Below are 268,606 nucleotides of genomic sequence, written 5' to 3'. Positions count from 1 at the left end.
TTTTATTGTCTATTACTCATATAGGGGCTAAGCCTTTGTTTGACCCACGCCTTAGGCCCAAAAGTACCCTCTAAATGTAGAGTATGTTGGGCTAATGCTACAGATATTATAGAGCAAGCAGTGCAAAGAGCACTTTGTAAGGAAATTGAGACATAAACTTTAAGGCACCTTAAATTTGATTAAATAGTTAGTAAGAAGAACTTAAAAGATACCATTAAGACACACATTAGAATCACAATATGTCCTGTAGCCTGTCATTAGATCTTTCCCCTCTTACAGGGGGCTTGTACCCTTGTAAGCCCATACATCCCTATAACATCATTAGAAATAATGAACAGATTGTTGCGAGAACTCCCCAAATGAGATACCTTTCTCTTCATTGAGTAATTGTGCTTATCTCTGGTTGTTATAGGGTATAGCACAGGTCTATATCTTCGCATCTTCATCCTTCGTTTCGTTTCTTTGGTTTTGATACCTTTTTGATTTTTAGAGCCGAACGCGCCAAACAGTTTTCAGCCGTCTTTCAGTTCGAAACCAGCTGGCTGTAAAGTCGTTCAGCTTGAAAATCAAATTCATTCGCTTAATTGCAACAACCGAAAAGTAATTATTTATTAGAGAAGCAAAGTGAAATTAGCAAAAATTTTAGAGACGAAGGCAGGAGGGGAGAGTGCTGTGTGCTGTGTGCTGTGTGAAGCGAAGCATTCACTTTGATGATAATTTGAGCAAATAAACAGTTGGAGATGTACAAGATCTAATTCGAATTCGCCCCACCAGATGGACAGCACCTGCGAGGGTCACTGCCAGCGACTGCAGAACCTGCTGGAGGAATCCGCACAGCACCTGGAGGACAGGGACAAACGCTGTTTGCAACAGTTGCTGCAGTGCGTCCAGCAGTTGGATCTGGATGCCATGATGCCGTCAGCCGAACAGGTGTGTAGCAGGCACTGGCCATTCCGTCAGTTCTCGAACTGACCAGCCCTAGGGATATACCGGATATAAATATATATTTCTACAATCCAGCCATACACTCAGATCCGAAAAGCAAAGTTTTTTCGAAATACACGCAAAATTCATTTAACAATTTAAAATTTACATTCATTTACAGACGAAAGCAGATCAGCGTCTGCGGCACACACAAAGCAACAATAGGATTGTTGCCACTGTACAGCCGTACAGCAATTGCTGTGCCCCGCCCAGTGCCCCGCCAACGCCCAGCAAGCGATCATCGAGTGCCGCCTGGCAGAGCAGCAGCCTCAGCGAAAGCGGCGTCTTTGTAGAGTGCGATCTGTCCACATCCTCCGCAGCGTACCAGCACCCGCATCTGCAGTACTACCAGGAGCGCCTGGACCAGCTGGAGCGTAAGGTGCTGGTCTACGAGAGCGCCGGGGAGGTGCAGGCCCAGCATCTGTCGCAGCGACTGCAGCGAGAGGTGCTGCTGGAGAAGGAGGCCCGCGAGCTGAGCGATCGAGTGCGACAGCTGGTCGAGGAGAACGCCCTCTTGGAGGAGGCCAAGTGTGAGTTTGAGGAGGCGGAGAACGACACGCGGCTGCATCTGCAGCGCAACGAGGTGGAACTAGAGATCACCCGGCAGCGGAACGTAGAGCTAGAGTTCAGCAAGGAAGCATTGAGTGCCAAGTACAAGGACTGCCGGGCCGAGTGCCTGATTCTGAGAGAGGACTTGGGTGCCGCCGAGACGCAGCTGGAGCATCTGCACGAGGAGCGTCAGCGAACGAAGCGACAGTTGGAGGCACTGCGTCGATCTCTGCCACTTTTGCTGATCTGGCGCCTCTTGGCTCTGGCCAGAATGGGCAACAACATGTCCGCCGATAGTCCCCGCCTGTACTCCGGACAGTGCAATGGCCGCGAGGACACTCTCAGCCAAGGGGAGAGTCCACGCCACAGCTGCGACGCTCGGGAGGTGATCTTCCTCAGGGAAGAGGTGAAGGAGCTGCGCAGCCAGCTGAAGGCACTCGACTCGCGCCACTACGAGGCCATGGAGTCGGCCGACTCCCACTGGGCCGAGCAGGAGCAGGAGTACAAGGAGCGCGAGGAGGTGTATCTGGCCAAGGAGGTGTGCCTCAAGCAGAAGATTGGCCAGCTGCAGGACTGCCTGCGCGAGGACTCCCGTGCGGCAGCGGAGAAGATCCAACAGCTGGAGGAGACCGAGCTGGGACTGAAGACCTGCCTGGTGCGGCTAACCAAAGAGCATCGCGATATCCTCGAGGACAATCGCGTGCTGCGCAGCCAATTGGAGAGCCACAAGGACCAGGAGCAGCTGGAGGCAGAGCAACAGTTGGCCGTGGCGCTGGAGAACGAGAAGCGACGCTGCCAGGCGCTGATCGATGACCTCAGTTTCGCCAAGAAGCTGCAGGCGAGCACCGAGGAGGCGCTGAAGCAGGATGCCGAAGCATTGCGCAGCCAGATGTACGATCTCCGCAAGAGCTTCATGCACATCGAAGTCACAAACGGGGAGCTAAAAGAGGAGGTTGGCACCCTGGAGAACAAGATCCGTCAGATGGAGTCGCAGTTGAAGGAGTCCGAGGAGCGCGCCCGTTGCCTGGAGGATGAGTTGCGCACCAAGGATGAGCTGTGCCAGCGCATGGAGCGCGAAATTGGTGTCATCCCGGAGGGCTTTAGCCTGGCGCACGAGCTCTACGACAGTCCGGCCAAGCGGGCCAAACGGGAGGAGATCAAGGATTTGCAGTCCGCAAGCCAGGGATTGGGCTGTATCCTGCGCGATGTCGAGGTGGGTTACAGGACGACAGGTGTGCCAGGTGTGCCAGGCTGAGACTCATAGATTTCCCTCTCTTGTTTGTTTTTCCGTTTAGCAACGACACAGCGAAGCGGATATACCCTCTCAGAAGAAATTCCAGGCGATAGCATGCAGCGTGAAGCAGCTGGCAGACCACATACTCGCTTCCAAGAACTCGTCCGAGGTGAGTACCAAGTCCAATGAGATGGTCTGTGGGGGCACAGACGGAGAGGGAGAAGGTGATGTGCGCAGGGAGGGTGGAGCTGCTCCTCAAGTACCGGAAGCACCACCGAGACCAACAGGCAGGTCAAAGGCCAAAGCGATGGCAGCACTACGCCGATATCGACTTTTGCATGGCATCAATCTGAACGAGAGCGATGATGAGGAAAGTAACGAGGAAGGTATCAGTGAGCCTCTCGCCGAGGCTCCAGCTCCCGTGGAGACGATCAGCGCAGGTCCTGCTTCCATCGAAGAACTTCCTGCTCCCGAAGCACCTGTTTCAATGGATTCCTTCTATGAAATCGATGAGGGCATAGCGCCCCCAGAGGTGGAGCCGAAAGAGAAACTCTATTCGGTGCGACGCAAGCGGAACATGCTCAAACGCCACATCTATAGACGCATCTATCGCGGACGAGTGCGCAGCCGTGCCCTCCAGCGGAACCCGTCCAACAGCAGCTTCTACTCGATGAATTCTATTTACACCGTCCACTCGGACACATCGGCACTGTCCTTCCGATCGCAGCACGCGAGTATTGTGGAATTGAAGTTCGAACGAGTGTGCCGCGCCATTGTCCAAACGGACCCGATATCCACTTGCGTCCAGGATGTGCAGGCCACGCCCCAGACCTCGGATTGCGGCATTCAATGCGACCGTGTGGATGTGGAGCAGCGTCTGATGTTGTTGCCGGAACGTACACGCGGCTTTGTTGAGCTGCTGCAGTCGGAGGTGCAGGACGTGGATCGCTTTAGGGCTCGCCTGCTGCGCAAGTGGGAGACCAGCGAGTCCTTTCGCGATAGCATCGAACTGGTGCAGGATCTGTACTGGGTGCCGCGACCCCATCCCATCGACAGCTTCGAGCTGTTCGCCAATGCGTTTGGAGCTGTGCGCGACCTGAATGCGATCTTCAAGCCCAACATTTCATTCACGATGAAAAAGATCGCGGAGCGTATCAACGAGCGCTTGATTGTCTTCCACTGCCAGAAGGCGAAAGAGCAGGAAATGCAAGAAAAGGCGGACGAGAAAAAGGATTCCCCTTCACTCTTCACTCATGTGCGTCGACCAAATCATGCCCTCGAAATAATGGGCGTACCAAGAAGTCAACCAACATAGTGCTTAAATTACAGCACAGTCTACGATTACCTTCGTTTCGATTCGTTTCTATCGTGTCTATCGTTGGGGCGACGCTCACAGTTGCCTAGACTTTAGTTTCGTTGCATCAGACTTGATTCAAGTTATTCTCAAAATTCATTATTAAAATTCAAAATTCCCAAACGCATTTCCACGTTCAATTCGAATAACAAGATGGACCACTTCTACGATTGCCAGGGTAGTGAAAGCGAGACAGAGGATTATATTTTGGGCTATGCCTACGAGGTGGTTCACCAGCCATTCACTCGTTTTGCCGGTCCCATCGACAAGCGAGATGTCCTGGCCCGTTCTCTCAAGGCCGCAGAGATTCTCTTCAGATACTACCATGAACGGTTGGAAAAAATGCAGCAATTGAATCAGTGATGGAGTTTTAGCCATTGTTCCTTCAAATGTCAAAATAAATACCTCGATTGACACATACGAGTATTTGTTTTCCTTTCCGATCATGGGAGGCCATGCGTAGCAGATCATAGCCTCGTTACAGACAAAATCAGTTAATTTTTCCTCTGATAAAATTCCAAATTCTTCATTTGCTTTTCATTGCCTGACGATGACTAAGTGTACCACGAACAAGTGCCATTGTAAGAGTTACAGGGACAGGGTTCAGGACCGCTTCTACGACTGTATTAGCGATACTGAGTGTGAGGATAATAGTGTCTCTGGTGGGGACGTTTGCAAGGTGGTCAGCAGTCTGAAGGATCCTGGCCAGATGCGTGCCGTCTTGGAGCGGGCCCTTTACGCCACCCAGAACCTACTCCGTTGCTATGGCTCGGCCGTGGCACCCGCTGGCCGCAATCCTCCCCCCCACGAGCTGAACTACTATCCAGCCACGCTGGAGGTATCTGTCACTCTCAAAACGGAGGAGACCTGCATCTGCCCCAAGAATCGCCAGTACAGTCTGCGCGGCGATCCGGTGACTCTCAAGCTCCCAATCAAACTGAATCCCGACAGCGGTCAAGTGAAGATGAACATCTACCAGCCCAGACCTGGGGTGGCCAGTGGTTGTCGTCGATGTGGTGCCGGCGCTCCTGGCGCTGCCGGAGACAGGTACAAGGCCAAGAGCAGGAAGTCTTCCTCCTCCATACGGAAGGTGCGCTGGTTCAAGCATGAACACACCGAAAACTAAGCGAAGAAAGCAGAAGAAATTGAATATTTTCCCCATTTGCCGTTGAATGTTTGAAGTAGATTGATTATATAAAAAGTATATCCACTGAAAACGTTTTCTTGTCTTTCGAGTTTTCGTGTGTCCCCCTAACGATAAGAGTATCGTTCCTATATCCATTTATCGCCAAACAAAGCAATCGAATCGGATGAAATTCTGTAAACTGTCATTCAGTTTAGTTTTGCTCTCGATTTTTGTCATAATTTTAGTTTTAGTTGAGTAGCCAACACCATAACACACAATAAAATTTTCATGTAAGTTCGGAAAATATTGGGAAAAATCAGTTCGAACCGTTCTTGCGACATGGATGAGAATCAAGCGGGACGAATGTTGGCCAGAGCCGCGGGAGGCGTTTTCCCTTACTCCAACATGCGCGAGCTGTTCGTGCGACAATTTGCGTCCATGTCGCCACGCTCTGAGCAGGACACGTTCTTCGACTGCCAGAGCTCGAACGAGGACTGTGGGAGTCCGGGGGAGCCGGGCCACGACGCGGAGGCCATGCGCTGTGCCCTGGAACGGACCGCCGCCAACATCCAAATGATGTTGAGTAGCCTGAACGAGATGCCCCCTCCGAGTCGACCCATCGGCTTTACTCTGGAGATAACCACCACCCTGGTGGTGAACGATGACACGCAGTCTGCGACGTGCGGCCGCGTCACTGGACAGCCGGTGACCGTTCAGATGCCCCTGCAGTTCGATCCGCGCACCAGACAATTGACCTCCAGTTGCCCTGGGAAACAGCAGCACCAGGAGCACCAGCAACAGCACCAGCACCAGCATCGACAGCAGATTCAGGCCTCCATTTGCGAGTGCAGATCCATCGGTGCGACGAAACTTGGCTCAGGTAAATCCGACAGCAAAAAGTTCTTAGCATGCGACTCGTATGACGCAGGGGGAATTTTCACCGAACAATACAAGACATGCGACTCGGAGTCGTGTGGCACGTGTCAAACAGACAGCGATAGGTTCTACACGTACGATCAGGATCCCTCCTTTATGGGCAGCTGTGGCGATAGCACATCCCGCGTGGTGACCCAATGCCGCTGCACACACACGTGCTGGTTCGAGCAGGACTCGCGGGAGGTCATCTCGATTACAGCCATACCCTGTTCGAAGCCCTGTTCGATGCCGGAACCAGTTCCAGAGCCACCGATGCCACCCATAGTGGAACGGCCCATAGAGATAGAACCCATAGTGGAACCAGAACCAGAGCCGGCGCCACCACCACCGCCAGAGCCATTGCCCGTAGTGCTGGAGGAGAGCGAGACAGAGTCGGAGGCGGCGTCTGAAGAGTCGGTAGTGACCATGAAAGAGCCCTCGGAGCATTCGCTGACACCGCCGCCGACACCAAAGATTGAGACACCTGTGCCAGAGCCGGCGGTGGCGCCTGCGGTGCCAGCGGCAAAGCGTTACTTTCTGGCACGGCCGCAGCACAAGGAGTTCTCCAATTGTTCGCCGTGCCGCTACGATCCCAGCCCCATCGTGGACGATGAGGGGAATGTGTTCTGTCCGGGGAACTGCGGCTGTTGCCAGTGCGCCTGGAAACCGCGCTCCTTCGAGGACAATGTGCAGCACGAACAGGTGAAGGTGTGCCGCTGCATCACTCGCGGCACAATCTTCACCAGCTTCGAGGACAGGGAGACCTGCAGTGCGACCTCTTCGTTTGACTTGTGTCCGTGCCGGGAGAAGGCAGAGGCAAAGTTCCTCGAGTTGTACCACTGCGAGATGTGGTCAGCGCCGGACATGATCCGCGGACGCGAGGTGCAGCTTTCGGAAATCAAGGAGCTCCTCACACCCTATCCGCACACCAAAGGCATCCCTCAGGAATCCGAAAGATCCGAAAAAGAATAAAGTGTTCGCCATAGAATCCAAAAATCCACATCTAACCGGTCTCTTTTTCTTTCTCCCGTCTCATCCGCAGATTACCCAGCTCTGACGTATATGCAGGACGAGTGCCGACACCAGACCTGCAACAACAACCGCACCCGCCCCCAGGAATCTCAGACCGACCAATCGCGCCTCCGACAGCACAGACAGCAGTGTCCATTGAGCTGCGCAGCAGCAGCAGCAGCAGCCGCCCGCAACAGGCCATCCCAGACGGAGATGTCGTATCTCCGCGAACACCACAAGCCCATGTCTAAAAGATCCTCGGATGCCCGATCAGAGGGTAACCGCAGCAGCCAGGACTCGCAGACGGAATCCTCCTACGTGAACGATCATTACATACACGAACGCGAAAAGCTCATGAAGGACATGCCCTCACAGACCCATATGCAACCCATGAACAAGTTCACATATCCCACACAGTTTATGCGGTGCGATGGACGATGCGCGGATCTATGCGGTTTGGCCACATCTGAAACGGACGAAACAATCTACCCTACTGAAAGCAATCCTACCACCAGTCGCGGCGCATGTCCGGCCACAACAGGAGACGTGCCAACCAGCAGCAGCAGGGCATGCTCATGCAGTTCGAAGGCGACAAAAGGAGGAGAAGGAGACTTGCCCACATCGACACCCAGTCCAGCTAGCAGTCGTGGGGCCTGTTCATGCAATTCAAAGACCACAATAGGGAATCCAACCAGTCCAACCAGCAGTCGTAACGCATGTCCATGCAGTTCGAAGGCCTCAAAAGGAGACTTGCCAACATCGGATGACTACCATACAGCAGACAGTCCATCGAGCAGTCGCGGGGCATGTTCATGCGGCGGTGGAACATCGAAAACTAATTATTCGCCCTGTCAAAGTACCACAAAGGACATAGTCCGGTCGAACAGACCTTCATCATGTGGATGCAGTCTTCGTCGCTGTTTGTCCAGAGCAGACAACAGGCCACCATTTGCCAGTGATCCGCAGCCCCTCACTTGCGAGTCTCTCCTTTGTGGCGGTCAGCACCAGAGCAATTTGCCGGCTTGGGCACCGAATCCGAATGTCCAACGTACAGTCATGTCGAATGCGGATACCTGCGGCGTTCAGTGGACCGCGAATGAGGAGGAGACAGATCCCGCTGGCAGTTGTCGTTGCCCTACTCAGAATTCATCCAAGGTCACGACACTTGCCACTCAAGGAAAACATTATTCAACTCCAGCCAGTACTTGCCCGATTACAAGCACCATAGATATGTCTCTTTCATCCAAGGGCATGCAGAGTGTCTCCAATTGCGCTGATAAAGAGGATCCTTGCTCCAGTTCGTGTCCTGTCACGAGCGTTGATCTGTGCGCCTCGACAGCTCTTGCAGGTGCTGCATCATCTAAAGGACTCAGGAGTAACGCCATTTGTGGCACCAAAACGAGTGTAAGCTCTTGTCCGGCTACGAGTTTATCGAATGCTGTAGCAGATCCTTGCCCAGCGAAGGCCGTTGCAGATCCTTGCTCATCGAAGATCAGTGCAGATCCCTGTTCATCGAGGGCACTGATGGCAGATCCTTGCTCATCAAAGATTAAGTCGGTTCCTTGTATAATAAGGGATATGATGGTAGAGCGTCGTTTATCGAAGGCCACTGTAGATCCCTGTTCATCGAAGGCCACTGTAGATCCCTGTTCATCGAAGGCCTCGGCAGATCCCTGTTCATCGAGGACTGTGATGGCAGATCCTTGCTCATCGAAGGTTATGGCAGATCCTTGTTCATCAAGGGCTATGATGGTACAGCCTTGTTTATCGAAGGCTATGGCAGATCCTTGTTCATCAAGAGCTATGATGGCAGAGCCTTGTTTATCGAAACCTGTGATGGTAGAGCCTTGTTTATCGAAGGCTATGGCAGATCCTTGTTCATCAAGAGCTATGATGGCAGAGCCTTGTTTATCGAAACCTGCGATGGTAGAGCCTTGTTTCTCGAAGGCTATGCCAGATCCTTGTCTATCGAAGGTCTCTGTAGATCCCTGTCCATCGAAGGCCTCTGCAGATCCCTGTTCATCGAAGGCCTCTGCAGGTCCCTGTTCATCGAGGAGTATTATGGCAGGTTCTTGCCCATGGAAGGCCTCTGCAGGTTCCCGTTTATCGAGGCCTGTTATGGCAGATCTTAGCTCAACGAAGACACACATTAATCCTTGTGAATCCCAGGCCGTTTCAAATCCGTGCTCATCCAGAGGCCTAATAGAAACTAGCGCCATTCATGCCTCATGTGGCATCCAAACCAGTTTGCTGGGTGTAAATTCTGCCGGCAATTTGGAGCCCATATTTTCAGATGTGAGCACACATCAACATCAACTCCCATCGTCGTTTGGGATTGATGAGCAGACCTCGGGCACCTCCCGATCACGCTCCATCGTGAACAAGATCACCTGCCTGTGCTCCCCGGACCAGAAGTCCTTTAACAACGCAAATCTCGATAAGGCTCCTCACGAAGAAGGCCACGTCCAGTACGGGAATGAGGAGATGCCAGAGAACTCCGAGCAGTGCAATGTTTGTGAGATATGTCCACCGCCCCACGATCCCATGCAGTCTCTTAGAAGCTCTGTGCGCGATGCACCGATTCCCAAGCCACTGCAGATCAAGTGCCTTAAGTCCTCGTGCACATGCAAGTCGCAGTGCAAGTCGAATACCAAAAGGAAGAGCCAACCGAGCCCTCAGTCCCAGACCACGCAGAGGCCCAGGCGTGTGCAGCGGGAGGATCAAGATGACTTTCAGGACTGCGTGTCCTTCAGCTCCACCGTCAAGACGAAGAGCAGCCGCAGATTGTCGTACAAATCATCGCCGATGTTCTCCTGCCAACAGGAAGAATCGCTGCCGATCATCACCAGCCTCTACAACCAGGACCAAGGGGAAAATGCGTCGGGTCAGTGCCCCTGTGGCATCTGTGGGCTATCCGACAAGACCGGCCATGGTGGGGATGAGTCCCAATGCAAGCACTCCAAGATTGTTACATCTGGGATGAACATTGAAATCTGCGGGATGTACAAAGATGAGCCGCCAACGAAGAGCTGTTGCGATAAATCTGCTGACAATACATCCATGGACATGAAGAGCTGCCGCGAACCATCTACGGATAAGGCTAGCGAGTCCGGTTACTATTGCAGTCCGGACACATCGGCCTACACAGATTATACGGATGCCCCCTGCAAGGAGCTGATTGTGGAGAGCCGCAAGGAGCGCATCTTGGACATGGTGCAGCAGCTGAGCGAAGCCGCCGACTGTGATTGCAACGAGGATCGTCCGGCCATGATACAGAACCTCTTCCGGGAGCTGGCCCTTTTGCTGCGCATGGAGGAGGAGCGCGCCGTGGCGCCGCAGGACGAGGTGCAGCCACCCAAGCCCACCTTCGAGGAGTGCTGCACCGCCCAGCAAAAGTGTGACTCCCAGCAGCCCAACGAGAATGGTAAAGATTCGACTGACAGGCGCCGCATCTATTGCTTCGAACAGCTGGACGATGCCGTGCGCCAGTGCATCTTGCAAGAGGAACCCAAACAGCTGCCAGAGTTGGAGATCTACGAACTCGAAACGGACACTGACTCCGATGCAGAAGATGCCTGTGCCAAGTCGCTGCCTCCAGCGGAATCCACGATATTCAAGGATGCAGATGGCCAGGGGTGCGGCAACGGCGATGACTTTATGGATATGACAAGCGAATGCAATCTCATGGAACAAATGAAGAAGATACTGGAGGAACCCGGTCCTGAAGAGTGCGACTTGTGTGAGGATATATTGCAGCAGGTTATAGAACCCTGCCACAGCCAAGACAATGACAAGTTCAGCGGTTCATGTGCCAGCATGGGGCCAGCTAGAGTTGAGCCCTGTCCCTCTCAAGATCCATGTCAATCCAAGCAGCCATGCCCCAAAACGGATCCATCTCCAACGATTGCGCCCTGTCCCTCTCAAGATCCTTGTCCACCCCAGCAGCCAAGCACCAAACCGGCTCCATGTCCAACGATTGCGCCCTGTCCCTCTCAAGATCCTTGTCCACCCCAGCAGCCAAGCACCAAACCGGCTCCATGTCCAACGATTGCGCCCTGTCCCTCTCAAGATCCTTCTCCACCCAAGCAGCCAAGCCCCAAACCGGCTCCATGTCCAACGATTGCGCCCTGTCCATCGACTGAGCCCTTGAAAACGGAGACCTGTGTGAACGTAGAGTCCTACAAACAGACGGATAGCAAGCAGCAGCTCTGTGCCAGCGATTTTGGCCATCTCCTGCCCGACGGACAGCTCAGCCCACAGGCACGTCAGCTGTGCGAGAAGCTCCTGCGCCAGGCCCTGGTGGACTGCGGTGCCTGTGACGCCGCCAAAGGGCCAACTCTGGGACCATCGCAGTCAGGTCCGTGCTCAGAGGCAGCAAGCAAACCAAAGGTTGATCCGAAGGAAGGAGGAAAATGCCAGTGCTGCCATTGTCGTGCCCTCAGGTGCGATAACGAATGCCAAACAGTGTCCAAGACTCTGCGATCGGCCATAGCCGATCCAGCTTGTGAAATGGTAAGCGATTGAGATCCCCGACCACCGACGTTTTCTTTGATGCAAAAACTTTATTCTAGAAATGCTTTATCGACTCCATGATTATGGATTTGGAAGTCATGGACCATGTGCTGTGCAACAACAAGGCAAAGGCCAGGGTAAGATGCAACAATTGATTGCTTCTTTGGGGAGATTCTGTAACAATTTTCCGTAGGATGTGACGGCCAACTGTTCGGGCAATGCGCCGGGTGATAGCTTCCCCGTGACCATCACCGCTGTCTCCAGTCTGGGCTGTACCGCCCTCTACATCAGATGGGAGCTGCAGGACTGTGCCGGCATCGGCGGATACGAGGTAAGGCAAACCCTTACTATTTTCGCAAAGAAAACTTCTCTGAAATCAGCTTTTTCCATACACAGATTTACCTGGATGGAAATTTAAGGAATCGCTTTTACAGCTACCGACACCAAGCCGCTGTGGTGGCCAATGTGGATGTGACAAAGGGTCATCAGATTGTGCTGCGGGCCCAGGCACTGGGTTATGATTTTCCAGGAGAGGATGTGGGTGTGGGCAACTGCAAGACCGTGGCGCGCACCAGCCATCCGGAGATGCTGGCCGGAGCCAAGAGACCGTGGTCGCCCAGCGTCTACTTCTACGATCCCAGCGTGGGCGTCAGGCCAACGTCGAGCGCGAAGCGAGCTAGTCAAACATAAATCAGATATCATATCGGATTGGGGAGCAGCAGTGAGCGGAAGACTCCCCACACAATACCACAAGCATACAATATTTAGCCTGTACATATAGGACTTACATGAGATTTATATTTTGTTCAAAGTTGAAGGGAGAAAGATGTGTAGCGCCCCATAGCGCTTAAGGAATTGATTGGACTCGAAGTGTATTTGTAGTGCTTTAAATAGTGCCTTAAATTGTAACCGTATTTAATAAGCAGAGAGAAAGAGAGAGAGCAATGCATCATTGTACATGAATTGATAATACCCTTAGATACATATACCCTTAGGGGGCCCTTCACACGTTAGTTGACACAACACCAAAATCATTTTGAATAAAAAAACCAAGAATCTCAATGTTAGAGATACCAACTAAATGGATCAAATCTCTTTGGAAACGGATTAAAGGGTGCTGATTCATCTTCGGTAGAGGAGATTAATAGTCGTTTCATCGCTGAGGACGGTGGAACAGGAACCGATGGTGGGCGTGGAGAAAATGGATCCGGATGATGGTAGACGGCTGGTAGACGATGCAAAAGCGAAGAAAAGTCCGATGAAAAAGACAAAAATAAATAGACAGAGTTCCGCAAATGAATATTTAATTCAAATTAAACATCTTTTACAAATTATTGAGCTCTAAAAATTAAGTATATGCAGAAAAACGGCTCTCCAAATCGTCGAAGATATATTTACAGCTCTGATTATCATAGGCGGGCTCAATTAAGTCGGCCTCGACGCTGGCCAAAATCAGGAATTTCGTGATGGCGGTCTGTGGAAAATAATCAAAGGATGAAAATACTAGAACCTATGGAATGTGGGTGCTCGGACTTACATCCTTCAGATCGTTGTGCTTCCAGAGATCGTTGGTCTCCAGATAGGTGCGCATAAGGATGCGCCACTGCCAGTAATTTTTACAACCATGTAGTTTGGGAATGGCCCTGTAATCCAGTTCAATGTGACCCATTCTGTTCCGCTTTGCTAGACGCACTGATTAGGCATGGAACTTGCACCAACGTTGCGGCTGATATGAAAGCTCCATTGGAAAAAGAGAGAGCTTTTCCTATCTGGAATTAAAATATCTAAACAGCTCTATAGGGGGGTTTAGCTCTAAGATTGAACGGAATGTGTCATGCAGCCAGAATCAAGCGCTAAATTGTTAACCACTCCGAGTGGGTGGTTGCAGGGGCAGCTCAAAGGCCAGCGGTGGCTGAGGGCTGAGGGCGTCCAACCGCAGCAAGTGTCAAAACCAGAATCGACATCAAATTGTTACCAATTAAACCATTAAGTTGTTACAATCAAATTAAATGCCACACAATATATAGAGCACCAACAACTATGTCGCACAACAATGGGAATTTAAAGCTGAATGAAATTATCGAGCTGTCCACACGGCGATTCAGAACTTAATTCGTTTAGTATTCTACACAAATATACGACCAGTTCTCAATGGAGTTCTCCCATAGGTATGGAGTTGTGCATTGGTGTTGGCAATGGATAGGTGGTTATTTTTTGGCTTGACTTCTCACTGGGTTTTAAACATAAGAGGGGTATATCGACTTGAACATGGGGTTTGTGTTTGTTGATAATTTGACTCATGCTTCTCCCTATGGTTACTCCAGCGATAAACTGATAATTATAGTTGAAAATTCCATTAAAAACTTTATTCTAGAGTAATTTGCTATTCGTTTTTTATTGCCATCAGCTAGCAATTTTCGCCCTAATTTGCTTTTTATGATTGTTTTTTGTGACTCTATATGCAGTTTGCTGGAAAATCCCTGAGCTGAGGAGGCCATTTGTCAGGCAATTTATTGTTGGGGCAACCAGAACCACAAACAGTGTGAAGCCCCAAAACCTATATAGTTAGGCGGAGCATTGGTGACTCGATTTAGTTGTCTTTGGTAAGGGCTATGACTAAGTTTAGTTGCCTGTTGCTGCTGACGCTGCTGCTGCAGTTGCTCCACATCGATGGCGGCCATGGCTGGAGTTTTGGGCCAGTGCAGGAGGCAGAGGATGAACCAGGAGGGGCAGAGCCACAGCCAAGCGATGTGGCCAGTACGGCGAATCATACGAGTAAGAGTAAGAGATCAAGCCAGTCAAGGACCCCTTTCGATGAGTCTCTCCTGTTTTAGTACTCACCAGGCAGTTGATTGTGGGAACCCTGGTGCCTCCACTATTGCCCGGACCCTGGCCCAGTCCTGCCATTGTGGCACCAGGCACCAGCTACTGCCAGTGTGTTCCGCCCGGATCCTGTGCGAACCCCCTGCCCACCGTACCGAGCGATGGTAGCGGACAGCTGGACATACGCATCGTCAACACGGGAGCTTATGTGAGTGAGTCCTCCAAGGATATAGCCTTCTCTAATCTCCTGTATCCTGTTTGTGCAGCCATCGATCCCGAGCACTTCTGCTACCTTGACCTGCAGCTATGGACAGGTGGCCTGCTGCCAGGCGGGAAGCTATCAGTGTGGTCGCCGTTTCCCGCCGCCACTGGGCTCCTCGACGGCAGGAGCGGGACAGGCGAACTTCGGGGCATATCCATGGCAGGCGGCGCTGCTGACAACCGCAGATGTATATCTGGGCGGAGGAGCTCTGATCACGGCCCAGCATGTCCTGACGGCTGCCCACAAGGTCTACAATTTAGCGTGAGTTCTACTAAAGCTCCCTTTTCCGGATGTCCTTGCATTCAGGTTCAGTTTGACTTCGTTTAAGGTCCGCTTGGGGGAGTGGGATGCGAGCAGCACAAGTGAACCGATTCCCGCCCAGGATGTGTACGTGTCCAATGTGTATGTGAATCCTTCGTTCAATCCCACCAATCTACAGAACGATGTGGCCATCCTGAAGCTTGTCCAAGCCGTGTCCCTCACCAGCAAGTCCACCGTGGGCACCATCTGCCTCCCGACCACAAGTTTTGTGGGACAACGCTGTTGGGTTGCCGGATGGGGAAAGAATGACTTCGGTCCGACGGGTGCCTATCAAGCCATTCAGCGGCAGGTGGATGTCCCGCTGATACCTAATGCCAACTGCCAGGCTGCGCTGCGAGCCACTCGATTGGGTTCATCTTTTGCCCTCAGTCCCACGTCTTTTATTTGCGCTGGCGGGGAGGCCGGAAAGGATGCCTGCACGGGCGATGGCGGCTCTCCGCTTGTCTGCACCAGCAACGGGCTGTGGTATGTCGTGGGACTGGTGGCCTGGGGCATCGGTTGTGCTCAGGCCGGGGTGCCCGGGGTCTATGTGAATGTGGGCACCTTTCTACCGTGGATACAAACGACACTGACCCTTTAGACGATCCCCTACTCTTAAGTTGTTAAAAATTATAATATATGTACATATATACTCGAAAGAACAGAAAATTTAAACATCAATAGCGCAGTCCCAGGAGCTCATAGAGCGGCACTTCATTCACCGATTCACTGGCACTGGACTCTGCAAAGTCACCGCTCTGGAGCAGATACTCGGGTCGCTCCAGCGAAGGGTTCGCCAGATAGAAGTCGATGAGGGCCGAGGTGCTGCGCAGATGGGTGATTCCCTTGAAGATCTTCTCGCGGGTCAACAGCTCCTCCGGGTAAACGGTCGTGATGGCCGTGTCATTGGATCGTTTAACCCACGGTCGTTCCTTGACCGGCACCGTGCGTCCAAAGGCGCTGATGATGGGTGCCTTGCTCACGCGCGATGCTTGATCGTTGATGTGCTTCTCATACTTCAACTCGATAGCCATCTGTGAAAAGGTAGACAGAGCATCAGTAGGAGATCTTCCAATTGTGCGCATCTCTGTACTCTACTTACATGAGGTTTGTTCCACTTGTCGGCCACGGTCTGGGCAATGGCATTCACCTCCTTGGGATCCGTTTTCACAGAGGCCAACAGAGTGCGATCTCCCTTGATGGAGAAGAGATTCTTGACCTTCTCCGGCGTGAGGCTGCTCTCCATGGTGCCAAATGAGTTCAACCACTCGACAAAGCGTTCTGCAGACTGAGGGAGCGAGATTATACAAGGATTAGATGGGGTTTTGGGGTCCAACTGATACTTGCCGCATCCATGAGATCTTCCGCCTGCTCGTCAAGGGTGTAGATGGAGCGACTCTGGCCGGGATGCTCCACACGGGACTGCCAGCAGACACGCTTGTCGCTGGGAGTGCACAGGAATTTGGCATACCAGCTGGTCTTGTCCACAGTCTTGTAGCTGTGGCCCACGGGCTCGTCCAGCCGCAGATCGAACTTCTCGAACTCGTGATCCATGCGCACAATGTCCGAGTGTTCGCTCTCATTGAAGTACTCTTCGACCACCTTGCGTTTCAGGTTGATGAGCTATCCAAAAAATAATCATATTAAAAGGGGGAACATGGAACTACTCCTGAATCCTCTTTCCTTCAGCGACTTACAAGGGGAACCTCCTCTTCCTCGCTGTCCGGGCTGCTGGCACTCATATAGTCCTCGGGTCGGTCCTCGCGCATATCATCCCGTATATAAATATCATCATCCGACTTGGAGAAGTCATAGTCCTGGATGCGCTTCACCCTTTCGCGCAGTCGTGGTGGCAACACCAGCGAGTAATCTACCACTGGAATCCGTGGACGGGTGCGGCACGCGGCTGCCAGCTCCACCTCATCGATCACATCGTTCCAGTAGGCCTTACCCTCGAGACCGTTGCGCTCTTTGAGCTTGGAAAAGTCGCTCATTCCACTGCTGGTGGAGTGCTCCTTCTGCAACAGCTTGGGCTTCACCTCCGTGGGCTTCTGGTACGCGACCAAAGCCTGAGTGACGGACTCCATGCGGGCTGAGCGCAACATGCGATTAATTATGGGTCGATTGGCCCGCGCCACAACTGTGCGGCGGACCGTCGACGCATAGGTATGCTGCTTATTCAATGACATCGTGAGGCGTTTGTCTGTCCTCTGCCTCTTAAATTGGTAAAAACTATAGCAAAAATAGCACTAAATTTCTGTCTAAATTTGTTTGTTCGATACGAGGTTTCAAAGTAAATACTAGCTATGACAACCCACAGTTTGTTGGGGAGTGTAGCTTTAAAAAAAAATGGGGGAAAATGGCAGTCAAAGTTTTTACGGAAATGACAGAATAGTCAATCTACATGGTATCTACATTTTCGATATATATCTACATCTACAATACTTGTTTTACTAGTTGTTCATATTTTATGCATATTATCTACATGGCTTCTACATAATTGCTCATACGACCCATTGGTCCTGAAGAATGAAGAATAATTTTTAAATTCTATTCAAATTATAGTACTTAAAAATGGATAATTCTTTTGGGATTCCGGTTTTGCTAAAAGTTCCTTTCTGGGGTCACATTTCCTTTCTAGGGTTAAGCTATAAGCTAGAGTCATTACAGAAATAATTGCTCTTACGACCCATTGGTGCTCTGCCAGCCAGAGTGGATTGTTGGGCAGCAAAAAAAATGAAGACAAAGGTACACCTTTACACACAGATACTCACACATACATACATACATAAGCAAGGGTAAGTTAAATTTATACGCACAGGCACCAACAGGTTGCCCCGAGCAGCAGCAGCAGCAGAAGCAGCAACAACAGCAACACCAGCGAGACATGTGTTTGCCTTCAATGCACAAACACAAACACAAACACACAGACGGGCAGCCAGGCGGACAGACACCCGCAGACAAGCACAAACAGGACATACCAAGGCAGGAAGAGTAGAGAGATAGAGGGAGACCGACAGACAGACACCATTTGGAAATTTGCTGTTCGCTTAACAGTTGCGTCTTGCCCATAAACATCAGGGGACAGCGGCAAACTTTGAGCTGCGAAGCATTTGATACCCTTAGAGAACGCAATTTCCCTAGAAGATATATCTATTAAAAGAAATACAAGCAATGAAGATACTCGAGAAACGAGGGGGAACGTTGTGAGTTGCTGCGAATTTTTGATTTTTATTGAATAATTATTATTTTTGATTTTTATTGTATGATCATTATTTTGGATTCTTATTGTTTAGTAATTATTTTTTATTTTTATTATTTAATAATTATTATACAATAAAAATGAAAAATAATAATTATTCAATAAAAATCAAGAATAATAATTATTCAATAACAATCTAGAATAATAATTATACAATAAAAATCATAAATAATAATTATTCAATACAAATCAAGAATAACAATTATAATAATAGTTATTCAAAAAAATCAAGAATAACAATTATAATAACAGTTATTCAATAAAAATCAAGAATAACAATTATAATAATAGTTATTCAATAAAAATCAAGAATAACAATTATAATAATAGTTATTCAATAAAATCAAGAATAACAATTATAATAATAGTTATTCAAAAAAATCAAGAATAACAATTATAATAACAGTTATTCAATAAAAATCAAGAATAACAATTATAATAATAGTTATTCAATAAAAATCAAGAATAACAATTATAATAACAGTTATTCAATAAAAATCAAGAATAACTATTATAATAACAGTTATTCAATAAAAATCAAGAATAACAATTATAATAATAGTTATTCAATAAAAATCAAGAATAACAATTATAATAATAGTTATTCAATAAAATCAAGAATAACAATTATAATAATAGTTATTCAAAAAAATCAAGAATAACAATTATAATAACAGTTATTCAATAAAAATCAAGAATAACAATTATAATAATAGTTATTCAATAAAAATCAAGAATAACAATTATAATAACAGTTATTCAATAAAATTCAAGAATAACAATTATAATAACAGTTATTCAATAAAAATCAAGAATAACAATTATAATAATAGTTATTCAATAAAAATCAAGAATAACAATTATAATAATAGTTATTCAATAAAAATCAAGAATAACAATTATAATAACAGTTATTCAATAAAAATCAAGAATAACAATTATAATAACAGTTATTCAATAAAAATCAAGAATAACAATTATAATAATAGTTATTCAATAAAAATCAAGAATAACAATTATAATAATAGTTATTCAATAAAAATCAAGAATAACAATTTTAATAACAGTTATTCAATAAAAATCAAGAATAACAATTATAATAACAGTTATTCAAAAAAATCAAGAATAACAATTATAATAATAGTTATTCAATAAAAATCAAGAATAACAATTATAATAACAGTTATTCAAAAAAATCAAGAATAACAATTATAATAACAGTTATTCAATAAAAATCAAGAATAACAATTATAATAACAGTTATTCAATAAAAATCAAGAATAACAATTATAATAACAGTTATTCAATAAAATAAAGAATAACAATTATAATAACAGTTATTCAATAAAAATAAAGAATAACAATTATAATAACAGTTATTCAATAAAAATCAAGAATAACAATTATAATAACAGTTATTCAATAAAAATCAAGAATAACAGTTATAATAACAGTTATTCAATAAAAATCAAGAATAACAATTATAATAATAGTTATTCAATAAAAATCAAGAATAACAATTATAATAACAGTTATTCAATAAAAATCAAGAATAACAATTATAATAACAGTTATTCAATAAAAATCAAGAATAACAGTTATAATAACAGTTATTCAATAAAAATCAAGAATAACAATTATAATAACAGTTATTCAAAAAAATCAAGAATAACAATTATAATAATAGTTATTCAATAAAAATCAAGAATAACAACTATAATAATAGTTATTCAATAAAAATCAAGAATAACAATTATAATAATAGTTATTCAATATAAATCAAGAATAACAATTATAATAACAGTTATTCAATAAAAATCAAGAATAACAATTATAATGACAGTTATTCAATAAAAATCAAGAATTACAATTATAATAATAGTTTTTTAATAAAAATCAAGAATAACAATTATAATAAAAATTATTCAATAAAAATCAAAAATAATAATTATATAATGTATATAATAATGTATATGTAGGGCCTACACTCATTTTTAGTATCGGGTATAATTACAGCTTTTACTCCTCTTCAGGCTACATATCGTTACTGCCACGAAATCTTTTTCAAAATCATTGCACCCCTCTGCAAAGCGTATAAATGTAAACCTGCACGCCCCCATCCATCCATTGAGCCACTCGACGACCCCGCTCGTTTGCAATCCATTCCCCTGGAGGACTGACACGCCCCCCTACCTCCTGTTTGATGGCGTGAAATCTGTATGCAAATTTAATGATTCTGGGGCCAATTGTGTAGAATTTAATAAAAAACAAAATAAATAAAATATGCCTGGCTGGTGGGTGGGTAAATTTGATCATTTTGGGGGCAAACGCTAACCCCTTACCCCATACCCCATACCACCACCCCTTATCGCCACCCGCTAATGCCAAACGGAAGCCGGAAATGTGTCTTGTCGCACACAGCCAGAAAAAATGCAAGCGGCAAATGGCAGGAAGCCAAAAAGAGTCTTGTGGGGGGTGGAGGGTAAGTCACTCAAAAGTGGACACCAGAAACTCACTCAAGTCCCAGTCGCGAGTCCTTTAGAGCCGAAGCAGCACCCGAGCGAGTCCTTAGTGGAGTTCTGTTTTAGTTCGTTCGGTTTCAGTCCGTCCTCGGCTTTCGTGTGCAACAGACGTGTGTTTGCGCTTTGAAACCAGAGAATTCTGAATAAAGTAATACCAACAACAACACAATCGCTGGTAGTACCAACAACCAAACGACACACGACAGACGATGACTCGTCCACCCAAATGCTAGATAGTGCTAGTGTTAGTGTTGTTGCCGCCGCTTGAAATTAGCCAAGTCAAAAGCCAAAGGCCCCATTGGCAATCGCAATATCGACTGGCAGACCGGGGTTACAGTTGCACTAACAGTTACAGCTACAGTTACCGCCGTTGAGTGCCAAAGTGAACTTCAGGGGCCAGTGTTGTGTAATCCGTGCACAGTACAGTACAGTGGATTATTCGATCACCAGAGTGGCTTTGATTCGTGGCTATCGGTGCAGTGTCTTTTGTTTGTGCGTGTCCTTGGGTGTGTTTCTATGTGTGACATACATTTTGTGGCTATTGTGTGTGCTTTGTGCCCTCCGATTAATGGCCTTGATGTCGTCGTTGTCGTCGTTGTCGCCGTCGCGGTGTCTGACTGCCGCCACGCCTAGAGCTTGAATGCCTTCTTCACATTAAATTGTATTTCTTTCTGATACATTCCAGGAAACGCGAGCAAGAAATCTAATTCGAAATTAAATAGAAAACAGAAAAACTCAATGAACAGGCAAAAAGAACCCCCCATTAAATGCTAGAACAAGCATAATCCCAAAGAATTGCTAGCATACTTTTTTGGGGTTTACGTCATGTTTGTCCACATTTAGCGGCAAAGAAAGGAAGGAGAGAGAGAGAGAGCGAGAGAGTTGAGAGAGAGAGTTTGTTGTTGCCACACACCATGTCCCGTTGTGCGCCTGTGTCTCTGTCTCTGTCTGCGTCTACGTCTCCATCTCTGTATTCGTGTCCAAGAAATCGCCGTGCATGTGCCCCCCCAAACACACAAATCCCCAACAAATATCATCACAACCGTTCCAGCATCGTGCATTGTCCATTGCATTTGTTTAACTAATTGGCTGAAGGTGTTTTGTGCCGTATTTTACGTAAGTGTTGTTGAGCCTTCAGTCCCCCCCCCCCCCTATTATAATCTATTTACAATCCCCCCAACTAAATATACAAATATGATATATGTAAGTGCTTGCATTGTCTGTGTGCTGCCTATACTCCTATATACTATATACATGAAGACACACTCCCACACTTATACTTATACTTTCATTCATTTACCATTCATATACAATAACCGCCATATTAAATCCAACACAATTTGTGACACTTACGCTTCCGTAGCATGAAATTCCATTTAATTTATATGCTTTCCTTTAGCCACCCGTTCAGCCATTTTGTGCATGTCTATAAATATTTAAGCAATTTCCGCTCACATTTATGCCGATCTCCATTTTGATTCAACATACACCCGCTTCCTGTTAATCCTCTCGTCCAAGCTCGTCCTGCCAATGGAAATCACATTAGCGACTCAGCTCTCGAGGACTCTATAAATAAATGAGAGTTACATGAGTTCTGAGCGCCCGTCTGACAGACAGCCACTGACGATGACATTTTCATGTGCTAGTACGGGGTATCTCTGGTCGGCAGGGGGCATTACTCATATGTACGTCCCTTATTATATGAAAATATAATTTTCTTTTTGTTATGGCATGTCGTCGTCCCGTTCTGTGTTAGTTTTTGTTGGACATGGGCATGGCCAGCGTGCGTGTGGCCAAGAGATATGGGTCCGTACCCCCCATACACCCCTTTTCTGTGTCATAAGGACCGCAATCAGCTAAGCAAACGCGTCGGATGCATGCATTTTCAAGCTGGGACAACAGCAGACTCTTAATAGAACAAGGAAAGCAGAGTGACAGAAAGAAACCGAAGAGGGGAATACCCTTCACAAAAACTTGAAAGATGGTAGCTTACTCAATGGTAGATACATATCTCCTATCTTCCAGAAATCCAGAAATTTCATTTGCTATAAAGGTTATACCCCTTCTAAAGTGTATATTAAAGACCAGATGGCAAAGGGGCAAAAGGGGTAACAGGGGTTCCTGGCTGCTTTCTACGCTGACAAGCGCGTTAATTTGCATAGTTCATGCCACGGTTCCTAAGCTCCGCTGACACATGAGATGCATTTGAGTGAAGCATTCATTAAAGAGCAGATATTTAGTGGAGAGGAAGTACATTTTCCAGCTAAACAACCATTTAATGTTCATCACACATCACCTTTTCTGTAAGCCTTTTTCCTGTCAGATTTATGTTCCCTCTTGTAAATGATAACTTTGATTCGGAATCTGAACGTTTCCCCATTTGTGGAGGCGACATCCGACATCCGTTGATATGCCGGCGGGGACATACAGCAAGGAGCACGGCATTCCAAACAGGTGCAATGAGTACAATGCAATTCACCCGCAAAAGGCAGCATCGGGCATCGGGGATATATCTAGGGGAGCAAGAGCAATGTCAATCTGGCATGGATGTCACATCGGGATCTCCTGCTCCTGCTCCTACTCGTCGTTCTGCCATGTTTTCCTGGTTTTTTTTGTTGTGGAAGAGAAAAGGCTGGTAGGAGCACTGGAGTTGTTGTTTGGACTAGGGAATACCTGGCTGTTGGCTTGATATTTGTGGTTTTAATCTGCAATAAGTGGAACAAGTTGTAAGGTGGGGAAATACCTCAAGAACATAAGAGCCTATATATCGGATCTGATTGCTGTTGCAGTACGCTACTGTAGATTCTGATCCTTCCTTTTGCCCCTGCTGGTACCTCGACACGAATACACATCACATCCTGTACGCCACTACGATTACGGGGTATAAAAATCGAACAGTTTGACATGTGACCAACATGTCAGGAGGCAGGAGGAGAGTTTTGCTGTCTATTGGTACGACTAGGAGTAGGAGAGTGTGTGTATGTGTGTGTGTATGTGTGTGGATGGCTTGAATGCAAGCCAAACAGGTAGGAGAAGACATCTTAGACATCCAGCCATCGCCATTGCCATTGCCAAGAATTGTTCAAATGCTTTCCTCTGCATCCAGCGCTGGTGCATTGTGTGAGTCAGGGATTCTTAAAGGGAACCTTACACGAGTACACAATATATGTATGTATATGCATGTATAGAAATGGAGCTGGGGGCATGCATTGTGGCGCCACCATAGCATCAGAGGGAACGGTCTTTGCCTCCTTTATGGCCATTGTCTGGCTGAAACTTGCCTGGCCTTGTGCTTCATTTTGTTCGCACAATATCTTGTGGTTAACAATGTTGTGTGTCTTCGCTATTGTTGCAACTGTTTCATTGTCAGGAGTTGACTTTGTTTTGTGGCAAGTGTTTGGCTAATAAAAGCTGCAAAATGGCCCCAGAAAACCAGGCTTAAATTATGCCAAATAAAACATGCAATATGTGGGGGTATATCTGCATTTATAGATTCCCCAAATATAGACACAGTATTCAGGCGAAATCATAAATACTCATTTCAAGTTGGCACATTTTGATTTATTGCAAAAAGTTGTTATATGACATGGAAAAAAACAGCAACAAAGAGCCACAAACATGGGCCTGTAATTGCTGTCAGAGGGGGGTTCTGTTTCTGGATGTTTTTTTCTTGCTCAGGCCATGGCCAAGTCCTCCTCTTATTATTCTCTCTCTTTATTCGGGGGATATTTGTTTTCTACATACATTTATATATCGTATTTTGGCAAGACATGCGACATTTGTAGCCTTAATTTGAAAGCACTCGCCGAGGGTAAGAGAACAGCAGAACAGCCAGTACAGCGACCGGCTAAAACAGCAATAACAATGTCTGAACTTGGCCAAGTTTTCATTATGCAAAGTGAGAGCCAAGTGGCATTAACAATTCCGGCAAGAGGCAGCACCACCAACAGCCAAAGATAAAGGCACAAATATGCGTACATACTCGTATTTATGTTTATTTTGTATATACAGTATGCACATACATATTCTGATATCAATTTTCCATTTCAAATTATGGGCCAACGACTGGCAGGGGCAGCGTGGGTGTGGTCTCATTAAGGGGACAAAGAGCTTCTAAAGAACATGGAATTATGAAAGAAATGTGGGCTTCCCAAAAGGTAGAGGCCTGCCATGCCCTGAAATAATGGCGAATAAATCACACAAATTGTATTACATATATTTAAAAAGAATTTTAACAAAAGAAAAGGTGGTGGCATTATATTTTCCAAACAAACGCTTGTGAAATCTTTAAATTTTGCGTTGTATCTAATAGATCTACGCTTCTGAAAATGTGAAATTTACATTGTAGTAACCTCCAAAAGAGTGTACTTCATAGTTGGCTTCATTTTGGGGCAACATTAACTGACTTTTCTGCAGAAAACTTTAGCTTTTCCCCAGTATTTTGGTTTACCTGGAATTTTGTTGTTTATATTATTGTTGAAATTGCAGTACTCGTATCTCATTTAGTTGATTTTTCACCCGAAGAAGAAAACTTTTTCTTACCCTCATTGTATTTTCTTTATTTTGTGCTGTGTGTTTTCTGTTTGAAAAGAAAACTTTCTGGGGAGGGCCAAGCTCAATTGAAATTCGCATTTGGAAAATTGGCAAAAACAAGTGCTGCAAATTCAATATAATTGTAAAGACACAGATGTACCAGTATATACGAGTTTAGGTATCTATAGAGAAAGGAGAATAAACCTAAAGAGGGTAAACTTTCCACATGCCTTGAAAAATGAGCGCAAACAGAGCGGCGTCTGACCTGCGTGGGGCAGGACTATAATGGCCGGGTCCAAGGGCCCCCATGGACTTTTGACTTGATAAATGGCCTGATTTGACTTTCGACTCGCAAACACACAGATACATATATACTACGATAAACAAACTGAAGGATAAGCAAACAAAGAAGGACTGAAAGTTTGTCTTAAATGCTACAAGTGCTCGCTCGGGCAATTGATTGCAAAATACGAGACCCGGCAACGAATTGATTGTCTACCGCTTTGCACTTGAAGCACAGAACATATTGAATTATCCAGGCAAATATATATCTGGTACACATAAAATACTGTGCAAACAGATAAATAAAGCGATGACCATTTCCATACGCCCCGTTGTCCGTGCTACAAAATGATTTCGCTCTATTGCCTTCTGTCCGCTGATGCGCTTAAATATTTAATTGAAATTCATTTGACTTGTGTGCCAGGGGCAGATTATGGTCGTTTATCTCGAAATGAAATTGTTTCATTTGAAGTTTAATGTGTTTTAATTGTCAGGAATGATAAATAGCTCAAGGAATGTCGAGGTCTAATGTTCTCTACAAATAAATTGAATATTTTACCCTCTTAATGTTCTTTTAAAACAAACTTTTTCACTTTCCACTCAATTGGACGACGAAAAAAGACCCCAATGAGATAGAAAGTAAAAAACTAAAACAAAAATAATTTCATTCTGTACAAAATTGCAATTTAAACCACAAGAAAAAACTGTGGACATGATTCCCGAAGAGTTTAATTAACCTTTTTTCATATCGAATCGTTATTGCTGCCCAAACCGCAGCTCTTGGTTATTAAATAATTAAAGTTTGACGTCAATGCAGGTTCTCAAACACAAATACTGACACAACCCTATAAACTATGCCTATAAATGTGCCTATATACGGACTATATATAGACCCCTGGGACATGCAAACAGTTCGCTTGATTTGACGCCGGAAAACGGAAAACGAAGACCCAACGGAAAGCGAAAAATAGAACCGGAATGACACCACACGCATCGCGCCGCCGGCGCACTCCATATTCTTGCTTGCACCCCATTTGCAATTTTGTTAAGAATTTTGCAATTTTCGAAATGCATTCGAGTGCACACGCAAATGTCATGGGTGGGGCCCTGGTCATGGCTGTCAGGACGTGACTTCGGCAGTAAAGTTATGACCGTCGTTGCCTCAACAAGTTGAGAAATTATGCAAAATTATTCAAGTCCGCAGAGCGTTTTAATTGCTGTCTGGCCAGCAAAACGGCACAACTTTCAATTGTAAATTTAATTTGTGTCATGAGGCATGCCACTACTCAGACAGAAAACGAAACCTGAGAGAGAAATCGATAAATAAACAGGAAAATGCTTTACAAATAAACATATTTTCATAGCACTAATGCATCTTACCAGAAAATGAGGATTTGTGGGATTAGTCGCTTGGGAAAAAGTAAAAACGTTTCCCTATTCCCAGAGCATTTCTCTCAAGCCCTGGCATCAGCTGAATGGTTTTACCAATATTATACGCTAAGTTTTCCCGCACGTTTCTCCGACAGCAAACAGCGTGGCGTATACTTAATATTTGAAGAGCCAAAGAGCTTAAGTTTGTGGAGCCGCAGCTGCTGCCAAAAAAGAACTCGAACTCTTTTGAAAGCTTAGCCTTGACCAAATAAAATCCTGCAAATGGGATACAGTATAATCCGAATTATGAATACTTTTGGATGTGCCAAAAAACAACAGACAAATCTCTACATAAATGGATTTTACGCTGGGCAATCTCGTAAATAAATAGACGACAATTGTCGTATGAGCAAAAACTACCAGAGAATTGTTAAACTTTCTGTAAAGAGATAACATTTTGAATACGAAATTAAGTGCTGTGAGTCATAGATATGTAAACCATCTACTACACCCACAGATACACCGTACACAAGCACAGAGGCAGACACACAAACAGCTTTACGCTGGGATCAGGGTAGGGAAAATATGAATATTAATGTCTGCTGTGCAGTCGTTCAATAAACATGGCTAAGCCATTCATATTCATGTTAAGACACTTACACGCACACATAAGCATATGTCTGGGTAAAAGCAAAAGGAGGAAAGGGTGGAAAGTGACGGAGAGAGAGAGATGGGGGCAAAGGGTACTTCCCGTCAAATGCAATTAGAATATCAAGGAGCCAACATGTCGTATGAGCAATATTTTAAGGTGTCTTTCATTAGCATAAATGGGAAATGGCTTTCAACGGAAAGATATAGACAAATATATGTATGAATAGATGAAGATATCCCATCACCAATGTACAAACTGAGGTCGTGTCTAAAGCAATAGGTGATATTCCTTTGTTTTCCCACACAAAAATCAATATAAACTATAAATTCAATAAACTACGTTTAAGTTTTCCATATTTCATAGCCCACCAGCTGCCGTACAGCCATGAAACGCAGTGTATTTATGGGCCAAACAAACCCCATACCAAAAAGCTGTTCTAAAGCCATGTGGCTAATCATATAAGGAAGAGAGAAGGGAGTGCAGAGGTCACGGAAAATGCTAAGTGGCTAAACCACACACTTGAGTGTTTTTGTAGGGGCGTGTCTGCGGCGTGGGCGTGTTCTGCGGTGTGAAGGGTCTTTACAGGACAATTCATATTTCATTGGGATTAAGGTCCTAAGTCAACTGCGAAATTGCTTTAGCCGCGCCATCGATTTCTTTCGGAAACGGAAAGTTCAAGCCGTAGAAAAACAAACATTTCTGCTGCATCATTCGCTGACTTGAAATATTTATATTCAATTTGACAGTTTTCGTGTGGCATGGCCTTGGACGGGACAGCTGCCCCAAGCATTGCTGTGTGTGCAACATCTAGCAGCTCCACTTCATTGCACGAGACACGAACATGCCCCGGAGGCAGGCTCAGACCCCACGCATACTCTGATCCACATCCACATCCACATCCACATCCTAGTGGCCTCCCCAGTGTGGGTGCTGACATGATGCCAGTCTGTCTTGGCATGTCCTGACGATTGCCTCATAAATTTTTTAGATTGACCCGAATAGCAGAAACCTTTGACATCATCGCTGGCTTAGAGTTTTCCTGCCCCTCCGCCACTCTGGGAAACTTGAGCAAAGAGGGAAAAAGACAGAGAGGGGAGAGCGACCTGCCTTGACCTTTTACGTTGCCTTGAACTTCCGCCCAGAGGGGCACATACATATCTCTAATGAGCTTTGGATTGTCGCCCCACTTTTGAGTGTGGCAGCTGATAAGGAAGCTGTGGGCCGAGCACTTGAGCTGTGAAAACCTCTAAACGAAGAGTACAGGAACGGCTTCCGGTCTCAATTCAATTTATGCATTTGCCGCTCATAAAAATCCGCGCGTTAAGCGAAACTTTTTGGCACAAACTTTACGACTTTGGCCTTGAGCATGAGGAGGCCGCCCCAGACAGGGAATGAAAAATCGCTGGGAAAATGTAATCTAGCAGGCGCCCCCAAAGATATATAAATAACCCGGGTGCTTCTGCCAGGCCACCGGGAAAAAGTAAAATGGAGAAATGTCGACTGGAGGCGCGCCCTTGAATGCAGTTACTTTTTGGCCAGCGAGTCACGACGGGATTGCGTATACGTCACGGTGGTGCGAGTAATAGAGCAACAAAACTGCAGAGCAGCATCAAGAGAGAGTGAAAGTGGGTCTAAAGAGCTTTGGCTTTGGGCAATCGGCCAAATCACAGACCCAGATACCCCCCAAACAGAACTGGGAGCTGGGAACTGGGCCAATGGGAAAAGCCACACAAACTAATCCCAGCAACCGTATGGTAGATGCATACATACATGTCCAGTGTAGTGCAGATTGCAATTAGAGAGGGATTACATTTATGGCACTCCGCCGGCTCCCCCCCGTCATCTGCCATCTGGGGGGCGGGAAAAAATATGAAATCTCATATTAATGCCACACATACGGATAGGGAGTGGAGGGAGTGGTTGCAGAGAACTCTGTTGCATGTTGGCATTTTACAAAATTAACTGCTTTTATCTAGTTTTTTCCCTTTGGCACATACACACGTCTGTGTGTGTGACAGCCCATTAATTTGGTGGAAATGTTTTCTACGTCATTGGAGCCAGGAAAAAAACACACAAGGCTAAGAGGATAAAAACTGTTAGCTGGTAGCTGCTTTTGACTAAATTACGGCTCGAATGCCATGAGTGTGTGTGTGTGCATGTGGGACACCCATGAATTAATGACCAAGCCAAAGGGATATGAAGATATTTAAGTGATAGTTTGTCCCTATAATTATATAAGTGGTATTTGGCTTCAAGTGAAATGTATTCCATGGCTGCAATGTCGATTTATCTATGCATTATTGAAAGGCTATTTTGATGACCAAAGGAGTACGAGTAGAGTCTTCTTATGGCCTTAATATTATAGTCCCCAATCACATGCAGATACAGATGAATTATAAAGTACTTCTGCTCAGTACATCACCCTATTATAATTTTAATTTAAACCAATAAACACTTAACCATTTTGACTTGAAAACTTTCCCCCAAAGTCAAATCTTGAGTCAGCCTTTAATTCAATTTCACATATTTTGGCAGCAGTCTCTTGCTCTCTGTCCTTGTTCACACCACCTTCCCCATGGTGTGATTTATGTGCATAATTACCCAGAAATTGCATAAGATTAGTTTTAATTAGTTGGGCAACTTTCTGTGCGAGGCAGCAGCAGCCAGAAATACTAAATAAATAACTTGGGCCACAGTCGTACGAAAAGCCAAAAGAAACTTCAACTTGGGCACAGCTCCCGCATCCGCAGTGGCAAGTATCGTGCCCGCCTGCGGAGAATCCATCCTCCGAAGTGCATCGAGAGCAAGAAGGAAGCTCTGAGTTGCAGGAGGTGGCCGGTGCCTGCGGGAGGAACTGCAGAAGAAAGTTTTACGTGCTCCGCCCAAAAGCAGGCAACGATTTCTTTCTTGCGGTTGCGGTTGGACTCCTGGACTTTCCTTCTGTTACTGGCCTTATCCTGGTCCCTGGTCCCTGGCACACTGAGCTCCAGCTCCCGTTCCTGTTCTTTTTCTGACCAAATGTTCGCTCATTATTTTTCATTTGCATTGCGTCATTTGTTCAGAGGCAGGAAGGCAGGACGCTGGCAGAACCCCAGTGTCTGCTTGGACTCTTAATTTATTGTTGACCCCCTTTTTTGGGGCCTCCATTCGTTGTAGTTCGTTCCTCTTTTTGCTGTTGCTGCTGTTGCTGTCGCTGTTCGCTGATTGTCAAGGCGACCGCGTGGCCGCGTTGCCCAGGAAACAACTATAACAAATACAACAAAAGGCACCACTGCCACAGCCAGAGCCACATGTGTAAGGCGAATATGTATGTTAAGTGTTCTTTTTAATTGCCTGCATAAAAAATAAAGACATTAGCCATAAGGCGACTCCCATAAAAATGGTTGCTTGGGGGAAAACCCCACCGCCGAAGTGGCAGAAACAAGAGGATACATGTGGATGTTTAAGGGTAATGTCCGCATGGCAGAGAGCTCAGGGAATAGTCGTTGAATCCTTGAGCAATGAAATGGGGTTTCACTCCTTATAAAAACTAATGAAGTGATATTCGCGGGGGTTCTAAGAAAAAGTTTATGTACTGAAGCCCTGTGGCAGATATCCGTCGACATAACTATCCTTTAGTTCTCAGTTTTCGGTAAACTAAGAATCAACCCAAGTCCCCGTTTTATTCAGAACTTTCTGCTATGGCAAATATTCTCTAAAGTTTTCTCAAGACCTCCTTCTGCTTTGTCTTCCGGTTTTGCTTCATCGTCTTTTACTCGTTAGAAGTGTAAACAAGGCCACAAGCGTTCTCCACGATTCTCCACAGTTCTCCCCATTCTGTGGCAAGCTCAACCACACACATACAGCCACAGTCACAAGGGACCCCATCCCATCCTCTTCGCTTTCTCGCTTTAAGTACCCCATGTTTGGGGGCTGCTGCTGTACTTTTCGCCAACTTTTGTGTAAAACTCTCACGTACACTGCGTTGAAGCTGCTGCAGCTGCAGCCTGCCTCTGTGTGTGTGTGTGTGTGTATGTGTGTATGTGGAACGTGTCGGCTGCCAATTGCATTGCGTAAGTGTGTGACATTGAGGCTGCAGGCAGACCAGACTCTTTGCCTCTCTGAAAGGAAGTGCTGAACCGACTGTCAAGTGGCCAACTCTCTGGCATAATCAAATTATTCCCATGCCTCCCCCCGTGCTGCCCCAGCACGGCGCTGTGTGTGTGTGTGTGTGTGGTTGCATCTGCCACAGAGCTGGCTGACAGGCTTCAGGATGCTTATCATGCGTTTTAATTAATTTCAGCTGCTCGCTCTGACCCCTGGCCTCTGAGCCACTGACCAAACCAGAACTGAGACGACCCACACGGTCTGCCCCAGCACGTGTGCCACTTGATCAATTATGCAAACGAGTCGAGTGGCGGCTTATTTCTTATTACGTTTCCATTAAGAATTGAACAAGCCAAACGAGCCGTGAGAATGTGCCACGAAAAGAGGCTTGAGCCCCGAGCACGTGCCAGCTGCTGATCCTGCGGTCGCCTGTCGATGATGTGCGAATGTTTTTTTTCATAGCATACATTTCGGTGCCAAGTGATTGGCACTTTAAAATCATTTAGCGGCATCTCTTCTTTCGAGGGGAGTCCCATTATATCTATAAAACTATTCAATGGTCCAACAGTAATATATTTACCTGTAATCCTGTAGAATTTATGCCTAAATTCACTCCATTCTACAACACAAAGCCATGGGATTACTTGCAATTAAATCCACGGATAAATTATGGAATTTTCAACTGCTTTAATTTATTGTTTAAGCTTTTTTCAATTTCCGCCATCAGAATGTGTGCAAAAATTACCCAATTCTATAGAAAATTAAAATATTTCATCAAATGTTCAGCTTTTTCTATTTACATAACTTTGCAATCACAAATATACATACCACTAAAATACGCCAAAAATCAAATATTCCATTAAATTCCAGCATCTAATTAAGGCATTTTAAATCGCTTTAGCCGCTTTTCACATTGAAATACCACTTCAACCAGCAAAAGTTGGCCTAATTCGTGCTCTGCACTCGGCAAACCGAATGTGCAAGTGTTTCATTAAAATGAAAATTAAAACTCATTCTGCCGTACTCTCGTGGCAGCCACAAAGCAAAGTCGAAAGCAAAACCACTTGCTGCAATCCCAGCTGCCGGACCACAAAAAAGCAAACACGAAAACTTAGCAGCGGAGCGGAGACCAAAAGCAAATGATATGCGGACCGATGGCAGGCCTGGCTGCCGGGGTAAACCAGGTGTATATGCGGTGGATCCAGAGCCCGCATAAACATCCCCATATGACTAGAGAGTTCCGTTTCGGGGTCTATCACACACCAGGTGCACCTCCTAATGGGCGGCCGGGCCGCACACACACAGCAAATTCAATTTGTTCGTGGCGAAAATGGGAGAAGAGCGGCAGCCAGGCTAGAGGAATCCAAGCCAAGCCCCAACCATCAGGCTGAAAGCCAAAAGCCTGGCCAGCGGATATCCGCTGAGCTGGGAGCTGGGTCCGGAGAGCCTCATGTAATATGCAACAGCCTCCATTCGGCTCGGATCCGGGTCGCGTACAATTGAATTTTTCGGCTACTCAGCGCCAATTCAAATTTTTTGCCGAATATTTGGCTGTGTCTGGAGTTGGAAAACTATGAAATTAGATTAAATTCCAGTTGGGGGGTCATAATTCGTAATGAATTTAAAATGCAATTTGAAGCATTTTTAGGGTCCATTAGGCAAGAAATGGCAAATGGAGTTATCTTTTATAATGGATTTATTTTGAACGCATGCTTTTTTCAATGGAACAACAAAAATTAGCACGGTAGTTGCTTCTTAGCACTCGATAATGTATCGATAGCACGATAACTAACACTATCTCAATATATCACTATCTATCTATTCCTCTCACCTGCACACAGTCTATCGATTGCACGATAACTTCTTCTCTCATCTCTAGCACACTCTCTCCCTCCGTATTTAAACCATTTGTAGCGTAACTTTCTGGTATCTTTCGTATCTGTCTGTCGTCTTTGTCTCCTGCTAACTCTCCTTCAAAACTCATGTTGTACATTTGTTATCTTCTACTTCTTTTCTTTTTTTTAATATAGCTTTCAAGCTAAATGTAGTAAAAGAAAGAGCAACAGAATCAAAAAATCATTAAAAAAAACTGTAAATTGGTAAAAATACTCGCAAACAAAACGTAAAGGCTAAAACAAGGCGTGTTGTTTTGCCGCAACAATAAACAAAACAACAAACAAAACAACAAACAAAACTACAAGCAAAAACTACAACAAATATAGAACAAGAAAAATATAGAAACAACAAACATCTACAAGAACAAACGCCGCTAAGTAGATACAAAAATCATAGAAATTTCTTTTGTCGAGGCACCCGCGCAAAGTTCCATTTTGCATAGTAGACTTTTAGGCGCCGCACACTCTTAGCCACACGAAACAGACAGACAACCAAACCAAACCAACCATCCATACGACAAATTCAAGAAACATTCCAAGCAAAAACCAAAAGCAAACCACCATCGCCACCAAAGCCACAGCCACCGGCACCATCGCCACCACCACGAACCACAATATGAGCCTCAATAAGATCAAGAAGCGCGACTCGAGCGACTTATGACTGATGCGCTCGAAGGGCCATGGCCATGCCACCGTCAATCTGGGCGCTGGCATTGGCAGCGGCAGTCGGTACAAGGTTACGTGTGTGCCGGAAGTGAGCATCACATCGCCCACCAGTGGGGGCCTCCTCCATGAGGCACCGTTGCCGCTGCCGAGTCCCATCTCGATCGCACAACAGCCCCAGCCACAGCCCCAGCCACAGCCACAGCAACAGGCGGCACAGAGCAATGCGAAACACTTTGCGCTGCTCCAGCGCAGTCGCTCCCAGCCACAGGCACAGTCGTCGTCGTCTAACAGCATTTTCTCCACGCCTTCAGGCATAGGCCCTGCTGTGGGCGGCGCCACTCTGGTCGAGGAGGAGGACTTCAGCTTGGCAGCGGCTAGTGCCAGCAGTGTGGCCGCGAAGAACGTGCTTCAGCGCCAGTTGGCCACGACCACCATCGTTCACCAGCAGCAGCAGCAGCAGCAGGAGGATCAGGATTTGGATTTGGACAGCGAACGGGAACGGGAACCGCTACAGAAGTTACCCCTGACTTTGGAGGCGTCGTGCGAGCCACCCAACGAACTGACACCGCTCGTGGAGGAGGAGCCCAGTGCCAGTGCCAGTACCGCTGCCGCAGGCCCATCGACAGGAGCCTCCACAAGCAATCGTTATAGCCGCAACTCAAAGACCACACGCTCCTGGCCCGTCATCTATCGCAATCCGCATCACTGCGACTACGAGGCTCTGTACATCCAGCAGCAGCAGCATCCGCAGGGATCGCAGAGCTTCAAGCAGAACTGCTACTCGAATCAGTTCAAGCAGTCGATCGTCTACTCCAGCAGCAATGAGGAGGATCTCCCCGGCGGCGAGCAGCAGTTAACGGAGCCCAGGCAAACCACCTGCTACTATTTTGCACCCAGTCGCCACAACAGCATTTATGAGCATCCCTCCTCCGTGGTCGGCGGCTCCTTGCAGTTCGACGCAGGAAATTCGGGCGCAAACGCAGCCACATCCGCCGTTGCGGCAGCGGCCGTCGAGAGTCTGAGGCGCAGCAACAGCATCCTGTTGAGGCAGAACAGCTGCGCGAAGGTAATCCAACGTCGTGGTAGCGGCGGCAGTGGTTCCCCCACATCCCTGGGCTCACAAATGGACGGCCTGGGCATGGGCAGTACGGCGGGGGGCAGCGCCTGCTGCTCCACCTGCTGCATGGGTCCGCCGCCGGTGCTGTTTCTCTTTGTCACCCTTCTGATGACCACCAGTGCCACGGCCATGCTGTGTGCTGCCATCATGACGGATCACTGGGAGCATGTCACATGGGATCGTAATAGTCTGGATCGTTACTCGAATCGTTCGGGTCTGCATCTGGAGTGGCTGCTAGAGGACCAGGTGGCCATGCTCAAGCCGGATAAGAGAGGTATGTCCTGGTCCTATATCTATATCGTAATCCTGTACATCTTTCTTGCCATCCTCCAGCCGATCATCGATTTCGTCGCGACTCTGTATTCCTGGTGCCCATGCACGGCGGGATCTGGACCCTGTGCATTGATCTGCCCATCCAGCAGCTGCAGGAGCTGCGGCGCAATCCGAAATTCCCACGAGGAGCCCCTCCATGTGTCAACTATCTGGCGGGCTCCATGGAGAATGCACGCGGGGAGGAGCAGCGCAACGATTGGCAGCACAGTGAGTCACAGGTCATCACTCTGCAGCCGCATCTGAGTACGTATCTGGTCGCCAATCCGTCCTGAATCCATGAATCCATGAACTCTCCACTCTCCACTGTCTTCCAGCCCACTCTATTCCTCTCCGTTCCTTTTGTTTAATACAAAACATTCGTTTATTTTTACGCACTTTCTTACGCACTAAATTGTGATTTTAAACTTACAGAGACTTACAGAGAATTTTGGTAGAAAAAACAGCAAACAAAAAGCATAAATAGGAGCATAATAGGGGGAAAGCATGGGGACAGTGACAGTGTGCTTGTGTTTTATAAAATGCAAGTGTGTGAAAAAGGTGTTTCTATCATGGGTTGAGGGTCGAGGGATGGGTGGTTTAAGTAGCTGATGTGTGGGGGGTGATTGAGTGTGTGCCACTGGAATGTGCCGCTGCTTTTCCTACAAGGCGGGACGCTTGGCCGGCGAGCACAGGGCCTCGGCCTCAGAGCCAGGCTCCTCGGGCTTCTTGCGCTTAATCAAATGCGTAATATCGGTGGGCTTGGCGGTGGAACTGCTGCTAATGGTCGACGAGGACGAGGTGGCAGCAACAGCAGAAGTAGCAGCAGCACTGGACGATGATGACGGTGATGGAGAGCTGGCCGCCCCATTGGTGGATGAAGACGCAGCAGCATCGTTGCTGCTGGCGCCCCCGCTGCTGCTACTGCCACTGCCCATTGGCTTGATGTAGCTATCCAAAGCCGCACGCACCTCAGCAATGGTCTGAAAATTGGTTTTAAATTAATAATTATACAGGAAAATGTATCGTTTCCCTTACCTGAGCCTGCATCTCTTCAATTTCCTGTATTTTGGCCAATATCTCCTGCTTGGTCTCCTCCAAATCCAACATATTGTTCTTCTCGCGATCACTGAGGGGCTCCTCTTTCTCCTTGATCTCTGTTATTTCCTCCTCAATCAAGGCACTGGAGAGACGCAGCGAGGCGGCTCCTTCCTTGTTTTGCTGTGCCATCAAAAATGTCAGGCCGATCTTGTAGTGCAGCTCGGCGAGTGCCCGGCGATTCTTAGTTGGGAGATCGCTTAGAATTAAGAGTGCTTTTTCTGAAAAATTCAAATTCCATTCCACAATCAGTAAATGAAGTATCTTTGCTCAAGTAGTAACTCACCGTAATCCTCACGTGCCGCCTCAAGGATCCCATTCTCGAATTCAATATTTGCCAATTCAGTTTGAACCTCTGCCAAATAGGGAAGGCCGTTGAGGCCCTGGCGCAAAAAGATCTTGGCAGCTGCCTCCAAGATCTCCCAGGCCAACTGGAGACTGCCACTGACGCCCTCTTCGGTCTCCTCCTCATCCTCTCCTCCGGCTGAAGCCGCAGCTCCATTGCTGGGACTGGCTGCAGCCTCACCATTCGAGGTGCTGGGACGCTCATCATCGTTGACCGTGGCACCGCCATTGCTGCTGCTAACTTCTTCGACTCCTGTGGATGATTTCTTGGCATTCTTCTCATCTGTTGGGGCATCTACAGTGGAATCGGCTTCATCGGAGGCCTCCTTGATGCTATCCAACGCCTTGCCATTTGTGCTGCCGGCGCCATTGGCTTCCTTCTTGGATGGCTCGGCTTCCTTCTTCGACTCTGCCGCTTCTTTGGCCTCGCTTGCCTCCTTCTTGGCCTCGCCTGCCTCCTTCTTGTCCTCGCCAGCTTCTTTCTTGGACTCTGCAGCTTCCCCTGCTTCGTCCCCAGCATCATCGTCATCGTCCATATCCTCATCATCGTCATCGGCTGCCTCATCGGGCACATCAATCACTTTGTTCTCATCCAGAGCCATGGCAATCAGCGCCTTGGCATATCTACCGGGAGGGACAAATTATACGATATTAATAAAGTTACAACCGCTCTCCATCATCTGTGTCATCCACTCACAGCAGCAGGGGCTGCCCCAATTCATCGGCCAGCTCGCCGTAAACCTCCTCGTACAGCTGGCACACCTGGCTCAATTCATCGGCGGCCTCATCGTAGCTCTTGACCAGGAAATTGCGCGATCCCTGGCTAAAGAGCTCCTTGCCCTTGAGTATTTTTTCGGCGCGCTCTTGCTCCACCTTGCCGTTTCCCTCGGAGGCGCCATCTGTGGCCACGGGCACAGCGTTGTCGGGTGTGGTGTCTGCATCGACGGCGGCTACTTTCTTGATTTTTGTCGGTGATGTGGAGGCATCGGCAGCGGCCGTTGTGACAATGGCTTCAGCTTCAGCAGACATTTTTTATATTGATTGCAGCAGAAAGTAGATAGATCTGGAAAAGAGTTAGGAGATAGGAGGGTTAGCTTTGTTGGCTTTGTTTTCCTTTGGTTTATCCTCATTTTGTAGACCCTTCCTTCATTCCTTGAAACCCTAAACAACATTTGTAGGTTGTGTGCCCTAGACGTCACTTTCGATGTATGTAGAAGACCACCAGTAAATGTGTGTTTATTTTTGTAAAACACAATTTTTAAATGGCATTTTCGCGTTACTCCCCCGCTTTCGCTTGCTTTCTTGGACCATTTTACCATTTATTCTGGCTTAAAATGTTGGCTCCAAGCTGTCGCACATTTCACAAGTCATTACCGCAAATCCCATTTCCACCAGCAGCGGAGAGAGTCGGCAAAATCCCATAGAACAGAGCAGAGCAGATAAAAATGAAAACCAAAGACAGCAACAAATGCCCAGAGGAGGAGCATAACCGAATGTGTCCTGTGGCCTTGTAATAGCACCGTCTACTATATAAAGTAATTACCGCAAAAGCTAACCGAGTTTGCCTCCGGTTTCCTATATTGTCAATATAGTCCCGTGCTGTAGCTCCTTCCTGCCAGCCCACAACAGATGAAACATGTCCGTGTCGATAGGTGCATGCCTCGTGGAAACGGAAAGCCAGAGGTACAGCAAGTGGCAGGGCAGCAAAGGGAGCCCCGAAGGTAGAGGTGCAAGTGGTTGGGGAAATATAGGTCACCAAGTGGTTTGGTTCATCTACCTTTTTGCGTCCCCTACCGACCGACCATCCCTCTTCCTCCCTTCCATGCGTTCTAAAAATCGCATTTGCCACTTTTCCCAGCCATTTTATGGTTCCGTGGGAGCTGCCACCAACACCACACATATGAGATTTAATTGCTGGTAGTGTCGGAAAAAGAGTCGTCTATTGGGTAATTGGTTTTCCAGGTGTGTGTGTGTGTGTGTGTGCGCCCCCGGAGAGTGTTTGAGCGGAAATTGAAGAAGTATCTTTTATTTATGGCCACAAATGAATTTAAGGGCTATAGAAAATGATTTTAAACCTTAAGGGAGAAACTTTCCATGATTCCAGGCTTCCCATCCCTACTGCTTCTCCACTGCTTTAATTCCAGTTTCAGTATTGGAAACAATACAGCTTTAAGCAGTGCAAGCTGTTGTCATGATTATACATTAGATTGCTGCTAATTCTATGAATTTCCATGAACTTTTCCAATCAATGGAATAAGGAAATCCTGTTAGAGACTCTATTCATCATCTCAGCCTTCTGCTTTTGCTTTGCCAATCAATCTTCTTGGTATTATACACTATAATCACTATAATCCACAGAGTTAAGCAGTATCTTAATGAATCTAGTCGCAGGAATGGTTTAATCGAATTGAAATCATCTTTTAGGAATGCAAAATCTCTCCATATCCTGCTCATTGGTGTGCCTCATTATATTGGGCAGTGCCGCTTTGGTTGGAGCCTTTGGCGTCTGTCAGCGTCAGATCAGTGCAATCCTCATCACAGGTGTGATGTATCTCCTGGCAGGTGAGTTCTTGGAGATCCTTTAGCCACTCAAACTTTGATAAAACTGATACTTTCAGCTCTCTTTGCACTCTTTACGCTGATGATCATCCATTTTAAGCGACAGCAGGGACGCCCAATGCTGGACAGCGACTATGATGGCACTGTGGATGGCATTGTGGCACGTCCCGGGGGAGTGGCCATCATGGCCAAGCCACTGTTGGGCGCACGGATATTCCTCACGTCCTGGAGCCTGGACTTGGGATGGGGCGGCGTTGTGCTGTGCGCCATCACCTCGGTGCTGTGGATTTTGCTGTCAAAGATCATGCGGTATAACCCATTTTCGGCTTTAATGATTTAGCTAAACGCCCTGCCGCTCGGCGGCTATGGATATGCCGGCAGCAGCTATGGCAGCTACGGCAGCACCAATAGCACCAGCAGCGGTGGCAGCTCCAGTTTCCTGCTGGCAGCCGTCACCTCGTCGCAGCGGCAAAAGGAGCATCGTGGGGGCAAGGGTAAATACATTCTGTAGAATGTGTCTCGGAGTCCTGTCCCCTGGCTTCCACCTATCTATCTTTGTTTCCATCTTTTGGTGTAATTTATACTCAAACTTATTTCGAATCGTTCTTCAACGTGTGCTCTTAATCCTTAATCTTACATTAATGTACGAAGAAAACAAAAAACAAACTCAATTGCCTTGTTCTTATATACAACTTAATCTATAATTAATTATTATTGCGGAACATTATGTACTTTAACCAAAATGTAAATTCAATTTACACTCTATCTTTACAAGTAAACCCTCTCCACCCCTTTTTGTATTCTACACGATTCTACACAACACCAGTACTAATACTAAAACTAATTCAAATCTATAACTAACTTTAAAAGCATATGTAAAATGTGAGACATTTATTTACACGAAAACAGCAACAACAACCACAAAACAGAGGCTTTTGCTTTAAATTGCTTTCTAGTAAACAGTTTCGCTTGCAATAGCGTTAATCAAACCGAAAGTAGGGAATATCTGTTCTGTATGTGGCACTTGATTAGAATTATGCCAAATGATTGGAAGATTACTGTAATTTAGGAGAAACAAATAGTCAAAAACGGAATAAAACTGCTTGCACTGCTCTCAAACGTACGGGAATGACTGGAAAAGAACTTGGAAAGTACAGCTAAAAGTTCCCCTGCAATGAACTGCTTTCACTGCTTTCAACTGTTGCTACAGCTGAACACGGCTAGAAGGAGAAGCAACTAGTGTTGAATGCTGCTTGTAACATTTTTGAACTGCTTTTTTACCAACTAAACGGCTTCTACATTTTCCCGCCTTGCTCATTATTTGGAAAGATTTTAAGAAAGTGTCACAACAGAATGTCACTAATTGTAGAAATTTACGGATACTTAGAGCTCCTCCGGGGGTACAGTTGTACACAAAATGTAGGGACGCTTTACAGCAAAAATGTATTGAGAACATCTAGTGCTTTAAATCACATGGTTTACAAAACTTATTGTATAGAAAACCAAACATCAAAAACCAAAACAAAAGAAGCTACAAGTAATAAACATGGACAACAAAAAGTGTATTTTTATGCAAACGCTTTGCCTTAAAACCAAAAAAAATACAAAGAATATAAGAAGAAAATTATTTAAATACAAGAAAAATACTTTCTTTGAAAAAGTTTACAAGGAAATGAGTGTATTTCTTGAAGGGTTTTCCTAGGGAATGGGTGTCTTCTGTGTTCTATAAATAGCAGATCGACAGATCATTTATGACATTTTTGGTAAAAATTGTATTGCAAATTTCTGCTGGCAGGCTGCAGGTTCATTAACATTTGCGAAGAGCTGCTGTGGAAACAAATTAAACAAACATGCAAATGAACTCGCGCGAAAAATAAAAAAAAAATGTAAGAAATACCAGAAGGAAGGTTTGGCTCGCAACTGAATCTGGGGATACTCTAAATGTTAAATTGTGCCTATGAGAGGTATAATATATTTGGTTGAATTCCTGTAAGCAACAAATAATTTCGCAGCCACATCACTCCCGTAAAAAAGTTGTTTCATATTTTTTTACTTTGCAAACTGCCTTTTAAATTTATATATCTTTCTTAAAAGGGTATTAAAGACACGACACTTTCGCGAGCTTTTGGCGAGACAGATGATGGAGAGTAAGACTGAGAAAGAGAGAGGGGTGAGAGCGAGCGAGATCAATAGCTAACTCGTGTGTAAATGCAGCTGCAAAATGAGACAGCAGAGAATCCAGAGCCAGGGGCGGCAAATTGAAAACAATGCAGAGAAAAGAAAATGAGAATAAAAGAAAAAAAAAACGGCATGTGTGTTTTGTTTGCGCGCGCTCTGAAAACAATTACAAAATTCGCACACAAGTACAGAAAACAGCAACAAATCGAGATTACAAAACAACGCAAAAAAGTTCATTCACCTGTGTGTGCGCTGTGTCTGTATTTGTATGTGTGCCGTTTAACGCCGAGTTTATGCGTTTGCTGGCGATCGCGATCAGTTGTGACCCCCGATGTAAGATTTCCCACGATCCCGCAGTACTGATCGCGTTGTGGTATCAGAAAAACTGCACCAAAACTCGCACTGTGTCAAAGTATTTACACAAACGGCATTCAGCCTAAGTAGATACCCTAAATGATCGTTTATTTAAAATAACTTCCTAGTTGATAGACAAAATTCCAAAGCCGACATCGCATAAACGTAAACCACTATCTGCACTTATGCATGTGTGTGTGTGTAATTGCCCGCCATTCGCCCGCGCCAACAAATGCACTAATACCGGCAAAAAAAAAAGCAACGCAATTGCCCATTGAATTAAAGCAAATACCGACAGCACGTTTCACATATTTATAGCGAAACAGAAATTGCGACAATTAATTAATGTTTAGCACATACAACATATTACCAACAACAACAGAAGCAAGAGCCAGGCCAAAACGAAATTCGCAAATTCGCGTGTCGCTGTGCCAGTATATGTGCGAGTGAATGTGTGTGTGTGCATCGGCATTTAGCCACCGAAACAGCGCAAATAACTTACCAATTCTTTGATTATTTCCACTGTTTGTACGCAAAACGTATTCGCTCAATTATGGTCTTTAAAATTGTACACAGAAAGCACTTTTAGAGCACGAAAAATACGGAAAATTGCAACAAAAGCACGAGCACCGCGCAATGCTAACCTGTGTGACCGCGGAGATAAAATATACCGTCCGACCCTCAGAAACATACCGAAACATACCATTTAATTTTTAAAAATACCATAAATATACTGACGAGCTAGAGTTCTATATTACATATTCCTCGTTTTTGATATTCCGTGGATTATTACTAACTATATAGAATATTTAGCCATGCCCACATAATTTTATCCGATTAGGGAAACTATTTTCTAAGTGCCTAGTTTTTTTTAAACACTTGCTTTTATTGCATTTTGACTAAAACAAGGTTCTTATTTTAAGAACTCATCTTTATTGGATTGTTTGTAAAACAAAGAAGGTCAACGGTAATTTCCTACTCATTTTATTACATGGTAACTCCACAATATTTACATATTAACTACATTGGCATGTAATTTGTTCAAGGGAAATGTGTACTTTTGAAAATTTGTTGGTCGTTTTTAAGATTTTGGTGGCAAACGATCAGGAATTCAATGCTGATCAAGAATTAGAAGTGGATGTAGCCTGAGACATGGCTCTAAATGGCATTTCTACACGATTTCTACGTGGATAGATATGCACAACGAGTGAGTCAATAACGGAGCTTGAAAAATACTAAAAATACTCAGAGAAAACTAAGAAAAGCTTACAAAAATGTAAGGTGTGTGAGCTAGACATGATACGCAAACCAGCTTACCTCTGATAATTATTTATACTTTACCTTTGGAACTGTTAATGGATAGTTGGAACATTGCATGAGCTAATTTGTATACTATTATACTTTAGCCTGATATTGAAATATATCGTTCCGTAGCAAAAAGTAATATTCCATTTTATAGCAAAAAATATATACCTTTAGGTATACCATAAAAATACCTTCTTCTCAATTTTGACGATAAAATATTACGAAAGGCATGTGAACGCAAGGTATAATTAGGTAAGCGAAAGCAACAATGTCCCGCAACATGAGCTAGAATGCACCCTAGAAAGAAGGGTATTCTAGTGTTGAGGAAATGTTTGTCATCTCAGGCTCCAATGAATGCAGAAACTAGTCAATCTCTGTTTTAAAGTTCATGGTCCTCTTACAGAGACTTGGAATAGCTATAGGGATCGAGATATGTATACGGAAAAGAAGCAAAAAAAACAGCAGCTTGGAAAACAAAATTTAAACAAGAGTTACAAAAAATAGGGTATTCCAATGTCCATACTCAGTAAAAATGTTGTCGATATGTAGCAAATCTGTAGTTGCCGTGTAGTTACCAACCAATTCGAAAAATTCAGCCATCGCGAGCGGGTGCTGTCGTGCGCGAACATTTTACAAAACGTTCGAAGCTCATTTCCATTTGAATAACGACAAGTGCAGTGCTTAAATTATAACTAAAAATTAAACAGAGCAGCTCCAAATACAATTGTTACATTGAAATTCCACTCAAAACTTGCTTTAGGTTAGAGCTAGAGTTTTATAAACAACCCTTCGTTATTGTTAAATATTTATACACACCACCGCCCGACCGCCGACCGCCCCGCGGAACGTACGCACATTACGTGTGGCGCCAACAATACATATGTAAAGGGAGAAGCAGCAGCGATAACGAAACCAACCCAACAACAACAACTAAAATTATTGTAAGTGAATTCCTATGTGCTTTTACTTCTTTACTATTGATTTTTGTTTCGATGGTGGCCCCCAAATGTTTTTGCCGCCTTTTGTCACGTTTTTGTTTTGATTTGTGATGTGTATTATGTGTTTTTGTCTCTCTGTTGGTATGCTTTATCATTTCCTTCTTCTTAGATTGAGTCCTCAAACAGTGTGCGAGAGGGAGAAGGAGTGCATGCGTAGAGGGGCTGTTGATTCACCTGCTGAGGTATTTCTGGCACCCTAACAGAGCGTATTTTCAATTTGAGGAGGTGTTTGCAGTGCAGCTTTGAAAATCCCATAAATCCCATACTAAATTGTAGTTCCACACGCTTCATAGAAGTTAGTTTTATATATTTCCACATAGAACTCAATTTCGCACAAATCTATAGAACCGAAACTGCGTTCGCTGGCTCCGAAAGGGTATAAAAGCTTCACCTTGGTATTTTATTGTCTGCCAGCCTCTCAGCTGCTGCTGCGACAAACAGCAACAACAACAACCGTAACACACGATAAAGACGCAGCAGCTTTCGTTATGGCAGAGCAATAACCGGTTTTTTCCTTTATCGAATTTCGAAACTGTGCTAATAACTTTTTCGCTGCTTGCTTTGTTGTTTTGTTGTTGTTTCTGTTGGCTTTTCGCAAACAATTAAAGAAAACTAATCGGGTGCCAAAGAGCGATAATTTCACAAAAGAGCTGCAGTTGCAAATTAATCTATTTTTCGCCCCTGTTTCGGCCGGCAGACACAGGAAGTACGAGTGTATTTCGCAAACAAACAAAAAACTTTGCCACTTAAAACGTCACTCCATTGCCAAGCTTTATTTTTACCGTTGCCTGCAAATGATGGAAGCTTCCTCTTTTTCACCCACTATTTCTGGCACGACATAACGGCACTACTGTAGGCAATTGTGCGATGAGGGGGAGGGGAAATGCAGCAGCAGGCAATTTCTTTGGACATAAGCTCCTGCACACACGCTCTTTCACTCCACTGCGGCTCCAAGGATAACACGTTCGTCATGCCGCAAAATCGATTTTCAACAAAGACCGACAATACCTTGGAGAATCCATGCCTCCTCCCTCCACCCCATTCGGCACGTGATGTGGCGCCTGGCCCGGGAATAAAAATGGGAACTTTCAACCCGTCGTCTGTCGTCTGTCGGGTTGCGCAAAAATTGCGGTAAAAACCGACGCGGGGCGAAATCAGCCGGAAATAAACTGTAAATTAAAGGGGACACTTTTTTTGGGGCAACGTTTTTGTGGGCTGACAACCACTTTGTCCACAAGATAACTTCGAGAGATAACTCTATTGAGGGTGTTTTGTCTATGAAGCAGGGGGATTATCGCTGCCTTGTAGCGTTGTTGTAATTGGAAATAAATTACGTTATTTTGCTGTACAAATTTCCCCTAAGCGAACATTTATTTTAAATATCTAAAAACTAGAGATCTTTTGTTTTTAAAAATCTTTGCGCAGTAACAAATCAAATGTTGAAGGACTTTCCCAAACTTTCAGCTGTGCATTTTCATAGTTTCGCCATTTATTTGAAAACCAAATGGAAAATTGCATACCAATCGCCGGCGCCAGTCGGAATCCCTAGGAATTCAATCACTTTCGCTTGGCAACCAAAGAATTTTCTGCTCAACTTTTTTCTACTCGTAGTTTTTCCCCACACAAACTTTGAACTATTCGTGGAATATTTTGTTTCCCCAATTTATTTTCTCTTTTTCTCCGATTTTCCGTTGCGAGAAGCAAGGAGTCTGCTGCCGTCTGGCTCTGATGCCCCCAGAGGTGGGATGTTGGTGGTGGTGCTGCTGGCTGCCGCATGAAGTTGTTCTGTCTGGGACTCCCAGCCACCAACTGGCGGTCTTCCCAGGCTCCTGCCTCCATCCTCTACCACGACCATCCTTTGTTGTCTCGATGGCTGGTTTTATGACGTAGTTCTGGTCCGTGGTCCTCTGCTCATGTGGATGTTGAAGTTGAGAAGTTTGTTTGTCCGGGCTCTACGGCTCCACAGCTCCACAGCTCCGTAGGAGAAGAGTTCATTCTTCTTTAATGCATTAGCTTGCCTGCAGCAGAAGCTCTGTATAAATATTGAATTTCTATATTTGTTTAACTCGAATACAGAGTGGGGTTGTTCTCTATCATTAAGTGGCTGGAGGGGAGGCGGGGACTGCTTCTCTCAACAATAGGAAAAACTCTATTCAGCTGAAAAAGTTTCCAGCTCATTAAAAACAATTTGTCTGGCGAACATTTATAGAACTTTTTTTTGGTCTTTTTGTGTGGCCTTTGATGAAGAGAAGTTTAGCAAAAAAAAAAAAAAAAACAAAAACCACCCACAGCGAAGCGGAAGCATTCGACCAGCAACAAAATGCACAAATAAAATTTTTGCTAAATATACAAACAAATTTTGCCAATTTTAAATTAATGGCGAAGAACCGCAAACAAAAAGTTCAATCAATGAAAACAGGAAAGACTGGAGGAATAATCATGTGTATATTATTAAAAGTATTACTAAGATAAGAAAGGTTCCAGCATGCATATTTTATAAATGAATTTATTTATGGGGTTTCTCTTTCTTTATGGCTTTGTCTAAGCATTCCCCCGAATGCATTAGTCAGCCAAATGATTGTATGACTCAACAATCAAACAGGGGACTAAACCGAATAAAATTCAAATTAAAATGTGGCCAAAAGAAGGACAGGCAGACGGTCAGGGGTCAATTAACGCCGCAATAGAGAGAGAGAGAGAGAGACATCAACCCACCACCTGGAAAAGAGACGCCTGTCCATCCAGTGGGCAGACATTTGACACCAGAAGCAAACGACGTGGACGACGATGGCCATGACTTGGATTGGGAGTAGGAGTAGCGGGGTTTTTGGAGGTTTGCCTCAGGCACGGGCCCAAGCACAGTCTTGTTGTTTCTTTGTATTTGCTGCCACAATACAGTTCTTTGGCCCCACCGTCGGCTGTCCGGGCCTTGACTCCGTTTGAATTGTCTTTGTCCATTACAAAAATTTAATTTAATATGTAAGTCCCACACCCAGTCACCATTCCGCAGATATTCGCTTGTCTGACGGGTTTCTCTTCAGCAAATTTGCATAGGAAGGAGTTGGAGTTGTCTCTTATTTGTATGCCGCACAGCGCGGGGCCAAGCCCCCAAACCCAAACTCAAACACAAACCCAAACCCCAAGAGGCAGCCTTTGTGGAGTTTGTGGAGGCTTCTACATTTAATTTATTCATGTAGGATTAGTTGTCGTGTATAAATCGCCACAAAAACATTGACGACAGGCATGTCCGCTACCTGGATCTCCATTCAATTATGGAAATTGTTTTTTGGAAGGAAAAAAAAGGGTATTAGGAAAGGCAGACAATCAGTGTGAGAACTTTTATGGGGTTTTTCTTTAATCACAGCCAAGAGGATTATCCCCCACAATCTGTTGTTTCTTTCGGCCAACTTCAAACCAAAACTTGCCCCAAAACAATAGACATTTCCACTCCACTCCCCTTTTTTTTTCGTTACTATTTCACAACAGCTGCTTCTAAGGCTTAGGCCTTGCCTTGCCCCACATTTTCTTGTATTGTACGAGTACTTCTTCGACTCTGGCTGCTCCCTCCCAAATGGGTTTTCATTTTGGGCCAAGTAGCGCGACCTCAAAAGCCCGAGGAGAATGAGTGGAAAACATGCAAGCGGAAATTGCAACGAGGGAAACGAGAGGCTTAGGGGTGGAATCAGAAAGGGAGCTCCTCCTCGCTGGAAAGCAATAAAACAAAAGGAAACCTGCCCCCGATCTTTGTGTTGCACTTTCAGTTTCGCCGCGCTGTCAATTTTCAGAGTGGGAATTGAGTTGCACTGCCACTCAGAGATGCGGTGATGGATATGGATGTGGCTGCAGCCGGGGGGCAGCCGGGGGCAGCGGCAAACTCCATTAATTCAAATTGTTGCAACAGGAAATGGAGCGTACCACGCACCGTATGAAAAAAATATGCCAATTAGATGGCAATTTAAGAAATGTTTCGCCCATGTTTGGGGGAAACGATAAAGAGCTTACCCCTTGGCTCCTCTTTCTTTCTTTCTTTCTTTAAAATTTCTCCCCGTATGGGGGACGTCACGCTATATGCCAGGCCATGTCGTCGACCCCCAACAGGCGATCCATCATCCCCTTCTGGAGGGGTCAAGGAACCTCCTTTTGTGATTGTTTTCCATGCGGTTTAGGTTTACATTATGTAAAATTTTAATAACCCGATTTTAATGAAGCCCCAAGCGGCTCTTGGCTCTGGGGGGCGGTTTAAGAATGCATTATTTATGCAGGCAACAGCTTTTCCAATGAGTGGTCCAACACCTGTTTACATATTTGCTTGCCCTTTGTCGTCTAATGGAGGCAGAGAAGGGCTTTCATAACCAAATGATTAATGAAAGAGTTCTGCAATTGTTCTCTGCATTCACAGGCCCATCGGTTGAAGAAAAGAGTTCTATAATCTCTATATAAAGCTCTGAAAACCTACCCATACATACGAGTGCATATTTCTTAATGAATTTATTTACTTTTGTACACATTTTCTTAATCATATTTATGGCTTGATAGGCCTTCAGGGGAATGGAAAATTATGGCAAATCAGGAAATGAGAATTAAGCTTTTTATATTTTTTTTTTTTTTTGAGAGATTATTGTTTATTCGGTTCTGTGGTTGAGGCTGGCTGCCCGGGGTCTGCCCTGTGGTTTATGGAACCGGTTTTCCATATACGAAAAAATTCAATAAATGCATAAAGAATATGCACTTTTAAAAATAGTATCAGAGGGATTATGGAGATATTTTTAAGGCAAGAAAATGCTTGAATAAATGATAAAGTTGCAGTTAAAGATACTTTTGGTATATTATTTTCAACTTAAAACATTTGTTATTCCATCTTGATCTTCAGACGGCCTTCAACTTTCTTTTGGGTGTGGAAAACACACACACACACACACACAGCACACGCAATGAATGCATTGCCCACAAATTTTCACTTTCGTGTGTGTCTCTGCTTTTCTTTTGTGTTTTTGTCTGGCTTTGGCTTTTCAGCGAGCGATGATGCACTTGACTTGTGCTAAGACCTCCCCACCATAGAAAAACGCCAACAAACGGCCTGCACCTTGAGATTCCATGGGGCTCTGTCTCTCTCTCTCTGTCTCTCTCTGTCTCTGCTACTTGTTGTCACCATCTTCTGCTGCTCGTGGCTTTCCATGCAGACCAAACCACCGAGACAGTATCTCTCTCTCTCGCGCTAAACCCCACTTTTCTGACGACTTGTTTGCTTATGGCTTTAGCACGCACGTCTCTCCCGCTCTGGGGGCCACCATGGCATTAAGTCAACACTTTTGAATATGCACAAAAGCCAAAAACAAACATAAAAGAATCTCTCTGGGCGGAGGCAGAGAAACCTCAGACGGGAGACTCTTTTCAAACGATGAAGAGACCTTGCCCCGTAGTCTGTTGATGCCACATCTAATTAACCCACAGAGTAAACACAGATTCCCGTGGTAAAAAGTATCTCTGATTAACTTCTCGTGTGAATTGATTAACAGGAAATGCGGTTAAAAGCCTTGTCGTATAAATATTTCCAGGGAAATCGCTTGAATTCTAAACAAATTGTGCACGTTTGAGGATCGAATATAGACCACTTGAATACCTGGGATTACCGGGGATACATTATAGATTGATTCAATCGTTATAAGTTTGGAAATTTGGGTAGAAAATGTTTTTATCTGTACAACTACCAAAAACCAGAGCAATATCTGTTAAAATATAAGTGCTATGATCTTTTAAACGACAGATAGATGATCAAAATCGAAATCTAGGCCAAGAATGGATCTCTATATCGAATTGGGACTGATCAAGAGACAGCCAATCGAAGGATTCCAGGCAGAAACCTAGCCGAACAACTGAGGGGTACTGCTGCATGTGGCGTGACACGTTTTTCCCACTGTAAAATAAATATATGTGCATATATTGCAATCATTTTTCTCTAGAATTACCAGGTATAGCATTCCCACATATTCCAAAGATAGAGATGAGGTTAAGAATCAGTCTGGGGTCTGTGGTCTGGGATCTGGGCTTCTGATGGCCCCCATATGCGGCGGCTAGTGGGGCGGCCCGTCGTCTCGATTATTTATAGTTTGAGGAAACTCATTTCGTTGTTTATTTTGGGTTTTTTCGAGCATAAACAGAAGATGTGGCAGCAGCAGCAGCAGCAGCTCACGAGATCTGCTCCACATTTGAGATAATATTTATACACATACATATATATATACTCGATCTTTTATACGGTGCTGTCGTGCCCCTCCCCAGACCTTGCACAATGCTCCTCTTGTCCCGGCCTGGTACGAGTATTCGTCCGAATAGTTTCCCCATTTCCATGCTTGATTCGTTTCGAGTGTTGAAACATTCGATGCGCCCCAAAGTGTCGATTGATTGCGGCGCACGCCTCACAAATTGTGGGGATCGTATGTTGATTTAGAGGGAGTGTCGCTTTTTGAAACGATTAAATGTTGTTATTGCACTGACGGAATGCCCAGATTATGGAGGAGATCGTTCTAATTGAAGACCCACTTGTATTTGTGATATAACTTGAGGTTCCATTCATTCCTCACAGCACGTGCTCTCGTCTGTCAGGTGGACAATGGCCTCACATTAAATATTATTATGTGAGAGGTTCTCTCTCACAATAGCATCATCAGCGTCATCTTCAAAAGATGAATGAACACAAAAGTTGAACGAGAATCGAGAGGGAAAACACTGGGAAAAATAAGAACATAATACTCTGCGTAATGCCTTCAAAAAACTGGAAACTGGATGCTAGAATAGATCTGTTGTTGTTTTGTGTTGAATATTCTCATTTACCTTTGGACTCCGTCATGCGGCAGTGCCCCTCGGTGGGCTATTGCATTCCCTGCCCCATTCTACTGCGCGTACAAGTGGTTTCCAGATCGACATAGTTAGAACATACTGAAGTCTTTTCTCGCAGTGACTCGAACGTCTTTTGTATGTCAAGTGGTGATGACTTTGATTGACGCTGCTACGCGGTGGAGGAGGAGGAGGCAAGTAGGAGCTGTGGCAGCCTGTAAGCTGGAGCTCAGTTCCGCTCAGGTGGGGCACAAACTGGAGCACAAACGACGGAGAGTCAGGGGCAAAACTGTGGCCTGTGAGCATCGATGTTGGCGTTTGGTGGCGGACGCGACTCTTGCGGTGCCGCCTGTGGCTTGTAATCTCACTTTGGCTGCACATTTAATCGCATATTGCATATTGCAGTACACATTGTTGTGGCCAAATTGAAATGTTATGCAGTGGCTGTGGGGGCGGAGGCGGAGACGGAGGCAGCAATGGCTGTGGCTATGGCTGTGGCGATGGAGTGGAGGCTTTTTCAATCATCCGATTGATTGCCATTGGCTCTGGTGTGCATACAGTTGGCTGCACTTCAATAGGCTTGCCACTGCCACTGCCACTGCCTCCGCCACCCTTCCTCCCTCCCCGCCTGTGCCGCCTCTGGCTTTGTCTTGACTTTTTCAATTCATTTTGATTTGTATCTTGGAGAGCAAAAATGGAAATGTAATTTGGGTTAATTCGATTTTAATGCATTTACTTGCAGCGTGGGTGTGGATCTGTGCAGATCAGAACAGATCGGATCCGATCAGTTTTCTGTTGCCTGTGCCTGTGACTGTACTGTCGATTGATTCCTGATTGATTAAGAAGAGGAGGTCCAATCAATTCAAGGTTTCTGCTTCAAACTTTGAGAAGTGCATAGAAAGGCTCCTTAATCGTCATACACCTTCTCTTCATGCCCGCCTGCCTTCAATTGCGTGCCACCAATCTTCATGCCATAAATTAAAGCAAGTGTTATTGTTTATTTTTTATTTGTCCAGCATTTGGCGAAATAATTGCCGCCTGCCTGTCATCAAGAGCACTTTCACGCTCTGAACACATTTTCTGCTGCTGCTGCGCTGCGGCTTTTGTTGTTGATCGTTTATATAAATCGTTTTGTGTGTAGGAAAAACATCATCTCGGGGCTCTCCAGAGAGCAATTGCCGTTGAAGATTAGCATTTTATGGTGGCTTCAAGTAGGAGAAAATTGTAGTGGAGAGGCTTGCATAATGGTTGTGGCAATTAAAATGGGAATGAAGGTTGAGCAAAGGTAGATTCATAACTACTCTACGTTGTAAGTGCTTCCGTTTGTGGTATTTTGTGCCCTTCAAATGCTGTCCTCCATTTGTTTCTACCCTCCAGAATGGTGTCTTTCATATGTTTTTACCCTTCAAATGTCTATCATCCTGCAGAATGGTGTCTTTTATTTGCCGGTTCCCTTATGGAACTCCCATATGATATCATCTTTCAGTTGAATGCCAGAACTTTTGAGACTCGAAAACTTAACAGCTGCTGCTGGGGGGTTCTGGTTCGGGTTCGGGTTCGGGTTCGGGTTCGGGTTCGGTTTCTGTTCATTCATTAATCATCAGAGCACACAAACACACACAAAAAGAGCGAAGAGAGGAGTATAGAGGGGGGGATTCCGCATACGAAATGAGTTGCAAGACGGGGCACTGGGGGAATGAATGGGCTTTTCAGCAGGCAGGTACTGTCTGTCCTCTAATGAGGCTGGAATAAAGAAGGAGGAGGAGGATGATGGCCTGCGGCAACTAAAAAGCACATCCTGTCATTAGAATGCCACGAGATGCTGGATTCTGGCTGCTGGCTGCCATCTGCTGCTTCTATTGCAATTTAATTTTTTTATGCCTCATTTAATTGCATAATTTATTGATAATTAAATGAAACCCTCTCTCTCTCTCTGTCTCTTGTTGTAGGAAACAGAAGCCGCAAGCTCCCACAACAATTGCCCCGCAAATGAGGTGAACGAACTGCTGTCCACTGGTTATCCCTCCAGCATCCCAGCAGCACCACCCGCTCGCCAGTAATTAAGAGGCTCTGCCGCCTCTCTCTAATTGGGAGCTAAGATGCCTTCACTCCGTCAGAAGGTCACCACGTACTTTCGTCAATTGAGCTTCATTGCAGAGCCCCGCGAGGGTCGTCGTCGTGGCAATGCAAACGATGGCGATGACGATGGCAACTTCATAACCAAATATCTCGAGGGGTAAGAGACTCGCGATTGGAATCGTTAATTGAATCAAAATTTAATAGAAATCTCCCTCTCTTACTGTGACAGGCGCATGCAACGGCAGTTTGTGGATGGCCCAGAGATCTACAATGGACAGAATCCCACAGAGATGCCCGTACTGAAGCTGGGAGGCTATGAGGCTGGAACCTGCTCCATCACGGCCGCCTGCACTGGTCCCGACGAGGGTTTGACGGGGATCAAGCGCTCGAAGCTCCATCTGAGTGCCAGCTATGCGGACGACATTGATTTCATCGATACGCAGCAGGAGAACGAGGATTGCTATGCAACGGCACGGCCTCCTGCTGCAGCCACACAGCAGAGCACCTCCGCCACAAGGCTCACGAATAAATTTGGCCGGCCACAGGGGGGGCCCAGCGGCGGCGGTGGTTCCCGCAGACAAAGCAATGCTGGTGACCAGCAGGTAGGAACGGCCTCCACATCGGGCATGCGTTCGCGCAAGAACTCCAAGAGCAGTATTGCAAATCTCGCGGCGGCGGCTTCCGGAGATACCGGAAAGGCCAGCACCTCCTGTGTTTCGTCGCAGGACCAGAACAACAGAAATCTGTTGAATGCAAAGACTGAGGCCTCTGCGGATGCCAGCCCAAATTCGGAAAGGGAGCGTCTGCTCCGCGAGGCAGTAAGCAACCAGGGTGGCTCGTCCGCCACCTCATCTCCTCCTGCGATCGTTGCTGGCGTGGAGAACTGGCGCATGGAATGCGACTTTGCCTACGGAATCTCTGTGTCCCTCTACGAAACGAATATGCTAACGAAGGAGCCCATGGGTAATCCCATTGCCGATTGTTATGGCATGGTAGTGCGTGGGGATTCCGCTGCAATGGCCATGGCAGATGGCGTCAATTGGGGTGAGCCCGCCGAAGATATACCCCTTAATCCCGACTCGAATTTAATCCCTACTCCTTTTGCAGGTGATGGAGCTCGTCTGGCCGCTCGTTCGGCCGTCCATGGCTGTCTGGACTACCTAGATCGGGCGGTTTTCGGACAGGCACAGGAATGCAGGGCCACCACAACGCAGGAGGTGTTTGTGAGTCTCCTGCGCAGCCTGTGGGAGGGTCATGGCTGCATACTGGAAGTAGGAGGCGCACTGTCCACACTCACCATTGCCGTTGTGCTGCCGCTGGACGGTGCACCCGGAAAGTATGTGGTGTGCTCCTGCAATGTGGGTGATTCCCTGGGCTACGTGTACTCCAAGAAGCACGGGGTAAGGGAGTTGACCCAAGCCTCCCACGACATCAGTTCCATGAGGGACATGCGTGATGCACTGGGGGCCTTGGGCCCTGCAGATGGCAACAAACCGGAGCTCAGTAATCTCACATTTACAATGAGCTGCATCGAGAGCGGGGACATTGTGTTCCTCACATCGGATGGGATAAGCGATAACTTTGATCCGGTGGTGGGGAAATTCGCCGAGGCCTGGACACCCGATGTGAAGCTGCAGACATCGGTGGGGAAGCCCTCAAGTTTGGCGCCCAAGCGGCAGAATAAGAGCGCCTCGGCGATCTATGCACGTCTGCATCCATCAACGCCTCCCACACGACCAGCGAGGCAGGCAAAGGCGAGCAGTCCGCCCAGCAATGCGCCCAGTCGTCCGAAATACATGCGCTCCCAGACGCTGATTGAACCACGGCAGGGACTGGGACCGCCAGCCTCTGTGACGACAACGCCGCAGCGCATACCCAAGTCGATCTCTGGATTGCCTCTCGTGACGGGACCGCAACGACATGCCCTGACACTGTATCGGCTGGAAGATCTTCTTAGTTATGGCATCAATGGCACCTTCTCGCCCTGCGCTTCGGCGAGGCGGCTCTGCCACCTGCTCATCGATTTCGTGCGAATGATAACCTCTGCGCGCCGCAAGACCCTGGAACAGAGAGAGCTCTTCTACAAGCTCTCGACGGGACCCGATGGGGCCAAGCGGGAGGTGCAGCTCAATCGAATGCAGCATCGAGCGGCCAGGAAGAGGGTGGTAGACAGCAGTGCCTTCGTGGCGCTGCCAGGGAAACTAGATCATGCCACAGTGCTGGCCTACACAGTGGGAGGCGGAAGACCGGAGGGAACATCACACAATGGAAACGAAAATGAGGGAACGACGACACTTTCCCCCGTGCTACAATCCAAGGAATTTAAGGAGACAAATTTCTAGACTGCAGAACCAGCTTTTGGATATACTTTTTCTCACTCATAAATTTACATATGTATACCCTCACATCATATATAGTATATATACAAACGATATACATGATTAGTTATATATTGTATCTCTATATCTTTGATATTCATATTACGCTTTAAGTTTTGTTGATTTTTGATTTCTTGAATATTCGATGCTACTCATTTGTCAGCCATAGATTTTGTAGCCATTTATTTGTACGACAGAAATGCCTCAAATGTTTTAAACTACCAAAAAAAACAAAAAAAAAAACTGAACACAGAATAAGAAAAACACACAAAATGTAAATCATATTTTTACACTTCCCTCCTTCATTCGTAAAACCTTTTTACACCCTCCCATACCATCTGTTGAGATGTGAAATATGCTTTTAAAGAATAAGTCCCCAAAGTAGGGTCCAATCGAAGATTAAACAGCACATAGATGAAGCATAACGAAGAGAAGGAGAGTGTGTATGCTGTAGATGTGTTCTCTAATCTTTGGTTCCATATTTTTCTCTCTCTCTGGAAAAAACAGATTGATTTGGCGAGCAGAAAGGTGTAATTTTTGGTAAACGCACAGCTTAAATTAAATGATAGCTGTGGCAAACGGGCCTGCCGGCAATCGTATTATTGAATAAACGCATTGGGATACTGCGCTTTTACAAAACTCTTTAAACAAATTTCGTTTCATTTTGCAGTCAAAAATTGTATCAAGTCTTTATATATAAACATACATTTGTAATTGCACACAAAAATGTCAGCTAAAAAAGCACAAAACTGAAGGTATATCCAGGCCTTGAATCCGTAAAAGATTCATGCATATTGGGGTATAAGAATATGTAGAGTAATCTCAGCAGGCAGCTAGGCTTTGCTTTCACTCAGGAGCTCCATCCCTCAGCTGTTGCGCATGCGCAGGAGTAGCTTTGCAATGGCCTGTGCCTGCGCTGGTGCCACATCCCTCAATTGTTTGTACAACTGCTCTACAACGCGTAAGGTTTGGGGCTGCATAATTAAAGGTAAATATCACAAAAAAAATATATATTGTGCTATACATACTAGTGTCTTTGTATCGAGCTGCGTTTGCGATTTGTTGGCCAAGAGCCAGAGGTTCAATGCCAATTGGGACACAGTTTCCCTTTCCAAATCCGCATAGCGTACAATCCTTAAGAAAAGATCTAGGGATAGCTCTGCCTGCTGTCGCTGCTGATGGGCCACACCAAGGGCCTTGAGCTGCAACAGAATGGCATCCACCACTTGCACACACAGATTGTTGATCTCCGCCAGAAACTTGGGATCATGGCCATACAAATCATCGTTGGAAACCACACCCTTTATGTGATAGGGATACTTTTCCAGCGACTGCACATAGAGCATGTCCAAGGCATGCAGATAGATGACGCTCGGCGCCGTGCTGTCCGCCTTGAACTCATGCTTCCCAATGACATCTAGGAGCAGACGCAGAAAGTACAGCACTCCCTGCTCTGGACTATCGGGCACCACAATCAATGTGGCCAGCATGTTGCACAAATATGAGACTAAGTAGCGCTCCAGGCTGCGCGGTTTACCCTCAAAGTCCACGGTGGCGGCAGGCAAATCATTCACCAGCTGCAAAGCGGCCTCAAAGCAGGCATCAGCTAAGGAAAAATAGCTTATTTAAACAGAAATTGATTCCTTAATTAAGGAAATGCCTTACCCTGTCCCAAGCACAGATGCCTGAGGGCTAGCTGACCGCACAGCAGATACAAATCCATTTGCTGTTGGACAGCGCTAATGCTCGGAATGGTTATGAAACAATAGGATATGCAGGCCTTGATGAAACCCGTGGATCTTGAGGTATTACGTGTGGCCAACTTGCAGGCAGCATGCACTAGGGTGACATACACCGCATCCAGATTGCTAAAGGTGCCCCTAGCCTCCACATAGAAGCCTAGCTGCTGCTCCAAGTCGCGACCAAAGTGTACTTTGTGTATGAAGACATTGATGAGCTGCGATATCTGTCGTCTCTCATCTTCCACGCTGAGAGCACTGAACGAAGAGCACACCAATATCAATGAGGAAATTGTTTCTAAGTCACTAAAGTTTCACCTACTTCACAGAATCATTGAGAATCTTTCCCAGATACATCAGAGCATTCGTGACCACCGCATCGCAGGTGTATTCCTCGCTGTTTTGCTTGTAGTATGTGAGTATTGTCTTGCACACCTCCACGCGCACTGATTCCTTTTGAAACAGGTCCAAATAGGGCAAGAAGTTGGGCTGTATCAGCAGCAATTCAATGCTGCGGTAGTTCTGCATAATCCTCGACAGAATGTTCTGCAGTTGCGGATAGTGCTTCTCATAGGCCTTGCCCAAACACATGCGTGTATTCAGCTCTCCCAGCAAACGATTCACTTCGTGTATCTGTTGAAACATAATCAATAATTAGTTATTATCTAGAGTTTAAGCCACGCTCTTAACGTACGGTAAAATACTGCGATACAAAGACAGCCCAGGTCTCCACACAGTTGATGTATTCATTCGGATCCGTCAGCTTGTTGATGGTCTCAAAGGCGGCCTTTAGAAAGGTCACACGCTGCTCCTGCAGCGGGGCACAACTGCTGACGCAGCTCCCTAATGAACGAAGCAGCTGGGATTTTGATATTCCCGGCGTCTCTGAGGTATTTATCAGCTCTACAAACTCCAATGCATTTGTGGCAATGAACTCGGATGTGAAGGAACTCAGAATGGACATCAGTATTGCGCCGCTGGCAATGTATGGAAGAGTTTGATTGGGTTTCATTGAAAGATATGGACGCCTACTCACTTGTTCTTCAGTTGTTTGCACTCGTTGAGCATATCCTGCGTGTGAAGCTCGCATTTGTGCACTAAACACAGCAGCATATAGTCGAATGCTGGTGCATATAGCTGTAGATACGAGCTGGCGGTGACAATCTCCGGATGCAGATTAAAACGTGCCACAAATCGAAAGATCTATTAAAAAATATTGATCAAATAAAGCCATTAAGAGTACTTCCTCTCACCTGAGGGTAAACAATGAACAGATCACCGAAATTTTCACGAATATATGTCTTGCTGGGCGTTACAGTCACGCCCATGCGCACTAGATAGCAACGCGCATAGGTGGAAACGAGGGGATCCGCAATGCCCCTCAATTGATGCGTTAGACGTCGCAGTAACTTCTCGTATTCCTCGCGATCGGATGTTAAGAACTCATAGCACTTGAAGATGGACAATTCCAGGTACAAGCGCGGAAGCAGCTCTCGTATGGAGGCAATCTTATAGAACCAATTCTGGCACGTATCCCGAGCAGCTTCACGTTCGCGTTCCAATGTGGCCGCCGAAGCACCAGGCAGTCCCGATGCCTTGGCCTGGAGTCTGTCGTACACCAATTTTCCGAAGACATCCAAAATGTCCGTAATGAGGACATACTGGCTGGGATAGAACTGCAGGACAGTGGTGTCTGCCAACATCTTGGCACACTGTATGGCAATCTTCAGAGCCTTCACTCGTTGATCGTTGTGCCAGGATTGGGTGAGCTCCTGCTTGAGTTGCTCGAATCTCTGAATGTATTCCGGTTGCGTGAGGTCCATCATGTGGCGCATAGTGCCATCATCGAAATGATCCAGCTGCTCCAGCCGATACTTGGTCTTGTCTGCCACCACAGTTTGTGCTTTGACTGGGATTAAATTTGTTAGGAGAGGCCCAAGAGAGTATTCCACACAACTTACTGCTTTCATTGCCGCCGTCCAAGCTGCCAGAGGCGACCAGAAAACTGGTCGATAGCGATAGCTTCTCATTGGTAGTGAAGCGATTGAGAATACCCAAGCGCCTTGTGCTCCATTGCAGGGTATTATCTTCTGGCTCTATTCTATCACGTTCGCGACGCTTCGACTTGAGGTCCTGGGGAAGAGGAAGGTTTAGTCCAAAGGTGGTTGGGGGATTGTGCACTTACGAGTTCGCTGACCATTTGGGAGAGTGGATCATTCAGTTCTTCATCTTGGCGCGCAAATTGCGAGAGCGGATCAGTACCCTCCAGAGCCAGGCTCAAAGGATTAATGTCCACCACCTGGTTACAAGAATTACGAGTATTTATAAATTCAAGTCATAGAGGGCGTCATATTCCAAAACTCACCGTGACTGTCTGCTGTTTTAGCGGATGCTCCAGCGTGGCACGGCCAGCCAAGTGGTTTTTTCTTACTTCATACAAACGCGGCACGCACACCCTTCAGTCAAATGGGATTATAAATCAACAATTAGTTGTATATTTTCCTTGAAAACCTACCAATCCAAATTCGACATAGCGTCCTGGTTGTTGTTGTCGGCATCACAGACACAGCTGTTCAATATGTACAGCTTCGCGGCGACTGACCATATGACCGCGCACGCTGTGAATGGCAAAATCCAGCTGTCAAGCGACGCGTTTACTTTTTGAGCTCGCAGTTTTATTGTAAAAAGTGCAAATTGTTACACTTGCAACCAAAAAGATGTCGAAGTCGTCGTTAAAACATTTGAAAAGCACTTGCCGGGTGTGTGCCAAGTATGCAAGCATCAAAAGATCCCCTCGCTTGTTTGACAAATCAAATCCAAAGATGGTTGAGAACATTGAGACGCTCACTGGATTGCGGGTACTGTATTTTTGCGCCAGAAATTATTGTGAATAGTTTTAGCAACCATACTTTTCGTAGCTGGAGTCTTTTGGATGTTTACCTGAACTAATTTGCGAATGCTGCGTAATGGAACTAAGTGCTGCAACCAAATTTCGCGAGCGTTGCATTGGCGCCCAACGCAGTCTCCTGATGGGACTAACCGAAGAACAGCAAAGCGTGATACCCGCGTACTACCAGGCCGCAGTCTTGGGCACTGACGTCGAGGTGATGGAGGAGGCGGACGTCGACAAGAGGGCCCAGCCCCCCGAAGAGGTCGAAACTGTAGAAACTTATATGGATGATATAGAAGCAAAAGAGGAGGGTGAGGAGGAGGTGGATATTGGTGAAAAAATCGAATACGACAATGAATTCTTCGACGATGCCGAAAACAACGTGACGGAGGACGACGGAGCATCGCTTATAGAGGAGGCCGAATACGAAAGCCTCATGGCAGACGAAGATATTGAGGAACAAAGTCATCAGGAGACAGAAATGATAGATGCTGCTGGGGAACTTATTACAGGCGATGGAAATGAGGGCTATGTTTACGATTCTGATGACGAAGTGGCCGTGCTGGACAACGTCCTGGACGATGAGTATGAGCATGAGAACATCGTTGTAAAGAAGTCCAGTCTGCCGCCCAAACCGAAAGTACGTTCTGACGATCCACGCCGCCGCGGAACAGGCGGCGTCTACATTTGTGAGCAGTGTGGCAATCACATCAAAGGCCGCATGGCCTTCGAGCTACACTGTCGTCGCCACCGCGGCGATAAGCAGTTTGGTTGCGAGTGAGTATATCCCACCCGACAGAAGCTATAATCTCCATTAAATTGCATATTGATTTGTAGACTGTGCAACTCTCGCTTCTGCACCACGTCCGAACTGAAGCGCCACATGCGTAAGCACACCGGAGAGCGTCCGTTCGCTTGCCAGTACTGCGGACGCTGTTTCACCGATTACACCACTCGCGTTAAGCATGAGCGTACCCACACCAATGAACGTCCCTATGTCTGTGGCACATGCGGCAAGGCTTTCACCACTGGGTACATTCTTAAGAACCACATGTTAATACATTCCGGCGAGCGCGCTTACAGGTGAGTAAAGTGCTGAATCCGCCCTGGAATTGCTTTGAAAAACTTATTCGATTTTGAAGGTGCGAGCTGTGCGACAAGTCTTTCATGCTCCCCACCCATCTGAGTACACATTTCCGTTCGGGAGTGCACAAACGGCATATGGAGAAGGCCGGGATTACACTGGAGAGAGAGCAGAAAAAGGAACTTAAATTGGAGGATGTGGAGGAGGATAGTTTAATAGTTTAGGACTAGAGATGCACCATTATAAATTTAAGCTTGGCGCGATTATGGATTATACAGACAAATAGCATTTCAGCAATAATATAATAAATTTGACTTGTTGTAATAACACTTTATCATTAATAAACTCTATCCTTCAAGTCGAACAAAATCATTGTTTTTATAAAACAAGTGTGCGTTTTTTTGGACCTGCAACGGAACTGGAAGTAGCGCGCTGTCATCGATGTTGCCCAAAAAAACAACCCTGCATGGAGCGAAAAAGGCCCTTCTTAGATTTTTATAATTTGTACGTTTTCTTGATAAAAATTGTTGCCGTACAACACCGACTCAAAACAGTCGTAAGATCTCGAGATCTCCACAAAGACTTAATGAAATTAAAGTATAAACTATATATTTGGCTTTTCGTTGTCGTTGGTTTAGTTTGTACTAAATACTAAGGTTGTTGGTCCCAAGAGCTGTTGAGCGGCTAGATCCAATGAGGATGCCTGCTCCAAGGGCAAAGGAACATCTATCGTGAAGCCCAATGCCGGTTGCTGCTGCTCCACCAGGAATTCAGTCTGCTCCGCCTGCTGTGGCAGAGCCATTTGCAAGCAGTCGGCCAGCTGTTGTTTCTCGGCCTTTGCTTTTTCCATATTGTGCTTGTGCGTATTCGAGCGATAGTGGGTCTTCAAGTGGGTTGGTCGCGAAAACGAACGCTGGCACAGCTCACATCTGCAAATACATAGCTCTGGTAATACAACAAATTGAACAACAATGAGTTGGTTTCTTGCCTAAACAAGCGCTCGCCCGTATGGATCAGCATATGGTTCTTTAGAATGTACGAATTAGTGAAGCCCTTGGAACACTGGGAGCAGACAAAAGGCCTATCATTGGTATGAGTGCGTTCGTGACGTAGTCGCCCGCTGTAGTTGACATAGCTGCGATCGCAGTAGCGGCAGGGGAAATTACGATCCCCAGTATGCATCACCTGATGACCTTTCAGCTCCCCAGCGGATAGAAAGCGGGCGGGGCAGAGTCTAAGAGACCAAAACGATTAAAAACTGCAATGAAATTTCTTAGTTTTCTCATCTTACTGGCACTGGAAGGGTCGGACGCCGCTGTGCTTACGCAGGTGGCGATCAAAGGAGGTTTTTCCAGTGATATTGGTGCCACATTGATCGCAGAAGAAGACGGTTAGAGCTGGTTTTTGGCGCTTTTCACTAGAACACCTCTTTCGTCGACCTCTTCGGATCTTAGCTGCGGAGCCAGGCACATCATCGTCTTCTGACAGGGGAAACTCTTTAATTACGAAGTCCAGATCTGTTTCGTTGCTAGTGTCCAGATGATCAACACCATCGTCTTCTTCATGGCCATTGCTCAGGTTCTCGACTTTGATCATTACTTCTATGGGACTGGGCAGATTCTTTAGTTCTGTGGCAGCGTCCAGCTGATTCTGGGAGCGCGTACTACGTCGTAAACAGAATAGGTGGGTGGATGCAGGCCGAGAGCCCTCAGTAAGCGTCCCATCGAATCTTTTGAACTTATCTTGGCTGCTCAGACATTGGTCACGGAACTCTATTGCACCCTGCAAGGCTGTCTGACATCTTTCGCATATCCAATCGGGTAAATCGGGATCGAATTGAAGCTGTGGTGGGGCAAACGATTGATTTAAACGTTTTTATCTTGGATTCCTTAGAGCTTACCAAAATGCCGGCGATTAAATTGATTTGTTGCACCAGCTCCCGCGTGCTGCTCATGAAGAGCTTTAATGCTTTGCTGTCGTCCGTGTTACTGGCGCATATGCGACAAACGTTTTTCAGCATTTTAGTTCAACAAATGGGTAATAATACTCAATATTGCTAATTGTAAACAAAGACATTCCACCCACACAACTGTTGACCATTCGCAGCGCAACGCCCACACGTACAGGTGTCGCCATGCAACACTGGCTCGAAATAAGACCGCAAAACAAAGTCTCGTTTAAACTAAGTTTCTTTTCTATTTGGTTCCCTGCTAATATGAATTATTCTAAAAGATTTCACATGACACCGCCTTGCTGCTGCTTCATGACGTTCTGCTTGTGAGTGTTCGATTGGAAATGCGTCCGCAGATGCGTCTTACGCTGGAAAGATCGCTCACAGAGATCACATCGAAATTGTCGCTCGCCCGTATGCACAAGCATATGATTCTTAAGTATATAGGAATTCGTGAATGTCTTGCCGCACTCGGCGCAGACAAAAGGCCGCTCATTGGTATGGATTCTCTCGTGCTTCAATCTGCCCATGTAGCTCACATACCGCCGCTCACAATAGCGACAGGCAAACGGTCGTTCTCCCGTGTGGACACGATGATGGGAGCGGAGTTCGGCAGCCGTGAGGAACTTGGCGGTACACTCGCTGCAAACATAATAATTGGGATTTAATACATTGTGCTATTGTGAACTTTGTTATGATTCTTACAGGCAGCCATACGGGCGCTCTCCCGTGTGTTTTCGCATGTGCCGCTCAAATACAGTCTTTGAATGGGAATGCTTTCCACATTGTTCGCATATGTAGGGTTCGTCTTCCTGCTTTGTGACTTTGTGGTCATTTTTGGGATTTGTGGTTAGTATGGGATCAGCAGTTGACTGCTCCTCTTCGCTGCAGATTTCCTCTGGCTCATCCTCATCGATTTGTTCACATACGAAAAGACTGCTCGTTGGCTGCTCTTCCAGCATTATTATAAACGGTTCTTCCGGCTCCTGTGCCCCGTCATCGGTTTCACTGAATTTGCTGACTTTGCCAGAATTCTGTCTTGTTATCTTTAACGTCTCAGCTGTTGCTTGGCATTCGGTTTCGCTAAGCGAGGAATCTTCGTGTACCACGATTTTGGGCTGCCATCGTTTCTGGGTTTTAAGGCACAGTTTTCGAAAGGTCATGGCCAATTTGAGATCCGACTGGCAGCAATGGCATATGAAGGCAGGAACATTCGACAGATCTCTCAACTGTGGTATCCATAAAACAAAGACATTTGCATAGGGATATGTAAATTTAAATGTTTCTCAATAGTTCTAGCCAATTCCGGCTTACCCGAACACCAGCAATCATAAAAATATGTCGCACCACTTTCCTGTTGGCATGCTCGAACAGATTTATGCTTTGTTCACAGAGATTGCGCCTGGCGCAAATTCTACACATATTTATTAACATCTTTGAGGCTCCCTCGTTGCAAAACTCGCCTAAATGGAATGCAGTTTCATGTAAATCGGAGCAGCAGCAGCGTTGACATTCACTGGAAGACGCGGTAATTATTTGTTGCTGCTTTGAAGGGCGCGAATTTAGGGGTAGTTTTAAAAGTAAACAAAAATATTAAAGGAATCTACAGCAAAGCTAGTCTAGTGCTAGACTTGTGAACTTCTAGAAACTATAATTATAATTCTGTATTCTGCTGCTTATTGCTGGCACAGTTTTCTCCCCCAGGGAGCACAACCTTTTGCGCTGCAGCATTAAGTTTATGTGTGTTCGATATGTAATGCGTGACAAGATGTTTCTTGAGCGTAAAGGAACGATTGCAAATATCACAACTGCAAAAAGAACGATCTGCATAATTATACCATATTATTGCTGGAGACTCGGCAACTCACTTGAACATCCTCTGTCCCGTGTGGGAAAGCATGTGCTGCTTCATGATGCACCCTCTGGTGAATGCCTTGCCGCACTGTTCGCAAACAAAGGGCCGTTCATTTGTGTGGACGCGTTCGTGCTTCTTTCGCCCTATCGACGAGAAATATTTCCGCTCGCAATAGCGACAGGGAAATGGTGGTTCCTTTGTGTGTTGCGTGAGCATGTGGGCGCGAAGTTCGTTTCCGGAAAGAAAAGCTTTCGGACATTCCCTGTAAAGAGTCCAAGATTAGTATCGTGGTATACACGGGGTATATATTCGCCCATACTTGCAGGGATGTGGCCTTTCGCCAGTATGCGTGTACTTGTGCCTCACTAGCGATGCTTTGTTGTTCTTAACGATGCCACACAGATTGCATTTGTGGAGCTGTAGCTTTGGTTGTGCACTGTAGTCTTTATCGGAACTGGAGGAGCTGTCATGATCGGTTTCGTCTGGACTAGCCTCGGTATGTATTGTGACCTGTTCTGCGGAAGTCCAGGCCAGTTGGTCAACCTCATTGTTAACACTTGTTGCTTGTATGAATTCATCTTCCGTTTTCATTACAACATCAACTATTTGCAAAGGTTCTACAGGCAAATGCAAGACCGGTCGTCGCCTAGAACATCGAACACTCCGGCGAATTTTTGGCGTCTGATCTTCAGTTTTCTTCTCCATCGGCGACCATTTCTGTTGCACTTTAATGCACTGCCTGCGAAACACATTGGCTGTCTTTATGTCCATCTGGCAGCAGAAGCACACCATGTGGGGTGAATTGGAATGACAAAGCAGCTAAACAATACAAACAACTAATATAAATCGTGCAATATTTGAGACGAAACATACAAGGCTAAAGCTTACTCGAATCCCAGTCAGATCATATATATACCTCAGTAGCTTTCGATTACTAGGTTCGAAAAGCGGTAAGGCTTTCGGGCAGATGTTACTCTTGCCACAAACCCGACAAAGGTTTATTAACATTTTAATCTATTAATTAAACCGATCTAAAATATAATAGGCAGGGTCCATTCACTGGGAAACGCCTGCATTACCAGTGTTACTGAACGCAAAAGTTGATCGGCCACTTTTAATTGGATTACATAATGTTAAGAAACATGTAACTGATTTTTAAATAAAAAAAGAACAAATATGACAATAATTTTCTTTTCCGGTCTATGGCTTTCTTTGTTTGGGTTTTATTTTTTAGACTTTAAACTGTTTTCGAAGTACTGCGACCTTGGCTAATTTATTTCAACATATGTATTGTAAAGCTTGTTCTTAATCTGAGTGAAGTGATGCTGCAATTGAGATCCTAAGCATGAGAGACATCGTTGTCGTCATAGGTTCTCAACAGATTCTCTTTGATTTGCAAATCTTTGCGGAAGAGGATGTGCTGTTGATGAGTCCCCTCAATTTCGCGTTTAACCTTCAGCTGAAGCAGTTCCACGCGAAGCTGTTCGACGAGAAGACGGTAACGGTGAAGCTCCTGCTGGCGCTGGCGGAGATTTGGCAACCCGCTGCCAGCGATGCTGCTGGTTTTGCCCGTCTCCGAACGTGCCGTGCTGTTGCCACTGGGCCTAGTTGTTCTCTTGCCAGACAGCGAGGGGGCACCTCCGGCCGTACCGCTGTTGCTGGAGGTAATCGCCTCCGGGGAGGAACGTCCTGCCGAGCAGCTGTTGCTGGGGCTGGTCAATTTTTTGACCGACTCCGATGACGAGTCTACCGTGTCACTGTTGCTGGGGCTAGGAACTTTTCTGCCCGAAGCTGACGGTGCCTTTGTAGGCTTGACTGTGCCCCGCTTAGGTCCCACATGAGGACCGCTTGAAAAGGAGGTCGCTAAGGGCGTTGTTACAACGACGCTTGCCAGATGTTTCAATGGTCCTGTCACTCTGCTTGCTTCTGATGCGGTGCCGTTCTTCTGCAAATCCAACTCCCCGGAGCTGCACGAATCCGTGTCCTTCGACATTGAGACGCGCACTCGGTGAGCAAACATCGGCGGGACCTCACGCACTACGCAAGTCTGATGTGGCGGCAGGTCACAGGTTTCTATTTTTAAGTTGATAGCCGCAGCCTGGGATGTGCTCGGCTGCTGCTGAATATGATCCAGGCCTTGGTCCTTGCTCCTCTTGAACTTGAGCGATTCATGGGATGGCTTGTAGCGCAGGGCAAGGCTGGGACTTCCACTCAATTCGAATTTCTCTTTCTCCTCCTCCGGCAGTTCGCCCTTTTTGATCAGCTTAATTGTGTTGAAAAGACGCTGCCAGCTTGCCTTGGCGCGCTCCTTGCTCTCGAGTCCTTCCAGTTTCGCCAAAGAATTTGATTTTTGTACAGAAGATTGAGATGTTGTCGGCTGCTCCTTCTGCGCCAGCTCCTTGCGCTTGCCCAACTCTGCGACCAGCATTCGCCAGTTTTTGTGTGGAGCGTCTCGATTGACGGCCACCTCTGGATTGCTTTGGGATTCCTTAGTGGTGTCACTGGCCACCTCTGATGGCATCCAGCGATAGGTGACGATCGAGTCAAAGACCTCCTCCTCATCCTTACAGCTTTTGTCCATTTTCCACATGACGCGACGACTGCTGTTCGAATGGGAACGTCCGCCAGAGGCAACTGAAGTATAAGAGAATATTATTCAATATTATAAATTGTTTATGAAATATAAGTAATTGCCTGAATACCGACCGGATTTATTCTGTTTGTCCATTGGGAATTTTTGCAAATTTATTTAAATTCAAGTAGTATTTCGTTTCGTTAACTTTAGGTACTTCAAATTTCAAAAAATTTGTAAAATATTCCGACAAAAATAAATTTGGAAGAGATCTGATCTGGATTTGTGTAAAAGTGTTACTGAAATCAAATGCCCCACATATGTATGTAGATTGCCTGCAAAAGGTCTATAGAAGCACAGCCTACTACTTTGAACAAAAGATTTTGTTGCTTTTTGGTTTTTCTTTAATTGTGTATATAGTTTTTGTCATAAAATCTTTTATGTTTTCTGCTTGTTTTATATTTATTAGCTTAATTGTTTTGTTAACATCTTTTGCGTTCAACGAAAGTACATAAATATCATACATACAAATAAATTAAATTAACAAAGGATATTGTGGCTTTGGTTTTCCTTGTTTCTAGCTGGTAAGGTATTTGCCTTAGTGTTTTCTAATTAAAATTGTAGTTTTAAAAGCATGAGATTTGAGTGTTTCATTTTGTGATCTATTTGTGCGGGCATCTGGCTATGAAACCACAAAAAGGTCTTACAAATTATACACAATCTTTGGTTTTTTTTATTGACCAGCTGAATCTATGACAAGAAGAATCTCTGATCCATTTTTGAGGCGGGGCGGGGGATAATTGAGCTTGACTTATTCCGGGGGCGTTTTATTTCCATTCTGCCAATAGGCAGTACAAATACATACATACATATGAAGAATGGAGGGAGGGTCCTTTGCCTAGGTTAACTAACACTCTCTAGATTTTTAGTATGCTTTCCCTTTTCATTTCTTGCTGTTGTTGTTGTTTGCTATATGCTAGTTTTTATATAAAGTATTTGTTCATTAAAGTACACACATCGTCTAGACTTTCTTGTGGGTTTGCTGTTGTTTTTCTACTGGGGTTTCTCTTATTGTTTAATAAACTATTTCTTTTTTGAGTTTTTTTGAATGGATCTCAAGCGTAATTTACATGATTTCTCCTGGTTGTTTTTTGTGACTAGAATTTGTGTAAAGATTCGAGTTATTATGTAACCATTTTAACTAGTTTTTAGATTATTTTTCCACACTTACAATTTTTAGTTTGTTTTTTAACTTGTTTTTATACAAAAAAAATGGCATCTTAAAAATTGTGAAAATTATTTTCAAGTTTTACATCAAAGTTTTTGAAGCTTTTTGTTGTCTCTCTTTTTATATTGGTTCCAATTGATGCTTAAATGTTAACATTTCTTGTATATAAAACCATGTGTGTGTATGCTCTCTATCATAAATCTTATCATAAGTATAATTAAATATCATATAAACTACTCAAGTTTTTTTGTTTTTACGGATTTCACTTTTCATCTCATCTAAGTTTCTGTGTATGTTTTTTTTTTTCGGGGCATATGAGCAAGTCTCGACTGCCTACTGCAATTTCAATCTTTATCTATCATTCAATATCATTCTTTTTGGTTGTATATTGCTAAACTTTGCGCTTGTTTGTAAGTACTAAATGTATAAATGTTTTTTGTTTTGTTTTGTTTGTTTGTGACCTGTTCGGTTTGTTGTTCTTACTAATCATAAGTTACTGGACGACACAGTGAGAAAACGAAGACGATGGCATACCACACTTCGGTGAAATAGAGGGCTATCTGCAGCGTACAGAGGCAGTACTCCAGGCGCAGTCGGTAGGTTTGTAGCAGCAGCAGATAGGAGACACCGAGGAAGCAGGGAGCAGTCATAAAGACCGACAATATGGCTGACCAACCTGTGAAATAAACAGAGAAAATTTCCACATTAAAATGTTGTTTTTATTGATAACAAATGACTAAAATTAGAAGAGAGCACACCACGACAGAGAGATATCTCTACAGTTCTACCTCGATCGGCCAACGAACTCTTGCGTCCCATTATCAGACGTATCGACTCCAATAGAATGAATGAAACCATCACCGCCGAATCCATGGCCAGGGTATGCCCCGTATAGCTCAGATTGATGGCCTTCAGCAGACCCATCGCCATCTCGCAGCAGGCGAACATCCCAAAGTAAAAGGAGTTTAAGTAGATTAAAACTTCGTAGTTCATGCTGGGATTGGGCTGCTTCGGCACCAGTGGCGGCGGTCGCTTTGGCGGCATCCTGTTAACAACTTTTGCACCTCTCGATCTTCAATTTGATGGCAAAATTCCTGCCCGAGATCGCCGCGCACGGTGTTGCTCACGTTGGGCGCTATATTTATAGACTGTGGTGGGAACCTGCCTCTGCGTTAGATCTTGCAGCGGGCAGTCGAGCACGGTTTGTAGCTGCGAAATTTGAATAATGTGCTGCTTTTGGCTTGTCGTTGTCGCCGTTTTAGTGGCTTTCTCTGGCGTTGTTTGGGCCAGAGATGATCTACAGATGCACTGCCCCGGGCTACATGAAAGTGTCAGAATAGATTAACTAATCCCTGGCCCAAAAGAAGGGGCTAATTGGGGGCCAAAGACCGAACAGCCGAAAGCATCATCCGAGAGACCGCGTAGTAGTAGTATCCCGCTGGTAGTCTCAATCTCTCATCGATGGTCTGGCAGACCGAAGGTGTCCGTCCCGCCGTATATATTACATTTGAATTAGAAGTGTGCATTGCACCTAGGGGACACGAGCACTGAGCACTGCAGTTCGTATATAATTTTAGACCATCATAAGCGTATAAAAATACCAACAACGAGCGCGTACGTCGAGCAGCAGGGAGGCGATGGCGACAAAAGGCCAGACAAAAGAATGCAAACAAGAAATTCAAATTAAATGCAGCTTTGCTTTTGATAGAATCGGACGCGTCGGTCGCGTTGTACTGTCGCGAATAAGATCTGTATCTCTGTGCGCGACGCCTTATATAATTTGAAAAGCAGTTACCTTAATGGAAGGAAGCCTCCTCTGACTGTATCCAAATGTGTGCGTGGGTTGTTTGGTTCGTTTCGGAGCGGAGTGCGGCGTGCCAGTCGATCATTCGGTTTGTGGTTTATGGACACAGGGCACACACAGCAATACGCCAGCGTATCTGTTGTATTGGTGGCAATATCTCTGTTACATTAGTTGCTAGTCGCTAGAGTAGAGGAGTCCTTAAAGTGGTCTAGTGTCTGATAGAGTAGTGCCAGGAGAAAGTCTCGTCTCGTCTTCGTCGTCGCTCTACCTCGGCTGCCGCCCCTTCCTCTAGCAGTGCTAGTTCTAGCGCTAGTGCTGATGTTGATGGTGCTGCTGATGATGGCTTGGTCGTGGTACATCAACTGCTAGGTGTATGTTACGGGTCGACACATTGTACAAATGAATATGCTGGCATAGACTAGTTCAGCACCTTGTAGGGTGATCATTAAGGCACTCAGAATCATTTCGAGTTTGAGAACATAGGTTTGAAAACAACACAAATATATAACAATAGCAAGACTGGGCAGTGTTAATATTACGGATGCGGTTGCTTGCCATCCTGCAAAAGACAGAAAGAAACATATAATAGAATAGATTAGTAGCGGAATATGTTTTCTCTGTCGTGACGCCTTCCGCCATTAACCGATTACATTTCTCATCTGCATCATGACCATAATTACGCATACGCCACTGGGGCCGGGGGAGGGGATGAGTACATACACCACGAAACGAAACGTTTATGGGCGGCTGACGTTTGCAAGCAAATGGCAGGGGAATGTGTAATGTGGGGAGGGGTTGGCTCTTGTTTATGACAATGACGAAGCCGTCATCCATAACTTTGCAGTGTCATCGTCAGAACTCTTGCTAGGATTTCTTTAGAAAGGCAGTGGACTACTCACCACGATCGCTGAGACTGCTCTTGCGGCCAAAGACAATGCGTAGGGTCTCAATGATGCACAGCGAGAGCAGTATGGACGCCTCCCGCGACAATACATTCTCGCCGTAGTTCAGGTTGATTGCCTTCAGCACGCCCACGCCCACCTCAAAGGCGGCGTACATGCCAAAATAGAATGAATTCAGATACATGAGTATCTCATAGATGAGGCTGGCGTTCATTGCGCTGCGGCGGCGGCGTCGGCGGCTGTTTTTCTCCTGGCCGCTAGCTGCTGCTCCACTCGGCGGGTAGAGGTCCTAGGGCTAGGGCAGGGGCAGAGATGCTGCTGCCCTTAACTGCTCGTCGTCACCGGCGCAGTTTGAAGCAGCTGTCTGGATGGGAGGGGCAATGCCAATATCCGTAGTGCTAGTCCTAATCCTAGTCCCAGTCTCTGAACCACTCGTCCCACGAAGCAGCAACAGCAGCAGGTGGCTTGCCTTCTAGCACGCGCACTTCCATATATCCATTTGTATGATGGGGTGTATGGGCGCTGGGTGGCTGGGGACAGCGTTAATGGAGCTCTTGGTGTATTTTTAATTGTGTTCTCCTCCTCATATGTATATTTACTCGTATGGTAACTGCTGCTGCTGCTGCCCTCTTGCCGTTGCTATTGCTGTACTGGCCAGCGCGTCGGTTGCCAGGGGGGTCAATGACAACTCTTTGCTAATATTAAGTATGTGCGTTCACATTTAGATGTAGCACACGGGGGGGATATATTGTTGAGAAACATAGAACATGGAGCTTCTTATATAAAAACTTTTGGCAATTTATATGCTCTGCTCTGCACACGCACACAACAACAACAACAGCGACGGCAGCAGTTCTTTTGGTATGTACGCACACACACGCCAGGGGCCAATGGCCAACGAATTTGCACCATTAATAATATCCAAAATATATTTTAGACCTTTTATGGGATGTTGTTGCTGGGGAATTTTCTTTTCTTTGGATGATATGGTTTATTTTTGAACATGCTCTATGGAGTCTCATTTTCAAAATATACCGTAAATATACTGACGAAATATTTCCATTCAAATTCCATCATATTCCTCGATTTTGATATTCGGTTCAATATTAATAACTATCAAGGAACCTTAGCCCTTAGAACATAATTTTATCCAATTATAGAATCACTTTCCTACAACACTGGTTACTTTAAAGAACCTAGCTTAATTGGATTGTTTATAAAAAAGGTTTAAACAAAAAAGGTCAACAGCAATTTCCACAGAAATGCATTTTGTTTACATGGTAATTACACGTTTCCTACATGTTTTCTACACATTGTAATGTAATTATTGAAGGCCGCCCCTAGGGGGAAGTGTGTACATTTAAAAAATGTTGGCCGTCCGTTTTTCATATAATCCCCATGGAAGCGCCAGTGTGCAAAACCTGCGCTATCCACTTTCTTATATGCCTTTTCTTCGACATTTAAAAAAATTGAGATTTTGATGGCAGACGACCATAAATTCGATTCTGATCAAAAATTAGTATTCGTTGTGGCCTGGGACATGGCATTTAAATTCATTTCTACATTATTTCTACATGATTGGATTATCACAACGAGGTTTTCCATAACGCGTCTTAAAAACATACTGGAAAATACTATGAAAAGTATCAAAATGTTCATGGTGTGCGAGCTAGACATGGTGTTGAACATGGCAGTGTGACCGTGGATTTATTAATAAGGTAAACGGTCTGACCCTCAGAAATAGACGGAAATAGACAGTCGCATTATCATAATATACCGTAAATATACTGATAAAAAAACGAAATTGAGTTAAACCGCGTAAAAAATATTACTTTTAAATTATTGTAGATCCATATTGTCCTTCATCATTACCTACTTAAACATTAACGTGTACAGAATTTTCGACAATAGGTTAGCTAATCGTTTTCTGTCTATGTTCAGTCACAACGAACTTGTTATCGAAGTGCTGTCGTCTCTGAATAATTTGTTTTGATTTTACTTTATTTAAATTTGGTTGAATTTAATTTTTGTCACGATGCCTGCAGATCAAATCCAGTACTCAGAGAAGTATTTTGATGACAAATTCGAGTACAGGTGAGTGCGCGCCAAAAAAACACCATGTAATGACTTTGTTAACAATTGCGTTTTTGCCCCCGAAACCGCAGGCATGTTATTCTGCCTTCCGATTTGGCCAAGCATGTGCCCAAGGCGCATCTGATGACTGAAACGGAGTGGCGCAATCTTGGCGTACAGCAGAGTCCCGGCTGGGTCCATTACATGATGCACGCACCAGAGCCCCATGTGATTCTGTTCCGCCGCAAACGCGTCGGGGAAGAGAACGCGCCGCAGGTGTCGTCTCAACAAGCGGCAGCCTGTGTATAAAGCCAGACATAACAGCACCCACCAACTCACACAAGTATTCCATAAGACAAATTTATCAGAACATCCTGATGTAAAATAAGTATAACCCATTAGCTTTAAGAGTATTGCAGCTGATCAAGTTCAACCCTCGAAAATTTTTGTTTAACGTGTTGAAACGTTTCTGTTAATTTCATTTAAGTTTATTTACCTAAAATACAAATCAAATGTACGCCATGTGTACGAACAGTTTAAAAGCAGTAGTAGTATTGTACATTTAAAGCTAGTTATAACAACGCCAGACGGCCGGCACCAGGTGATCGGTCCAGCTCTCGTAGCTGAGATCGCAATTCTTCTGTGCATAATACTCCATGGCGTAGAGAGAGATTAGGACCCCATTTCCCAGGATGAGGGAGAACCAAAGGAACATGTTTCCCAGCACTTTTGGGGCACTTCGCATCAGATACACTAAAGCGACGCCCACAACACCGAAGAGGAAGAACATTACGGGGAAGAACATTTGCAAGGCGAAACCCAGCACCTGCTCGTGCACCAGAGCCGAGATCATGAACACCGACAACGAAGCGGCCACCTTGGAGCCTTTGAAGACGTGCGTGTACATGTCCTTGTATACGTACTCGTACAGCCAATCGTGCACTACCACATTCCAGTTGCGGTAGTAGGCGTCGTAGGTGTGCGATGTCCACCAATCCTTGTAGAACATGCGATCACCGAAGCGCAGCAGCTCCGCCGTGAAATTAAGCCATGAGTGCAGGATCAGGTAGAAGCCACACAGGAAAATCACTGCACTGGGCAGCATCATGCCAAAGAGCTTCAGTATCAGCTGCGATGGGCCCATCTCCTCCTTGCCGTATTCTCCGAAGTGCTCGTGTATGTGACGCTCGTGGATAAAGGCGTAAAGGAAAGCTACCGCTACCACCTCCAGGAATCTGTTAAGGGCAAACTTCCAGCGTATGTGCGAGGTACGTGGATACCTGTCCCGGTAGATCAACGTGGGGGCGAAGAGATAGTACACATAGCTTCGCACAGGTGGCACAAATGGCCGTTCTCCCGACGCAGCCTCCTTGTCGTCATCTGTCTTCTCCTTCCCCGCTAGCACTCGGGGTGCATTGTATCGAATGAAGGCATGCATCTTCATTAGCAGGCGAGTGCTCTCCAGAAGCAGGATGCAGGCGCTAACAAAGGGTAGGCCAAACTTAAGGCAGAGCGAGGAGGACACAAAGCAAAATACCAGCTGGGAGCTGATGTACATAATCAGGCAACTGTGCGACCAGAATCTTTGAAGAGAACCTGCCAAACGGAAAGATCAGGTGGGTGCTTTCTGCTGTATTCCCTCTAATACTTACTATGCTGCTTTAGCTTATGTCTGACCAAAGCCCAGCCCTGGAAGGCGTAATACAGCGCCAGGACAAAGACATGCTCAAGGAGCCACACACCAAAGACCCAGTGCAAGCGTTTCAGTCCTCCTCGAAACGTGCCCAGGCCCAGATCGATGCGCCCCTTCACAAAGTAGTCGTAGAAGATCACATTAAGCAGAAACATGATCAGAATAATGTAGAAGATGTGATAGATGGTGCGCATGTGCTCCACCTGGAGCAGTGTGGTCAGGTACGATTCCCGCGCCACGAATACCTTGTCGGGCAATTGACGTCGCTGCGGTCGCTTCTGTCCTTGGTGCGGCGCCGGTGTTGTCGTACCATTTGCATGACCATTTGGACTGTCACCTACGTCGCTGGCTGCGGTGGATGGAACTTTTGGATTGGACATGCGATTATGCCAAGTATTGTTTCGGCTTACTCCCCCATAGGGGCTCTCGAAGTTGCGAAATTCGTGGGCGCGCAGCTCACGCTGTCGCATATCCTGGAGCACATCCTCGACCATGCAGGACAGGCGCTGCTCAAAGTCTTGCAGCATTGTTGATTGGAATTTTTGCAATTTTTCGCGCACAAAATTGAGTTCGGTCAGTTCTGCCGCGCCCCTGCGCTGCTGCTGCTGTATCCCGTCGGCCATGGCTTTGTTTGAGGTTTTGTGCGCTTAGCCTTTGTTCCTTTGTTAGTCCTTAGTAATCTTTACTTAGTTTTTTATAGCCGCGTTACTCAATTAATTGTATTCTTATTGCGACTGTCCCGTGGGACGTCAGTTTGCACAATGTCCGCGTCGAGGCATCCGAGACGGCGCACTTAGCTTCGGATTCTCCGCCTCCAAAGCTTACGCGACGTTGTTTTCAAATTCACGAAGATAACGGCGCTTGGCTGAATGGCTAAGGCAGAGGCGTGGGTAAAGGGGGTCGGAATTCTGCTGTACCGTATTGTATTAACATGAATATAATGGTGGAAATTATTACTTGCAATATTTAATAAAGGGTGTTAATAAAGGGTGTTGACCCCCTGCACATTATTTGACGTACGCCACTGGTTGCTAAAGCTAAGTCTTACTTTCCTGCTCTCTCCCTCGCCTCCCTCACTCTACATTACCTTTAGCGCTCTTGCAAGAGGTTTGCGCTCTCCCACTCGTGTTGCCATGTGTTAAACGCTCAACAATTGGAAATTTTAGTTACATTCGTTTTGATATCTCGTGCATTAGGCGAGACGATTAGCTGTCAACGGTACTTTAATCAATCCAGAGGCAGATTCTGATGTGGGCCTCTATTCAACGCCACTGATAAGCCATTTTGTTCATTGGCCTCGCACAGGGGCAGCAGCAGTTGCAAGTCCGAGTGCACTTGCACTCAAATGGTTTACATGACGCCGAGCTCCCACGACCCCATTTTAGGGTGCACCGTGGGACCAAGTGCATGAAAAGGTTGTACTAAATGTACTTACGAAAGCCATAAAAAAGGTCTTCCATTCTCCAGTACATGGATTGTTTGTCGTCCAACTGGCAAAGTTCATGTTTTGTATTGATACGATCTAATAAAACAATTTAGATTAGAAGGTACATATTTCGTCTTTAATCCGAATGGGGGAGCAGGTACACCTGTCGACATGGTATAAGAATGAGTATCATATGTCTTAATCTAGAAAAATGTGTCATACAATGTGGCAATGGTACTAATTGGAAATTCAGCAAGTAATTACTCACTTCGGCTCGGATATCGTACTAGTCTGAGTACGGATGTCCGAAAGCAATAGATTTCATTAATAAAAATATTGTCAATTCATTTTGCTATCATGTCACATTATTTTTCCTTATTTTCTCCAGTTCTTTGTATATTATCATATTTTTAATTATTAAATTTGTTATAAAAGATAAAAGCACACCGAAAATTGGAGATACATGCATGTATGTATGTGTATGTTTTTGAGCTGCATCAAATATGCCCCAAAATTGGGGAAAATAAGAAGGGATATGTGTTTGTATTGCGGGTGTATTTTTGGCATATTTAATTGCAAATATTTACGACGAGCGGGTAAGTATATATGTAGATAGATACGTATCCATATGTATGTATATATGAGTGGAACAAAAACAAATACAGGCGCATAAACATAATGTTTTGATAGCGAAAAATGAGCCAAAATTAAAGCTCACGGCCATGAGGTCCTGCGGTTAGCAGGATGCACAACCATCTATACCTAAATATGATTGTGTGTGCGTGTGTGTGTGTGTGCGCTTGTTGGAAATAATATTAATGCCGTGCAGACGCAATAACCGAAAATATATATTATTTATGCGAAATAAACAGCAGCGACAAGAAAAACTCGACGACCCGACCGCCCACAAACCCCCAAAACCACCCAAAACCACCCGAAACATAAACCAAATATGAAATTAATGCAAAACTGACAAAAGCAGCGTGAGTACGAAAGAAACAACGAGAAAATGGAGAGTGTAATATATGAAAATAGGAATAATAAAAGCTGTGCTTTTGCCTGTGCCAGCGTCAGGACCGGACCTCGTAAAGCCCATACCATATACCATATAGAAAAAGCCATATCTAGAAGAAGGCATATTCATAAACCTCCTGACAGAAAGCAAACCATTATGGAGAAACCGAAACCGAAAGATCTTGGCCTCGGGATAGTATAAGACAAACGTACACATAAAAAGACATTTTTATTGCCTGCCCCAAAAAGAAAGGAACAAAAGAAAAGCAAAGCAAAGCACACAAAAAAGGAGAAGGGAGAATGGGGGGAGAGAGAGCCAAAAAAGGCCACCAAAATAATATGCGACCGCATAAAAATCTATATAATTCATAAACCCGCAATGGGAGGAAGGTCGGGACGGAACGGCAGGAACCGGACACGTACTCCGCTCTGTGGCGGCCATATTGGGTCATAAAAAGCACTCACACACACCAGTACACCAGCACAAACATCCACACACACACAGAAGAGGCAACATAAAAGCCACGGCCACAGAGCGGCGGAGGAAAAAAGTGACAGCAGCAGCAACAGAAAAAAATTTTTATGATGCTGCCTGCGCAAAAGTTTTGTGAAGCAGAAACATATAAAAAATGTTGCATATTTTTGGGCATGTGGGTAATTCCCTTTCCGCTTTCCACGGTTATTGTATGTGTGTGTGTGTTTGTATTTCTGTTTTGTCATTTCCGTTATTTGGCTGCCGGCGTTGCTGTTGCTGTTGCTGTTGTGCTGTTTCTGGTTTCTGGTTTATAGGCACACCATTTTGTGTGCTGTGTGCCCTGAAACTCTGAACAAGAAAAAAAGAAAAGAATGAAATTAGAAATGGCGCATTTTTGTAATTTACTAAAAAGCCATATAAAACGCAGTGAAAATGTAAGGGGAACTATAAAATGAATGAATGGATGTACATAAGCTATGATTGGGGGTATTAAATGGATGTGGGAATGGAGTAGAGAGTCGGAGCTGCATTAGGAGAGATTCATTAGAAGGGGAATTAGTGCTGAATACAGTGTAAGATTGTTACGAGTACGTATTAAATTCCCTAGATTTCCCTAGAAAAATTTAAGTTATACCGCTCTAAATTGCTAGTGAATTCTGCATTCAATTGATTATAGAATGGTATTCCATTTTCGTATTTACTTGAGCGCAACGGATGTGGATCTCCCTCTCCCGAAATCGTATCCATTTTCTCCATCGAACTAAATCTTCACCGTTTCAAAGCCCAACTGACGTCTGGCCACAGGAACCACCCGCCATATGGAAGAGCTGCCAGGAAGGCTGTACATCCCTGGTCCGATCTGGCAGGACTCTGGCTTTGGCTCATTTCCTGGTGCTTTTTGGCAACCAAACGTTATTAGCGTCTCGCACATGGCTCCGGCAACCATGTTGGGGGCGTTGGAGGCGTTGGAGGCGTGCCTGGTGGCACACGTTTGCAAAATAAACGAAAGCTGCTGCGCCTGCCACACAGGACACACGAGAGGAACAGGAACAGGGCTCGCCAGCACAGAGGGCTCATAAAAATATGCTAGAAATTGGTTTGGCACAAGGGCACAAAAAGAAGGCAACAGCGCCGAGCGAGAAGGGAAAAAGAAAGAACTCTGAGCAATATTTAATGTCGCCAACGATGTCAACGGGGAGATTGAACCCCAAAATGGGAGAGTGGGTGGCAGGGAAAGGAAAAAAGTACGACGAGCATGGCGACGGCGACGGCGATGGCGATGGCTGGGACGACGACGATTCCGTTCGCTTTTGATTGTTTTGCAAACAAAGCGAAACAGTTTCGTAGCACAGCACAGAGCCATCCACATCCACCCACCACTTCTACCCCACTTTCATCCACTTCTCCCCCACACAAAAACACACACCCACACACACAGAGATACATTTCCCACCCCTCACACAGATACTTTTTGTGCTTGTCCTTTTTTGCCCACTTAAACAAAACAAAAGAGAACGAAGGAAAACAAAATAAAACGAACGAAACGGGGGGAAAAAAAGAAAAAACGTTGGCAACGTTTTTTCCGAGGGTGGATTTTCATTTTGTATGGTTCATGATTTCCAACTTTATTTTCGCTCCCCCAATCGCTGCCCACCCAATCCTCCCTCCCCATCCCCCCTGGCTATAGCCCTCTCTTTTGCTCCTCATATTTGTGTGGATTTTTTTTAGCATTACATTATTTGGAAATTTATGCGGGGTGGCAGGCAGGCGGGCAGGCAGGCGGCCATCCCAGCGTCCATTCCCCTGCTTTTCCTCGCTCTCCTCATCGATTTTTTGTGCTTCGTTCGGGGTTCGTTCGCGGAGGGGAGGAGCGATTTTTTATGTAGATTGGGCCATTATGTGGAATTAGTTTTTGTGAGGACCGCTGCTGATAGAAATGGCGCTGGGTCTGGCATCGAATGCTGTTATTGGCTGGATGCTAAGCGGAGACCTAGAGGTTCTGGAAAGCACACATTTTAGGGAGAAAAGGATTTCAATTAAAAAAGCATCAATAGTTGATAAAATTCTATACAGATGTATGTTGAATCGACTAATCGAACAGTGTGTACACCATACTTCCGCTTCCACCCAAAGCTTTTCCAATGCTTCGATCTTGTGCGCATAGTTTGTTGGGATAGTTCAAATTTCCTGAGAAACCGTAAATAAAGCTTCTTTATCTGTCAATTAAAATGTTTGCATTCGACAGTTAAAGCATTCCATTACTCATCACTTTTCCCCTCAATCAGATCAGCATTTAATGTGTACACTTTTCATGGAAACCAAGAAGCATTTTTCATTTGTATCAGTGTAAGCTAACAAAAGATCTCGAAGTACCCCCAAAAATACAAATAGTTTTTAAATTTGAAACTTATTTGCGATTGGGATTATTGAACCGACGATTACCAGAAGTCAATTTTTATATTTGCTCATTTTTCGAGCTCTAAAAATGCTGATAGTGAAACAAAGGCGAGAGAAAGTCGATGCAGAGTTTGGACTGGTGCTGATAAAAACTAATCTGGAAAACCCAATGGTAAATAGATTTTATTTCAGTGATTTTTATGCTTGAATTTTCCCAATGATTGTGTGGAAAATATTCCGCTGAATTCGATTCTCAGTCAGACAATAACCGATACCCCATTTTGAGCCACTCAAGTGTTCACCCCCAAGCCCCAATCCCCGAGTAAAACCTCCCATAATGCTATATGGAAGGAAGGAAAAAAAACAAACAAATGGGATGCCAAATAATACGAACGTGAACTGCATGAATGTACGACTATGTGCGATAGAGAAAGCAGGGGCGTTGTTTAAAAGAGGGTTTCGGGATTTACTAATGGAAAGTATTAGTAAGTAGTAGTTAGTGAGGATTGTGGAATTTAAAATGCGTTAGAGATTTACTTATAATTATTTCCTACATTTCCACTACCTTTAAAACCGTTAAAACCCCCATTTAGAAAGACATGCGAAGCCTTTGATCTCTAGTATGTGTGTGTGGGTGTTGCTTTTGGGTTAAGGTGTAGATCGGGGGAGGGGGGCAGTAGATGCATAAATAGCCATAGCCACAGGGGTTGGTTCCCACCAGAAAACTGGGTGATAATTTAACAACAAAACAAAAACCCACGAAATGCGAATGCGAAACGAGTATTTTAGTTTTATTTTTGCCTTTTTTACACGCAGGCACATAAATACTCACCCATACACAGGAAGAGTGACACATGGCTGTGTGTGTGTTTCGGTGGGTGGATGGATGTGGGGTATGTGTAGTCGTCGGTGTACTCCCCTTATTCTTTTTTTTTGGGGTGGTTGCTGTTTCTGGCACAAAAAGCAAGAAATTCACATAAAAATATACGAGTCCTCATTATGATAATACGAAAATAAATGACAGTGGTGTTTACACCGGAATACTAGAGGACGAAGCGAAGGCAAGAAGGAGGACTACAGAGGACAGAAAGGCGGGTAAGGACTATGTGTTAATGCAGCTTCTTAGTTGAGCGTAGCATAGATATGAGGCATTTATTGGTTTAGTTTTAGCTATAACAATGACGGAGACAGAGAGAGTGCGTAAAAACATTGAGGTTGGAGAGGCAAATAGAAACCTATGAGGAGATGGGAGAGCTAAGGATTTAAATTATAGGAATGATATGTGTCAACTAAGGGTACTATCCATATCCTGAATACAAGAGAATTTTAAATTAAGGATCCCGGTAAGTGCAAAGTATTTGCTTGTATTAGTGAGCTTTGAAAGCTTCCATAAGAAGCATACTAATACTGATAAGAATGTAGCTTTCTTTCTGTCTATGATTTGCGTGTGTGTGAAAGCTTTGTTATAGAGTATCAGGAGAGAGGTATTTAATCTATATATCATTTACCTTGCAAAGAATATTAGATTGAATGGAGATTGAATAGGAGATTTTTATTGCAATGAAATATGGAAGTTCTAGTCTATCCGCTTCAGGGTATTCCCATAGTCTAGTTTCGTCCCAATATTGGCGAATAAATCCGAAACCTGGCATTTCAACGCATTCACTAGAAAATAAAATATTCTGCTTTGTCCTTTGGCATCTTTGTGTTTCGCTAAAGACTAGTAGCTCTAACGTTTTATGCCTTTTGTTCTTTTGGCTCCCACACCTTTTGTACCCTTCCTCTTCCTACGTTTACTGGGGAGAGGCAGAGATAGAGAGAGAAAGAATTACTTATTCAACATTTGACATGGGCTTCGGCTTTGGGACGTGGACTTGGGCCTGGGCCTAAAAGCATTCTGGCCATGTTTTGGTTGAGATTCGTTTGCCGTTGTCTGTGCGACTAATAGGCTCGCATATTTATCGTAAGAAGTTCAATTTTTTATTCGCATTTTCCTTGGGTACGTTTTCCGGCTTAGTTTCCACAGGACCATTACCAAACCTTTTCCCTTTTGCCAAAAGAGCGAAGAGTCCATGTGTGTGTGTCTGGAGTGCTGGCCATTAGCTAATTCTTTGGCTCACAGAGAGGCAGAGTGAGCGAGGGTGAGGTACGAAATGCTGGCAAAATCCAGGAGAGTTTTTCCACAGCTGCAGATGAAAATTCTTGGGTGAAAATACGTTACATTTTCCGTGTCATCCGAATGAGAAATGATCCCCCCCCTCCCGTTTCGAGGGGTCAACAATTAAATCCCATTTCCAATAAAAACAAAACTGAAATGCCAGACCAAAGATCCTTTTTCTGCAAACATTCAATGCATGGCAATGAAAAATTATTTAAATGTGCTAAAATTTTCGAATATCACAAGACGGAAAAAGGTCAATTCCGGGGTTGGGAGGGTCAGGGCGATGGTCAATTAAAATGGGTCCAAAAATCAACCCCCACCTCTGTGGAAACCTCATTTCTCACTATGCAAAACAATGAAGCATAGATTTTTCAGCCGCCAGAAAATCCTTTTGCAGTCGTTGTCCCGCTTTTCCCAGTTGTTACAGTTTTCAATGACCAATGTCGGGGCTATAAATTTGACCCTAGAGCCACCCCTATGTGCCCTATGTGGTACTCCTTGAGGCCGAATCGTCTTAGCCGTGACCCCGAATTTTCATGCAATTTTCCCCCCTGAAACATTCACAGTATTCGCATTAATTTTAACCTCTGGCTCTCTGACGCTGACAAGGGGTCACGACGGACCTTCGATGGCGCGCGTTCTCAATTTTATTTTATTTTATTCGGTCCGAATTTTTCCTCTTCCCTGACCAATGGTCGCCGTCCAACCCTCAGGGATCTCTCTTTGGGCAGGGCATCTGTGTGTGTTGGCGGCATTTCCACCGCCGCAGGGGTCACGAAAGTGTGAAAATGTGTAACTGCTGCGTGGACTGATTAGATGGCTGGGTTTTAAGGATCATTTGTGGGGTGGGAACTGGCCACTGGCATGCATTTGGCGCTTATTCTACAAAAATGCCCAATTGCCTAAGCTTGGGATTTTGGGATACGGACGACGGACAATGGAAGCCAATGAATGGCTGACTCAAAAATCTCACATTTTTACATTTGTTCGAATGCATTTCGCTGGCGACTTAGTGGCCTTAATTTCCAGCGAATTACGAATGTAAAACGGGGACAAATGTTCAGCCAAGAGAATATAAGAGAATATAATTTATGTGATTTTCTGGATTTTCTAGAATTTTTGTGTAACGGCTACTAATGGATAGGATTATTAAAATGATTTCCCATTGTCAATGTGTGCATGCAAGAGATTTGTTTGTATTAGTGAACTTTGAAAGCTTTCATAAGAAGAGTGGGAATATCATTGCAAGTTTAACTTTCGTAGTGTGTATGAAATGCGTGGGTGTGAAAGCTATTTCACTCTTTTGTAGAAAATCTACAAAATCATGTGAAATTTCAAGAAAACATTTACTCTTTCCTACACCAATTTCGGCCACACCTCTACAAGTTCTCCTCAGTGATTTCCAGGCTGTAAAAGGGAAAAACTATTTCTTCTGTCAACCCTTTACTTTTTCTTACCCCTTTACATATAAATTCATCTAGAACCTAACCCTTTTGCGTTCTAATGACCAAAAACACCCAATTCCGAGAAAATGCCAGCTTGTAAAAAGTACCAAAAATTGGACTTCATTTAACCCGTTCGTAGTCAAAGCGGCAAAAGGGTTAAGGAAGTATTTTGAATACAGACTGTCCATGCAAATGAGAACAATGAATGCCATAAAAAATATACAACGGATGAACCATAAAGAACACAATGGAACAGACATTGAGTGGAAAGAAAAAAGAAGAGAAAACGACAGAAATTGTGGGCCACCTTCGAGGGAAACCTTCAAGGCCACTCCGGATAGCCGGATAGGATCGATTTGTTAATGGTGAAAGGGTTAAGGGACACCAAGCAAAAAACAAGGATCTCTACCTGATCTGCCACCAATGACCATAAAAAACTAAATGTTTTATGGTCTTTACAAAAAAGGATTCCATTACGCGGAAGTGAGTTTTTTTCGACAAGTTTTTTAACTTGTTTATTGGGCGGTCATACTGTTTGTTGGTAGAATGTGCGCCGTCCCGCGGAATGACAATTGTAAGTAGAGCGGAGCGCGACAGTGTCCCCTCTAATGACCATTAGATACTCAGATGCATATACATATGTATCTTTCTCTGCGCATAGTAGTTTCTCGCGATTTTCCAGCTATTTTCATTGTTAAGGTTCTTCTTCTAAGCGATTCTTTGACCATTACCTGAACAGAAAAGCAAAAACCAAACCAAAAACATACCATAGACCGTAGACCGTAGCCAAAGCCAAAAATCTTAGAGAGAAAGCAATTCGTTGGCGTCATAAAAACCCCGGGATGAAAGTACCATAGCAGCGATTGTTTGCCATGTCCTGCCGGTTGTCCTTGCAACGAATTTTACTGCATAACCATTAAGACGGAACAATGAAAATTAGAGCAACTATTTGCCCAAGTCCCCGTGTGGACTGTGCCTCTGCTCTAGTTTCCTTTTTTAATCCTTCGGTTTTTCATGCTAAAAAAGGATTTACGGATGTTGACGCGAACCGCCTCGCATCGCCTCGCCTCGGTCTGCCTCTCGGTCTCTCTGTTTACCATAACATTTCCACGAAAATTCCATCCATCTCTCTCACTTCTCCTATGGCTATCTCTTCGCTCACTCGTCGTGACCCTCTGTTCCTCTGGTGGGCGTTACGTCGCGAGCAATTTTCACATTTGATTTATGCGAAATATGCAAATTTTTGAGGCATGTTAAGGGACTCCCGGCCTGAAAAGGGCAGTGTTTTGAAGCATAGATCATGAACAGGGATTGTGGTAGTCTTTTCTGAAAAGATTTTTGTGCCCTTTGGGAGTTGAAATCATAAAAAAGTGAAAACTATGGTGAAAGGAGAAACTACTTAGATTATAAGACTATCTTTATGTTAGTCTAGGTTACCCTTTTTCAGGCTATCTGAAGAACTTTTACCTATGCTTTAATTTTATTTGTCCCAAATCAAAACAAGAAAAATTCAAACGTAAACTCATTTTGATCTTCAGAAATTCCTCCTCCGATAATCATATCTCAAAATCGATCCATAAAATTACCATATCTTCAACAGTAGCACATCAAATGCAAGTAATTGGTTCCCAAAACCAATTTGCACTTAAGATCAAAGACGAAAAACCCCATAAAGAAACCACAAACACACACACAAAAAAAATGAGTAAAAGAGAAAAACCCTCCAGGAAGAAAAAACTCTAGATAAAATGGCAAATCATCCTTGGCATGAAATCGGCTTAGGAACTCAAGGTGATATCTCAACAGGAAAATATAAAATGGAAAGGGAAAAGGAAATGGGAGTAGGGGAAAGGTCAGGAGTAGGGAGAGTGTATCTGTATCCCTCTCGAGGGGGATACTCGGTCAACCACAAAATCCTGAACGCTCCGATGCACATTTTGTGTGTGATTCAATTTGCATATGGGAGATGCAAAGATGCTTAGAGGAAGATGTTCTTCAGATGTACAGGATCCTCCCCTTTATGGCACACTCTTGGGATCTATTGAGAGATCTTCTTCAGGATCAGCAGCAGGCCAAAAGGTTAGGGTTCATTTGCATATGAGACGCAGGACGAGACGGCTTTCAGCAATTAGACGATCATGATCATGATCGTGTTTGTGTTTGTAGTTCGAACGAAGATCAACATCTCTGTCTTTCAATTAAAAGGTCAAGCGTGACGGAGGCGACATTTGTTATGCCTTTGGCTTCAACTTTACATAACTTTTGGTCCTGGGCCAGGGGTTTGGCCAGGGATCAGGAATCTGGAATCAGGCATCGGGGGTGCTCCAAAAACACCCGCCCTGTCGCTAATCAGGCTGATCAGCGCTAATCAGGCACGCTAATCGCTCGCAGGATCAACAGGATCACTGATGATCCGCCTACTCCTCGAGTACTGCGTAATGTTGGATTATACACTGAACCAAACTCTTAAATCACTTTTAAATCTGGTCTATCGCCCGCTCTAGTTATCCTTCTGAGGATGCGTCCGGAGGCAGTGACTGCATCTTCGAACGCGCGGATTAATGAACGAGGACGAGGCCCGAGCAGGACCGCCTCGGCCCGTGTCGAGGCCGATTCAGGTAGTCCTCTGGCGTTCCTTTAATCCTTTCTTCTGCTAAATCCGGTTGCAGTTTATCTAATCCGGTTGCCACAGTGTCAATGTCCATGCGGCGTTGCTACCTGTGCTACCACGCACGGGCTCCGACTCCGAGTTTCAGCGATTCTTCAGCTTCATGTTGTGGCATGATGTCCTGCGTCCTGTGTGTAATTTGCATTTTCAGTGCGCGTTTTTGTTTGCTTTCTGTGGCAATCGTTTGTTTGGTAAATATTGCTTTTAAATTTTCCCCTTTCTGTCTCTTGCCCCCCTCTCTGTCATAACCATATTCGTAGATACAAATTTTGTAATTATAATGTATCTACATATTACATATGAATGTGTATTGGTCGAAAACTAAGCCCAAAATACATGGCCTAAACCTAGTTGAAAGTTTGCGTTAGGGCAGATGGAATATGTTTCTAAATTATGTTATTATATAGAATATTAAGGGAGAAAATGTGGGGCTTAGAGCGATTTTTAGATCATAATTATTTGATTGTTTTTCATGTTACTCAGATTTAAGTGGAAAATGTCAGAAATAATCCTAGTTCCATATATTTTATTACTACCTAATGTTGTTAAATCTGTATGCACAAATATTCCATAATTTGAACACTTTATTCCATGATAAATAAACATATTCAAACTGTCCCCTCATCAGCATTATAATTTCCACAAAATATTCGGTTCTCCCAAGTCTTTCCTCAATTTAGTTTCTCAAATTTCAGACATTCGACTGTCCTGCAGTCCACACAGCTTTTCCTTCAATTAATTTCCAGTGGCAGCTAGCCAAGCACACACATGGAACGTCTCCTTGCACCCCCTCTGTGTGTGGTGTGTGGATGCAACAAATAGGGGCAAAATCTGTTAAAGCAACAAAAACGAAATCTCCAAACAGACAAAATTCGTTAATGTGTCTGGGGCTTAAAGTTGCAACGAAACGAAAAAAAGACGGTGCCCAGTCCAGTGTCCGAAGAGGAGACCAACGAACCCCAGGCCCCGAGTGGAGGCGCCCCCATAAATCCCTACTCGGCAGTGGACACAAAAATCAATAATCAATATTGAAGCGAAGCTGCCAAAAAACTCAGCCAAAGAGGCAGCTGCAGTCCGCAAAATGCAGCAAAATGCAGCGTCGCGCGTGTCGTGGCAGCAAGGCTCGAAAGGATGCCACATTAGAGGCTGCCACACAGAGACAGAGAGAGAGAGAGAGAGTGAGAGTGAGAGAGGGCAAAGTGTGAGCGGGAGAGAGCAAGCGTGAGAGCCTTGGGGTTGCCTTTTGGGGGATGGGGCACATCGTTTCACTCGCCCTGTACCAAAATTCCACTCACTTACAGCAGCCTCGTTGAGTGCTTTGTGCTCTGTAACGCTCTGTTAGTGAGTGCTCTCTCTTGGACAGGGAATCGCTCTCATCCTCTCTTGGAGTCTTGTGTGTGTGCGTGTGGCAGTGCATTTCTGACATTTGTTTCTTCTTTGCAATTGAGATTTTGAGTGTGAGTTTGTTGCTATACCCTATACCCTATACCCGACTGATTTTTTGTCTTTCTCTCACGCACTCTTTGTCGTGTCGTTCAATACTAGCGCCGTCTGGTGGAGGAGAGCCATACTGACTGTGTATCATGTATAACTGTAGAGTTGCGGTCGCAGCAGCAGCCAACAACGTTCCCCCTCGTGTTGTTTGCAATTGAGATTTGTGATTCTGAGTGCGTTTTTCGGCTATGACTATCCTCCGTAGAGCACGAGCCGTGTCAGTCTGCTCCGAGCCTCTAACAACCCATAACGTACCCAAAAAATCGTAGAAGAGAAAAAGAGCAAAGAACGGACGAGTGTTGGGCGCTAAACGAAATTTTGCCATCATCAAAACCAAAGAAAAACTCTTAGTGACTGTGCTTAAACCAAAAGCTACTCCTTAAAAAAAAAGAACAAGAAAACAAGCAAACAATTTTTTATTTGTCAAACGACTTTTTTCCCGCACATGCGCGAATTTCGCGCAAAAAAAGGAAGCTTAAAAAGCAAAAGCCAAAAAATAGACTAAAAGAGAAGTGAAAAGGAGCGCCGGCCCCTCTGCTCCACTCTCGCACACGCACTGTTATCGCAGCAGCAGCAGCAGCTTTTGTGTGCGCGGTGCATTCGTGTGGGTGTTGATTTAACGGTGCCGCGGTCAAGTTTAGGAAACGAAACGAAACGCACAAAAGAGCGGAATAGAGAGTGAGAGCGCGACTGGAAAGGCAAGAGAAGGTGCTGTTCGCACGGTTCCCGTTTTTGGATCCACTTTGGGAGAAGTCCCATATTCAAAAAGGTACATATGTATGTAAATATTATTTTCCTAATTAATATCTTTGGGGGGCTATTTTGCCATAAACATTCCACTTAACCTTCAATAAATCTTAAAAAACACAGATGCTAGTGGAAAAGCTTCTCTTCTCTCTTCCTCCCCTCCATAAACAAATAAACAAGAATTAGGAATTTCGCTTTTGTAGGGGCCGGAATGATGATGGGGCACATTACAAATTGTTGAGGCATAAGGAATATAAAGATTAGTATTCCCTGATCCCCACTTGAAACAAAGTTAAGCGTTGATTGTGATATTAGCAAAGCAGTTAAGCGAAAGCTTTGAAGAGCAACTGTTGTTGTCTTATTAAGCTTTCCAGAGAATGATTGGAAGCCTAGCTTTGGCTGGCCGAGGCTTGGGATTCCCTTCCCTAAAGCTAATGTGGGATTTGGATTCGAATGAAATGATTCCTTCTCTGCTTTACAAGCTTCTGCGTAAAAGCGTTCTACCGTCTGCTCTGGTAGGGTATATTCCGAACCGAACTTTCTTCTGTTTCTTTTTCTGTCTAACCTTAAGAACACACAAACACACACACGACAGAGATAGCCTCATGTGGTAAATCATTTGCTAAAAATGCAACGGCACAAAAATTCTAAAACAATATTTTAAAATCTGTCTGGCTTTTGGCCGATCTTTTGGCTGAACTTGTTTTTTGCCTTCGTACCCGTTCCGCCTCCTGTCTACTGTGGGGCTCGCTCTGCATCTGCCCCCCGTTGCAGCCCCATATGGGAGGGAGGGGGATTGGACTCTCCTCCGTTCTCCCCCCCTCTACTTTCCTTCTGGCTGACAGCTAATTTTATTTGTTTACATGTCGACTTTCATGTTGTTTTTCCTTTTCCCCCAGTCCGTCCCCCACACTTTTTAGCATTTTCTCGGGCTTTTCTTTTGTGCCATTGCACATTTTTCTCGCCGTCTCTCTCTGTGTGTTTTTTTTTTTGTGTTGCAGTCTCTTTCTTTTTTAATAATTTAAATTTAGACATCGAACTATAATTCAAAGTCAACGTTTTGCAATTTTTTAATGGCAAATTGTTTGGCACTTGCCAAAATGCATTTCAAATACTATAATAAATATTTAACACGAACCGAACGAAAGCTGCCCCTGCCACTGCGAAATGGTATAATTTCTTGATGTTTTTTTAGGATTCATCACAAGATCAGATCTCTTTTTCCCCCGCCTCCCATGAAAAGATTGTCAGTCCGATGTCCAATGATGATGGGATTGTGGTTCACTATTTTAATGTTTTTCTGACTAAAAGAAACGCGAGGCATAAATCAAACAAACTACTCTTTGTTTAGATATATAAATAAATATCTATATATATTAGAGCAGATATATTTATAAGCCCAAAAGACATTGAAATGCAGTTACAGTTGCCTACTTGGACTTGAAGAGCATGAAAGAATTGAGCTTTCCCTTTAAAAAATGCCCAACAAGTTGTTGCAAATAAAGACTGAGAAAGCTTTTGTAAAAGATGAGACCGCCTCCTCCTCCATAGTATTCTTCAAAGCCACTACAATATCCTACTCTCTCAGTCATCCCCTTTGAGCCACTCAGAGGAACAAAATTTACTGAATAAACATAATTTATACATACATACATATATTATATTCTCTTTCCTCCTCCCATTTCCCGAAAGTTTTATTTTCTACTTTTTTCTACACAAATTTTTCAACAAAACACACACATTTTTTTGTGTGTGGCGCATTTTCTACGTTTTGCTAGATTTTCCATTTTTGCAATTTTCATGATATTTTTACGTGCTCTAAGAGGCAGAGGGATGGAATGGAGCGGGAGGTGGGAAGATGCAAACAAAAAAGGGGTGTGGGGTGGCAGTGTCGGAGGGGAGTGCGTGGGGGCAGCAGCAGAACGACTAGCACATGTTTAGTTTACTTTTGCAGTTTCGGTTGCCTCTTCTCTGCCCCTCACGGCTGCACTGTGCCAGCGCAGGCCCCCGCTACACCCATCCTTGCCCCAGCCCCTCTTATCAGCCCCTCTCTCTTCATTACTCTTTCTGCAGCTCCCTTCCCTGGTCTTTCTCCTCTTTCGCTGCTTTGTAGCCGGCGTAATATTAATTTTACACTTGGCCTTTAGTTTGGCTTTTGTTGTAATACCCTTGAAGATAACAAGGGGTATGATGATTTTATGCAGATATTTGCAACGTATGAAAGAAAAAAAGGAGCTTTGAGTCCCTTAGGATTCCGCTTCCAATAGATATTTCAGTTGTCTATGTATTTCTAAGACCTAATCTTATTATATTCGGATGACTATTTCTAATAGTTCGCACAGGAATGATAGATATTCAAGGGTATCTAAAGTTTCGCTATCTAAAGTTCACCTTCCTTTCCTTTCTTGTTGTTTTTGGGCATTGCACAAAAAAGCGCCTAGAAAAATGCAAAAATGTTCTTTGTTTCTGCAATAGAGACAGCAATACAGAAGGAGAGAACGAGGGAGAGAGACAGATGTGGCATACAGCACAATTAATTTTTGGCTTTTCTTTCAAATTTCTATTGTACAAAGGCAAAATATTAAATAAATACGAATATGTTCAAATGCAAAATGAGAAATGCATTTGCATTTATTTTGCTCTCCGCGGAAAACAGCATGGGAAAAACTTTTCCGTGTACCATCAATTATGCGCACACAAGAGTATGGTCCACTCGCCATGCCACCCCTCCATTGCACCCACTTCCCCCCACTCGACTGCTGACGTTCTGCGTTTTTAATAATATTTACTTGGAAGCACAAACAATTGCCCAAAAATGCATCGAAAATGCCTCTGAAAATGAACTAATTTTTGGAAAAATTAAATCGCCAAAAAAATAGAAATTTTTGCATAGGAAAAAAGGAACGAAAAATGATTGCTCTTGAATAGGAAAATTCTTTGTGGAAACTACGCAAATCAAAGTGCATTTGGAAATTTTTGGGGGAAGGGAAAACCATGGCAGCAAAAGAAAATGTGTGGGGAAATAATAAATGAAATTCTATATAAAAATCTCCTTTGGTTCAACGTTTCTTGCTTTTGAGATTTAAGAACCGAAATTAAGGAATTATTGACCTTCAAATGTGGAGTAAAATGTTGGAAAAGTTTATTGTTTTATGCAATTTTAATAAGTTTTTAGTAGAAACTAGATTGAAAGATGTTCACGTTTTCAGAAACCACCGAAATTTGTTCGGGTTTCTTTACAAATATTCGAACAATCCTGCAAAAGAATGAAAAGTATTCAACAAAAGTATAATTGGCATTCTACAATATTCCATATACTTTCTATATATAACCCTTTTAAGAAGAATTAAAAGAATTCCAAAAATAAACCAATATATTGAACAATATATGAGCTGTAATAAAGAAATAATGTATGGAAGGTGTATAGAAATTTTCCACTTGCCAGCCAAAAAAATAGAATCCCGGCAGCTGTACCGTACCTCCTTCCTCTCTGTAGAATCCCCTAGGTATATCGCACACACTCTTCCTCTCTGGGGAATTAGTCCTTTAATTTAGTTAAATCCTTTGTTGCTTTTTATTATATTAAAGAGAGAGAGCCGTCTCTCGTTAGGACACCTCCTACTTCTGCTACGTTTAATCCTCGCGTAGAAAATGCCACGGGAAAATTCGCTACGCTTCGAGTTTGCCTCATAATCTGGATAGCCAGTCCGTTAAGCTCCCCGGATCATCGCAATCCCAGTACAAATCCAAATCCAAGTGTCGTGTATTTTTCTCTCTTCTGCAACAATTTTGTGTTGTGTGCTCTAATCCAAAAGTGGATCAAGCCATGAGGATTCGCGGCAGGATTCGCGACTCGCGACCTATACCTGACTTTTCATCTCCCTCTAATCCCTTGACGCGTGCGTCCTGCCACACAGCCACTACCTGAGGCAGATATAAGCCAATGCCAGCGGCAGTTGCACATTCAGTCACAAGCGACACAACGCACACGCAACATCTAACCGAGCGATTCTCTTGAGAAAATATATATATATATTTACGAAACATTTGGATTAAACTTCGAGAGCGAAAGGACGAGAGAAAGCGGCTTCAAAACGGTAGGTGGACTCCAGCCTCCAGCCATGGATTTTTTTTGCCACCATCTGTGTCTCATTCTACGATTCACCATTTTGTTGTGGAAAAATCACTCAAAAAAGCCACCCTCCTCCTCCCATCGTTTCCCCTTCTAGAGCCGTGCTTTAGGGGTGGCTCTCTCTCATAAAAATCTCCCAAAAAAAAGAACAGAAAAAAAGAAATGTAGAAAAAAGGGAAATAAAAACCTGACGCATGCGCAACAATCACTAACCACCCCCTCTCTTTTTTTGTCTCTCTTTTAGCCTTTGAAGAGCCCTGCCGCCAAGATGCAGAACTGGGAGACGACTCCGGCCGCCAGCTACGAGCAGCACAATCCATGGTACAGCAGCATGTTTGCGGCAAACATTAAGCAGGAGCCGGGATTGACCAGCAGCAACAGTGTGGCAAGCGGCAGCCCCAGTCCGAGGCAGTCGCCACTGCCATCGCCGGGGAATCACTTGGAGCAGTACCTCAAACAGCAACAGCAGCAGCACCACCAGCAGCAACAGTTGCAACAACAGCCCATGGATACCCTGTGTGGGGCAGCAATGACACCATCTCCGAGCCAGAACGATCAGAATAGTCTGCAACACTTCGATGTGACGTTGCAGCAACAGTTGTTGCAGCAGCAGCAGTACCAGCAGCACTTTCAGGCAGCACAACAACAGCAGCAGCAGCAGGCCCACCATCATCATCACCATTTGGGATTAGGTGGATTCAATCCATTGACTCCGCCAGGATTGCCCAATCCCATGCAGCATTTCTATGCCGGAAATCTGGGTCGACCCAGCCCACAGCCAACGCCAACGGCAACCCAAGTGGTGGCACCCACACAAGTGGGGGAGAAACTGCAAGCCCTGACGCCTCCCATGGATGTGACGCCACCAAAGTCACCAGCGAAATCCATGGAAAAGGAGCTGCTCCACCACGAAAAGGAGCACGATCAGATGTCCAACTCCAGTGAGGATATGAAATACATGGCCGAGTCCGAGGATGATGATCAGAACATTCGAATGCCCATCTACAATTCGCATGGAAAGATGAAGAACTACAAATGCAAGACATGCGGTGTGGTGGCCATCACAAAGGTGGACTTTTGGGCGCACACCCGGACCCACATGAAACCCGACAAGATCCTCCAGTGCCCCAAGTGTCCGTTTGTGACGGAATTCAAACATCATCTGGAGTATCACATCCGGAAGCACAAGAACCAGAAGCCCTTCCAGTGCGACAAGTGCTCCTACACGTGTGTGAACAAATCCATGTTGAACTCCCACCGCAAGTCGCATTCGTCCGTGTATCAGTATCGTTGTGCGGACTGCGACTATGCCACCAAATACTGCCACAGCTTCAAGCTGCATCTGAGGAAATATGGTCACAAGCCTGGCATGGTGTTGGATGAGGATGGCACACCCAATCCTTCGCTGGTGATTGATGTCTATGGCACGAGACGTGGCCCCAAGAGCAAGAATGGTGGCACTGAAAGAAGCAGCAGCAGTGGCACCACCAGCAGCAGCAGTCGAAAGAGCAATGTGGCAGCAGTGGCACCACAACAACAACAACAGCAGCAGCAGCCACCAGTAGCAGCAGTCACCTCGCAGTTGAGTGCCGCTCTGCAAGGATTCGCCACTTCGGTGTCAGCACCCTCGCCAGTAATGCCCGCCTCTCCTGCCAAGAGTGTGGCAAGCAGCAAGAGCAGCAGCAAATTGGATCAGCAGCAGCACCAACAGCAGCAGAACCAACAGCAGCAACATCAGCAACAGCAGCAGCAGTCTCCTGCCAGTCTCCTGCCGCCGCTGGCCAGCCTTTTGCAGCAGAATCGCAACATGGCCTTCTTCCCGTACTGGAATCTAAATCTTCAGATGTTGGCCGCTCAGCAGCAGGCCGCAGTTTTGGCACAACTTTCCCCACGAATGCGAGAGCAGCTCCAACAGCAGCAGCAGCAACAGCACCACTCTCAGTCGCAGCACAGCGACAATGAGGATGAGGAGCAAGATGATGAGTACGAGCGCAAGTCGGTGGATTCTGCCATGGATCTGTCGCAGGGTACACCCGTGAAAGATGACGAACAGCATCCCCAGCAGCAACAGCAACAGCAGCAACAGCAACAGCAGCAGCAGAAGCCGCTGGCGATGGTCATGAATATGAAGCTCGAGGAGGAGGCCACTCCGCTGATGAGCAGCACGAATGCCTCACGTCGGAAGGGTCGTGTCCTGAAGCTGGACACCCTTCTGCAACTGAAGTCCGCGGCATTGACCTCCCCAGAGCAACTAAAGGTTATGCCCACCGCATCATCGCCCATTGCAGGACGCAAACAGCTACCCGAAGAACATTGTTCGGGTGCCAGCTCTGCGGATGAGTCGATGGAGGCGGCGCATGTACCTCAGGCTAATACGAGTGCCAGTTCCACTGCCTCCAGCTCTGGGAATAGCTCCAATGCCAGTGCCAGTAGCAATGGGAATAGCAGCTCCACCAGTGCAACAGCACCCGCTGTGGCATCCACACCCGCAGCAGCAGGGGCCATCTACGAGTGCAAGTACTGTGATATCTTCTTCAAGGATGCGGTGCTCTACACCATCCACATGGGCTATCACAGCTGCGACGATGTGTTCAAGTGCAACATGTGCGGCGAGAAGTGCGACGGACCCGTCGGCCTCTTCGTTCACATGGCACGCAATGCGCACTCCTAAAAAACACCAACACAACCAAAAAACCTTGTTATTATTATTTATATATATAATTATCCATCATCGTTGTCCTGAATTGTACATATTCGTAGCATTAAGTTTTCAATTAATTTTGTTGTCGAGAATTGTAAATAATGCATACCCTCAAAAATCGTAGAACTAAGCTTAGAATCTATTTGTAGAACCTATCTGTAACTCTCTAACTATCTAGAACTCTGCCTTTCGCTGATTTCCATTTTCCATTTCCCATATACGACTCCAAACCCAGAAAAAGGTTTAAAAAATGATCATCCCAAAAATTCGAAACAAAAAACCGAAAACCTCTACAATAATTTGTAAGAAAAGTCACAAGTCCAAAGTCACATTACGAGTAATAATGTTTAGGTTTATAATAAATATATGAATATATTTTATAAAAATAAATATTTAATCTTAATTTTTAATGCTTTCTCTCTCTCTCTCTCTCCCCCTCAGTATTCAGTATTTTGTTTTAGTCGAAATTCAAAAACACGAATCGAAAACGAATCAAATAAATAAAATTTATTCAATATAATTTTACACATCATTTTTTTATTTTTTAATTATATCTCGAATCTTTGCAAATCTTCGGCATAAATGACAATATTTTCGAATGAAACGATGAAAATGAAGTACAAATTTAGAGATTTTTAAGAGGCCGCTGAGCTAATGGATCAAAATTAAATAGTTTTTACTCGAAAGAAAGGACTTTTGCCACTTTAGTCCCCCAGTGTAATACTTGGAATATACTCGTACTCCCTTTTTAAGTATAGATATTTTTAAGCCCAAGATTTCCGGAACGAAATGTTTTTATGTAATTGTGTAATAAAAAGAAAAATATATTATACAAAAGTTTTTATTGGTTATTACCTTTCCTTTGGATGGTTTCAGTGTAGTTTTTGGGAAGAATTGTTCTTTCGAAACAAAACCAATGATACATAGAATAATCGTCTCTAAAAAGTTTAGTAGTAGCTGAATAAAAGGAGATAATTCATTGAGATATGTATATTATGCGGAACTCTTCAGGAAAGTCCAGAATTTCTTCAACTAAATTTTTCTATTTTCTCAAAGTAAAACCCAATTATAATCAATCCAAAACTGTAAGCCCACAACCAACCATATGTCTAAGGCTTCTCTGACTGTCAACACGCGATCTCTGACATATGATTTATCATATGAAATGGTAAGCAGCAACAATGTGGAAAATGGTATGGATGTTTTACCAATTCTCTCTCTTCTATTGGAAAAACTGCTCCATCATTTGCTAAATACTCAAGTTATTAAATGAAAAGAAAAACATATTCATGTAGAAGAGAAATTTGTGTGCGGGCGAAACCAAACAAATTGGTGCGGCAAGGGACCGCTATGGGATCGCTTCTCTCTCTTAAGAATTTTTGATGGATTATTGACATTTTGCGTGAAAACGCACAATTCGCATTGCATATGCGAGAGGGGGAAGAAAATTATATAATAATGAAAAACTCATGAGCACGCGCGTTGGATGCTGGAGATGCCAGGGAAGAGTGACGGCAGGGCAACGCCTCTCACAAAGCAAGAGATGATGCAGCAGGGGATCATCGGCGATCGCCTTGGGATCGTCTGGGATCACTTGGGATCACTCTTCGGGTTGGCGCGCATGCGTCGAGCGCACTTCAACCAAATGGCGCGTGGATGCTGGAGGGAAATTCTCTGTTGGTTCTTTCGGTTTTTCACTCAATTTTATATAAATAGTTATTCTTTGGGGATGGCTTCTGATTGGTTCAGCGGTTCTTCGGCCTGGAAATTATCCCTTAAAATTCTTTCGATGTAAATTTCACTTAAATGCCGTTTTTCCTCATTAAAAATTTTGATAGTAATTGATAGTTATGGCTGAAAATGAATTTTGATAAAAGTTGGGAGATTTATGATTGGTTTTATGATGGTTTTTATGGGTCTCTGGCTAACCTTTGAAGTAAAACCTGAAGAATTCTGGCTGAAATTAATTTCGCTTAAAGTTTGAGCATAAAATAAAGGCTTAAGAGCTCTCCCATAAGGCAGATCTTATCCAAAATTACATTTTAGTCCTGGAAGTGCTTCCAGAAATTAATTTAGACAAAAGTCAAAGTCTCTACCTCTCCTAAGATGATGGTTTTAGCGTCAGATCTTATCGCAAATTAGATTTTGCATATATCCCTTTGAGATGACAGACTTTGCGAAGATCCTTTGCTCATTTGAGCAAAGTTAAGTTGGCAATTTGGCCTTTGGCCTTTGTCCTCTGGGCAGTGGGTTTCCTTTTCCTTCTATTTGGCTTGTGGCTGAAGCAAGCGAAAGATGTTTATCGTGAAAGAGAGAGGGTCCGTCCTAACTTATTGTTTGACCTGACCTTAACGATCCCTAGTTTCTGGTTTTGTTTGTCGGGTTCTTATCCTCAGCTTGTGGCTTTGTTGAATCTCCTTTCGTTCTCTTTTTTCCTGCTGCTGCTGCCTCATTGTTTGCGGAATAGACACAAAAAAACGTACCAGAAAGAGGAGTCTGCCACTTTGTATCCTGGGAGTTCTTCAAATAGTTCAATTGCTGGACCCTTGCTGACCATTTGAAAGGTGTAATTTTGGTTTCTGCGCCTGTGCAGCTGTTCTCTGCATCACCTTTGCCCAGACCAAGGCTCCCAGAATCTGTGATTGAGGAGGGCACACGCGTCTGGCACGCTCTCACCAAATATAATGCACAACTTGTGGCCACCCCAACCATCAGTAATCCACCCACTCCTGTGTAAAAACCTCAGTCAGGAAAAAGTATTATTAATATCGTGGTAACGCTGCGTGGAAATCTCCCACAGTGCCATAAATTCTGTATTTATGTACAACGAGGTATAGCCCTTCCCCTAGCAACGCCATCGCCATATTGCAATGGTTTTTGGGATGGGTTGAATATGGTTTCAGTTACGGATTCGTATGAGGCTTAGTGGTGCGCCATTTTTAGCTTTATAACTAAAAATAACATACACCAAAAATAGCCGTCAGAGAGAGAGAGAGTGGAAAGAGGTTTACAAGGTTTTTCACTCTCGTTTTTCCCAAAATTTGTACCCGAAAAAGGGATGCATGTGAGGTTGCGTTGGGTTGAGTGTTCAGTTGATTGAAATGCGCTGTTGGGGGTTGGGTTGGGTGATGATTAGCAAACCACCCTCACACCCCATTATTATCCAGAGAACTCTCCTCCCACTCTTTAGCCAGAGAATTCTCCTCCCAATCTCCTCCCACTCCTTGTCCAGAGACCTCTCCCTTCCCTTATCGAACAGCCGTTGCCTTCGATGAGCTGTTGATTGCATCAGTAATTTTCTCCCGGCGCCCACATCTCTCTCTCCTCAAAAATTCTCCATTCCTTTTTTCCACAACTTTACGCATTTTAATTATTAAAATTGCCAGAGTTGGAGGATCGTTTCGGGTTCGTTTCAGGATCGGCAAAGGGACCAGCATCTGTGTGTGTGGGTTAATTATCCATTCGCCGTTGTTTTCCTTTTTTTTTTTGGGCACCTCAAGCGTGACGTCATGTGTGATCCCACCTTAAGGATTTGTTGAACAGTCGATTATTTATTTCTCTAAACAGTTTTTCCCTGGAAATGCAGCCACGCAGTAGAAAGGGAGAGTGCTGGCCAAAAGAGTTCCTTGCGATCCGTCCAACAGCTGACCAGAGTCCGAAGTCCGAGGTCCGAAAGTCCTTTATGTGGGATTACGGTGGGTGTAGCGAATCCTTAAGTGGTCACCGCTGCCGTTAACAAGGGGCTGAAGGATCTTCTCTGCTGACCGGTTGCTGAGTTTTGAGTTTTGGCATTCGACTGAATTATGGGTTCAGGCTCTCTAATAGCCATAGATCTTGTTAGAAGCGTGTGTATAGTATTTTTAGATAAATAGATGCATATGTTGTATGTTAAAGAAGCGATTGGAATGGGTAGCAAAGGATTTGGGAGTACATCCAATTGATTTAATACTAAAAAAAAACAGGGGACTGAAGGTTTTTTGTCTAGATATAGGCGTCTAAACGGACGTAAGAACGGGTCTCTTAAGTAGAACTCACCCAAAATAATTTCCAGATTATTCTAACCTATTCAAAAAGGTTTTCAGAAAAATAAAAATTTTTGAAACTATAGAAATGTGAGCAAGTATTTCTATTAAATCAAGTATATATTTCTGTTATACCCATTCAAGGCTATGACTAAATGTGACACCAAATCAAATCTAAAACCCAACCATTCTATGGAACATCCATGAATGGGATGCCCAGCATGACCGCAGAATTCTATGTAAATTTTCAAACCAAAACTAATTTCAAACGCATTCAAATGATGAATATGCAAAAGTGTATGGAATTAAAGTCATGGATAGATAGATAAATGATTGGTGGACGGTCGATGGAGGACATAAAAGAACCCACTAGTCCCACTGGGGAAAACAAACAACAGGCCCAAGAAAATTAGGGAAAACTCGCGGCGGCAGCAGATAGCAGAGACAATTTTTACAGTTCCACAAACAGAACTGCGTCCATCAGGCGTCCACTCTTTGTACACACGAGTATATCCAAAAAAAAAAAAAAAAAAATCATAGAGACGGAACCGCTGACGCTGGTATGGAAAAAACATCTGCTCCTGATGGCACTTTAGTTAACGAAAAACAACAAAAGGTTAAAAATATATGCACGGAGAGAAGGACGCACGACTCCGATGCCCTATGCCCCTTCCCATCGATAATGTCCAGCATCCGTTATGGAGAGACACACAGAAAGAAAAAAAGGAAGTGGATATACGACAGGACACAAGCAGCGTGTGCCTCTGTGTGTGTGTGCCTCTGTGTGTGAGTGTGTGTGTGGGGGTTGCACAGATATACGCGTGTCCTCCTCTATTTCCCGTTCTGTATATTTGCACTGGATGCGGACTTCAGGCCAGCCGCCGTTTGCTGCGTTTCATTTGGTCAGTTTGCTACAAACAATACAAATTTTTGTGTGGGCTAGTCGATTGAACTCGAGTTTCCATATAGACACTCCGTACTCCAGCCTTTTCTTTATGTTTGCCTCGGATGCTGTTCGACACCAGATGCCAATATACGAACCGAATGTCAAATAGAGTAATCAAAGAAGCCTGAGAGACAGGGAGTAAAAGGAGTAGTAGGAGTTGTGGAAGTGTGGCATAAAGAATTAAGTTCAATGGAGGGCAATACTAGAGACCAACTAATCAAATTTCATGGCATTTAATACTCGAAAGATCCAGGTTTAAGAGGTCCTTTAAAACTGAACCATTGATTAATATGGAAATGTCAATCAGCCACTTAAATGGTACCCACATTATCCTGTAACCCTCAACCTCTCTTTCCATAGGTCCTCCCTAAAAAATCTCCTGATCACAACCAATCAAAACCCAGTCAAAAAGTCACATCAACGCCTATTACACAATCCCAATGATTTTCCGGAAATTTCATGCAAAAAACGAGATTACAACCAATAAAAATATCCACACAAAAAAATGCAACCAAAAAGAATGGAAAAAACGTAGCAAAAAATTGAAATGAAAAACTACCCAAAAATGTGTGATACGGGGATGCGATGGGGTGGGTGAGGTTACTGCAACCACCCCTCTGCGAGAGGGGTTGCAAAAAAGGAAAAAGAAAAACTGAAATGAAAAAAGAATCCAGAAAAACATTTGGCAAATATTTTCAATGGATCGATATGTCGCTTCAGGGGCCGGGGGACATGGCCATGGATGCCTTCGACATGTGAATAAAAAACAGGTAGGTAAGGTCTTTCCTCGTGTAAGAGATACTTTTTTTTAGCAACATGTGTTTTTTCTTTAGAAAAGAATTTCGTTTGTGTTTTTTGTTGGTTTTTGGGCTGGGATAAATCGACTTATTGGTCTTTTGTGAAAAGGTTCGAAGTGCAAATGTCAGCTGTAGAGCGCTGTGGAGCGAGCGTTGTAATGTGAGCAATTAGAGAGTTTCTCGGAGGATGAAGATGAAGTATCAGTGTCCCAGGGAGTGGATGTTGATGGAGGTGTATCCGTGGTCGTCTACAGGTGTCAGCCGATACTTTAGATCTGTACAAGTTGTCATCGGATTGTGGTTGATGGGCGGATATGGAGTCTCCAATTTCTGTTCGAATCAAGTTCGATTGCACTCCCACAATTTGGCTTGTGTCCCTTCGCTGTCTGACATCTGGAAATTGCATGATTCACTCTCATTTTCAGCTGCCTCGGACCCAAGCCTTTCTCCATATCCCTTTGAGTGTTCCTCCTTTAGGTCTCGCACATCCATCAATAATTCCACATTTTCCCGAAAGTGAAGTGCATAAATTTCACCATTTCTGCTTCGATTTGCCAAGGGTTAAATTACATTTTTCAGCTGGTCATTGTGGTTGACAAAAGGGGAACAAAACCGTCAATAGGTTCCGTTCTTCTGGTTTTTCTCTGGAAAATTGTAATAATTTCTGGCTTTGCCAAAAACCGAGGGAGTGGAACATAGCAAACTGAATAAAAGGTGTTGAATTTTCGCTTATACTCGTAGAAGGTAAACCCTTTTATTTTTCAATATATGTACTATGTATTGTTTTCTTACTTTTTCGGTGGTTACTTTTTTTTTGGGTAAATGTTGCTAATTGGAACAGCTGGTTTTCCATAGAGAGAAAATTTGCCAAGGGTAGGAGAGTAATATACTGTAGAACTTGGTTGAAATATGTATAAAAGATAGCTGGTAAAAAAATATTAATGAAACTGTGAAATTTTCTCTAATTAAAATCATGCCCATAGACGCCCAAAGAACTTTCTTTTACTATGTTTTATCTGATAAACCATTAAAAAGTTTATCCCACATGACCTTGTAGCAGCATTTTCCACAAAAACTTTTCCCTTTCACTAGCTTCTGGAAACATCTTAATTTTTTCCCTCAGTTTCAATGAACTTTTTCCTTCAGAGTAGCCTCGCCATTTTGGAGCTAGAACTCACCCTTTGTTTCGGCTGTCTGAGACTCCATTTTTGTCCCTTGTCTTCAGCCACACTTCATAATAGTTTTGTTTGTGCCACACGCACTCTCCACACACTCTCCCCTGCAACTACAATTTACAGCGCCTAATAAAAACAAAATGAAATCAAGGCAATGCGTTTCCCCCCTGTCGTTGCTTTCATTTATTTTTGGATACCCTTCTCTTTTGGGGAGCGGGGGCCAATCAACGCCAAGGGATTATATGGTTTTCGGGCGTGTGGCACCACAAGATCTTTGTCATTGAACTTGAAAAAGAAGCCGAAGAGGAGGCACGTTTTCCCAGCGGCAGACACTTCTACCCTTTCAACACATTTGGTACTCACCCCCACCCCTTCCCCTGTGTGTCTCTAAATATAAACGGATTGTTGCCGCATCCCCGAATCGGAACCCTTTTCCCTTTTGTATCTCGTATCTTTTTATCTCGCGCCTGTTGCATCATCATGATGCATGATCGTGCTACCCTCGTCAAACATTCGAGTACGGAACACTCTCTGAAAATTAACCACCAATAAAAAGGCAACACTTCATAAAAAGTGCTTCCGTTTTTTCCCCTCTAGATCCGCATCCGCTCCCTTTCTCTGATCTTTTGTCCTCCTGTTGTCTGCCTGTTGCATGCCCCTCGAAAACTACTTTTTAGATGATGTTGTAATCGAGGAGTCGTCGTTTGGGTAAACACCCTTAATTTGATTTTTAGCGCCACTTAATAGGAGGGCACTTTTTTTACATACTCGTACGAGTGTATAGGGTGTGTTTTTTCATTTTTTTTATAGATGGGGAGGGTAAAAAATACGAACATGGTAATTGGTGTATCCGATGGCTGCCTCGCGATGTGTGGCACGATTATGTAATTGACCTTTTGAGGGGAGAGCAGGGGCAATGGGCGTGGCATGATCGGATATTTTTTAAGGGCATAATAGTCTTCTTTAAGGGGTGTCACTATGGGTTCTGCGTAGGTTGTACGGTGATGAGGGGATAGGGGATGAGCGTTGATTAGTTTATTGATTTTGGATGATCTGTTTGTGGTAGATGATCCTTTTCGATTTTAAGGCCTTTTAGTTATATCCTTTCTGGATCTATAGTTCTGTTGATCTTCTTCAGAGGCTTTCCTGAGATTCCCTATAGTTTTTATTGATTATTTTTAGCAATTTAGATTATTCTTGAAGCGTATGCTATTCCATTTTTAATAGAATCCAACCTTCCCCCCCAACAACAGATCCTTGCCATTTCCCTGAACTCTCCTCACATTTTCTGGCCATCATCTGCTGCTGCTGCCTTTGTCTTTATAATGAATTCATCACATCAAATGCTGATCCCGATCGCATGTCCTGTCGATTGCCTCAGAAAGAGAGCCAGACAGAACGAGAGAGAGAGAGAGTTTCCAACAATTGAATCCAACAACAAATGCACAAAATTCAAATGTCATTCAAATAACGGCTGTGAGGACAATGGACCGCCAGGACGAGGCACGGGTCCTAGGACCCGGAGTGGGAGTACACCGTACCATAACAGAAGGAAAAGGTGGATGAGAGGTCATTGGAGTGGGAGCAACGCCTGCATCTCATTTCGTCTTCGCTTTCGAATACGATTTGTATGCGGCGGCGTGGCAATATCCTGGGCACAGGATACATGTTCATATATTGTTATTATACTCCTCTTCCATCCGGTGCTGGGCTTCAGCTGATGGACGGCTAGAAAAACATCCAAAGGCGACAATGATGATGACGAGGACAAAGTTGGACTCTGGCAATGTCAATCGCACTGGCATGGCACTGGGTGAGGAGAGGCCCAGCGGTCTCGACTTCCTTTCTGCCGCCAAACCGCACAACAGATGAGGGACTGTGAAGACCTGATCCTGATTCTGATCCTGATCCCGATACGACCGATGGATGGTCGGTACGTTCAGGTTTCTTTCTGCCCCGATAAGCGTGACATTTTCATATTGTTGGCGATCTAAATCTGTATGCCATTCATGCCATTGATGGCCGATGGCGTCTTCGGCCTTCGTCTGAGGCCAATCACACGCTGAAGGGATTAGCAGAAGTGAAGTTTTTTATCTGGGCTAATTGGAGCGTTCTCTTCCGAGATAGATAGTCCTAAGCGGACAGCCATGAAATGAGAGTCCATTCAGGCGATGGGATAGCTTTGATTATGCCTTCCTCAGTAAGTACTTTCTTTATGTCCGACGCAATTGGCGTTAAATCTGAGCTGACATTTAGCCAAGGTCTCAAATTGAGCTGGAAACTTTCTTCGATCGCGAGTGTGATTCTTATAAATTTTTGGCAGCTGTTGAAGGAGTGAAGGACCCCCCTGGAGCATCTCGAATGGAAGCAGGAGTCTTTTTCCCATTGATTTTGGAGCACAACAAATTTTCATAGCTTGAAAAATTACCCAAAAACTACCAGAAATTAGGGCATAACTCCATAACTCTGTAAAAGAGGGGGGCCCACCGAGAGTCTAGAGCCAGGGGCAGATGTCAAAGATCTGCTAAAGATCACACTAAACATCGTCGCCAAAGAAGGAGCTGCTCGACTCAACTCATTTGAATGAGAAGGAATTCCATTTCCCGGGAAAAACAAACACACACTCCCAAATCCCAAAGGAGCAGACATAAGAAAATCATTTGTGAGACACCCTTAAAGCCATCGAACACTCGGGGGCTGAGGGAAGAGGTCCACAAGGGTCGCCTTTTGGAATGTAAATGTCGCGTGTTCGGAGACGCGACGTTGGCGCGTAAGATTTGTGTGTTTCCGGGGTCGCAATGCCAGTCGGGGTCGGGGTTCGCCTATAATAGGCTCATTTCCTTGCCTGCTCCTTGGCTCCTTGCGCCTTGCTCCCTGCTTCTTTAGGATCGTAATAGCGTAAACATTTAACGGGAGCGTGCGCTGCGCACGCGCAACATTGCCTCACGCGCTCGATCGACCCTCGACCCTCGACCCTCGATCCTAACCTCTGACTGATCCCCGATCTTTGGTTCGCTTGTGAGCTATTGTTTGATTTCCTTGAGGATTTTCGCGTCTTATGATTGATTCAGTGTTTTGTATTTATTGTTATTCCCATGATTTCTCCATGTTACACGATCACAATCTTGTGGCATTCTCTCTCTGTGGCAGCATGATTAATCTTTGATGCTTCTTTGTGGGTGCAATAGCATTGGGGATTTCGGGAGAGGGGTTCCAGTAGTTTGTTTGACAAATATTGAAGCGATCCATGATTTGACATACAAAATGTAAGGTCAGAGATGGTTTTTTTTAGTGGTTGAATGGAAAGCGGGGAAAAGCTGAACTAATGGGAATGAAAAGAAAGCGGGAAATCGAAGAGATTTATTGATATTCAATGGCAAAAGAGTTTTGGAGTAGTTTAAGAATATATTTTAAATAGAGAATTTATATATTTTGATAAAGGTTACTAAATTATGGTTGGAAATATGTACATATATGTATATGCAGAGCTGAACCAACCATTAAGGGAGACATTGCAAATGTTTAGAATATCTCGAGTGACTATTTATTAAATTATGTCTCGATTTAAATATGATCTACATCCCTTTTAGGTCCCTTGAAGTCAATCCTTCACATGTGATCTTGCGTTCTATCCTTCCCTTAAACCTTTTCCCATTGGGCTATTCCCAACAGCAGCATCCTAAACTCCTGCAGCAGCCGCAACATGATGCATGTGGCATATTTAACACCTCCAATTCATAATGAATGAGTTAAGAGCATCAACAAACTAAGCAAGAACATATCGATCGCCAGCTACTGCGCTTGCGTCCCATGTGAACGAGAGAAGTGCTTGTTCGGATACGCCAGGGATACGCCCGCATGGGGCATGGGGCATTGGGCATGGGGCAGGACATGTGTTAATCAAGCAGCAACCTCAGCAGCATTGTGCATCGTATAACTCTCTGCTGCTCTGCCCTGCAGATGGACTAATTTTTGTGTAACAACGGGGAGTGGAGTGGAGTCGAGTGCAGAGAACAGCTGCCAGAAGGACTAAAAATAGTTGAGAGGCAAGGTGCAGGCAAGGCTCTACTCCGTTTCGATGGGTAGAAAAGGCCTAGGGAGAGGGGGTACTGACACAATTTATGTGACAGAATTCTCATGTTTGCGCTTAATTTTCATTTAATTTTTATGGGCGCCAAAAACTGTCAGACAGGCAACGGCTGCTGCTGCTTCTGCTTTTTGGATGCTGTGATACCCGGCCAATTAAGGCCATTTATCTTGGAAGGATTTCAGAGGTACGAGTGACAAAGAAGGTAACATGAGCTAAAAAACCAACAGAAGACACAAACTGTGACAAAGAGAGAAAAGCGCAATTGTTGCAGAACTACAATTGAATGCAATCCGGAAGTGTACTGCGTGGACAAGGATCGATGGGAAGGCCATCGCCCAAGCGGTTTTGACGATCGACTCACTCAAACAGGAGAAAAACTGAGAGAGGAGAGATGTGCTCACTGAGAGACTCACTCGCGCTCTCTCTCTCTGAGAGAAGTCTACCCCTAAGAACTGAGTGGATCTCTGGAATCTCTATCCATCCATAGGGGTTGTCCCTAAGTAAGGTCAAACTTGACCTCTAAGACGACCTCAATGTCGGGTGGGTGAAAGATTCGAGCGAGCGCGCGCGCTCTCTGGTTGCTCTTTTTGTTTGTCCGCTTCCTTCAGCAGGGTCATTGTCTGACCTTTTCTGCTCGCCGTTCTCTTTCTCTTTTGGCACCCGCTTGCCATTGTCTTTGGGCCTCTGGCATCGTTGACAAAGGCAAGGGGCATTGCAATAAATGTGATAAAGATTGTTTTTTGTCCCTGTCCGAGCAATTGCTTGGAGACCGTGCCATAAATTGCCCGTGGTCCCAGACCAGTGATCGCTGACCGTTGATCGCTGGGTTGCGTCTACGCTGAATGATGCCTTAATTGTTGCACGGCAGCTGAAACTGACCGATTCCTTTGAACTATCCAGCATTTGTGGGTGTTTAACGTATGTTTTGCTGGGTTTAAATGGTTCGCTTTTGATTGTGCGATGCATATATGGACGTCGCACATATGTAATCCCTTTATTTATTGCTATAGAAGGAAAGTAGAATGAGGAATTTGCACCCAGTACTCTAGATAAGTCATATTAAAATATTTTGCAGAGTATAGCTAAATTTGAATTTAACGGTTTCAAAATTGAAGCGTATTATGTAAGATTGCCGTTTTCCACCACTTCGAAATCGCTTGTGGCGCTATCTGTTGATAATTACATGAACTAATATATAAAAAGGGCTGGCCGAACAGCTGTTCGTCTGACGAAAGATTTCAAAGAACGGTTGGAATCTGAAACTACAAGTACACGGGGCTCCAAAAAAGCCCCAATTCGATCCAATTTTTGTGTACCGTAAATTATCGTATAGAGGCTACGCTTCTGTGTTACCTCTGAAATCCTTCCAGCAGTAGCAGCAGACGTTGGCAGTTTTTGGCACCCATACAAATAAATTTTTTTTTTTTTATAATTTTAATATTTGTGTTCGAAAACATTGGTAGGTAGATTGAAGGAAAAAATTCGTTGTAGATAATCTTTGATTTCTTCTTTGGTTCCTCAGTGGGTGTTAAATTCGGTTTCCGTTAAATATTAAGTTCTGCTGCCTGCCAGCCATCTGCCTAGATGAAGGCCAATTCGGGAATCTCTCTGTTTTCCTTCATTTCGAGAAACATTTTGGTGGCCCGTTCAAAATCCCATTCGGCCGACTCCACGATTCTTGTGCACCAGGGAGATGTTAGGCCGGTAAGCTGCTGGAACAAAATGAGCTTGTGGCTCTTGGCATCAAGTGAGTCCTCGGAGGCTGGCGCCATTAGACGATCCTTTGGCAGTGGGCAGACCTTGAACGCACCTTCTAACTGTTTCCTCGAGGGATTCATGATGCTCAGGTGGTCATTAGAGATCTTCCATCGGCAAGCCTTCTTGCCAAAGCCCTGGAAATGATAGATGGTGAATGAATCAATTCAAAATAGTATCTCCAATGGTGTCCTACCAGTCCCTGCTTATCAACCTTGAGTACGAAGTTCCTGGTAAAGGCCAAATAGAGCTCCGCCTGGTTATGGGTGGTCGGAGAGTCATCGCGCATCAGACCCGTGACATGAATAACTGCCGACTGGCCATTGTAATGCATCACATCCGTCTGGACGGAGAGAAAGTCGTGGACGATACTCGGCAGCTCCATGAGCACGCCAATGATCTCCATCAATCCCACATGGAATTCGTTTGTGGCTTTGGTATAGTCCGACCACTTTTTGATGTCTCGCGAATGCTTGGTGTACTTTGAGATGCGCTTAAAGAGCTGGGCGTTGAATGATTGCGAGCGCCCCATCACATAGTTGCAGGTCATCGTGAATATGGAGTCTTCCGTGTAATATTTCATCAGGCGGTTGGCCCGCATGTCTGCCTGCTCGAACTCGCGCAGATAGTTGCTGAGAAATACGTCGCCCACCAGCTCGTAGGCCCCAATGTCGCAAAGGAAGTTCTTCTGCGGCGCCTGGCCCGGCTTGCTGCTCAGATCCACCCCATCCAGCGTCGTAAGTTGGGGGAAGATTTTCTTCACTGCCTGGATATAATCATTGGGCAGGCCGTACTTTCGGCACAGCGGATTGCCATGGAGTCGAAGCGACTTTAGCGGCAGCTCACCTAACGCCTTGATGTCCTCCAAATCGTTTATCCAATTGTGGCCCAAATCCAGGGCCCTCAGGCTCCCCATTCGGGACAGGACGCGCGCGGCGTCTATCCTGAAAATATTATTGTTGCACAGACGGATCTCTGAGCAGTTTGACATGAATTGACGCGAGATAATTGTCAGAATATTGTTCAGAATCCTCGTCGAGCCCATGTGGACCCAAAGGCCCTTGAGGCCCTCGTTTGCCTGGAAGTCTGACATTTTGAGCAGCTGATTCTGGGCCACATAGCACTTCTGTATGCATTTGGTAATCCTCTCCTGGGGATCCACATGATGGAGCTTGAAGCGGCTGACATTCATGCGCAGATAGAACGGAATAGTACGAGGACCCATGCACACATCTGGATCTTCTACGTTTGTTACCGTTACGGGAATTGGTATCTCCAGATTACAACTGTGCACCAAATACGCAATCTGTTCGAAGCAGTTGCGCACTAGAAAAATGTGTTCCTTTCCGTCAAACTAATAAAGGATTGAGATATCAAAACACATGAGGAAAATCCTTAGATGAGACCTCACCTTGTAGTAGCAGGGATAGATCTCGCTCAGAAATTGGTTCGCCGTAAGAAAGAATAATCTAAAGAGACATGTTTCAGTTAGCGCGTGCATGGGATCAGGTACCTAAAGGTCACAGATAAGTGGTAAAAGTGCTGACTTGGGGTTGGGATTACAAACCAGAAAGGCATGCCAATCTTCGCTATGCTCAAAATCAGCCAGCTTCGATTTGTTTGTCCAGTCAATGCGTATGCCATCCGACTCCAAATCAATATCATAATTCAGGGGCGTATAGGTTTTGTGGAGCTTGTCGTAGGGAATGCCATCCACCATACTGAAGTTTCCCTGCAGCGCCTTGATGTTGTTGGGATATTTGGGCCCCTTGGTGATGGGATTGTTGGCCAGCTTCAGTTCCTTTGCACGAACACGCTTTAATTCACGGCACAGACGAACCGAAGAACCAATCTGAAAATGAATTCTTTCTCGATTTGATGCCTTACTTTACACCCCACACATACCTTGTTTTCACTGAGATCCAGCAGTCCATATTCGATATCGCCAAAGAGTTTCAGAGGATCCACGCTCTTCATGTGATTGTTCGCGAAAATGAACCCATTCACCGCGCTAAAGTGCTCATCGTTATGATAGATGCTGTTGCAGACATGCTTTAAGGTGGCCACATTTGCCAGACTAACCACAATGTTCTTGAAACAGGGATTCGCCCCGAAGTTGCTCAGATTCAAAACGCCACGCACGCCGCTATGCACTTCCAGACGCTCCATTAAGCGCGAAACCTCCTGAGAAATTAGCAGAGGAGGCGAGATCTGCTTGCTTCTATTGGCGGCCACACCAAACTGCACGCTTATATCTACAGTGGCGCCGGAGGAAAGCCTTAAGCAGAGCTTCTGGGCAAACAGCTTATCGATCGCCGGTTTGCAGGCACGCGCCACAAATTTGTCGGCGCGAGGACCACACTGAAAAAGGAAAAGTTTACAGTGGAAGGATAGCAAAAGTTTTTCATGGAAAGCCAACCTCATAGGCCACCGGATAGAACTCCTCGCCGTCAATCACATCAAAGATGGCTTCGAGTATCACTTGTTTTGGATTCTCCAAATACTCGAGTTGTCCCAGATGATGTATGGAAAACTCATTCCAGCTCAAGCCCGGCACCCGATCACCATAAGTTGAGCAGTTTCTAAATATCCTGGGGTCGGGATAATCCACCTGGATCGGCAGGGATCCATCCGAAAAGTTTAACACGTATCTTTGGCCTTTCGACATGAATTAATTATAATGTTTTAGTTAAATTCTTCAATATCTTACTCCGGGGGTCCATCTTTTTGCGTTGAAACTGGGGCAGTGCTCAAAATCGGCACTTTGGAAAAGTCCACCACTAGGACCCTATGCACCAAATACAAAAACTTTGTGACAAAATCTGAGTTATGCCCAAAACTCAATAACTCAACCTAGGCGTTAATAATATATAAATTATTATTATGTGGAACGTTAGTTTGTCTAGCAAGTAAAGAGAAAGGATGGAACTACAAGAAGAACTTTTATTATTGTTCGAAATATTTTCAACACTTAAGCTCAATTTGTTGCCCTTTTTAAGTCAAGGGGTCTTAGGTGGGTTAAGATCGATTTTTCATCGGTATATTTTTAAAATGAGACTGTATTTTTCGGTATATTTCTGAGGGTCGGACGGTATATTTTATCCATAAATCCACTGCTAGGTTTTTTCAAAACAAAACAAAAGATGAGCCAATATAGCCACGTTAAGTATACAACATCACCGACACCATCCGTGGTGTCCGGCTACTCGAGTGCTTCGCGGCTCCACTCGCACCTACCGCCCCCGGCGAACCATCGGAAGGATTGCCTGTCAGCGACCACAAAGAGCTACAAATATCTGCGACGTCTGCTCAAATTCAATCAAATGGACTTCGAATTTGCCCTGTGGCAAATGATCTATCTTCTAATAGCACCGCAGAAGGTGTATAGAAACTTTAACTACAGAAAACAAACCAAATCACAATTCGCCCGCGACGATCCGGCATTTCTGGTGCTCTTGATTGTCTGTCTATGTGGTAGGTCTCGTCCCACCCACTCGTCGTACCCCATAATGAAAGTTTCTGATACTAATTTCTCTACTCTACTCTGCAGTGACCTCCCTGGGATTTGCCTATGTCTTGGGGTTGAGCCTCTTGCAAAGCATCGGCTTTATCTTCTATGTGATTTTTGTTGACTGTCTTCTTGCTGGAGTTATTATTGCATCATTCTTCTGGGCGATTACAAATCGCTACTTGCGCACCAACAGCCTGGAGCCGGACATTGAGTGGGGCTATGCCTTCGATGTGCACTTGAATGCCTTCTTTCCGCCCCTTATGTTGCTTCACTGCATCCAGCTTTTCTTCTACAACTGGCTTATAAGTCATACGTGGTTCATATCGCGGTTTCTGGGCAACACTTTCTGGCTTTTCGGCATGAGCTACTATGTATATATCACCTTCCTGGGCTACAACTGTGAGTAATTGGGATTGGACATTGGAATTCAGATATTAATTTTTGTTTCTCTTGCAGGCATTCCCCATCTGAAGAACACCCGTCTCATACTCATTGCTCTGCCCATTATTTTCCTATTGTATCTGGTCGTTACAATCATTGGCTGGAATGCCACGATATCCTTTGTCAACTTCTACAAGTATCGCGTTTATTAAACGACCGACGTGCATTGTAAATTATTCTGCTTTTAGCTGCTAAGCACTTCGCCCTCCCCTCTACGATTATGACTAATAAACTAAACGATTTAGCATTATACAAAGCTATAGGGCTCATCTTGTACAAGTTCTCAAAAGTTCTTTAATCATACAACATGTTTTGGCTTTATTAATCTACGAATGGATAACAAATGCATTCTTTAAGCAAGCTGTTTGGGCTTCACAAAGGTGCGTTTCCGCTTATTGCGTTTGCGCTGCAGCTCCAGGCTGTGCAGTTCCGTGTGGACCTCGGCGAAGACCTCCTTCTGCTCTTCCTCGGGTATGGTGGAGCGATATTGCTTCATCAGATCGTACTTCTCCCAAGGCTTTTGCACCTTCTCCGCCGATTTGCGGTGCTTGTCCTTAATATACTGATCAATATTCGCCACACCGCGTAGATTTTGGCGCTCCCAACGCTCCAACCAGGGCCGCGGACGGAGTACAACTTTGATATCATTTACCGGCACTGGAGCGCCCTCTTCTAGATGTTCGGCTTCCATGTTCTCATCAAACGTGCTGAACTCCGGCAGAGCGTCACGGAGGTAAAACAGGTTGTCATCCAGCCGCTTTTCGAGACGTAGCACTTCTACCTTTTGAATGGTGGGATCGTATAGTTCGTAGACCACCTCCATGCCCTGGTGATCAATCACGTTCCGTAGTACGAAGCGAGCGCGGAGACCACAACGGTCACGATTTATGCAAATCCCGACAAAGCGACTTGTCTTGCCCGCAGCATGGGGATCGGAGCTGGTCACCGCCATTATAGAGCCCACATAAAACTCGGGCAGATCGATTTGACGCCGCCGGTCCAGCATATCTAAACGTTCCAGCTTCTCACGGATCGGATTGCGCCACTCTACTTTGGGGTCGGGCAGGAATTCGGGATAAATGAACCGATAGTTCGAGGGTACAATGGGTTTTCGCACTGGCGTGGGTGTGGGTGTAGGTGGCTGAGCTGCAGCGGGAGGAGTCGCGCTAGTTTTCTCTTCTCCTGGCGGTTCGGCGCCTGCCGATGAGACAGCGGCGGCGGCATGTTGCGTGGCTTTCGTGGAAAATGTGACTGAAAAAAGGTATTCAATGTACGTTTTGCGATGGGAAACTAACAAGTACGTACCGATTCGATTGAAGGCCGACTGCTGTGCCCATACTTTGCTCATAGCCCTGGCGCTGTTCATTTTAATAATTTTACTTCGAAATAAATGTTTAGATAATCGTGATGCAGTGTGGACGTTTCACAACCAGTGTGACCTGCTACATTTTGCATTTGTTCGATAACCTACAAATTTCTCAGCTGATTTTAGAACGATAGAAAAATTTAAAATTTCTTAAAATGGACGACTATTTACATTATTTGTCCACATTGTTCTTACTTTATTTGGTGCGCTCGCTCCTCCATAGATGGTACGTTTATATCCCAGTAATAAAAAGAGAGCAAATCCCACATATAGAGAGAAAAGCACGGGCATTCGATATTATCGACTGGATGGTATACTGTATGGTTAGTGGTAGAGCTGCGCGCCTGAGTTTGAATGTGAAAGAATGACAAGGATATAAACGCAATCTATTGAAATAAATAATGGAGGGAAGCACTAATCAAGATGTACAGAAATATTCAAATTTAAAATGAAGACGATCATATCAATTTAAATAAGGAATATTTGTATTGTATTTATTGTATTTATTTAATATTGCATATTCGTATATTATAATTTAAACTATATAGACTGTCGTGTAAAAATATTTAACAAAAAGCAACTTCCACTTGTTTGTACTCAAAAATAAAAGCGTAACACACACAAATATTAAGTTAAATGTTAGATTAAAAAATATTTAGTTAAAGAAAAAAGTCATGTCAATGAAAAAATGCTTCAAGCGATTTCATCCTTAATCTGCAAAGAGAAAAAAAAACCAACAAAAATTAAAGATTCTATGAAAATCGGACACGAGGCACGTACGTCCAAATGCTGTCCAGGCATATTGTTGTTATTCGACGCCTTTCTTTCGTGTATCTCCAGTTTATAACTTTCGTCAAAGCTTTTTTCCTTCTTCTTGAGGAACCCTTGATTATTTTTCTCGTTACGACGTTCGCAATTGTGAATATTACGAAAGTGTTGTTGTAGTGCGTAGTTATCTCTAAATTTTTTGTCGCATTGCGGGCAATCGGAATGGTGATCACCAGTGTGGATACGATTGTGCTTAAGCAGGGTATACTTGCGCGGAAAAGTCTTGTCGCAAGCCAAGCACTCGTAAGGACGGTCGCCAGTGTGAATACGAGTGTGCTCAGCTAGGTGTATCTTGCGAATAAATTTCTTCTCGCAAACCAAGCACTCGAAAGGACGGTCGCCAGTGTGGATAGTAGTGTGCTCATCTAGCTGAGCCTTGCGCGAATATTTCTTCTCGCAATACGTGCATTCAAAAGGACGCTCTCCAGTGTGAACACGCATGTGCCTAGTCAGGGAATGTTTATAGGTAAATTTCTTACCGCACTGCTGGCATGTATTTTCCAGTTTTCTGGTTGGGGATAAAATACCCGTTAAGACGAAAATCCATAATGGAAAAAGATAGACTTACATTGGCAAGGATTGGGTCATGCAGCTCTTCTTTGTGGGGCTTGATATAGCAGGGTCGGGGTCGGTGAGCTTCATCCTGGTGTGAGTAAAAAAGTATTTAATGTCTATTAGATCATTCGTTATGATTGAAAACCTACTTCTTTTTCATTGTTGGACTCTTTGAGCGACTATTAGCGTCATGGCAGGAAAACATTTCTAAAACACTCTTCTTCGAGTCGGAGTCGACCTGTTTTCTGGTTGGGGTTAAAATACACGTTAAGACGAAAATCCATAATGGAAAAAGATAGACTTACATTGGCAAGGATTGGGTCATGCAGCTCTTCTTTGTGGCGCTTGATATAGCAAGGTCGGGGTCGGTGAGCTTCATCCTGGTGTGAGTAAAAAAGTATTTAATGTCTATTAAATCATTCGTTATGATTGAAAACCTACTTCTTTATCATTGTTGGACTCTTTGAGCGACTATTAGCGTCATGGCAGGAAAACATTTCTAAAACACTCTTCTTCGAGTCGGAGTCGACCTGTTTCTTAACCCTAGGGAGTGTGACTCCTCGGCTACGCTCTAGTTGCCCTTGCTCACCAGTGTGCTCTTTACTGTGGATCTGCAGATAAAGGATGTCGATGAATTCCGCATTGCATTGTTGGCATTTAAACAGGCCATTGTCACTTTGCTTGACACGGTGCTTCATCACCTCATGGATGTTCGGCAATGAGCGCGGGCAACGCGTGCAATCTAAGGCTGTCATTGGAATGTAGTTCTTGGTATGTCTCAACAGACTACGATGCCTATGCTCATTAGTGTGCTCTTTACTGTGGATCTGCAGATAAAGGATGTCGATGAATTCCGCATTGCATTCTTGGCATTTAAACAGGCCAACGCCGCTGTGCGTGACACGGTGCTTCATCACCTCACGGATGTTAGGGAATGAACGCGGGCAACGCGTGCACTGTAAGGCTGTCATTGTAATGTCGTTCTTGGTATGTCTGAACAGACTACGATGCCTATGCTCATTAGTGTGCTCTTTACTGTGGATCTGCAGATAAAGGATGTCGATGAATACTGCATTGCATTCTTGGCACTTAAACAGGCCATTGTCGCTGTGCTTGACACGCGGCTCCCTCAGCTCATTCATGTTCGATAATGATCGCGGGCCCTCAAAGGCTGCCAGTGGAATGTTCTCTTGTTGATGTCTCCCTAGACTACGTTCATTTGCATAAAAGCGTGAGCAGTGGGGACACTTATGGCACATCTTATCAATGTGAAATTCGAGCTTGTCCTGTGAGTCAAAACATTTATAGCATTGCGGACATGGAAGTTCTGCGGTACTACGAATTTTTCTGGGAGAAATGCTTTCCAGACGATCATTGTTGAGGTCTACTAGGGTCCTATTTTTCTGCGACGGACTTTGATACGTGTTCTTACTTCTAAGAGGCTTCCTTTTGCTGCTTTAAGGGGAAAATTAACAATGATTTGGTTTTAAAAGCCAAGTACTTACATTTCCGCCATCTGATTGTTATTGTGACTGGTGGTATGTCTTTTCGGGTGGTTCTCAGCTATAAATCCTTTGCCACAAACATCACAAAGAAAACGCATCGTGCCACAGCGACGCCTGGGGGATAATATCTATTATAATTTATAAACTCTGCTCAGTAAAATTTACCTTGCCGCTCCACTTGAACTCATACGGTGTGACCAACTTTTCCCTGTCATCGCTTTCTTGGTTCTCGGTAGAGGTGGAAAAACATCGATGATACACCATCGATGCATCGATATTTAATAATTTTTTTAAACATCGATTGTTTGTGGGTTGGTTGGGTTCGTTGGAAATCTAGCTTTATATAAATTAATTATAATAATATTTATGGGAGTGGCGTGGCGGCAATAGGAACAAACTTCCAGTCGTTTTAGAGTAGTCAAAAATAGGGGCATAACAAAAGAATTATTCAGTAATGTAAGCAGTCCTTATATGTTTAAACAAATGTCATGTCAACAAAACATTGCTTCAAGCGATTTCATCCTTAATCTGCAAAGAGAAAAAAAAACCAACAAAAATTAAAGATTCTATGAAAATCGGACACGAGACACGTACGTCCAAACGCTGTTCAGGCATATTGTTGTTATTCGACGCCTTTCCTTCGTGTATCTCCAGTTTATAGCTATCGTCAAAGCTTTTTTCCTTCTTCTTGGGGCAATCGGAAGGGTGACCGCCAGTGTGGATACGATTGTGCTTAAGCAGGGTATACTTGCGTGGAAAAGTCTTGCCGCAAGTCAAGCACTCGTAAGGACGGTCGCCAGTGTGAATACGAGTGTGCTCAGCTAGGTGTATCTTGCGAATAAATTTCTTCTCGCAAACCAAGCACTCGAAAGGACGGTCGCCAGTGTGGGTAGCAGTGTGCTCATCTAGCTGAGCCTTGCGCGAATATTTCTTCTCGCAATACGTGCATTCAAAAGGACGCTCGCCAGTGTGAACACGCATGTGCCTAGTCAGGGCTTGTTTATAGGTAAATTTCTTACCGCACTGCTGGCATGTATTTTCCAGTTTTCTGGTTGGGGATAAAATACCCGTTAAGACGAAAATCCATAATGGAAAAAGATAGACTTACATTGGCAAGGATTGGGTCATCCAGCTCTTCTTTGTGGGGCTTGATATAGCAGGGTCGGGGTCGGTGAGCTTCAGCCTGGTGTGAATAAAAAAGTATTTAATGTCTATTAGATCATTCGTTATGATTGAAAACCTACTTCTTTAGCATTGTTGGATTTTTTGAGCGACCATTAGCGTCATGGCAGGAAAACATTTCTAAAACACTCTTCTTCGAGTCGGAGTCGACCTGTTTCTTAGCCCTAGGGAGTGTGGCTCCTCGGCTACGCTCCAGTTGCCCTTGTTCACCAGCATGCTCTTTACTGTGGATCTGCAGATAAAGGATGTCGATGAATACTGCATGGCATTCTTGGCACTTAAACAGGCCATTGTCGCTGTGCTTGACACGCGGCTCCCTCAGCTCATTCATGTTCGAGAATGATCGCGGGCCCTCAAAGGCTGCCAGTGGAATGTGCTCTTGTTGATGTCTCCTTAGACTACGTTCATTTGCATAAAAGCGTGAGCAGTGGGGACACTTATGGCACGTCTTATTAATGTGATATTCGAGCTTAAACTGTGAGTCAAAACATTTATAGCATTGCGGACATGGAAGTTCTGCGGTACTACGAATTTTTCTGGAAGAAATGCTTTCCAGACGATCATTGTTGTGGTCTTCTAGGGTCTTCTTTTTCTGCGACGGACTACGATACGTGCTCTTTTTTCCAAGAGGCTTCATTTTGCTTCTTTAAGGAGAAAATTAACAATGGTTTGGTTTAAAATGCCAATTACTTACATTTCCGCCGTCTGATTGTTCTTGTGACTGGTGGTATGTCTTTTCAGGTGGTACTTAGTTCTAAATCCTTTGCCACAAACATCACAAATGAACGGAAACTTGCCAAAGTGACGCCTGGGGGACAATTTTAATTACAATTTATAAACACTGCTCAGTAGTACTTACATTTCATGCCATCTTAAATTTTGGCTGCGCGAGACTACCTTGCCGCACCACTTGCACTCATACAGTTTGACCAACTTCGCCCTGTCATCAGTTTCTTGGTTCTCGGTATCCGTTGATATACTCATACGAATTTCCATCGTCTCCAAGGAATCCTCTTTTTCTAATGGATGGTTATTTTTCTCTGACTCCTGCCTCTTATTCTCTTTGTTCGATTGTATATTTTTTCTTATGTGAACCTCATTTTCTCTCAAAGCGTGCTCTAATTTCAGATTGTTAAGTTTCGATTCTGCCACCTGAGCTAGCTCGGGCACATGCTCTATTTTGTGAATATCAGGTGTATCCATTGAAACACTCATCTTCAGGCCAGCCTGTTCATCCACGTAGTCCCAACGAGGGTTCCTTACTGTGTAAGTGCCTTCCTCAATGTCAATGTCAAAATTGGCAATGTCTTCCTGCAGACTAATACACATGTGAGCCTCGTCGTAAGCGTTGTGCTCCACCACCTCCGTCTTCACGGGCAGCAGAACAATCTCGTGCTCTGCCTTGATCCCATGGCTTTCATTTGCACGAATGAGATTCTCCTCTTTATCGCTGATATTAATTGTGTACGTTTCATTATTTTCCGAAACGCTTGATAAAACTGTATGAAAACGTTTCTGCTGCGTTTTCTTTAGAAAACGTTGATAATTTTCAGATCCTTGGTCCAATTTTAGCTTATAACGATATGCACTCTGGACCCCATTAATGCAGGAGTGGCATATAAGCTGCGGCATAGAGTCCCCGCGCTCCACAGAATTCTCAGGTGAGAACTGGCTTATGACGTAGGCAGGGCTATTTTCAGGCAGCTCCCAGAGATTGCAGACTTCAGCGAATATATCTACCAGTAGAACGGAATCATCCAGGCACACCCGGCACACCTTCGCCATTCTTTGCGCTGGTTTTTTTTTTTTTGTAAATTTCGGCAGCAAAGCTGCGACTATGCAAATTTTAATTTCCGATTATAGGCCAGATGATCAGCTGTAAACAAAAAGTGTTAAAGTGTGCGTGTTGGGCGCATTGAGATGCCAAAAGGGGCTTTAAAGGGTTAAAGTTTGTTTGTTTTGGCTATTTTAATTAAACAAAAGACAGCGACTAAATCATGTTAATTTTGTGTGACAAAAGCACAAACTAACAAATATTTTTGTGGATGGTTTTTGTACGGTCTTAAATATACGCGCACTTTTCCAACCAACACCAAACAGGTTGGCAGCACCACAGCAGTCAGCTGATTGGGTTCGTTGGAAATCTAGCTTTATATTAATTAATTATAATAATAGTTATGCGAGTGGCGTGGCCGCAATCAAAGCGAGCGATACAGTGATCAATGTCACATTATTTTGCTGCTCTCAATAAATTTTCATGTAACGTGATCTACACCCAGTGGAAGCAGACAATCAGTAACCACAACTCGGCGAAAACTTGGAAGACGTTTAAGCGCGACCACAAAACGACCAGCAAGCGCCAGAGTAACCAAATGCTGAACCAACTTCCTCTTTATGCCAGCGGCGAGATTGTGAGGGGATTTGGCCGAGGCTCCAAAGAGCTCGGCATTCCAACAGGTTCGTGTGAATTGTACCATGACGGCGAAGGTCGTTTCCAATAGATAACCAAACCACTCATCTATTTTATTTATAGCCAACTTTCCGCTGGAGGTGGTAAAGTCTTTACCCGAATCCCTGCTCACAGGCGTCTACTACGGGTGGGCGAATGTGGACAGCGGACCCGTGCACAAAATGGTTCTCAGCGTCGGCTGGAATCCATTCTACAACAACACAGAAAAGAGCGTGGAGACGCATATGCTGCATGAATTCAACTGCGATCTATATGGCCAGTTACTTAAGATCTGCATAGTTGGCTATCTGCGACCTGAAAAAAGCTTTGACTCCCTGGAGGCACTTATAACTGCCATTAAGGCGGACATTGAGCATGCCAAAGCGCACCTGGAATCGCCAGAAAATAAGAAGCTACAAGAGGCTACTTTCTTTGCCAAAAATCCTAACGGATCTGAATGTAAATAGTTATTCCAGAATGTATCCTATCATTTAATTAGCACTATGTACATAAGAGAGTTCGAATATCGCTTCAAGGTACTTAAGTTGGGTGTTGAATTGAAATTAATCATGACAAGAAAATATATACATATGTATGTACATATGCTACATTCTATTTCATAATTGTCTAAATCTAAATGATAAACCTTATCCCAAATTATAATCTATAATATAAAACTGCTGACTCATGAGATTTAAATTCGCCATTAGCTCAATTATTCTTGGTACAACTTTAATTTTAATAATTTATTAATTAATTTATTAAATCATTTGCTTTCTTATAAAATATCGGGTAGTCTTATCGATAAGAGTACATTTCTTTCAGGCTCCTTTAATATCTGAATTATCAACTGCAGTCAGTTTGCACTCTGCTCATCTTGAACTTCTACTCATTTAATTACCTTTCTTAATCCATTCTATTTACTTTTTTTGATTGAATTCAGTTTTAGCCGATCGAAAGGTTTTAAGTCTAGTATCGATAGTTAAAGCCCTATCGATATTGCGCTTGATCGGACCCCCACCCCCCGACACCCACAAATAAGGTGCGCGTGCGAAGCGTGCGAACAATTTTCGTGTATAAAACTGTTGCGTAAATCAACAGGTAAATCATTCGACGCTTTGGTCCAACTGCCCAACTAACTAGAATATCAATCTGCATTCGAACCCAGCGGCAGCAACAACATGTCGACGCCACCGGAGCAGCAACAACATGTGCGCGTGGAGGCAACGCAACAAGTGGAGGCTGCCTCGGCATTGACTGCGAATGCGACTGCAATGCCCACGTCCATTGGGGAGAGTAAGGAGCTAACCGGTTTGACGCACGAATGTGGAGTCTTTGGGGCGATTGCTTGCGGAGATTGGCCCACGCAGATAGACATTGCGCACGTGATTTGCCTGGGCCTGGTGGCGTTGCAGCATCGCGGCCAGGAGTCAGCTGGCATCGCCACCAGCGAGGGCAAGTCCTCTACGAACTTTAACGTTCACAAGGGCATGGGCATGATCAGCACCCTCTTCAACGACGATTCGATGAAGAAGCTGCGCGGCAACTTGGGCATTGGACACACCCGCTACTCCACGGCCGGCGGCTCTGGAGTGGTCAACTGCCAGCCCTTTGTGGTGCACACGGCTCACGGAGCCATGGCACTGGCTCACAACGGTGAGCTGGTCAACAACGAATCTCTGCGTCGCGAGGTGTTGGCACGAGGCGTGGGTCTCTCCACCCACAGCGACAGCGAGCTGATTGCTCAGTCTTTGTGCTGCGCCCCCGAGGATGTGTCCGAGCTGGATGGCCCCAATTGGCCGGCCAGGATCAGGCACTTCATGATGCTGGCTCCCCTCTCCTACTCCCTGGTCATCATGCTAAAGGACAAGATCTACGCGGTACGCGATACCTACGGCAATCGGCCTCTGTGCATTGGAAAGATTGTGCCTATTAATGCGGGCCACGGCAACAGCTCGGAGACCCCGGCCGACGGCTGGGTGGTGTCGAGCGAGAGTTGTGGCTTCCTCTCGATCGGAGCCCGCTATGTGCGCGAAGTGGAGCCCGGCGAGATCGTGGAGCTGACTCGCAGCGGCTATCGCACTGTGGACATTGTGGAGCGTCCGGACTTCAAGCGCATGGCATTCTGTATCTTCGAGTACGTCTACTTTGCCCGTGGCGACAGCATCTTCGAAGGTCAGATGGTATACTCAGTGCGCATGCAGTGCGGCCGGCAGCTGTGGCGCGAGGCTCCCGTTGAGGCGGATATTGTGAGCTCGGTGCCCGAGTCTGGCACAGCGGCATCTCATGGCTATGCCCGGGAATCTGGTCTGGAATTTGCCGAAGTGCTCTGCAGGAATCGCTATGTGGGTCGCACCTTTATCCAGCCCTCCACACGCCTTCGACAGTTGGGAGTGGCCAAGAAATTCGGTGCTCTGTCTGAGAATGTGGCCGGAAAGCGGCTTGTTCTTATCGACGACTCCATTGTGAGGGGCAACACCATTGGGCCGATTATCAAGCTGTTGCGCGACGCAGGGGCTCGCGAGGTACACATACGCATTGCCAGCCCCCCACTGCAATATCCCTGCTACATGGGTATCAACATACCCACGCGCGAGGAGCTGATCGCCAACAAGCTGAATGCCGATCAATTGGCCCGGCATGTGGGCGCCGACAGCTTGGCTTATCTCAGTGTCGCCGGTCTGGTGCAGGCTGTCCAGCTGAAGCAGCAGTCGGCCGATATTGGCGACGGAGATGGCAAGGGCAAAGGCAAGGCCATGGGGCATTGCACCGCCTGCCTCACCGGCGAGTATCCAGGCGGTCTGCCCGACGAACTGAGCTGGTGATCGCATGCAAAGGCGATGAAGGAAAATGTAGTTCAAAAATGTAGGTTCTGGAAACCAGTTTGTTTGCATCTCCCCCCCTGTTTGCTTGCTACTCTGAACCCCCACCCACCACACAAAAACATACAACAGTATCAAAGCCATTGACTGGCCAAGGAATTGCTGTCACAAACTTTTGCATTTAGAACCCATTCCGCTCTTAAATAATATTTTTGTAGAGACTAACTATTTAGGTCGTAAGTGAAAAGCGCTCTCTAAAGACATAAACTATACTCATAGTACAAAATGTAGCCTTCTATGTTGTCTATCTGTGCAAAATGCACTTTACTTTTGAATATCAATATACGTTTGTTAATTGCAAATGCCAATAAAAGACATGATCATAAAAACAACAAAACTGGATGTAAGAAATTGGTAGTACATATCAGATAACAGCATCGTATTCGAGGTGCAATGGCAATCCCATGGCAAGGTCTGTTCAATCAGCCGCCGCCATTGGGTCAATGGTTGTAATGCATCATTTCAGATGGAGATTGTTGAATACTTATGAATGTGCATCGTGTAAACGTTAATTGCTTTTCAGCCCTGTAATACAAAGCCAAACCAGATCTAAAGAACGATAACGATACAGGGACACAACCATCTATTGATGCACTTTAAACTTATTCTATTTAAACTACTTGTTCCTAGGATTCTAGCATATTCTCAAAGTCCTTAAGCTCCAGCTCCCTTTCAATAACCTGCGTGTACAAATTATCCAGGGTCTCTTGCATGCGCTGTTTTAGTGTGGCATTTTGGATGGATGCAATTTCCATTGATTTTTGCGTCTGCTGGGCCTTCAGCTCACTGAGCTGCCGCGTTAGCTGGTTGATCTTCTCGTGCACCTGCTGTTGTGTGTACTGTGGCTGCGGTTCATCCATAAACTCCATATTCTCAAACTCCTCTCGTTTCGTTAGCATTTGGCTGTCATAGAAGCCGCTTGGAGCTGCCAGGTTTGAGCTGGAGCCAGCCGCACTCAATTTGGGACTGCTCGGCTCTTGGCCAAACATGGCTTTGGTAAATTCGTTCTCCTCCATTTTCATGCCGCTGGTTCCGCCAGCACCACTGGTGCTGGCCCCAAAGAAGTCGGACATCCGTGAATCGTCTGCTGAAAGGCGGGAGGAATCCTCGAGCTCGCGTCGCTGCATTGTGTTGTTCCGCTGTTCGCCATCGTCTTCGTCATCTGTGGTGGACACCTCCTCGCCGAAGATGTCGTGGGCTGCCACGCCCATGTTGGGAGCACGATGTTGAGTGGCGAAATTGCTGGTATCATCATCATCCGATTCCACATTGATATCGCGCTGCATGCCATTATCATTAATTGCCTTTTCGCTGGCATTCATGGTGTTGTCGTCCTGCATTTCATCATCCGCGTCGTTGTATTGCTTCATATCCGACTGATCCAGATCGTCGGAGGGCTTGTCCTCCTCATTGATTATCTCGTAGTCGACACGAACCGCCTCGTTGTCGATGCGAAGCAAATGCTTGACCTCCTTCTCGATTTCGGGTGCCTCCACGTTCTTTTTTTTCAGTGTTTTGCGGAAGCGACGCTTGCGGGCGTTCTTGCAGGGCGGTGTTATGCCATGCGGCCACAAATACTTCTTGTCCACCTTGTTGGGATCCTTCTTCTTGTTCTTGTTCGGCGACTCCTTCTCGGGCTCCTCATCGGGCTCTTCTTTGCAGATCAGAATTTGGCAAATGTCCGCCGACTTATAGAAGCTCTTGTTGTCAATGGTCTTGTAGCTCTCTACAACCGTTGGCAGGTCCACGAGCTTCGTGTAGAGCAACTGGTCATCCAGCCGGACCTCACCGTATCGCAGGTCCTGATCCAATTGAATGGATAATCTATCCTTTATGTTCCCCGCCTGAATGGCTTCGTGGACAGTGTCGGCCATTTCCTTCGGTACACGCATTATAAAGTGGCTCTCCAGCTCAATGCCATCGTCGCGAGGCTTTCGCTCATTCTCCTTGGCCTTGTCGCTCTTCTTTTCAAACATTTGCAAACGTTTAAATGTATTTATTTCCCGATTTTTCCAGAATTGCGGACAACTTCTTCTTCTTTGTTTATTTGACCGATTATTAGGGTTGCCAGCATTTTGCAATTTGAACCACAGGTTCTGGTTCCCTCAGCCCCGATAAACCTGATGACAACCCTGCTCTGCTCCAATTTCTTCTTCTCATCCCCCTTTTGCTATGACGGAAAACACGAATTAATGTGGATTTTTTATAGTTTATAACATAAAAACGCATTTGTAGTTAAATTTTTTGTGCTTGTGGTAGTCGGAAGCAAAACAGCGATACACGCAAAATGCTAGGCATAAATGTTTTAGCCGGTATCTCCATAGCGCTCTTACTTTTGAGCACCTGCTCGGCGCTGTACGAGGACCAGATTAAGAAATTCGACTGGTAAGTGACACAACACAACCACTCATTGACCATTGACCATCATCTGTGTAACGAGTCGTATGATCATCATCCACAACCAGGCGAAGCGTGCATGTGGGAGCCCTGAAGCAGTCTCGCGTCGATTTGAATCACTTTCAACCGCGTTTGCTCGTCAGCACTCATGAGGATGTCGTGGCCTTTTTATGCCCGAAAACCGGCTCCATTTTGTGGCGACAGGTGCTCGAACAGAAGCCGCGCGGCGACATTAAGCTGCTCCAAGTGAGCGGATTCTCGGTGGATAGCAGCGATACGGCGGCCGCACCAATTGGCACCAATCTGGGATTCGATATGCTCACAGTGCAGGGCCATGCGCCTGCTTTGGTGCGTGGCTGGAATACCAATATTGGAACTATTGAATGGGAATGGTCCATAATGCCTTTGAATTCCGAGAAAGCCCAGGATGCCCTCTGGTTCTATAGCAATTCTATTCTCTATCACATTGTTCCGGCTTGGCGAAGCCACCTCGAGGTCACCGCTTACTTTGCCAGCTCTGGCCACAGCACTGGCAGCACCAGCAAGATCATGGCCTCCTGGATCACTAGAGAAAGCTGTACCCTCAGCGGTACCTTCTACGTTTGTGTGGACAGCAAGCAGCTGATCAGCTTGGATTTGGTGTCGAAGAGCACGCAAGTGATAAGAACTGCACTGGAAAGTGAGCCCCAGGGAAAAATTGAGGCAGTGGAGGTAAGCCCAGGACCACAAATAGTAGAAGAAGTAGCAAAGAATTATCTTGTAATTTCATTTTCCCCAACAGGGCCTCAATGGCGTTGTAATTGTTGATGGCAAACTCGTGAGCGTTAATAAGGATCAGGCCGTGTGCGGTGCTCTCCAAGGCTCCAGCTATGCTGTGGGCAGCTTTAACTATCGCAAAATTGTGGTATCTGCGGATCTCACATCAGGAGTAGGTGTCTTGTTTAACTCAATGATCCATAATCGTTAATATTTAAATTCTTTCGTTTAGAATCTCAAAATCAATGCTGCGTACTTGGATAATTGCTCTCCCGTTTCTGAGCTGCAGCAGACTCTACAGTTCCCCGAGCACTTTGGACTACCTACGTTAAACAGCTTTGATTGCAAGCTGAAGCGCTCTGGCGATGGAAAGAGTTGTATGTTTGTGTTCAGCACCAGCTCGGAGTCCATTGTGGCCGTGCAGCAGGGAAAAGTGCGTTGGTCGCGCGAAGAGTCTCTGGCCAATGTAATTGATTCGCAGTTCATGGACCTACCCCTGGCCGACACAGAGGGCACTTTGGAGAGCGAAATGAAGGGCAAAGCCGGTAAGATACCATTGCTTAATGCTAGGAATTAGTTTATTTAATATTTACCCCTAAAAATTGCACCCCCAAAAGTGGATTCCACAAGTTTTGACAGTAAGATATGCCAAAAGTGTTTATTTCTAAATAATCTTTACGATATTTAATCTAAATTGATGACTTTTTTCTTATTTAGGAGACATTGCCAGTGCCTTTTTGCGTCGCATTAGCACGCAGGCAGTTCAAATCAGAAGCCTATTCCTTCATGTCATCGGTCTGGGGCCACCGCCTACGGACACACAGCGGGCGGGTTTGGTTCGCGACTCCTTTGGCCTCCACAAGATACTCGTGCTGCTCACACGCAGTGGAAAGATATTTGGCATCGACAACATCTCGGGCAAACATCACTGGCAGCTGTATCTACCGAAAGTAAATGCTTTCGACAATGCCGAGCAAATGCATTTAATTGTACAGCGCACCTCCAAACACTTTCCACTGCAGCCCCTGTGCGCCATTGTGGCCAAGAATTCTGTAAGACCGGCATGAAAATCTTTTAATAGGAACTCTTAATAATTATAAATCCTCATTTATTTACAGATCAATGGAAATGGTGTGCTGTATCGCTTCAATCCCATCACGGGACAGGCCACAGAGGGCGGACTACTGCACCTAGACTTTAAGATCAAACAGCTTTCATTGCTGGCCGAGACGGAAAAAGACTTTGTCAAGGGCATACTGATATTCGATGCCTCAAATCAGGTGCATGTGTATCCCCAGCATGCCACACCATTGGTAAATGAGTGAATATCTAATCCAAAAAGCGACCTTTGACCCTCTAAGAATATCGTTTGCAGGCCGATGGAATGTATCTCTATACCGCTGATGTGAAGAGCGCTCAACTCGAGGGATACTTTGTAAAATATGCGGGTGGAGTGAGTACTGAAACTTCAAACCGTAGAAAAACCCACTAATTGAATGGTTTTCCTCCACAGAAACTGTCGTGCACACACATTTGGAATGCCCGTTTGGGCGGACATCATTCCGAGCAGCAAATCATTGCTGTTGCCGGCAAGAATCCCATTGAGCATGTCCACTCCCAGGGCCGTGTGCTGGGCGATCGTTCTGTGCTTTACAAATATATCAATCCCAATTTAGTGGCCTTCGTTACCCAGGCCCCTGATGCCACACATAAATGTAAGCTGGGTCTGCAAGCCAAGTGCTTAGTAAAATCTATAATAATGTTAATCATTCCTTTAGCCGTGCTTAACTTGTATTTGGTGGATGTTGTGTCGGGCTCTGTGATATTCTCGATGACCCATCGCAAGGTGCGCGCACCATTGTCCATTGTGCACTCGGAAAATTGGCTCGCTTACTCTTACTTCAATGAGAAAGTGCGACGCACGGAGATTAGTGAGTTAAACAGGATATTTTAATGTACATTTTATACGACATTCCATTTTACAGCCACTATTGAACTGTACGAGGGTAAGGCGCAGGCAAACAGTAGCGTTTGGAGCTCTCTGACGGCGCCGCCAATGCCGCTCGTTGAGCGTCAGTCCTATATCATACCCGCAATAGTTGAAGCGCTCCGCGAGACGATCACAGAGCGTGGAATTACCAATAAGCATGTGCTAATTGGCACTGCCAGTGGTTCCATTATTGAAATGCCTTGGCATTTGCTGGATCCTCGACGTCCCATTGCTTCCACGACCCAGGGACGCGAAGAGGGGGCCATTCCCTATATACCCGAGTTGCCTTTGCCTACGGAAAGCCATATTAACTATAACCAGACGGTGGCACGCCTGCGTAACATTTACACTGCGCCCAGCGGTCTGGAGAGTACCTGTCTAGTCGTTGCCACGGGTTTAGGTTCGTACTGCTCTATATATTGTCCTTCTGGATGACTAAATTGTTTAATTATGTTGCAGATTTGTTCGTTACTCGCGTTGCGCCCTCGAAGACGTTCGATTTGTTGAAGGAGGACTTTGACTATATACTAATTTCCATAGTGCTAGTCGCTCTCACATCGGGCTCGTTGATTGTTAAGCATTTAGCGTCGCGTAAATTGCTCAAGCAGGCGTGGAAATAGGCGCGGCGTGTGGTGGGCATTATTATTATTAAATAATTGCTTTATATACATACATATACAATTTTACTGCGACCAAATATAACAAGGGATGATGATGATGATGACGATCGATAAGGATGAAGAAGGAGACGTAAAAGGAAGATTAGAAGCGAAGAGAATATTGATATACATAACATAATTCTAGTAGCTGCATTACATCCAAATAATGCAATCGATGAACCATATTTTCTCAACGCTAAGCCTAGGCAATTATTTATAATTAATTATATAGCGTATAGTTAAATCAACAAAACAAATAATTCTAATTAGCTGTTGAAAAAGGTTATTCATTGCATTTTTCTGTTCCTTTTCATTTGTGTGTATGTTTCAATTTTCCATATTTGAAGAATATCAGCATTGAAGTTGTGTGTTTAAAATTTAGTTAATAAATGCATTTGTAAAGGAGGACAAAGGTAAATAAAATGCGTTTTTGTCATAATCATATTAAAATAAAGTTCATTTTCTTTTTAAATTACGCGCTGTGCACGTTGTGCAGCAAACAGCTGTTTTTGTCTTTTTCTTGCGGCTGGCGTGCATGTCAGGATTTCATCAATCTATTAAATTTCATTTTCAACGGTAAATAGAAATCCAATAAAAGCAAGTATTAAGAATACACCTGTTAATAGAAAATTGATTCATCAATCGTATAAAATTATGATGGCATGACTAAATGTTCTATATAGCTGAGAATATTCCAAAGAATATCAAAAACGAGGAATATGTAAAATAGAACTTGAGCTCGTCGTATATTTACGGTATATTTTTAAAATGAGATGGTATATTTTGGTATATTTCTCAGGGTCGGACGGTGTACTTTAACGATAAATCCGCGGCCACACCGGTGCATATGTCCAAAACCATGGCCCTCCGTGTTTTTGGTTTAAATTTAGTAAAAACTAACAGAAGTCTGCTGCAAAATGCGTGCAAGGCAACGGCCCTGCCTGCAGGCCATACGGTAAGTAGATCTAGTGCAGATATAGAGCTTGTTATGTGCTCAATTCGGTTGCTTCAATAATGCCAAACGTTTGCATAACATTCTCAGGTGGCGGAGGCTTCATATGCCACAGAAGTGACGGTCCACGCCTCACCGGCGGCTATTCAAAAGCAAAAGGTCAGCAAAGCCATGAAGGCCTATCTGAAACGTGCCACCGAGCACGACGAGTTCATGAAAACGCAGCACCTGGAGTTCCAAATCGGCAAGCGGCACTTGGCCAATATGATGGGTGCCGATGCCGAGACCTTTACCCAGGAAGACATCGATGTAAGTAGATCTCTTTCGGATATGGTATTTAACTGACGAAATGTGCTTTGCAGGAGGCCATATCGTATTTGTTTCCCTCTGGTTTGTACGATCCAAAAGCAAGGCCCGCCATGAAGACACCAGAGGAAGTTTTTCCCGCCCGCAAGGCAGCAGAGTTCGATGAGACGGGCAGGCCGTTTCATAGCATGTTCTACACGGGAAAACCCAATTTCTTTCAGCTTCTACATGTGAGTTAACTGGATTTGATGTTAATTTAATTAGAATTCATATTTATCTGGTAAAATTCCAGGAAATTGTGGAGGAAACCAACAAATTGTACGAACTAGAGGAGCGAATGCTGCGTCGTGGCATAAAGCCTGATGAAAACCAAAAGCTGTAGGTATCACGAGTTCATTACATAAGCGTTTTATCATACGAATTTTTTGTTATTTGCCAGAGAAATCGCTGGTTTCCAGGTTCTGCCCAAAGATCAACTGGAAACGCAGTTGGTGGAGAGCATTGCGGACATTGAATACACGAACTTTTCCAACTCAATGGATCGTTTGATTGCCTCGCCATACGCCTACAAGAGCAAGGCATTTATTGAACGTTATCTAAAGCCCCTGATGGACCAGTCCAAGCAGCTGGAGGTACCAAAGCCAAAGATCGATGAGCAGGGACGTCAGTACATCACTACCTATGAGTGTCTGCGCAAGACGGCCCGTGCGGATGTCACCGTACGAATGCCAGGCACTGGCAAGATCAGCATCAATGGCCAGGATATCTCCTACTTTGAGGACGAAAACAGCAGGGAACAGGTGAGTGGATGAAGGATGGGGGCTTTTTTTGTAACAATAGATATAGCATATGTATTTATTAAGATTATAAATTATGATTTAAACGATTCTTCTTCGAAACAACAAAAGACACAGCCTAAAACCAGCCACACATCAAAACTGCTCGCCTTCTCTAATGTATCTAAACTCTAGATTACAGATAGTGTTGTATATATATAATAGTATATAGTATAGTATGGTATAGTATAGAATATGGTGTGGTATATGGCTATATATATGTATATAGTATACAGATATCAAAAATTTCTTCTATGATAATATCAACAATCTTCTGGGGGGTCAAAAACACTTACACAATAGGAGGGAACATCTAAATCTTCAATTCTAAACATATATTTATATATATATATCGAATAATTTATCATTTTACTAAATGCTTTTAGCAACTATTTGCGCAGATTCTGCTTTTGCTGATTGGAAATGACAATCAGCAGCTTATCGATCACCTTGCTCGCCTGCTGTTGCTGCGATATGAGGGCCTGCTTCAGTTCCTGTATCTCCTGCGTGAGGAACTCGATGCGATCGGCATTCTCATCGATTTTGGTCGTTAGCGTTGTGAATTGTCCCGCATCTGGGTCGGGATCGCCAGCCAGCACATAGCCCGTTGAGGCACAGCCATTACTCGTGCTGTTGTTGTACTTGTTCTTGTAGGACAGATAGTTCTCTGCCGGATTCTTCGAGGATATGGTGTGTCCAAATTGTTTACGCATCTTTCCGACCTCATAGGCCTTCATTAGAATGTCCCTGGGCAGGCGCTTCTCACTTGGATTCAACGGTTTGACACACAAGACAACGCGATACGCCTGAGGGGATACCAAGGCCGTGTAGTGCAAGAGATTCCTCAACCAAGTGGGCAGATATCCATTGAACAGCGCCGATTCGATGTAGCTGATGAGCTTCGTCTGTCGCACTAGCTTTGAGAGGCCAGCCGTCTTTTTGAGACCCTGAATATCGTGCACTGCAATGCCCACGAGAAGATTCATCAGGATTATGGTGACAAAGAGTAGAAACAGCACAAAGGTGATCTGCGCGCTGACCTCCAGCAGAAAGGGTGGATCTTTGCCATCCGGATCGTTGATCAGCAGCGATAAATCCTGTTCGCCAATCATCATGACCAGCACCGATATGAAGCCCATAAATGGATTGGCAAATGACGACGAGGAGGGAAAGATCACACAAAAGCTAATGGTGAAGCCAATCAGCATGCAAGAGTAGGCCATAAAGAGCTTGGCAAACTCCCCCTGGACCTTGGTATACATGGCCACATAGACATCGAACACTGGCAGCTGTCCGATCATCAGCATGAGATTTGTCCAACCCAACAGCACAGCAAAGGCGCCAATGTGATTCTGAAAGGTGTACGTCTTGTTCGTGTAGATGTAGGAGATGACAAAAACGCTGGTGATCACAAACCACTCCATTATGTTCTCCACTTGTGTCACATAATGTCGAAACGAAGAGTAGCCCGTAATGCCGTAAACCTTTCGGAATATCTCCACTATGGTGATGGCCACCAGGACCCACCATTGCATTTCCATCACAAACGGATTGTTGCGCAGCATATCCCCAAGGATAGACTGCTTTTGGCATAGTTCCTGGGCCTGAATGGTCGTATTGTCATCCTTGCTGCCATTGTAGCAGTTGTGGGCAAGAGCCGTCAGCACGTAGAGCGTTAAGAAGAGCACAAAGCTGAAGCAGAAGATCAGGCGTCCAATGTAGTATTTGCGTATTTTTCCCCATTTGATGTACAGAAAGGAGGAGCAGAGCGGATGCTCTAGTATCTCCTTTTGGCCCTCGTCGACAAAGGTGTTCAGATAGCTAATCTCCCGGGGATGACAATGCTGCAGCAATTGGCGAAAGTCCAGCTCCAGTTCCACCTCACGATTGACAGGATCCTAAACGGGAGGAACACACATATTAAATTACTTGTAATGTTGCCGCATGAAGGTGTGCTTCCGCAACTCACCTGTGAATGATGCAGCGTGATGGCTGCATCCAACTTCTGTCGGATCATGGCCACCGATGAGGGTGTCTTCCTGGTGATCACGTTGAGTGCAGATGTGCCCTTCTTCGATTTGGTGGTCACATCTGCCCCATGGAATATCAGCATCTCCACGCACTGCACGAGGCCATCCAGCGCAGCCAAATGGAGAGCCGTAAAGCCGTAGATATCCTTGTGATTGACATTGGCACCCCACTGGATGAGCGTCTCCATGATGTCGTAGGCATTCTCTGACTTTCCCACCGCCGCGTGGAGCGGCGTGCGATGATCAAAGTCCTCGGCGTTGGCATCGGCATTCCCGTTCCTCAGCAGCGACTCCACGCACTCCAGGCTCGAAGTGCGTGCGGCCAGATGGAGCGGCGTAAAGCCTCGATGGTTCTTTAACTTGGCATCCGCGCCCTTGGCCAGCAGCAGGTCCACACACTCCACGTTTCCCTCATCCGCAGCGAGATGCAGAGCCGTCGACTCCTTCTCTCGAATGCAGATCCTCACATTCGCATCCGCATTGGGGGCATTGAGCAGGGTCTCGAGGCACTGCATATTGCCCAGATCGGCGGCCAAATGGATAGCATTGGTGCCATTCGGCTTCAGGGAGTTCACGTCGGCTCCCTCGCTTATGAAGATCTGCAGACACTCGAGGGCATTCGAACGCACGGCGCAGTGCAGGAGACTCTCCTCGCAGTTCGGTTTATTGGTGTCCTTGGTGATGTCGGCCCCATTGTTGATTAGGAACTTGGCCGCCTCAGCGGCATTGCCAAAGGCGGCACAATGCAGTGGGGTATAGCACTTGGACTGCAGATTCACATTCATTCCCTTGGAGACGAGCAATCCCAGCGTTGCCAGGCATCCGCTGAAGGCCGCCAAATGCATGGAGGAGATGCCATTCTGATCGCAAAAGTGCAGATCGGCTCCCACCTCCATCAGGCCTTCGATGAGGTCCCATCGCTTGAGGAACGCGGCCCACAAATAGCATAGATTCTTCTCCAATTTCGAGGCGGACTCAAAGTGCGTCTTCGTGCTCTCGGCCACCACATTGCCTTGCTCAATGTCCTCGAATAAACGTACTCGCCCGGTGGCGCTCTTCATCTGATCGATGAGACTAATCCGGAGCGTATCATTGCAGATCTGAACGCTCAGCTCGCTGGTGGGCTCCTCGAAGCTGTCGTACATTGACGGTGCACTCTCCGCCGGCGGCGACGGTCCACACTCCATGTATTCGAATTCTCCAGCTGTCGGATACTGGGCTTCGATCATGGCGTCCGTGTTGTTATTCCGCCATCGCACCATCAGGTTGGGTGGAATCGATTTGAAGCTATGTTGAAGAGATGTTTTTCTATGATTAGTGAAAGATAGTTTTGTATTGGTGGAACATAGAAATTTAATTAGTCTCGGGTTTGACACACGTTTAGCTCATTAGTGGAAACAAGTGGGGGGTTTGGTGTAGAAAGAACTTTAAGGTATAGATTAGTTTACTTATTCAAAACATGTCTTTGGCTAACTATAAATATATCTTTGGTAAACGAATAAAATTCGTTTATTTAGAAGCTACTATTTGGAAACACATTTAAAAATCATCAAAGTTATACCATTGATTACTAAATTTTCCGCACTTAAAAATAATTATTTTCTTCCGTTTTGCCGTTTTACTATAAGAAAAAATTTCATTTTTTTTAAGAATTTCTCCACATTTAAAAATCACTATTTTCTTTGTTTTGATATCAAAAAAGTTATACCATTAGTTACCGAATTGTTAAGGATATTTGACATATTTTGTCTTTGTCTCGGCTTTGTTTTTCTTAAAAGTCCATTAAGAACTCTGAATTGTTTGCTTTTGTTCAGAAAACTTCTCCAACTGTTTACAGACATATGTTTTTATCAGTTCTACCATTAGTTTCCGAATGGTTAATGATTCATACACTTTGAATTAAAACTTGGAGCATAAGATAAAGTCGCAGTTGTCTGGCTCTCATCTCTGTTTTTTATAGATTGTAAATCTGTTTTTCATTGCTTGTAAATGGCACTGAGAGCACTAGAGTTCGAGACTCTGTTTTGTTTGTTGAGAGCATGCATAATTTTAAATAATTTTATTTTATTTTATTTTTCTTGCTTTCAGAGTTATGCCAACTTTGGCGATATATTTTGTTGTTGCTTTTTTTTTTTGATGGATTGTCCGAGTGCCGGCTGTGATATCTGGCGAAGTCCAAGACCAAAGCTTGAGTCGCTTTATGGCTGATATGTATTTTATTTTTTGCATAATTTTAGACCTTGTCCATGCACTTGTTGTATAACTTTTGGGTGGCTTTTACAGTGGGGGTAAGGGCTGGCTACCCTGCCTTTTCTTTGTTGATCACTTAGCTTAACTCTCTTTCTCTCTCTCTCTTTATCTCACATTTAAAATACGTACACCGTTTGCAGCCATATCCACGGATGATGCCAATTCGCCAATGAGCTATTTTCAATTTCTAATTTCATTTCCAAAATACATGGGAGACAAAGCACCGCCGAATGCCATACGGACTACGGACCGGATCGGATCGGATCGAAAAGGGGGTGGTAGGGGGTTGTAGTCGAACGGAATGGAACGGAACGGGACAAGTGGCTTACAATGGAAGCCTTTTGTGGTGATTATACAATTGTGTTCATCTCTAACGGGCGGAAAATGCAAAAATGTTGTGTGAAAAAACGCGAATTTTTCACTTCCGTTTTGTTGTTGCTTGTTTCTATTCTACAGTTTTTCTATTTTTCAATTTTTGTGTGAATGTGTGTGTGTGTGTGGTTTTTGTTGGTTTTATAATCACTACGAACGCGTTTTAGCTTTTTAGGTTTTTCGTTTAAATTTTCAGTCAAGCCACAAACGCGTCCGCCTGCATTGTTGTTCCAAAACCGACTGCCGACTGACCGGACTGAGAGCTTGATGAAAAACCATAAGCCGTTGGTTAAGTCGTCAATCGAGATTTAAAGAGAGGTAAACTACAGAGAGAATCGCGGAGAGATCTCGTAGAGAGAACCCTATATAGAGGAGAGAGCTCCACACACACAGAGAGAGAGAGAGAGAGAGAGAGATGGCCAAAAATCATCTGTAAATTATTTGTGATTTCGAGTGGGTGTGGAAATCTTTTTGGACTTTTGAGAGTTGTTCTTTGGAAAGTTTTCAAGTTTTGGGTATTTTCTTTTTTAGAAGATCCTTTGCTTCGATGAAAGATTTAAAGGGGTAATAACCCAGCAACGTATCACCAAAAAGTCTTATGGTTATGGTTTTATTCAGCTCTGAAGATCTCTTTGATGGAATTTTGTTTCCCAAAAGTTCTCCATAGTTTCAAACCCTATTTCTTCCCCTTTTCTTTGGTAAAAGGATATTTAAAATAGTGTCGCTTTAAATTGGGAATTTTTTTAAAGATATATTGTGCAATAAATGGAAAAATATTTAACAAAGAACCAGCAAAATATAATTTTAATATTGTGAGATATCTTTAAAGCTGCTTTTTAGTGTTTTAAAAAGGAAAAAAAAGATCTATAGGCAGTTTTGCCTTGATTTTATGGTATTTAAGGGGTTTTTAAGAGAAACTTTTAACCTTTTAACCTTTTACGTTTCAAATATGTAAAGATTTATTTTATTATTATAGTAATTGTATTTAATGTTGTTCCCGTTCAATGACAATTTCGTAATAATTAACTCGACTGCTGGCTTGTGAAGTAATTCAAATTTTAATCTTTTGTAATTTTTGCACGTGAAAACTTTCCAGAAACAATCCCTACAAAAAAGGTTGTTGTTCTCTCGGTAGAAGATCTTTTTTACTTTATATTTGATTGCCGGTCCATTGCCATTTATTCAATTTGTCACATAAATCATGAGAACGCTTCCGTGTCTTTGTTTTTCGGGTTTTGGCAAACACATTCTCATATTCTGTATTATTGCTATTATCTCGGGGGGAGTCTTACATATAAGATCTGTAAAGTTTCAGTGTAAACTGCAACAGAGGCAGAAGCTGGCTTCCACTTCGTTTTATTTTCGAATCGGTGGCACTTACCGGTTATTTGCATTATTCTCATTGAGCGGCTGTTCCACTTCGGTCTTGGTAACGACACTGATGGAACGTGTCATGCGACGGGGTTTCGTACTGCCCTCCTTATAGCCAAGATTCTCCATGGTGTTGACGGCGATGACGATGGCCAGTCGATGGTTGGTTGTCGTTCTCGTTGTCGTTGTCGCTGTCGCTGTCTTTGTCTCTGTCGTCGTTGCTTTTTGTTGGTGAATCAAAACGCGCAAAAATGCGCTAAAATACTCAACGGAATTCAATGCACTTTGCGGCTAAGACCGTTGTCGATGCGTTGCAATTGCCAATAAATAAACGAACAGTGTTACTTTCCAAACGGGGATCGAAGCGTTAATTTATAGCCCAATTTTCATACTGGATTGAGTCTCTGCAAAAGATAGTTTGGATGGAAAGTTTATAGGCTGGTTGATCGCTCCCGCAGAGCGTCCAAGTCCAACTGAATGAAAGAGATCTTTCCAGTTTACTTTCTTCTAAATATCTGCACAAATATGAGGCTACTTTTGGTTTATTTTCGATTGGGAGAACTAAGAGTAAAAGGCTCTGGACTCTGTCTTCAAATTTTGGCTCTGATTTGCGTTGAATGCGACACTCCACTCCACTCGTTTGGCGGTTGTTGGTCTGTTATCTAAGCGCCTGCCTGCCATTTGACGCAGCGATAAGCCGCCTCTACCAGCATCATCATAGCATCATCATAATCATAGTGATAGCCAGACAATCTGGGGAGATTTATCTTCAAGTGCTACTGGTTCTCGTCAAAGGGGGATGTCTCTCTGCCTTTTTTCTAGTACTATTAGCCCCTCTCTAGACCCCAACCATGCACTATGTTTGCTTAAGTTTTTTGCTTGCTTTTTGTTTGTTCAGATTATTTACAATTTATGTCAAAGAGAGAGGCAAAGTTTACAGACTTATTCATTCAGTGTGGAGTGCAAATTACTCTAAAAGCAGTCCAGGAGCGGTTTGAGAATGGAAGTTAAGAAAAGGTTTCTAAAAGATTTTTGTATATATTCTTAAGAGCTGTTTTTTTTGCTTCTTTTTGTTGTGCTTCTATTTTAATCTCTTTCTTATTTCCTGTTTCTTATCTTAATCTCATCTTTTGCTTATCTTTTCGTTAGATTATTTTATTTATTGTTTAAATATATATATGTATATCTTTAGATGTCTTATGCCCGAAGAAAACTGTAAGCAGAGCTGTGGAAAACTATGACGAACTAATTTTCTAATATTTTCACAGCTTATTGGCACAGAATCGAGTTAATTGTTGTCTGAAATCTCAAATCTCAATTATCCAACGAAGCGTTAAGCTTGTTTAGGTTCCATTTACTGGATTTTACATCTGGCATCGTATTACCCCCAAGAATTTCTGGGAATCTTTTCAACCAGTTTCGCAAAAATATAAACAAAAATAAAAAACACATAAACAATCGGCATTCAACAAAAAGAAGAAGTTGAGATTGTTTGCCCAGCAACTGAAAAACTTTCTTTGCGTAAAAATTGTTGCTGACTTATTGGACAAATCTGGTGATAAACAAGGCAGGCCAAAAGATCGGAGACTGGGCTGGCTAAATTATGCGAGCAAATTAATCAAATTCTGTGCGTAGTTGAGAAACCAGTTTTCGGAGCTCCATAGACCAGAGGAGATCGATCTGTTTTGGTCTGCTGGTTATCGTTTGTCTGTGGCCACAAGGTGCGGGGGGCAAGGGAGTCGCTTCGCGTCGAGTCCAAAAGTCGCTAACATCATAAACAAATATTGGTTTTAACAAAAACGCCCCCGTGTGATTACAGTTTGCAGTTGCAAACAATTAATACATTTTTGATGAATTTTTCGCACTGACAAAAAGCCAGAAGGTACGAAAAATAGACCTTTTGTATTGTATGCTTTAAATAGAGCAAATGATTATCGGAGAGTGGATCGGAACGGAACGGAGCGGCACGCTTTTGTTGTTGATTTTAATTGCCGATCGACGGATGGCCCGGAAGCGCCATTTTGCTGCTGGTCGGCGGCGACGGCCATTTTGGGAAAACTGCGACGCCATCGAGCGATCGGACGGACGGACAGACGGACGATTGTACTCGTCGGTCGCTTACTATACTTTCTCGTGTATTTCTTATCGCTCGAGCGTTGATTCAATTATAATTGAAATCAATTTGAGTTCTTATTTTCTTACTTTTTCTTTTGTGGATACAATGCTGTGTCCAGGGGGTCGGGGAGAGGGGGGGCGGAGCAAACGCATTGGCCCGAGTTAAGTTTTTATTTGTTGCGTTGCTTTCATAATGCCCTTGAACCTGAATCGCATGCCCGCAGTCGGCTATATAGAGACAGAGACAGATACGGAGGGAGAGAGAGAGAGAGATGTAGTACATAGAGTATAGACCTACTACTAGATCTATCTCTCATGTGTGCATGCAGTTTGCAATTGAATTTTGTGTGCCATAGTGCACCAATTAAAGGATAACAAACGTAGTAAACAAATCTCAATTGTTATTCATGAGCGGGGCTTTCCATTCCATTTCGTAGTATTATCACAGATCTAAAGAGCGTTTATTTGTGCAGATATTTCAATGATTGTAGCTAATTAAATGAATAGATTGCTCTAGAACACGTTTATAGATCTATCTTTCATTATCTTTCGTCTTTAATTTAATAGAATTTTAATTAAATTTATGTACAAAAGATTTATAGATCTTTCACCACTAATTAAATTGAATTTCGAAGAAATATTCAAGAGACTTTCTTCATTCAAAACTCTAATATTTTCTTGCGCTTTTCTTAGTCCTTTTTCTACCTAATATTTCACTTTAAATTGACCCAAGTCTTAGATCCTTCTTTTAATGACAGGCCCAGTGCCGTGGCTTCATTAATCGACGCGACATTTTATTCCCAAGAAAGATATTCCTTTTTTTATAGACAGTTTTCCTTCAACAAATTTTCCGACACTTGAGACGCGGACGCTCAACGACGTTGAATCGACTGATAAAAAGAACTGCGCCAAAATGATATTCTGTTCTCCGTTTGTCTCCGGCTCTGTGTCCAAAACTAAGCCCCCGAGCGACGCGTCAATGAAGATGTAGATACAGTACACTTAGTATATATACTATATGTAGTCCGACATACAATATGACTGTCTTTTACGGCTGTACGACGACGATAGCCCACGAAGATGTCGTCGTCGTTGGATGTGTCAAACTATAAAATTCATTTAAATCATAATAAAAGGTACCCGCGAATATTCTTGAAGTGCCAGCAAAATGCCGGGTTGTCTAAAGAATTTACCCCTCCAGTTAATCTTGAGAAAGATGGAGAGTGTTCTAGTAGAAATATCTAAGGGAAGACCCAAGGAGGGTGTCCCTTAAGTTCCTAAGAGAACCACCCCCATATCTTTCTGAGAAAATTGGTTCTGAAATTGGGTTGCGGGAACCCCTAACGATTATGGGGGCGTTTGGGGATTAGAAACCAGTTTTGATCTCTTGTGTGTGAATGCGCCTCGTCACATTTTCTGCAAATTGGTTGCTATTTTTATCGCATTTTTTTGCTGTCGTTAATTGTGTGTGTACATTAATTTAAAAATCTTGTCCGCAATCCTAAAGCCTTTTAATGTTTCTCGCTGTAGCGTGAAGTCATCTGTCTAGCAATTTGTTTAAACAAATCACAAATTTGCCCGGGCGCTCTCTCATCTCGAAAATCTTTTGATTTGATTGATTGTCGTTTGTCAATTTGGTTTACCAAAAAACGAGTTAAAAAATTGCCTGTCCCCCGTTTGATTGTTGAGCTTTTTATTGTTTATTGTTTTTTAATCATAACGTTTATTGTCTGTGTGCCGTGGACCATTGTGCCAGGGGGGGCTTGGACTTTATTTCCCACGCAATCGGATCGACAGATCTCTGACGCTCTAAAAACCAAATTCAGAATTTGAAATACGATTTGTTGTGATCTGATCTGTGGGATTATGTGAACTTTGAAACTGGCGTCACAGTGGGTTTTTTTCGGGGTGTTTAATGTATGCAAAAAATGTGATATTAATTGTAAGATTTCTCAGAATTTAGCAGGTGATTGGGGGATTAATTTAATTGAGAAGCTATTTCATTCTTTCAATAGTTCTTTCTCTGAGTTTAACTTCGATGTTCGAGAATTAATTACTATATACTTTTCTTATACTCAGAAACCATCAATCGATTCCCTATATGAAGTGTTCATAATTCATTCATAATTCTTTATGAAAGTCATATCTTATTGAAGGGAAGAATCCTTTCATATTAACAAAGAAATACCATTCCTTTTGCATACTTCATAGATATTATACCCACATTTCTTTACTTTTACAAACGAGAAAAACTTTCATTCAAGAGTTACACAATTTTGAATTAAAAATACTTTTGTTTTCTACATTTGTTCTGTATTTCCCCCTACTATTAACGACTGGGAGGGCAGCGCGTGCCTCTGAGCCTTGCCTGCGGCTCTGCAATTATCCCCAGACCTCTGCCAAATGCACTTATAATTTGCATCACACCTACTGTTAGAGAGAGATTGCACAGTTCACACTAGCCGTAGTTGACGAGCCGCCCCCAAGGGCAAACATGCAACAATTTGTTGCAGTGGCTGCGGCTAACAGACATTTAATTTGGCTAACGATTTGGCCCATTATCTATTGTTGTACAGGAAGCTCTACCGCATTCGGGGGAATACAGTATAGCTAAAACTATTATATAGATCTCTATAGTACAATGGATGCCTCGGGGGCGACATCTGAACTTGACATCTAACGGTGGCCCCACTTTTCATACGTGCTTCCTCTGTGGTCTGTTCTTTTCAGCTGCTCTTCCCGCTGAACTACAGCGAATTGCTGGGCAAAGTCGATGTGGAGGCCAATGTGGAAGGCGGCGGTCCATCCGGTCAGTCGGGTGCCATACGCTGGGGCATTGCCATGTGTTTGCGCAGCTTCGTTGATCAAGAGATGATTGAGTCAATGCGTCTGGGTAAGTTCTGATGCTGAACCTCCCTCCTCTACTGCTCTATCTTTTTGCCGCTAATTGTTGCCATTTATGTTGCATGCTTTTATTGCAGCCGGTCTGCTGACACGTGACTATCGCCGGCGGGAGCGCAAGAAGTTCGGACAGGAAGGAGCACGTCGAAAGTACACGTGGAAGAAGCGCTAAGGCGGACACAGGTCTCTCACGTTGCATTTCAGTTTAAAATGTTTAATAAATATCAAACTATGTTAAAGACTGTCTCCTTCTCTACATTTGGTTGAGTGGCCTGAGGCCCAGTAGCTGCATCCCCTGCTGAAGGGTCCGCTTGGCGGCTTGGAAGAGCAGCAAACGCTGTGATTGCTTCAGCGGACAGCTCTCCTGCTTTACAGGTAAACGTTTCAGGGCACGACTTGTGGCATTGCTAGTGGAGGTACAGAGAACAGATTATATACTTCTGGGTATATAGGATTCTTAAGGATACGCACCACAAACCAAATAAATAATTAACGAGAACACACGCCTCCAATTGCTCTTTGGATTGCCAAATGGATTGATCAAAACGCGCCAGCTCATACAGCAAATCCAAGGCATCCACTGGCTCCTGGCTGTAATGCTGCCAATCGGGTCTAATGTCCTCCAGGTCTATATCCTTGAAGTTCTGCAAAAGGCTATGCAGCCGGCAGTGTGTGTACTGGAGCTTAATGCCCGTATCCCCATTGACTTGAAGGGCATGCTGCCAGCTGAATTCATGATCGCGTTGCCGACGCTGCTTGAGGACATTCACGAGGACGGCGGAAACACCCAGGATATCACAGACATCTTCATCGTCCAGAGAGCTATTCGATCTGGTGGCTAAAAAAATGATTATCAAGAATGAATTCTTATAGAATGATGCTTTGCCGCTACATACTTTGTGTTTGAATACGCTTCTCTCGCATCACATCGCGTGCTTCGTCCAGGACATCCCGCAGAAAGATTGCCTTGCCCTGGCGCGTGCTCATACCATGAATCCGGCCGAATTTCACATGCTTCAGCTGCTCCAGACTCAATCGCTTGTCCAAGGCAGCCGTTGTCTTGAACAAGGCATTGAAATGATCCGCTTGGCCATTGTCCACCACATAGAGAATGCGGGAGAACTGCAGACGCGAGTGACGCTCGAGGAGAGCAGCTATATCCCTTGCCAGATACAACGTGGAGCCATCGCTTTTGATCACTGGAATGCGTCGATCATCCACCACCACTATCTCGCGGCCATCCACTTCTCGCTGGAGAAGACCTGCAGACCGCAGCTTCTCCAGAACTTCACTGATTTGCTGCTGGGAGTACTGCGACTCCCATTCGTAGCTGTCAAAGTGGACGCCCAACCGATTGTAGACCCCCGAGAGCTCTTCAGTGGTGTACTGTCGATACTGCTGCCATTGTTGGGCCATCGCGTCGTCTGTTCCTGCCTCCAGGGCTGTGAAAAGGTCTCTCGCTCGCTGGGCAATCTCTGGGTTCTCCTCAGCCGCTTTATTGGCGGCCACATAAGATCTGTAAAGCGTCTCTATGGGTGCTCTCTGCATATCCTTATCGCTGACATTGGTCAGCTGAACGCCAAGTGCTAGGAGCCCAAATTGTGTACCCCAATCTCCGAGGTAATTAAGGCGCGTGGTGCGGTATCCCAAATGCTGGTGGAGATTGGCCAGCACATTGCCAATGATCGTAGAGCGCAGGTGGCCCACATGGAAAGGCTTGGCGATATTGGGGGAACTGTACTCCACAACAACATGCTCGTCGCTCGGGGAGAGTGGCAGAGCCTCCGGCTGTCTTTTCCGGAGTAGCTGTTCCACAAATGACTGCGGCTGCAGCTGGAATTCCACTTTGGCGGCACTGCGTCCAGCGCTGGGCACTACACGCACTTTCTCTATGTAGGTGGCATCGAAGGTGTGACTCCTCAGGGAATCCAGCAGCTCCTGCTCCTGTTGCGCAATGGAAGCCGGCAGAGTCCATTCCAGAGTCGGTCGCTGGGCATTTTGCAGTTGCTGCTTCTTCAGGGGCACTTCCAGGGCATGGTAAATGTTCTTCAGCTGCGGCAGCTACAGGAAAGAGTCTCGGGAGAGTTAATAAACTGATATTTTATGGTTTTAAGAGCTCACCTGCTCGGAAATAGCGCGACGAATCCGTATCATTTCATTTGTAAACAAGTTTAACCCAATTTACCCCCCTCTATTTAAACAGGGAAGCGACATGAGTTCAATCGCATTGAAAAATACTGCTTGTAAGTTCTTCTTGTAGATCCATCCTATCATTCGTCTGCACTATAAATACACCATGATCTTTATTACCTGAACAGCGCTAAAATTACGCCAGATTCATAATTTTCGTTTATGTATTTAAATATGTACATACCTACTGGCCGACAAAGGGTTAATAGTTCCCTGTTTATGATCGGAAACACTAAACACTAGTGTCGGAAATCATATTCCTCGATGTTGATATTTGATCTGATGATACCATCTAGCTAAGACTCTCAGCCCTGTACACATAATTTAATCCGATTTATGAATCAATTTCCTACAAGAAATGCTAATTTCTTTGATCGAAGATTTTAACAAAAAAGGTAAAAGCAGTTTCGTTTCATTCATAAGCAAAATTCTGCATGTTAGACATTGATATTTTTGTGCGATAGGCAGTACTTGAAATCGATACCAACAGTATGGTGTTGTAAAAAGATCAAAAAAAGTTATCGATGGCTTTAAAAGTATAATATTTAACAATGTTTACCAAATGTTAAAATAAATGTAAAGAATGTTAATTTTAAGGCCTACTACTAGGCCTTTTTAACTACTTGAAGTGAGAAATGATCAATCAAATATTTTGGAACTTCGACGCCCCTGCAAACATATGTTTACTCTCCCATTTCCAATCAAAATTTCCATAAAGCGGGTAACTACCCCGCTAACCACCGGGTTTTCGCGACCGAGAGATGGAGAACTTCCAAGCCCTGCGTCAACTCCAACGCCGACGCGCTGGGGGGCTGCTTCACTACTGCTGCTGGGGATTCTCGTTGCAGCACTCAGCACTTTACGTTCACAGTCGTGTTCGTACCGTCGTCGAGTGGCCAACGTTTTTGCGGTGAAAAAATCCAAGCAAAACCAAAGGAGAAGCAATACCCATAGCACCAGCAGAGTCCACAAGCAGCAGCAGTGCAAAACTCAATTCAAATTGAAAAAGTGTGTTTTCCTGTGAACCTCTAATATATGTTATTGTTGTTGTTGTTGTTGTTTTTGTATGCCCCAGTAGCCCCCCTTCACGACGGGGTAAACCACGAAAAAGTCTCGCTCCAGTGGCCATATCCGAAGAAAAAAGAAAGAAAAACCAGAGAGATTATCGCAAAATTGCAGTCCAAATGCGAGGCGGCAAAAAAGTATTGCATACCACAGGGCTGTCATGAAAAATAGATATCGATTTGCCAGGGCATAAAAATAAAAGGCAGTACAACGAGAACGAGCGTGTGGGAGGGGAGGGTGTTGTGCTATGGGATTTTCATAGCCAATAAAAAATTGTTTTTCCCATTGCCATAATCCTTTAATTGGCTAATTACTAGGATATTCCGTGGGTTTATACCAAAATTTTCGAAGACGAGTTCTGCCCCTGGGGTGTGTGTGCGTGTTTGTGCATGAGATCATCAGTGGAAGAACGGTAAAAACAGAAGTACCGTTGATTGGCGCCTGCTGGTATGCAATGCCTTTTCTCACTCCTTTTTCTTCATTTTCAAAAACCAGGCAAAATCTCATCCAATTTTTCGGCCTATGACAATAACACAAACGCACTTTCTTCGCTACGCATTATCCAGGTGCGTGTGCGTATAGAGAGTGAGCGAGAGAGAGTGATAGAGAAAGGGAGAGAGAGAGGAGTGCAAAGGACGAGAGAGATATATAGAGATAGAGCGGAAACGGAAGCGAACTGAAAGCGCGTGTGATTTTGTGTCCCCCGTTTACATATACATACATATATGGTTGTTGCTCCCAAAAGTAAAGCCCAAAACAAATAAAAGCAAAAAGCAATTAAATAAGTAAACTTAAAATTTAAGAAGGAAGAATATACATAAGCCTACGTGCGCGTGTTGAATTTAATTTGTATTTTCTGGTACAACATCAAAAGCATTTCCCTATGATTGGCTCATTCTGGAATCTGTGCAGAGCGTGCCCATCAATGCCGGTAGACAAGGTGAGTTCCGCATCCAATCTTTTATAACCATTTGAAGCCCATATTCGTCCGACTGTTTTTAAGAGTCTCGTTCGGTTAGCCTCTTAGCCCACTTTGCAGACTGCGAACATTTGCATTTATATCGTCACACAGTGCCTTTCTTTTGATTTATCGTCGACAGTTGGGTCTGTCTTCTGTTGGAGAGTGTGTGTGTTTGTAATGGATTTTTATTGCAATCTTGCAGGCGACAAGTGAATGGGGATGTTTGGGGTGGTGGGCGATGGCGGATGCAGTGTCTCGAAAATGGGGTGACTCGAAGCCGAAGCCGGGCCCTGAGTTATGACTCGACCAAAAAGAATTGTGGGATTAGGGTGCATTTTTGATTTCGGCGGAAATATATGAATATTTTATATTACATTTTGGGCTTGTTTTTGGGGTTAGAAGTACATTCTCCAGGGCCATTAGTGAAATTAATCGTAAATAATGACTTTCATAATTCAACAAAATGATGGTCGGTATTTCTAATGAAATTCTAAAGCGTCGGATAAAGTGATTATTCACAATTTACTGAATAATGATTTTGGAATATCCTTTCGCCTCTTTTATTCTACCATTTGGTGCCATCATCCATCTCTTTTGATTTCCCTTTGGTCACATTTCTGGCAGTTCTTTCATAACTTTGATCAATATCACCTTACAATCCTTGGAGTGTCATTACAGTCAGGCCCAAAGCCGAAGCCCGAGCCACAGAGTCATGCAACATTCTTCGTACTTACTTTTGCAGCCAGAACTCAGCTCCAAGCGAAAACTAGACCAAAAAGAATATATGTATTTGTAGGCCTGTGAAGACATAAAGTAAATAACAAAAATATATTCTCTGGCTGGAGAATAAATTAACTGACATTACGGCCGACACCGAGCGCATCAGCGAAACGCGAAGTAAGCCGAGAAACACGGGCTAGAAGACCAAGGCAAAGAAAAATGGCCAAAAAGGCAGGCATAGGAGACCGCCCCCCAAAGAAAATCAATAGCATATGGCTTGTGGCACAGACAGCGGTGCGGTGCCACACGGCGGCCGGGGGCACGGGTACTCAGCCAGCTGTGGCGGCCGGCCGGGGTGCCACGGTCGCCCATGGACTATGGGGAGCCACCGGCAGCAGGACCGACACCGAAATGAATGTCGCCACTCACTGGAACACTCACTCAATGGAATGGAATGGACACGACACTCACTCACTCACTCACTCACTTTGGAAGGAAGTTCCACTAAGGCCATTCCAGTGGCTGTGCAGAACAGCTGATTCATCAACATGTCAGAGGAAAGAGCATTCTATAGATGGGAGAAGGCAAAAAAAAAAAGAAAAATGCAATTCGCTGGCCAATTTCAAAGTACAAAACTTTACACAAATTCACATTGAGCCACACACAAAAGGTTTTACGCGCATGTGCAACGCAGACAGAGAGAGAGAGAGAGGGAAGGGAGAGAAAGAAATACCAGAGAGAGTACTCACCCAGAGAGGGAGAGCAGCTTTTCAGCCGGCGTTTTATTCAAAGTTCTTGTTGTTTTTGTGCCGCTTGTTCGACCATATGACGTACAGCAGTGAAGGAAAATTGCCTTGCGGTATTACATCAGCGGCAAGGCAGCAGTCAAAAGTTTTTATTGCAACACCTTGCCACCCCCCACCGGACTGCTTCTTTTCTCGTGTGGCAGCAGCAACAACAACAAGTGCCGGCTATGTGTCGCCAGTCAGTCCATCAGTCGTTGCCCATCGATTCGGCCGCACATATGGGGGCTCCTTGTACTGCTGGCTCTGCTCCTTCGGATCGATCCCTGCTGTCAGCTGGGCGTCGGCCCCAGGAACTGCTTCTGCCTCTCCATAAGTAGTTTCAGTTACTCGTATCTTATGCTGGGTTTATCGCCAGTCCCACAGTCTTCAAGCCCCAGTCGCAGCCACATCCGCACTTGTTGGAGGTTTCTATGGCAGCATTGTCTGTGGCTGTGGCTGTGGGGCTGCTGCTGCTGTCTTTTGTTCCTCGTCTTATCTTATGGGAGCAGGAAACTGTGGGGATAAGGATGAGGATGAGTCGTCCTGCCTGACAGTTTCCACTTTCCACTTTGAATACTAACCAAATTCATTTGTCTTCTCTCTCTCTTTTTTTTTTTGGCACATATTTTTGTACGTGTTGGCATTTTTGTGGGTGGAAGTGTGGCAGAAGTGTTTCCATTAGATATTTTTATGGTTGCAAATCCGTAAAGGAAATTAGATTTGAAAATAAATAAGGGATGTACATATGTACATAGTAATAGAATAGAAAGAAATGGAGAAGAATAAATTGAAGTGGATTGAAGAATATAAGGAAATGGAATAGATGGAAGTGGATTGAGGAAAGAAAAATGGTCTCTACGAAATGTACAAATCACTGAATAAATCCCAACTTCCCAAAGATCTTTAAAGAAACAAAAACCTAATCAAACAATTTTCACACTTCAAAAGCGATTGATTTCTAAGCTTTTCACTGCAGTGCAAAGCCTTCATTTATGCTTATATAATGGAAAACTTGGCATTTCAATTGTCTACCAAAGTGTGCAGTCCCCAGTACCAGTACCAGTCCCAGTCCCAGTCCCAGTCCCCCATTTCAATGCATCTAACGAAGGCAATTTGCGCATATTTCTACCACTGCAGCATAATATGGAGGGAACTGGGCAAAGTGTGAGGTAAACCAGAAGCAAATTGAAAGCTGAATCCTCAGAGGATTTGGGAGGAACGAAAAGTTCTTTTGCTGAACAGCAATCTCCATGAATCACAACGGATGGGAGGAGCACAAAAGTTTTCTAATTACTTGAGGTCAACATTTTCGGTTCTGTGAAATCAAAAATGTAAACTACACTCCTGTTCGGCCTCTGTGAGAGTTGAAATTTAGCGCCAGCTAATGGCAAACATTTCTGAAGTGCACTTTATATAAGCTCCTCCTCCTCTGCTGACAGGTGAAATGCTGAAACACATGTCGCACGAGAGTTTCCCCCACTTCTGTGTTCGCTTTTCCGGCTCTTTCGATTGTACTTTCAGGTTTCCTCCGCCGTCAGTCACTCTCTCATTTTGATATTTGCATATTTTCAACGCAAATCAGAGAATCGCATGCAGAGGGCATATAAAAATTTTACATTTCCCAGAAGTTTTTATACGTTTTTGTGCCTCTCGTTTTTTCGGCATTTTTGAGCAAATATTTTAATGGCCCTTTAATAGTGTACTTTTTGTGGCAGGGTTTTTTCATTGATCAAATGCTTTAATGGGCCATTGATCCTTGACTCTGACTTTCGACACGTGTATGCTGGACATGTTCTTAGTTGTTGGTTGACTGGCGTTTTCCGTGTTAATCAGAGGAATAATTTTCCGTATTGATTTTCCCTATCGACAGGCATTAAAAATACTGCGCACGAACGTCGGAACAGGCACGAAATGTCTATCAAGCCGTCCCCATCAACGTCAGGCGATTGTAAAGAGTGCAGAGAACACACATAAAACAGAACTTTTCCCATTAAAGAGGAGCCTCTGAAGCCTGGTCCCCGGCGGCGTATACGTAATCAGTATCTAATGTCAATTATAAGCAATTTACTGATGATTTCCGTCTTATCTGATTAAACGAGCTAAGGACATCTCCTCTTCTGCGAAAGAACCCAGAGAGTCTATTATTTTTGATTAATTTTTAGCGAGAAAAAAAAGGAGGCATTAACCGAGTGAACGGGTGCCATATGGCACCAGGACACGCCTCAGCCAGGGCATATTACGTCAACTTTAAAGGCAGAACCCTTCCTTCTGGCCATCTGTACAGTGAACACTCATCCAATCTATCCATCTGCCCATCCATCAGCATCCGGCCATGCCCGACATCGTCTAACGTATTTCAATTTCAATTTTCTGCCTTTGGAACTAATGCAATTATAATAATTTCCTCTTCGCAAGTGAATGGATTACGGGGCCAGTCGCCGGGCTCCCTGACTGCCTGCCTGCCATCCTGCCAGCCTGCCAGGTGCTATATGCAGTGGCGCCCCGGCTCTGTCGTGACGCAGTCTTCGGGGGTCGAGTCTCCTCTCTCCCCAAAAGTATTCGGTCTCTTGGCTGACGACCAAGTTGCATGAGGCTGTTGACGTTGATAGTAATTTCATTGGACGGTTTTGGGGAGGCTATTCTGGGCGTCAAGGCGAGTCCTGCAAGGAATCCCTAATGGTGGTGTTTATGGCAGTGTAATGGCTGTTCCCAGACTGTGTAATATGATATAAGGGATTGGGAAACCATAACTTAATAGATCATGAAAATCAGCAATCACTTAGATACTCAATATTTTTGATAGCTAACGACAGGAGTGGCAGTTTCCTTGGGTTAATCCCTCTTTAATGACTTAGTCATGGATAGTTTAAGCAATATTTTGCTTCATTTAAATACTCAACTATTCAACTATTCAAACATTATGCATAATCCCTATTCATGAAGCTCTAATAGTTTGGCTGAACCCCCATTAAAGATTAAATTCCCTGAATAAAAGTCCTATTATTTACACATCTAAATCTGCTAGAAATTGTTGCACCTCCACGTTCCACCTGTCTGCAAAAAAATGCATATTTTTACGAGTATTATAATCCAGACGTTCGTTTTCCTTTTTGCAATCCTTGACAGCCTCACACGCCCACTTGTTCCGAAAAAAAAACACAAAAAATATGCACTCTTTTGCATAAAAAGTTAAATGTTGAACGCTTTCAGCATTTCGCTTAGAGTGTTACCTGCCTCTTGCTGCGCTTTTCTTTCGTTTTCCATAAAAACCTAAAAATGTACAGTGGGGGCTTGTGTGTGGAAATCCCATTATATAAACGATACGAGGAAACCGTGTGCGTATGCATTTTTTATGCGTTCCACAGCGGGCACAAAAAAGATGGCGGGGCAAAAAACTTTTGCTCAACAATAGAAAAGCGTAAAATATTTAAGTGGCCATGGAGGGGTGTGTTCCTCCCCTCATTCTGACCTTATTTGCTTATAAGTAATGTGTTAGCTTTCGGGTCTTGGCAAACACAAGAGAATCCATTGCCAATTGGCTGGCAGTATGGATGTGCAGGCTCGTAAAGTATTGGGAATGATGTCAGAGTTAACTGGGAGTTGCCCAGGAACAACATAAGGAATTTCACTATCACTAAGCCTAAGGACTCCCTAACCAGAAGTCTCTTCAACTGAAGTAATTCCAAGTTCTTTCTATGACAAATATTTGTACAAGAAAAAACTACTTGCAGTCTGTAGGGAAATGTCATCTTGGGTCTGGCAATTTGTCATTCGCTGGCTGGCTATAATTTCATATTATTTACCTCCCAATGCCATGCTGCATTACGATCATTTGCCACAACAATTGTTGTGGCACAGCCTTCAGTCTTGGCGCAATTTGATATGCAGCTAAAATGAAAATACACTGCACAAATACGAAAATAAGAATAAGAGAAATAAGCGCACACAATAGACAATTATTTGCACACAGCCATGAAAGAAGGGAGGAATATATATATACCTATTCGTATGTATTCCTATTCTGTATGCTGCAGTGCCATTTTATGCTGCATTGTCTTAATGGCATTCAACCGGCGTTCTCGTCCATCCCATGTTGTTCTCGATTGCCAGCCATCATTGAGGGATAAGCCAACTCTCGCTGTGGCAGGTTCTCCGAAGTTCAACACAGTTTAAGCCATGGTTCTAGCGAAGTTTTCTGCTGATTGCGCAATGTATTACCAGACAAGGGGGGGCATGAGCGATCAAATCGTAAATGACAATAGAAATAAATAATCCCAGAAGTGCAGAAGTGTAAGGAAAGAAGTCAGAGTTCTGACAGAAAAAGTTCAATGAATCTTAGAATAAAACTACAATTTGATAGCCCGTTTGGGATATGTCTAGTATATTAAAAGGCTCTTTTCCTATCCCATAAAAATATCTGTAACTTTATTTATTATTCTCAAAAAAAAGGGAATATTTCTTCTACTTTAAGTTCTTTTAAAATACCAAAATAAATATACAAAAATGCATGCGTCACTCTCTGTCTGTCTTTGTGTTTTATGCTCCAATCTTTTCCCCTAAATCGCCGCTAAATAAACGCTTCCGATTGCCCGCTTCCTGCATAGACACCACAGAAAAGAAAAGCCAGGAAGCACGGAGTGTGGACTGCGTTCGATTGCCAAAAGACTGAAATTTGAATAAAAGTTTGTCTGGCAAGAAAGTTCTTTTCGAGAAACATGGTACATAGAACCAAAGAGACTTCATTGACGTAAGCCGTGAATTTATGGCTTGACCACAAACCCAAACCCGAATTGTGATGTCCATTAATCAAATTAGCTCCCCCAAGCCCCAAATTCAGGCACATTCACATACAAAAATCTGCCAGAAACAAGAGACCTGGACAAAAAACTCTTAATTTAAGTCATACTTTTTCCGTCTTACCATTTTCCCGGTTTGTTTACGGTTTTATAGCGCCAACTTCGGTCTCGAAAGGAGGCACAAAGCCTGAGCATAATCTTTATGCGCTGAGAACTGCGAAAAGTTTTCCTTTCAGTTGCTGGGAAAAATCGCATAATGACTTGACTTTGTTTTGCGGAAAAGTAAGAGAATGCGGCGGCAGAGGACTAAACATTCGGCTGGAGGATGAGAGGATGCTTGAGAGTGGATGAAGTTGACGTCATATTTGGGTTTTTCTTTTTTGGGCATTCGCTTTGCTTTCCTTTTGCTGACGCAAGTTTTTGTGTCCTTATATAAGTGGAGATTTTCCTGGGGAATGCATTTTGATTGCTGCCCCGAGGAATTGTAAATTGCCAGCAGATTCGGCGGCCAGATAAAGACGCCACCAAAGGAAGGACCACCCCACCCTACAAGAAGAGGAAAGCCACCAAAAATAGTGGAAAGCTAAGTCGTTTTTTAGTGGATTAAAAACGAATTTGGAATGCTCTGTTTAAAGGGGGGAAATCTTGTTTCGGGAGCTCTGAGTTTAAGAGTGTATTAATACTCTTTTGATGAGCTTTCCACTGCAGTGTCTCCCATTGAAGACATCGCTAGATACAGACAGGCAGCGCTACCAATCGATGTGGAAAGAAACTAAATTTGTTGCGAGTAAAACGACTGGGAAATGCCCTCTTTTAAACATAACTATGAGAGTTTGAAAAGCTCTTAATGAGCAATTAGAACTTTCTTATAAAGAAACCAGAGAAAAATCTCAGTGGAGTGGCATAAGTAGTTGACAACGATTGAGTTTCTGATAGCACAATGGCCCTAATGATCTCCCAATTCTTATGGCTCTATAATACCAATCTTTTCCTGATCATCTCTCCATCGATTCCCATCTGCTGCTCCACCACATGGCAGGGTATTCGGGGCACCTTAGAACGTCGTAAGCGAAGCGCGTGCCATCGATGGCAATGTCGCCTTGTCGACATCGTCGTTATTCACATGAGTGCACTAAGCACAGCAGTTCACACAGATACTTGCGCAGATACTCGCACACACAGATACCGGTATACACTGAAAGAATCACTCACCCGCACTCACACAGGGACAAGATGCACTCGTGCGGTAATCGCCTGCACAGGAAAACAAAAACAACAAAAAACGCTTCGAAGCACGCACAAGCGGCGGAAAATAGTTTTCCTTTGGTTTTTTGTATTTGTTAAAGAGCTCAAAGGCGGGGGCATGGCATCGAATTTCATTTTAATTGTTTAACATTGAATAACGCTTAGCGGAGCAGAGCAGAGCACAGAAGATGCAAATGCAGATACAGATACAGATGCACAGATATCCAGTAACTCGTCATTGAAGCTGGCGTCGGCTGCAGACATTTGAAGTTTGTCCCAGGGACAGACAGGAAAATGCAATTAAGTATGGCTTCCCCCTCCCGCTCGCTTGCGGCCCTGCCATGCACATAATTTCAGACCCACAAATATGGGAGGGGGGGAGGGGAACGGAAGGGCAAGGAATGTGTATACCAAGAACCAGACGCTCTTCTGTCTGGCGGTGGGTGGGAGGTGCGAAAAGTTTGCGCCTGCATAAATTGCTGCAGGAAGTGCTGCAATTTTCCAGCTCAAGTGTGTGTGAAAAGTTGCCCTTTGTTTTGTTTGTGCGTGTGTCTGGGGACAGGAATTTGATAACTTAAATGGATTTTAATGCCCACAAAAAGGTGGACTGAATTGAAATTGAGACAGGAAATGCAGATCAAATGGAAATCCCACAAATGCACTTAAGAAAACTCCTGCAACTTTCCACTTTCATATTCCATGTGCCACAGTCCTGTGTATCCCTGTGGCACGAAAGGTGTGGCAGGAACGTGCCTGGGAGTGCATGAATATATTTTTGAGTTCTCCCAGCTCCTGGGTAGAATACACAGAAATTTTGTCTCTTCCTACTGAGATTCGTCCATGGCCTGTGCGGCCATATAAATCAAGCACATTGCCACATCGACAGCCATGTCACCGGTAAGCCGTCAAATCAAAGCCAAAGCCAAAGCCAAGAGCCAGAGTCACCGTCACTCCATACGGTCGAAAGGTACTCTTCTAAGGATTAGAATTGAAAAGGACACACAGCCGCAGAGCTGTCGAAGGACCGACCACCCATTGAAGGGTAGGATACACGTGCAATAAAAGCGTCTTAAAAGTTTAATGTCCTCCGATTTGCGGTTGCATACAAATGACTTTTCAGCTGTCGTCCCATACGTCAGTCGTCAGTCGTTCCGGTTCCTGTCTGGCTCCCTGTTTTCCTTCCTCCCCCTCCCTCAGTGTTTGTGTGGTTTTTCCGACTTTTGGCTTAAAGCAAACATCCGCGAGCATCGCATTTAATGGAAACTTTTCAACGCCTTTTTGCTGTTTTTTTCCTCTTTTTTTTTTGCTGGCCAGAGCTTAATTGTGTGTTGACATTAAATTTTGTTGCACAACTCGTTGCAAAGCTGTGGCACATTGGCCTAACCAAAGTTTTGTGGCAACAGAAAACCGCTTAAAAGGATGAGCACGCAAATCGTGCCAGAATTCTGCTAAAGTTTGTTTCTACTGCAATCAATTTCAGTTTGTGTGGCGATGAATTTTGAAAGTTAAACAGTTTTGGGAGTATTTTTTGGTTTCTTATTAAAGAAAACTCTGATAAATCCCTGATTGGACTGATTTATACTCCAGAATCTCGGTATACTTTCTTATAGATACACCAAATCCTCTCTCCCTCTTTTCCATATTCCATTTTAAAGTTCAGGCAACTGCATTTTTCTCATTTCTTCTTGTACAACTTGTACATCTACTTTCTGGGTACAAGTTTATTAAAAACCTCGCAAGGGGTATAAATTAATTCCCAACTAATTAAATGTTGTCAGCAGGTTGTTCTGCTCCCATTTCAGCGGGAAACCTAATCCATATTTATGGCCCGAAGAAGGCAAAATGCCAGAGAGAGCATCGCCCATGCAAATGAGCGGCATTCTTTAATTTAATGAAGGCAACCTCCGACCCGGGACCACCTCATTAAGCGCTGACCTCCAGATGGTCATTTGTATGCTCCTCTGGAGCCCCAGTTGCAAGTCAATCTGCTGGTGTTTTTTTGGGGCCTGTCTCATTTCATTGCAGGCAGGCGGCAGATTGGGAGGAGTCAGGCAATTAAATTAGAGCCAGGAGCTGTGGCATGCCTCTGCCTGGGGCCTGGGGCCAATCCTGAGTGAATTAATTGCTGCTGCAGACAAAATGCAAACAAGCAGCAGCAGAGAGGCCATAGAGCCAGGCCTATCCATCGAGTCTTGGCAGCCGTCTACGAGTGCCCAGCCAGGGCCGGACCCGAAGGCGCTGGCTAGTTGAGCAATCGAGCTAAACGAAACCACAGTGGCACAAAGGCACGCACCACAGAAAAGAGTGAGTGTGTGTGTGTGTGTGTGTGAGTTGGGCAGTGGCAGACATCCAACCTGGTCGCTCGGTCAGCCACACAGCTGGCCACCAGAGCAGGTGTTTTGTATGCATGTGTCTGCCACGGAGGGTTTTCCAGGTGGAAACCATAAAAGAAAGCGCAGGCACACACTCAGACACCACGGTGTCTCTGCCAGACAAAATGGTGTCAAATGGCAAAAATGCATCGTAAACTAAATGTAAATGAAAAAACTTTACAACCAACCAAAGCGAGGGCTGCCCCAAAAGTTCCACAAACAATGGAAGTTTGCTGAACAATATTCATTTAAGATAAGGCAAAATTACTATTTGATGGGGGGAGGGGGGAAACATTTACATGGGGGAAAGTTCAAATTTATGGTAGAAGTTAGAGTGCAACATCTATCGTGGCTTCAGGTTTAACCCAAGGCAGATCTATAGAGAATCGGGGAGTACCATATATATTGCAACAAACTTCCCGCACACTCTTCAAACAAACCTTTTGGCGTGGAAAATTATCTTTTCCTTGCCCTGAAATGCTTGTTTCCACTTCAAAGAAACCGAACCCCTACACACACACAGACAGGGTCCATGTATTACCGCAAAACAAGGATCTAGGGGGATCTGGGAGGCGATAACTATGCTTCTAAGGTGTCATTTTGCTTGTTTTGGCCCGCATAAAACTTGAAAGGTCCCTTTGGGTAGATTAAACACGCACACGGATACACTTCAAATACTCACAGACACACAAACACACACACACATGCAGTCCCAGCTATAAATATGTGGTCAGTATGCGTGTGTTGGTGTTTTGTTGGGGATTATGGTGCAGTGTAAGATGACGCCGGAAAGTATGCTATGATAAATATGGCATTCTTGTACGATATCCCATAAATACACAAGAAAAGCATTCTTTAAGTTTGTGTGTGGGGGGGGAGGTCAAAGGCATCGATGCATCGGTGGTTATTTATAGGACCAGAACCAACTACAAATTACTGCATTGATCTAAAGGCTGGCAAATTATACCATTGCAATGGTTGACAAAATAATATCCGCCATACGTCAACGCTTTACTTTCCGTTAGTTATTTATACGATAGTTAAATTGGATGGCCATATAAATGGCTATAAAAATTCACTTGCATTCAAAAGTGTTTTCCCCTCTTAAACCATAATTAAACTCTTCTGAATTTAAAATTTTAATTAAAATATGCCAACCCTCATCCTCATCTCATATCGCTCTGCTCTGCCGGGCACTCTCTGCGGGATAGTTGAGATGTCACTGGGCTTATCAGGACTTCAACATCACTGAACAGACACGTAGGCCGACTACCGACTACCTACTGCCGACTGCCGCTGCGTCTGTGGCTAAGTGTCTCCCAGCGGTGGGACTTTCTCTCTCTCTCTCTCTCTCTCGCTCTTGCATAAATGTTGGAAATTTTTAAGCAAAATGTTTTCCCCACACAATTTAAGCGGATCGGTTTGCAGCACATACATTTTTAATAGACTACAAAAAAGTAAAACCAAATTTAAATATTTATGCCAGAGTGCAACCGCAATCAATTGATGCCACCACGAAACATAAATCAGGGTGCGAAATATATGTACAAGGTTTTTTCCTCTGGTGCTGCCAGAGCCATGATAAATAGTAGTCGCAGCTGCCGAGGAGATACGAGTACATTGGATGGGCAATAAATATAGTACCTAACAATGTGTGGGCGGCAGGTGTGGGAGCCCGACACGGACACGTGGCACTCAAATACCCATGCAATACCTCAGCCAAAGTCCTCCATCGAAACCATTAGCATCATGCTCGATGGCGACGCCCCTGACATCAACTGCCAATTCGTATGACAAACGAACCTCACAGTAGGCCTCACCTCTTCATGGACCTCTCCATAGCGGCACAGTAGCTGGCACTCCTTCAGTCGATTCAGTTAAAGTGAGCCACCGGCACACGACAAACGACTGAATTATGCATGAAGTGCGTGCCGGCGGAATATAGTATTTGGAGTGGTTCTGGCCCACCTTTAAAGGTGCTTTTCCCCCCTCCAAATAATCCTTATTTATTGCCCCAGGAATTGATTTGTAATGGAGTTTTTAATTGCTGCGGTTTCGCTCTGGGGAGTTGAAGCGTTTGTCGATAGCTGGAGTGTCTAGCGTCTAGACGGAAGAAGAGGTTTTGCCAGCAATTGGGTTAATTGTTCAAGAGGTCATTGCTTGGGGAAAGGGAGTTTATTGATGGAAAGTTCTGAATAGAGAGAGAGAGTGAGAGAGAGAGAGTGTGGTCTGATTTGTTGTGGTCTGATTATGGTGGTTAATTGAGTGAAGATATAGCTCGTTGAGTGGTGAGGGAAGAGGCATTAAATTACACAAATATTTCCTTATTTAAAGCGTTTATTAAGTGACTTTTGAAACTGTCTTGAAAACTGTTTGAATGGGAAATCACTGAAGAAAAAAAGGCTCTCATCCTTGCCATTAACTCCTATGATCCTATGCTAGAAATCTCTTAAACATTTGTATATAAATTAGTATTCAACACCAATGGCAACCTTTTTAGTCACTCATTTTGATGCATTTGTTTTTGTACACTTAAAAGCTTACATGACCTTTGACGATGGCTGCCAATTAGCTTACCATTTTACCTGTTTTAAAATTAAAATTAAACCCGAGAATAAAGGAAGCCAAAGAGTAAATGACTAATGTACTTTGTCTTTTGACATTGCGTGTTGGAAGCCAATTATTTTCCGCTCGAAGCACACACACACACACACACACACATAGAGAGAAAGTGGAACAGGAAACAACGAAGGAGACAACGAAAGTTAAGCTCACGGTAGATATAAATTCCTTGAAAACGAGAAAGGGGAAAGAACTCCACTCCAAGTGGAGGCATAATTAAATCGACTGCTGTCTTGACTGCTTCGCTAGAATGTCCTGAAAATGTCCGACAGTCGCTTGTCTGGGGGGGCTTTCTGGGGAATTTTCAACCCAATTTACAGCTTACATGCAAGTGTCTCAAAGCCCTTTGGCTAAGGATCGATACGCGGTTGTCGTAGCCATAAAAACAGTAGCACAATACGCCAGTAACTGCTGTTAGTACTGGTGGAAAAATTGGCTATTAATATGGATTTTTCTTTTTGTTGGCAGTTGTCGCAATTATCAAATGGCTGCAGTCGCAATGGAGCGAGGACTGGGAGGACAGCTGGACTGTTTGCTGCATTGAAATGCGACACAAACCGCAGTTTGGCCGAGCGCCCGAAACCCGTTTGACTAACTGGCCAATTGGTTCGGTTCGCTTCTGGCCAAAAGGGGCTCGGGTCGGGGCTCTCCCTGACCATGGCAAATGAAAATATTTCCCTGTCAGGCATATGTGTCTGTGGCGTGGACTTTGGTTTCCATTGTTCGACTGCCATGCGTGCGCTGGTACTTGTAATTATTTTTATGAATAGAGAAACCTCCATTAATGGTGGGGTATACGGTATCGTGTGTAAGAATGTTACAGGGAGAGTCCCCTGTTGACAGAAGCCATTCAAGCTTCTACAATGGTTGTCCAAATAAAACTTGAAAAACAGAATATTTTGAAACATTTGTAAAGCCCCAAAACTATCAAATAAAGTCGATTTGCTTCACAGCGGAAAATGGGTATGGGTATAATGGGTATCGTATCGTTTATTCATAATACTCATCTGCAGCAATACTCCTCTTAATAGTTAATCATTCGAAATCTTTTGTTTAATTGTTAAAGTCGAAAGCATTGTCAAAAGCAAGGACAATCTTTAATCAAAATGTTTATAAACCATACCCAATTTAATGCCTGATTTAACATATTATCCATATCTTTTGTTTCCAGCAGCTCCACTCGGAGTATCGGAGCACTTATCGTTGGCATGAATTTACGGGCAACTCGCGGCCAGAGGTTGTGCGACGGGCGCCAGCCCCAAATCAAAATCAAAGTCAATTTGATGGTGCGTAGATTGAAAGACATTTTTCTTGGAGGACATGTCACATTATTGATCTGGGATTTCTCCGCACTTGTTTGCAGGTCCGACAAATGAGCCGTCGATGCCGCGTCGGAAAAAATGTCCAGAATTAGCATATAAATCGCACGAGTTTATTATAGGTTCGGAATATACAGATGCACGACGAGAAGCCAGTGCACATCGTCTGGCGCGGGTAAGTCTCTCCATTCCTTAATCCATATTTCACCTTGGCATGACCTTTCCCTAGCGGAAAATGCGCCAGGTGCAGAATATACTTACACTCAGAGAGCCAGGGAAAGGATGGGGATTGCCTGGGAAAATCTTTGGGAAGCATGCAAATTTATTATGTGGGGAATATCGTATAAAATGAGGTTGTCAATATGGAAGCAGAAAAGGAAGAGTCTTGGAATTATGAGGCGTTTCCTCATTGGTTACATATTTCGGGACAAAAGATGGAGGATAATGAATGCATTATATTAAAGGGATTCCAGATTGCTTTCTCACAACTTTTTTAAAGTCCTTTACTTTTATCCTCCCATAGTTTTTACAGTATTTCCTTATGTGATCCCAGTTATTTTGTCACGTTTAATTTTCCTAATGCAACCACGTAATTTTCCTTTAAATTCATATCCTTATACGAAGAGGTGGAGCTTAGGATGTCTGCATATAAAAATGAAAAAATTATTGTGCCTTTTGCTGTGTCCGTGGACGAGTTAGAACTGAATTCTAAAAGAGAAGGACCTCCACATGAGCACATAATGGTATTTTCATTTTATGGCCCACACACAAACTTAATGCTCTTTTGACATTTGAAGAGGTCCATGAGGGAAATAAAAAAGTGCATGCAAAAGAGCAATAGAAAGAAGTATATTTAATATACTCTATAATCTGGTTAGTCGTATAATCGTTTGACATTTGATGTGGTGTCACTGCATATAATTGAGCATTAAAAAGATCGTTCAGAAACGTTTGAATTTAATTATATTGACAGGTTTTTTTTGTATATTTCATTTTAATTCGCATTTAAAGAGCATTAACTGCTGGTCATAGTTTTTTTTGTGTTTGGAATTCTATATACTAGCATATTTATTTGCATATGAATGGGGCTTGCCTTTACGCCGGGATTGGCATTAGGGTTAATTCGTTTAAGTCGTGGTGTGGTGCTCATAAAAGTGCCACAAAAAGCACACACTGCACACACAGAGCACAAAAAATCTTATATAAGGTGGGGTCCTTTCCTCTGGACTAATTAATAATGAGGCACACAGTGAGCAGCACATGTTGCAAGGACATTTGAGATAGCGGTGCCCTAGCGTAAGGTCTGTGTGCTATCATGCACACCCTGACAATACATAATTAATTGAGTTTCACCTGATGACGCACGTCGACAGGGCGTATGCGTAATATTAATGACCAACTAATTAACTATACATCGTACTACATATATCCTGTGTGTGCTGTATATTTATTTGCAGTCGGAGGGACGGGGCGGGACACCTTCGCGTCGCAGCAAATCGGAGGGACCACCCGTTGTGCCTAATGGACGTGCCTATCCCGCTGCAACGGAGATCGATGGAGCCACAAGAAAACAGGTACACAATTGTTGAATGGATTGGGCTCCCATCCATTATCCCAAATATCTGTCTGTAACACTTGGGTATTATGTATTTTAATATATGTACGAGTCTGTATGTGTTTTTGGGTTGAGCTTTGAATGAAATGCATGTCGGAATCAGCTTGCAGACATCATTTGTGAATCTCATTTGGAGTGGACTCCCATCGGAAATGTCTGCAGAAGCCAACGCCCATCATTTGGTGTGCCTCTCCCTTCGTGGCGCCACATAAAGAACCCTGGGAAAAGCGAGAAAAAACTGTCTTTTATTTCCGATCAGAGATAGGACGCGCTTCGGACCATTGAACCGGGACTTGCGACTGGGACTGGCGCAACAATTTCTATTAGTCCTGTCGCTTGTCCTGTCTATCAGTCTGAATGTCCGTTCTGCCTTCGCCATTCCTGTCTATAACTTTTCTGGGCCCTTTTATTGGCCATTTTCCATGTGCTGAACATGTTGTGGAACATTCCGTAACTCGTCTCGCCTTTTGCGGCAATGGGTAACATTTTTATGTACATGCTTTTATGCAGTGTGTGGATGTGCCATTGAGTTGTCAGACAGACAGACAGACAGATAGTCAGCCTTGTACTCGACCTGAATGTACAATTTTAATCTGCAGAACTCTTCAACATTTGCATAAGTTGTTTGCATCGATTTCTTTGTTGCAACCATTCAGGCACTTCCTATTGGTGTACTCTTGATATACTTTCAATACTTGTATCGTTATGGAGGAGTTCTGTCTGTGATTTGTGTAGTGCATGTAGATCTTGGATCTAGTATAAGTGTGCTACTATATTCAGATTTAATCAATAATTTTAAACCGAATACTAAACCATCAATTAGTGATAGATATTCAAAATTTACAATTTATACTTGTATTGTGTGTATTTCTTCTCTTTCTCTTTCTCGTTCTCGTTCTCCCCGCTTCTCCGTTTCTCCATTCCATGCCTGAAAACTCGGTCTCGTCTCCATCTTTTCTTTGTTACATGTGTGGTCTGATCATCGTCACTATAATAATGATAATATTTACGTAAATTATAATATTGTATTTATATAACTTGTGCTCACAATCAATACGACAATGCAATGCTCTTTCTTTTCTCTTTCTCTTCTCTCCTCTCCTCCCCTCTTAATTTTGTCACCCCTTTTGCGTTATGTGATTTCTGCTCTTCTATTTCGCAGGCGGGTGAGTCAAATGGCCTATTTCGAAAGACCATCTCAAAACTGAGCACAGAGTACCGCCTGCAATTCGTTTGGCCGAATGTTCGGCGGATTAAGGGCGGCGGCGAGGCGACGTCTAAGGCCGCGGCCGGCGATTACCCTCGAAAGAGTATCTCATTGGGCGCCCTGCGATCCAGTCAGAGCCACAGTCACACTCAGAGCCAGAATCAGAGTCTAAACCAGACCCAGACCCACGGCCACAGTCACACCCATCAGTCGGTGATGGGTGCAGGTCTGCCAACGGTGCATAAAAAACGTACAACAAATCAGAAAGAAGGTGCGACAACAAATTGTCGTCGCTAAGCATTTATTTAAAATACTAAAAACCAAAAAAAAAAAACCAAAAAAAAAAAACTGATAAAGAATACATTTCCTATTAGCGTATAGTTTCTTTCAAATAATACTCTATATGTAATACTAAAAACAATCCAAAAACAAGAATGAGCGTACTACTAAAATGAATTTCCATTTGATTTCTAATCATTTTCTTTACGTAACCAACTAATTCACGAAACAAAAACTAACTTTTGTTACTAACCTTTTTGTGTGTGGAAAGAGTAAATTTGTTTATTTTTCAAGATGATTTTTAAATGAAAAATTTGTGCAGTGGCAGCAGCATTGATCAAAAAACAAAAAACTAAAAAAAAAAACAAACGTAATAGAAATCTTTGTTGAATAGTGTTGGTAAATGTAGCTAAAACTTTTCTCTAACTCTCAGCACTGCCACAAAAAAAAACCTATATACAATTAATTGAAAAAAAAATGCGAATCAAATCAAGTTTTTTATGTACACGTCGTCGTAAATTTATGCTTTATCATATATGTACATATATAGCTCTTTATATATGTATACAGTGCTCTCAGCCTTAAGATAGATACTCGTAATATTCCTAGTATAACTTATTGATATTATTTTTCGTATGATTTCTGTATATACAAGCCAATATTTCGTTGATCGCTTTTATGGACTAATGATTACTTTTTCGTTTCAAGCAGTTAGCAAAATACTTTTACTGTCTTTCAAATCTATTTCATATAGAACGAAATTATGCTAAATTCCTTTACAAAAGAACAAAAAAAAGAAAAGAAGAAAACAAAAGTTAAAAACACATTCAAGAATATCTTTTTAGCCAAAAGCTGACGTAAGTGTTGAACGAAATTTCATTTATATTAGTGCTAACGAAACCATAAAAAAAACACACACATAAATTTGTATTCATGCTAAGCGATAAATTGCCTTGAATGAGTCCCCAAATGAACTCGAATACGAATGCGAGTACGTGCTTCAACTAGAAGGAATTATGGATTGTGAGTGGATGGATATCAATGCAATTTAATCGTGATGAATGGATCGATTGATGAACTAGCAAAAGTGTAGTCGGAGCATGTTGCGGCCGCAGAGGTTGTGTGATACATACCTTTTATAAGTATTTTCAGTTCAGTTTCGAGGAATAGGAGTTGTTGGCCTTAGTTTCATTGCATGTGTGAAACGGAATTTTTAGAGACTCATAGCATACCACATACCACAAGAACAAACTATCCATCAGTCAGTCATGACATCCTCGTACTATATATCATATATTCATTTAGTCAGGGATATTGGCAGGGGGCTTTAACATGAACATTCTCCAAAAACCGAAACCGAAACAAAACCGAACAAAATTTACAGTGTAAGCGCATAGGTAAGGCAAACGGAAACGGAAATAGAAATACCACCTTATCCCTCCTCTACTCTACATATATATCTGCTAAATTGTTAAGTGCATCTGCATCGCAGTGAAAACAAAAATTAGTGGCTTCAAAATGCAAAAACTGCTTTGGTCTTGCGACGCCTTGAGCTTACAGCGAAACGAGCTTCAAATAGTGTACAAAACCCATTGGCTGTAGTGCTTACAGATACTAAAAAAATATTACTAATAAGGTGCATTCAACTCGAATTTATACATTAAATATACAAACAAATTGGTTTGAATTTCGTTCTATATTCTAAAAACAAAAAAAGCAAACCCAAAATTGAAGGATAACCCATGCCAAACACGCTTCAACCAAGTCATTTTCGACATATAATTTACTTTTTTGTTTCAATGCCAACACCCACACACACACAAAACACACACACAAATTTGATTCTGATTTAAAGTTTTTTCTTTTTGCATTTGCCAAAGAAACACCCGAAAAGTAAAAGCCACCCACCACTGAAACCACTGAACCACTAAACCACTAACCCACCCACCAAGGCGCTGCTTCCGGCTCATTTATTTGCTGTACAATTAATAAGAGATCACCTTAATACTTTGTTCCCTTGAGTTCCAACAACTTAGACACTTTGCAAAAAAAAAAGAAAAAGAAAAACTAATGTTTACTGAAGCTCCTTTATTTCCACCTTTAGTTCTCCTATGAATATACTATATATATATTTTCGATTATCTTAATGTACATGCAGGATGAATCTGTATAAAGCTTTCGATCGTGTATGGATAGCAGCATTAAATTTCATATCTGTGTGCTTTCAGCTACTCTACATGAGTTGGAGCCGTTGGTTAGCGATACGGATGATAGAAAAACGCACGAGAAGTATGTACACGTTTGCTTAACTTCACTTCACTTTAGATAAACCCAACCGACAGTCAGAGCTTCTGCCATTCTCATTCGACGATGTCCTCTTCATGTAGACCCGATTACCCGAAATCAGCAGCATCACATCTCAATCTCCCACTCATCCACATGCATGTTGCAAAGTGTTGCATGTCAGCAGCCACCGCCATCGAGATGCACAGTCGTCCCCCTTTTCTTAAAGATTGTCTTGTGTTTCCCTTAAGCTAATGATCCCTGGGCTGTGTTTTTGCAGACAAGTGACCATCGTGGAGCACAAGGCGCGTCCATTCTCGCAGGCATACGATAACGAGCGTATAAATCACTTCATCACGAAAAAGGAGAACTTTGGCTTCACCGATGCCGCTTTCAAGGATGTGGTGGACAATAAGCATGGACATGGAGCCGATTCCGGCCAAGTGGCGGTCATGAATGGCACCGATCCGCCGCACTCTAAACCGAATTTGGATTTGTGGTTCAAGGACATGGTTGAACTACGCAAAAAGGCAGGGGAATATAAGGTATGACAATGACATCTCATGTATGTCTTTTGCTTAAATCAAACTTGTTTTCCTTTGGTAGAGCCGTGGCTGGGGCAGGGAGATTGATCCGGAATTGTACAAGAAGCAGAAGGATCTGTGGGATCAGGTTTCAAGGCGCAGCTCACTTTCAGCATTATCTTTGGCTTCGACTGTGCATAGGTAATACCTGATAATTGAACCTTATATATACACCTCATAATATCCGTTTTAAATCCTCGATCAAAGACCCATTACAAAGGAGGAGAAGGATCAGGAAAATAATAAGAAATCAGCGCCATTGCCAAAGACTCCACTCAAACCCCGAGTTCCTGGTCAAGCCTATTTGGTTGATAATAAAGATGAGATTTCAGCACTGCCAGCACGCTTTAGCAATATACGCCACCATTTAGAACGCACCACGGGTCCGGGTTGGTCCAGCCCCTAGCTTTTGCTCTTCCAACCACTAATGGTAGCACCTTTTCAGATGTGGAAGAGGGAGCCCTGCTGCCTTCGCCCACCCGCGAGAAACTGATGCCAGCCATAACCAAGAGGGAGTCGGAATCGCAGAGGGGTAGCCCCAAGAAGACAGCCCTTTCCAGGCATGGATCGCCCCAGAAAGGCAGCCCCCAAAAGGGCAGTCCCAAGAAGGTTCTCAAATGTGAGTAGCCATCCTTTTTTTGCCTCTTCTATTTATTCTCTCGACTTCAGAAGAAGACAAATATACACATCCTATACCGAAAAGTTAATCATAGCCAAAATAGAAATATCTACTTTCTAAGCAAAAAAATGACACAAGTACACAAAAAATGCACAATCCCATAAGTGCAACACAGAAGCTGTCACAGAACAAACAATTGTACACACGCTCCAAACAATAAGTATACGCCCTGTTATCCTATGATTTCCGTTTTTGCCATAGTTTGCTCAAATGCTTCCATCATTTGATTTGCATATATATTTTCCATCCCACTCCTTGCTAAGGATTCGAATTCGTTTCTCATCCTTTTCGAGTGTGCACCGAAGACTTCTTGTTGGGCTATGAGATTTTCTGCACCAGACTTTTATGTAGTTTCCTTGTTTAAAGTATTTATATTTCTATTTACTTTGAAAAACGAGTTTTTAATCATGTAATACATTCGAGAAACATGTCTGTAGAGAACATTTTGCAGATACTTACATTCATGGGTTGTAAGTAATGGAGCTTCTGTCCTTTTTTTGTATTTTTAAGTTAAGGCTACTTCCATTGATGTGTGGCCATCATGTTCATATCGCTGTATCGGTGTATATATTGCTTCATTGTTTTTTGATTAGCAGATGCCTGATGATAGGTTGACAATTGGTTGTAAATACAATATGTGATTAAAGTGATATTTGAAGTGTGCTGTAAAGTGACTGAGAGCAGGAATAGATCTGGCGTTTTTTTTCGATTACACAGAGACTGTAAACAGGAATTGATTGGTACATAGATATTTAGGAGAGTCAAGTAATTATTTTTAAAATGGAAACTGCTGTCGATTAAGTAGCTTATACTGTGACTGGGACTGGGGCTTTGAAGTCGGGGCTGTATATTTGCTAAAGTTAATCCATAATTTTAATAAGAATTCAGGCTACGATTGCGGTATGCACCAGGATATACAGGTCGTCAGAAATCGTTTTAAATCTTTGTTAGGCGCTAGACATCCGACTATTTTACCACCCGAGCGATCTACTACACTCAAAACTCACTTTACGACCATAAATCTGCCAGAATTGAGGGTTTAAATGAGTATTTATTTGTAGTACCTTGTAAAAAAAAGAACACATTCTCCTATACAATAATTCACACCCCCACAAAAACTTCACCAGTAGAGAGAACTAAAATCATAAAGTATAAGAACATCTCTGCCAAAATGCGAATTTTTGAAATTAAAACATACCAAACCGTACTTTTATCATCAATCAAACCGCCACCACCACCAACCATACAACAAAAATCGTTCAAAAAATATAAAAACCAAACGAAATGAAATGCAAAACAAAACAAAACAAAAAAACAACCAAAAATCGAAAACGAAACCATCCTCATTTGTTCGGTGTGTCCATGTTGGGGATGTGTCTGCAGCACGCTCCCAATCGGTGGGTCCGGGCGTTGCTGAGAATGAATCCCCGAAGCGACAGATACGGTCGGCCTCACAGGCCCCTCCGGCGAGCCGCAAAAAGACACCGACTTCAGCCACGACAGCGGCCGGAAGCGAGCGTAAGACACGCCCATGTAAGTAGTCCAAAAATAGAGCAGCACTACCGAAACATTCCCACATTCCCACATTCCCCCAGCGACGTAACGAGGCCTTCATTGCCTTTATTTTTAGTTTGGAACTTACTTTAGACCTAGTTTGCATAATGTCATGTGTTGATTCGATTTTTGTTTCGTTGGTTTTTGCATTCATTTAATTTTGATTTGCAAGATCTACTCTCAGTTTTAGTTAGTTTTTTGGAACACACCTCTCCTCTAATCAATCAATCGACAATCTAGATAAGTGTCTAACGAAACTAATAACTAACATAATTACAGAATCATTATCCAGTACTTTGTTTGAACATTTCTGTTAGTTTAGTCTCTGGTCATGCAGTTTTTCATTGTTTCATATTTGTTTAGTTCCCCCTCCTTGAGTTCTGTTTCGTCGTTCTCTTTGTAATGAAGCGTTTGATTGCTCTTTCGAGTAACATAATACTAACAATCTATAGTTTTAGCATGTTGAAGTGAACAAAACTACTAACAAAACTAACTAACAAAACTAAAACAATAAAACAATTAAACTTAATTGTAAGTAATTTAAAGTAAAACTAACAAATCCAGTTGTTTTTTCGTTTTTTCGTTTGTATTCCGTTTTTGCCCAAAAAAAAACTAACCCTAAGTGTGTGACGTTGTTGGCTTTTAAAGCAGCCCTAGATATTGTGTAATATTTGTTAATAATATGTACGTAAATAGGGGAAAAGTATTAACTAATGAGATATTCTCAGCCAACAATGAATCCCCAGCGTTCCAATAGATGTTCCCATTTAAGTACTACTAACAACTAGAAATTGTTAACCAAAAACTAAGTTTAAACGTGTACTCACTAACAGAATTTAATTTGTGTTCATTTCATTTTTTTTTTTAATTTGAAGCTATGATTTTATGGACATTTTTTTAGTCTTTGCTTTGATTGCATTTTTGATTCGTCATAAACCAAAAAGAAAACTTTTCTAATAAAAAAATACTTTTAACCATATACTTTTTTCATGTGCGTTTTGTTTTCGGTTTAAAAATCATAAAAATAAAAAAATATGCAAAACGACGAAAAATATCCAAAACAAAAAACCGAAAACTTGCTTACGTTTTTATAGCCACCCTATCCACAACATTCCAATCCCGCATTAAAAGTAGTTCCCTGCCACCGCCTAATGGTAGAGTAGCCTCTGCGCCGCCAGCAACTGCAACAGCAACAGCAATCCGATCAGCATCTGCAACAAAATCAACTTTAAATGCTAATCAGCCTCATGCCAATCAATCGCAAACATCACAAGCCAAGACAACCCATGGACCCGGCAGATCCAACAAAATTCTGAAATCATCTGCGGCATCTGCAACATCGGGACAACAGCAGCAGCCACAGCAGAAACAGCAGCAGCAGCAACAGCAACAACAGCAAATGCGTAAGACAGACAAAGATAGATCGAATATTAGTTGCATTGGTTTTGGTAGTACTGTTGGTGCTGGTAGCGGTAGTCAGACGAATAGTGTCAAAAATCAGCAGAACAAACAAAAGCAACAGCAACTACAACAGCAACAACAACAGCAGCAGCAGCAGCAACAAAAGACTGCTGCCCCATCAGACAAAACACAAGCAGCAACATCAACAGCAGCCTCGGGCACGGCCTCGGTCAGAGAAGGCACATCTCAACCAGTTGTTCAGTCAACAGCTCAATCAGCAACATCCTCGTCTCAAAATCCCATCCGGCCTGCAACCATCAACATCAAACGGCTCACGGTACCAGGTCAGGATAGAAAATTGGCTGAAAGTGAGTAAAGTTTCACCGAAAACTTGAATCTTGAAATCTCTTCAAATAAAAATCCCAAAAAATAAACAAAAAATACATAAATTATATACGGAAAATGCTGTAAAATGACATCTGATGCGCGAAATGTTTGTGTTGCAACTTTTGTAAAACTAAAAAAAAAAAAACAAAAAAATGAAAAAACTATCTCAAAAAGCTATTAATAATTGAGCATTTTACACCTTGGCCAAAACTGTTTGTACACCATTTTATCATTTACCGAATTGGCATCAGAATGGGCTCCACAATTAGATACAGCCCTCCCCCCCAATAAATGTTTTATGTTCCGAAGCCCCGAGCCATGTGGAATCATGTGTGTGTTTAGATCGATTGGCATTACAAATTATATAGTTAACATTTTGTAGTTTAGAATTGTGTTGAAAAATGTATTGTTACCTCGTTATTCCACTGGCCCGAAAAAGACAATTTTCGAATACACCCATCACGAAAATCACCATCCAAATTGAATGCAATGAAAATTGCAGTTAAATTACCCAAAATTCTTATCTTGCAAACAATTGTGGTTAAAACCAAAGAGCAAAATGCATTGTTATTAAATGTTAGTTGTTGTTGTCATCAATGTTTGTAAATGTTGTGTATTCCAGCCGTGTTTCTATGTACATATTGAATTAAGATCGTTTTCCTATATAGTACTATGCGTCTCATCATTTGTAGTTTTTCATTGTGTTCTCTATATGGCTATAAATCTCTGTTCTGTGTGTACTACTCCTTGTACTCGTAATCTACTATTCTTTCTTTTTTGTGTATGTATATTGTAATTATAAAGTAGTGAACATACTTGTCTAGAGATCCCTTATACATACTTTGATTTTGAATACCATAATTCTACAGTGAAACACTTGAACACAATACTAGACACAGGCACTAGAAGAAAAGAGATATATTTTAGCAGAAAATTTCTTAGAAATGATCTAGAAAAAGATACAGGATATAGCTGTAGATCTACACCACATTTTCATCACAAAATTAAATCAAAGTTAATAGATCTTACATTCTACACGATTCTCCAGACTTTCTGAGAATTTCTGAGTACAAACGAGTTACAGAAATGGTACATTTAAAGGTTTGTTTGAAATATTATGAAGGGGTATTTTTTATATGAGGTACTACCCTGGCGTTCCCAGCTGTCGTCGATATCGTCGTTGTTGCCTGTCGTCTCTGCCTCCTACATTCTTCACCCAACAAACAACAGCCATAAGAAAACATAAAAAACTTTATTTCCTCTCCTAATTTCCCTGCATTTTATAGAACTTCCACGCTTTTAAATGTTGCGTGTCTGTTTGTGAATTTGTGGCATGCCGGTTTTTCATGTTGTGCGCTTTATACAAATCTTAAAAAAAATAAAAGAAAAAAAAATAGCAAGAGAATTCTATTATTTTTTGATTAATTTCTACTAACAATTTTGTTGCCTTTTAAGCTTCCGGCTTAATATACTTAAGTTCTCCTAAGTTCCCTTAACATTTTTCGTTTGATCTATGATATATCATTTTCGATTTTTTGTTACAACTACTAACCAGTAAAAACTCAATCACAAAGTTTGCTTAACAATAAAAAGAAGATATTTATGAAGTTCTACAGCTGCGACAGCATATACGATATAAAGATATAACTCAAACATAAAAAAATGCGCCTATAATCAAGTTATTTTCATAGTTCAATCGTTCCACAAAATGAATTCAAAGCCAAAATTGATATATCTCTTTGGATATTTTGCAAAAACCAACAGACGATGGCGAGGATGGTCGTGAGACTGCCATTTCCATTTCCAGCTGCAGCCCACAGCCGCCAGTGGTCCCCGAGGTTCCCGAGGAACCTCTGGTGAAGTCACCGCCAGAACCCACTCGGGTGAAGTCCCCGGAGCAGATTATAATGCGTTCGCCCGATCCAGTGAACTGGACCGTGCCCCTGGATACGGGCAAGACCTTTACGGTTACCCAGAATGTCAAAGATGGTAGAGTATACGTGTCTTTACGTGTGGAATATCTTTTGAAATCGGTTCACTTTCAGGGGAGAACTATAGCCGACCTCAGAGCGAGATAAAAGCATCGACACCGGTGGAGAAACCACCGCCGCCACCACAATCGGCACCGCCACAACTAACCGAACAGGCTAAAATGGACGGTAAGCCATTAAGCACGCTTCAATAAAAACGCAAAACTTCCATACCAAAAGTATCAGCAAAACTAAAAAAAAAAACGAAGTCAACCAACAAAAAATACCATAAAAACCAAACCAAGTCGAATCGCTTTTACAAATATTTATATATTAACTCGTATTTATATATGTATCTGTATATGTATATGTATGTATCGCTACTCACAAAACCATCATCAAAATACCAAAATCGAAATCATCGTTAGCCAAACGTTCAACTTCTTCAAAACCCAAAACAAAACAAAAAAATAAAAACACCAGCAAAAGTCAAGCCAAATCTCTCAATAAGCGTAAATATAATGCAAAGTTCCGCCTTTCTGTAAACCCCTAAAAAACATTAAAAAGTGCAAGCCAATCACATAGCGTATCGAAAAATAAACGTAGATCCTTGCGTAACATAAACACTATTTCCAAAACTATCTCCCCCCCTATCCAAACCTCTCAAACCACTGCCATCCTCATAGCCTGGAAGTCGTCCAGTCCCACGACCAGTGGAGGTGCTGTCTATGGCAAGACCCTGACGCCCCATGCGGCCCCAGGTGGAGCTGTGCGCCAGCAGCAGCCGCAGCAGCCGGTGGATCAGACGCAGGATCAGGTCCTGTCATCGTCCTCGTCAACGGGCACTGGATCGACGGCTCGCACCACAGCGGCCGAGGTCCTGGAGAAGGCACGCGACCGTTTCGATCGATTCTGGGGCACCAGCGCCAGCAAGGAGGAGAGTGTCTAGGCGACGGCAGACACTCGCATGAAAAGCATGAAAGTGCAAGCAATTATAATACGTATTACAGCCTACAAACAAAAATGACATTATGCAATACCTAAACATATATGAAAAATACTCTCTCTAATACCCAAAAGCTATGCGAAATCCCCACTTTGACTATGCTTGAACATTTTGATTTCATAGCAATATCATGAATCTGCATGAACACCTACTAAAATTATTTTCTACAAAAGACTTTCACTGCCTTTCCCCACAAAAAACAATAAAAAAAACATCATACAGTTGTTTTGCATTGAAAACCCCAAGAGAACTTTGCCATATTTCGAAATCATCATGCAATCATAAAAATAAATATATAAAATGGGACAAACATCACCGCAAAGACCCGTCCAAAAAGTGAATACGAAATATATCTCACATTTTTGTAACTTTCATTAATCGAGCAAAAACCAAGCCGTATATTTGGGTAATGCATAAAAGGTGATCTACGCTGATCCGTCAAAAACCAAAATAAAAAGTTGATAATAGATTTTGCACATGAATTACAAAACCAAAACAAATAAAAGATGATACTAACAATAATTTAAGAAACATTTTTGGCTAAAAGAAAACAGTAAAGAAAAAAGAAATGGCAAATGATGGTTAGAAAAACGAAGAAAACACTCACACGGGAAACATACTAAAATACCACAAACACAATGAAAACTGAAATGAAGGATGCGATGAGGGACAATGCTTTGGAAAGCTGTGAAACTAGTTTGAGACATACGTACATTTCTTATATAACTATAACTATATGTATGTCTGAAAAGTCGACAAATATGAAAGATAGATATTCAGATTTTGATTAAAAGTTTAGCGCTAATTGATTGAAAACAAATGCTTCCCAAAGGGCCATAGCTTTGAGAAATGCTGATTGATGATTGATGTATGGGAATTTTGTTAGATTTCGTTTCCTCATGTGTATCTGCCAGACATCACTTTCCTTCGCGAAACTGGAAATGCTTAAATGTTATACATCTAAAAGAAAAACCAAAACCAAAAGGAAACCAGAAAGGTATACCCTGTACGCTGAAGTTAAAATTTCATTACCCATAAGTTGTGTGATTAACTTCAGTATTGAGCTTAATTGTTGCTTGTCTATATATTTTTTAATACAAAAAATATAGTAATAAAAACCAAAATCACAAAAAAAAAAGAAGTAGGAGATGGTTGAGAAAGACAGTTCAATGGTATTTATTAAACAGTTGAATATTTGTATATGTTTTTCATGAATGGACCTGTTTGTTAGTTGAAAATGATGAGTTGATTACAGAAACCCTATGAATAGTTACAAGATATTACAATTGTCCCCACATCTCAGAGCAGAAATGTATTTGTTTATTAATTCTCATTCGATTTGAATAACTCCAAAATGCATTAGTTAGAGACAAAAGATTAAGAAAACTTATGACACTCTCTGGCAATCTTCGATAAATCCAAAAGAACCCAAACAAAAAGACAGGAACATGCACACACAAAAACTGAATTATACTTCCAGTTACAGTTGGATATAAAAAACAAGTAGAACACTTGACACTCATTTAGTTTTAAACTATCGTATTTAACAAATTTTAGGCAACTTTAATATGAATCTACTTAAGAACAAACTTGATATGCATTCTAGCTTGTTTACCAAGGAAATGAAATGAGAAATAATAAAAAACTAAAACTTCAACAAAGTATACCCACTACAAAATCGATACCAAAGGCGCACCACAAAAAAGGCTTCTTCAAAAACCAATATACATTTTTAGAACTACTTATATGAGGGTCACAAATAAGTCTATTTCCGTTTGAGACATTCCAAAATGAGAACTACATTTGACTTTCACGCCTCAATGCGCCTCAAATTTTAAATAAAAAACAAAACAAAAGACCCATTATATAAAATTAATAAAAAATGCAAAACCGATTGATGATTTTTTCTGAAATTGTCATAAAAGAAAGGCACACCAAATAGCCTTGATAGAAATGCTAAATAACACGATATAATATAATTATATATGTACTTGGACGAAGAAGTAACAGAATCATATAATAGAAAACATATATAATAAAAGAAAAGCAAAAACCAAACCAAAAGAAATGAAGTGATGGTAAAACTGATTATAAAAATTGTATGAATCAAATAAATGAAAAATCCATATAAACGTTTTACAAAATGCTTTTTTAAGTGGGGAAAAAATAATCTAACGGACGATTGATAGTTCCAGTTCCATCGCCTTTATCAGATAGGACGAGAGGCCTTTAGTAACAGTTGTAGAGAACTACATATATCAAGGAATTTGAATTTGTATTCATACTTATCCCCAAGGCTGCTCACACTCTAGAATAAAAAAACTAAATTTTTGTTGTGTTTTGTTTTTATTATTGCTGGTATTAAGTTTTCTTCAAGAAAATGTTCTCTATTATAATTGCTGTATTATTGTGGGTAGTAGTTATTCGTATTTATCTGCTATATGGCTTTGCTTTTAACTTTACAATATCATCGGTGTTTTTCTGGTTTTATCTGGGACTGTAAGTAATTTTGCAGACAGACAGCTTTATATATTAGCTGAAAGGTTTTTTTTGGGTTTTCGGGTTTTTTAAATTTGAATTTCCATTAATTATTTAGACACTTTGTTAGACACTTATTGCTGGTAAATGGTTTTCATAGGCATTACCTAATTTTACTGATTGTAGACGAACTATAAGACTTTGGGTTCAGTTATTATTGCACTTTATGAATTATTATAATTATATTAAGTTTTTTATGTTTTAATATTAAATTTTTTGGTTTGTTACAGGAATATAGAAAGCTGTTATCACAGTATTTTGAAAGTAAAATTAAGGAGAAATGATTAGAGTCTGATAATGGGTCTAACTTATAAGTTTTTGTATTCGGGAAATACTAATAGCCGATCAGATATATGTATATACTTTAGAATATATAAATTATAACTATTTTCAATTGTATTATGATTGCATTTAATTTTGTTTTTAAGTTTCTTAAAGTTTGCTCGAAAATACATGTGTCGAAAAAATGTTTTAAATGTGTTTTTCGTTAGTTTCTTACTCGTTTATTTTTAATTTTAGATTTAGTTTGTTTTCGTATTATATCAAGGGTTTGCTTTATTATAGTTCCTGATTTTAGCCTTAATTTAGGGTTTGAAATTGATTTATTATTTATTTAGATTAATTTTAAGCGTAAATAGTTTCACAAATATGTGTCCGAATATTTAAAAATCATTGCTAGTGGTGCATTTTGGGGACAGAAGAAATAGTACAAGGATTGTTTTTTGGGACTACAACAAATCAATCGAGTTGGTCTGGGCTCATTTATACTTATATATCAAAAAATATAATATTATAGACGTCGCTCAAGTGATTTGTTATATATACACTATCTTTGCGGAAGGATGTTGGGGCTGTGCCACTTCAAAAACTCGCTCAATGGGAGGCATTTGAGCAAGCATTTGAAGAGCACCAACAGGGGGGTCATGTAGATCTGTGGACTACCTAAAACCTACTCGTTATGCAGCTATATATGTATATGTAGTATATTTTGGGAAGAGAAATTGTTTAACGTAATGGTTCAAATCGAAAAGAGGCTGACTTATCAAAATATTTAGCACAATTTTGTTCTTAACAATTAAACGTTTCATTTTGTTTGATAAAAGTTGTGTTGGTTTCTTTAGTTTCACTTAAAATTAAACAATTAAAAGATATACCAAAAAGGTTTTTTCGAACACCCAATTCCGTGTTCCCAATGCTAGCTAAATTTCTATACCATATCATTGTATATAGTACCAAAAATGAATTTGTTCTTAAGGGGGGTTTTCCCTGGCATCCGGCACCAGGGAAGGTGACCCCGCCCAGGGGAGGGTTCTTACCTAAACTTATGCTTGAAAAAACGTTGCTGGACTTAACAACTAAATTCATTTAAATAAAAAAAGTTAGAGTTGCTTTCGGTTACCACAAAAAATGACACTTTTAACAGACTTTTCTTTGTTGCAGCTTCTACGAGAGTAATGCTTCTCGTATATGCCCATAAGGTTAGCATCAGTAGGGGGTAAACATTTAAATTTAGTTTCCAATAACTATATATAAGTACAAGTATATTTAATATAACGTTGAGATTGGTTTTTGGTTTTTGTTTTGTTTTGGGGGTTTCTTTAGAAATGCATATCATTGGATTTTGCATTTGTAAAATTTAAATTGCTTTTAAATTTAGAATCATATTTGTGTTTTAGGCATAAGGTTAGATGATTATCTGGGGATTTTTTTGATACGGTTTATTTGGGATTTTGTTCAAAAGGTAAGTGTTAGGATTAACTGCGGGTTCATCTATTTTGATTAGGCTTAGGTTTTTGGGGCTGAATTGCTAAACTCTTAAAAGCTAACTGTTTGGTTGTTGTTGAATACTTGCATGTGCCACTACGTTTAAATTCGTTAAACTGTCAATTACTTTTGAGTAATCCTTGAATTTGACATAAGTACACATAAAACATCAAAATTACTTCAGTTTTTGTTTTCCTTCCGGGGGTATCTTACAATTCTAAGAGCAGAAATTTGTTTACAAAACTTCTCAGCTATGCCTACACATATATAAGAATATCGGTAAACTGTATCGTTTATGTTTACGTTTATCGTTTTTCTTATCGTTATCGTCGTGTTCTTTCGTTTATCGCTCTGGTTCCCGCATACCCATGACATTAGCTATGCTAGCCTAAAAATTAGTGATTGTTGTATGCATTGGTTGTCCCCTGTAAAAAAAATAGCAATCCCATCCACTCTCTCCCTGTACACTCTCTATACACTCTCTTCTACATATATCCATATACATATCTCATATCTCTTCCAACTCTAAGAGCACGTTTCGAAGACTGATTTTCTTTGTACTAGCCGGTTGTAGACCTTCACTACTCGTATCCTTAATTCTCTTAACAACAGGAACCATTCGTTATACATAATGCAATTTTTAATTCTCACTGAGATCCTTGATGGCCTGGAGAATGCGCTTGACATGACCCACTTTGACCACCCCTAGATCCTTGAGATCACGACGACCCAGAGTGAGGAGCTCCTTGCCGCGAATATCGTTCTTCAGGAAGCTATCCACATACTCGGATAGTTGCATAGTCTCCAGCCAGGTGACCACCTCGTTGACACTCCAGTTGTTGGCTGCCTCGCGGGTGTTGTTGATGGGTACCTTGAACTGTTGCTGTCCAGCGGTGGATCCAGAGCGTAGGCGTACCCAGAAGGGTCTGGACTTGCGACGACCATCGGGCTGGATGACATAAAAAAGAAAGATTACAATTGTGGGTATAATCGACTGAATTTCTATCAAAATTCACCTCTTCGTTGGGCGCCAGAACATTAAAGTATGCCCGTAGTTTGCCATCAATGCATTTCTGCACAGAGCACTTCTTCAACTCCATCTCCATGTTGGCCAAAGCTGCACTCAGCTTCGTCTCCAGGTCTTCTCTGAGGATCAGGCTATGTCCACGATCCCGGAGCAAGGTACAAGCATCGTCGTACAGCTGACGCGAGGAATCAATCACCTCCACCAATTTAGTGCGAAGAGACGGACCTTCGAGGAGTTTCCCCTGAGGATGAATACTCTCCAAAGCCTCACTGGCACGACAGGCCACGCAGTAGAGGTCATGTTGGAGTGCGGGATGGGAGATGATCAAGAACTTGACCCACTTGACCAGAGAGCTAACAGCCTCGATGAAATTTAGGAGGACATAGCACTCCCGCTCGGAGATCACCTCATCCGTGGAGACTGCGTGCTCTGAAGCAGTGGAGGAGGCATCCCTCTGTATTGAAATGCTGTGCTGACGCTGCTTTTCCTGCCAGCTCTTGAGGGAGAGCTCCAGACTCCGATTGCGACAGAGCATTTGTACCCGATTCTTGTGCAGGATGCGGATCATGCCGGGTGGCTGTAGCCACGCCTCGCCGTCCACTTGAATGGGTATCTCCTCGTCGCCCAGTATGTTGATCTGTACACTTTGGCACTGGGCAATGCGATGGTGCTGCAGATTGATCAGCCGAGAGGCGGCCATTTGCACCGACCCAAAAACAGCGACAACCTCGAGCACACGATCATCAAAACTGGGGCTCAGGAAGATGTCGTCCTTCTTGGTGTTGCCCCAGAAATTGGTGCCGCCCATGAAGCTGGGAATGTTCAATATAACAATACCCTGCAGCTCTGGCAGGGGAATCCTTTGTCCATCGCACTCCAGCTGCACTCGTTGCTCGAGATTCTTGCAGGTCTTCTGGAGCAGCTGCTTGGAGCCAAGGACCCCGTACCACATGTAATTACGAGCACGGGAACGGCACTTCTCTGGATGCTCCTCGCGCTTGTTGTGGAAATCCAGTGAGATCTTGGCATCGATACCAATTCCAAAGTAGTTGTTCATTACGCACTTCTCATGGTAGCCGGCCAGGAGCGTCTCATCCGGATCCATCAATGGGCTGACTGCGGCACACAAAGTATCGGCATTGGCCAGGAGACATTTGGAGATGAAGCCACCCCCATTAGCGAGATCTAAAGAAGAGTAAACAAATTAAGAACCTATGCTTTCGGGACAGATAGGCAGGCTATCCTTACTTGGCCAATTGGGTAGTCGAACCAATGGATTGATGATGGGCAACTTTCGGGTTGTCTCCTCTGTGGGAGTCTTCTCTTTGTCCTTGCCTGCTTTGTCGTCCTTATCACCAGCTGCAAAGTGATCGAAGCCGAATAGCGTTGAGCCCATGAACAGGCTCGATTTGGAGCCCTTGAGGGTCTGTAGATTGGGAAGAGCTTCGTTCGGCTGCAAGAGAGAGGCATTGATTACATGGGGGACTCACTGCAGAGCGAAGTATCGAGTACGTGTCAAAGAGCAACTGGAAAGTCAGCACTAACTACGATACAAAGAAACATGTGGATGTGATCGAGTGTGTAAACTCTGAGTGGTGGTTGTGATTGTGATTGGTGGGTGAGTGTGCCAGTGTTGTGTGACTTGCAATTACTGTTCGCAGGGTTGTTGGTAAGTACTTTTTGAGAGAGAGAGAGGAGAGCGACAGAGAGTGAGTAACAGAGACAGAGGACAGAGCGTTTAACAGGACATAGCGCACTACTTGAAAGAAAGAAATAAATCATAAAGTCAAACAAAATCATAGCTGTAGGTTGGATAGATAGCGGGTAAGCAGAAGCTACATGTTTTGTCGATTTGTTTGTTTCTTAGTTTGAGTGTTGGTTAACAGAGTTTTTTTTACTTATTGGTTACTTTGCAACACTACTCAAAAGCGAAACTGACGCAGGTGCTGAGGAAACTGGAACGGAACTGGAACTGGAACAGACGCTTTGTACAGAGGATTTTCACATGTTTCGATTACCCTTTACAAAAAATACAATCACAGAAAGTTAGTTAAGCTTTGATACACGGACAATTTGTACATTTTAAAGCATTTTTGTAAAGGGTTTCAACAACTCGGTCAAACCGAAGTTTTTTGTCATTCAATTGGTTTTATAGATCGGTATGTTTGCGGCAATTGCTGGGGGATTTAAACATCGAACGAACGAAGGAACGCAGAAACGATTGGGGATCAAATTTTGAAGATCCCTTTCCCCGGATGTGGGACCGGCTTACCAGAGGTATGAGCGGCCTGATAAGCGCCAGAGTGGCCAGGCGAATATCTGGTTCGGCGACCACAAAGAACCGAACTCTGAATAATCCATAGCCCCGTTTCGTGGCAACCTTTTGGTTTTTCTTCTAAGAAAATGCATTTAGTATGATGTAGCTTTTAAAATTGTTCGTGTTTATGCATATAGTACATTATGTGGACTGTGTGTGTGGTTCGAAGGTTAAGTATATTCAAATCATAAGTTTATATAGTTTTGACATAATTTTGAAATACGTACCAATTGTTTTTTTGTGCTTTTTTGTATAACATATACATGGATGTTTTTTTCGGTTCTGATTTGGTTGTGGTTCATAATTTTACGAGGAACTTAAACGTGGTAACGGTGGCTAAATCAGAAGTAATGTGGCAAATCATACTAAAAGGTGTTTAAATATTCATTTTGTGCGATTAAAATGGAAACGAAATCAGTTATTTCGTCTGAGTTATGACCATGGAATATAGCATGAGTTTTTCTAACGAGTAGATCTTCTTGGCATCTCCTTTTTATAGTTCTTTTTAACTACGCATATGAATGCGTAAAGTCTTCATAAAATCTTCCTTTCAGTCGCACAAAATTGGTAAAAAAAAACATCAAAACCAAAACAAAACTCGTGTGAAATCCAAACTAAAAACCTGTTGTGATGATGGATCATTGAATTTGAGGTCCAGCAGATATAATCACAGAAATCTCTCTTGTGGCTGGTGGGGTGGTGGCGTTTACTTATAAGTACAATTACCTACAGTCGCTGTTGTTGTTGTTGTTTTAGTGTGTGGCTGTATGAGAACTGCACTCTGCACTTGACACCAATTGCTCTCGCCTGACACAACCATCGATTCACATACTTCAAAACTTGTTTTGCTTTGCCGCGCTTTGCCGACGATGCAGTGCCAATGTAAGTCAAATATGTGGGGTATTTTGCGGGGGTCGAGGTCGAGGATGGGGACAATGGGCGGGAGACTTACCTTGAAGAGGCTGCCACAGCTTATCCTGCGACTGGCCGCTGGAGAGCTGCTGAGGAAGCGCGCATGCTCCGGATCCAATGTCAATTGATTGGGATTAAATCCGGAGTGACGGCGATCTTTGTCCTTGTCGAATTCACGGACAGCCAGGCTGCTGGGCGCATGACTTGAATGCCGACGGATCTCCGAGGCATTCATGGCGCGAACGCCTAGCAGGCCAGTGCAGGCCATGGCCATGCCACCGCCACTGCCACCGGTAGAGGTGGCAGACAGCGCGGCAACGGCAACGGGCTTGATGCAGTCGCCGCGCAACGGTGTCGGCGGTCTGACAACAACACTTATCTGTGGATAGTTGGGATTTACATCATCAAAGGATTCTTTCTTACACGACTCATCAAAAGTAATGCGCTTTACATCTTGTCCATGGCCCGATTTCTTCGTGGGCGATGTCGATTTCATGTTGCTGGTCAAATTGCGCACAGCTGTCGAGTCAACATCGTGTATTTCTATTTTAATCGCCGTTTGTGTGGACAATTCATCCTCGCTCGAAGGCATTGCCACACGGGGCACATTCGTTGGCGTTTGCACGCTTGCAATATCGTCGGTGTCTTCTTTATCGTTGGCTGGATCGTTGCCTTCGTTGCTCCGTTGCATTAGCATTAGCTGCTGTTGATTGGAGGATTGTTCATTGGTTGTAGTTGGTTTCGGTTTTTTCAGTGAAGTGCGCTTTTTGGGACGCTTTTGTTCATTGAGAGAGTAGTAGAGTAGTCGATCGAGGATAGTAGCACAGGAGGCACAGGATTTATATGTTGGTGGTGGTGGTTTTGCAGGATTGTTTAGAGTTTGATTTGAGGCAAGTTTCGTTTCGAATACACACGCACAAAAAGAAAAAGTTTTGAAGAAAAAAGAAGCAAACGGAGAGCAACAAAGATTTTACCATAAGTGGCCATGTCTGAGTACTTCCGATAACACCATATAATAGCTCTATATATATACTCCTTATACTACATACAAATGCACGCTAAATTTTCAAAACCCCACCTAAGATCTAAGACATACCTTGAAGCTCTGACGCGCTATATCGTTACCTTCCACGAACTGCGCCAAACTGCAGTAGCGCGGCGGTTCCTTCATTTTCTGATCATCGCATCGATTGTCTATCTCAAACACAATGTTCTCGAAACCGAACTGTTGTGGATTATCATCGCTATCCATCCGGGCGAGCCTTGCCATCCTGGGCGGCGAGGAGTTGCGCCTCCTGGGATGCGCTTGAGTGTGGGTCAAAGCACTCAGCGACTTCTTGCGTGGCGGCTTCGGGGGACCCACATGCTCCGAGCAGAGGGTGGTGGTGTCATCGGTTATGGTGTCCTGCAGGGCATAGGTTATATCGTGGCCCAGCACGGAGCTGATGTCATCCATAATACTCTCGCCAGGCATGGCCTCTGTCTCATCGCTGGTCTCGGGCGAATCGATGTGCGTAAAGTTGCTGGCATCGAGATTCTGTTAGGGGAATCCCAATGGAAGTTGGAAACATGTCTCCTCCATGAATCCATTTATCTTTACCTGTATAATGTCGCCCAAAGTCTGGCCAGCATCTTGCTTGTCAAATATCTCCGAGGCTACGCTGCATTCCTCATTGCTAATGGCCGAAAGCACGTCGCTGGCCTCGCCCGCCATCTCATCAGAAGAGGATTGATCCTAGAAACAGTTAAGGATAATCAAGAATGAATATCAATTGAATGATGCGAGATGGCAATCCTCTGGAAGATGGCAAACGTACAGTGGTGGTTTGTGCGGTATCGGTGTCAATGATTGTTAAACTTGCGCTTGAGTATACATTTTGGGAGTTGGGGGTTACGACAATGCCGGGTACCTGCAGATTACAAGTGTGTACCAATGTCTGCTTTTCGGTGAGCATGTTATCCTCCTTTTCCACATCTAAAATACTGCTCTCCTGACTCAAGAGCCTCTCCTTTTCCTTATCTTTGGCGTTGTCCATCTCCCGGGTCATGTAATAGGTGCGTTCAAATACCTCCACGGGTCGATAGTTGGACAAGGGATCCACCAGAGGCTCGCCTGTCAATATGGGGACTCTCAAAAAGTCCACTTTGCGATCGGTGGGCGTGTTGTCGCCTCCATCGCTGCAGGGCGATAGACGATTGCCAGCATCGTCAATGTTGGCCCCGCCACTGAGCGACATGCGGCCCATGCGATAGACTGTCTCTCCATTGGCCCCCTCCTCTATCTCTTGGATAACATCGACCCCTGAACTCCTTCGACTGTCCGCGAATTGCCGTGGAGCTGGCAGATTGATGCTGTTGAAGAAGCTCTCATCCACCGAATCACGGCGGGTGTCCGGCAGCGGAGAGATGCAGGTCAGGCGAGAGGTCTCCATCGTGGGGGATATAATATTGATGGGTGGTATTATGGGCAATGGGGAGCCACACGGAGTGGAGTCGCCGGATGTATTTGTTGGCAATTTGAGGGACTCAAAGGGCGTGATCGAGAGCTTTCGCTGATAGCGTTTGGGTCGGCCTGGCTCTGAATGCTCCACCACATTGTAGATGGCTCGCTTCACGCTATTTGCTCGGCATTGGAGCGCCTCCTTTTCGCTGGATCGCAATGAGCGACTGTTTCGACGTTCCTTGGAGTTGATTTGATCTTTTTCGGTCTTTTCGATTGATATGTTTGGGTTGCTTGAGAGGTTAAATTCGAGAAGTTAGAGAAGCAAGTTAGAAGAAACCGTTTAAAATGGACTTACAGTAAGGATGGATTGGCTCCCGGAGTAGACGGAATACTTCGCGCTATAAGACTCCTGATGGTGGCTATCAAATCATCACCATTGTGGGCACCCATCTCCTCCTCCTGCAGAGCATCCAGTAGCATATTCAACTTTTGCTTCAGGATATCGCACTTGACGCTCAGCTGTTCGTCCTCCTTGTGATGCTCTGAGATGCGACCCACCAGATCGTCGACGGTGTCGCAAAGGTTCCGGGTCGAAGTGATCAGCGTCTGGGTATCATTCGTCTCCACAATGAAGCGCAGATGGTGGTTCGCAGAGGTCACCATCCCGGTGAGCATGGCCTCCTGTTCCGTGGTGATCGACATCTTGGGTATCTTTGGGACTGCAATGGCCTTTTCAAACACCATGATGCTCCAGCGATCCAGCATTTTGGTGCTGGCAGATTCATATCGTTCCAGAATCTGCGGCAAGTGGGTGTCATCATCGCAGCTGGAGCCCCAGCCCAAAACTCTGGCCAGATCGTTGCCAGTTCCCAAGGGCATTACAGCCACCTGGCATTGTTTCTACAGAGAACAGTTTAAGGATACATTTATGGTGAGGATAGGAATTCGTTTCGTCTAAAGACTCACATGCATGTTAAAACGATCGATTTCGCTGAGGACCCATCCCACGGAACCATCGCCCGAGCAGACCAGAATGCGAAACATCTCAAAGTGTCGAAAGAGTCGCAATCCGAGACTCGGGCCCGTTGAGATCAGATCAAAGACCTGGGCTGGATTCAGGAGCTGCTTGAAGCGTCGCAGGAACTTCACGCCCTGATTATCGCCGGACTTGGAGTTGACAAAGACTAGGAGGGGCGAGAAGTTGCCCCTGGGGCTGGCCACATCCCAGGCATCATCGGTGCTGATCGAATGCACACTAGTCGGCGGGACCACGGATAGCTTGGCCGGTCCAATGGGACAGGCCACCGCCATCTGTGGTCGACAGGCCACATGGCATGTGGCCCGGCACCAGAGGCACCTCCAATCCTGCAGTCGCAACACAGAACCGCATGTCTTCTTGCATACGGCACACACTGCGGACACTGGCAGATTCCCCTCCATCCACTGATGCGGCATAATAATGCCATCCGCCTGCTCAATGATGTCCTTTCCCACACTCGCCAGCGTTGTCCACTTGCAATTCGCAATGGATTTAGCCGCACACCGCTTGTGCACCTTGCACTTGCACACCTCACAGCTGAGGCCGTGGGATGTGACTCCGGAGAGCGCATCCCTGCAGACATTGCAGTAGGTGGGTCGCGCATGCGAGGTGGCATACCAGTGATGGTGATTCGACAGAATGTCATGCTGTTCGATGAGAAAGCTGTCGCCACGCGGACGCTGCGGGGCCGTGGCCGTCTTCAGGGAGCCCAGCCAGTCCTCCATTTCGCGTCTGGATTCGGCGCAAAGCACCAGAGAGCGAGTGGGTGTGATTATCTGCAAGAGAACATGGTATTAGAGAATATGACAGGAAACGACAGTAGAAAAGAATCTTAGGATCAGATTAGACCTGGGATTAGTTACGACTAGAGACGGTTCAGAGGAACCAAGAGGAAGATTTCAACTTAAGATGGGATTAAGATGTAAAGCAAAAGGCGGTAGTAAGGAATGCTTCAAGAGATGAAACATGAGAGAGGAATAAAGACAGTAGTGGATGTCCTTTGAAATTTCCCCTTAAAGAGAGTAAGATGAAACCCAAAAATGTGTCGTGAGGACTCCTTGGGTTAGTCCTCTCTTTATGGCAGTAACCTCAAATATGTAACAACACTAATTTGGACTTAGCCCACAGCTGAAACTGAGTTTCATACCGTTCTCGTACTCGTAATGTACGTAAACCATACCTCACATACTTTGGAGGGGGACAGCTTATTAGTTGTGTAATCAAATGAGGGTTTATTAGTGTAGACGGAGGCATCATTAATATGCTAATGCTGTATTCCTGCTAAAGGATAATGCGCAGACAGCGGAGTGCCAGAGACATACATAAGCGAATTCCAGTGCCAAGCCCCTAAGTAGGACAAGCCGCTGTATAAGCCCGTTGAAGTGTCCATAACATAACCATAGCCCCACCCGCCCCAAACACAAAACACAAGAGTAGCAAGCATAATTAATATATCCAACCTTCGACCTTCAGAGGGGGAGGGTAACCGCCGTGGGTTACCTTAGCGGATTATGATGGGGTTGTTCTCTGCCCTGAATTTATGACGCACATGTCCTTCGGATGGTCATATCCTTGCATACCATCCACAACAGCGATATTTTCATTATTTTTCTGCGTTTTTCCCCCTGGTTTTTGTTGTTGCATATTTATAGCATTTGCGGTCAAGTTTGTTGGATAATAAGGTATTTTATTGACTTAATGGACTGCCGGTCTCCTGTCTAGACACGGTTAACTTATGACTGTGTTTTTCAACACCCATTATTTTCAGTTTTAATTAGATTTCGTAATTAAGTTTTCTCTTCTGTTGTTTTTTTGAAACAGGGAAAAAGGTATTAAACATTTACAGGATGTGCTCTTTGGAGCGACAAACCACACATTCCAAGGCACCACAGGCGCCATTCACAGTGCCAAATGCAGTTGACTTAACCAAGAGCTATGACAATGACCGGTTGACATGCCAATGTCAGGAGCTGTGACACGACAACCGACGACCTCACTGAGTTGAGAGTGGTTCCAAGTGGGAAACAGAGAGAGAGAGAGAGAGTAAGAGAGAGTGAGAGGGAAAGAGAGAGAGCGAGTGCAATTGGCCCACCTTCATGTCATAAACCGCACAATGTCGGTCTCTGTTGTGACAGCAAAGTGAGCTCTCCGGGCCAATCGACTTGGGGGCCAAAGTGGCGACAAGACTTGGCCACAAGCCAGAACCAGAACCAGAACCATCGAGCCGGATGTGGCTCTATATAGCTTTAAGGCTTTCATATTTGCATCAATAAATCATGCTTGTGCCCCCCGAAGGAAAGCCAGAATCAGAAGACGATGCCCCAACCTCCTCCGTCCTCAAGTCGGAACGTAACCGCAACGCTAATTACATTTTAAACGTATTAATTACAAACCGACTCTGCCTCTGAGTTGAGGCTTTTGGGGCCCCTGCATTCGCCATCCATAGATCCTGGAATTTGCAATCAAAAGTGGTCTGGCACGGTTGGATGGGTCCTGTTGCCACCGCCCGGGCGCGCCCGCCTGCTTGCATATTCAATGTTGCAATTAATGTGCAACCACAGCCACAACGCCACCACCCATCGAACCTCATGGCCTGGCTGTGGCCTTTTAACGACCTCTGTCTCTCCGCCGCCACTGCCTGTCTCCCATGTCTGTCGTTTTTCCTGTTTTTTCAATTAGTCTAATGTGCAATGGTTAAGTGATTCCCAATGCACGTGCCTTGGGTCTGGGATGTTGCCTGGGCCTGGGCCTGAGCCTGAGCCTGGCCCCGGGCACGGTGCACCGTCCTCTCACTCTCACTCTCTGACTTTGACATTTGCAACATGGATTTGCTTTTAAGCGTAAATCCGGCGCGTGCGGTTCGTTTGTCAGTCAGCCGCCAATTACCCAAGCCCGCACGTATCCTCTCTTTTTGCCACAGGAAAACTGGAAAATTTATTCGTACTGCAGCTGCATTCCATTTCCGATTTATTTTGGGGCCATTTGAGGTTTATTCTTGTTGAAATGTGGGTACAATTTATTGGCTTAAGGAGTGGATTTTCTGCCATTTAATGGATGCCGTGGCTGTAATTCAATTTAAATTAAAGAACAACATGAAATGGTGTCTCTTTGGGAATCTCTTATTCAAAGGATAAAGTCCCTTCTCGCTAGCTACCATTTTAATCACATTTTCATATTTCATTGATGGTGCTCACACTTTTTACGCCGGTTCTGGCCCCTTGGGCCATCACCTATCGGCGTCGAAAACCAATCTGTGGGCTAATAAATTCTCGTTTGTGTATGCCCCACCGAGTTTTAGTTCTTTGTGTTGACCCGATCACAACGGTGTCTGATTGCAATTTTGCGCTTTTTCTAACATGTGTGTGGTGCTGCTACAATGGCATCGTCATCGCCGCGGGTCTCCATTTGCAAAGCGACAAAAAAAAAGAAGAGTGGGAGAGAGTGCCCGTAAAAACAGGGCACGGAACACAATAAAAGCTGGCAGCGACAGCTGCTGCTAACTGCTATGCGAATGGGGCGACATACAATGCAGGTCTCTAGATTCCACTTCTGGCTAACATTTTACGAGGAAAAATATACGTATTCCAATATTCCAATCAATAAAATAATTTATGACCGCCGGCATATGCAAACTGTGGTTCAGGCAAGCGCAATGAGTGCCATTCAAATGGAAAGGATCAAAACTTTTGAACGATTAATTGGGTGTTTAAACAGTAGAATTAATTCATTTAAAGTCGGCCTTCAATCAGTTGTTCCCGTGATGCCAGCTTGGAGGTTTCCAATTGTCAATATCAGCCATTAAGGTCTTTTTGGTGGATAGCTGTGTTGTGGGCGTGTCACCCAAAATAATCGCATTAAATTTTCGGTTTCGGTTGGTATGTGTTATCGTAAATCGCTCAAAGCTATAGACACAAGCCGGAGCCTCATCTCGAAGGCACAGCAGGTCGCGCTCTCCAATCACATAAACAAACACAAAGCAAACCGCTAAGATACATGCACAGTGGTCTGGATTATCATGTAACATAATGCTTTGAGCCTTTTCTGATACTCAAATGAAAGGTGAAGCTGAAGCCTCTTCTACAAGAAGTGAAGGAGTTCCTCCTGAAATTTTTGAGGTGAAATGAAAAAAACTCATTCTTGGAAGTTCTTCCACTTTGGGTAAATATTTCTTAAGTGAACTTGAACATTTCTTTAAAGAACTTAAGTGTAAATAAGCTGTCGCACACCGTGCAATCTAAGCACCTGAATATTTACAAACTTTTTTCAAGGTGGAAACCTACAATTTTAAATTACTTTACTTACTTTTAAGGGAAAACTGTGCACCACTGTGCCACTTCAAACCCAAGGCGACATATGCCAGAATTCATTAGGGCCAAACACCGATGTGGCGCCCACCCAAATATTCATGACAAGGAGCAACAGAACAGGCAGAAGCCCAAGAAGAAGCAACAGCAGCCAAATTACGCATACGCCGCATTGTCCCCCAGCGAGCACATCAAAACCGCCAAAAACACGTCTCCTGTTTGTACATACTTATATACTAGTATATGCATATCTGTATATATAAAGCTACGTATATATTTATGTACATTCCATGGCTTATTTCTTAGTAAACCCCCCGAGAGACAGATACACGTTCCCATACTTATTTTTTCATTATCACCGCAGAGTCGAAATAACTTTTGAAATTTTAATAGCCGCCTTGGTGGAAAAGGGCCTTCGGCTGTTTGACCAAAGTTTTCGTATATGTACTATTGAAATTTTCTTGAAACTTTTGCCAAAGTTCTTTAAAAATTCTATGTTGGTTGAATTTTCTCAATGGAAAATGTGGTGCTTTTTGTATGAGAAATGGTTGTCGTTAAGGACAATAAGAAGAGTTTCAGGTGGAAAAATACCTGGAAAGCTATTGAATCATTCACTTGTCTTTGAATTTGTATTTTTTTTTATTCGGAGAAATAGTTGTTAGCTTTTCAAAACTGTAGCATTCAATTTTCCCAAAACTTTCAATGTTTTATACAGGCAAATAGTTGGAGTTACTCTTTAGACTCTTTGTAGTATTAGCTTTATATGCAATTGGGAATCTTTCATGTTGAAAATGTACCTAATTAGAGTTTGAATTGTATGTCACAGGCTGACTACATACATAGCTCTAACTTTTCGTACTCTATGAATAGGAGAAACACTTCCCTAATTGCTATTCAAATTGACTTTACTTCTTCTCACAGTCATCTCTCATTTGCAAGTCTAAAGATTTTTAATTGCTGAAATGAAAAGCACTCGAAGGCAATTTCTATTTATGTTTTATGAGCGAGAGCTCATACAAAACGTTTTGTCGGATTTTAAGATTTCCTATCCTCTATTCAGAGGCTTCCAGGAATTGGCCAACGAGGGCCAGGAACAGGAACACATAAGCTCGACTAAAGTTAAGTACTTTGTCAAAGACTATCAACACATTTCCCTTGGCTTCGTTGTTTGGCAACTTTTTTCCACCCAGAGTTTTTTATTTTTACTTTTTGTCTGCCACGAAACATTTATATGGCTAAAATGTTATGAGTTGTTTTTTTCTCTCTGCTTTGAGGAAAATTTCAAAGTTCAAGGATATGTGGACAGCCTTCAGCAGACCTTAGGACTGAGGACTGGGTAGGAGACTGTTTTACAATTACCTGGCACACACACACAGGTTCTCGTGATTGTTTCTAAATTTTTATACATATTCCAACTGCTGGGAACAGAGCCTCCCCACGAGCCAACAAAAGGAAAAACTAATAATCCAATGCTTGGCTTTGTACGCTTTTCATTTGGGTTTCCTTTTGAACAGTTTTCTTGGAACAAGAATGTTAAAATGTTTATGACATACGAGTAGCTTTGAAATTCAAATTAAATTTGGAAATGCTTTCAACAGAACACATGACAAAACAATGGACAACACACATTCATTTATTAATTATGCTTGTTGCGCAGAAATTTCTCATCAATCTTTGGGAGCCAACCCATCCATAAAAGCCACATCACCACAGCAACAAGGGTACATTTGGCAAACCCTTAATTAAAACCAAAGGCCAACAAACACTAATTGACAAAGCAAATGTCATTTGAACTCAGCAAATTGGCTATATTCTTGGTAGAGCATTCAAAACTTTTCACACTCCCACCCCTGCAATCAGTGGAAGTCTAATCCAATATTGTTGACTCCAAAGTTGATGTTTGTCAAACAATAAACAAGGATGGAAATCCACCATTCAATTAGGGAAATATTTGTGATTGTGGCCATAACTTTTGCTGACTCTCTGGCCTTCTAGCTCTGGAAATCAACTCAGTTTTGTGGATACGTAGAGGAGAGAATGCTGCGTAATTTGCAAAACGAACGAGTAATGTTTTTTGGGGGGAAGCAGCTGCTCTGAAGACCGGCATTGCGTATACGCAGTGTGGTGCGCCAAAGATTAACAAGAGTCGGGTCCCACAGCCTCCTTGCATAATTGATGTCAAAGAGGCTGGCTGCTTCGATGTGTTCGTGGTGAAGGCAATCAATCAACTTGAGTGATATTACAAATTCCATGCAACAAGAACAAGAAAGGAGCAAGCACTTGAAAATTGTTCGTTAAGTGGAGTTCGCAAATTATTATTACCTCGCCAGAATGTTCTTTGTTACAGCTCACATTTTCCCTCCCTTCAACATGCAAATAGTTCACCAACCCATACAATAGACCTCTCTCTGAAGGTGCCAGCAATTTGAGTTAATTAGGAACCTAATTAGAGTACACCAGAAATGCACTTAGACATCAAGGTAAGCTGGTGCTCTGCCCCCAAGCCGTTTAGCTCATTAAAATCTACTTGTTAGCGACAAACAAATATAGTATTTTGCAAGCCAACAAGTCGGTCATTATAATGCGTATTTCCATTCAAGAGCCAGACAATGGCATAAGAAAAGAAAACATCTGAGCCTTTAACTTTTCTTACGAACAAGATTTTCTCTAAGATTGATGAATGAAAGGGCAATAAGTTCTACAAAATGAAAGAAGCTTTTGTATAATTAAATGGAAATGCAAATGTAAATGAAAAGTATATTTTGAGCCACTGTTTCATTTACTTTTAGATTTTACTTCAGCTTAAGGAACACTACAAAGGAATTCGAACAATGCGTATACCCTACGTTACTCGCAGTTTTACAGCCATGTAAGCCAATCCATCCAAGCCAATCTGTAAACAACATGTTTGCACCATTGCCATTGCCATTGCCATTGCCAAGTAAGTTCTATCGTGAAGCACATCGAGAATCGTCTTGAGGCTTAAACCGCATTGGGAAAGGGATTGTTAACAATGCGCTTACCGCTCGACAAACCTCTTATGGGTGTCGTGTCTCTATGTGGCTGCGTGCAAAAGTTTGTGGCACGTGGCAGCCAGCAGGTAAGTTGCCACTTACGTGCGGTCTTAAATGTCTGACACAAAGTTTAAACGGCTTTCGAACGCGAAAGGAGTGTCTAAAATGTCATCCATTTGCACTCCACCTGCACTGCATAGAATTACTATTTTAGTCGTTTTTCAGTGGAAATGGTGGTTTATCTATAAAATTTGTTTCGTTTGTATATATATTCTGAATGAATGTTTAGCTTATTGGTTTTTTTTCTGTTATTCTTCAGTGACACTGACGACTGCAACGAGGTATAGATTTTCATGTTTGCTGCGGTTTATTGCTGCTGACAGGCATTGCCATTGACAGGATACTCGTACAATACAGCCTTGTGGACGGTCCTTGTGTAAAAAAATTGAATGAAAATAAAAACCTCTTTTGCCAGACATTGTTGTGGTTTTTTTTCCCTACATAAAACTTTAAGCAGTCCCAAACTGATGGGGAGTTTAACTATAAAACTTTAAGCAGCGTGCAGACAGAAAGAGTTTTTCAGGCTTTAAGAGAATCCTTCAAAAAAGAGGGTCCTTCCCTTAAATAACACCTTAACCAATTCCCCAAAGGCTTCGCAGAGTTAGGAGAAGCAGATAAAAGACAATAAAAACCATGATGGGCGCCTGTAGCTAATAACATTTTCCCCGAATAATGGGAAAAATCAGAAAGAGCAACAGCAAACCTTTTGGCAATTTCCTGAGCTCGCGTATACGCTCGGCTCGGCAAATTTATTATTTATATTATAAAGAGATATAAGATATATATAAGGGTTTTTATTATTGGCCAGGTTCACGCAACGGAAACTCCCACTCGTCGGCTAAGCATTCCATTTCCCCAAGATCTCTCCTCTTACACGCATACACACACACAAAGCCCCTAATTTTTCGCATCAAATGTGGCGCATTCGTGTGAAAAGCAGAGAAAGGCACAAAATTTAAATAAATAAATATGGAATACGAGCAGCAGACTCTGTTCGTAGCAGGAGTTTTTCTACTTATGCTAATTCGGCATGAATTTTGCTTCGATTTCTTTTGTTTTCCGCCTTGGCTTTCGGGGTTTCCCCATTTTTGTGGCTGTATTGATATCGCTTATATAGAAGTAAAGAAAGAAACCTTAAGGTAGACCTGAAGGGTGATCTGGCTTTTCCTGAGTGAGGAATGATGACAAACAGGAAATGGTTATATGCTTATATGTATTCGAGTATCCGTCGGTTTTGACAGAAGCGTTTTTTTTTGTTTTGGCTTTAGTTACTTTTCCGGCCTTTCACACTTTCTAGAACAGAAGCAGACGAAGGTCGGCAGGAGAAGTAGAAGTGTAAGTAGAAGTTTGCCAAATTAATAGCTAATAACGTGAAGTGAAACAGGTGGGCCGAATAAATTGCCAAACTAATTAGGCCGAAGCTCCTAAAGCCAAATAAAATATTTACGCAAGGCCAAAAATGCTTGTGAAGGACCCAGGACCAACTTTTCGCATTACATTTTTATGGCTTTGTATTGTTTAATTAGGTCTAAGGAATATTTTATGAATAAGTCGGTGTCGTTACTTCTCACTTACCTGAAAACTATGATTTACGTTCTTGATTCCACACTCAAAATAACACAAATCCGAAAGGTCAATCTCATCGAAAACATCGCACTGTAAAATATATATGAAAAATATTTCGAGATTAGAAAATATATAAATACTCGTATTTAGGTAGCAGTCAAAGGCTGACCAACCCTTTTGCCACATAATAAAATATTGTTTTTAATTTTGTAGCAAAAAATTCGTTTGTGTTCTTTTTCTTTGTTTAGCTTTCTCTCTCTCTCTCTCTATGTCTCTGCTGTTGGCACAGAGCCAAGCCCTGAGAAGAGAAAAGTGTGTATGTATATATCTTCCGTGGTGTCTTCCGACTTAATGGAATGCTTAAAGCCGGCCGCCGGCTATTTTGATGCGGCTCAGAACTCAGACTCTCTGACGGCCTTGTTTTTTTTTTGTTACTCTGGACATGTATGCAGAGCATGGTGTTGGCATCATGCCTTGCAGGTCCTTTAGGAAATTGAAATGTTTCACGCACACACAGCACAGCGTTGGAGAGGCCGGCAGATAAATGGATATTTACGAGGCAACAAAAGCCAGCAACAATTGCTATTGTCGACGGACCCAAACACATAATAGAAATGTGACAATGGGAAGGCCAGAGTATAAGGCAATGCCAATACAAAAACTCACAGCCCAATAGGCAGAACCGAAAACAAAATCCACTACGAACCCAAAACCCAAAACCCAAAGACAGAGTGGACGGAGAGAGCCCGAGTCCAAGCCCGAGTCTAAGTCCAAGTCCCAATCCCAAGGTTTTCCGTATACTCAAGTAGTTTTTGAACATGCCGAAAATTGGTTTTCTTTTGACTCGAGTGATTCAAAAAGTTTGATTTTGTTTGCGGGCCCCAAGGTAACAGAAGACCCTTCACAGAAACACAGAAAATCATTTTCCCGGAGGTAAGCAAACAAGTTTTGTATTATTTTTATACATTTCTGTTTTTATTTTTTATTTGCCTCAACTCCCAGACCAATTAATTTTTGAGTATTGTTTGGGAAAACAGAGAACTTTTAGTGAGGTACGAAAAAATCAATTGAATATTGCGCATACGCCGTGTATGTCAACCTCCACTTTAATGGCATTTGTATGTCAATCTGCTGGATGTCTGGCAACCGTGTACAAGTATCTCTAAGAAGACAGGTATCTCTGTCTGTTCCGTTTTTCCGCATTTCTGTTTTTCATACATATCTGTGTGCTCAGCCTTGGCATAAATTATTCATGGGACGACAGCTCTCTGTGGCTATGTGTGGACTTCCTGGGTGTTTTGCTGTTTTTGCGGTATTCTGTCAGTGGTACATTGCGAGACTCTAGACTTATTATGACACTTAAGTACTTGAAATTCCATCTTCATTTTGAGGTATTTTAGGTTTTCAGGGCGCTGCTGTTTCTGCGTTTTCCCCATTGAATGGGGAGAAACCCTAATTCCTGCCACAAATCCGTAATAAGTTGCTTTGCCGTATAATTGATTGAAAACACAGCCATCACTCAAAACCCTTGGATATGTACGCACACATATACTGTTGGAGCTGTAGGGTGAGTGAGCATTACAATAATTAAACTTATACATAAGCAAACCAGCAAACCCAGCATGGACTTGCACACACATGTACGATGTACATGTAGGTACGTGCACAGGAAATGGGGGGAAATTACCAACCATATTCGCGTCTGAAGGATGTGCGCCTTCCCTCAGCGGTGGCTGTCAGGGCAGCAATCGTTAAAAATCAGCAAGGATTTCGAGTACTTTCAGAACTCAAATTGTTGGCCAGGGCACCATTTCGAACTTGAGCTTGTTGGCTGGTTTAATAAACTAAGAATTCTCGGATTTTTGTATAGAATTCTTCTTCAATAATGTACAGGGAGAGGTCTGTATCGTAAAAACACTGGAAGTTCAATAGATGATTAAATGTAGAATGGCTTCAAAATGGTAAGTGTATCTCAATCTTCGACCAATCTTTCGTTTTTTCCATATTCATCCTGCCACTCTCCAATATCTGTGTCTGCTCTCAACAGTCTCCACGTTTTCCTGTTTGCTCCGCGTTTTCCGCACTTGTTAAATTAAGTGAGTCCTAGACATTTTCCGTCTGAATGGATATCGCAAAATCTTTAGCCTGCCGCCGGCACAAGCGGCAGAAGTCCTTCCCCTTCAGGGATCTCATTAAAAGACCAATAAACGAAAAAAAATATTTGTTCTGTTCTCTTCTGTTCGACTGTGTGTATGTTTTTGTTTGTACATTTCTTCGTTTTCGAGTGTGGAAAATCAATAAAATAATTATAAAAGCAAACTGTAGGAATTCCGTAGCAATTTTTGAGTGGAAAAACACGACACACACATTGGGGAATTGAGGAAGACGGAGTCCCTTTTTTTCGTGTTTGTCTGCTTTCCTCTGGGGGTCAATCACAGACATCACATTAGGGCAAATTGCTAATTTTCTGTGTTATCGGCTTCTCGTCCCCTGGCATTAACCCAACTTTGATTGCATTATACAGAGATTTTTGTTGGAGAAAAACTGCCTCAAATAATCATTAATTTGCGCACTTTCCAGGGTTTTTTTTGGGTCTCTGCCACCTGGCGCACAAAATACTTTTCCTTTTCTTGCTTATTTACTCATTTCTTTTGCCTTTGCTTTTTCTTTGGTTTGTGTACAGCTTGCAGAAAAGTTTTTTGTTGTTGGAGGCCATTCATATCCATTTCTTGGCATTACTTTCGTCTTGTTTGGTGTGGGAGGAGAGGGGGTTCTCTTGGCCATTTTTTGCACGCCAAATCACTTAATGGGAAAAAAGATCTGGCAGTCATTAGAATTTAGTATATTCGAGTCTGAGAAACTGCTGACTCGTTAAAGCCCCACTAATTGAACACCATTTTCGGTAGAGATTTGTGCAGGTTACTCAAACTTCAAGTAGAACAAAATCAGAGAAAAACTTCAAGAAAGTTCTTTGAAATATACCAAGGCAATCTCATTTCCACATTGATATCAGATTGATGGGTAGACCACCCATCTCCATCTCCTCTCCATCTAACTTCTGTACTTCCTGCCCTTCGACAGAACTCTCTTGTCTCTTTCTCTCTCTCGATAAAGTTGTTCCTTTTGAACTGACACTTCGGGGAAAGTTTTGTTCGCAATTGCATTTCAACTATTTTCAGTCGGCTGAAAACAAGGCAAACATTAAAGACATTTGCGTTGTGACTTTTCCAAAGTCCTTTTTGCATTTTTCCACCCGAGAGAAAAGTTTTCTGTCAGACAAATGGAGGAAACTGTTTGCCTGGCGGATTCCCAAATGGGACAGGGCCATGAGCATCTCCTCCTCAGCCCCATCCCATTGGCATTGTAATGATGGCGGGGTATAATTTGTATTAAATAGCTTTTGGCTACCCTTCAGGGCACATTTTCTGTGGGTGGGGATTTTCTTCTTATGCTGGGCGGGGCGATGTCGTGTAGTAGGTGTCTGCGGGGGCGTGCCACGTTTCATTTGGCGTGTCGGAGTGGAGAAGCTTGAAAATTTTGACATTTTAATGGCATAACTTGGTGGCCGCACCCCCAAAAATACTTAAATACACCTCACCCATTCACTCCCGCTCACTCCCATCCACTCCCACAGATCCCTCCCCAGACCTCGATTCAAATTCTAGTTATTAATGTGCCATAACATCGGCAGCCCAGCCATCCCCCGCTGTGTTCTGCCTGCGGAGGCTCCGCTCCTCGTATTTAAATACTCGCAAAATGTTAATGTCGTTGCAAGTAGTCCCTGCCACATACCACCTTCCCCTTCTGGGGGCTACCCTTGATTTAAATTTACAATATTCTAAATAAAGCAGGGCCGCTGGTGCCATAAATTGCCATCTCAAGACCAAATTCTATTTTAATGGAGAATATGAGACATAAATCAGAGCCAGGGCCTAAGCCTTCGGGTAAACTGAATATTTGGGATTAGAAATTGTGGAATTTGTAATCAAAATATGGGCTTCCAGTGGCCATACATTATTGATTGTTCTACTGAGGATACAGTGAGGGAAAAATAGGCAAAAGAGAATAAAGTTTTCGATGGAAATGATAGTAGAAAATAAAATGTAGAAAAGATGGAAATAGTAAAATGATTGAAATGAATTTAAAACTATATAACTATATACTTTATTTGATTGGGAGTGATTTGGTCTGGATTGTAGAACATTTTCCTTCTAGTGTTTTCCAGTGTACAAGTATTCACGCCTCCCATATCATTCGCACAAGCAATTACATGTGACCCACTCATTGCGAAATGAACATTTTCCCCACTGCATGCGTTTTTTGTTTTTGTTTTAAACAAAGCCCCAAGCCCCAGCCAGCAATTAGAAGCATTTAGTCGTGCTTCTGGGTTCTGGCTGGGGTATGCGGGACAGAGGGACCTGTACAGGGCACAGTGCCAGCTGTGTAACCTACTTTGAGAGCCGAGCCTGAGAGCAATTTGTCACGGGGCTCACGGAACGAGACGGCGACGGCGGAACAACTGCTGTGACCTGATTCAGGACCGCAGTTGGCGGAACATAGGAGCACCTCCACCTCCTCCGACCAGCGACAATGCCGACTGGCTGACAATAATTGTGATTAATAGCAAGGGGCGACATCAGCGAATATCTTTTTGGAGGCCATTCCGATTCGATTTGGTAAGTGGCGTTATTGTGGCTCAAATGCAGGCATTAATGACAGTCACACACACGTTAAGTATACGCCCCGTAAACACATTGTCACAATATAATAATGTTGATGAATATATATAGGGAAAAGAGAACAGCAAAGAAGGGGAGACAGATCCCTTTTCTTATTGGAATTTATTGGTTTATCCTCCACCCGACCGCAGATATGTTTTCCATCCATTTGCATTCGCATTCGAGTGGTCTATAAGGACCATTGTAGTACATTCAACTTTTGGCTCTTCAGTTTCGGGATAAAATGCTGCATAAATAACACTTAAGTAGTGCTATGCCAGGCAAGGCAGCAGACAGAAAAAAAAGATATTTAATCTACCATTTGTGTTGTTGTGTGCCTCATGTGCTTTTGCGATTGTTTTGTCGGCTCTTGAAATGCAATAAAATTCTCTGAAGCTCCCAAAAAGATATTTCACAACATGATTTCACTTGATTTTGCTTTCTAAAGAGCCAAACGCTATTCGCAATAAAACAAAAATGGCAGAAAACTTTTTATTCAATGAATTTTAGAGTAGAAAATGTTGCTGCAAATTTAATATTTTTAAGAATCTCAAGCGAATAACTTTTAATGCTGCAAAAAAGCAGCAAATTAATTGGCTAATTGATTTCAGGAGCTAGATTTTCCTCTTTATACTTATCATGCATATATATTTTCCATATAACATTTCCAAACAAGCACACACAGAAGGCTGAGCCGTGATTTATGCAACTTAATTTATGAGTTTCATTTGTGTTTCCACGAAAAAATCACAGAATACATGAGAGAGGGAGTTACCGAGGAACATACAACATTTTACCAGAGCTTCTGAGGGTTTGGTTTTTCGCCCTGATTCTGGTTCTGACGAGGAAAAACCCACATGACCTCGTTTCGGGTTTGATAAAATGATGTTTCCCTTCACACACACGCATACCCACAAATAGAGAGAAAGACAGAGAGAGAGAAAGAGAGGCCCAGGGACTGAGGGCTGATAAAAACCAAAAATGTTTCCGGCCAAGATCCGTCGGCACGACGACGAGCCAACTTTTTTTTGCTTTCCTGTGTGTCCAGTGCGGGTCTTCCTGGCAGTGTCCTGCCTATACGAGGCTTATCCACTTGGACAGTCAGTCCAGTCTCTCTATGCCTTATCCGCATGGACCATATACTCCCTCTATGAGGCTTATCTTCATGGACAATCGCCTCCCCCCATGGCTTATCCTCTTTAGCACTCTTCTCTTCGTATGTTCCCATCCTCTTGGACCTCTTGGACAGTCTCTCATTCTAATAAATGTGCATTAATTTGTCCCTAAAAAAAGGAAGAGCGTTTTTTTCTGTGCCTTGCTGACTGTGCCGTGCCGTGCCACGATTGCACATTATAAATTAAACATTTAGGTTGACAGTTTTTTCTCTTTCACTTCCACTTAATATAAAACATGCATAGTTTGCAGACAGTAAAAATTATATGGTGCTCTGTGTACTCAAATAATTTATTCGCTAGACAAGTGGGAAAAGTTTTAGCAAGGACCGTGCACGAGGACCTCCAACTTTTTGACAGCATGCGAAATAATAGTAAATGATGCTCTCGGGGTCCCTGCTCTCGGGACTAAAAACGGATGAACTTTTCCCTCCATGTTGGGAACTTTTTCAATAAACGATAGTGTTTTGCAAGCCAATAATTTGGTCAAGTTTTTAGGGGACATTAAAGCATAAAACACTTAAAAGCAGACACATTCATAAAAGAGCGTGTTAAATGCTAGGGATGGCGGTAAACAAAAATATAATCAAAATCGAAATCAGCAAGAAAAGGAGCATGAAACCGAAGGTACAGCTACACTGAGGCAAAAACTGAACTTCTGGGAGTCTTGAGACATCTTTGCACATCTCTTAAGACAGGGGTAGAATCTGAAAGTAAATAAAATCTACCACCTTGAATCAATTTTCCCTGATTTCCGCTACAACTTTTCATTCCATACATTAGGAAGATGATTTACCATAGACTTAAGATTTCTCCCTCCCAGTGTAATGGCTGAAAACCCGCCAACGAGCACGCATCTCCTTAATGCCGTAGCAAGATTTATATTTTAACCGTAAATCCTCGCATAAATGTTGATGCCACGTAACCAGAGAGAGTGTGCCGCACATCAATTTGGGAATCACGCGCCCCTGAGCGACTGCCAACACCTTTCTAGGTCCGTCGGTCCGTTCCTCCCACATCCATTTACCATTTTACAGAGGATTCCAGAGTGGGAGCGGGGGCTCAGTGGCAGGATCAGCGAGGTGTTAATGATAACTTGCCCCATTTTCTGAATGTATTTTGGCAGCTGGAACTTGTGTGTGGTGTGTGGCTAAGCTCGGTTTGTGTATCTTTTTCAGACAAGCTTACTCGTAAATTAAAATCCTAGCTGCATTTTGCATAGTGAAACAGTTTTTTAATATCCATACCAGCGCAAGCAAAATGAGTTTATTTTTAGTTTATTCAAGTTCAAAAGTTGTTTCCCACAAACCAGAAAGTTGGAGCCACAATCTCTACTCTCATTCGATTCTGGACGGGAATTACTTGCTAAATTCAGTTTCGACAACGATGGCCAAACAAATTTAATAAATAAATTGAGTGTCGATGAAATTACAAACTTCATCTTCATTGAATGTCGTTGACAGAATTTTGATTGATTTACTGGCGGCTCAAGGCTCAATCAAAAAGTTAGCCATCGTCTGGTGTCGTCTTTCGTTAATACAATTTATAAATCGAATCTAGTCTACAAGTCGGTTGCACTAAATGGCCGTATAATTGACATATTACCGAACCGAATCAAGTCGCACTGAAAGATGAAGGCCGAATACTGGTCTCAAGTGTCACTCACTAAATCATTTATTTCCAAGGCTAGAAAGGAGATTTCCTTGGCAACGCTCTGGCCGGAAATTTCAGCTGGCTTTCAGCTCTCTCACGCCCCGTGTCATGCGGCTGTCACGAACCCCCGACCCCCCACCCAACAAATGTCACACATTCCCATTCCACTCCTCTTGGAAAAAAAGGGAAAATTCGCCTTTGTTGTATCCCCATTTCTTTCATTACCTTTTTGGTGGCTGAATGAGAACTTTTGTTTGGTGGAAAGAGGCCTGTAGAAATTGTCTTGGCCTGAAAAGTTTTTGTGCCTAAGCATTTTGTTGCCGCACGACTGCCCGACGGGTCCCAAGCCAAATGAGGGGTAAGCAAGTTGTTTCAACCTTTCCATCTTGTTGGGTTTTTGGGTTTTCGCTTCGTTTTCGGCCAAAGTAAATGTATGCCGTTTTGCATTATTTAAAATTTTGGTTTTTTGTGTTTATTAGAATGGGGGAAAGCTTATTCTTTTTTATAGAATATTTCAAAGAAAGTTTTGGGACGAGCGAAAAGTGCACAAATAATTATGATATTCGTACATTAATTTAACAAAAAGAAATATCTAAAATAAGACGAACCCTTTTAAAGTATTATTCTTTTACGGATGAGCTATTAGCCTTGGCGCCTGAGGCAGTGCCAGGTCTCGCTGTCTCTCATTGAGTTGAGTTGTCTGGGAATGTTTTTTGGGGTATAGAAATTATTTGAGAACAATTCCCGGCACCTTTTCCGCCCGTAGGCATCGCTCTGGCCATCAATTAAATATTCATGCGCCCGACTTAACCCTTTGGCTTTCGAATGAATCAAATATGGAACGGTTCTCTTACAACAAAAGATTCGCTGGCCCTAATTGCTTTCCATTTACGTAGATTCTTATCCGCTGCGGGCTCTGGGCTCTGCATCGGTGCCTGGGATTGGTGGACAGCGAATTAATGCGCTACAATAAATTTGAGACCCGCACAAAAGACAATGACCTCGGATTGGAGATGGCGGTATCCCCGTGACCAGCACCAGAGCGACACCGATGATTGAGCAGCCGCCTCCTGACTAAGGCTCTGTCTGCTGGTCTCCCGCTGGCCATTAATCAAGGTGAAATGTCAATTTGGTCGAACATAACTCAAAATGCGATTGGTAATGGAAATGTCGGAGTCGCCTGCCTCAGACGGAAATGTTAATAGAACACCTCTGACTTTGCCCGCAGCAACCTTGAAAGTTACGTGGGGCCACACGGCGCCGGAAGTCTCGCATTTCAGAAAGTGCATTCGGTGGCTGCGGCTTTAGCGGTGGCTGCGAGAACGTTTTCATTTCCGTTTGGGGCCCCAGGTAGATGGGTCTCGTACATCCTTCCCACCCCCTTTTGGCCTTTGCCAAGCGCTTGGCTTGGAGTCCTCTCTGACCCTTTGCCGCTCGTGGAATGGAGCCTGCTGATGGCCTCTGCCGCGGTGGCTCCTGTTGGCCTTTGGCGCTCGTGGTTTCCAGGCTTCTAATTGCAGTGAATGATGCGCTTGATACTTGAGTGGAACAAATGAATTTCCGCCTGGTTGGCAGGGGACTAATGAGTGCATGGGTTATGGTTTGACCGCAGCTGGTTTCAATTTATTTTGTGGCATCGGTTATGTTGCATAAGGCCTTCCTCAGCACTATTCCCGAGCACTTTTTCCACATATACACTCACACAGGCCTAGAGTGTTTGCAACACTTCAACATCAACGTCACGGCGTCTCTGTGGCCACGTTTTGTACTGCATTTAGTACGCTTGTTAGCGTAATGCACCCTTGAGGCCAGAGGCATGCGGAACGCGGCATCCCCTTAGACTTTTCCTCATCCTTCGTGAGGGGGAAACCCCCATAGGAGAGGTCCTCCTCCTCCATGTCATCGTCCGCTGGCGTCCTCGTTCTTCTGGCACATTCTGCGGTGTCTCCGTCGTATGCATTGAATTTAAATAAATTTATAAACTCAGAAAGCTGAAAGGTTTGAGACGCAGCTAAGCTCGAAGGCTCTCCAGTAACGTGTTGTAGCCTTGCCTTAAATTTGCATATGAAACACAGTTTTTGATAGATTAGTCACTTAAACCAATTGATAATCGATTGTTAATGAATAAATAATCGAAAATTTTCATGGGGAAGTTCTTTCAGCTTGCTCTCAAGAGAAAGCTGCTTAGAAACATGCCCTTCCCCCGATAAGTAACTCTGACTCCTAGGGGACTGTGTATCCTGTTCCAGGCAATGGCAAAGTTTTCCCAAGTTGGTCGTGCGGCCTGCATACAAACAGGAGATTAGGCGACCTGAGGCATTTAGCGAGAGACCTCAGACGCAGATGTTGACGACATAAATGACGGCTAAGCCTCCTAAGACATTATGATGGCTAGAAAAGGGAGCAGAAGCGGAGGAAGAATAAGGACCATGCCCAGAGGCCATGGCAATTGACCAGGCCTAAGAATTAATATCATTTCTTTGACAATATACGCGTGTGTGTACGTTGGCATTGTGTTGCCATTGACGGTACTGCGTGTGGTATGCGTTATATTTCAAATGGGGCATTAAATTGCTTTGTGTCCATTGTCCCGATGTCCAATGTTCGTGTTGAATTTATTTATTTGATGGCGATCGTATTAATTCGACAAGTTCTGCCACTGACACGTCATCTACGAATACGAGTATTGGTCTGCTGATTTGTTTCATTTGCGCCTGAATTCATTTTGGTCCTTTGATTAAAATAATATATTTGACACAAGACGGAGAAGGTCATGTCATCGCTTTGGACTTACGACTTAGGACCACTCATGCGTGTCCCCAGACCAGGAGCTGGGCCTCTTCAGCCATATTTTCTTTTGAATTCAGTTGTAAAATCACCCAAGACAAATATGAAATTTAGATAAGAACACAAGGCAGGGGACGAACCAATCTCTTGTCACGTAGCATTGAGTGACGGAAGAAATATAGAAATAGATGTACTCCCAAGACATTTATTCCGTTCACGTGCAACAAATGAACAAGTTCATTAAGTGCAGGATGTTGTATAGGGGGAGGGGTAGTGCTTGTTCCACTACGGGTCGATGTTTATGCAGTCATTAAAGTCAATAAAGAGCTCCACGCCATATGCAAAATGAGTAGGCCCAAGAGAAGCCTACGAGCATGAGGCACACGAGGCCGGATATGAGGCTCCTCCTATGAGCAGGGGCGTCGCTACATTTATGTTGATTAAACTAGCGCCAGCTGGCTTCACTGGCAACTGGAACGCATCATTCGAAACTGTCATCCACGTCAGTTGGATGCCAGACGCGAACAAAGGGAATGGGACTGCGACTGCCAGGCAGCATTCAGGGAGGGTCCTGGGAGTCCCAGCGCCTACATCCGCTTCCATCTGGCTGACACTTTTCATTTGGCTGCAGCTTTTCGTAGCAACGCACTGGCAATACTCTCTCTTTCCGAGTCTGTGTGGCAGTATGTTTAAATTGTTCAATGTCAGGGTAACTCTCGCACCAGATATTGTATTAATGCCTGGCCTTGGATTATGAGCAGGCATTGTGTTATATTGTGCTATTGAAATGTTGAATAAGACTAAAATTTAAAGGTCAGAACAAGACCAGGGGACAGAACCGAAGGTAAATGTTCATTCGAAATCACTTGAGTGGAATTAATTTGAATTTATTGTCACTTTTTCGTGCATGCATAATCCCCATACAGTTTTCTGTTTATGCAGTTTGTCAAAATAGTATCACATGTGGCTGCTTTTATTGTTTCACAAAATTTGCAGGCAGACCCTCATCAGAATATTGATTTTGCCCTTTCTACCGAAAAATACCGAATCTTAAAAAGTTTCCCCTTCTTTTGTGCTGTTTTTGGCACGTGACTTTGTAGCCCGGAGCCCTTGTGTGACCTCATTTGTGTTTGATTTCGGGCTTCTTCGGGTCGGCGGACTCATGTGTCCATAAATTAACCAAAGGAAAAACCTTTTCGAAAAACTAAGCCTGCAAGTTATGCACTCGCCAGCTGAGAGCTGAGAGGGTCCAGTCCGTGCTGTGTCCTTGCACAGAGAACATGTGCAAATGATATGCAAATTGGGCAAAGTGTGCTCAACAATTGTGCAATCTCTGTTTTATTTAGTAGAATTTACAGTCCGTTTAGTTCACTGCAGAGGTGGTGGTGGCCTAAGGATGCACGGCATTTAATTTAAATGTTGAAGGAGAGAAAACATTGCTCATACGCAATGTGTGCTGCACAAGAAGGCCAATTTAGAACAGAACAATCTTCGGCAGCTCTTTCTGTGTTGAGCTCTCCAATAATTATCATGGAAATTAATGCAAAATGATAGAGATATCTGCAGTTACACTTTGGATTCCTTGCACATGTTCTCTGACCTGACAGCCCTCCAATACAGACATCCTCGTTTGGCTTTCGACCTCCATTGCATGTTGTAAATTTAACCTTTGTGGCTAATTTTAGAGTCACACCATAGCCCGTGAGGATTGCCAAGGCAAAACAAGTTGTCCGCCGCTTTTTCAGCTTATGAAAACTTAATCTCCTCTACCCCCCACTAGCAAAAAAAGATACTAAAAGGTAAATGTGTCCGCCCTCAATGACTACTGACGTCATTCGGAAATTTCAAACTATTTTCCATTTGAAATTGTATTTTTGTGTGAATTCACATTGAAATGATTTTCTGCTGATTAAATTGAATAATTAAATTTCCTGTTATAAGTCGTGGAATCTGTGTATACTGTGTAGTTTTTGGCAATTGAAAATCATTGAATGAATAGGAGGAATGTTTCAGATAAATTATGCATTTAATCAATGGTTATTTTATGCTGAATTATTACCATGAATAATTCATAATTTTATGCTGATTAAAAATTTAGGTAAAATTGTATTATTTTGGGATGCCACTTTTGGCAATTGTTTGGCATTCAATAATTTTTGTAAATGTTTTGTATGAAATATGAATCTAATAAAAGTTTGGCATAACTCTTTAAAAATCCCTGGAGTGACTGAATTTCCTTAATTATTCTGTGGAATTTTTCAAAACAATATTTGGACCATGAAGTTTGATGCAGTATTTATATGAATAAGGGGAATCTAATCAATTTTTCAAAGCTTTACTTTCGGGAGCTGAAATCCCCCGTCTCATCTTTTGAGCCCATTGTTTCAGGACTTTTCTCCTGGGATTGTCGGTATGTTTCATTTCATTTTTCTTCTTCATGCTCTCGAGGATAACAATAAAATCCAAAAATGATTTGGCAAATTTTATTGCTGCTCCACGAGTCCCAACAAAAATTAGCCAAAGCACGAAGGAAGAGAGAGAGGGAAAAGCGGCACACATGCACGTAAGTCCTCCCTGAAAGGGAAAGTCTAATCTGCTCCGACACCTGGCCACAGGACACGAAGAGGACAACGACATGGCAATGTGCTCATTGTCCAACGGTTACATTACAAGCTTTCAGGAGCAGCAGCAGCAGAGAAGTAGGATGTCCTCCTCGTACTTGACTGGAGCGGGTGGGTAAGAAGGTGGCATGTAAATTTTTCAACACACTGAGCACAATAAACATTTGCACATGGCCGCAGGATAACATCCTCTTCACGGGTGTGACACTGTGTGTGTGTGTGTGTTTGGCCCAACATCCTGGGGACACGCACATGGCCATGGATGGCATGGCATTCGAGGCACGCAACCATTTTGCCACTGGCAGCAGCACGAGGACAATATCTTTCAGGTATGTAAGTTCTGTTTAGTCCATTATCGGCGCAGAGCTTATTCATGTATCGTTTTCATTGGGTTCGCCCTCTGTCCCATTTTAATTTGCACTTTTCCGACCCTATTCCTATTCTGTTCATAAATATGCGTATAATTCTCTTTGTATATATGTCACTTTGGCTGATTGTTTGGCAGCCCCTTCTGCATGGCCTTAACAACCACACATATGCTCAACATACACATATTGTTTGGCTATACAATATGAGTGTGTGTCTATTGGCCGATGTGTCTGTGTATGCCCTAGTAATTAGCCAGAAAGTGCTGCTTCTGTTGCCATTTCAAGCAGGAGACCTGGGCAATGAGAAGTTGTCAGACCCCCAGCAGACAGACACAGACACCGACACTGCTACTGCTACTTCATCTGCTTCCAGACTCAGACAAGAGGTCACTGCTCTGTTGCTCAATTGATGCGGCTCTTTTTCACACAATGGGTATTGTACGAGCTAAGTCCCTCCAACAGTTTTCCAATGGAATCCGTCTACACAATTCAGACCTTCCTTAATCCGCTCGATGTAGTTCCTTGCTCGTTCGTTTATTTCGTATATATCTCTTAAATCTAGTGATCATAATTCAGATCGTTTTGGCTCGATACTATTGATACTATCGATTGCGCTTCTTTATACGTACATAATGTAACGCGCCAACTTCAAATTAATTCACAATTTTTGTACTATTTACATATTAATTCAAATCTTCAAATTGTTAACCATTATTAAGTAATTTAATCCTATATTCTATTAAGGGGCGTCAACATTCTCCCCACCTTGGAAGCTCCTTCCAACATTAAGTTCATCGGCATCTGTAGGCAGCGGGCAGAGCTTATGTACGTTGCGCTTAAATAATCCAGTCTTGGTCCTGAGTGTTACAACCCGAACTGCACCATCAGCTCCTGGGTGTAACTCTGCAACTCTTCCCAGCAGCCATTGTCCGGGCGGAGCGTTGTCTTCCGCAATAAGGACCAGTGTACCAAGTTGAATGTTGTTGGCTACAGTGCTCCACTTTGTCCGCTTCTGCAGCAACGTCAAATATTCCGCCGACCAGCGGTGCCAGAACATGTGGTGTACCATTAGAATGCGTTTCCAATGGTTGCTCATGGACAGTTTCAACAGTGCGTCGTCTACTGGTTCTACTAACGCGTTCAGGGGTCGGCCAACCAAGAAATGACCGGGAGTTAGCGCCTCGAAGTCATTCGGGTCCGATGACAAGGGATGCAGAGGTCTAGAATTCATCACCGCTTCTACTTGTGTGATGGCAGTCGCAAGATCTTCGTAGTTGAGTGCTGTGCTGTTGGTGCATTTCACCAGCAGCTGTTTGGCCACCTTCACGGCGCTCTCCCATAATCCTCCAAAGTGAGGGGAGCGTGGGGGAATGAAGTGAAACCTGACTCCTCGCTGGCTGCATTCGTCGTCAATGAGCTTCTGACTTGGCGAGTCGAAAGCTCTGTTGAGCTCTCGTGACGCACCTACAAAATTGGTGGCGTTGTCGCAATATAGGTCAGAGCTCAATCCACGTCTTGCAAAGAACCGTTTTAACGCCGCGATGAACGCATTTGAGCTTAAGTCCGACACGATCTCTATATGGCAGGCCTTTGTTGCAAAGCATACAAATATGCACAGATACACCTTTACTGGGCGTTTTCCTCGCATGTGAAAGTGCATCCATATTGGTCCAGCAAAGTCCAGTCCAGCGCGCTCGAAGGGGTAGATATTGCCTCGCACTCGGTTAGCTGGCAGCGCTCCCATCAGCTGTGTTGCAGCGAGCGGCCGACGACGAAAGCATGGTATGCAGCCACGGATCACCCTGCGGGCAAGTTTCCTGCAATTGATTACCCAATATCTCTGTCGCAAAAAGGCACATAGCGATTGTGCCCCGGCATGTAAATTCTTTCGATGTGTGAGTTCAACAAGCGCCTCTACCACTTTATGGTTACTCGGCATTAAGATGGGATGCCTTGTGTCAAATGGCAATTCGGCATTGGACAACCTTCCGCCGACTCGAATAATAGCTATTCCCTCTTCCTCTTGTAAAAACGGGCTTAAACTCTGAATTCTCGCTGATTTGATCACCTTTCCCTCTTTAAGCTTAATGAATTCTTCATGCAAGCTCAACTGCTGCACATTATACACAATATAGCGCAATCCGCCCTCCATTTCAGCTGCAGTAAGGTTGCCTGTTTCATTTGAGTTTGATCTCAACGATATTCTACGCCAGCGAAAAATATAGCTAAAAACTCGCTGCAATTTGAGGAAATCATTTGCAAATTTGCATCTCCCCACGACATCTAACTTCTCATTACTTTCTACCTTTCCAACTGTCAGCGAGAACTTACATTTCCTCTCCTCTGGAACTGTTTGTATTTCCTCACTCCCATTAAATTTGGTCCAGTCATCTGCTGCGTCCATTAAAAATTCTGGACCGTTCCACCACATCCTTGACTTGTTCAATTCGGTTACCAATAATCCCCTGGATACAATATCGGCAGGGTTTGATTTGGTGTCGACCTTGAACCAATCCTGTACATGTGTGAGCTCTTGTATTTGAGCCACCCTATTGGCAACGAAGGTGGTCCATCGACTAGCATGTGACGACAGCCAATTTAACACAATTGTGGAGTCCGTGAAATAGTTAACCTTCTCTACTGGTATGTGAAGACAGGCGCATACCTTTGCCATTAGCTTGGCCACTAACAATGCCCCTTGTAACTCCAAGCGCGGCAATGATGTTACCCTAACTGGGGCTACTTTGGACTTGGCCGTTACCAGTCGCACCGAAATTCCTCCCCCTTCATCCCTAACACGAGCATAAATTACGCCGCCGTAAGCTCTGTTGGATGCATCAGAGAAACCAAACAGTTGCAAAGTGCATGGGTCGGCCGTAATTGGAATTGAGGATCGCGGAATTGAAATTTTGTCAATTAGTTTCAGTTCTTCTCTATATCGAAGCCATTGAGTTGCGTAGCTTGCGGGTAACTCCTCGTCCCAATCCTGCTTTAGAAGCCAAAGTTCCTGAACAAAGATCTTGCCCAAGATCAGCAAGGGACTCAAGAACCCTAACGGATCAAACACCTGAGCCAATTCGGACAGCACTGATCGCTTCGTGGCGATTGCGGAGACCTTTATGTTAAAGCAAAATTGGAATTTGTCCTCTAGATTTGACCAATATATCCCCAAAGTTTTAGCTGCGTCCTCTGTTTTTAGCATCAGGGGCTCTACGCTGGTGTTGTTGTCCATTCCTTGATAATTGCTGCGCCATTTGTGCAGCTCGAACTTTCCTAGCCCTAATAATTCGGTCACTTGTTCTTTCAACTTTGTCAGTTCCTCTTTTGATTCGGCTCCACACAGCATATCATCCATATAGAAACTTCGCTTTACTGCCTCTCTAGCTAACGGAAATTTTTCCGCGTACCTGTCGACCAAGTAATAGAGGCAACGTACTGCCAGGAACGGCGCCGAATTTGTTCCATAAGTGACCGTGTTTAGGCGTAGCACCTGGATAGGATCCGAAACGTTGCATCGCCATAGAATGCATTGATAGTTTCTATGTGGTTCCGCAACCAATATTTGACGGTACATTTTCTTTATGTCGGCCGTAAGGGCGTATCTATAGAAACGGAACCTGGTCAAAGTCTCGAACAGATCAGGCTGCAACGTTGGACCAACCAAGGTTGCGTCGTTCAGTGACCTGCCGTTGCTAGATCTACATGAGGCATCAAATACGACTCGTAACTTGGTCGTCAAACTCTCTGGGCGAATAACCGGATGATGTGGCATGAAGTATTCGACCTTTTCTTGTCCGGCGGGCTCTATTGCCGTTAAATGCCCTAACTGGCGATATTCTTCAATAAATTGAACATATTGTTCCTTCAGCGCTTGGCTACGATTTAACCTCTTCTCTAAATTCAAGAACCTGGTAAGTGCGATTTGATAAGTTTCGCCTAACTCAACTTTAGGATTCTTAAAGGGCAGAGCTACCACTAAATGTCCTGAGGCCTCTTGCTTAACATGCGTCACAAAACAATCTTCGCACTGTTTTTCTTCCTCAGTGAACTTATCTACTGTTTCAGGGACTTCTTCACACTTCCAAAACCTTTGTACGAGCTCTTGCAGCTGATCATTTTTTGACCCCTTTCGTTCAATGTCAGTTGCTAACAGTGCAACTTCAGAAGATTTCGTGAATTCACCTACGACGACCCAGCCTAACAGAGACTTTTGAAGCCTTGGAAGGTGTGCTCCTAGTTTAATTTGCCCTGCTACAATTAGCTTGAAAAACAATGTGACTCCAACTAGCATGTCAATATCTTCCCCGGACTGAAATGTAGGGTCGGCCAGCGTAACTCCCTTGGGTGGAACCCACTCCGAACAAATTCCTGAGCTTGTTGGGTTATACTGAGTTATTTCCTTCAGCACACAGAAGTCCTCGGTAGCCATATATCTGGTGACTCTAGATTTAAAAGTCGCTTGCACCTCTCCCATAACTTGAGATGTTGCATTTCCAATACCACTGAGTTGTATGACTGAGTCGCGCATTTCTAGGCCCAGGGCCGAGACTATCCTAGCCGTCAGAAAATTTAATTGACTACCGGAATCTAACACGCACCTGCAATTGCGATATCCTCCGTCTATAGCTTTGATTTGAACTACAGCGGTCGCCAGAAAGTTGGTGGATGATCTAGACAATAGGGAGCTATGCAGTGACTTTGGCTCTTGCAACTCCTGCCTTTTGAGCCCCGGCTCCTTGGCAACAATAGGTATCTCTCGATGCAGAAGTTCATGATGCGGCTTGCTGCAAATCCTACAACGCGGACCATTACAGTTTCTAGTTGTATGTCGCTTGCTAAAACAAATCAGGCACAGCGAATGCTTCTTCGCCTCATGGTAACGTTGTACTGGTGATAGTTCGTTAAACCTTTGACACCCTTTCAATCCATGGGTCCCAGGACAAACGTAGCAGCCATTGCTGCCTATTGTTGCAGCTAAGGTCGCATTTCTCATCTCACCTTTACCACTGGGTCGGGCTCCATTGCCTCGCCGAACTTCCCTATTTGCCATATTGACTCCTCTGTTTATCAGAAACTGCGATAACAATGACCACGACGGTAACTTTTGGCAATCCCACTCAACTTCCCACCTATCCATTGTATCTTCATCAAGCTTTGTGCGAATCAGATGGAAAATTACTGCATCCAGAATCTCCTTATCGTCGCTTAACGAGTTGAGTGCTACTAATTGGGCATTTACATTGTCTACCAGCCCTCTCAGTCCCTCTGAGTCGGGTCTCTTTAGCCGCCTTAAGTTGAATAGCTCCTGTACATGTGATTGCAGAATAATTGCCTTATTTTCATAGCGATCTTTCAATAATCGTAGTGCCTTGCGATAATTAGGCCCTGTTAATTCCAAACCCTCAATCGCACTTAACGGTCCAGCTCCTAACGCTGATCTCAAATGAATAAATTTAGACAACTCATCCAATTCAGAGTCTGATTCTATTAGAGTAGTGAAGGTGTTGTACCAGCTGGTCCATTCCGTAAACTTTCCAGCGAACTCAGGCAGCTTTAGCTTGGGAAGTCTCGATGAACGAGACACCTGTGTGCTATTTAGAAGATCACCTACATTGGACTGCCGCCGTCCCCTATGTCCAAGACAGCTTAGTAACTTGGCCTTTAATTCGCAATAAACCTCCTCAGCTTCATAGCGGCTTTCATATTCGCTGGCGTCCTCGCTATCGTGTTCAATTTTAGCCTGAATGTTGCAGAACTGATTAAAGTTTGTCTCAATTAGACTTAACCTGGCTTCCAGCTCCGCAGCCGTCATGGAGTCGCTATTTTTTTCGATATAGACCTTGTTACGGACAAAGGAATTCATTAACGCCGTTCGAGAAGTGAGCACCTCCGCATCTTTACCCTTTCTAGGTGCCATTTGCACTGACTATTTACACCGGTTTTACCCGTGACAATTTAACAATAAAAAAAATTACTCAATATTGGTATGAGTAAGTAACCCGGTACCAAGATTAGCCACTCTATTCAATAATCGGCTAACTTTAAATTCTCACTACACTGCCCAATTCAATAATTGATCAACAATTAACCACTGTGCGCCACTGTACCAAAATGTGTACTTGCGCCCCAACGAACCGGCAGGCAAAGAAGAAACGACTACAAAGTTAAATCAATGTCAAATAGAAATTACTGTTCTTTAAGTGCCGGCTTGTAACTGCATATATATGCAAGTATGTATGTGCCTTGCTTCAACGTACAGCAGTGCACGCAATAGGCTGTATGTGTGTATGCAGATACCTATGCGCTCAAGCTAACTGTAATTGTAATCTGCTTTCTACACGAGACCCCGCTTACAGAACAATTAAAGCGCAGAAGTCTCAAAGCCGCGACCACTTGACACTAACACAATTGTATTGTTTTAAGATTATTCACACACATCGAATTGGAACTAAACATGCCTGCAAGAAATATTAGATGCTCAAAGCAGTTCACACTCACAATTCGATACCGAAGCCGCTGTCGCACTCGCCGTCAGCCAGACTCAGGGTGAAATATTTATTGAGTTCCAGTCGTGAACTCCATCCGGTAATTGAACCTTCTCCAAAGGTCCCTGCTCGGGCGCCAAATGTACGAGCTAAGTCCCTCCAACAGTTTTCCAATGGAATCCGTCTACACAATTCAGACCTTCCTTAATCCGCTCGATGTAGTTCCTTGCTCGTTCGTTTATTTCGTATATATCTCTTAAATCTAGTGATCATAATTCAGATCGTTTTGGCTCGATACTATTGATACTATCGATTGCGCTTCTTTATACGTACATAATGTAACGCGCCAACTTCAAATTAATTCACAATTTTTGTACTATTTACATATTAATTCAAATCTTCAAATTGTTAACCATTATTAAGTAATTTAATCCTATATTCTATTAAGGGGCGTCAACAGGTATGTTGTGTGTCTGGTAAAGTCAATTGTGGATGAAACAAAAATAGTAGAATATGAGTACGAGTACGAAATAAATGTGTCTGGCAAATAGCTAAGAACTGCTTCCCTTTTTCTGCAGTAGGAGCACTCGCATATATTCATCAACGTCTGCCTGCCGCCGCCAAAAGTTTAAATTAATGACAGGAGTCTCAATCGGACATCCATCAGGACGATGTTCGCGAGACGTGCAACTAGCGAACATTAATTAAATTAGCCAATTAAAAGTTTTAGGGGCCCCCAACAAATCTCCGGACTTGGAGCTCTGCAAATAAATATGTTTGTTCCAGCATTAATGCCGAAAGCCGACGGAAATTTTTGGTAAACCCTTAAGCAAATCACTAATGCTATGCCGGGAACAGCGGCGATTATTCAAAATGAAATAGGCATAAAAGCTGTACAAAACTTACCCCAAAAACACACACACACAAGCCGAATATTGATTTAGCGGTGATTTAGGCTTTTAGTTTATGGTTTTAGCACTGTTGCTTCTTCAGTTTATGGCTTAGTTTCTTCCGGGGGATTTCGGGGTTCACATCTTTCAAAACTTGAGAGCTTGAGGCTTGGGCAAAGACCACTTGCCGTCGCCTCACAAAGAAATAATTTAAAGGGATATTTTCTTGGTGGGTTTTTACTGTCTATTTCCTCACTTAAAATTACAACTTTTCTTTTGTCTATGATACATTTTTGAGTTTTGATTAATTATTAATTATTTGGCTTGAGTTTGTTTGCTGTGTGACTCCTCTCTGTCGGATGCTGCTTCTGCTGTTTGCTGTTGCTTTTGCCGCTGAGATGTGGCACACTGCTTCGTTGAGTTTGAACTGAGCTCGAGTCCTGCCTGGCACTCGCTTTTATTGGCCGCCAAGAGGAAACCCACCACGAAACAGAGGGACAGATAGAGGGGAGACCCAGCCGCTGCCGTTGCCGCTGATGCCTTCCTGGCCGACAGCCTGCCATGCGCCCCGAAAGGATACAAATATTTACAGGTGCGTGTGGGGGATGGGATGGGTCTGCACTGAGGTCTGCTTTAGGTCTGGGGTTAGCACAAAAAGCTCTTTTTTTTTCAAGATGTGTGCATTCACTGAGAGAAAGTTTGTTAGAAAACTATAATTTTTTTATATAGAACTTCGTAAATATCTACAATGCAGAATATAAAGAAGGGTCACAACAAAACATAAATAAATATATATACAAAATTCTGAGAATAATAATTATTTCTTACATTTTCTTATTATTATTTTTTATTTTTTCTGTAAATGTAAATCTGATGAAATGAAAACTTATTTTCCAATAACTATGTATGACCTGACAACCCTGAAAGGAAAAGCTTTTTCTCTCTCTTTCTCTCACTCTCTCTCTCTCTAAAGAAAAGCTTTTACGTTTCAAAACAAACCACCCACACAGCATCCTCACACTCTCGCATGGACAGCGAGCACATGGCCGGATGCAGAGTTCTACAACTTTACAACTGTGGCGGATTTCCCTGCCCATTCTCCTCTATTACCCAGTCGCATGCTAGTGGGCTAAAAGAAGAAGAAAATACCGAAAGAACCTTCGGCAGCGGCTTAAGCCAAAACAAGGAGAGAAAAGTAGAGAGAGAGAAACAAAGAGACAAAGTAGGAGAAGACTACGATGAAAACAATGCAAACAAAAATTTGCGCTTTTACGAGCAGAGTAACCATCATCAACATGAGCATCAACAGCCATCCCCAGCTCCTCCCATGAAATTACCGGTCGTCATTCTTTCCTTTTTAGCTGGCATTCATGTCTTATCCTTTCTTTTGCCTCAACTTAGAACCGAACCCAAACTTGAACCGCGGCCTTTGGCTGGTTTCTCACGCCTTGCGTATTTGCCTGGCACGCGTACTCGTAGTTTTCCCAGCCTCGTCTTTTGTTTTCCCCCAATTTCTTTCTTTTTATGAGAGTTTGCTATGGAGGCAGCAGCAGAAGCAGCAGCACCCGTAGGCAACAAATTGCCAGCCGTTTAAGCCACTTGGGCGCAACATGGCGTATGCGTAATTATAATTGAAATTTCGTGCCTACAGTTAATGAGTTCTCTCCTTGGTATAGTCCTTGGACGTAAATGTTTAAGCGGTGATGTTAACCTTTTAATAAAGAGCCACCTTAAGGTCTATTTATCGAGCATCAAATGGAATTTTTAATCAAAATAACTGACGCTAGACGGTTCCTTGATTCCGTGGGGCGTGAAATGCCAGTGGCAATGGGACCATCGTCATGGCAACATTGTACCTTTTCGCACCCACCTCTGTTCTGTTCTGCTTTGCGGTTGTATCAAACGATCTGTGGTGGCAGCAGCATTTATTCCTGTCCTGTTGTATAATGGAAATGCGTCAGCGAAGACGCAGCAACATGCATTTTACCTCCTCCCACCCATCGACCTCAACCTCAACACCGCTTAAGATTGTATAAACATAAAAGCCATACATGACGTATACGCAATATTTGTGTGGGGCCCCTCTTAGAGCCAAGCCGCTAAAACGCTCAAGTGCTTCCCCGTTTGTTGCGAAAGTTTTGCGAAATAGTTGCATATGTGAGAGTTGTATATGCGGGTTGCATGATTTGATGATGAACGTCATTGACGTCAGTCGTGGGGGCCTCTTCACTGTACGATTGGATAACGAAAGATTGAAGGACTAGAGGTTTAATCCAAGCATTGGTTTGGGTTGAGTACGTAATTCGCATAAGAAGTCTGTTGTCCGCAGCAAAATGATTGTTATATAAACCTCGACTTCAACTTCAACTTCAGCCTTGACCATAAATTATTGATTTGTCTGGTCAATTAGTATCGTTAATATGATTAATGATGGGGGTGGAGCACTAGCACGAGCATGCCAGGCCCCACAATTGAATCAATTTGACATTGAAACAAGAGCCGCCTTGAGCGAACGGCAGTGGGAATTTCCCCCTTGATTTATTGAGTCACTAAAAGCAAAAGCCAGTGCAATCAGCCCCATAACCTTTGGGTCCACCAAAAGTGGAGCCCCCACTTTCTCCCAGTCGCTCTGATTCTATTAGAGGATGGCATTATATGCGGGGGCTGAATTTTAAAAGCATTCATTATGACTGGCATAGAGCGGGTAGTGCACGCAATAAACCAATTTCGGTGTCTGTCTCACCTGTCTGCTGTCCCTGACTCAAGCTGTTTGCCCCTTCCTCAGCCTCTTCCCCATCCCCATCCCATTGCTGCCTTGCTACCTCTCTCCGTGCCGCACTGAACCTTTCATTGTTTTGCTTTCAAGTTGCGCGGTAATTTCATTTGGTAATTGTATCCTGCAATTTGCTTTTGCTCTGGGGGCAATTTGATCCAGAAAATTTACAGCCCGCAGCTGTAAAATGCTAAAGGTCATAGTGTAGATGTACGAAGGGGGGAACACCAAGCACTGAAAATAAGGCACAATGAGTGAGGCAAAGATAGATCCGGAATCCATCAAACTGCATTGGAACGCAGCCAGCATGGCAATCATCAGCGGAAAATGGCAAATTGAGAGCACTTATCGTCTCCGCTGGAATCACAAAAAGGGGGGCAGCCTCGAGGGGTCCATAGCTATAGAGGGGTCTATTATCTCTGCTTCCCTCTGTATCATCTCTGCTTCCCTAACGAGGCGTCTGTCACCTCGTTGGCGGAGTCTATCATCTGCATTTCCCTCTGTTTGGTTCTCTATCTACCAATGGAAATTGAGTTACCTGTGGAATTGGGGCCCTTGCAACAACAACATCGTCATGCGATGCGGAGACCTTGACAATACGTATACGCAGTGTAATCGGATAACTGGTTTCGTTCATTTACGTTACCAATTGATGAGCTTTGATTAGCAGCGTAGCAGATTTCTGTATAATTCCTGCATTCATCTTAAAACTTACCTTCTCATCCTTGGCATAAAATAAGTTATTTCGCTTCAAGCGAAAGTAGCGACGTCGCCAGCGCTGAAACGACCAGGTGTGCTTCAGCAGGAAACCCTCTTTAATGATGGCAGACTAGAGAAAGTAAAGAGAATAAATAGATAGATACAGTTATTTAAACAGCGTAGAAGCAGACGGTTCCACTTGGATAGAAAAACATATATTCCATTGGCAATTAGCCATTGGATGGCGCTGACACTGCACTTCACACTAGAGAGTCAATAATAATGAGTGCCATGGCATGTCACAGACTCAAGGAACATTGGACCTGCACCTAGACCTGGACATGAACATGGACCTGAATCCTGTTCGGTCGACTCTGTGGTGCCCCGTCAATTGCAATCGCCAGCTGGATGTCAACCATAATTGGCTGCATACTAACAAAAGCCAGTGGCAAGTGTGGCTCTGTCGCTCAGTGGTGTGTGTGTGTGGGGCAACAATATGGCCGGCAATCAATTGTGCAAACAAAGGCCAATCACACTCAGTCACATTTTTCTCCCCCATTCACACTTATTTGCGAGTCGCGAACAAAAGCAAATGCCCCGGGAAAGTGGGAAAGTGTTGTGCGGGAAAAGCGAAATATAAAAGTGTAAATAAGCATCGGGGCCAGAAGTCGACAAAAGTGACAATAATCTGGGCCAATTATTCGACAAATAAACCTTTTGATTTCAGCAAATTGTGCGACTTGGTCAACTTCGCTGGGCAGTAAGCTCTTAGAACACTTCAGGAATCGATGAGAATGGGAATGAGAATACCATGCCGCTGGCTGAAAAGCGCACAATTGCAATCCGTTTAAGTTTCATTTCCACCGGATCAAGCGCCATTTACTCCCTCTCTCTTACACTCTCGTATCCTCGGGGGGCTAAAAACAAATTCAACGTCAAATAATAATGGAAAAATCTTTAGAAGAAATTGCAACGAATCAAGTTGTAGAGAATTCCATTTGATTTCATTTTCTCCATTCTGTTTGTGCAGCAAAATTGGAGAAGGAACCAAAGCGGAAATGTTTGCGCAGCTAAGAAGAGAGGCCAGCTAAAAGCTCTTTAACGACCAACTCTGACTTAAATTGTACTTAAAAGTTGCTCCCGAAATTTCATAGAAACCAACTGGCACTTAGGTTGAATGACCCCGCACAAAAGAGCAGACGAAAATTCAATTGGAAAGTGAATCCCACGCCCCCTTTCAAACTGTGACTAAAAATCAAAGTTACGGTACTATCATATCAAGATCAATCATCGTCAATCAATCATTCTGTGTGCGTGGCCATCGGGCCTGGCGTTGACTACACATCAAGTATACGCCAAATTGGCCCTGGCCAAAAGCCGACAAAGCCAGCGTCTGTCCATCAGGGCAGACACAGGACACAAGACAGACGACGGAAAGAAGATGATAAGCAAGTTTGAAATTTTTCGTTAGCTGGGTATTGATTTTGATTTAATATTACCCACCGGTCCCTTGTCGCTTGCCCACCATCTCTCTCTCTCTCTCTTTTGTAGAGGTAAAAAGATACAAGATAAATAATAAAAACGAGGGGGAACGTTGTGAGTTGCTGCGGAGACCGCAACTCTACATTTATACCCGATACTTAGTGAGTATGGCTCTCCTCCGACAGATGGTGCGAGAGAGACACAAAAACAGTTTAAACGTGTCGTCGGGCGCTACGTAGCGACTGAAAATTGATTTGTCACTTTTGGCTATAATAATAGTCCGATCTGATCCAGATTCGGCCATCGGACAAATATGGTCATTCTCTATGATTGTGCGTTTTTAATTTTCTCGTCTCTTCAATATTGTTGTTGGCAGAGATTTTCGTCTTTTGTGGACGTTACACTCATCCATTTTCACCACAAATCTAATATACCCCTATAAAAAAATGATTAAATAAGAATCTAAAATAATATTTATACAATACAATATATAATATAATTATTATTATTTTTTTTGTTTTATTGATTAATGATTATTTCTGATTTTTATTGAATAATTATTATTTTCGATTTTTATTGTATAATTATTATTACAATTGTTATTCTTGATTTTTATTGAATAATTATTATTATAATTATTATTCTTGATTTTTATTGTATAGTTATTATAATTGTTATTCTTGTTTTTTATTGAATTCTTGATTTTTATTGAATAACTATTATTATAATTGTTATTCTTGATTTTTATTGAATAACTATTATTATAATTGTTATTCGTGATTTTTATTAAATAACTATTATTATACTTGTTATTCTTGATTTTTATTGAATAACTATTATTATAATTGTTATTCTTGATTTTTATTGAATAACTGTTATTATAATTGTTATTCTTGATTTTTATTGAATAACTATTATTATAATTGTTATTCTTGATTTTTATTGAATAACTATTATTATAATTGTTATTCTTGATTTTTAATGAATAACTGTTATTATAATTGTTATTCTTGATTTTTATTGAATAATTATGATTTTTGATTTTTATTGTATAATTATTATTATAATTGTTATTCTTGATATTTATTGTATAAAAATAATTCTTGATTTTTATTGTATATTTATTATTATAATTGTTATTCTTGATTTTTAATGAATAACTATTATTATACTAGTTATTCTCGATTTTTATTGAATAACTGTTATTATAATTGTTATTCTTGATTTTTATTGAATAACTATTATTATAATTGTTATTCTTGATTTTTATTGAATAATTGTGATTTTTGATTTGTATTGTATAATTATTATTATAATTGTTATTCTTGATTTTTATTGAATAATTATGATTTTTGATTTTTATGGAATAATTATTATTCTTGATTTTTATTGAATAAATATTATTATAATAATTATTCTTGATTTTTATGGAATAATTATTATTTTTGATTTTTATTTTATAATTATTATTCTTGATTTTTATTGTATAATTATTATTATAATTGTTATTCTTGATTTTTATTGTATAAAAATAATTCTTGATTTTTATTGTATATTTATTATTATAATTGTTATTCTTGATTTTTAATGAATAACTATTATTATACTAATTATTCTCGATTTTTATTGAATAACTGTTATTATAATTGTTATTCTTGATTTTTATTGAATAACTATTATTATAATTGTTATTCTTGATTTTTAATGAATAACTGTTATTATAATTGTTATTCTTGATTTTTACTGTATAACTATTATCATAATTGTTATTATTGATTTTTATTGAATAACTATTATTATAATTGTTATTCTTGATTTTTATTGAATAACTATTATTATAATTGTTATTCTTGATTTTTATTGAATAATTATGATTTTTGATTTGTATTGTATAATTATTATTATAATTGTTATTCTTTATTTTTATTGTATAAATATAATTCTTGATTTTTATTGTATAATTATTATTATAATTGTTAATCTTGATTTTTATTGAATAATTATGATTTTTGATTTTTATGGAATAATTATTATTCTTGATTTTTATTGAATAAATATTATTATAATAATTATTCTTGATTTTTATGGAATAATTATTATTTTTGATTTTTATTTTATAATTATTATTCTTGATTTTTATTGAATTATTATTGTTATAATTATTATTTTTATTGAGTAATTATTATTTTTAGATCAAAACATGAATTATATAAATATTATTTTTGATTTTTATTGTATAATAATTATTTAATAATAAAAATCAAAAATAATAATTATAAATAAACTGGTCCAGAGCCCATAGATATGGATATGATTTTCCATTGTTGGTTTCTCAGTCAGGCAGCGTAAATATAACGTATAAATTTCCCACACTCTTTTATTGGGGTTGCTTTTGCTTTACTTTTCCTGGGCTTTGTTTTGACTTTCCTTAGCTTCTCTTTCTTTTATTGCCTCTTTTGCTACATTATGTATAAGGATTATTCTCTACTTGCTCCAATATCCGCTCTTTCGTGCTGCTTTCTCTCTGACTTTTTGATTTTATTTTGTGCCTGAAGTTTATAGAAATTAGCTGTTGGCTGTAGGAGAAGGGAGCATATCCTTCGAAGGCTCACGTGAGGAGCAAGGACGAACAAGAAACAGTTGGCCAATTGTCTGTGTAAATAGTCGTAAATAATTCAAAAGTTATTTTTCACCAGGCACTTGGCAATGGAAAGAGTGAGGGGGGAATGAATGGGTCTCGAGGATATTGCGGCAAAAGTCTGCAAAAGTGGGTCCAAACAAAAACCAGTCGACAGACAATGCAATCCAGGGCCTTTAGCATTGTTTATTTTGTAGGTTTTTACGGTATTGTTGGATTTAAATGGCTGAGGGCTGCAGTAATTGCCATGCAAATGGGTAGGGAACTCAAGCAATTAAAGATGCCGCTTAATCGCATTTCATAAGAATGTTTAGTAAAGATTTACATTTCAGTAGCATTTGTATGTACCTAAAGTAGATACTATTCTTTGTTAAAAGAAATTCCCAGTGTTGCTGTGGTTATGAACCGCACTGTCAGCCAACTGTTGAGGTTTTCCTGTCTGCTTTCTCGGCTTCTTTTCTCCTCTTCATCTCTATTGTCCTACGAGTATTCTCTTCTCTCTTCTGTCGGTCTCCTGTGCTACGCTAACCAAAACGTGTGCCATCCAGCTCAAGCACTAAGAAGCTTTTGTTTAACGTTTTGCTTATTGTTCTGCGGTTTGACATATGTAAGCCCCCCCCCCCCCCCCCCCCACACACACACACATACGCACAACATACGAGTATGGTGGCCACGCCTCCATCTCTATAGGGTGGCACTTGAATGTTGCTTGTCTGTCACAATCAGGAAAATGTTTTTTGTTCAGTCGTCAAACGAAATAAATCACAAATAATAAATGCCCTGCACTTAAAGCGAAAATTGCCAACGACGAAGAATTGAGGGAAAATATTGCTATTTACTCTCATACATTTGAGTATTCCCCGGGGAGGTCAAGAGCCTGCCTGGACTTGCCAACAACAAACCGCAGTACTAAAAATACAATCAAAATCCTTTTTTTTGCAAAGGCCAAAGTGCAGCGATGCGTATAATTAACATCAAATGGCCAGAGCAACGCGGGAGAAGCCCCCACCCAAGGATATGAGGCGGGGCTTGAACTTTTGCCTCTGAACAAATTATTCATACGACGCGTGGTCCAAGGGGATACTGAGAGGGGAAAGGAAGTGCGTCGAACGCTTCAAAGTGACACCAAAACCATAAAGAACTTAATTGAAGCTTTTCTCAGGCTTCCTATTCGCTTCAAAATTTTCGCGGAGTCTTTCAGGTGCTTTCCCTCAGTTTTCTTTCAGTCTTTTTCTTTCTTTTATTCTTTCATTTGAGAGAGCCGCTAAGCAACTATGGCACCATTTAATTAATGGCCTTCATTTCGTTTTTTTGCTGGGACCTTAATTTTGGAGGTGATATTCTGTTGAAGCGCCTAAAAGTTTGATGTTCAATGCACATTATGATTATTATAGCAACAGCTTAGAGCGACCCTTGATCTATGCGACAGTTGACACTTGAAGTGCGGCATTAAAATATTCAGCAAATTCTTGAACTGCGCCTCTGACCTTTGGCAAACGCCACTGCCGGCGGCACTGGCGCCATTTGCAACACAAACCCTCCGACGCACACGCAACGCCCTGTCCCTCCGCCCTCTAGCCACGCCGCTACTCTTTTGCGTGGCATGCAACTTCCGCTCCAGAAACTTTAGAGCTGACGCTCCGCTGCATCGCTGCATGGCTGATAAAGCCATGGAGGACTCTTTTCACTGCTGCCAAGTGCAGGCTGTGCAGAGCCAAAAGGGAAATTGAGTCTGGAAACTGCCGCAGGAACACTGCTGCCAGAGGTACTATGTCAGAGCGAAACTGTCAGGAAGGAATACTTTTAGAGGAAAACTTCGAGAGAGGAACTTTGTAATGCCGGTCCACCGAGTCATTGTGTGGCTAAGCTCGAAACAGCCACAGGAAACCCTGCCAGAGGAGGAGAGGAAATACTACCAATACTCACCAGATTATTGTTGCGTTTGGTGGACATGCGACGCTGGAAGAGGCGTGCCGGCTCCGTTTCAATTTCCGACTCCGACTCGGTGTCGTCGCCATCCCGGCTAATGGAAATGATCGGAATGATAGGCACCGGCGAGAGGCTGCCCGAACTGCAGCCACTACTCCTCCCACTGGAGAGGCTGCGTCCACTCCTTGGGCTGCGGGGACTGGCTACGTGGAGTGTGTCCAGTTTTAAGTGGGCCATTGTCGGGTTTCGCTAACATTCACGTTCACGTTTACGTTTACTTTGACGTCTACGTTTTCTCTTCTTGGCGTTGTGAAATTCCTTTGCATACTTTCGGGCGGCGGGTGGCAATGGCGGCGGCTTCCTTGGGGCGACTGTCACGTTGCAAGGACACGCAGAATAGCACAGGACACGCAGAGTGTTGAATAAAAAAGGGAACCCTGCTTAGAGTGGACGCACCAGTAGCCGCAGGTGGCAGTCCCCAGTGGCTTTCCGTGCTTATGTAAAAAGCTGCCAGGACGCACAAACACAATGGATGGACACCCAACCTCTAGGATCCCTATAACTTGTTCTCCTCTACGTTGTTTCTATGCCCTTTGTTCGGTTGCTTAAGGGTCACACTCTGGTCCAAGAGTGGCTTATGATATTACAATAATTGATATTATATCAACGTCCTTTGCCGAAGCGAAGCACAAAAAGTGTATACATTCAATATCAATAAATTTAGCAAAAATACTTGCACATAAACACATGTATATACCGTCCAATATCTATATATTTATATGTATGTATATATGTATATATTTGTTTAAGCAACACTAACTAATTATTCAATTGGAAAAAACGTTAATCAATTCAATAAATACACGAGTACGAGTACTAGTCCGAATCACGAGTACACCAAACACTCATTTAACGCCACATAGAAAATTGTCTAGCAAAAAATTGTCGTACACAAAAAACACTCACAGTTTACACAGATTTCACATTTACGAGTATACAAATATATCTTCACGATTACGTTTACAATAATTGAAATTTTCCCTTAATTATTCCGTTTATTCATTGCCCCGCCAAACTCCCATTATAAAAAAATATTCTACACTAGCACACTGCTGCCTGAGGCCTGCAGCTATTGTTCCTGCTCTTATTTTTCTATTTTTATTTTCTGGTTGTGTTGTCCCTTTCTCCATCCGCTTTTCCTTGGTGTGTTGTGTGGGTGAAGTCTGTGCCCGTTTCCTTTGTGCTCTGCTCTGCTCTGGACTGGATGAGTCGGAGCCGCGCGGCGTACTGTACGAGACCGCAACCCTCACTGTCAGCTGCCGCCGAGTGTGGCACAGAGCTTGGGCCCCAAACGCAAACCAAACGGCACACGCTGAGGCTCCTTGTTGGCTAAATAGGGTTGTCAGGTGTTCTAAAATATCAGAAAAATAGAATTCGGGGGTCTAGTTTGTGTTCGAATCGGGGGGATTAACTTTTTAAAATTTGTATTTAATTAAAATATTAGTTTTTAGACAATGTTTGTTGCACTCCTCTCATATTTTTCAATTAAATTTCCAACGAATAGTAAAATTATATCGATACATTCCTAAAAACTACTCCATAAGCTGAAATAAATATGAAAAACTATGTTTTTCCACCAATCTTAATCTGTTTCTATTTTCTTCCATTTTATGTATCTCCCACTTCACAAAGGGTGGAAACTCTGCAGCAAAAACAGCCAAAGCAAGATTCATTATCCTGGCCAACAAGTTTTCGTGCTCTTCGCTTTGTTACCCACATTCGTTTGAGAGAGGCTCGTGCCGAAGGAATGAGAGGTAAACGAAAAGAGAGAGTACACACCCACGCAAATAGGCCGAGCAAAACAAAACGCTGGAGAGCGAAAGCGAGCAGCAAAGCGGAGACGAGGACAAAGTAAACAGGAAAGCCGAAAAATGAAATGAGAGGCACACAAATGTCGCGTGGAGGAACGGGCGGAACGGTAGGAATGGAAGCGAAGTCCCGACAGTGAGATGGGCCACAATTACAAAAGAGTGCAAAAGCAAATTTGTTGAGTGGCAACCCCAGTGGGGTGGATGGGTGGAAAGGCCACCCAAAGGGGTGTGTGCTTTTCCGGCCTTGCGCTTTGGCTTTCACTATTTGTTGTCTGCTGTCGCTGTCGCTGACGCCCCCTCACCTGTCCTGTCCTGTGTGTGTTTTTCCCGGCAACCGGCCCACACATCCCGGCGGGCATTACTCTTTACGCTTGACTGCAGTTCCCTATTTATTTTATTACATTTTCACGTGGCTCACACACACAAACACACGAACACACATAGCAAATAAATGAAGCAGCCATATTTGCCTTCTTTTCAGTATCCTCCAATTAGGAAAACTGCCAGCTGAGTTTTTAATGCATTTTAAATGCGATAGAGTCACCACCTACGGATACGGACACGGACACAGACAGGGACACCCCATGCTGAACTTTCATTTAAATTGAATCTGGCAACAGTCCGGAAATGACATAAGCCCTCTCCGTTAACTATTAATTCAATTTCCAAAGGCTACGGATTGACAGGCCATTAAATGCATTCACTTTTCAACAGCCAGCCTTCTGACCTTTTGGGAGCATTTTTTTCATTAGCAACAGGGGGCTACCGATAATTGAATGGGGGATAATTGAATGCATTTCTCCTTTAAAAATAAATGGGTATTAATTTAAGAACTTTAGGCCCTGATCATTATTAAAGTAGTACATACTTTAATCGTTAGATATATTCTATAGATTCCCTATCTAAAGATTCTTGCCCACTTCTTTCATATTACCGATTAATACCTTCTTATTAATAGAATTTATTGGTAGTTCTCCATACAGATTTTTCTAACAGATGATGAATGGATAGACGATGATCCCAGTTTCAGCCATCGTGGTCCACGAAAATGTCGTAAACCCAGTCATGTCTTTCCACTTTTAAGTTCTTACCTCTAGTGCCCTAAATGTAAAATTGGAATATCTTTTGCACATACAAAATTTTTAAATGAAAAGACCTACCCTGGGCATAGACAGGCAGCGCCTGAACTGCATGCACGTCCTCCCTTGTGCCCCGGCATTGTCCATTCCAAACTCGTAGAGACTTGGCGTCAGCAGGAATCCACCCCAATTCGCCGGCATGGGGATGGGCGGCTGCTGATGCCCAAAAAGCGATCCCATGCGGTCGGCCAACCAGTGGAAAATGCCAGACACGCCGGAGGTGGCTGCACGCGCCGACTGTGGACCGTAGGCGAGATAGATCTGGACGTGGCGTGGATAGTTGCGAAACTGTTGCAACGCCTGCTCAGCGCTCACCTGCCGGGCGGATCCAGCAATGCGAACGCTGCGCCTAAGCGGTGCCCAGTTGAAGTGCAGTGATACGTGCGGATTGCTACTGATCTCGCCCGCCTGTCGACTCCCGAGGTTCGTGTAGAAGGTGATCCCTGTGGCGTTTACAGCCTCGATTTTGGTCAGCCGCGTCATCGGCTCGCCGGCCTTGTCTACGGTGGCCATGCACGCCAGACGGGGTCGCAGCTGTGGCACCTGCTGCTGAACAGCCGCCAGCCACTGCTGAAAAATCAGGTAAGGCTCCTCGACGCTCTTGTGCTCCTCGCGTGGCTGTGTGTTGGCCATTCGAAGGCCCGGCGATCGCTTGACCGGCCGGACACGGCACAGCAATTGGCCCAAGTGCAGAGACTCGCAGAGTTTGGGTAGCAAAACTGAGGTCATGATTGGAATTTCGAGGGTGAGTTTTCCAAATGATGAGAATCGAATCGACATTTTGATTTGAAACTTCAAATTTTCATATTTCTAATAACAATTCTGAGCAATTTCTCTACCACTAAGCCCTTTGGAAGACATAACGAATGCATTTTGGAACTTAATTATTTATGGTTACGCTTCCTAAGGAGCCAATCGCTCGTAGATCCAACCATCTTCTCCGCCATGAATTAGCTTGCCATCGACCTCTGTCTGCACTCCTTGGCCACGTCTAAAACGAATGCGATCGTGTAGGCGATCCGTCTGTCCCTGCCAGAACTCTATGAGATTGGGACGCACCAGATATCCACCCCAATTGGGGAGCGGCACCTCTTCTTCTGGTCCTAGTTGGGCCTTGATTCCGGCCTCCAGTTCATCAAGGTAGCCTCTGGAGGGAATGCGCCGACTCTGAGGACTGGCGATGGCTCCGATTTGGCTGGCCCTTGGTCGCTCATGGAAGTACTTCAGGGAGTCTGCTTTAGGGATTTTCTCTGCCACTCCCTCGATGCGAACACTGCGTCGGAGAGGCATCCAGTAGAAGGATATTGCCACATTTGGATTTTCCAAAATATCGTCGGCCTTGCGGCTCCCGTAGTTCGTGAAGAAGGTGAACCCCTCGGCGGTGGCCTCCTTGACCAGAACAAAGCGATTAGATGGTTTTCCCTGGGGGTTCACAGTGGCCAGGGCTGCTGCATTGGGCTCCAGAATCTCCGGCGTCTTAAGAGCCAGCTCCAACCAATCGCGAAATATGCAAAAGGGATTCTTTATCTTGATATTCTCCTCCAGGAAGGCATCCTTGCGCTCGTGGTACTTCAGGCGCAAAGCTTGGGTTGGGTAATCCATAATATATATGATTCATCTCATTTTCAGACTTAAATCCACAGAAAACTTACCTGAAAGCTGCACTTCGGGTTGTCCCTGGTTCATAATGCGCAGTGTCCGCAGCAGTCGCACTGTTTTGTATGGGGTTTTGGGGTTTTATTAGTTGTTGCGCTTACGACCACACGGCCACGTACTTGTTAGAAGGTGAGATCTCACGATAAGTGCTTGCTAAAACGTTATCTTGTTCGCTTATTTAGTGCAAAAATAGGTTGGATTGAAATTAAAATGCAATTCACAGCTGATTGTTAGACAGAGTTGCCACTTCGCTGGAAAAAGGTAACATATTGTTAATTAAGAAAACGCCCGGGATACAGGCGCCACTGTATATTCGTGTTGTGTAAAATATATGTCTAATTATTATTTTGGCGGGCACATAGGCATGCAGTAGACATGTACAGTTGTAGAGCTGAACAACAAATTGCTTTTTAAAAAAGAAAACTCTTTGTCATAAATTTAATCCAGGATTCAATAATTGATAGATAATTGATATTTGAATAAAAATGCACTTTACATACAGTCTATAAGAAGTGTCAACACTTCGAATAAATATTTGGAGTACTTGACAATCCTGCCGCTACGAAAAAGGACCAAACGAAATGCCAAAAAATCTGTACAAAAACAAACAACACGTGCGTGAGACTGATTCTCTCTTTCGTTCTCTCTCTATCTGTGTCCGTTTAGCAGGGGTTGTTGCTATTGGGGGCTTGGAGTCCTGCGACGATGATGCCATGCGGATAGAGCAAATCCAACACGAACGGCTGCTGGACGTGTGCCGTGTGCGAATCGAGTGCGGAGCGCAAGCGAGAAATTATAGAGAAAGGCCAGACGACAGGCAGAGCGGGGAAAGAAACATTCTAATTCCGAGAAAAAAGTTAAAATTAACAAAGATATTTATAGAAATATCCCTCTAAGAAGAAATCAGTGCAGTTTCAAGTGTTTTCTTGTGGCTGTGAAAAAGTTCTAGGACCCAGAGGCGCAAAGTAGGTTAAAGCGGAGCGAGGGCAAGAGGCAGGAAAAGCCAGTCACAAGCAAAGGAAATTTTTTGGCTTTCCCTTTAGCCACATTTTGGAGGTCGGTGTCGGTCGGTTGGTGGTTTTTGTGGCTGGAGCTGCATGTGTGTATGCCGCAGGGGCAAGAGAAACTGCAAATGCAGTGCGCGTACAACAACAAAAGCGAAATGCAAAGGGCTTGATATCAAATAGCAAATGAACTTCGTATTTCTAAACATTTCAATTGATATTCTCTAACCAAAATCTAACAACAAAAAAAGTGATATTTTCTACAACTGTGGCTTGATTTTTGCACAGTACAAAACACACACACACACACAATACACATAGAGAGACACACAAGGGGGGACACACACAGAACAGACACCACACACGATAACTATATAGCAATATATGCCAATTGAGTGCCTTATATCATTTGATAATAATCCACAAGGTGTCTACTATGCCGGACAGGAGCTATCTGGCGTTGTTGATCTCAGCGTCGATGCCACCAAGCGGATCAAAGGTGAGCAGGAACAAAGGATATGATGTGCTATGCATCCATTAATATTTTGTTTTTACTTTTTATATTTTTTAAAGCCAAGCTTAAATCAAATATTCTAGAATTCCATAAGTTTCGCTCATACCACACATGACTCACGGGGCGTATGAGTGATGCGGAAAGGCACTTAACATTTTAGTTGCATTTAAATGCACGAAGGACACGAACTAATGCCATTATTAAAATGTATCTGGGGAGCCCCTCTGACGCCATTTTGTGTGTGCCATGCAATTAATCGTGGTTCCTGCCGGAACGGAAAGGGGGGGATACGTCTACGGTTACGACTACCCCTCCTTTTAGACCTCTGTTTAGTTGGAGCTTGTGGTAGTACTTTTTTGGTTCGTTTATGTGTTGTGTGTTTTCCTTTTGGCATGCCGCCATTTTTATTTATCCATGAACTCGTTAAAGGCGTGGCTGGTGTGTCTACGGCGATGACTACTCATGACGATGATGATGATGATGATGTTGTTTGCCGGATTGCAATTTAATTTGGAACCGAACTTAGTCATAGTTTTTTGGGGCCTGTTTTGACCTGGTTTTCTCTATGTCTCTCGTCTCTTTTTTAAAGGCATCCACGTCACTGTCAGCGGATATGCCAAGATACGCTGGATAAAAAAGGGATATCCGCGCGATAGCGAGCGCGCCATGTGCCGTGCCTATCGATCGTATCTGTCATCGAGATCGTACGTGCTAGGATCGTGCGCGAGCAACTCTTTTATCGACTGGCCCGCCGGCGAATACTCGTACACATTCCATGTCATCCTGCCCGACAATCTGCCAACATCGTTCGATGGTAAATACGGACAGATACACTACGAGATCATAACGACGATCGAGCGGGCCGGCCGATATCCAAAGGTATTCAAGCTGCCATTTACCGTGATACAACCATTGGACCTGAATGCCGATGCTATATACAGAGTGAGTACTCCCGATCGGGTATTAAAGTCTTCAAATGAAGCTAAAGTTATATCTGTACCTGTGATTTAGGTGCCCTTGGAGATACTCGACCGTAAGCGTTTCTGGAGCTTTTGCTGCCCCACTGGACCGCTGACTGTGAAGTTCTCAACACCCTACTGCGGCTATGCCCCCGGCCAGAAGATCCACTTTGTGCTGTACATCAACAACGAGTCCTCCATCGACATCACCGAGTGTGAGGTGAAGCTGAAACAGGAAGTCAGCTACGAGTCGCACGATCCCCATCATGAGTATCGCTACGACAAGCATCTGATAGCACGAAAACAGTTCGGGAATGTCTTGCGCTGGTCGAGGAAGGTGTACAGGGGATATCTGGATCTGCCGTCGATACCGCCCACATCGGTGAAGCCCACATGCCCCATTAGTGTTAACTATTCGATTAAGATCATTGTCAATCCAACGGAATTCCACTGGAAGCTGAAACTGAAGATCCCCCTGACCATTGGCAGCATTCCGATTATGGATGGACCGGAGGCCCTGCTGCGCTTCAATCGCCAGCAGCAACAGCACCAAGTAGTTAGTCAAAATTTACAAATGTCAACGCAACAACAAAGGCCGCGACACAGAGATCGGGATAGGGATCGTGATCGTAATCGGGATAGGGATCAGAATCAGAGGACACCTACCGCACAGCAGAGACAACATTTGAGTAGCATAACAAATAATAACAACAATCATGGACGTCTAGTGGGTGGACTACTGCCGACCAATAGCAATATGAATATGATAGTGAATGTCAGTCCAACGCCCACTAGCTCCACGCCTTCATCAACGCCAACAACTGCCGCCCTCAGGCCGCCTATGGCCTCCATGCTGCCAGCGATATTGGTGACCAGCGATAGCGATAATCCACCGGATTATATACCAATGAGTATGAGACATAAATCTGCTTAGATATTCCATTTATAATAAGAGATATCTCCTCATTTTTAGTGCCGCCCTCGTATGAAGATGCTATGGCTCTGAGTGAGAAATTCAGCGATGATACTGAGTTCTTAACAAACGTTAGCATGAGCAGCATTATGTCCGCTCAGGCTGTTGTTACCACAAGTGAGCCCTTTAAGCCGCGTTATCCGGTCTATTACGAATATGAGACACCGACCATACCGCCCGGTAGTGATGATTCCAATGAATCCGACACATAAAACATCCCCTCCAAAACATAAAAAAAAAACAAAATTGTTTAACAAAAACTGCAAAAAGAACCAAAGCAAAAGCAAAACTAAAACAATTGAATGGCTGAGTGGCATTTTCTACAGCAAATTCTTATTTTATTCCTTTACTTAAAAGTAGTTAGAAAATTGTTCTTTAATCTTTTGTATTCTGTTAAAGTATTGAGAGATAAAAATCCATATGAAATGGTCTATAAACTTTGTCTGTTTGAACATTATTCCAACTGTCTGTATTTGTCTGATGTTCTTAAAAATATGTACAGTGATGTTATCTATTTGTATACCTTTAATCTGTTGTCTTGTCAAGCTCTTCATCTGTCCGTCTGTGTATTTTTAAGCCTTTAGAGTGCTCTTCCGAGTCCTTTTTCCAGTCTGTCCTGTCCTGTCTTGTTCAATATATTCCTCTTTTGCTATCTCTTTACTTATCAGAATATTACTTACTCAAATATCATATTCAATATTTATTCTTATTATAAATGAAATTCTGTAATACATTAAATTGCACGTTTTATCATATTTATATTTAAATATGAAATTGTCCAAGTGTTTATTCCATTAAATTAGTAACAAATTATTGTGCATTTGCTCCAAATAATTCCATTATTTCCATTATATTTCAATGAAAAATACATATATATACTTTTTAATTTAGAAATTAACATTTGAATTCCAATTGATATGAAAAATATATATTTATAAACAACAAAATATCATTATATTGAATTTAATGCTTTCTTTGAGCATTGATTAAACCTTAAGCTGAATATATAACCGATTTATGATATAAGAACCACAACATATACTATATCTTTTTTCTCAACTTTCATCTTTTCGTACTATGCATTTTTCTTATAATTAGATGTAAGCCAACTGCAAGGGTTTTTCAAAAAATGTGCTTAACTTGTAAATTTGTTCTCTTGTTACCGCTCCCCACAACATGCAACATGCTACATATTTTGTACCGTCCATAACCGACCACGACCACACCCTCAACGACACCTCAACATATTGTTCTGAACTCTGATATATGATCCTGTACCTGATCCTGCTACAGAGACGCTTTACGATGAGGCCAATGCCCAGCTGCGCCTCGCCCTGAACCCGGAATCGGCAACGGAGATGGCGACAGCAGCAATGATGGATGAGGAGGTGACCACCAGCACACCGGGAGGAGGAGGAGAGCTATCCTTTAGCTATGAAAAGAAATGATTAACAAAAACGAAAAACACCAATACAACAATTACATATTTACTCGTAATCAAAATATTATATAGAAAAGGATTGGAATGGAAATCGGAGATAGAGAATCGAACATTTTTATAGAAGCGAAAACCGTATAAAAAAATATAGTATATATTTTGCAGCAAAGTAGAATCTATCTAGAATAAACCGATTTGAAATGATTTGAATTTTCCTTATTTATTTAAACTATAACTTTCAAGCTATGCTTTCTAACCTTCACTTTAAACTATGCCTAAATTGCACTCAAACCTTAATTCTTGTCTTCCATTCTCCTTTTCTGTCCCTTGTCTCTTAAAAAGAATTGAGTTTCTCATGCATTTGTTTGATAAAGCTAAATAAAAGTTGTCAATAAAAGTTGTCAAAAATGTATACACCTATACATATACAGTGAGCACTGGCCACGAATATATACGAGTACGAAAGAAAAAACGTAGTTAAAACTTAGAAGAAAAGAAAACACTCTTTTTAGGCCTAAGCTAAACGATAAACCAGAACAGAACCCAAAACAAATCTGCACAATTTTAACCGAATAAAAAAACTACAATTAACATACGAAATTAACATTTTCCAAATATTCAATGTATAGAATATTAAACAAACAAAAAATATGCGAAAATTTACACAAAATTTAGCCAAATTCTTCTGCGTTTATTTATGATTTCTCATGAAGAATTTTTAGTTGAAGCATCATAATAACCTTTTAACATAGGTGTCTAAACATACAAAAATATTATACACATTATGGAAAACATATATATAGAAAGTGAAGTGTCTTTTGCTCTACCTTTATATTTCGATTGTGTGACTCTCCTCGTATACAATGTATACTTTGTACTTCCCTTGATTTTCAAAAGCCAGTCTAACCAGAAATCTTATAAGTATACTATTCCTAAGTCTTATCTGTCTTCAATTCGATTAAATCCAAAGTCAATAAAGCAACATATATGTGAATCAGAGAAAACTGTAGTTCGTACTAAAGTTTATTGGATTCTCCTTCGCTTTTAGGGGCTATTCATTCATCTGTTCCGCCAGAAACAGAAATCTCAAACCCTAAGCCAAGTCGTAAACCTACTCGTAATTTATCTTTATTTCCAGTCCAGCCAAAACAGACGTCGACCCACAAAATCGCAAAATCACAAAAAGTAACAACAAAACCCGTTGTACGCGTACAATTGTGTGGCGTGTGGCTAGTACTTTCAGAGCTCCATCAGAGGCCCCAAGTTGTCGCAGTCACTTGTCAGCCGCCTGTCGACGAGGCCGCACTTCGAGTCGCCTCAATGTTCGGGGGTCTCAATCGCGTGTAGTGAAATTATATCACAAATTATACATATAATTCTTGTTCTTTTGTTAATGATATGCAATTTGCCAAACGATTGGCCAGTGAAAATGCCAATAGATTGTGATTTTAATTTATCGCGTGCCGCTGCCGTGTACTACACTGGTGAACAAATTTCGGGTTGTCTCTCAATAAAAGTGGACCGCAAGAAGCCTGTTCCCGTGGAGGGTAAGTGGCAGATGCCATTAGACAAGTTAGTTTCGTATCTGTTTGAGATTTTATACGTTCCTGAGCAGAGATTAGATAAGAAAAGACAATGGGGAGACATATATGTTAGATAGGCCATCGGTCATACTGATCTCGTACCTTTCACAGACATAAGCATCATCCTAAGTGGCATCAGCTATGTACACTGGAAGGAGTCCCTCGGTGGACCACCACAAATCGAACACAACGACAGCTCCAGGAGCTGCCTGGAGGAGCCAACCAAAGTGGATTACACAGGCAGCAAAGTTCACATAAATCAAGTTAAGAAGTTGACCGCTGGACAACGCCTACTTCCGGGCATTACCCAACTGTGGAACTTTGACTTTGAACTTCCCGAAAGTCTGCCAGCCACTTGTCGAGTTGGTCATGGCTCTGTCGAGTATACCCTTAAAGTGATTATTGAACGAAGGAGCAAACATTTCAAGTGCTTCACGCAGCGTTTGGTCATCAGAAGAAGCCTCGCACTTACAGATCTCCAGCCGCAAATGAAGGAGGAATCATGCCTGAGACTATGGCTTCCAAGAAGTGTCTTTGTGCCAGGTCAAAGTGTTGTCTATGAAGTGGCATCGAAGGATGGCTCTGCTGCCATCACACGGCTATGTCAGTGTATCTATTATGAGGGTCAAAATCCTGAAAGAAAGATAAAAAAAGTCATACGTATCCTATCAGAGTGCTCCGAATTCCAAGCTGAACTTCGTTTGCCTTTGACCTCCCCGATTATGACTGATGAAAGGCAGCCACAAGCCATAGAAATCAGTTATTATATCGAGACTCTAAGCCACATGAAACCTCCTCTAAGGCTGCCAATTTGTGTGGGAACTTCAGCACCACCTGCTATTTCTATTGTTGAATCTTCCCGTCTTTGTTTTGTGAATTTAGGTGAGTATGCCACGATACCTGTCCTGTCGTGATCTCATTACACCTGGTTCTACTTTTAGCCCTCAGTCAAAGCGAATTGTGTGAGCCAATTAACCAGCTACTGGCCCACAGCTACTATTCCCATGAAAGTGGTGCCCTGGCCCTAAATAAACACTCCGAACGGATTAAATTACTGACATGCCAGAAGAAAGAGTCGTATGTGCAATTTTTAATGCGGTATTTCTATAGAAGACTGCTACCATAGCACGTGCCTGACTGGGGAATATCAATAGAAAATTATGCCATGGAATTCACAAGTTTATAATGATATACGTTTGGAAATGACTGGAATTTTAGCGCAACTTAAATGAGCAAATAAACTATACAATGGGAATCGAGGGAGGAGTGTCCCCATTAACCTTAGAATCTCATTCTCTCGTTTTTACTCTATTAACAGTATGTAAAAGTAGCCGAAATACTCTCCTTCGATACAGGCACGTATCTCATCTTTCATCCTTTGTCTGTATTTGCCAACCCTTAATCCAATCTACTCTCCACTTCATTATCGCAATTATGCATGCAAAATTAATGGAGCAAAAGCAGACCACCCAAAAAGATGTCGAGGTCTTAATTGTGCCACATAATGTGGCAACAAAGTGGTCGAACGGGTTGGAGGCCAACACCCAAAACATCCAATAATGTACTTTGTCGTGACGCACTTTGATTGCTTTTGTGTTTGGTCAAGAATTGATGTATGGTAATACTCTTACTCGTATGTAGGCAGATATTGTTGGCTCCTGACCTCGCCAGCATCCGCCCCGTTGCGTTTTTGGCCATGTTTTTGTTTTGGGGCTCAACAAAGGAAACCGAAAGGAGAGAAAGAAAGACAGAAACAGAGACAGAGACAGGGAGAGAGAGAGAGCCGGATAGTCAGTGGCGGCTGCTCCATTTCCGAGCGATTCGCGTTGAAATATTAGACCAGAAGCAGACAGTAGACACAGGCTGCACAGACGCAAGGCGCCAACTTATTGATTCGTTGTCCCCGCCGCCAGTCCGCCAATCCTGCCCCAAACCACCGAAAAAGGGAAAGCCTGAAAGACGGTGGCGGCAGTGGCGGCACTGTTGGCAGTGGCGGATGCTGTATGCCACACAACACAAAGAGGTCCGTGCCGCAGAGAGAGCTCAGTGCGCGTCTGGCTGTGTGGAAGTTGGGCTGTGTTGGCTCTCTGCGGTTTTTTCTTTTGTTGATATCCTTTCGAATGCAGTAGAAGTGCAAAATTTGAAGCGACGCCATGCCCACCACCTGTGTTTTTCAGCTGGATCGACTGAATCCCGTCTACAACAGCGGAGAGTACATTAGCGGACGCATTCTGTTACGAACGGATAAGGTGAAGCGCGTCAATGGTGAGTCCTTGGATCAGAAATATCAGAGGAATATCAACCATAAAGGAGCTACAATTCCATTCAATTCCCAGCGGTCTATGTGACACTGGAGGGCGAGGCCAAGGTTCAGTGGACAATGAGCGGGAAGAGCGAAACGGCCAATTATTCGGGCCATCAGCAGTACCTGCACTCCCGCACGAATGTCTTCGACAACACCCTGTTCCGTGCTGGCGTCCATGTCTACGTCCTGACTCTGCGCATCCCGCCCGATTGTCCAAGCAGCTGCAAGGGGCCCTATGGCTACATTGCCTATACCATCTCCCTGACCATCGACAAGCCCTGGGGATTCGATGAGGTCTTTCGCAAGCCCATCACAGTTGTGCAGACATTGGATCTTAACTTCAATACAGAGTTTGCGGTGGGTTCCTTGAACTTTAGAGCATTTTCCTATGATATCTAAAACGTATCTTACATGCAGCTTCCGGTCAAGGATGAGAACGTGAAATATCTTTGCCATTGGCCCTGCGTTTCGGGTCCCATTTGCTCGTCCCTGGCCTTGCCTGCCTCTGGGTTTACGCCTTTGCAGGAGGTGCCCTTCCGCCTGGAGGTGGACAATCAATCGCCGCACTACGACATCATCGGCGTGGAGGTCTCCATCAGGCAGCACTTTGTCTTCCTCTCGCGCAAACCCGTAAAGCGCAATTTCTATACCAAAACGCTGACCAAGGAATTGATCACGGATCGCACTCTGCGGCTGTCCAAGCGGCAGTATGAGTCCAGCATCTGCGTGCCCATGGACACGCCCCGTTCCACCTTGAACACCAATTACATTGTCTTTCTCCACTACACGCTGCAGGTGAAGCTAAAGACGGGCTGCTTTCACTACGACACGGACCTGTCCGTGCCCATTATTGTGGGCACCACATCGCTGCAGCATTTGCGGAGCTCCGTCCACACCACACAACCGGCGGTGAGGACAACCACCCCGGAGAGGCAGCGACTGATAGAGCGAGTGTCACCCCGTCCCCCAGTGGTGGTCGAGGAAGAGGAGACGATCCTGGAGACGACTACGGATGATCCGCATCAGGCGATAGATGATGATGAGCCGCCCTCGTACGATAGTTGCCGTAAGTGTAATGCAATCCAAGACTGGGTTTTGATCTAATTTTCTTTCTTCTTAATTTTTCTTGCAGTTCCACCTTCCTTCAGCTTTGCCACTCTTGCAGGCAGCCAACAGACCCTGGAAAGCCATGGCGGCCAACATGTGGTCCTCCATCAAATCCATATGCCTAAATTTCCAGGATTCAGCACCTTTATTGGAAGGGCTCCGGCCCAGGGAATGGAGGATTCCGGTCTGGACATGCAGTTGTATCGTTCGTATGGCTCTTTGAACACCGATCAAACGGGTCGTAGTCTGGACACCTTTGGTTCCCTTTGCGGTCCGCTGTCCGAGCAAGTAGAGCTAGAGAATGAGAACGAAGTGCAGGTGCAGGTGGAAGTGGAGGTGGATGTGGATGTGCCAGCACAAGTGCATCAGCCACGACCACGCCCTCGCCAGATAGAGGCCATTCAGCAGGATGAGCATCTATTTTAGGAATAAAAGTGTCTTAAATCGATAGCGATATACGTATTAACATCCTAAGTAACATAAGTGTTCAAACCAAAAGGCTTAATCCATATACATTTTGTAGGGTGGACCCGAGTCCGTCGTCCTAGGATTACAGAGTGAAACGAACTTATTGAAGTGCCAAAAAACATACATTTTTCTAGCATATAGTATATGTATCTTATTGCTTTTTTACATCCAATCCATATAAAAATATATTCGATTTATTATATTTACCACAATAATTATCCTAAGTACAGACTAATACGTTCATCAGTGGACAATAAATAAAGGTATACCTACAAATCAATTTGTTAATTGGATCGTCCTTGAATCGTGAGTGCCGTTAGTGGCAGTGGACGGACCCTCCCCATATGTATGCTACACCAGACACTCGACTCGATGTAATGCATTTTAATTAAATTATAAATTGTTGGCCAAAAGCGATAACGACTGCCATCGGAGTCCAAGACCCAGTCGGAGATTAGATTGAGGCGATAATAACCATGGTATCGCTGGTAGCATTCACACCTATAGTATAACCGATAAGGCCTGAATAGTTTGCCTGTTTTAATGGGCGAACATATTGTCGACAAGTGCCAGACATCACCGAGCAGTCGTCGAGTGAAGAGAGTCGAGTCTGACAGAATGAACTACCGCTGTGACATGCAATTGGACAGCCCCAGTGGGGTCTATCGAGCCGGGGAGACAGTTAATGGCCACATATATCTAACCCTAACGGAGCGTGCCCTAATAAAAGGTAAGAGAACTGAGAAGTGACTCATGGGGATACTCCATTGATAAGAACCCTCAAGAGCGGTATGAATCATCGGGGATCAAGATCAAGTTCCATTTATGGTTTGGCTGATAATGGGCCTTGGACCTGAGTGAAAGTGGCTTTATTTATTGATTACCAGTTTGATAACCTTATCATTATTTTCTGCTGAGTGTTCCACAGTGTTCAAAATTGTGTGGTAAAAAAAACCCCGAAATATATAACAAAAGCCCATTGCATTTCCAGCCATTTCCCTGGAAGCAAACGGATTTGCAGCCACTGGATGGCTGAAGCCACAAAAGGCAGGAAAACCGAAGAAATCCCAGCAGCAAAATCTTCAAGTGGAAAAGCAGCCTTTGGCCTTTGAGAATCGTGTGGATTACTTTGCTAAAATCGATTACTTTGTGGGATCGGAGGCATCACAGCCACAGATCATAGAGGCCGGCACCTATAGCTATGGTTTCCATGTGAAGTTGCCCAAGAATTGTCCCAGCAGCCATGAGGGCGCCCACGGACACATCCGATATACTTTGCAGCTGCTCATTCACAGTAGTGCGGATCGACCAATAGACGTGATCCACACACGCCAGCTGCAGGTCTACTCCGAGAGCGAACTGTGCAAGGAGTCCCGAATCGGAGAAGTGCAGTGTCTGGAGCAGACGCCACGAATGAAGTTCTGGCAGAAGCCCCTGCAGCTGAATTTGCAGATTCCCCGCCAGGGATACTCGCCCGGGGCGGGTATTTCGGTGCATGTGAAGCTGCACAATCCCCAGCAGCTGCTGCTCACGGAGGTGGTCTACAGGCTCAACATGGTCAGCACCTATGTGGGCCTGCAAACAAACAAACCAAAGCGCCGGGACATCAAAGTCGAGAGGCAAACGCTTCTGAGCAGCGGCCACGAACTGGTCAGCCTGCCCCGTAGCGAGCTGGAGCATTTCCAACACCTTCATATGCTCCAAGTGCCCCAGACGCCGGCCACATTAGCCTCGGCAGCCTGCGCCTGCCTGCAGATCAACTACGAGGTAGAGGTCCTAGTGCGCACGCAGCAGGAGAAGCGCTCCATCATGGCACAAATCCCCATTACCATTGGCAACGTGACGCCACCCTGTCCGAATTCTATACGTTCAATGAATCCCCTGAATGCCTCGGCCCCGGAACAGACGCCCACGCCGGGCGCAGCCACGAAATTGGCTCCCGACTTTAGCGCGTCCATGACCTCATTGGGTATGTTGTATTTTTTGATTTTGATTGATTTGAGACATGCCAATGCTCACCCTTGCCATCTTCCTCCCACCCTTTTTATAGCCTCCAATTTTCGCGAGGCGGAATTTATGACGGCCACCAATTTGAATAAGAACAACAAGCATGCCCTGTCCGGGGAGCAACTGGACTTTAAGCCACGTTATCTCTACTACGAACTGGACCAGAACCAGACCCAAGAAGAGATCGTGTCTCATTGAGTGGGCAGCGTATTTACAAACTATTTATTTTACAAATTAAGAAATTCATAACAAAAAAAAGTTGGAATTTTTTTACAATCAAAATTTGTTGGTATTACAGATATAATTTATTAAAAAATAACAATTAAAAGTTCACAAAATATATCTAAACAACATTAAATTTGTTGCTTTTGTTGTTTATGTGGGAGTCCTTTTCGGTAGTTCTAATTATCATTGATCAGAGTGCAGGACAAGTCTCTTAAAATAAACTTATAATATTAATATCTTCAATCAATTCGATGCGTTTTTTTGCATAATTAAAGGCACATTAAAATTGCGTACGTAAAAGATACAAATGCTAAATTAATCACTTAAAAGGGATTGTACGACAATCAAGATTCTCATTTCTCACAAAGTCTGGCTGTGGGAGACTACTACATATTGGCATTCCAGCCATATGTTGCTCCACTTTCAGTAACTCCATTCGAGTTCTCTGCATTCGTTGGGGCAGTGGAGCCATGGGGCAGCGACAGAACTGGTACAGCCGAGGGTAGAGAGTCGCTTGGCTCTGGCGGTGCCGTGGGCTGTGCAAAATTCGTGTACATGGGATAGCGGGGTATGAAGTCATTCGTACGATTGTGCTCGTCCACGTCCGTGTCAATGAACCTGTCGCCCAAGTTCGTGGCCTCCTCGAAGGATGGCGGCTCTGAGGGGAAAACAAAAAGACAAGTGCTACAGAGATATCAGAAAAACAAAGGATCAATCAGAACTTACTGCAATTGTCATAGCTGGGTGGCATATCCCCACCAGTCGCTCCCGCCGGAGTATCGGGCGTATGCGGTATCCATTCGGCCACATGCGTGGGATCTTCAGCGCTCTGCGCCAGGGGTATAGTGCCAATCACAATGGGGACATCGAACTCCGAGTCCATGTGGCAGTCGCCCATTTTGATCGAGAAGAGTACCCTGTAGCTAACGGTTATGATGGAATCTGTCCTCGAGGACGGCGGCACCGACGGAATGAGCAGGCTGCCTTTGATAATGCGCTTGGAGAAACGCAGCACTCGCTCTCCCTGGCAACAGCCATGCAGCTTCTTCTCGATATCACGGGTCTTGTGATGGGGGGTTTCCGCCTTGAACAGGCAGACTTGTTTCAGCTGCAGCTCAATGCCGTCCAGGTCATAGGCACCCGACTTATTGTCTATTTCCAGGGTATAGTGAATCTTTTGGCCCGGCGCATAGCCACCAAAGGGAATAATGAGGGTGGACAGTACCGGACCGGAGGTGCAGGGCCAACAGCAGAAATACTTGACATCCTCACGTACGAGGGGAATCTGCAAAGAACAGAACGCATTAGTAGATGAATAAGGCAGAAATCTATTTATATTCTCACCAACAACTCTGGGGACATATTTAGATTATAGCTTTGGAGCACCGTCAACGGCTGCTTGAAGTCTTTATTGAAGCCCCACTGCTTATCGATGACTAATGAGATCTCATAGTGGATCTTTCCGTATTTCATATCGCACGATGTTGGGCAATCCAGTGGCAGGGGTATGCAGAAAGTGTACTGGTGGGTGCCACTCGGCAGATCGCCCGACCCGAACACTTGGGTGTGGGTTTTCAGATAGACTTGCTTGCCCCGATAATTTTCAGTGTAGTGTTGCGTCTTTCCATTGCTTGTCCGGGTCTTGTGTTCGTCCCAGCTCACTTTCGCCTCGCCACGGAAGAGTATATAGACCTCTGGAAGGGAGAGGGACAAACGGGAATCAAATTAAATTAGTGCGTTCGAGATATCCCTGTCTTGAGGCAACACTGTACTCTCATTTTCATTGACTCTTCTTCTTTGTGCTTCCTATGCCGCCGGCGTCGTTCTGTTCGATTCAATTCGTGAGTCGATAAGCAAACAGTGGGATTAATGTCGATATAATTCGAACACAAGCCAATGAACTACACAGAAATCGTTGGAGCTTTCATTCATCCCACTGTATGGGGCGTTTCGACTTGTTGCTCTCCCACCAATTCAAAATAATAATTATCTTTCAACAGAACTACTTATAAATAGTATATGCACATGTTTATGTACTTACTATAGACGTGTGTACAAGGCTTATTTATGTCAACAGAGAGCGCATAGAGAGCGACCTAGACCCATACAAAAACTACCAAACTATAAGGAATTCCCTCTAGATATGAAATGTTTATCATTTATATGGTATCTTAAACTGGTTTTCACTTGCTAACATTCTTTTAAACCGGTTGTGTTGCTCATTGTTGCATCGCATTGCTTATCACTATAGCGATAAGAGCACTTTATTAATAGTTGTGTTAGGCTCTTACCATTCACCGACTTGTTGGAATCTGTATGGAGATTAATGCGACCATTGATTACCTCGCCGCTGTAGTAAATTGGATCGCTGTGATCTAGTTCAAAGGTACAGACCGTTGGCATTTTGGCTTCTAAACTAAACTCTCAATTTTTCAAATGGCGTGCAGCACACCAATTAAAAATTTTAGTTTTAAAGGAACATTTGTAGAATATATGTATTTATTCTGCGTACATGCAAAAAAACAGACCAAACAACAACCGACCGAAACGAAAATGAACGGGTAAATAAGTTTCAGAAGCTCTGGAAAAGAGAGAGAGAGAGTGGTGGAGCAGCTGGCGTGACATCATCAGTTGGTGAGAGCGAAAGCTTTTGCCGATTGGAGCTTTGAGGCGTGCGCTCTCCCAAAGATACGTCACATTCTGTAGGCCGTTTTTGTTGTTGTTGTTACACTGATATTCTTGGCTTTTGTTACGAATTTCGAGGTCAAGAGACAAAAACAAAAATCTTATTAAATGATATTTTAGGCTCCAAAAAGTTCAATTTCCAAAAACAGCTGTCTGAATAAGTAGGGTCTTTTAGGGTTGCCCTGGATTTTAATTATAAAAATTGAATTTACATTGGAACAAATATTATATCAATGGATTTTAGCCCCAGAGCTTGTATATTCTCAGTATTAATCAAAGGTCAAAGGTTAGAGTGCCATAATTTCTGATATAATTCAAATATTTGTTCAATGCTTCGATAAGGCTTTAGTTTTTGCGTTTGAAGACAGCATTATTTTATCGTAGTCGTGGAAGACACTTTTATACCCTTGTTTGTTTATTTAACATTCTGTATGTGGGGGTATCTTTGAATAGATTGTATACATATGTATGTACATATATGTATATGTAAAAGTTAACAGTTTGGTTAGTTCTTGGGTCTTGGGACACCGTAAAGCGAAGCAAAATACTGCCAGAGATAAGATATCGTTGTGATTTCCCGTGATAAGCGCCCCGCTCAAATCTGCACGGGGGACTCGACTGGTTGCTTCTCCAGCTGTTGCTTCTCCGGATTTGATTTTTGCTGACCCGGATCGGCGGGTCTTCGGCGACGACGACGTCTCTTCTTCTGTGGAGGATTTGGTGGTGGGGTCTGGAAGGTATCCACATCGAAGACGGGATACCGGGGCGTAAACTGGGAGGCTTCGCTCACGGTATTGGCATCTGTGTCGGCTATGTCGGTGGACATGAAAATAGCCTGTTCATATGTTGGAGGAGCTATGGGTAAATAAAATTAATAAAAATTCTTTGGGGATCATTATGTGGGACATACGTAAATCTGCAACGAATTCATCGGCTGTTTCCAGCTCATCATCGCCATCCTCTGGCAGCTCGAAATCTTCCAGTGATTCAGTCCGCTCGTAGCCAGAATTATTCATTCCTCCTCCCACTCCCATTTGTGCGAGTTCCATGGCTCGTGTGGAAGTGCAGGGCAAATCCGATGGGAGGGGCGTCTGAGGGAACGAAGGACCCGCTGTGGTCAGTGGGACATTGCCAATGGTAATGGGTATGACGACCCTCGGGTTGGGCATCAACCAATTCATTACGGCCACCACTCGCACCTCATAGGACACCCTCACCACCTTGCTGAGGTGCTCGCAGGTGGGGGCCGTGGCCGGTATGCGCAGCGTCTCCGTGTATATCTTCTGGGCGTGATGGGCCACGGGTCCGCATTCACGCTTGACCAACATGATCTTCTCGGAGGTGGTGCGTAGCGAGGGTTGATCCGCCGTGTAGGTGGACCGCAGATGGATCATAATCAACAGCTTCTTGCAATCGGAACTGGAGTCGTTGCGCACTTGGGCGTGGATTAGCATAAACTGTCCCGGGACATAGCCCTGCTGCTGCAGTGTCACCTTCAGTTCCACGGGATGTGTGTGCATCATGCAGAAGTATTCAAGGGCCTCATTGCTCGCCGGTTCGCGGAGCATCTTACTCTCCTGATTCAGATCCAATAGTTTGAGTACAGTGAAGCCCACATTGTGGGTGCGGTTTGAGGCTCCTGCCTTCAGAAACGTCACCTTTGCCAGGTACCGTATGTGTCCGTAGGCACCCTCGAAGGACGATGGGCAGTGGTTGGGTATGGGACAGGCAAAGGTGTAGGTGTATGTGCCCGCATCAATGTTGAAACAGCTGCCCTGCTCCGATCCCATCAGATATGTGGTGGAGGCTATGTAATCCTCGCGTCCACTGAACATGTTTTTGGTTCTCTTCTTTGGATTCTGTATGGGCATGGCTTTGCCACGTCTTCGAACCCTCCATTGGGCCAAGGCATAGCCACTGATTTGCAGTTTGATTCCTGGAAAAAAAAATAGAAGAGAATTACGGCCAAATGTTTTCACTTTTATTTATTGAAACTCAAAAACCTGCACAAAAAAATGACTAACACCCTCTGGCATTTCCTGAATTTAATGTCTAGCCAATTAAATAACTTTTGTGTGTACATCCCCCACGCACCCACACACACATACACTCTGAGGTGTGGCTGGTGGCATCATCAATTATCAAAAATACATAGTATATAGATTTCGCTGCGGTTATCATTAAATTACCCATTTGTATGGTTTTTAGAAATGGTTTTGCATTGCGAAAACGCCAACATTATCCAACGGCGATAAGATACGCCCGAAACAGATAAGCAGACAGCCACTGTAGATGGTTAATGAAATTTGGAAGGGATAGGGATCCCTATCCAATCAGATCCTAGTTTACTTACCACGCAGTTTCTTGGTCTTTGTCAGATTAACAATCACTTTCCCGGTTACCACCTGGCCGGTGAAATAGGTACCGTGCTCATTCTGATCGAACGTTATCATGCAGTTCTTGGACATATCGGCGATGGTGGGTCTCCACTTATCAGCTGTTTTCAGTGAGCGATCCGACCGCACTCGTTGCCCAGCGTAGACTGAGACTATCTCTGGTTTTAGCCTGGCCTATGCGCACCCGTAACAAATATTGACTGGGCTTTGGCATTATCTTATCGGTCCACTAACTCTCCACAAACACCACAGAAAATGTTGCAACGAAATCAGAGAGAGAGAGAGAGAGAGGTGAGTTTTGAGTGAAAATTTCTACCCCACAAACTTCTGGGAAAATTCAATAGACTTATTGACGGTATACTTTAGAGATTACAACCCCCTGATAATTATATATTTCTATAGCTATCTCGTATCTCTCGTACCTCAACCTTCGCGAGTCACTAGCCCTAGAGTTATCAATTTTTTTCCTCACGTCATTCCATATCCAGCAGTTACACATGTAAATACATCAATAGAAATATGCAGTAAATTAACTTTTTAAATACATAAATAATTATCACATTGATAAGATAATAAAGCACACAAAAAATATTGCCCAAAAGTACAGAATAAATAGTGCCAGTTGTCTTCAGTTTGCAGGGCGACGACGCTTCGGAAAGGTTACAGAAAATACCATACTCGTTGCGTGATCATCGGTAAAAATCAATCAGAAGTATGGTAATCTGTGAGATAGAGTTTAATAACAATGCCCAGGGGATTTACTATGCCGGGCAGGTGATCTCTGGTCAAGTGGTGATCAAAACGGACAAGGTGAAACAGGTTAAAGGTGAGTCATATCTCTTTGGAGGGGAGTTTTTTGTGGGTTTCAAAATTACTTAACAAAATAATCCACTGATAAATGTCTACTCTATTTTTAGCTGTGGTACTTAAAATAAAAGGATATGCTGAAACACATTGGATGGATACCGAATACGATTCGGGGGATCAATCGAGTGGCTCGTCGTTTAATGGACATGTGGATTATCTGGCCACAAAGGCATATCTGCATGGATCGAGCTCCAGCATAGGCAAGATCAAGGAAGTATACAAAAATATACAATTAGGAGTAAAATATCCCCATTTTAGACGTGCCAATTGAGCCTGGCACGAGAACATACCGGTTTGCCTGCCAAATACCCTTGACCTGTCCCTCATCTTTCGAGGGTACTTATGGTCGAGTGCGTTATATTGTAAATGTGATGTTTTTACGTCCCTGGACCTTTGATCAGAACTTTAATCGTTGCTTTACTGTCCTTAAAGTGATGGACTTGAACACGGAGAGCCTGATGTTGAGGGTAGGTATGGGGCAGGAATCTCCCTTAGATTCAGATCTCTTCTTTCTTTTAGGTTCCGACTCAAGTCGAATCTCAGAGGACCTACTGCTGTTTTCCCTGCACCTCGAAACCACTGAGTCTTCGCCTCTCCTTGCCCCAAGGTGGCTTCGTACCAGGACAGACTATACCCATAGGTGTCCTCGTCTCTAATGACAGTTCCATTCAGGTTGAGGAAATCACCGTTCGATTGACTATGGTCGTTATATACTACAGTCGGCCCCCGTGTCCGGACACCAACAAGGACCGCTTTGTGGTTGCTGAGAAGGCGGGCGAGGGTGTCTCGAAAAATAGACGAAAACAATTCACTTTTGATCTTAAAGTGCCAGCCACGCCGCCGACCTGCTTCAACCTCTGCAGCATCATTCAGATCGCATATCAGGTGGAGGCTGAGGTCAAGGTCAAGGGCTGTCATTCGGGTCAGAGTGTTCATATGCCAGTGACTATAGGAAGCGTACCACTGACCAAAGAACTGCAGAAGCAACCCAGCACTTGGGAGGGCGATCTACTGCCACCAGAAGTGGATGCCAAGGCTTTGATTTTGATGGAGGAAGACGTGGTTGATGTGGCAGTTTATCCACCCAGTCCCTGGGCAGCAGATCCTTCTATACGTAAGTAATTGATTATCTTATCTCGAATTCTATTGAGATTTTGTGCATTTTCAGCGGCACCAAAGTTCTCTGAGGCCAAACACATACGAACAAATGGCAAAAGGTCATCCAAGTCGAAGAATAAATCCCTAAAGAGGGCCCAATCCGAAAAGATTGTATATACCCCTTTGTATGCTGTCTTTGATCTGCCCACTGAAATGGAAAATTCTATTGAGATACCAAAGAGCTATCAGTCAGAAGGAGGTTTTATCAATGAGGATATCGATAGAAGCACTTGGATGTAAGGAACATTTGTGTAATAAATTATTAAAATATACCAATAAAACAATGAAAGTATAGCCTTTCGACTTCGTGCGATTATTGCTAGGCATTTACTGAGACTGAAGAGAAGACGAGAATATTTCTATACTATCTGGGACCCAGGTGCCTCTCCTCAATTGTTTGAGTTGAGTGGAAAGCTATGGCTTCTTTCGTACCCCGAATGAGTCAATTGTTCCTCGAATAAAAGGTGAACCCCCCCTGAGTTGCTCATTTGGTTATCTGTCTATCTCTTATCAGTATTATAGTGCCGACTGATATTGTTTCGCACACTTTTGTTTGTTGCTGTAAGCGATGGTGATCAATGCAAAGAAATTTGTTGTTTCGTTTACCAAGAATTATATTTATGATGGCTTTGATAAGATAATTCAAGCCCACCACCAAAAAAAGCACAAAAAGAACTAGAAAGAAGGCTCCTATTGTCAGTACGCTATAAGCCATCGAAGGGGAAACAGTGCTACAATCAAACAAAAGCAATAACCAGAGTGATTCCTATTGTAAATCAACGTTATCTTTAGAATCATGGGGATAATTTGTCAAATTCTATTTCATAACAATACCCATGGGGTTTACTATGCCGGACAAACGATTTTTGGCCAGGTGACACTCAGCACGGACACATTGAAACAAGTCAAGGGTGAGTGCGTGATTATCAAAAGTGCTCCAGATTAGATTCCCAATAATTCCCCCCATTCTCATCGTCAGCCATTTTCCTAAAGGTCAGAGGATTTGCCGAGACCCATTGGACGGAGAGCCGAACGGATTCGAATAACAAATCCTCTTCGGAATCGTACAATGGATTTGAAAAGTATATGTCCAGCAAGGTCTATCTCTTTGGTTCGAGTACCAGCGCTGGTAAGATCGAATCTTAAGGGTATTGTCTCTCAACTTCAAGGGCACATATCCTTTTTCAGAATCTCCCTTTGAGCCGGGGACAAGGACATACCAGTTTGCTTGTAAAATACCCGACCATTGTCCCTCTTCGTTCGAGGGAAACATTGGTCGTATTAGCTATAGGATCGGCATCAATATCGTGAAATCCTGGAATTACGATAGTTTGTTCTCTCGTACTTTCACTGTGCTGCAAACGAAGGACTTGTTCGGCTACAATTCTGTTGATCATGTGAGTTTTTCATTTAGAAAATATAATTACTTTTCATTAAATTATTGATTTAGGTTCCAGTGCAGGCAAAGTCCGAAAAAACCTTTGGTTTCTGGCCCTTCAAATCGGATCCTTTGAGCCTGGAGCTAATGCTGCCCCAATCGATCTTTGTGCCGGGCCAAACGGTTCCCTTGTGTGTCCTGGTGGGAAACGAGAGCAACATCAAAGTGCACGAGCTAAAAGTGAGCCTGGCCATGATCGTCACTTACTATAGCGACCTGAGTAGTGGCCAAAATATGGAGCGCTTCTCAGTAGTCAAAATGAAAGCCGATGGGGTGTTGAGAAACACCCGAAAGCAATTCGAGTTCCAGCTGCAAGTGCCCTCCACTCCGCCCACGTGCTTCCATCTGTGTCGCATTATCAAAATTTCCTACCAGATCGAAGTGGTGGCCAAAGTCAAGGGAATGCATGTGAATGCCACACTCAATGTGCCTGTGACTATCTGTGGTGCGCCTCTGTCGGCGCAGATACGGCAAACACTGCAGCAGGAGAAGGTGGACGAGGACAAGCCCCTGGTGCCAGATCCAGCAGCCTTGACTTTGATTCCAAGCGATGGCCAACAATTTGTAGAAGGTGCTGCTGGTCCAACCGCTCCTGACAGTCCCTGGGAAGATGATCCCTCAATACGTAAGCTTCAATGGGGATTTTTTTTGGTCTTGGATTAACTTGGATGATGACTTTTCTCTCTACAGCTCCTCCTAGCTATTCAGAAGCCATGCACGTCCAGAAGGATGCAGAGAAGTCCAAGCTAATGCCAGCAGATACAGATCCATCGGGTGGATTGCCCTATAAGCCTTTATACCCTGTTTTCGACTTAACAACTCCAGCAAAGGAGAAGCAGGAAGCTCAGGCAGGATATGTTGAAGAGAAGAAGGAAGACCCCTCAGGATATTTCGAAGAGGATAAGAAGTGAACAAGCAAAACTTTCAAGTGAAGAACTCTGGAAAACTGAAACCCAAAATGATCAAATTCTCCAAAGGAAGACACTTCCAAGGACTGTGTGTTTTGCACCTTTTGAAAGAGGTATCTTTGTATGAGATATATATGAGTATAATTCAAAATTGTGACAGAGATAAGATAAAGAAATGGCCTGGCCATTGCCGTGGTTACCAATATATGATAGAATATAACCCCAGCGCAGTATTTGTTTCATTCTCAGTTTGTTTCTGGCAGCCAACCGGGCGGGTTCACTCGTATCGCTGCTGCTGTTTCCGAGATTTTGCCAAACCAATCTTCTGCGGGGGAGAACCGCACCGCGTACGAGAGCAAATACTGTGGAAAGAACCTGCATAAGTTGGCATTAAAATCAAATCAGTTGTGTAACGTGCTAGCCACAAGGCAATAAACATACAGATACAGCGATACTCGAAACGGGTACCATTATGACTGTAACCTGTGAAATCGAGTTCGATAACAATCCCCATGGCACGTATTTTGGGGGCCAAGTACTGACGGGAAGGGTTACTTTGAAATTGGACAAAGTGAAGTTGGTGAAAGGTATGCCATTTCTTTCAGTTTCACTCATGACTCATGCATTCTTTATCTTTATCTTATCGCTGAATTTTCAAGTGCGGTCTAACATTTTTTACCCCAGAGATCCAAGAGCAAGAGCTATGAATCATTATATGTATTTAGAATGCTGTGGGAGAGGATCGAGCACCACACGTGCAAAATCTATTTCAAATAGAGAGGTGTTCGGTGTTCATATCTGATAAATATTAGCATGCGATAAGATTAATATTATTTTTAAGTAATCAATGATTTCGCATTAAATGGAATTAAGTGTGGGTTTTTACACATTTTTGCAGCCGTCACATTAAATATAAATGGTTATTCGGAGACCCGATGGCGCGAGAGGACAACAGGTAGTACAAGGAGACGCAGGGCACAACACACATTCTATGGTCGGGAGGATTATATAGCATCTAAAACCTTCCTAGTGGGTTCCAACTTGAGCAGTAAGTGATCATAGATCTTTTTGCCGACCGAATGAGCTTTTAATTTTCCTTATTTCCAGGCCAATGCTCCATTGAACCGGGCATACACGTCTACAACTTTGCCTGTCAGATCCCCACAGAGTGTCCCTCCTCCTTTGAGGGCACCCATGGACGCGTTCGCTACATGACGAATGTCACCCTTGTGCGACCCTGGAAGTTCGATCAGAACTATACGCGCTGCTTCACTGTACTCAAAGTGATGGACCTGAACTTTGACAGTCCCCTGCTGAGGGTGCCCGCTCACAGTGAGACCTCGAAGACCTACTGCTGCTGGCCCTGTACCTCGGATCCGCTGGCTCTGCAGCTGACTCTGCCCCAGACAGGCTTTGTGCCCGGACAGAATGTACCCCTGAGCGTGCTGGTGACCAACGACAGTCACATTCCTGTGGAGCAACTGATGGTCACCCTCGTCATGTTGGTCACGTATCACAGCAAGCCCCCATCGATGCCGAACTCCACTTTCGAGAGGTTCACCCTGAGCACCGTCAAGGGGGATCCCGTGTCAAGGAACTGCAAGAAGCTGTTCAACTATGAGCTGAGGGTGCCTGCCACCCCACCAACGTGCTTCAATCTGTGCGGCATCATACAGATTGCCTACCAGGTGGAGGTGGAGGCACAGGTCAAGGGATGCCACACCAACGAGCAGGTCAGCGTTCCGTTGACCATTGGCAGTGTGCCCTTGTCCCAGCACGTTCACATTCAGCCCCGTGGCATGCCACAACAACCACTTGATGTTCAGGGATTGGCCTCCGCTCCGCCAGTAGATCCCGCCAGTCCCTGGGCTGTGGATGATACTATACGTAAGTTATCCACGAAAATAAAATCTTTGATTGGGATTCAATGGCACTTCTTCCCATTTCAGCTCCTCCCAACTATCAGGAGGCCATTCATATGCGATCTGCCGCTTCTACCAGTAAGACAGACGACCCAGACGACGACCTAGAGCCAGTACCACCAAATACTCTCAATCCCGATGGCAGCGTCTACAAGCCGCTCTATCCGGTCTTCGATATACCAAGTCCCACGGTCCCTCCTCCATCCGACTGGACTCAGAACTATATGGCCGAAAGGGCCTTTGTGAATCCAGCTGCGGATACAGACAAGGATAAGGGAACTTGGCTGTGAAAAGCTCACAACAAAAAGAAATAGGAAAGATACTTTGAAGGCATACATATATCAACTATTTTGTATATGAAGCGAACTATGTAAATAAATCGAACATAAATGACGAAAATATTAGTTATTAAAGACGTTAGAAAATGTATGCAAAATGTGGGTTTAATTTTGTTGCAACATCAGCTAAAATTTTACAGATATGGGTTTCGCTGTATGGCCAGAAAAATGATGCCTGCGATTTTTTGCAACGTAACGCCATCAGAAAATATAAAAATGCATGGAAAAGATGTCATAAATATAGAAATATTGTGCTCCATATCATCCTCTGACTAAGTACTAAGTTTTGCACTTGAACATTCCACTCCGTTCACCAGAAGATATGCTTCCACATTTTTCTTAATGCTAAACTCTTATCAAAATCACTTAAACATGAAATATTCTTGAAAAAAAAAATGTCCAGTGCCAAGGCCTAACTTCCCAAAAGCGATAGCAACCAACCCAAACATCCACTTCTCCAGTCGTTTACCCCCACAAAAAAATGCTCACAGTTTGCGTGGTGTTCAAACTCTTATACGATTTCCATTCTCGACGTCCGATGTGAGCACATATTGTTCTAAGAAGTACGGTTCGCGCCTTCGGCTATAGAGCTCTTATCGCTTATCTTACGACGCGGTCGCACCACGACCAAGCACGACCAAGCACGACCACGACCCTGTCCAGAAGCGCATTTAATTTAGTCGTTGCTCCCAGACGAAGTAGCGTGGATCGCGGGAGACCTCAAGTCAAAAATGGTTGTTACGTGTGAGATCAGCTTCGATAATAATAGATTCGGCACTTTCTATGCCGGACAGCTGGTGGGTGGCTGTGCGACTCTCAAGTCCGACAAACCAAAGGAGGTTCAAGGTAGATCAACATAAATCCAAGTTACCTAAAAATACGAGTACGAGTAGTTTACCTAATTGCGAGTTCTTTGCACTGAAGGTGCTTTGGCAGTTGTTTAATTTAAGTTCTGATTAGTAAGAGTATTATAAATATTTCCCCGATAACGATAGGGGTATACATATATGTATGCACTGGCGATATATATATTTTTATGACGACATTGACTTGAGGAATTCTTTTGGTCTGGGGAATGTGTGAAGTTGATTGATAAGACGCCAAACGGAATATATTATAAGATTAGAACGGAAATACCTTTCGTTTTAGTATTAGGCAACTCCCAGATTAATGGAAAGAACTTAAACCATATCTAAAATTTGAATATTAGTTATATAAATAAAGGAAAGAGGTTCGTTCATTAAAAATTGTGTTTATTTTTAGACTTAATTGAGTGCATTGGGGTTTGGTAACAAAGTTAAGATTAAAACTACGTTAATCTCTGTCTCAACAGATTATAAATTAGTTCTCAAGATAAACTCGTATCCCCTCTCTCTCTCATTCTCTCTGTGTAGCTGTCTTGCTCAAGGTAGTCGGCTACTCCATCACCAAATGGAGTGAAAAGAGTCTGGGATCTACTAAGCAGTATGCGGGCAGAGAAGACTATCTATCATACAACACATATCTGGTGGGATCCGAGCAAAGTGAGTCATAAACCAATCAGATCTGGATCAACTTATATCAGTATCTCTTCGGACAGACAACAACAGACACACCATACAGGCTGGGGTGCACAACTATAACTTTTCCTGCCAGCTGCCCTACCAGTGCCCTTCGTCCTTTGAGGGTCGCTATGGCTGCATTCGCTATATAGTCAAAGTATTGCTCATTCGACCCTGGAAATACGATCAGGCCTATGCCACGGGATTCACAGTGCTCAAGATGATGGATCTGAACTTTGAAACGCCACAGCTTCGGGTAAGTCATGATGATTGTGACGGGGAAATTCATTTTCTCCTGCCCCTTCCCCAGTTGGCGGCACACAGCGAGGGGTATCGCACCTTCTGCTGTGGTCCCTGCAAGACGGATCCCTTGAAGCTGGAGCTGAATCTGCCCCAGGCGGGATATGTGCCTGGGCAGAAGATCCCCGTCACCGTTGTGGTGGTGAACAACAGCAGTGTGGCCGTCTCCGAGCTCCGGCTCTCCCTGGTGATGCTCGTCCGCTACTTCAGCCTCAGTCCGGACCACGCACGCGTCGAACGCATTATCATCTCCAGAGCGAAAGGAGATGCCGTGCTGAAACAGTGCACCCGCTCCCTGACCATTGGCCTGCCCGTACCCTCCACGCCTCCCACCTGTGTGGAGCTAAGCAATCTCATCCAGATTGCCTACCAGGTGGAGGTGGAGGCGTTGGTCAAGAGCCTCCGCGAGGAGCAGCTGATGATCATGCCCGTGACGATTGGCACCATGCCTCTGGCCGTATCGGGGATTGTTGTCCAGCAGCCAATACGTCGAAGTGCTCGCTATGACGGTCCTGCAGACGAGTTGCCTGTGGTCACGGCCCTGGGGAGTGTGCCCAACGATTTGATACCCAGTCAAGGGGATATATGTAAGTTGAAAACACTTTTAATAATTGCTGTACTTATATTCGTATATGCCGTATAGACGCTCCCAAATATGAGGAGTCCCGTCACACGCCCCGCGGAAATATCAATGAGGAGGAGATCCATGCGTTTGGCATCAACGAATTTGCACCCCTTTATCCCGTTTACAGCATACCAAGTCCCCCGCCAAATTTCCCAGCGAATGCGACCAATGCAGGTTTCGTCAATCAGAGTTTTGAAAAGTAACAGCTTGCACTGCAGTGAACTGCTTGCTGCTGTTAAGCTCCACTGCTTTCGGCTGTTAAGTTCCCACTGGTACGCTTAAGCTTATACTGTTATTGATGTTATACATAGCTGTTTTATGGGGGTGTATAATGTAGCACAGCACAAATTAAGTGTTTCGTATGACAAAAGTTATAGGGGTTGAAAAAGTTATAGAAAAGTTTATGGAATTTGTTTCGTTAAGACTGTTCTATTTGTCATACAAGAAGCTATAACGTTTATAATTGTTATATTTATGGTATCTGTAGATTTTTATTTTGATATAATAAAGTACTCTGGCATACGAAAAGTTACAGCAGATTTATATTTTAAATTTTGTCCCAAAAGTCTCTGTACAAAATGAACTGCTTTGTTTAACAGAATACAGCAGTTTGCAACAGGAACATTTTCTTGCATCGTGAAAAAGTCAGTTTTAAAATCAGATAGTAACCTTTCAAAAGTTTGAAAAGTTCAGGGACAATACAATTCATGATTATATTGCCACCCCTACCTACACTTATTGTGTGTTAGTGGGAATGCTTAAATTTAGCCCCAGGCACGCCCAAAAAGCCATCAACCATCAACCGGGGACAATAACAATATTCCGGACAACGAGAAATAAAGGACCCACACGGAGAGCCACGGCACGGACATGTTTAGTTTTTATCATTCGCGCATTTGTTAGCAGACCCGTACTTACCGTGGTCTCATCCCATCCCATCCCATCCCGCCACCCCTCTCCGCCCAACCGACCACCCACTAAACTCCCTGTGTTCCCCGTTTGCCCCACATGCGACTGAACTTTGCAGTTGGTAATCTGTTTGAATGCTCCCTCTCGTAACCTCTCATTTGTGAGCTGCTGGTAGCTCCAAGCCTCTTCTTTTCCTCCTCCGCTAAAAGTGTGCATTACCGCCTGAAGTGTAAGCGGATTTAGTGCAATTGACACTTGGGCATTAAATATTGGAAACAGTTTTGCTCACATATTAATCAGCTTTCCTCAAGCTGCGAGTATTATATAAGCACACGCTTTCAGCCACTCATTAGCCGGAGGTTAACGTTAACTGCAGCCTCGCAGGGATGGCAGACACTCCAGCGGGGCGCCTGGTACTCGAGGTATGCGTGTTTTGGCCACGTTACCAGGTTGTAGTGGCAGTCAAATCGAGTTAAGCGAATGCGCTGAACACTAATGGCGGCATTAAGTAATTTCCAGCGCGCCGAATGCCCCACGGAGGAGGACCCCACGGCTCCTCGGTCGGTCCTCCGGTCTGTCGGCCCTCTTGCATTTAAATGGCTTACTCAATGGCATTTTCGTGGTAATTGGCATTTGGCTTTGGCATGTCCGAGTGCCAAACTCTGGACTAAGCTAAATGCATAACCAGTGTGCGGGATTCTGATGCTGTTGCTGTTGGTGTATTTTCTCATTCGTTTGCTTGTTTTTCGGTTTGTGTGTGGAGACTGGAAAAACAGAAAAAGCAAATTAGTCGAGATTATGCCCCAAGGCGGCAAAAGGAATAGAACAACATGCAGTATCGTTAGAGGGAATGTTTTTAAATATAAATAACAATTTTAAGGGCTCCTGCACACGAGAAATTTGTGCGTTTTTGCGATGAACAAGTCCCCCGGCACTGTTCAGACTTTTCTAATTTAATTTATTTCGAATGTCAGTGTAAAAGCCACTTATTCATGTGTCAAGTGCCAGCAATTGATTCTGCCGCTCGTCTGAGCTGATTTCGCCGATTTAGCCGCATCTAATGGATTATAGATACTTTCGCTTTACGTGCCATATAGCCATACAGCCATATAGCCATGTAGCCTTATAGATAGACATGTTTCGGGAACAATTTGCTGGCCAAGTCTGGCGCCTCTCTCAGGGGTTTTATAGCAACGACACAAAAAAGCGAAACAAAATTAGCATTTTTTGTGTCTTGTTTTTTTTTTGGATATTCGATTGGGGTTCGTTTGGGGTTTGGCTACATCTTTTTTCCGCTGGCTTCCGTTTCCTGTTGGCTGGGTTTTTGTTTCGTGTTTCGTGTTTTTTGTTTATCCCAATGCTTTGCACCTTTGCGCCATGCCGCAGAGGGCACACATACGAGTGAGCGAGCTCCACAGTTTGTTCCTTTACTTAGCTCGGGATCTGTGTGGCTCTGTGTGCTGCGGCTTTCACGGGTATTTCACTGCTCGGTGCGCAGCATCATCCAACCATCCGCAGCATCCTACCACCCCCATATCCTGCCTGCTGTAGGTTCTTGCTGCCACTCCACAATCCTCCACAATACTGTATTCTTGTACTTCTTGCTGTTGCTGCATTGATTGTGGTGGCACCAGCCACACTCACACACACACACACACACACACACACTGCTCTGCACAACAATCGCAAGTGAATTTCACTCAAACAAACGAATTTCAGCGGCTTTGATGGCAGCAATCTTGCGGAGGTCCTGGCATCGACATCGACATCGACATCGGAATCGACAATAGTGGGTTTGTGTTTCTGTTTGTGTTTTGACTCGAGCCATAAAGATGATTGGGCACTTGTGATTAGTGCCCCTCCGCCTGAAAAGAAAACCAATTTTGTTGAACAACTTTATGGGATAGGCCCTTGCCTTTAAGAAAACCCACTCCTTTGCTGCTTTTCTTCGAGTGAACTATATCATAAAATTCAGCAAGGCCTCAGCCTCATTATAGCTTCATTAACACTATGGTTTTCCCAGCTACCAGTCTCTCTCTCTCTCATTCTCTGCTGCCGTGTCTCTTATAAACCAGAAAAGTTGTGCCCAACTTTTTGCTAATGGCAGAAACTCGTCACGCACTCCCACCCGAAAACTAAAAACTTTATTGTCACTTGTTACCAAAACAGAAGGAAAACACACACAGCACACAAATCTGAAAAAAGAGAAAAGAAAAATGAACAGAAGAGAGTGGAAAAACTAGATGAAAGCCCCCATACGAAAATGGCAATTGACAAGATTTAAGCCGTTGCTCTGACTGAAGTTTTCTCTTTCTGTACGTCGACGACAGTCTAAGCTACTTTTCCAGAGCCACAAAGCAGAGGAGCGCATGAGATGAGGATGCGGAGACAGCCGGCAAAGTTTTTCTCTCCTTCCGAGACTATCCTTCCGAAAATGCAGTGTGCAATGAGGGTTCAGTTCTTCTATTCAATTGACTGCAGGTGCTCGCACACTCGTCGGGGAGCGTGGAGTGCTGTGTCAGAAAGTTGGTTAGCCAAAGTCAATGACTGGCGCAAAATCAAATCTTCTTATCCCCTCCGCCCACGCCCCCACCACCGCTGCTGGTCCAAAACCCCTTTGGATGAGTGGCTGCTGGTGGTAAAGCTGCTGCTCTTCGGTGTCGTGAGCCCTGGGTTGTTGCTCGGCAAATTTCATAAATCAAAATGCCTTCAGGAGGAGGTGCGTGTCGATGGATTCCCGGATTCCATGCACGCCACTGTAATTGCTTTATGCTCTGGAGCGTGATGCGGTCAACATCGCAACGTGAGCATGGCATTTCGGACAGGGTCCAGATTCGCAGCTATCTTTCTCTCTCTCTGTACCCTGTACTCTGTGCCCTTCCCTTTTCCCTCTTTTCGTCCTTTTCGTCCATTTAGTGAATTGGAAAAGTTGAAAAGTTTTATGATATTCTCTTAGTTTTTGTATTTTTTTATGTTTTGGTGTATAGTTAGCCAGCTACTCGATGCGTTGTTGCTTGAGGACATGGCAGCCACAGCCGGAGTGAAATTCCAGACGGCAGTAAACATTTTTGGAGGAGTAAAGGCACCGAAGTTCCACCGAAAATGCCATGTCCCGTGATGGTCAGGAGCCAGAAGTGTTGTTGTTTGGCCAACAATTTCCAACAGACACAAAATGGTGCGCTGACAAAGCAACAGCCGAAGGGTGGTCATCAAAGCAAAGGAGAAAGGTAAACTCTTTTGGCATAACTTTAAAAATTGCATGGGGAGCCTCCAATAAATTATGTCAGTCCTCAGGCTGTTGCTCCACGTTCGGGCTCCACGGGGCGGTAAACAAGAAAAATATGTATATTTTGATGATAAAAATGAAGATTGCTAGTCATCAAGCGAAACACCTCAGCTCTCTGGCTGAAAGTGGGAGGGGCGGGAGTGCATTGCACTCGGATGTCAAAGCTAATAAGCAGCTCCTTCCCCGGGGGTTGAGTGGGGGAAGCTCTTCATGTGTACCCCCACTGTCCCGCTGCTTCCACTTTTCTGTTTCGTGGCAGATTTATGGGTAAATATAAAGCAAAAGGTGATGACATGACGCTCTGAGGCAATGCAGGTGGCAAAAAGTTTAGTGCCCACATCCAAGAGTATATGTGGCACTCCTTTCCTGTGCTCCTGTGCTCCCGAGCTTCTCGGACCCTCTGTGTCTGTGTGTATCCGTGCCAAAGGTAAAGCCATTCTGCAGCTGTGTGAGTAATGCAGAGAACAACACAGAAAGCGCTGCATACTTTGCGGCTGTGCGCACTAATTAATGAACGACTTTGGGCTATACTTGCACTACCTTTTCTCTGCCAGTGTCAATGCATAAAGAAATTTTGCTAATTAAAAATAATAGCACTTGCAATAGCAATAGCAATGGCAATAGCAAAAAGGCTGCACAAACTTTGTCTCTGCTCATCCCGATTCCCCTGTGCAATGCCATTTCTTGTGATTATTTTAACAACTTGGCCATGTTGCAGGCGACCAAAGGACCGAGCGACGGACCGACCGACGGACCGACCGACCATTCGCTGAAAACTCACAGCTTCACACAGCCATTGTCGGCGAAGAAGTCGTACAAATTGCTCGCGGGCTGCAAGTAATTGTCTCTGGCTCGTTGGCTCGGGACTTGGATTTGGATTTGGATTTGGATTTGGATTTGGATTTGGGACTCGCATAGAAGGCCGCTTTCTGGCTGGCTTTCTGTGAGGCGGTGGTGGTGGGCCCTCAACATCATTAAATGTGTATATAATGGAATTGCTGTGATTTGTTTCGAGCGGAAGATTTATTATCGCTTTGCCATTTTCCAGGCGAAAAAATCGGCTTTATGTTCCGCTTCCCTGGTGACAGAGTGCAACCAGACGATGCGATGGGTCTTTCTGCCACTCTGGCACCACTCTCTCTGACACAATCAGAGTCGTTTACATAAACACTTTTCTGAAATTTATTGCTCCTCGCTCTTTTCTGTGTGTGTGTGGGTGTGTGGTATGTCTATGTCAATGGCAAAAGTTTATGCATTTAATTTGTGCAAAATTTGCTTACAACTCAAATTGAATTAACCTGATGACTCAGTGGAATGTACGAGGCCTTGTGTTCCTTCGAATGATTTCGCCACGAAACGGGCCAACTTTTATATCCTAGAATCTCTGCAGATGCTTTGTTGAGTAGTAAATCCCCATGGGAATAGCCTGCATTTTGTGTGTGTGTGTGTTTAGTTCAACTTGAACTTTTTCCCTCTCGCAATATGTAAACTCATTTGCATTCAAAGTTTTGCCCCCTTTCACAAGTTGTGCAGGGGGCACATGTGTTTCCGAACAGAACACTATTAGGTCTTCATCAAATTAAAATATGTTCGCCCTGACGTGAATAATGGCTACGAGAGAGAGAGATAGAGAGAGAGCTACGAAATTAATTGCCTGCGAAACTGTACACAAATGCCATCTCCATTCTATTCTTCTACTCGAGAAGGTGTGTAATTTTCTAGTTAACAAATAAATTAAAACTTGACTTGACCATGGACTATGGACCCAGCCAGATCCAAAAATGTCCCCAAAATGTCCTCTCAACTGCTCAACTGTTGAGTTGTTCAAACATTTGTCCAGCTGTGGGCGTATGTTTGACACAGATCATATGAGGATTTGTGTGGGGCTTAGGCGACACTGGAGTCGAGGGCTTAGCATGCATTTGTGTGACAAAATGAAATATCTCTGGCATAAGTGAAATTGTTTTACTTTGCCATTGAAAAACAAATTTGCCATTCTACATACAGACACATATTTTATTAATATTCAGCCGGAGTGGAGAGTAAACTTAATACCTTAATGGATTTCAAAGCATTCTGGCCCGCACTCTGCAGGTTAAACAATCTCTTTTTTCCCGCATAACTTCGGTCTCGGACAATTGGCAGAAATGTGTTTAATTACACTTGTAATCCCCTAGAATATTTCATTTAATCATTGATTATCCGCAGCTTTTTATATTGTTTGACGAACATTGCACTAAGTGCACTTTAAAATCGCCAGCGATAGACTCTGGTCTGGTTTAAGGTTGCACGAAAAACTGTGATTTATTTTTGTTAATTATTTAGGTTGAATTTCCACCCACTCCTCTGGGGGGCTTGCCAATCGTTTTGGCCTGCGGTGTGTCATCAAATTTGATCGGAATCCCAGTCCGCCCCCACCACCTTTTTGGCCAATTGAGTTTGCACTTAATACCTTTTACGTGTCCGGCCTGCTAATTAATGTCCATCGGCACATCGGACTGGGCCGGCCTGGTGTGGACTGTAATAAATTGGATTTTCTGTTCACATTTTAGTCAGTATTTTCTCTAGGGAGCTGCTGGCCCAAAGCCAGGAGAATTTAAAGGGAATTCAGGTGCTGCTGCCACTGCCACTGCCACTGCCACTGCCCGGCTTTAATAATTTGTATTCGTGATCAAACTTTGGCCACTCGTTCGCTGGCATTCTCCAGAGTAAGTGCCTGGCCCTCTGCTCATAAATAGTTCATTGCATTTCCATTAGCCTGCTCTTCCAGCTCTGTTCGTTGACCTAATGTGTGCAATTCATTATGTGCAATTAGAGTTCAATTCAGATGGCCCATCGGCTGGCCAAAGTTCAAGGCCCGTCTAGGAGCGGCATCTTGAGACCATAACACATCGTTAATGGGGTGTATGGCGGTATGGCGGTATGTGGCGGAGTCAAAGAAAGTGTAACAATAATGGGCTCGTTTGTTTTCATTGCACACGTGCCCAGGCATCTGGTGGGGCTTTCGGTTAATAGACTCAACATTTGCGGCCATGTTTTTGCTGGGCAAACATTTGGCATGGAGTGGTGTGGTGTGGAGTGGAGTGGAGTCCTGTGCCTCTCAATGAGCCACTTTTGTGGTCGGGCTCTCTGATGGCTCTGTTCTGTTCTGTACAGTGTACTGTGCTCTGCTCCATCATATTGCCCGCAAAATGAAATTAAACGCGTGAATACATATTTAATGGGGCAAAAATGTGTGGAATGATTTTGACGTTGATTTTTTTTCCCTGCCCTCCCCTGGCCTCCCCTGCCCTGCCCTGCCGTTAATTGTGTGCAATATTTGCATTTTTTACGTACAGAACGTACGGCATGGCCTCCAGCGGATGCCTGATTGTTGAAATTAAAAATTAATGCATGATTTTTGAAATGCCGATGTGGATGGCTCTGCAAATAAAGAGCCCACACGTTGCAGGCTGCAGCACTTTCAATTCCAGATCTCTGCGGGTAAATCATGGACGGAATTTCGTTGCGTCTTTTTGTTTTTGTTGTCTACCAATAAATATTATTAATTAACATCCACTGCTTAAAGGCAGCCGCCAATGATGAGGACTATGATACTCGTATTGGTTTAAGTGTTTTTTAATCAAACAATCAATGAGAAGTGTGCCTGGGAGAGTATCTCAGGGCGCCGGCACAAAGTTGTTTAACCTTTTATTAACACAGTAAAACATACGGGAAAATTGCCAGTATGTCGTTTGACGAATTCGATCGTAGGGCCTCCCAGCGCGACAGCCTGAAGTCAACCAAGTCGTTGGCCTCTATCCTGCGAGGACACACAATACCAGTGAGACGAGGAACCCACGTGTCTCCGGCCCGTGTCTCCGGCTTGAAAGCGGAGGTCGCGGAGTCGCTCACCAAATCCATGTCCACTATATTCAGGCAGAGCACTATGAATATGCGGTATGCGGACACCACTCTTCTGGACCTCGAAGATTGGGTGCTGCATCCAAGAAAATTCGACGACGATGTGGATGTCAGTCAACACCCCAGCTACAATATTATGTCGTTCTCCTAGTAAGTTCTACAACTAATCCACATGATGTGTCCTATATGTCCATTCCCAACAGCGATCTGAATTGCTATGTGAGGTATTTGGAGGCCAAGGAAAAGTACGACAAGCATTTCCACGATGAAATGCAGTACTTCATAGACACTCAAGACAGGGCCATCAATCAGTTTGTCCTGAGGCGGTAGGTAAACATCCACAATCCCGAGAAGCACCTTCTATAGATTGATTTTCCCTTTCAGCATCTTGTGCTACAATAGTCGTTGGCCGCCACTGCACTCAAAACGGGAAATAAACCGATTCGTTACAAAGTTCTTTCAGCTGACACCCAAGCAAAAGGATCGTCTGCACTATCTCATGAAAACCGATCTGAGTGCGGGATCGTAGACCCTCAAGAGAGCAGCGACAGAGCGACAGAGAAAGCGTTGATAAAATTACAAATGCAATTGTGCTGATTATTCCAAATGAAAATTGTTTAATTAGCACATTTGTATTCGCAATTATGTTAAGCAATTTCCAGATAATTAGTCTTTGAAAAAAATCCCCCCACAAACAATAAATTTAATTCTCATTGAATATGCTGCATTTAATTTTGTTTTTTAAATGGCTTGTTGAGATTTCGATACGAGAAAAAAAAGCTAAGAGTCAAATCATTTCAGATAATTAAAATTGGTAAACTGTTTCATTTATGCTTTAAGTTAATTACATTATACTCCAATGTGTGAAGCTTATGTCGGGAACTGAAAGGTGAATTCCTTGGCATTTGATATGCTACAGAATTGTTTACACATTCGAAGCAAAGAGAGGACTACTTTTGCCCCTAAGGATCTAAATTACTATATAGATCCATTGAAAAGTTTCAGTTCTTTAAAAGTTTTCTTTCTGAAAGCCTCTGGTGTTTAAAGTGTCACAGCTTTTCCGGGTCTAATTTGATTAAATTTAATATCAAAACTATCTCCCGTTGAAGTTGTTTGCATTCAACAAATGTAATTTAAGTAAACTTTCATCCATTTGTGCACGTTAAATATTTGATTTGCATTCATAAATAAATTCAATGAATTCCTGCAATAAATGGATTATTTTATTGTTGAATTGTGTGTGTAACAATGTGCGAAATTGTATGTGAGTGTGCGAGTGTTTTCCCAGTTGCTCGACCTTTCTTTTTTGTCGTGCGTTTCCGATAAGCGACAAATGTTATGCCGTTGCAGTTGTATTCGCATTCGTAGTCGTGTGTGTGTGTGTGTGTGTGTGTGTGTGTGTGTATTGCTGACAGGAAGTACGTCATTTGTCAAATACTACTTTATGGGCAGTTTTTTTGCTGTTGCCGGCTCTCCAGCTGGGCAAAGTGGAGTTTTGTTTGCGCTGCGTAAACACCTGAAAAAGGTCAACTTTATAAATGTTTGCACAACAAAATAATGGACAAAAGGCAGAGCGAAATCCTGTGTAAATGTTGCACTTTAATTTGGTTTTTGCCCCAAGGCCCCAGAATTCTCCATTGGAAATTCATCAATTAGCTTTACAATTTATTGTTTTGCTCAGCAAACAATGTGATGAATAATTGCTGAACAGAGTTCAAAGTGCATTTAAATATTTTACTAAATACTTTAGCATAGCTTAAAGTATTTAAAATCCCATTTGAAACTGTTCTAAGCCTTTTCGGCTTTGGCTTCGGCTCGGGGCAGGTGAAAAGTTTCACACAATTAGTCCAGCAGCCAGAGTGGGGTTTTAGCATCACAAAAGAAAATATTCCGCCCCAATTCGTGCAATGAAACAAAAACCTTTGTATATCTTTTTTTGTAGTCATTCTTTGACACTTTGAAAGTCCCATAGAAAATGATTCATGCTTCAGTGGTCAGGGGATAGCACGGCACCGGAAACTTCAACTGCAAACAGACCCCCACCCCCCGCGACAAGCCATTTCCAGCAGTCAGCTTCAATTAAGGCTCAAGTTCCACCAATTTTAAAGTCCACTTCGGGTGAAAAAATAATATCACAGTAGGTGGTCTGGCATCCGCAGCTTTGAGCTATAAATTATAATTTCCGCATGCTGAGCCAAGCTCTCTCCCACACCGCACCGCACCACACCCCACCACACACCTCTTTGCAGACCACCATCATCATCCCATCGGTACATCGGTCCATCGTCCGGTCGGTCATTCTCCGGTTTTATGACGCTTATGGAAAAAAATTCCTTGCTGCTGCATGGCTGCAAGGTGTGCGCCAATTTCCGGAATATGTGAAAGTGTCTGTGTTCGTGCCGGTGTCGGCTTCGGTCTGCGTACTTTTATACATAATTTTTTGTAAAAAAAGTTTGGCCCCTGCCCGGTACTCTGTGTTCGTATTCGTGTCGGTGGCACCGACGGTGGGTTCTCTGGCCGGACTCATGCATACATATGTTGCCAGAAGAGCCCCTGGCAGGAAAAATATAATTAATTGCGCTTGAAAAGTGTACAAGAAAAAACTAATGCCTGCATAGTTTTAAAGCAGGTTAAACCACAAACTGGAATTACCTGGAAAGTGGCTAATATCTCTCATACGCAGTGCATGTCCCAGCAAGGGGCCAGTAACGCCAATTAGGACACAAATTCCTTCCAAGAATAGTTTATGTAACTCATACGCTGCTCTGCACAGGAAACTAGTAGCTCAGATCACTCATACGCACTGTTGCCCCTACAAAAATATACCAGAACAGTGAGTGCAGCACCATATATACCATTAAAATTTATGTACAGCATATCATTCTCAAAACCCATCTCAAAGTTTCACCTTTCCAACAACACCTTCGATTTTTTATGCGTCACAGCCAATTTCCCAGCCACTCATAAAAGCTGACTGATTCCTCAGGATACGCCTGCTGCTCCTTCTGCTCTTGCCTTTCCCCATTGGTGTAATGAATGTTGTTTGTTTGCCTTACATAATATTTAACAACAAGTGCGGAGTAGCAATCCTGAGCAATCATTGCCTGGTAGCTCGTTTGTTATACAATCCTTGAGTGGGGTATTTGCCCTGCCAGCAGAAGTTTGCTTTTGAGAAGGCAAACTCGTATCGGAAGCAGTCATGCGAGAGAGTTGAATGATATTTCAATTTGTGCAGATACTTTTGGGGGTGCAAATATACGAGTAAAAATCCGGGGTTTCCTTAAATGGAGAGAACAATTTCAAAGAACTGGAAATTGTTTTGCCTTCGAAAAGTGGTGGGTAGGGAAAGTTATTACTCATGTTAATGGCGGATTCTGCTTTCATAAATATGCGAATTTTATGTTTATTTAACAGTATTATTTGTACGAGTATTGCCTTATTTCAAAGATCATTCCCCAATCAATATCAGTCCGAAATTCCATACGTAAGTGTATCCAACAAACTTCCTGTATTCCTCCACAGATTTCCGTAGTCTATAATTTTTATCATCAACATTCTTTGCTTTACACTTACACACACACGCAACGTTTCTTATGTGTTTGCACGCCGCTGTGCTTCCTGTGGTGCTGGCTGTGGTCCGTGGTCCTGCGTCCTGGTCCTGCCCCACTGGTCGTAACTTCCGCTCAGGACGCACACCACTTGAGTTTTGTGTGGCATTGCAAAATGCATTTTATATGCAATAAAAATACACTTACGGCATTTTTTACAACTCGCTCGCTTTGACTTCTCTCCCGCTCCCTCTGCCACTGCCACTCTCACTCTCACTCGCACTCCCACTTGCTGGGCGATTCCATTTCTTTTGGCGCCGTTTTTCTACTATAATATTTCCTACTTACAAAATAAAAACGAAAAAGTCAGTCCGGTTCGGGGTCTGCCAGTGGCTTGTTTGTGTTCAGTTCTCCGGTTCTGCAGCTCCTTTCGAACCGTTTCGTTTCGTTTCGTTTCTGCGCTGTCCTGCTCGGTTGTGTTCGCTGTTGGTTAGGGAAATTTAATGAGCTA

At 43.6% G+C, this 268,606-nt stretch overlaps 46 protein-coding genes across 76 annotated transcripts in view; 23 read left to right on the top strand and 23 right to left on the bottom strand.

Moving 5' to 3' along the window:
* Positions 1-12,767, top strand: part of LOC6594280 (intracellular protein transport protein USO1) — a 27,427-nt gene extending 14,660 nt beyond the window's left edge. For 3 of the 5 annotated variants that reach the window (XM_026995448.1, XM_002019570.2, XM_026995447.1), the window contains 4 exons: positions 775-930; positions 1,106-2,746; positions 2,829-2,936; positions 7,205-7,281. In XM_026995448.1, coding sequence (XP_026851249.1) covers positions 775-930; positions 1,106-2,746; positions 2,829-2,936; positions 7,205-7,219 — 1,920 coding nt within the window. In that variant the 3' untranslated portion in view covers positions 7,220-7,281. Of the gene's footprint in view, positions 1-774; positions 931-1,105; positions 2,747-2,828; positions 2,937-5,554; positions 6,128-7,204; positions 11,686-11,744; positions 11,823-11,878; positions 12,017-12,081 lie in introns of those variants that run through there. The other 2 variants (XM_026995446.1, XM_026995445.1) reach the window with 2 other exon arrangements.
* LOC6594278 lies at positions 4,638-5,322 on the top strand. The gene has a single exon (XM_002019568.2). It carries the CDS (start codon positions 4,672-4,674, stop codon positions 5,245-5,247), a length of 576 nt encoding a protein of 191 aa, XP_002019604.1. The 5' UTR covers positions 4,638-4,671; the 3' UTR covers positions 5,248-5,322.
* A 212-nt stretch (positions 12,768-12,979) lies between the features above and the next one.
* On the bottom strand, positions 12,980-13,361 carry LOC6594342. The gene is made up of 2 exons (XM_002019564.2): positions 13,223-13,361; positions 12,980-13,159 (listed from the first exon to the last, which is right to left on the bottom strand). Exons 1-2 carry the CDS (start codon positions 13,352-13,354, stop codon positions 13,034-13,036), a joined length of 258 nt encoding a protein of 85 aa, XP_002019600.1. The 5' UTR covers positions 13,355-13,361; the 3' UTR covers positions 12,980-13,033.
* Positions 13,362-14,297: 936 nt separating this feature from the next.
* LOC6594341 (phenoloxidase-activating factor 2) lies at positions 14,298-15,727 on the top strand. The gene is made up of 4 exons (XM_026994765.1): positions 14,298-14,460; positions 14,520-14,716; positions 14,775-15,031; positions 15,083-15,727. Exons 1-4 carry the CDS (start codon positions 14,298-14,300, stop codon positions 15,669-15,671), a joined length of 1,206 nt encoding a protein of 401 aa, XP_026850566.1. The 3' UTR covers positions 15,672-15,727.
* LOC6594340 lies at positions 15,677-17,330 on the bottom strand. Its single transcript, XM_002019562.2, has 4 exons — positions 16,768-17,330; positions 16,418-16,693; positions 16,173-16,358; positions 15,677-16,104 (listed from the first exon to the last, which is right to left on the bottom strand). The coding sequence occupies exons 1-4, from the start codon at positions 17,257-17,259 to the stop codon at positions 15,748-15,750; spliced, it is 1,311 nt and encodes a 436-aa protein (XP_002019598.2). The 5' UTR covers positions 17,260-17,330; the 3' UTR covers positions 15,677-15,747.
* Positions 17,331-34,271: 16,941 nt separating this feature from the next.
* On the top strand, positions 34,272-40,694 carry LOC6594338. The gene is made up of 4 exons (XM_002019560.2): positions 34,272-35,730; positions 35,790-36,032; positions 39,633-39,770; positions 39,827-40,694. Exons 1-4 carry the CDS (start codon positions 34,338-34,340, stop codon positions 40,105-40,107), a joined length of 2,055 nt encoding a protein of 684 aa, XP_002019596.2. The 5' UTR covers positions 34,272-34,337; the 3' UTR covers positions 40,108-40,694.
* LOC6594337 (protein NASP homolog) lies at positions 36,123-42,905 on the bottom strand. The gene is made up of 5 exons (XM_026992613.1): positions 42,802-42,905; positions 37,906-38,271; positions 37,150-37,832; positions 36,804-37,084; positions 36,123-36,748 (listed from the first exon to the last, which is right to left on the bottom strand). Exons 2-5 carry the CDS (start codon positions 38,235-38,237, stop codon positions 36,428-36,430), a joined length of 1,617 nt encoding a protein of 538 aa, XP_026848414.1. The 5' UTR covers positions 38,238-38,271; positions 42,802-42,905; the 3' UTR covers positions 36,123-36,427.
* Positions 42,906-44,223: 1,318 nt separating this feature from the next.
* LOC6594335 (PP2C-like domain-containing protein CG9801) lies at positions 44,224-55,956 on the top strand. Of its 2 annotated transcripts, XM_026984691.1 has the most exons (4): positions 44,224-44,545; positions 53,386-53,672; positions 53,745-54,559; positions 54,623-55,857. In XM_026984691.1, exons 2-4 carry the CDS (start codon positions 53,536-53,538, stop codon positions 55,855-55,857), a joined length of 2,187 nt encoding a protein of 728 aa, XP_026840492.1. In that variant the 5' UTR covers positions 44,224-44,545; positions 53,386-53,535. The 2 variants fall into 2 exon arrangements, with proteins under 2 accessions (XP_026840492.1, XP_026840493.1); XM_026984692.1 differs by lacking the exon at positions 44,224-44,545 and having other exon boundaries at positions 53,536-53,672; positions 54,623-55,956.
* Positions 55,957-56,555: 599 nt separating this feature from the next.
* Positions 56,556-60,303, bottom strand: LOC6594333 (UPF0505 protein CG8202). 2 transcript variants are annotated; one of them, XM_026984690.1, is made up of 11 exons: positions 60,148-60,303; positions 59,998-60,088; positions 59,818-59,931; positions 59,594-59,765; positions 58,886-59,541; positions 58,669-58,835; positions 58,327-58,609; positions 57,955-58,265; positions 57,559-57,890; positions 56,922-57,499; positions 56,556-56,867 (listed from the first exon to the last, which is right to left on the bottom strand). In XM_026984690.1, the coding sequence occupies exons 1-11, from the start codon at positions 60,162-60,164 to the stop codon at positions 56,760-56,762; spliced, it is 2,829 nt and encodes a 942-aa protein (XP_026840491.1). In that variant the 5' UTR covers positions 60,165-60,303; the 3' UTR covers positions 56,556-56,759. The 2 variants fall into 2 exon arrangements, with proteins under 2 accessions (XP_026840491.1, XP_026840490.1); XM_026984689.1 differs by having other exon boundaries at positions 59,830-59,931; positions 60,148-60,198.
* Positions 60,304-60,317: 14 nt separating this feature from the next.
* On the top strand, positions 60,318-61,975 carry LOC6594332 (transcription factor Ouib). Its single transcript, XM_002019554.2, has 4 exons — positions 60,318-60,490; positions 60,551-61,299; positions 61,360-61,605; positions 61,665-61,975. Exons 1-4 carry the CDS (start codon positions 60,350-60,352, stop codon positions 61,828-61,830), a joined length of 1,302 nt encoding a protein of 433 aa, XP_002019590.1. The 5' UTR covers positions 60,318-60,349; the 3' UTR covers positions 61,831-61,975.
* A 118-nt stretch (positions 61,976-62,093) lies between these two features.
* On the bottom strand, positions 62,094-63,634 carry LOC6594570 (transcription factor Ouib). Its single transcript, XM_026984693.1, has 4 exons — positions 63,507-63,634; positions 62,898-63,448; positions 62,595-62,840; positions 62,094-62,535 (listed from the first exon to the last, which is right to left on the bottom strand). The coding sequence occupies exons 1-4, from the start codon at positions 63,624-63,626 to the stop codon at positions 62,241-62,243; spliced, it is 1,212 nt and encodes a 403-aa protein (XP_026840494.1). The 5' UTR covers positions 63,627-63,634; the 3' UTR covers positions 62,094-62,240.
* A 143-nt stretch (positions 63,635-63,777) lies between these two features.
* Positions 63,778-65,001, bottom strand: LOC6594569 (transcription factor Ouib). The gene is made up of 3 exons (XM_002019552.2): positions 64,872-65,001; positions 64,263-64,786; positions 63,778-64,199 (listed from the first exon to the last, which is right to left on the bottom strand). The coding sequence occupies exons 1-3, from the start codon at positions 64,989-64,991 to the stop codon at positions 63,842-63,844; spliced, it is 1,002 nt and encodes a 333-aa protein (XP_002019588.1). The 5' UTR covers positions 64,992-65,001; the 3' UTR covers positions 63,778-63,841.
* Positions 65,002-65,203: 202 nt separating this feature from the next.
* On the bottom strand, positions 65,204-66,449 carry LOC6594568 (transcription factor Ouib). 2 transcript variants are annotated; one of them, XM_002019551.2, is made up of 4 exons: positions 66,301-66,449; positions 65,732-66,231; positions 65,426-65,674; positions 65,204-65,365 (listed from the first exon to the last, which is right to left on the bottom strand). In XM_002019551.2, the coding sequence occupies exons 1-4, from the start codon at positions 66,418-66,420 to the stop codon at positions 65,212-65,214; spliced, it is 1,023 nt and encodes a 340-aa protein (XP_002019587.1). In that variant the 5' UTR covers positions 66,421-66,449; the 3' UTR covers positions 65,204-65,211. The 2 variants fall into 2 exon arrangements, with proteins under 2 accessions (XP_002019587.1, XP_026851161.1); XM_026995360.1 differs by having other exon boundaries at positions 66,286-66,416.
* A 208-nt stretch (positions 66,450-66,657) lies between these two features.
* On the bottom strand, positions 66,658-68,193 carry LOC6594567. Its single transcript, XM_002019550.2, has 2 exons — positions 68,119-68,193; positions 66,658-68,046 (listed from the first exon to the last, which is right to left on the bottom strand). Exons 1-2 carry the CDS (start codon positions 68,138-68,140, stop codon positions 66,752-66,754), a joined length of 1,317 nt encoding a protein of 438 aa, XP_002019586.1. The 5' UTR covers positions 68,141-68,193; the 3' UTR covers positions 66,658-66,751.
* A 216-nt stretch (positions 68,194-68,409) lies between these two features.
* Positions 68,410-70,639, bottom strand: LOC6594566 (transmembrane protein 216). The gene is made up of 2 exons (XM_002019549.2): positions 70,001-70,639; positions 68,410-69,888 (listed from the first exon to the last, which is right to left on the bottom strand). The coding sequence occupies exons 1-2, from the start codon at positions 70,254-70,256 to the stop codon at positions 69,695-69,697; spliced, it is 450 nt and encodes a 149-aa protein (XP_002019585.1). The 5' UTR covers positions 70,257-70,639; the 3' UTR covers positions 68,410-69,694.
* A 436-nt stretch (positions 70,640-71,075) lies between these two features.
* On the bottom strand, positions 71,076-72,920 carry LOC6594565. The gene is made up of 2 exons (XM_002019548.2): positions 71,916-72,920; positions 71,076-71,575 (listed from the first exon to the last, which is right to left on the bottom strand). Exons 1-2 carry the CDS (start codon positions 72,130-72,132, stop codon positions 71,382-71,384), a joined length of 411 nt encoding a protein of 136 aa, XP_002019584.1. The 5' UTR covers positions 72,133-72,920; the 3' UTR covers positions 71,076-71,381.
* A 1,033-nt stretch (positions 72,921-73,953) lies between these two features.
* LOC6594564 (cyclin-dependent kinases regulatory subunit) lies at positions 73,954-74,403 on the top strand. The gene is made up of 2 exons (XM_002019547.2): positions 73,954-74,012; positions 74,084-74,403. The coding sequence occupies exons 1-2, from the start codon at positions 73,954-73,956 to the stop codon at positions 74,298-74,300; spliced, it is 276 nt and encodes a 91-aa protein (XP_002019583.1). The 3' UTR covers positions 74,301-74,403.
* Positions 74,404-74,463: 60 nt separating this feature from the next.
* Positions 74,464-76,447, bottom strand: LOC6594563 (sterol O-acyltransferase 1). Its single transcript, XM_002019546.2, has 2 exons — positions 75,644-76,447; positions 74,464-75,587 (listed from the first exon to the last, which is right to left on the bottom strand). Exons 1-2 carry the CDS (start codon positions 76,305-76,307, stop codon positions 74,560-74,562), a joined length of 1,692 nt encoding a protein of 563 aa, XP_002019582.1. The 5' UTR covers positions 76,308-76,447; the 3' UTR covers positions 74,464-74,559.
* A 12,538-nt stretch (positions 76,448-88,985) lies between these two features.
* Positions 88,986-96,715, top strand: LOC6594562 (protein hunchback). 2 transcript variants are annotated; one of them, XM_026988580.1, is made up of 2 exons: positions 88,986-89,533; positions 93,888-96,715. In XM_026988580.1, exon 2 carries the CDS (start codon positions 93,912-93,914, stop codon positions 96,312-96,314), a length of 2,403 nt encoding a protein of 800 aa, XP_026844381.1. In that variant the 5' UTR covers positions 88,986-89,533; positions 93,888-93,911; the 3' UTR covers positions 96,315-96,715. The 2 variants fall into 2 exon arrangements, with proteins under 2 accessions (XP_026844381.1, XP_026844385.1); XM_026988584.1 differs by having other exon boundaries at positions 88,986-89,541.
* A 12,084-nt stretch (positions 96,716-108,799) lies between these two features.
* On the bottom strand, positions 108,800-111,911 carry LOC6594560 (nuclear RNA export factor 2). Of its 2 annotated transcripts, none has more exons than XM_026986181.1 (7): positions 111,840-111,911; positions 111,549-111,787; positions 111,035-111,490; positions 110,697-110,945; positions 110,541-110,642; positions 109,326-110,483; positions 108,800-109,266 (listed from the first exon to the last, which is right to left on the bottom strand). In XM_026986181.1, the coding sequence occupies exons 1-7, from the start codon at positions 111,850-111,852 to the stop codon at positions 108,955-108,957; spliced, it is 2,529 nt and encodes an 842-aa protein (XP_026841982.1). In that variant the 5' UTR covers positions 111,853-111,911; the 3' UTR covers positions 108,800-108,954. The 2 variants fall into 2 exon arrangements, with proteins under 2 accessions (XP_026841982.1, XP_002019579.2); XM_002019543.2 differs by having other exon boundaries at positions 110,697-110,981; positions 111,840-111,910.
* A 342-nt stretch (positions 111,912-112,253) lies between these two features.
* Positions 112,254-113,337, top strand: LOC6594559 (protein unc-50 homolog). Its single transcript, XM_002019542.2, has 3 exons — positions 112,254-112,603; positions 112,680-113,039; positions 113,097-113,337. The coding sequence occupies exons 1-3, from the start codon at positions 112,273-112,275 to the stop codon at positions 113,231-113,233; spliced, it is 828 nt and encodes a 275-aa protein (XP_002019578.1). The 5' UTR covers positions 112,254-112,272; the 3' UTR covers positions 113,234-113,337.
* Positions 113,338-113,355: 18 nt separating this feature from the next.
* On the bottom strand, positions 113,356-114,489 carry LOC6594168 (39S ribosomal protein L19, mitochondrial). Its single transcript, XM_002019541.2, has 2 exons — positions 114,387-114,489; positions 113,356-114,332 (listed from the first exon to the last, which is right to left on the bottom strand). The coding sequence occupies exons 1-2, from the start codon at positions 114,445-114,447 to the stop codon at positions 113,434-113,436; spliced, it is 960 nt and encodes a 319-aa protein (XP_002019577.1). The 5' UTR covers positions 114,448-114,489; the 3' UTR covers positions 113,356-113,433.
* A 486-nt stretch (positions 114,490-114,975) lies between these two features.
* LOC6594167 (oocyte zinc finger protein XlCOF6) lies at positions 114,976-117,619 on the bottom strand. Of its 6 annotated transcripts, XM_026994741.1 has the most exons (9): positions 117,501-117,619; positions 117,336-117,463; positions 116,532-117,285; positions 116,272-116,441; positions 116,136-116,210; positions 115,980-116,075; positions 115,844-115,918; positions 115,228-115,783; positions 114,976-115,161 (listed from the first exon to the last, which is right to left on the bottom strand). In XM_026994741.1, the coding sequence occupies exons 1-9, from the start codon at positions 117,597-117,599 to the stop codon at positions 115,141-115,143; spliced, it is 1,974 nt and encodes a 657-aa protein (XP_026850542.1). In that variant the 5' UTR covers positions 117,600-117,619; the 3' UTR covers positions 114,976-115,140. The 6 variants fall into 6 exon arrangements, with proteins under 6 accessions (XP_026850542.1, XP_026850543.1, XP_026850544.1 ...); XM_026994738.1 differs by having other exon boundaries at positions 114,977-115,161; positions 116,272-117,285; XM_026994739.1 differs by having other exon boundaries at positions 114,977-115,161; positions 116,272-117,282.
* A 181-nt stretch (positions 117,620-117,800) lies between these two features.
* Positions 117,801-120,329, bottom strand: LOC6594166 (oocyte zinc finger protein XlCOF6). Its single transcript, XM_026994737.1, has 6 exons — positions 119,377-120,329; positions 119,212-119,325; positions 118,580-119,161; positions 118,444-118,518; positions 117,930-118,383; positions 117,801-117,863 (listed from the first exon to the last, which is right to left on the bottom strand). Exons 1-6 carry the CDS (start codon positions 120,300-120,302, stop codon positions 117,843-117,845), a joined length of 2,172 nt encoding a protein of 723 aa, XP_026850538.1. The 5' UTR covers positions 120,303-120,329; the 3' UTR covers positions 117,801-117,842.
* Positions 120,330-120,703: 374 nt separating this feature from the next.
* Positions 120,704-121,512, top strand: LOC6594165 (putative riboflavin kinase). The gene is made up of 2 exons (XM_002019538.2): positions 120,704-120,974; positions 121,051-121,512. Exons 1-2 carry the CDS (start codon positions 120,740-120,742, stop codon positions 121,431-121,433), a joined length of 618 nt encoding a protein of 205 aa, XP_002019574.2. The 5' UTR covers positions 120,704-120,739; the 3' UTR covers positions 121,434-121,512.
* A 489-nt stretch (positions 121,513-122,001) lies between these two features.
* Positions 122,002-124,353, top strand: LOC6594164 (amidophosphoribosyltransferase). Its single transcript, XM_002019537.2, has 2 exons — positions 122,002-122,067; positions 122,135-124,353. The coding sequence occupies exon 2, from the start codon at positions 122,148-122,150 to the stop codon at positions 123,789-123,791; it is 1,644 nt and encodes a 547-aa protein (XP_002019573.2). The 5' UTR covers positions 122,002-122,067; positions 122,135-122,147; the 3' UTR covers positions 123,792-124,353.
* A 61-nt stretch (positions 124,354-124,414) lies between these two features.
* LOC6594162 (transcription initiation factor TFIID subunit 7) lies at positions 124,415-125,866 on the bottom strand. The gene has a single exon (XM_026994959.1). It carries the CDS (start codon positions 125,822-125,824, stop codon positions 124,475-124,477), a length of 1,350 nt encoding a protein of 449 aa, XP_026850760.1. The 5' UTR covers positions 125,825-125,866; the 3' UTR covers positions 124,415-124,474.
* A 198-nt stretch (positions 125,867-126,064) lies between these two features.
* On the top strand, positions 126,065-129,712 carry LOC6594161 (ER membrane protein complex subunit 1). Of its 2 annotated transcripts, XM_002019534.2 has the most exons (12): positions 126,065-126,233; positions 126,314-126,956; positions 127,027-127,173; positions 127,234-127,546; positions 127,619-127,639; positions 127,719-128,053; positions 128,120-128,314; positions 128,377-128,454; positions 128,515-128,716; positions 128,780-128,932; positions 128,987-129,391; positions 129,451-129,712. In XM_002019534.2, exons 1-12 carry the CDS (start codon positions 126,136-126,138, stop codon positions 129,609-129,611), a joined length of 2,751 nt encoding a protein of 916 aa, XP_002019570.1. In that variant the 5' UTR covers positions 126,065-126,135; the 3' UTR covers positions 129,612-129,712. The 2 variants fall into 2 exon arrangements, with proteins under 2 accessions (XP_002019570.1, XP_026846330.1); XM_026990529.1 differs by lacking the exon at positions 127,619-127,639.
* A 779-nt stretch (positions 129,713-130,491) lies between these two features.
* Positions 130,492-143,022, top strand: LOC6594159 (28S ribosomal protein S9, mitochondrial). Its single transcript, XM_002019532.2, has 7 exons — positions 130,492-130,605; positions 130,693-130,911; positions 130,965-131,138; positions 131,201-131,286; positions 131,348-131,708; positions 142,613-142,775; positions 142,864-143,022. The coding sequence occupies exons 1-7, from the start codon at positions 130,498-130,500 to the stop codon at positions 142,953-142,955; spliced, it is 1,203 nt and encodes a 400-aa protein (XP_002019568.2). The 5' UTR covers positions 130,492-130,497; the 3' UTR covers positions 142,956-143,022.
* On the bottom strand, positions 132,065-140,802 carry LOC6594160 (transient receptor potential channel pyrexia). 5 transcript variants are annotated; one of them, XM_026984694.1, is made up of 4 exons: positions 140,588-140,802; positions 137,778-138,171; positions 133,714-135,082; positions 132,065-133,642 (listed from the first exon to the last, which is right to left on the bottom strand). In XM_026984694.1, exons 2-4 carry the CDS (start codon positions 137,894-137,896, stop codon positions 132,134-132,136), a joined length of 2,997 nt encoding a protein of 998 aa, XP_026840495.1. In that variant the 5' UTR covers positions 137,897-138,171; positions 140,588-140,802; the 3' UTR covers positions 132,065-132,133. The 5 variants fall into 5 exon arrangements, with proteins under 5 accessions (XP_026840495.1, XP_002019569.1, XP_026840496.1 ...); XM_002019533.2 differs by having other exon boundaries at positions 133,714-135,061; positions 140,588-140,801; XM_026984695.1 differs by lacking the exons at positions 137,778-138,171; positions 140,588-140,802 and adding an exon at positions 136,154-136,458.
* LOC6594712 (probable arginine--tRNA ligase, mitochondrial) lies at positions 142,972-144,959 on the bottom strand. Its single transcript, XM_002019531.2, has 4 exons — positions 144,905-144,959; positions 143,680-144,844; positions 143,255-143,621; positions 142,972-143,190 (listed from the first exon to the last, which is right to left on the bottom strand). The coding sequence occupies exons 1-4, from the start codon at positions 144,935-144,937 to the stop codon at positions 143,037-143,039; spliced, it is 1,719 nt and encodes a 572-aa protein (XP_002019567.1). The 5' UTR covers positions 144,938-144,959; the 3' UTR covers positions 142,972-143,036.
* An 887-nt stretch (positions 144,960-145,846) lies between these two features.
* Positions 145,847-174,954, top strand: LOC6594710 (serine/arginine repetitive matrix protein 1). Of its 10 annotated transcripts, none has more exons than XM_026995119.1 (16): positions 145,847-145,981; positions 146,913-146,978; positions 160,714-160,825; positions 160,903-161,033; positions 162,316-162,432; positions 163,636-163,951; positions 166,188-166,248; positions 166,523-166,787; positions 166,849-166,967; positions 167,034-167,215; positions 167,272-167,445; positions 168,889-169,038; positions 170,154-170,828; positions 172,612-172,836; positions 172,893-173,006; positions 173,504-174,954. In XM_026995119.1, the coding sequence occupies exons 2-16, from the start codon at positions 146,922-146,924 to the stop codon at positions 173,764-173,766; spliced, it is 2,961 nt and encodes a 986-aa protein (XP_026850920.1). In that variant the 5' UTR covers positions 145,847-145,981; positions 146,913-146,921; the 3' UTR covers positions 173,767-174,954. The 10 variants fall into 10 exon arrangements, with proteins under 10 accessions (XP_026850920.1, XP_026850918.1, XP_026850923.1 ...); XM_026995117.1 differs by having other exon boundaries at positions 145,848-145,981; positions 160,711-160,825; XM_026995122.1 differs by having other exon boundaries at positions 145,849-145,981; positions 163,636-163,639.
* Positions 174,955-178,743: 3,789 nt separating this feature from the next.
* Positions 178,744-225,568, bottom strand: LOC6594708 (diacylglycerol kinase eta). Of its 2 annotated transcripts, XM_026994970.1 has the most exons (13): positions 225,020-225,568; positions 218,990-219,103; positions 194,817-194,897; positions 185,791-186,639; positions 185,180-185,724; positions 184,199-185,114; positions 183,982-184,116; positions 183,478-183,918; positions 182,833-183,156; positions 182,422-182,760; positions 180,401-180,605; positions 179,142-180,337; positions 178,744-179,074 (listed from the first exon to the last, which is right to left on the bottom strand). In XM_026994970.1, the coding sequence occupies exons 1-13, from the start codon at positions 225,257-225,259 to the stop codon at positions 178,766-178,768; spliced, it is 5,694 nt and encodes a 1,897-aa protein (XP_026850771.1). In that variant the 5' UTR covers positions 225,260-225,568; the 3' UTR covers positions 178,744-178,765. The 2 variants fall into 2 exon arrangements, with proteins under 2 accessions (XP_026850771.1, XP_026850770.1); XM_026994969.1 differs by having other exon boundaries at positions 182,422-183,156.
* A 2,266-nt stretch (positions 225,569-227,834) lies between these two features.
* On the bottom strand, positions 227,835-228,812 carry LOC6594707 (pyridoxine/pyridoxamine 5'-phosphate oxidase). The gene is made up of 2 exons (XM_002019526.2): positions 228,054-228,812; positions 227,835-227,994 (listed from the first exon to the last, which is right to left on the bottom strand). The coding sequence occupies exons 1-2, from the start codon at positions 228,810-228,812 to the stop codon at positions 227,920-227,922; spliced, it is 834 nt and encodes a 277-aa protein (XP_002019562.2). The 3' UTR covers positions 227,835-227,919.
* Positions 228,812-229,839, bottom strand: LOC6594706 (pyridoxine-5'-phosphate oxidase). The gene is made up of 3 exons (XM_002019525.2): positions 229,808-229,839; positions 229,685-229,744; positions 228,812-229,615 (listed from the first exon to the last, which is right to left on the bottom strand). Coding segments are annotated over exons 1-3 (741 nt in total). The 5' UTR covers positions 229,809-229,839; the 3' UTR covers positions 228,812-228,935.
* Positions 229,840-230,424: 585 nt separating this feature from the next.
* Positions 230,425-234,814, top strand: LOC6594705 (arrestin domain-containing protein 17). 2 transcript variants are annotated; one of them, XM_026990139.1, is made up of 5 exons: positions 230,425-231,191; positions 231,796-232,148; positions 232,218-233,076; positions 233,139-233,255; positions 234,432-234,814. In XM_026990139.1, the coding sequence occupies exons 1-5, from the start codon at positions 231,077-231,079 to the stop codon at positions 234,584-234,586; spliced, it is 1,599 nt and encodes a 532-aa protein (XP_026845940.1). In that variant the 5' UTR covers positions 230,425-231,076; the 3' UTR covers positions 234,587-234,814. The 2 variants fall into 2 exon arrangements, with proteins under 2 accessions (XP_026845940.1, XP_002019560.2); XM_002019524.2 differs by having other exon boundaries at positions 233,139-233,318; positions 234,432-234,813.
* Positions 234,815-235,787: 973 nt separating this feature from the next.
* On the top strand, positions 235,788-237,446 carry LOC6594703 (arrestin domain-containing protein 17). The gene is made up of 3 exons (XM_002019522.2): positions 235,788-236,123; positions 236,271-237,041; positions 237,101-237,446. The coding sequence occupies exons 1-3, from the start codon at positions 235,970-235,972 to the stop codon at positions 237,283-237,285; spliced, it is 1,110 nt and encodes a 369-aa protein (XP_002019558.2). The 5' UTR covers positions 235,788-235,969; the 3' UTR covers positions 237,286-237,446.
* Positions 237,447-238,218: 772 nt separating this feature from the next.
* LOC6594702 (arrestin domain-containing protein 3) lies at positions 238,219-240,203 on the top strand. Its single transcript, XM_002019521.2, has 4 exons — positions 238,219-238,424; positions 238,496-238,821; positions 238,882-239,530; positions 239,597-240,203. Exons 1-4 carry the CDS (start codon positions 238,313-238,315, stop codon positions 239,995-239,997), a joined length of 1,488 nt encoding a protein of 495 aa, XP_002019557.2. The 5' UTR covers positions 238,219-238,312; the 3' UTR covers positions 239,998-240,203.
* Positions 240,204-240,644: 441 nt separating this feature from the next.
* On the top strand, positions 240,645-242,389 carry LOC6594443 (arrestin domain-containing protein 17). Its single transcript, XM_002019519.2, has 3 exons — positions 240,645-240,769; positions 241,031-242,008; positions 242,090-242,389. The coding sequence occupies exons 1-3, from the start codon at positions 240,658-240,660 to the stop codon at positions 242,242-242,244; spliced, it is 1,245 nt and encodes a 414-aa protein (XP_002019555.2). The 5' UTR covers positions 240,645-240,657; the 3' UTR covers positions 242,245-242,389.
* An 18-nt stretch (positions 242,390-242,407) lies between these two features.
* Positions 242,408-244,709, bottom strand: LOC6594442 (arrestin domain-containing protein 3). The gene is made up of 4 exons (XM_002019518.2): positions 244,563-244,709; positions 243,616-243,965; positions 242,998-243,556; positions 242,408-242,929 (listed from the first exon to the last, which is right to left on the bottom strand). The coding sequence occupies exons 1-4, from the start codon at positions 244,672-244,674 to the stop codon at positions 242,658-242,660; spliced, it is 1,293 nt and encodes a 430-aa protein (XP_002019554.1). The 5' UTR covers positions 244,675-244,709; the 3' UTR covers positions 242,408-242,657.
* Positions 244,710-245,551: 842 nt separating this feature from the next.
* Positions 245,552-247,478, bottom strand: LOC6594441 (arrestin domain-containing protein 17). The gene is made up of 3 exons (XM_026992649.1): positions 247,310-247,478; positions 245,867-246,892; positions 245,552-245,811 (listed from the first exon to the last, which is right to left on the bottom strand). Exons 1-3 carry the CDS (start codon positions 247,422-247,424, stop codon positions 245,552-245,554), a joined length of 1,401 nt encoding a protein of 466 aa, XP_026848450.1. The 5' UTR covers positions 247,425-247,478.
* Positions 247,479-248,002: 524 nt separating this feature from the next.
* LOC6594439 (arrestin domain-containing protein 3) lies at positions 248,003-249,617 on the top strand. Its single transcript, XM_002019515.2, has 5 exons — positions 248,003-248,178; positions 248,270-248,419; positions 248,478-248,686; positions 248,739-249,333; positions 249,388-249,617. The coding sequence occupies exons 1-5, from the start codon at positions 248,067-248,069 to the stop codon at positions 249,615-249,617; spliced, it is 1,296 nt and encodes a 431-aa protein (XP_002019551.2). The 5' UTR covers positions 248,003-248,066.
* Positions 249,618-250,147: 530 nt separating this feature from the next.
* LOC6594438 (arrestin domain-containing protein 17) lies at positions 250,148-251,948 on the top strand. Its single transcript, XM_002019514.2, has 5 exons — positions 250,148-250,288; positions 250,357-250,506; positions 250,566-250,774; positions 250,828-251,440; positions 251,506-251,948. Exons 1-5 carry the CDS (start codon positions 250,174-250,176, stop codon positions 251,724-251,726), a joined length of 1,308 nt encoding a protein of 435 aa, XP_002019550.1. The 5' UTR covers positions 250,148-250,173; the 3' UTR covers positions 251,727-251,948.
* A 52-nt stretch (positions 251,949-252,000) lies between these two features.
* On the top strand, positions 252,001-254,055 carry LOC6594437 (arrestin domain-containing protein 3). Its single transcript, XM_002019513.2, has 4 exons — positions 252,001-252,310; positions 252,622-252,771; positions 252,831-253,610; positions 253,673-254,055. Exons 1-4 carry the CDS (start codon positions 252,196-252,198, stop codon positions 253,933-253,935), a joined length of 1,308 nt encoding a protein of 435 aa, XP_002019549.1. The 5' UTR covers positions 252,001-252,195; the 3' UTR covers positions 253,936-254,055.
* Positions 254,056-254,710: 655 nt separating this feature from the next.
* Positions 254,711-256,938, top strand: LOC6594436 (arrestin domain-containing protein 17). The gene is made up of 5 exons (XM_002019512.2): positions 254,711-254,829; positions 255,378-255,506; positions 255,563-255,780; positions 255,835-256,411; positions 256,468-256,938. The coding sequence occupies exons 1-5, from the start codon at positions 254,715-254,717 to the stop codon at positions 256,650-256,652; spliced, it is 1,224 nt and encodes a 407-aa protein (XP_002019548.2). The 5' UTR covers positions 254,711-254,714; the 3' UTR covers positions 256,653-256,938.
* A 7,399-nt stretch (positions 256,939-264,337) lies between these two features.
* Positions 264,338-265,145, top strand: LOC6594434. Its single transcript, XM_002019510.2, has 3 exons — positions 264,338-264,697; positions 264,751-264,873; positions 264,932-265,145. Exons 1-3 carry the CDS (start codon positions 264,372-264,374, stop codon positions 265,074-265,076), a joined length of 594 nt encoding a protein of 197 aa, XP_002019546.1. The 5' UTR covers positions 264,338-264,371; the 3' UTR covers positions 265,077-265,145.
* Positions 265,146-268,606: the final 3,461 nt, after the last annotated feature.

Source organism: Drosophila persimilis, unplaced genomic scaffold (assembly GCF_003286085.1).
Source record: "Drosophila persimilis strain 14011-0111.01,24,50 unplaced genomic scaffold, DperRS2 tig00000000-arrow-pilon, whole genome shotgun sequence".
NCBI classification, from domain to species: Eukaryota; Metazoa; Arthropoda; class Insecta; order Diptera; family Drosophilidae; genus Drosophila; species Drosophila persimilis.
The sequence above is the reverse complement of the archived record's forward strand: the minus strand, read 5'-3'. Positions and strand labels throughout refer to the sequence as shown.

Coding starts and splice junctions, on each gene's coding strand:
- LOC6594278 (XM_002019568.2), top strand. CDS start 4,672: ATGACTAAGTGTACCACGAACAAGTGCCATTGTAAGAGTTACAGGGAC.
- LOC6594342 (XM_002019564.2), bottom strand. CDS start 13,354: ATGGGTCACATTGAACTGGATTACAGGGCCATTCCCAAACTACATGGT. Junction 13,160..13,222: donor AGCACAACGATCTGAAGGAT/GTAAGTCCGAGC, acceptor TATTTTCCACAG/ACCGCCATCACGAAATTCCT.
- LOC6594341 (XM_026994765.1), top strand. CDS start 14,298: ATGACTAAGTTTAGTTGCCTGTTGCTGCTGACGCTGCTGCTGCAGTTG. Junction 14,717..14,774: donor TCGTCAACACGGGAGCTTAT/GTGAGTGAGTCC, acceptor CTGTTTGTGCAG/CCATCGATCCCGAGCACTTC. Junction 15,032..15,082: donor CACAAGGTCTACAATTTAGC/GTGAGTTCTACT, acceptor ATTCAGGTTCAG/TTTGACTTCGTTTAAGGTCC.
- LOC6594340 (XM_002019562.2), bottom strand. CDS start 17,259: ATGTCATTGAATAAGCAGCATACCTATGCGTCGACGGTCCGCCGCACA. Junction 16,694..16,767: donor AGGAAGAGGAGGTTCCCCTT/GTAAGTCGCTGA, acceptor TTTTTTGGATAG/CTCATCAACCTGAAACGCAA. Junction 16,105..16,172: donor ACAAGTGGAACAAACCTCAT/GTAAGTAGAGTA, acceptor ACCTTTTCACAG/ATGGCTATCGAGTTGAAGTA.
- LOC6594338 (XM_002019560.2), top strand. CDS start 34,338: ATGCGCTCGAAGGGCCATGGCCATGCCACCGTCAATCTGGGCGCTGGC. Junction 35,731..35,789: donor GCTCAAGCCGGATAAGAGAG/GTATGTCCTGGT, acceptor GCCATCCTCCAG/CCGATCATCGATTTCGTCGC. Junction 39,771..39,826: donor TGTGATGTATCTCCTGGCAG/GTGAGTTCTTGG, acceptor TGATACTTTCAG/CTCTCTTTGCACTCTTTACG.
- LOC6594337 (XM_026992613.1), bottom strand. CDS start 38,237: ATGTCTGCTGAAGCTGAAGCCATTGTCACAACGGCCGCTGCCGATGCC. Junction 37,833..37,905: donor TTGGGGCAGCCCCTGCTGCT/GTGAGTGGATGA, acceptor CCCTCCCGGTAG/ATATGCCAAGGCGCTGATTG. Junction 37,085..37,149: donor GGCGGCACGTGAGGATTACG/GTGAGTTACTAC, acceptor TGAATTTTTCAG/AAAAAGCACTCTTAATTCTA.
- LOC6594335 (XM_026984692.1), top strand. CDS start 53,536: ATGCCTTCACTCCGTCAGAAGGTCACCACGTACTTTCGTCAATTGAGC. Junction 53,673..53,744: donor ATAACCAAATATCTCGAGGG/GTAAGAGACTCG, acceptor TTACTGTGACAG/GCGCATGCAACGGCAGTTTG. Junction 54,560..54,622: donor GGCAGATGGCGTCAATTGGG/GTGAGCCCGCCG, acceptor CTCCTTTTGCAG/GTGATGGAGCTCGTCTGGCC.
- LOC6594333 (XM_026984690.1), bottom strand. Junction 59,932..59,997: donor TAAAACAGCAGACAGTCACG/GTGAGTTTTGGA, acceptor TCTTGTAACCAG/GTGGTGGACATTAATCCTTT. Junction 59,542..59,593: donor GGACGGCGGCAATGAAAGCA/GTAAGTTGTGTG, acceptor ATTTAATCCCAG/TCAAAGCACAAACTGTGGTG.
- LOC6594332 (XM_002019554.2), top strand. CDS start 60,350: ATGTCGAAGTCGTCGTTAAAACATTTGAAAAGCACTTGCCGGGTGTGT. Junction 61,300..61,359: donor GATAAGCAGTTTGGTTGCGA/GTGAGTATATCC, acceptor ATTGATTTGTAG/ACTGTGCAACTCTCGCTTCT. Junction 61,606..61,664: donor TCCGGCGAGCGCGCTTACAG/GTGAGTAAAGTG, acceptor TCGATTTTGAAG/GTGCGAGCTGTGCGACAAGT.
- LOC6594570 (XM_026984693.1), bottom strand. CDS start 63,626: ATGCTGAAAAACGTTTGTCGCATATGCGCCAGTAACACGGACGACAGC. Junction 63,449..63,506: donor ATTTAATCGCCGGCATTTTG/GTAAGCTCTAAG, acceptor GCCCCACCACAG/CTTCAATTCGATCCCGATTT. Junction 62,841..62,897: donor GTCCGACCCTTCCAGTGCCA/GTAAGATGAGAA, acceptor TTGGTCTCTTAG/ACTCTGCCCCGCCCGCTTTC.
- LOC6594569 (XM_002019552.2), bottom strand. CDS start 64,991: ATGTTAATAAATATGTGTAGAATTTGCGCCAGGCGCAATCTCTGTGAA. Junction 64,787..64,871: donor TTATGATTGCTGGTGTTCGG/GTAAGCCGGAAT, acceptor TGGATACCACAG/TTGAGAGATCTGTCGAATGT. Junction 64,200..64,262: donor GAGCGCCCGTATGGCTGCCT/GTAAGAATCATA, acceptor TTATGTTTGCAG/CGAGTGTACCGCCAAGTTCC.
- LOC6594568 (XM_002019551.2), bottom strand. CDS start 66,420: ATGTTAATAAACCTTTGTCGGGTTTGTGGCAAGAGTAACATCTGCCCG. Junction 66,232..66,300: donor ATGATCTGACTGGGATTCGA/GTAAGCTTTAGC, acceptor TGTATTGTTTAG/CTGCTTTGTCATTCCAATTC. Junction 65,675..65,731: donor GAAAGGCCACATCCCTGCAA/GTATGGGCGAAT, acceptor GACTCTTTACAG/GGAATGTCCGAAAGCTTTTC.
- LOC6594567 (XM_002019550.2), bottom strand. CDS start 68,140: ATGGACAAACAGAATAAATCCG. Junction 68,047..68,118: donor GGACAAACAGAATAAATCCG/GTCGGTATTCAG, acceptor CTTATACTTCAG/TTGCCTCTGGCGGACGTTCC.
- LOC6594566 (XM_002019549.2), bottom strand. CDS start 70,256: ATGCCGCCAAAGCGACCGCCGCCACTGGTGCCGAAGCAGCCCAATCCC. Junction 69,889..70,000: donor GAGTTCGTTGGCCGATCGAG/GTAGAACTGTAG, acceptor TTTATTTCACAG/GTTGGTCAGCCATATTGTCG.
- LOC6594565 (XM_002019548.2), bottom strand. CDS start 72,132: ATGAACGCCAGCCTCATCTATGAGATACTCATGTATCTGAATTCATTC. Junction 71,576..71,915: donor GAGCAGTCTCAGCGATCGTG/GTGAGTAGTCCA, acceptor TGTCTTTTGCAG/GATGGCAAGCAACCGCATCC.
- LOC6594564 (XM_002019547.2), top strand. CDS start 73,954: ATGCCTGCAGATCAAATCCAGTACTCAGAGAAGTATTTTGATGACAAA. Junction 74,013..74,083: donor GATGACAAATTCGAGTACAG/GTGAGTGCGCGC, acceptor CCGAAACCGCAG/GCATGTTATTCTGCCTTCCG.
- LOC6594563 (XM_002019546.2), bottom strand. CDS start 76,307: ATGGCCGACGGGATACAGCAGCAGCAGCGCAGGGGCGCGGCAGAACTG. Junction 75,588..75,643: donor ACATAAGCTAAAGCAGCATA/GTAAGTATTAGA, acceptor TCCGTTTGGCAG/GTTCTCTTCAAAGATTCTGG.
- LOC6594562 (XM_026988580.1), top strand. CDS start 93,912: ATGCAGAACTGGGAGACGACTCCGGCCGCCAGCTACGAGCAGCACAAT.
- LOC6594560 (XM_002019543.2), bottom strand. Junction 111,491..111,548: donor TCTATCCGGTGGCCTATGAG/GTTGGCTTTCCA, acceptor TTCCTTTTTCAG/TGTGGTCCTCGCGCCGACAA. Junction 109,267..109,325: donor AGGTTGATAAGCAGGGACTG/GTAGGACACCAT, acceptor TATCATTTCCAG/GGCTTTGGCAAGAAGGCTTG.
- LOC6594559 (XM_002019542.2), top strand. CDS start 112,273: ATGAGCCAATATAGCCACGTTAAGTATACAACATCACCGACACCATCC. Junction 112,604..112,679: donor CTTGATTGTCTGTCTATGTG/GTAGGTCTCGTC, acceptor TCTACTCTGCAG/TGACCTCCCTGGGATTTGCC. Junction 113,040..113,096: donor CACCTTCCTGGGCTACAACT/GTGAGTAATTGG, acceptor TTTCTCTTGCAG/GCATTCCCCATCTGAAGAAC.
- LOC6594168 (XM_002019541.2), bottom strand. CDS start 114,447: ATGAACAGCGCCAGGGCTATGAGCAAAGTATGGGCACAGCAGTCGGCC. Junction 114,333..114,386: donor GTCGGCCTTCAATCGAATCG/GTACGTACTTGT, acceptor ACCTTTTTTCAG/TCACATTTTCCACGAAAGCC.
- LOC6594167 (XM_026994738.1), bottom strand. CDS start 117,599: ATGGTGTATCATCGATGTTTTTCCACCTCTACCGAGAACCAAGAAAGC. Junction 116,211..116,271: donor AGTCCAACAATGATAAAGAA/GTAGGTTTTCAA, acceptor TACTCACACCAG/GATGAAGCTCACCGACCCCG. Junction 115,784..115,843: donor ATGACCCAATCCTTGCCAAT/GTAAGTCTATCT, acceptor ATCCCCAACCAG/AAAACTGGAAAATACATGCC.
- LOC6594166 (XM_026994737.1), bottom strand. CDS start 120,302: ATGGCGAAGGTGTGCCGGGTGTGCCTGGATGATTCCGTTCTACTGGTA. Junction 118,519..118,579: donor AATCCAACAATGCTAAAGAA/GTAGGTTTTCAA, acceptor TATTCACACCAG/GCTGAAGCTCACCGACCCCG. Junction 118,384..118,443: donor ATGACCCAATCCTTGCCAAT/GTAAGTCTATCT, acceptor ATCCCCAACCAG/AAAACTGGAAAATACATGCC.
- LOC6594165 (XM_002019538.2), top strand. CDS start 120,740: ATGTCACATTATTTTGCTGCTCTCAATAAATTTTCATGTAACGTGATC. Junction 120,975..121,050: donor AGAGCTCGGCATTCCAACAG/GTTCGTGTGAAT, acceptor TTTTATTTATAG/CCAACTTTCCGCTGGAGGTG.
- LOC6594164 (XM_002019537.2), top strand. CDS start 122,148: ATGTCGACGCCACCGGAGCAGCAACAACATGTGCGCGTGGAGGCAACG.
- LOC6594162 (XM_026994959.1), bottom strand. CDS start 125,824: ATGTTTGAAAAGAAGAGCGACAAGGCCAAGGAGAATGAGCGAAAGCCT.
- LOC6594161 (XM_002019534.2), top strand. CDS start 126,136: ATGCTAGGCATAAATGTTTTAGCCGGTATCTCCATAGCGCTCTTACTT. Junction 126,234..126,313: donor CAGATTAAGAAATTCGACTG/GTAAGTGACACA, acceptor ATCCACAACCAG/GCGAAGCGTGCATGTGGGAG. Junction 128,717..128,779: donor CCCTGATGCCACACATAAAT/GTAAGCTGGGTC, acceptor TCATTCCTTTAG/CCGTGCTTAACTTGTATTTG.
- LOC6594159 (XM_002019532.2), top strand. CDS start 130,498: ATGTCCAAAACCATGGCCCTCCGTGTTTTTGGTTTAAATTTAGTAAAA. Junction 130,912..130,964: donor TTACCCAGGAAGACATCGAT/GTAAGTAGATCT, acceptor TGTGCTTTGCAG/GAGGCCATATCGTATTTGTT. Junction 131,139..131,200: donor ATTTCTTTCAGCTTCTACAT/GTGAGTTAACTG, acceptor GTAAAATTCCAG/GAAATTGTGGAGGAAACCAA.
- LOC6594160 (XM_026984694.1), bottom strand. CDS start 137,896: ATGGAGAATCTTGGCTATAAGGAGGGCAGTACGAAACCCCGTCGCATG. Junction 135,083..137,777: donor GAGAATAATGCAAATAACCG/GTAAGTGCCACC, acceptor CACTAATCATAG/AAAAACATCTCTTCAACATA. Junction 133,643..133,713: donor TCACGCTGCATCATTCACAG/GTGAGTTGCGGA, acceptor CCTCCCGTTTAG/GATCCTGTCAATCGTGAGGT.
- LOC6594712 (XM_002019531.2), bottom strand. CDS start 144,937: ATGATACGGATTCGTCGCGCTATTTCCGAGCAG. Junction 143,622..143,679: donor GAAGCGTATTCAAACACAAA/GTATGTAGCGGC, acceptor TCATTTTTTTAG/CCACCAGATCGAATAGCTCT. Junction 143,191..143,254: donor AATTATTTATTTGGTTTGTG/GTGCGTATCCTT, acceptor TACCTCCACTAG/CAATGCCACAAGTCGTGCCC.
- LOC6594710 (XM_026995117.1), top strand. CDS start 146,922: ATGATTGGCTCATTCTGGAATCTGTGCAGAGCGTGCCCATCAATGCCG. Junction 167,216..167,271: donor AGAACGCACCACGGGTCCGG/GTTGGTCCAGCC, acceptor GCACCTTTTCAG/ATGTGGAAGAGGGAGCCCTG. Junction 172,837..172,892: donor TACCCAGAATGTCAAAGATG/GTAGAGTATACG, acceptor GTTCACTTTCAG/GGGAGAACTATAGCCGACCT.
- LOC6594708 (XM_026994969.1), bottom strand. CDS start 225,259: ATGGCCCACTTAAAACTGGACACACTCCACGTAGCCAGTCCCCGCAGC. Junction 184,117..184,198: donor ATACCGCACAAACCACCACT/GTACGTTTGCCA, acceptor AACTGTTTCTAG/GATCAATCCTCTTCTGATGA. Junction 179,075..179,141: donor TTCTGGCGCCCAACGAAGAG/GTGAATTTTGAT, acceptor TATGTCATCCAG/CCCGATGGTCGTCGCAAGTC.
- LOC6594707 (XM_002019526.2), bottom strand. CDS start 228,812: ATGTCGATTCGATTCTCATCATTTGGAAAACTCACCCTCGAAATTCCA. Junction 227,995..228,053: donor GCTGCCTGTCTATGCCCAGG/GTAGGTCTTTTC, acceptor TTTTACATTTAG/GGCACTAGAGGTAAGAACTT.
- LOC6594706 (XM_002019525.2), bottom strand. Junction 229,616..229,684: donor ACCCGAAGTGCAGCTTTCAG/GTAAGTTTTCTG, acceptor ACCCAACCCAAG/CTTTGCGCCTGAAGTACCAC.
- LOC6594705 (XM_002019524.2), top strand. CDS start 231,077: ATGCCAATTGAGTGCCTTATATCATTTGATAATAATCCACAAGGTGTC. Junction 232,149..232,217: donor ATGCCGATGCTATATACAGA/GTGAGTACTCCC, acceptor CCTGTGATTTAG/GTGCCCTTGGAGATACTCGA. Junction 233,077..233,138: donor ACCGGATTATATACCAATGA/GTATGAGACATA, acceptor CCTCATTTTTAG/TGCCGCCCTCGTATGAAGAT.
- LOC6594703 (XM_002019522.2), top strand. CDS start 235,970: ATGATATGCAATTTGCCAAACGATTGGCCAGTGAAAATGCCAATAGAT. Junction 236,124..236,270: donor GAAGCCTGTTCCCGTGGAGG/GTAAGTGGCAGA, acceptor TACCTTTCACAG/ACATAAGCATCATCCTAAGT. Junction 237,042..237,100: donor TCTTTGTTTTGTGAATTTAG/GTGAGTATGCCA, acceptor TTCTACTTTTAG/CCCTCAGTCAAAGCGAATTG.
- LOC6594702 (XM_002019521.2), top strand. CDS start 238,313: ATGCCCACCACCTGTGTTTTTCAGCTGGATCGACTGAATCCCGTCTAC. Junction 238,822..238,881: donor ACTTCAATACAGAGTTTGCG/GTGGGTTCCTTG, acceptor TCTTACATGCAG/CTTCCGGTCAAGGATGAGAA. Junction 239,531..239,596: donor GCCCTCGTACGATAGTTGCC/GTAAGTGTAATG, acceptor TTTTTCTTGCAG/TTCCACCTTCCTTCAGCTTT.
- LOC6594443 (XM_002019519.2), top strand. CDS start 240,658: ATGAACTACCGCTGTGACATGCAATTGGACAGCCCCAGTGGGGTCTAT. Junction 240,770..241,030: donor GGAGCGTGCCCTAATAAAAG/GTAAGAGAACTG, acceptor TTGCATTTCCAG/CCATTTCCCTGGAAGCAAAC. Junction 242,009..242,089: donor CGCGTCCATGACCTCATTGG/GTATGTTGTATT, acceptor CCCTTTTTATAG/CCTCCAATTTTCGCGAGGCG.
- LOC6594442 (XM_002019518.2), bottom strand. CDS start 244,674: ATGCCAACGGTCTGTACCTTTGAACTAGATCACAGCGATCCAATTTAC. Junction 243,557..243,615: donor ATATGTCCCCAGAGTTGTTG/GTGAGAATATAA, acceptor TGTTCTTTGCAG/ATTCCCCTCGTACGTGAGGA. Junction 242,930..242,997: donor ACCCAGCTATGACAATTGCA/GTAAGTTCTGAT, acceptor TTTTCCCCTCAG/AGCCGCCATCCTTCGAGGAG.
- LOC6594441 (XM_026992649.1), bottom strand. CDS start 247,424: ATGTCCAAGAACTGCATGATAACGTTCGATCAGAATGAGCACGGTACC. Junction 246,893..247,309: donor AAAGACCAAGAAACTGCGTG/GTAAGTAAACTA, acceptor TTTTTTTTCCAG/GAATCAAACTGCAAATCAGT. Junction 245,812..245,866: donor TGAATTCGTTGCAGATTTAC/GTATGTCCCACA, acceptor ATTTACCCATAG/CTCCTCCAACATATGAACAG.
- LOC6594439 (XM_002019515.2), top strand. CDS start 248,067: ATGGTAATCTGTGAGATAGAGTTTAATAACAATGCCCAGGGGATTTAC. Junction 248,420..248,477: donor TGGATCGAGCTCCAGCATAG/GCAAGATCAAGG, acceptor TCCCCATTTTAG/ACGTGCCAATTGAGCCTGGC. Junction 249,334..249,387: donor GGCAGCAGATCCTTCTATAC/GTAAGTAATTGA, acceptor GTGCATTTTCAG/CGGCACCAAAGTTCTCTGAG.
- LOC6594438 (XM_002019514.2), top strand. CDS start 250,174: ATGGGGATAATTTGTCAAATTCTATTTCATAACAATACCCATGGGGTT. Junction 250,507..250,565: donor TGGTTCGAGTACCAGCGCTG/GTAAGATCGAAT, acceptor ATCCTTTTTCAG/AATCTCCCTTTGAGCCGGGG. Junction 250,775..250,827: donor GCTACAATTCTGTTGATCAT/GTGAGTTTTTCA, acceptor TTATTGATTTAG/GTTCCAGTGCAGGCAAAGTC.
- LOC6594437 (XM_002019513.2), top strand. CDS start 252,196: ATGACTGTAACCTGTGAAATCGAGTTCGATAACAATCCCCATGGCACG. Junction 252,772..252,830: donor AGTGGGTTCCAACTTGAGCA/GTAAGTGATCAT, acceptor CCTTATTTCCAG/GCCAATGCTCCATTGAACCG. Junction 253,611..253,672: donor GGCTGTGGATGATACTATAC/GTAAGTTATCCA, acceptor TTCCCATTTCAG/CTCCTCCCAACTATCAGGAG.
- LOC6594436 (XM_002019512.2), top strand. CDS start 254,715: ATGGTTGTTACGTGTGAGATCAGCTTCGATAATAATAGATTCGGCACT. Junction 254,830..255,377: donor CAAACCAAAGGAGGTTCAAG/GTAGATCAACAT, acceptor CTCTCTGTGTAG/CTGTCTTGCTCAAGGTAGTC. Junction 255,507..255,562: donor TCTGGTGGGATCCGAGCAAA/GTGAGTCATAAA, acceptor CTCTTCGGACAG/ACAACAACAGACACACCATA.
- LOC6594434 (XM_002019510.2), top strand. CDS start 264,372: ATGTCGTTTGACGAATTCGATCGTAGGGCCTCCCAGCGCGACAGCCTG. Junction 264,698..264,750: donor AATATTATGTCGTTCTCCTA/GTAAGTTCTACA, acceptor CATTCCCAACAG/CGATCTGAATTGCTATGTGA. Junction 264,874..264,931: donor AATCAGTTTGTCCTGAGGCG/GTAGGTAAACAT, acceptor TTTCCCTTTCAG/CATCTTGTGCTACAATAGTC.